At 49.4% G+C, this 226,427-nt stretch overlaps 2 protein-coding genes across 5 annotated transcripts; both read right to left on the bottom strand.

Annotated features, from left to right (window-relative positions):
• Window positions 1–28,429: 28,429 nt before the first annotated feature.
• LOC144932322 (uncharacterized) lies at window positions 28,430–59,775 on the bottom strand. The gene is made up of 6 exons (XM_078856262.1): window positions 59,656–59,775; window positions 58,908–59,034; window positions 51,450–51,482; window positions 51,090–51,128; window positions 47,073–47,199; window positions 28,430–29,633 (listed from the first exon to the last, which is right to left on the bottom strand). Exons 1-6 carry the CDS (start codon window positions 59,773–59,775, stop codon window positions 29,342–29,344), a joined length of 738 nt encoding a protein of 245 aa, XP_078712388.1. The 3' UTR covers window positions 28,430–29,341.
• An 18,124-nt stretch (window positions 59,776–77,899) lies between these two features.
• LOC144932537 (transcription factor HIVEP3-like) lies at window positions 77,900–203,267 on the bottom strand. 4 transcript variants are annotated; one of them, XM_078856717.1, is made up of 8 exons: window positions 202,695–203,267; window positions 152,353–152,412; window positions 99,076–105,061; window positions 96,946–97,193; window positions 95,869–96,044; window positions 89,620–89,724; window positions 79,536–80,107; window positions 77,900–79,205 (listed from the first exon to the last, which is right to left on the bottom strand). In XM_078856717.1, exons 3-8 carry the CDS (start codon window positions 104,695–104,697, stop codon window positions 78,366–78,368), a joined length of 7,563 nt encoding a protein of 2,520 aa, XP_078712843.1. In that variant the 5' UTR covers window positions 104,698–105,061; window positions 152,353–152,412; window positions 202,695–203,267; the 3' UTR covers window positions 77,900–78,365. The 4 variants fall into 4 exon arrangements, with proteins under 4 accessions (XP_078712843.1, XP_078712842.1, XP_078712844.1 ...); XM_078856716.1 differs by lacking the exon at window positions 202,695–203,267 and adding an exon at window positions 152,720–152,815; XM_078856718.1 differs by lacking the exon at window positions 152,353–152,412.
• Window positions 203,268–226,427: the final 23,160 nt, after the last annotated feature.

Below are 226,427 nucleotides of genomic sequence, written 5' to 3' on the forward strand. Positions count from 1 at the left end.
GCAATGTAATCACGCTGCTAGTCTTGGCTTGAGACGGCTCTGATAATGGTCCCGAACCCGAGTCTCAAGACCCTGAGCCTGCGTCTGCGTGTCCCCCGGCGTCTCCCCGTGTCTCTCTGCGTGATTGCAGCCACACTCAGGAGAAGCAAAGCCGCTCGTGCGTTTTTGAGCTGAGCTGAGCCGTGTTGGTGCCAAACTCATGCCGAGCTGCGACGAAACTTACCGGCCTAAGTCTATGATTTTAGAATCGATTCATCGATGTGTGAGGTGGGTGGGTGGGTGGGGAGTAGGGTGGGGAGGGTCCCATACCCCGCGGGAAGTGTGGGGGGACTCGGCTGATCGTGACGTAGGTTGGCCCTCCACGATCACCTGTTGGGGGAGACAAAGACAAAAAAAAGTTCCCCTTAACAGACTGTTGGGGCAAGTGCTGTTAGCGAGCACCTTAGAAGGCCGGAACGGTACACGAGGGGGTGGGTGGCCAGCACCACGCCCGACCACCTTTGTCTCCCCAGTGACGATGTTTACACACCACACCAGGTACTCATTTGAGGCTGAGTCGACCTAGGGGAGACCCGGGACCGGTTCAGATAATCGTCACTGGTGCTGGCCGTGAACGGGAATCGAACCCGGGTCTCCAGGTTCATAGTGCAGCGCGCTAACCGCTGCACCACCGCTCCCCTCAAATATATTCCACACACAGAGGAGGGATGCCGCAACATAATTTTTCACAGAACGATTCACAATCCATTTTCGCGAATTCGACTTAATTTACATTTGTATTTCAACATGCAATTGCATCATTAACTCATCCACACTCCGTATCATCAAACCACACTCGCCATCACCCAGCCATCCACATTCATCATCACCCACTGCCCCATGCCATCCTCTACCTCACTATCATCATCATCATCATCCCACCGCCCCCGACTCCTCACCCATCCGTCGAAGCTGACCCCCGCGGGCTGTGCGCGGGGGTCTGTCTGGGGTCCCAGGGAGGCGAGGTGAAGCGAGGAGAGCGCGTCCGAGCGGCAGAGGGGACCCCCTCCAGGGGCACCGCCCCCCAGGCCCCCCGAAAGGCCGGGGTCCAGGCTGCGGGTGGCGCGCAGCCGTGGGTGGCAGTGCTGCTGATGCTGCATGACTTCCGATACCTGCAAAGACAAAGGTCCCCCCGTATAGCCTAGTGCAGCCTAATCTGGCGAATTGCCCGATGATGCTGGATGCAATTACCAGCGAAACGTCGTACTCAAATTGTATATGTTGTGGTTTCACGCTTCAACACACCGGTGGGCTAAAGCAGTGAACTATTTGTCTTTTGTCAACGTGACACTTTTTTACTGATTGGCCGTGTCGGGTGGTGGAGGGTTACGACACATTTATAAATAACGCGATCTAAACCCAAAAACGTTGATTATGAATAATATTGGTCGCGAAAGCCTGCCACGTGTTGAACTTGTGCAGCCTGTTGGGGGCAGGTTCTGTTTGCGAGCACCTAATGAAGGCCAACACGACACAGGATGGGGTGGGTGGCCAGAAAGACAAAGATAAAGATCCCTCGTATAGCCCTAACAGACTGTTGGGGCAAGTGCTGTTAGCGAGTACCTAAGAAGGCCGGAACGGTACACGAGGGGTGGGGGGTGGCCAGCACCATGCCCGACCGCTTTTGTTTGCACACCACACACTCATTTGAAGCTGAGTCGACCTAGGGTAGGCCCAGGACCGGGTTCAGATAATCGTTACTGGGTTTTGGCCGAGAGGGGGAATCGATCCCGGGTCGCTGGTTCATAGCGCAGCGCGCTAACCGCTCCACCACCGCTCCCCACACTGCCTGTGTGCACTTGCGCGCCTGTACGAACATTGCACTGCACCTATGCAGCTACACTGCACGCGCACAGCTCTACACACGCGCGCCAATAGACATACCCGTACACACCGCTGCATACACTCACCTTCACACCAACCTGTACACACGCACTCACCAGTACACACACACACATTTTCAACAGTACTTATAGCCGTACACACATGTACACGGTACAACCTCAAACACACGCATTCATCTGCACGCACTCACGTGTACACACCAACCTCTGCACACACAGAAACCTGTACGCACGCGTACGGGCAGACTCACCTGTAGACACACACGAAGCGCGGGTACGACAACAACCCCCCACCCCCCGCACGGGTATCGAACTTTAGTCCTGTTGAAGTGTGGACCATGAATCCCTCTCTGTCTTCAATCACCGAGCGGTTGCAATGAGCCTCGTTTAATGAACCCGACACACTCAAACGAGTGCTCACCAATCACCTGTGGACTCTCACCCGTGTTTGTCCGTGTGTGTGTGCCCGCGCGCGTGTTCATATTTGGACTAGAGTCGGCAAATAACCTTCCGGTTTATGTATTAAAATTAAACTTTAACGAAACATGAAGTTCATAACGCACTCGGAGGACACAGCGCGGTTAATTGGCTGGATAATGGGTGGCACGCGCGCCAATTTACGACCTCTAGACCCCCCCCCTCCTCCCACCCACCCAGACACATTGAGAAAGTGTACACAAAAACACGTGGACGCTTTTAAAGAGTGTACCCAGAAACACGGCTCCAGACCAACTGCTCATTCGTCCGTGGCAATGTTTTGGACGTGGTGGTCATCCATCCAGACGCCATCCAAGATCAACCTTGTTTAGCTTCCGAGCTCTGGCGAGGCGAAGCGTATTACAGGTGATCTGGTCAAAGGGTTTGTTGTATCAACATTCAAAAAAGGACACCCAGAAACGTTCAAGAAGCGTACCTAGAAACGCGAAAACTGATTATAATTGCAGGGTGCACCTCGGCATCGTCATCGTCATCATCATCAGCCATGTTTAATCCACTGCTGGATGAAGGCCTCCCCAGGCCCTTACCATCTCTCAGGGTTCTGTGTTGTAACAATGCACCTGTACATTCGTGTACATATTTACAAGGTGTACCTAGGCCCCCCCATGGCATACGTATACCACACGTGTACACATTTAAAACGTGTCCTCCCACGAGGAATGGAACGTCCGAGTGGACATAAACCGAGGAGATGTAAACGATGAAATCAGCTGGTGTGCAGGTGCGAGGTGGATTGCCACATCGCAGAATCGCGACGAGAGATGCGGCGGTCTGGCGGAGGTCTTTATCCAGCAGTGGATGCACCACTGATGGTAAAATCACCGGAATCTATTTGCGCATCAGCAGCAGCAGTAGCGTCTGAGACCTCTCTCCCCACCCAATGGCACCGTGGAAGTGATTTCGTTTCAAGAATATATCGACATTAACTTGGTGACGCTACTGCGCTCTGCAGTGGGTGCACAGGCACAGTTAAGATATATTTTAAACGCAGCACATTCGTCAATAACACTGTGGCGTTAAACGAAAAGAAAAACATCTAATAGGTGACGTTTCGGGCAATGGCTCTACAAAGCACGAAAGTAGATCTCGTCCAAGTTGACTTTTGAACGAAACAAAAAAGTTAAAAGCCAAAGAGAGTGTCCGGCAGGTGTCGGAGCAGGATCACTCATGGACGCGTGGAGTTGTTGTGGAGGGTCGCACGCGCTGAGAGTCGGAGCTAGAACGTTTTTTGTCTTCATACTTCATCTGGTTCTGCAGTGGCGAATGGTATCTTACCCCCCCCTCTCCCCACCTCCAAAAATAAAACCACGTGGGCATATTTAATGAGTGCGCTCAAAAAGACGGGTCCACACTTACAAGATGCATTTCAAAATGTTGGCGCGCGATTCTGTTCACCGGAACATATCCTCGGAACGTGGAAACCCGAAGTCACGAAGTTCAACAAGAAAGTTCAAGACGTAGTAGGCTTTCGCGACCAATATCATCCATAATGTAGGTTTTATTTTAGGTTAGATCGCGTAAATATAAATGTGTCGTTAAACCCGCCACCACCCGACACAGCCAATTAGTAAGGTTTGTCACGTAAACAGAACGTGCCAATTCGTTACTCGCTCAGCACACCGGTGTGTTGGAGAGCAAATCGTCCTACTCATAAAAATAGGAGTAGGACGTTTCGACAGTAACTACAACTGGCTTCATCAGGTGACAGCCAGATTTGTGGAGAAATCCTCCTGTTTCGTTCCTTAAATATCCTCTGCACTAGTAACGAATTGCCGTGTTCTGTTTACGTGACCAACCGTACTAATTGCCGATCTAACCCCAAACAAACCTCGATGATGGATGCACCAAGAGGCATTGGTGGATGTACATTCTCGGCGCTTTCAACAACCAACCGCCAGACCCAGGGGGGGGGGGGGTCGGCAATCTGCGGCTGCTCCTTGACGTTATTGATTAAGGAGATCACCACCGTCTCGTATTCACCGAGGTGCATTGCAGCTCTTGAAATATCGATTTTTTATTTGACCGAATTCTAAAAAAAAATTACTATTCTTGTTATTTTGGTTACCGACGCCTGCGCGAGACAACGGCCTTGCCACGTGGTGCCGGTCACGGGGCTTGTTTGACCATACTTCGCCACGCTGGTTGGTGCAGGTTGGTGAAGGGGGAGCCCGAGACCGGTGAATAGGGAATGTGTTGCTTGTGCTGCATCAGTGCGTTTTGTCGCCTCTACGTGTTGCTGACGTTCCCCGCGCATATTTAAAGGGACATTCCCGCACATCGAACCCTATTTCACTATTGACTTCAATAATATCATTGGAGATGCGTTCCAATGGAGAAAAATTCGGCCCCGTATTTCATGTAGAAATCGAAAACGTTATCATAAAAAAATACTCAAAGTTAGTCGCGACGTAAAAGATGCTGTGCAGTACTTACATCAAAGGTAATAAATGTATGGGGTTTTTTGCACTCCTGCTATCATTTGCACGTAATTGCCTCTTTCCAGACATCTTGAGTTACATTTATTGAAGAACGTTGAAGAAGGGTGGGTGAAATCCTGCACAAATGTTGTAGTTTTTTTGAAAGCGAAATTCCGTATGTCGAGTTTTCGTATAACGAAGCGTGACTTAAGGGCAAACAAGCGCATCTTGTCATTCGGAACATACGATATAAGATTTATATAATGTTATGCCGTCGGAGTGTCCTACGGACTATTTGCTCATCTGTCTATATTGTACATTCGTCTGCTTCAGCAACTTCAAAATACGAATTTGGGCATCCATTGATATACGGAAAAGATGTCCTGGAACAATTGTCAATTAAACGAAATTCCGTACATAGAACCCTCGGTTTGTCATTGACTTCCATACTATACCTATATCGAATTTCTTCTCTAATTAATAAATTACGTTCTAGTGAAATTGCAAATATAAAGTTGCCTTACAACGAGGGATCGATCTATTGACAACTTTGGATTCACCGAAGCCAGCATAATCGGTTGTCAGAAGGTCGTAGAACAAAGCGATTCAAGTGTCGTGCAGAGCTTCCTCGCTGAGTCCCAAGACTCCTTGTCAGGAAGCTCCTGCCACATTTGAGTTGTTTGGTTAACTCCACGAATGAGCGCTTGTCTTCACGTGTGAGGAAACCGGAGAACGTTCGAGAAAATCCAACACACTTAACACGAGGGGGCAATACTACATCAGTCCATGAGCCAGAGCAGAAATTGACATATATGTGTACCAATGAGAGCGAATTATTTGATAGTCCACTCATTTTAAATAGTTATCACGGAATTCATTGTTATCGGCCACATACATGAATTGGAACCACTGTAGTTAAACCATCTCAGGTGGTACCGACAAGCGAAATATCTGGCCCGGACTCTGGCTTCACAAACCATTTGCTGTACTGCCATCTGCTGGTCAACTCTCAGCACAGCGGCGTTGGGAGTCCCTCGAATTGAAGCGATCCATCAATTGGACAGCGGCGTCAGATGGTGGAACCTTGAAAGAAAAAAAACCCCGTTTTTTTGAGAGTGCGTGGCGTTAACCAACCTCAATGAATGCAGCGAAACCATTAGAGTCCCAAACAATGTTATCTAAATCTTTATATCGGCGTGTCTTCATTAATACGTTGAGCGGCGCGCATGGTCTATGCCTAGCGTGCATCATCGGTCAATCAAACTTAAAAATCAAAGTCTCGGAGCTGGACTATGCCGAATTAACGGTACACCAGATTTAAAATAATGTTTTTTTTTAAATTGCGTGCAACCATTTGGTGACCAGGCTGACACCGTTAAAATCGCCACACTTGAGAACCCAGTCTCGAATTGAGCTTCTCAGAGGCGTGGTGGTTCACTCATTGAGTTCGATTCCCGGCCACGGCTAACGACAGTTACAATGTAGCATCTAAAATCAATCCAGCAGTGGATTGACAATGCCCTGTGGGGGTTGGCGGAGCTGAATTTCTCATAGAATATTTGGAATTATTTGCAGATCACTAACCCCCTGGACCCTAGATCCTCTGGGGTAGGTGGTAGGGACGTCTCCCCCACCAGAAATCAGCCCTGGACCGCTCCGGTTGGAATTAAACCGTGGACCGTGAGGATCTCAGCACGGCTGGCTCAGTCCTTGGTGTCTCCCTGCCTCCCTTCCTCTCTCGCTCTCTCTCTCTCTCTCACCTTGTCTCTCTGCGCACTTCGCAGCTCCCCTATCACCAATCGCTGCTCATAGCACGCCATCAATGGGGAGCCGTTTTGGCAGGTGGGGGGGGGGAGGGTTGGAGCGGCTAATGGAACCGCTGAGTGAGGCAGGCGCACTGACCGATGGATGAGTCCCAGAGGATCGAAGCCCCTACCACCACCACCCTCCATCCTCCATCCCCCGTTTGCTCAAAACAGTGTGAGCGCTCTAACTTCTAAAGCATCGAGAGCTCGCCGCGAGGCAGCCAGTGGACTCAGAGCTGTCAACTCGTGTATCTGCATGTCACCGTGCAGGCTCCCCTTTGCTAGGAGGTGCTCGAGCGGGAGCGCGGAGAATGCTGCGGAGTTCTGGCCACGCGCGCGCTGGCAGCGTCTGCTGGACAGCAGTACGATGCGATTTGGAGTTTATCAAGCGCCCAAATCCCTCCCAAATCATAATAAACAATCTCTATAGCGCCCGTGACATGGTAGTGTGATGCGATCGCACCTCAAGACGTTGAACAAATATGTGGTGCACGTGATAGTGGTTTTATTGTGGTGATAAGATGTGATCGCAAGACTAGTTGTACATAAAGGGCAACATTTACATAAAGGAGAGTTAATTTTTATTTCATGACTATTTAATTATGTTTGTAATTTTACTTAGTCGACCCAGTTGTGCTGTTGGTGTTATATCACGAGATGAATCCATTCGGAAATATCACAGTGCAGTGCTCCTCCCTCACCACCCGCCATCTCACTGTTAGAGAACCGGTCCACGAAAGCATATGTGATAGAACTACTTCAGAGATCCTTTCAAGTGACCTCTAATCCACACAGTCACGGGCAACACCTTCTCACTGCTCTTGTGATAGATTAATGCGCTTCGCATTACAGCCAATCTGTAATGTTTCTCAGAGCTGATTTTAGGTGAATCAGGTACCTTTGTAAGATGTTGTTTTTGATGTGTGCTGTCATTGGTGACCGGGGGGTGAGACCATTAGTCGGTAAGCTTCATGACCCAATTTAATCACAGGCGAATTCAGGATTGCTTCCTGTGTTCGTCAGCGAGCAATTATAATTGCAAATTATAAATACAATTATAATTGCTCGCCGACGAACCTGGAAATCAATCTCAGCGTCTCTCACCTCCAACCCACCCCGTGCCGCCTTTGGGCACCGTATCGGCTACGGGAAAATCATCTGCATATAGGCCGATGTTTGGCTGTCACGTGCCCGGTGTAATCCCTTCGATGTCGTCTGTATCCCAAACAGCAATAGCCAAGAGTTCAATTGAGACGGCGAAGCGGTGACAGGGATCAAGCCTGCCCGGCACCCATAGGCGGAACCAACTTGCGACAACTAAAACCGTGTGGGGTCTAACAGAGGCGGTAACTGCATCCGCTGAGGCAAATGCATGAAGTATTTTCCAAGCCCTTACGCGGCTCAATGTCCCGCACCTCCGACTAGCACGCTTGGCTACATACGAAGCAAAATAATTTCAACATATAGCAAGGCCATAGCCAATGAGTCAACATTGGGGGGGACCAAATTGTAGAGGGGGTCTGGGGGTCACCCCCAAAAAAATAATAATCTAAATTTGAAAACTAATTTCGTGCCATTTCCTGCCTAAAATATTAAAAAATTCACTACCACATAGGATGGACTTTTGTTTTTTACAGTAATGTCGGATAGTGTATTGTATTACATTGCTCTGTTTTTTCTTTTTTACTTTTTATTGTTTTATTGTATGTAATGGCAGAGATTAGGGATTAATAAAGTACAACCATAACCACAATCATATAAACAGAAATCTATTTTATAGCAATATATTGGAGGGGGGGGGGGCATTATGAGCATATTTGAATATATATTATATATTATATATATATTATAATTACGGCCTTGACATACAGTCCACACAGCATGGGAGGTCAGGATAAATAAGATTCCGCTCCTCGAATTGACGCCGCACAGAAGTGACGGCCCGGAGGGAGACGGTAAATACATCTCAGTCTGAGTTCAAGGAAAGCGATGCTCACTCAGCCTGACTGACTCGCCTTCCCCGGCGAGTCACGGCATTCGGATGCCCATCATTCCGCCACTGTTCCTACATGTGACACGATACGAGGCGAATGGAATTAGTTGCGAGAGCAGTTCTGTGAGGTCATCGTCGAGGTCCGCTCACTGACACCACGCGGTCGTGGGCGTTGCCCGTAGCGTGTGGATTCGGAATCGAAAGATCAGCCCAAGATAGCGGCACAGTTAGAATACAGTTTCTCTCAACAATTATTGGCTGATTATAACTCACGGTACATGCATCCAATCGTGCGCGTAATAATTTTGTGTTTTTTTTTCTATTCATAGTTGTTTGTATTTGGTTTATGTGACCACTGCGGCCAATACATTCGCCATAATATAAAACATATATATAACCAATTCATGTTTCATTATCAGCGCTGGAATGTGGACAAATTCAATGCATAGCTAAGTTTAACATGAATGTTTTCATTATTGTGCAGTCATTCGTGGCCATGTTGAGATGGGGTTACCACCTCTGAGTAACCAAAATTCAGGATACATCACGGGAAGAAGGGAGACCTACATGTAACTGACAAACACCATTACATTGAATTACGAATGTCCCATGAAGATCTACAGAATTCGGACGGCTAACTAAAAAAGAGGACCTTCCCTGATCTTGGGAAACCTAGGACCGGTTGCAACCCTCGGTTTAGACTGGAGACCATCCACCCGCTTCACTTGAGAACCCGATTCAACCACGTGCGACTGCCTGGACACAACATCGATTCTCACATTGAATCATGACCCTGATTTGGCGCATATCATGGAATCCCGAGGGGAGGGGGGGTGCAAATTTCATCGCCTTTGAGGCCCGCACGAGACCGTCACTCCGTGCCGCAGGCTCTCCCGAGCGGAACGCGTCACCGTGGATCAGCGCACCTCGTCCGTCCCGAGCGGTGATTATGAGATTTGCCAAAGCCTCGTCTGCTTTCTGTACAAGTGACTGAACGCATAAGCCACAAAGTTCATTTCAAAGCCCGGCCTTGCGTTGAACATTTACCTGCTGAAGCATCTACAGTTCCACACTGACGTCCCACTAGCGAGGGCTTTTCCTTCTCGCTCACCATCGGTCAGTCGCTCCCTTATCGCTCTTCTGTCGCTATTGCCATGTTACCATTCCAGTGAACTTCACTGATTGATTCGTCCACCCACCTATGTTTAGGACTCAGTCTACCAGAATTACCGTTTCATCTCATCCACGCTGTGTTCAACCATCAAACTGCAGGTCACAACAACATACTCACTCACTCACTCACCCACTCCACCACCACACTGCAGGTCACAACAACATACTCACTCACCCACCCACTCAACCACCACACTGCAGGCCAACAACATACTCACTCACTCACTCACCCACTCAACCACCACACTGCAGGTCACAACAACATACTCACTCACTCACTCACCCACTCAACCACCACACTGCAGGCCAACAAAATACTCACTCACTCACTCACCCACTCAACCACCACACTGCAGGTCACAACAACATACTCACTCACTCACTCACCCACTCAACCACCACACTGCAGGCCAACACCACTTCTCTTTCTGCTTCTTCCATCGCACTGCTCGACTTGGGAATTCCCTCCCATTGTCTCCTTTCCAAAGCTCTTTGAACCTTGCTCAAATGAAAAAAACACGTGGCAACTTTTATCAATTACAACGTGGATAGTTGTTTTTTGCTGGCCATTGGACGTTTTGGGCATCTGGGCTTGCGCTCAGCAACCTCCCACCTTCCCTTAGCAATAAAGACACGAGCTTCTTCAGCAAGATCCACCTGCCACACATTGTAGTATATACAGACAGGTAAAGGTGCAGCCCTGCAATTACTTGTTCACGCCACTGCTAGCAGAATGGCGGAAGGTCCTTCACCGGGGGGAAGGTACTGTAATGTTGAAGGGACTCTAATATTGAGCAACTCTACCACGCTGGACAGAGGTCTTGGAAAAGATGGGAGCTCCCCACAACACCTCGGCACACACACGACCTGTCTGCCGCTCGACTTCGACATCACACGTCACACTGGGGCAATGCAACACGGTGGGGCTTCATGGCACGGTCTAAATGTGGTCCCGTTTAACAAAAAAAGACACGTAAATCTGGGCACGATGGAGGAGGACACGCGCACTGCGGTGTATCGTGGCGAAGCGACGAGGTTTTGTCTTGTAGCCACTGGCGAAGCGTTTTAGAAAACGATGGGGGGAGCGGGGGGGACATGACTCACGTGTTGAGAAAGACGTCGAACAGATGGGAAGCATCCGTCATGTAGGATATGACAAGAACTTCTATCCAAGCTAACGCGGCACGATGGCGGCTCTCCGATGTGTTTTAGGATTTTTCGCACGTTGAACTTCTTTCTCACCGTACGTGCTTAGCAAGCCGTGAACAATCGTGTTGATCGGCACGATGTCCGACGTTTCGTTCCAGGCGCTGGGAGAAAAACGCCGCAAATGATGGTGGACAACACGCGGTACAAGCGGATAACACGTCGGAGATCTGCAGAGCGCAACCGCCAACATCTGTGCAATGTGTCCTTGGCACGACCTTCCTGTGTTTCGAGACACATTGATTTGCCGGTGGTAGAGCCCACAGTCACAAGGCAAGGCAATTTTTGGATAGTTGTTTTTGTTGCATTGATGTAACATGTCATGGGACGAAGTATCCATTCCAAATTCCTCAAATGGGAGTGCATCACTCGGTATTACAGATCGGACCGTTTAACCATATATCAGATAACTGCTTCTGATATCCCTTCAAGCAACCACTTTTTTAGCAGCACAAAATAACATATATATTTATTTTAATAGACCATGCACAGAAACATGTCAGTAACATGGTAGCCAATTTTTTTTTATTTTTCAAAGCTGGAATAATCCAAGATAAATGATTTAATCACAGGCGGCTTAAATCCCCAGATTCGAACTCAGGCTCTCAGCTATGCCCTCTTGGTGTTCCGACACAATACGAGCCCTTTGAGCTGAGCCACCTGGTCACCTTGGGGCGTAACTTTAAAAGCAAGCACCTACACCTGGTACGGTGATATAAATACATATCTTTATACAGTACAGTACATCTAAATCAGCTCAAGCAGCCCTTCAATCGCGTGACATCTGTGTGGCCACCCCCTACTCTGCATCCCTCCATTCTCCCCACTGCCTGCTGTGAAAACAGACGCTGATCCGTGCAGCCGCGTTGAGGGCCTCGTGTAAGCCTCTTCCTCCCGATCATCTTTCCTGACCCTTTGCACCTCTGTCTTCGTTACTTTCTCATCCCTATCCTCGTACTTTCCCATTCGTTGTCTTGTCTTTTCCCGTCCATTTTTCCTTTCCCACATATTTATCCCTGACTCTACTCCCCCTTTCTGCGCCACGCGTCAACAAGAAGTAATTCATACCATGAGTGTAATTCGGCTGAAACCAGGACGTGTTTTGGGTTTTTCGGAAGTATTTGTTTGCCGTAAGGTTTTGTCCAATGCTGCGTCTCCCACCGTTATGTTGTTTCATAATGCCTCACATTTTTTTCCGGTTAGCGGTGGCTATTTTAGCCCACGTTATGGGAAATCGCTAATGGATCTTTAATTTGCCATGCATGTTTTTAATGGCTAAGCCTTTGTGCGACGAAAATAACGGCTTCACATTTCATTGGCATTTATTAAAGAAACGTCCTTTTGAGTCTTAACATGTGAGGCTGCAGTACACCGAATAGGAATAATGGGGGCACACATTGTAAAATACATGAAAAAGTTTTGTTGTTGTTGTTGTTATCATCATCTTATACAGTACCGCAATAACCATTGGTGGAAATTCCACGTTTGTATGGCAAGGGCCAGGCCAGCTGCCTATGGCGGGAGGTTCGTTGTGCATTCGTTCCCACACTGCCCTATAAACCTGGAATTCTGAGTTTGATTCTGTGCCATGGCTAACATCCACCCCATAATACTATGCCCCCACCCCACCACCTTCTTCAACCCACCCTGACCGGCGTGGAGAAATGTGGTCAAAGAACCGTCATGAACAACAGCATCGGTGAGGCCTTTATCTCGCAGTGGATCAAAGGGCGAGGGCCAAACCTTTTAAATAAGCGTGGAGAGGCGCATGCTTGGATATACACGAAAAACGGGACGCAAGTTCGAGACATCATATTGACTATGTAGAACATTAAGTGGGCTTGGGTAGGATTCGTCGCAAAAAGGAATGATAGCCTGCGGTCGAGACTGCAGTGGCAGCAAAAGGAGGGGGAAATGCTGTAGAAGGCATCCACCGCAGAGATGGGGCGACGTACACAGTTGCTGGATTTGTTTAAGCGGTGCAAGGCTGCAGTAAAGGTTCAGGGACGATAACACATATATACCAACATGTGGGAAGTCAACAGTGGTTGTACTATGGATTGACTGGACTCTGCCGTGGGAATGTAGAATGTCCATCGCTGGCTTAGAGTCATCGGTGGAGATGAGCGCTGCTGTTCTGGCGCACATTGTATCAGGTGAGATGATTTTGAGGAATCGCGATTTGAGACGTTTTAGTTTAAAACCTGTCAGCTCCGAAATAAAAACTTTGGAATGATATGTCAACTGTGGTCATTGGCCTCATTTCACGTGGTAAGTCTCGACTTGGAAGGGCACTCAATGTTGATGCACTGTCTAGATACGACCGCATCTAAAGACGCAGCAGAGAAAAAGTGGGAATACTTTCTTCTTTAGAGAGAGGCGGTCAGGTATAGGCAGAGGAACAAATCAAGATCTGGACTAATAAGCAGGGGCAAGGAGTCGAACAGCGCAAATTCAATGTGAATCCTGCACGTCACAGAACTACCATCCCTGGAATTGCTTCTTAGCCACACGTTGTCACGTGTGTGTGCTTTCAGGAACTGAAGAAGCTCCCAGAAAGTTGAACGAAAATTGGGGACATCATGCTGAGCGAACAGCACGCGCGGTACACCCCGAGCACATGTCTGACGGTTTGATGTATTATTTATCCAGTTTTTTACTACCTCGTTTGTATTGCCTACGTGATGGGGTGTTTCTTTTTTTAACATGCTGTTGTTGGGAACCAGGGTGTAATCGCTCTGTGGTCGGGCTGCTACAACTCGGATCCAAACGCAAGGATTGATTCTCAGCGTGTTGCCGGCTCAGCCTCTCTGACACGGCATTAGTAGCGCTCCGGCCTTGATCCATCCGGCCACCTCCTCGCCCTGGAATTTTGAGATGGAAGGACTGTCTCGCTCCTCTCTCTCGGTGATGGGCGCTCAGCGGCCGTGATGGATCCCTGCCTGGCTCGTGAGTGGTGGAGCTAGGGGGGTGGGGGGTGGGGTGGCTTCCCACTCACTCTGCGTGCGATTGAGCGAGCGGGTCTGAGATGTGTCCCCGTGTGTAGTTTGACATCACGAGAAGCCCTCCTTCTGCCTCCTTCTGCCTCGTTAAGCCCCCCTGTAAAGCCCATAATGGCGATGGCCTGAGGCCGGACTTGTGGCATCTTGGGCAAGAAGCTGGCCATAAAGGATTTTTTTTTTAAAGCTGTAAAAAAACCCCAATGTTCGTGGTCTCTGCTCGACAGTCCGTGATCGCTGATGACGACGTGTGGAGGTGTTTTGAGAAGAGGTGGAACGATGCGTCGATTAATCGTGGCAACAGATCCACAGGCGCACGGCAGAATGTGCCGCCCCCGAACCATTAACGGCCTTCAGCCAGGAAAGTCACAAAAAATTTGCACAAGAACGACGCATTCACGCAAGCACCCGATGCTCCGTTTTGAAGTTTTAAAATTAAACATCTTTGAGTTGTATTATGTTTTGAATTAGATAATTGTATTTCTTCATTAAAAGCTTATATCATTTTATATCTGGAAGCCTTAATTGAAAACGACATTTCGTGTGAATTTTCTCTCGTCGTTAAGAAGATGGCCTTGCTGGGGGTTCGGTTCACCTGTATGGGATTGCGGGATCGAGATAAGGCGACACGGAGCTGCTGGCTGTGCGAGAACACCGCTGTCTGCAGATCAATGGCAACGTAATCGAACGTCTGTCCCTGCACCTCCGTCGTTCATGCAGGGGGCGCGTAGGTTTGCAGCGCCCCCTGCATGAAAACGACGGAAAGTGCAGCGGTCATCACAGATAGATAAAGTTGTGCGCTTATATAAGAGTATAATTAATTATTCACACATCGTTGGTGTTTGATCGAAGCAGTCGCTTCGTGTGACCGCTTCTTTGTAGCCACAATAGGCGCTACATTCACCATTAATTGTACAAGTACGGGGTATCTGAACCATTTGCACAGATTCCCGAATCGGGTCGTGACATCCGAATTGTGACACTTCGTAGAATCGTGAAGTGAGGCCAATCGTCGCTTGCCTACTGACCACTGACATAATTTGGACACTCAAAGCCAGTTGTTTTCGACCGGGGATACGCAGATCCCTATGGATAAGTGGCAATGTCCCAAGTTCTGGGGGCGGGGGCACGTGAGGTGATTTATAAATGTGCGAAACTATACCATCCATGAGGGCCATTGGTGAAAAATCATGTATGAATCTGCCAATATATACAATAACTACGATGAAATGGAAATCCATATGGTAACCTAGAATTATATAATAGAAAAACAAACTTTTCTGAAGTCATTCATCTAAATTCTAAAACAATGGCGGGTTTCCAAGAGTAAGCAGCGAGTGTGAACAAATGACGTCATGCATGCCGAGCGTCCGCTGATTTTTAAAAAAAAATTCGTTTGCAGTTACGAGCCAGTTAGGAAACCACACAAAATGGACAATTGGTTAAAATGTTCACGTCTCATTATGCATACATTTATTTATTGCTCAGAACCACGTGGGGTCAGGCAAGGTGGGGTACTCGGTTGAAACAAAATTCAACTGCTCGAAACCAGCGGTTCTTAACCTTGCTGGTGGTGCGAGACGTGGCCAGATTATTTGTATCAAATCTTGTAACTCAATTTTTACCCACTTTCCAATGTGGTATCGACTGCAAACTTGGTATAATTATGTCATACTGATGACAATACTATATTCTATCATTACAAAAAAATATATATTTTTTAAATATTATTTTATATGTTATGTTTTGGCTTGGGTCTAATTGTCCACGCTCAACTCACGTTGACTGTCAATCACCACGGTCCCTTACGCTATGGCAAGCTTCGGGGCCACTCCCTGGAGTCGTGGAGTTCTACCATTTCATTAAAGCGTGTTTTAAAAAACAGTTTTACAAATATATATTACTTATTTAGAAGATAAATGAATTGAAAAAAAATAAGCACGGGCTCGTAAGCACAACTACTTTGTGTCGTCAAACCTTTTTATTGATTAACTTTATATATGTTTTAAGGATCGAGAACCAAAGCGGCGCAAGGCTGTGGTCAAGGTTTAAGAAACCACTGCTCTGAACGACACCCTTTGCCCTGCGCCCAGTGGCGCAGCATGGCCAGCATGGGCCCTGGTGCAAGGCACGAGATGGCCCCCTTCCTGTCCAATGTCCTTCCCTCTCTTTCCAAAGCCCAACATCTGCGTCCTTCCAGCCCATGGGTCCGAGTGCAGTTACACCGCCTGCCCTCGGTAGCAACAGCAATGCCCACATTCTCACCATAACCTGAACCGTAATGTGAACTCGAGACTTAAACATTGCCTCAGAATCCTCTGAGAGAAACCATAATCGTCTTAAATTAGCCACACGGTATCAACATGCATATAAGTGCTGTTAGGGAGCACCTATAATAGCCTACATGGCACAGGAGGGGTACTATGGTAATCATCAGCGCCACACAAACACGCACAGACAACAAACAACGGCACCATTGTGCCCTTTGTTGGCGGATAGATTTTAATTATTATTTTGAAGTTATTGGCCTGAAAATCAATTTAGCCTCTTACGGATTGAGACGGATCGCTTGGGTTTGCTTCGAGATCGTCTACCGAAATGGGGTGGGGGTCGGTGGTGGAGGTGGTGGTCTTAGTGTGGGTGGGGGGGTAGGAGCCGATGGGGGAACAGAAACTCACGACCACCTTCTTTTCGTCGTCTGGTCGTTTTCCGTTCGCTGCGGAGAGAAGTAACTATGACTCGCCACTGGAATTATCTGCGGTCGGTTGTCGGGTTCACACCACAGGGCGCTAAACATCGGCAAGCCACCCACAGCACTGACCCGGCACCAAAAAACATTTGAACCACCACTAACTACTGCTGCTGTCCAACAACAATGTTGGGACTGTGATTAATTGATAAATCATGAAAAAGCCACTTTGTTTGCCAAACTGAGTTTTGTGTTCGTATCACGTTCTTGGGAGAGCTCGGGCTACTCAGACCATCTTGAGTTGGCTCTCCCGTGAACACGATGGTTGTTCGTTGCTTGAGCCATTGGTCCAACAATGGCTTATCGGTATCTTCCAGGTGAGGGCAAATGCTACCAATGACTGTATTTGAGAATGTTATGTCTCGATCACAAACTCATATGATAGCAAGGTCACGGCGGTGGTCATTCATGAGGAAAACATGTCATTTAAGAATCATATGTTTGACAAAGACTATCGTTCTATTGTGATATGAATCGTGTGCCGAATATTCGTAAAATGTCTAAAGGAAGTGTGTTTATTTAAAACGGATAGTTTACACGCGAAGGCGTGCGCGACCTTGCTCAGCGTTGGAGTCGATTGCATCCAAGTTAAGAATTCATATTGATACTTTTATAGTCAAACAATCTGTGCGGGAATGTCTTACAAAGAGCCTTGGGAACTCAGTGGTGATGCCACACCCCTGTTATTCGGCACGATTGAATCGGGGGTCGATGGTTAACTCAGTGATCATCGTGTGATGAAGACTCTTAAACCTACACAGGACAAAAGGGAGGTTGCTGACGGCTTGGTGTGATTTCTTGAAGGTCACAGTTCAGTATGTGTACGTTTTCTCCAGGCATTACGTTTTTACTCCCACACGCAGCATGTTTTTTTCTTTTAAACCAAACATTATTACAATTTTCACGAGCCTATTAATCCATTCAAAATGCTCGAAGTTGCCTAAACGCACGACCTCGAGTTGACGGCTCACTGAAGCAGATCTCGTAGAACTGCTCCTGTGGCGAGAATGTTTTGAGTGCGGAAACCATTTGCCACCTCCATAGCTATATAGGAGGGGGGGGGGGGGTAATTTTCCACATTGCAACTTCTCTGAGCTGGAATGTAACCACATTCCATGAAAGGCATTGGTGCCTGAGCAGAGACTCTCAACTCACCGCACTTGAGATCTCGGTTTAATCACGGGCGGCTGAAACTCGAATCTCACAATCATATCGGGGCCCTCAGCCAACCCGGACCCCTTCTCCTTTGCAAAAAAACACAGACATATTCAGAAATTAAGTCGCGAAATCCCCAATGCAGAGGCGCTCGTACAAAAGTCTTGAGACTCAGTGAGGTATTTTTGAATAATAGGAGACTATTATTGGTAGTGTTATTTCCTTTGCTGGGATGATTTCCTTTGATGGAATACATTAGCTGTGCTGATTGTGACAGCCCAAGTTTATGTCGGCTCAGTGGAATGCCACAGCCTCTCCTCTGCTGCTCCCAATGTCTGGATCCTGGAATCCCATCCTGCCCGTTATCGACACTGCTGGCTCCCCTGCCCATGTCCAAGTCCCGCGGCTCAATATCTCCCTCTCTGCCCACAACTGTCTTGTCTCTAGACATATCAAATTCGGTATTTGCTGCGTAGGTTTTCGCATTTGCCTTGCCACAGCTCAGCAATGCGTTTTTCGGGATGTACAGCGCGTTTTTTGGCACGATGTCCGACGTTTGGCTCCGTGTGCCGGGACCTTATTGAGGAACTGGAGAGAAACGTCACCTCACCGTTCGCAACAACACGCGGGGCAACCCAAACACACATCGGGGAGCTGTGCAGCACAACCGCAAAGACCTTCGGGGTGGTGGTGTTGCCAAAAAAATACATTCTTCGAAACGAGGGTCTGGTCAGAGGTGTTGAAAAAAAATGCGATTTTTCCAGCTGGCCACAGGGAATTGAACCTAGGCTACCAGACACGCCGGCCGACTCCTTGCCCTGTCGCACGTCAATTGCCTTCAAGCCGCCCGGCCACTTCCACCGTGTCAGGAGTCTCACAGCGCCTGGCTGGTGTTGCACCACCCCAGCGGGATTTACTTGTCAACTCTGTAGTGATGGTCGTCCTTCCCCCCGCGCCTCCGATGTGCACGGTTGGGCTACTTGCGGTGCGAAAGAAGTTCGTCGTACTTCTTCGGCACGGCACCGTCAGTGCCCAAGGATTAATTTCAGCCGGCTCTGTGCGGGTTTTGCCGACCCGAGGAAAAACATTTTTTCCGCACCCGGCCGTCCACGTCCGCTATACCACTCGCTGTGATCGCTCCATCGGCCGGTCGTCAAGACGTCTGTCCAGCGTGGGATAAAAAGTCAATCAACAACACCTCTCGGGCTCCCTCGAGTGGAAGCCCTTCCACCAGCAGTGGCGTGGGCAAGCAAATTGCAGGGCTGCACCTTTACCTGTGGCTATCAGTCACGTGGTCACCCATTCGTACCTGCGATTAGCACGGTTGTGTACGTACGGCGCGAAAGAAGTTGAACACACACACTATTTCCATTTGCCAGTCACCCGAAAGAAACCCTCGGTGAGAAAAATGAAGCCGAAATGGTTCCAAACCATCACCACCACCACCACCAACAACCACGGCCGCTGTTGGTTGCCCGAGCTCAGAGCCGAAAATCAAGAGCAACACAACGTCAGCGATTGAGCATTATGCACAGCGCTATTCTTCCCGCCGCTATTCTCGCTGGTCGCGATTTGTTCGAGCTGCGTGTGGCGTGGGAATCGGCAAGTCGCGCACGGCTCCACCGAGCGAGACCGATCGCTCGGGTTTGATGTTGGAGGGGCTGGTGGGGCTGGTGGGGGGTGGAGTATGGGACGGGACAAATGAGCCGGCGATAGGGCGAACAGCATTGTTGGAGACAACTCGAACGTCAATTACGGACTCTGCGATGATTTTTCGGGCTGCACCACGTGTTGTTTCGGCGCGATGGCCCAAGTTTCGCTCCGCGTGCTGGTCGCTTCTTCATGCAGCAGTGGAGTGATCATGCCTGCTGCTCTTGCTGATGATAATGACCATTATTATCATTCGAGCTAAGAGCTGGCCACTCTGTGCCTCATTAGGCGCACATCTGAGTGACCATCACTGCTGACCGATGCACAGCCTCGCGTCGTGACACCCAGCCCTCACCCAGCCCTCACCCAGCCCTCATCCAGTTCTCTCCCAGCCCTCACCCAGCCCTCACCCAGCTCTCACCCAGCTCTCTCCCAGCCCTCACCCAGCCCTCACCCAGCTCTCACCCAGCCCTCACCCAGCCCACACCCAGCCCTCACCCAGCTCTCACCCAGCCCTCACCCAGCCCTCACCCAGCCCTCACCCAGCTCTCACCCAGCCCTCACCCAGCCCTCACCCAGCCCTCACCCAACTCTCACCTAGCCCTCACCCAGCCCTCACCAAGCCCTCACCCAGTTCTCACCCAGCCCTCACCCAGCTCTCACCCAGCCCACACCCAGCCCTCACCCAGCCCTCACCCAGCCCACACCCAACCCTCACCCAGCTCTCACCCACTTCTCACCCAGCCCTCACCCAGCCCTCACCCAGCTTTCACCCAGCCCTCACCCAGCCCTCACTCAGACCTAACCCAGCCCTCACCCAGCCCTCACCCAGCCCTCACCCAGCCCTCACCCAGCTCTCACCCATCCCTCACCCAACTGTGACCCAGCCCTCACTCAGCCCTCACCCAGCCCTCACCCAGCCCTCTCCCAGCCCCCACCCAGCCCTCACCCAGCCCTCACCCAACTGTGACCCAGCCCTCACCCAGACCTCACCCAGCCCTCACCCAGCCCTCACCCAACTCTCACCCAGCCCTCACCCAGCTCTCACCCAACTCTCACCCATCCACACCCAGCTCTCACCCAGCCCACACCCAGCCCTCACCCAGCCCTCACCCAGCCCTCACCCAGCCCTCACCCAACTCTCACCCAGCCCTCACCCAGCCCTCACCCAACTCTCACCCAGCCCTCACCCAGCCCTCACCCAGCCCTCACCCACCTCTCACCCAGCCCTCACCCAGCCCTCACCCAGCTCTCACCCAGCCCTCACCCAGCCCTCACCCAACTCTCACCCAGCCCTCACCCAGCCCTCACCCAGCTCTCTCCCAGCCCTCACCCAACCCTCACCCAGCCCTCACCCGGCCCTCTGCCAGCCCTCTCCTACCTCTCAACCGTCTCTCACCCAACTCTCACCCAGCTCTTGCCACCACGAAATGTTGTGCAAACATAACTCTTTCCGCTTGCGCCTCGGACTCCCCCTCCCTGCCACCTCTCCACTGTCGCCGCCTTTCATCTGCCGCGAGACGGATGATCCCGTAATTGCCCCCGGATGCGCTCCAAGTTGCACCGTGTAAATCTGCCGGGGGTGGCCTTGCAAATCCGTCCGTGCGACCCTCGCCGCTCGCGGTATTTCTTCGGCACGTTTCGGGTTCGGACTGCGATAGATGCGGCGGGAAAGAGGAAAGGGAGTGGACAGGGGTGGTGGGCTGGGGGGTGGGGTGCTGTAGGGTGCTGTGTGTGGGGGGGGGGCTGCACTCAATCGTCGATGCTCGAGCAAGCAAGGGGATGTCATTAGGGAGCGCATTTCCACCGCGCGTGTTTGCAGGGATCAATGAGGAATTCTCGTCAGAGTCTCGCTCCGCTCCAAACGTCTACTTTGGCGGTCCTCGGTCAGTGGTGGAAATTCCACATTCCTTCGGTGGGAGTCAGAAACACTGGAGCACAACAGCTAGTTAGCTATCATTAAAATGGTACTCATTTAATCAACCCCTGAAAGTTTATAATGATGATGATGGTGATGATGTGTAGTTTTTATAAGTCCCTGCACCACTCTACCTGGCGATCTGACATAAATTCACGGCCATGGTGCAAAATATCTGAAGCATGGTCATACAACCCCCATAAATGACACGACACTGGGATATACTTATCTAGCAGTGGATTGTCAAAAGGCTGAAAATGTGGTTGATTTATTATTACATTGACTACAAACACACTCACACAATAGATATCCCGTTTAATCTGGACAGACTTTTGGGAAAGGATTGTGAGTGATCGCATATTGATGAACTATCTTTTCACACAGGACTTAGGAGGTACAGCCCATTTATATAGCTGGATTAGGGCCTTCCCTCTGCTGCCCCTGACGCGGCTTTACCACCTGAACGTGAAACTGTCGGTGTTGCTCTGCATCTACATCAGCCACTACGAAATAAGAAGAAGATGGGCCATCCCACGCCGTGCGGAACGTGGGTGACATTTCACCATACTTCACCAGGCTGGTCAGTGTGGGTTTGTGAAGAGTATCATATCGACCAGTGGTTCTCAACCAGTGGGGGTAAGCGGACCCCTGGGGGGACGTGAGGTGATTTATAAACGTGTGAAATTATGCCATGCACGACAATCATTGGTGAATAATCACGTATGAATATGCCAATATAAAATAACTGCGATGCAATTTTAATCCACACAGTCACCTCGAACGATATGAAAGACCTTTCTAAACTCATTGATTGTCAACAATGTGGTTTGCCAAGAGTAACCAGCGAGCACGAACAAATGACGTGGAGCATGCACAGCGTCCGTTGATTGTGTTTTATTCGATTCCAGTCACGAGCCAGTTAGGATGCCTCACGAAATTGACAATTGGTTAAAATATTGATGTTCATTAGTCATACATGTATTCATTTCTCAGAACCACGTTGGGCCAGGCAAGGGGGGTACTCGGTTGAAACTAAATTCAACAAGGGGTACAGTCGCCAAAGCAAAAAATGTTGTGAACCACTGGTAATAGAACATTGGGAGCATCACATTCCATCACGTTCACTGGAGTTTGCTTGCAAGTGCCCTCCTGGGCCCACAACGTTCAGGCCCAATGCCGGTCCCGTGGCGTTGGTCGACCATGGGAGCACGAGCCAGGCTTCACAAAACCCGCTTATCTTCTTGGTTCTTTCGGTAAAGTCACGTAGAAGGGAAGTAATAAAATAATAAAAATAAAACATAATTAAATAATTCTCACGACGTTTCGGCCACAACGCAAGCAGCCGTCCTCAGGTGAAGAATGAAACAACCAAGCTTGGAGCGTATATTTAAGCTGGGTTGGAGGGGGGGAGGTGGGAAGAAGAGCGCCTTGACAAAATAATTTGCATATCAAGAGGAAATTATTTTGTCAAGGCGCTCTTCTTCCCACCTCCCCCCCTCAACCCAGCTTAAATATACGCTCCAAGCTTGGTTATTTCATTCTTCACCTGAGGACGGCTGCTTGCGTTGTGGCCGTAACGTCGTGAGAATTATTTTATTGTGTTTTATTTTATTATTTTATTACTTCCCTTCTACGTGACTTTACCGAAAGAACCAAGAAGATGAAATCCTGCAGTCACGAAAGCTTTAAATCGAAACCCCGCTTAGCTTGCGTGATGCGACGCGACTGGGCGCATTCCGGGTGGCTTGTTTCGCGGGGCACTTAGAGAGTGCGCTACTCTGTAATTCTGTTTGCCGCTGGAAATCCCGCGCGTTTTTTTTCCCTGCAGTCACCGTTTATTTACAAACAGGCGGCCGTAATCCACCATAAACATCTCTCTAAACGGCGAGCGGAATGCCACCGAAGATATTTTTGTTGTTGTTGTTGTTGGTGGTGGACAATGGGGAGATGGTCGCGTGGTATTTGAGATGGCTCAAATTGTTCGGCCTGGGAGGTAGCCAGAATAAATACAGTCCGGCAAGTGAGTTCCCGAACCTTCTGCGTGGATTATGTGAGCGATATCTACCCCCCCTCCCCCCCCCTGTGAATGAAGCTAATTATAACTCTGACAATGGGAAGGCAATCATACTCAGGACCAGAATCTTTATGTATCCACTGCTGTGGCTTTCGGTCATTTGGGGGCAATTTGGCCGTACGTCAACAACGTTCGAATCAATGCCGTACCACACCGCGACGGTGTGACGCGCCAAATCGGCAGAGATGACATCGAGTTCATCTCCATTGACGCAACAGATAACAATGACCAAACATCTCAGCGAGGGATCCCCCTGGACGGAACAGACAATTGAGGTCCGGTGACGCCTTCTTCGACGAATAATGGGCGAGTATTTTTGATTGTCTCGGAGGAGCGGTGGCGCAGTGGTTAGCGTATTGCGCCTATACGAACCCGGCCGTCTGAGTTTTATTCCCGGCGATGGATAACACCATCGGCGGGTGATACTCGGAACGGGTTCTCGTGCTCACCTTTACCGACCCGCACAGACCAGCGCGGCGAAGTATGGTCAAACAACCCCGATAACTGACATGGCATAGGGAGGCCTTCATCCAGCAGTGGATTGACAAAGGGCTGTGAATTACTGTCATTTATTGTCCTTCCCATGTCTTCGCTTTGAGAAGCGACAGAAAGCCAAACATCGCGCCTTTGGCACTGCTTTATCGCTCACCCTCTCTATGCCCGCTCACCAAAGACACAGATTCCGTGTTGCCTGTAACAGACTGTTGTCGCAAGTGCTGTTTGCGAGCACCTATGAATGTCGGCACGGCACACGAGGTGGGTGGTCAGCACCACGCCCGGCCGCCTTTGTCTCCCTAGTGGCGACATTTACACATCGCACCGGGTACTCGAGGCTGAGTCGACCTAGGGGAGGCCCATGCCCGGTTCAGATAGATGATATAATCGTCACTGGTGTTGGCCGTGAGCATTAATTGAACTCGTTTCTTAGCGCAGAGCGCTAACCGCTGCACCACCGCTCCCCCCACACCACTCACCACCACCACTCTCGTCACTCCCCTGCCACCCCATCCTCCCCTGCCTCCCCCGCCCTCCCATGCCCTACCCCCGTCCCACAAACAATCATCGGGCTCTCCACAAGCGTCAGCGCGAGCACTGAAAGGCGGGCGAATCCACAAGGGCTTATCCGCGACCCCGGGAGTCAGAGGTCTCCTTAGCCGAGGCCCCGATGTCACCGGACTTAGAGAGCGAGCGAGGGGCCGCTCTGGGAGGGGATTAGGAGTGGCAGGGGAAGGGGGGAAGGGGGGGGTGGCGATTCTGTTCGGGCTGCGCCGCGAGCCGCCTCTCAAGAACCGTGGCAGAAGTGACCCTCGTCAGTTTAACACGGAGTTAAGCTTTCGCGACAGATATTATCCATAATAGAGGTTTTTTTTTGGGGGGGGGGGGGGGGGTAGAGCGCGTAAATTTGAATGTGTTTACGTGACAAATCTTACTAATTTGGCTGCGTCGAGTGGTGGCGAGTTTAACGGCGCATTTATATTTACGCGATGCCACCCATTGCTCTCAACTGGTTATACATCGAGCTCGTTCATAACCAGCCGATAGGTGATTTGGGACCCAGGGGGGGACCCGGAGTGCACAGTTGTATAAGGAGGGATGTATCGTTATCATCGTCATCATCATCGTCATCATGATGTGCTGCGTCGTCATCGTCATCATCATCGTCATCATGATGTGTAGCGTCGTCATCGTCGTCATCCACCGGGGCTTCGTCACAATCGGGTCGCACCAATGCTCACGGTTTTTCGCCGTTTGTGCACGGTGTCCGACGTTTCGATCACCGTGCTGGGGCAGTTGTCATCAGTTCCCAAAGCGAAACCTCACACAGTTTGCCGAATGGCACGATTCGTAATTATTATTCTGTCTCCTTAGGCACGGACAGATGGTCTAGCGTGATTGCTTATATTACGCTTTATAATTCTAAAACCCTTCGTCAATCCACTGCTGGATGAAGGTCTCCCCACGCCACTGCGGTCAACGCCGGTCGGTGACGAGGAGAGCCCAGGACCGGTTTCAGACTTGGCACAAATGTTGGCAGCCATGGCTGGGAATTGAACTCGGGTCGCCGGGTTTGTAGCACATTACGTTAACCCATGCCACCGCTCCGCCAGAACATACCTACCCAGACGAGACGGTGTGCGTATGGAGCAGCAATGTTGATGCGAGGGAACACAAGCGGTGGCGCGTTTTGTTCGTTGAGCGATTTTCTGTACCGTCTGGCTGTATTCGGAGAACAATGTACGGCTCTAATAGTGTTTTTAATTTATGTTTTCTCTCTCTTCACATGAAACCCCGCTCATTGCGCCGTCACGCCGGAATTGATGAGCGGTGGCCCCAGGTCTCCCTTGCGAGCGAGATGTGGATCTGCACGTGCCCTCACCTGGTTAAATAAGATCCCTTATCTCTTCAACACAGCCCCTGAATTGTTCACGCCCCCCACCCCTACCGCCCAACGCCCCACCTCCCCCCCAATCCAACACCGGCCTCTCGCGAAATCCACATTTCAGTGACATTTCAGTTGCGATAACGAACAGCAAAACATTGCCGACTGCATAAATAATGAGACAACACACCTCATTCCCAACACTTGTCTCATGCATTAACAAAAATTATCTTAAAGTATCGTGGAGGCAAACATGCGAAGGAAGGTGATGCAATGTCGGTTTATGTTGTTGCGCATCTATATTCCCTTTGACGACGCGAGCAGAAGATACCCCTGCGATGGCTGACAAACTCGATTAGTTCATTCTAGATTTGAAGCTTTTGTGACTGCAAGGATTCCTACTCTTTGGTCTTTTCGGTAAAGTGACGTAGGTAAAAAATAAAATAAAATAAATGAAAACAACGAAATAAAAAAAACTCTAACAGATAAGTGGAAATCCTCCCCGTAGAGGGCATTAATTCCAGATTTGAAGCTTTCGTGACTGCAAGAAAGATTCAAATCTAGAATTAATGCCCTCTACGGGGAGGATTTCCACTTATTTATTAAAGTTTTTTTATTTAGTTGTTTTCAATTATTTTATTTAATCGATTAGTTCATTTGCAGATGTTGGGTCTACCCACTGTTGGATTGAGGCATCTCCACACTGCGTTGGCCATACTTCACCACGCTAGACAATGTGAGTTGGTAAAGAAGGGGGCTGCCCCAAACGGATTCAGACATCGCTTGCCACGGATTGGCAACTGTGGCCGCCTGGAAATAAATGCATAGAGCAGTGCGCGAAGCACTGCACCACCGCTCTGATCCAGCGAGCAACGGTGCAGCACTCATTTCCTGTAACACTCATGAATTGAAAATCAATATGAATTTACCAAACATCCCAACGCGGTACCAGGTTCATAGTGCGCCAACCACTGCGACAACGCTCCCCAATCAATGACTCAATAACATCATTCACAACGGATCGCCAGTTGCGGTGGCATGAGAGCTGTTGCACGATGATTCAAGCGTCCATCATTCAGCTCACGGAGGGGTGGGAGGTGGGGGGAGATGCAGGGGAGTGCGGCGGAGAGAGAGAGAGAGAAAGAGTGGACAACCACTTCACATTCTGTACGCCCGGTTGATTTTCAAAAAAAAAAACCACAAAAAAGAGAGAAGACAGAGAGACATCGACGAGCTTGATCCAGCACCACCGCCCCCCTCCCCTCTCAAACCCTCCAAAAAAAATGTGCAGGTGGTGGGAATTAACCTCGAAGGAGCCAACCTCCCAACCCCGGAGGGTGAAGGTCGGCATCGGTCGGAGGGGAGGGGAGCACGGCATGGGGGGGGGGAGGTTTGGTGGAAGGAGAGAGGAGAGGAGCAGGAGAGAGAGAGAGAGACAGAGGCGTTCAGTCCGGGCCCCCCCGCCGGCTTTGCTGCATTAGCCGCGCTGCTGAATGGTGGACGCACGGCGCTGGCGGTCACGGGTGGTCTTAAGTGGCGCTGCTGCCCTGCTCCTTGCGTTCTTTCTGGATCATTTGCTTTTTGCTTCACTTGCTCGGTTAGATGGAGGCCGGGGCGGCTTTGTGGCGTCAGGGAAAGGAAGGCAGTCGGGTGGCGGGGGGGGGGCGATGGGGGGGGGGAGCTTGTACCCGGAGTGCTTCTCGTGTTCATGCTCCCCTTTGCTAATTGCATTTCATTAGCGGTGGCGGCTTGGCCAAAGCTGCCCGAGCCGGTCAGTCACACGGTGCGAGGAGGTCAACGGTGTCGGCGAGTAATGCGTCGCTGTAATCTGCAATCCGATTATTACCGTGGCAGATGAAAGAACAAGTACCCGCGATGCGAGACTGCGGCCACGGGACACGAACAGTTTAGCGCATCCTTGTCAATCGTTTCCCCCGGCACCCACCCACCCAGCCACCACCAGATTCTCTCCACGGAGGAATAGCCGCCCCTTGACTAAAACGCCCAAGGTCACACGCCAGGTATATTATTTATTCTCAGTGTGCTAACCACTAGGCCACCACTTTTACTCCACCCCGTGTAACTCGGCCAAATTCAGGTTAACCTGAAATTGCCACCGAGAACGTTGCGGCTTCGTTGCTTTGTTCCTACCTGCAATACAAAATGACGCTAAATATATTCATATTCTTTGGGTCTTTTGGTAAAGTCACGTAGATAGGTTCAAAGAAAATGACAAAAAAAATACAAAAAAACTAAAGCTTTAAGTCAAGAACTGAAATATGTTCAGTATGTATGAATTACTGAATCGTCTAAGTCTGCTCGATATTCGTGCAGCTGGTGAGAATGCTCATTAACTAGAGCAGGTGTTGGATTAACGATATCTTGTAAAAAAAAAGGTAAGGTTGCAATTATTAATATCGTATTGTTATTTTGCTGACATGTGCCAGAACTTAAATTTAGATGTCACTTCCCTTTAACCGAGCGATGTTCGCAGGCGACATCTTAAACTTCCCCAGAGTTGTTTAGCAATTGTAAAGCAGTGGCTTTATTTCAAAAAAAGGTACAGTTAAAACTTTTCAATAAACACTTTACAGGAGTTCGCTTTAAAATGCAGGTTATATAAAGACATATTTTGTGACTCGAGCACCACACTTATTTTAATATATATTTGTAAAAACACAATAAATAAATGACAGCGTCTGCTATTTTGGACGAATCAAAGGCGCGACATGAACTGGAACAAAACAATGAATGTAACAATTACGGAGCATATTTTAAGCATCGCCTCCTCCTTTGACAACAAACCCCTTGGGGAGATTCTCGAGACACGATCAACAAGAGCACCGCTGTTGGCATTCTCGGCTCCACGTCGGGCGTGAAATTGCGAACCAACGTTCCTTCAAACAAAAATACGGCATGCATAGCTGCGGTCGTATCCTTTGTGGACGGATCTTCCCACGTCTTGGGATGCCGATCCTACGCTTGGGACCAACAACAAAGGGCTTGGCGACGTTTTTTTGCATTTTGATGGGGTGGGGAATATAATAAAAAAATCGGAGCGTGTGATGCGGGACGGACGTCACTCCGCTGGGACTCCTGGCCCCGCGCGTCCGCGCCAGCGACACCGCGCCTACGATCCATCCGAACGACGCGCTCCCGAAAACACGACGACCCGGGCCCCGCAGCACCGTGGCGGGTCACGGTGACTCCACCGCGTGCCGCGCGTGGAACCCTTTTCATCAATATTTTCTTTTTACTTCTTCCCCGAGTTTCCAAAACACTCACGTGGCGGGGGGTGGGCTGAGCCGCGGGCGGAGGGGGGGGGAGCCCGGGCCCAGCGTTTGGTGTTCTAAGCGTTTGTGATGGAAACCCCCGTTGACCGGCTCGCCAAGGGCTTGTCGCCTCGGGAATGATGAAGGCGTTTGGTGGCGCGGCTACGTCTCATGTTTGTTTTCGTCCTTCCCCAATGAGCAGCGTCCGGGGTCTGCAGAAGGTCAAGCAGGCGGTGTCTGTGGTGTCTTGGCAGAGGCATCGTTGTCCACCTCCTCCTCCTGTTGTTGCTGCTGCTGCTGTTGTTGCTGCTGCTCCTCCTTCCTCTGTTCCTCCGCTGCCTCTCGCTCCGCCGGTGCCGCCGGTGGTGCCGACGCCGATGCCGCCAGGCCGGCCCTGGTCCCTGGGATCCGCGTGGCGGCGCGATCGGCCTCTGCTCCCGACGCCGTACGGCACCGTCTTCCTGTGACAGCGCCACACGCGACAGAGAGGGTTCAGAGCCTGCGCATGGGGTCAGGGGTTAGGGGTTTTGCGTCTTTTCAGGTTTAACACAACACACGCAAAGAACGTTCGAAAAGGCCCTCGGCGTTGTGCATTATGCAGACAAACAATCAGCAGTTCCCGAAGAACTGCATTGTGGTCCTATTGTTTTGGGTGACCGTGAAAATAAATTTGAGCGAATGTGACCGACTGACAGTAGCAGTGAGACACAGATGGACAACTGAGGACTGGTTTTCGTTTTTATTAGGGCTCCTCAGCCAAGTAGTCACTGCTGCAAAGTCTGCCTCGGGGAACCACACACAGGGGTGCACGAATCTGAATCACGTAGACTAGAGCACACAATGCAACATACAAGTCCACACTCAATGTTGTCCCACATCCGACCGCATAGCCGCATATAAGTGAATTCAAACCGCATATAGCGAATTTTGGGTAGAAACAGGTTAGCCGCATATATGCGATATCGCACAAATCGAACTCGCATGAAGCGAGGGAAACCGATATGTGGAGTTCCGACTTCGACATGATGGAGCCCGTTAGCTTGGCTACTGGCAACTCTGAATAATTTTAGAAATTTCAAGAAAACACCATCATGTCGAACATTAGTGCAGCATGGAAAACCCTGAGTTTCAAGCAATCCACAGGAGCGTGTAAAAAGCACTCGGCCTTCGTGTGTCTTTTAATCTGGCGGTCGAGTTTCATTTCTCACTGACCCAAGTAGGCCTCGAGGCAGGACTGTAGAGTAGCCAGAGCCATAGCGGTGGTATACTTGATGCGGTGTGCCGGGAATGGAAACTCACCGACCCGGACAGACCCAGCTGAATTTAAGCCCTGGGAAGTGGGAATATGCCGCAGTGATGATCTCGAATCATTAGGTGCGCACTCATCCACTACCTCCCCCACCACACCCACTCACAAACCGATAAATGCTCACGATACAGGCCCACAATTCGATTCAGGAATGTAGTTTGCTTACCGTTGTTATGATCAACGCGGCTATACTACACTAGTAATTATCACCAACGAGAGTGAAACTGTTAGAAAGACTGCCACGTGAGGTATAAGTCCTGCTGTGGTTCAAGCACCCGACTCACGATCAGAAGGTATGCGTGTTGAACTTCTTTCGCACAGTACGTTGCCAGCCGTGCTAATCAGAGGTGCGGGATTATAATCGCACTGTGATTATATTATAAATCACACTGCGCTCATATGAGAATCGAACTGCAGAAGATCGTTTCCCGAGTTAAAATCCCGGTCAATTAAATGAGCACCGCACATTTTTCGTGAGCCATCAACGCGACCCCCAATTGCTCACTCACGCGAGCACTGACACACAGTTTGTGCTTAGACTCGTCTAACAGCGTTGACGGGAAGAGTTAAACGCCGAGTGTCAAAAACTCGGAACGATGAATTTGGATTTGAAATTCACGTGCGCCAAGTTGTTATTTGACAGCCCCATGGAAATCATCTGTTGGATTTCGGGCTTCCCCGTGCCACGTTGAATGCGGGGGCTGTTTGCGAGACTTGGCCAAAGCCTGCCAGCGCGACGGGTTGGTAATAAAGAGGGAAAGAGGTTCTGATGCCACTCACCACTGGCGTTAGCCGTGGCTGGGAATCTTATTCAGGTCGTGGGGTTCACAGCGCGGTGTTATTATTTTAATTAGACCAATACAACTAGACACTTAGGTTTTAATCGGTAAAGTCACGTGGGTAAATAATAATAAAATAAAATAATAATAAATGAAAATAAATCATTAAACTTGATATCACTTATATTCTTGGTTCTTTCGGTAAAGTCACGTAGAAGGGAAATAATAAAATAAAATAAAAAAACATATTTTTTATACTTATATTACTTTATTATTTCCCTTCTACGTGACTTTACTGAAATAACCAAGAATATGAATCCCTGCAGTCACGAAAGCTTTAAATCAAAATTTGATATCACTTGAAAGGCATTTGATCTGAGCAGTGTGTGTATAATTTACATTATGTGTAAATGTATAGAATGTACAGTGACACAAATCTATAACAGCTGTGACATTAATAGAGTAAATGTATTTAAATGAAATACATAACTGAGTCTTATACACAATAATTAATTAAATCTATTCATCAGTGTATCTGACACAGCCATTGTGAACTTACTGAGAGGGACAGAGACACCCAAACCCAGGGCTTGCAATCAGCAGTGCCGGCTGCGTGACTGTGACACAGCCAATGTGAGCTCCATAATAGAGAGAGAAATAACCACACCTCGGGCTTGAACGCAGGATATATCAGCAGTGCTGGCTCGAGTGGATGCAATAACCATGAAGATCCATTTGAGTTGAGCCACCTCTGCAACTGCGATGATGCCTGGATCTGGATCTGCATCAATACCGGGGAGTTGCTCTGAATCCCCAGACGTCCCTGAAGCGTCGTTGAACCCACAGCATGAAGTCAAAAATCACTGAAGGGCTCTCAAGAGCGGTTCCAATTGCAAAACAAAAACACGTGTTCTTAGGGGACACCCACGTCTCGTGTTCCTGCCATCTTTGGCTTACTTAGCTGCCTATGACCAAAAAACCTAGAATAATGCTCCAGACTTTGTCGGATCTTGGAAACTAAGCAGGCTGGAGCGTGGTCAGGGGTTCTGCGGTGGGGAGATGTTAACTACCTCGCCTGGTATGCAGGAGGTCGTGGGTTCGATCCCGACCCTGATGCCTGTATATTCCACGTTCTCCCCGTGGCCGCGTGGATTTTTATCTGGGTCCTCCGGGTTTTCCCTCCACATTTAGAAACATGCGTTTAGAGTATTTGGCTGCTATAGATTTCCACTTGATAAGCCACCTCATTGAGAAATCATTTGTGGCCTGGTAGCTTCTGAAAAAGAGCCAGATGGCTTAGTGGGCCTTACCTGTTAAAATGAAAATCGTGTATCGTTTTAGTTTCAAAATATCTGGAATAATGCCCCCGATTCTGTTGGATCTTGGAAGCTAAGCAGGTGGAGCCTGGTCAGGGTCGTCCACTTTTGGGAGAGAGGCGGGAAGGGGCGTTGTTATGTCACAGCCCATTTGAGGTTTTTTTTTTAAATGAATGCAGCACTGTAAGTAAAAAATAACCTATTATTCTTGATGTATATTTCGTTTTAGATACATTTCACATGTTACTTGGATAGGGTGGAGTGGTGGCACCTTGATGAGAGTGCCACTGCTATTGACCCAGCGTCTACAATTCGATTCCTGGTCAGGGATAGCATGAGCCGATGGTGCCCCCTCTGCCACCTCCATCAAATCCTTGCTGACCAAGCATGGTGAAGTATGGTGAGAAAAAAAAAAGCATGATCCCACATGGCATGGCCTTGGGTGGGTGACCCCGATGCACGAGGTGTTCGTAATATCAATAAATGTACAAACCTTTGCCAATCCACTATTGGATGAAGCCTTCCCCCACGTAATGTCGGTGTAGGGCTTATTCCGTAGCTAATAATTTTAATCCAGATCATCACCGATGATAAATCCTTTGCTGGATGGAGGCCTCCCCAAGCCACTGCAACACGATCCTGTGATGCAACAATTCACCCAGCAGCTGCACGTGAGCTGATTTCATCGCTCCATCTCTATTCGGAATAACTCTCGTATTCGTTCCATTCCTTGGCTGCCGCTCCGTCCTTATTCTCGGTGATCGCCCCTTCGAGCGACGCAATCCTGCCCGAGCTCCGCTTTAACTTTCCGAACAGTTTCGAACGACTGTTCATGAACTCTTCGTCTGTTCTCGCAACAGCGACTTACTCTTTCTGCCTCCCAATCTATTTATAGCGGTCGATTGTGACGAAGTGAAGCTTGTGCGCGCGCGCGCTGCATTTACTCAAACGCACAACGCGCGGTGCGTGCGCGATTCGGCGAGGGCCGTCTCTGACGCCCGTCATCAACCCGAGTCACCTCACCATTGGAACCTCATTTGCCAGTAAAAAAATATGATAATTGGTTTATTTACCCTTCTATCTGGCAACAAAACTGACACCTTTTTTTTACAAGGAGTCATGTTTGCATAGACCACAATACCTGCAGTCATAATGCAAACAAAAAACGCAACTCTGATAATGTATGCACTGTCCTTGAAGTTGATTGGTCCACACCCGAGACAGCTTTCCTTAGAGCCTAGTCTCACATGGTGTTAGACCAGATGACGCCAAAAGGCGCACAACTCAAAGACAATGCACCATCAGAGTATGAGAGCTCGGGGTGAAGCATTTACACCATTGGAACCTCATTTGTCACCTCGTCCGTTGCGGCAGCGTTCTTGACGCGACAGACGCAAGCGCCAATGCGCCGATTGCGATCTCTCATTCAACCCGCTCGTTCGCTCGCTCACCTTCGGCTCATCATCTCACTCGTCTCGTTCTCCTCGCGCCGTTTCTCACATCGCGCATACAAATGTAAAGATCCCCCGTATAGCCTGTACCAGACTGACGGGGCAAGTGCTGTTCGCGAGCACCTATGAGGGGCCGGCACTTTACGGGAGGGGGTGGGTGGCCAACACTACGCCCGGCCGCCTTTGTCTCTCCAGTGCTGATGTTGACACACAGCACCAGGCACTCATCTAAGACTGAGTCGACCTAAGGGAGGCCCAGGACCGGTTCAAGATATTCGTCACTGTGATTGGTCGTGAGCGAGGATTGATCTCGGGTCACCAGGTTCGTCGCACAGTGCACTAACCGCTGCGCCACCAATCCCCACTCACTCCTCCACTCACTCACTCCTCCACCACTCACTCACTCCACTCACTCCACTCATTCACTCACTCCTCCACTCACTCCTCCACTCACTCACTCCTCCACCACTCACTCACTCCACTCACTCCACTCATTCACTCACTCCTCCACTCACTCTTCCACTCACTCCTCCACTCACTCCTCCACTCACTCACTCACTCACTCACTCACTCCTCCACTCACTCCTCCACTCACTCCTCCACTCACTCCTCCACTCACTCACTCACTCACTTCCTCCTCCACTCACTCACTCCTCCACTCACTCCTCCACTCACTCCTCCACTCACTCACTCACTCACTCACTTACTCCTCCACTCACTCACTCCTCCACTCACTCCTCCACTCACTCACTCACTCACTCCTCCACTCACTCCTCCACTCACTCCTCCACTCACTCACTCACTCATCCTCCACTCACTCACTCACTCACTCACTCACTCACTCACTCACTCACTACACTCACTCACTCACTCACTCACTCACTCACTCACTCACTCACTACACTACACTCACTCACTCACTCACTCACTCACTCACTCACTCACTCACTCACTCACTCCTCCACTCACTCCTCCACTCACTCCTCCACTCACTCCTCCACTCACTCACTCACTCACTCCTCCTCCACTCACTCACTCACTCACTCCTCCACTCACTCCTCCACTCACTCCTCCACTCACTCACTCACTCACTCCTCCTCCACTCACTCACTCACTCACTCCTCCACTCACTCCTCCACTCACTCCTCCACTCACTCCTCCACTCACTCCTCCACTCACTCACTCACTCACTCCTCCTCCACTCACTCACTCACTCACTCACTCACTCACTCCTCCTCCACTCACTCCTCCACTCACTCACTCCTTCACTCACTCCTCCACTCACTCACTCACTCACTCACTCACTCCTCCACTCACTCCTCCACTCACTCCTCCACTCACTCCTCCACTCACTCCTCCACTCACTCACTCGCTCACTCCTCCACTCACTCACTCACTTACTCCTCCACTCACTCACTCACTCCTCCACTCACTCCTCCACTCACTCACTCCTCCACTCACTCACTCGCTCACTCCTCCACTCACTCACTCACTCACTCACTCCTCCACTCACTCCTCCACTCACTCCTCCACTCACTCACTCACTCACTCACTCACTCACTCCTCCACTCACTCACTCGCTCACTCCTCCACTCACTCACTCACTCACTCCTCCACTCACTCCTCCACTCACTCACTCACTCACTCACTCACTCACTCACTCCTCCACTCACTCACTCGCTCACTCCTCCACTCACTCACTCACTCACTCCTCCACTCACTCCTCCACTCACTCCTCCACTCACTCCTCCACTCACTCACTCCTCCACTCACTCACTCACTCACTCACTCCTCCACTCACTCCTCCACTCACTCCTCCACTCACTCACTCGCTCACTCCTCCACTCACTCACTCCTCCACTCACTCCTCCACTCACTCACTCCTCCACTCACTCACTCACTCCTCCACTCACTCACTCCTCCACTCACTCACTCACTCCTCCACTCACTCACTCACTCCTCCACTCACTCCTCCACTCACTCCTCCACTCACTCACTCACTCACTCACTCACTCACTCACTCACTCACTCACTCCTCCTCCACTCACTCACTCGCTCACTCCTCCACTCACTCCTCCACTCACTCCTCCACTCACTCACTCACTCACTCCTCCACTCACTCCTCCACTCACTCCTCCACTCACTCACTCACTCCTCCACTCACTCCTCCACTCACTCCTCCACTCACTCCTCCACTCACTCACTCCTCCACTCACTCACTCACTCACTCACTCCACTCACTCCTCCACTCACTCGCTCACTCCTCCACTCACTCCTCCACTCACTCACTCCTCCACTCACTCCTCCACTCACTCACTCACTCCACTCACTCCTCCACTCACTCACTCACTCCTCCACTCACTCACTCCTCCACTCACTCCTCCACTCACTCACTCCTCCACTCACTCCTCCACTCACTCCTCCACTCACTCACTCACTCCTCCACTCACTCCTCCACTCACTCCTCCACTCACTCACTCACTCACTCACTCACTCACTCACTCCTCCACTCACTCACTCGCTCACTCCTCCACTCACTCACTCACTCACTCCTCCACTCACTCCTCCACTCACTCCTCCACTCACTCCTCCACTCACTCACTCACTCCTCCACTCACTCACTCCTCCACTCACTCACTCACTCACTCACTCCTCCACTCACTCACTCCTCCACTCACTCACTCACTCACTCCTCCACTCACTCACTCCTCCACTCACTCCTCCACTCACTCACTCACTCCACTCACTCCTCCACTCACTCACTCACTCCTCCACTCACTCACTCCTCCACTCACTCCTCCACTCACTCACTCCTCCACTCACTCCTCCACTCACTCCTCTCACTCACTCACTCACTCCTCCACTCACTCCTCCACTCACTCCTCCACTCACTCACTCACTCACTCACTCACTCACTCACTCCTCCACTCACTCACTCGCTCACCTCCTCCACTCACTCACTCACTCACTCCTCCACTCACTCCTCCACTCACTCCTCCACTCACTCCTCCACTCACTCACTCACTCCTCCACTCACTCACTCCTCCACTCACTCACTCACTCACTCACTCCTCCACTCACTCACTCCTCCACTCACTCACTCACTCACTCACTCCTCCACTCACTCACTCCTCCACTCACTCCTCCACTCACTCGCTCACTCCTCCACTCACTCCTCCACTCACTCCTCCACTCACTCACTCCTCCACTCACTCCTCCACTCACTCCTCCACTCACTCACTCCTCCACTCACTCCTCCACTCACTCACTCACTCCTCCACTCACTCACTCCTCCACTCACTCACTCACTCCTCCACTCACTCACTCACTCCTCCACTCACTCCTCCACTCACTCCTCCACTCACTCACTCGCTCACTCACTCACTCCTCCACTCACTCACTCCTCCACTCACTCACTCACTCCTCCACTCACTCACTCACTCCTCCACTCACTCCTCCACTCACTCCTCCACTCACTCACTCACTCACTCACTCACTCCTCCACTCACTCACTCGCTCACTCCTCCACTCACTCACTCACTCACTCCTCCACTCACTCCTCCACTCACTCACTCACTCACTCCTCCACTCACTCCTCCACTCACTCCTCCACTCACTCACTCACTCACTCACTCCTCCACTCACTCACTCCTCCACTCACTCCTCCACTCACTCCTCCACTCACTCCTCCACTCACTCACTCCTCCACTCACTCACTCACTCGCTCACTCCTCCACTCACTCACTCACTCCACTCACTCCTCCACTCACTCACTCACTCCTCCACTCACTCCTCCACTCACTCCTCCACTCACTCCTCCACTCACTCCTCCACTCACTCACTCACTCCTCCACTCACTCCTCCACTCACTCACTCACTCCACTCACTCCTCCACTCACTCACTCACTCCTCCACTCACTCACTCCTCCACTCACTCCTCCACTCACTCACTCCTCCACTCACTCCTCCACTCACTCCTCCACTCACTCACTCACTCCTCCACTCACTCACTCCTCCACTCACTCACTCACTCCTCCACTCACTCACTCACTCCTCCACTCACTCCTCCACTCACTCCTCCACTCACTCCTCCACTCACTCACTCACTCACTCACTCACTCACTCACTCACTCACTCACTCCTCCACTCACTCACTCGCTCACTCCTCCACTCACTCACTCACTCACTCCTCCACTCACTCCTCCACTCACTCCTCCACTCACTCCTCCACTCACTCACTCACTCCTCCACTCACTCACTCCTCCACTCACTCACTCACTCACTCACTCCTCCACTCACTCACTCCTCCACTCACTCACTCACTCACTCACTCCTCCACTCACTCACTCCTCCACTCACTCCTCCACTCACTCACTCACTCCTCCACTCACTCACTCCTCCACTCACTCCTCCACTCACTCACTCCTCCACTCACTCCTCCACTCACTCACTCGCTCACTCCTCCACTCACTCCTCCACTCACTCCTCCACTCACTCACTCCTCCACTCACTCCTCCACTCACTCACTCCTCCACTCACTCCTCCACTCACTCACTCACTCACTCCTCCACTCACTCCTCCACTCACTCCTCCACTCACTCACTCACTCACTCCTCCACTCACTCACTCACTCACTCACTCACTCACTCACTCACTCCTCCACTCACTCACTCACTCACTCCTCCACTCACTCACTCCTCCACTCACTCCTCCACTCACTCACTCGCTCACTCCTCCACTCACTCCTCCACTCACTCACTCCTCCACTCACTCACTCGCTCACTCCTCCACTCACTCACTCACTCACTCCTCCACTCACTCACTCCTCCACTCACTCCTCCACTCACTCACTCACTCACTCCTCCACTCACTCACTCCTCCACTCACTCCTCCACTCACTCACTCGCTCACTCCTCCACTCACTCCTCCACTCACTCACTCCTCCACTCACTCACTCGCTCACTCCTCCACTCACTCACTCACTCACTCCTCCACTCACTCCTCCACTCACTCACTCCTCCACTCACTCACTCACTCCTCCACTCACTCCTCCAATCACTCCACCACTCACTCACTCCTCCACTCACTCACTCACTCACTCACTCACTCACTCACTCACTCATCCACTCACTCCTCCAATCACTCCTCCACTCACTCACTCCTCCACTCACTCACTCACTCACTCACTCCTGTAGTCACTCATCGACTCACCTCTCCTCACCTCTCCGATGAGGCACTCTCTCGTTCCTCCCCCCTCTCTCTCTCTCTCTTTTCTCTCTCTCTCTCTCTCTCGCCCCCGTGCGGAGAGGCCACACCTAGTGGTCGCTCCTGCTCCACCAGGTGAGCGGACAGAGGCCTGGGCTCAGGTGAGAGCCTGTGCCTGGCCTGAAAGGGAGAGTCATCGTTCTTTTCGTTTCCCTTTCTCGCTAAGACCTGCGGTTACTGCTGCCTTTCCACCATGGCGCAATATCCAAGGCTCGAGTGTCTTTCGCGAAGGAACGGTTTAATCTGCTATCCACCGCCCGAGATCACAGCCGACATCGTCGCTGCTGCTGTGGCCACGTGTGTGGGCCATGCGGGCATCCTCACCGCCCAAAGGCAAGACCGAGGTGTGGTGGTGTACGTGACCCAGGAGAGTATGGTGGCGCGCCTGGTAGAGACGGGGCTCGACGTCGGGGAAGGGCTGTTTGTGCAGTGCACCCCGCTCTCGTCGCCCGCCATCAGGGTGATGCTCTCAGGTGCGCCGCCATTTCTCAAGGGCACCGAACTGCGCCGAGATCTACAGCGCTTCGGCACAGTGATCTCGAATATAATTATGCTGCCTTTGAGGTCGAAAGACCCAAAGCTAGCACACGTTTTGTCGCTGCAGCGTCAAACGTTTATGATCTTAAAGGAAGGCAACACGGAATTGGATGTGAACTTCAAGTACACCATTGATGGTCACGTCTATACCGTGTATGCCTCCACGGCCGCGCCGAAGTGCTACGGGTGTGGTGGTGTCGGACACACCCGAAAACACTGCACGGCAAACAAACAGGAAAGGGGAAAAGCAGCTCCGCCTGCGCAGACAGCAGCAGCAGAAGTGCGGGAGCAGCAAAAGCAGCAGCAGGCGTCGCCGCCGCTGCAGCAGCAGCAGCAGGCGCCGCCACCGCGGCAGCAGCAGCTGCAGCAGCAGCAGCAGACCTCCACCGACTCTGCTGATGGTCACGCGCAGCCAAGGACTGACGGCGGGGAAAAGGGTTTCACCGTCGTTGAGTCGAGAAAGCGGAAGGCGAGAGGAGGCAATGCGGGGGGGGGGCGCGGTGGCACCTTTCCAAAACGCGTGGCCGCCGCCGCCGCCGAGAAAGACAACAGCGACAGTGACGAACGGGACAACCGCCCGAACGCAACAGCAGGGCGCGGCGGTGAGGCCGAGCCACAGGGTGAGGTGATCGTCATTGACGAGGCCCACCGGCCGGTTGATGCCGAGACAGAGGGGCGACCACCAGACCTGGACTCAGCTGCCCCGGAAGGGGGGGGGGTGCTGGAAGCCACCAATGAGCCTGCCGATGACACGGCGCTCGGGGGTGACGACCAGCTCACCTCCTCACCCGACCAGGTGAGGGAGGCAGAGGCCGCAGAGGGGAGCCGGCCCGAGTTGGAAGACACCTCCGATCGGCACGGTGCGTTGGAAGAGGTAACCACCGAGCCTCACACAAGCGTGCCGGGAGACTCAGACGACGGAGGGTCGGAGTTAGAGATAGAAGACAACTTGAGTGAGGGGAGCTACTCACATGTTAAGAAGAAACGAGAGTACACACCCGGCAAGATTGTCGAATTCCTCCGAACTAGTTACAAGAAGCGGGGGGTCGACATCGGAGATTCTTTCCCCGATGCGCAGGCCTTCTTGAAGGTCGCGCAGACAATCATCAGCGACATGGAAAAGCACAAATGCACCCCGCAGGAAGGCAATCGGCTGAGGGGTTTCATGCAGAAGGCAAGAAAGGGGAGCATGTCCCAACCGGAGTGCCCCCCCGCTGATGCCGTTGCTGAAGCCGACGCCTAAAGCCATGGCTTCCTCAGGTGTAAGGATCGCGAGTTTAAACTGCAACGGAGCTCGAAGCGATCAGAGGTGGCACCGCATCTGCAGCTTCATTAGCGAGCAGAAAGCGGATGTGACGTTTCTGCAAGAAACGCACCTTGACGCAACTCTGCAGGCCCAGCGCCAGCACCTCTTGGGCAGTCAGACCTTTTTCAGTCATGGAGAAGACAACCGCGCTGGTGTTGCAATTGTGTTTAGTCCAAAGTTTCTCCCGGAAGGCGTGGCCTTCAGAGAGATCCAAAAAGGCCATCTGATATCTGTAGACTTCGTGTTAAACAACACGAGGCTACGGTGTTTCAACGTTTATGCGCCGAGTAAGACCAGTGAGAGAAAACGCTTTTTCTCCGGCACACTGCGGAATGCCTTGGAGGCAGGCAGTGCGGACGGGGTGCTCACGGTCGTGGGGGGAGATATGAACTGCACCCTCGACCCGGCTCTCGACCGCAATAGTGCTGAGCCCCACCCGGAATCCGCACGGCCATTAGCCGACATGGTGCAGCAACTGGGTTTGCTCGACACGTGGCGACTGCAACACCCAGGCCAGAGGCAATACACTTGGTGCCGCGCGGGCCTGCAGGGGAGGATGAGCCTCGCCAGGCTGGACCGGCTGTACATCAGTGCGGACAGCGCTAACCGGCTCGGGGGCAGCAACATCACCCCATCCGGTTTCTCTGACCACCACCTGGTCTCAGCACTGCTGCGAGTCCCCAGGGAGAGGCGTCGCTGCCCCTACTGGAAACTCGACGTGCAGCTGCTTGAGGACGAAAATTTCACGGAGGCATTCAGGGCCTGTTGGTCACACTGGGCAGCAACTAGGAGCAGTTTCAGCTCTGGTCAGCGATGGTGGGAACACACTAAAGCGCAAATTAGGGCCCTCTGTCTACAGCTTTCGAGCCAGCACGCCGCCGCCAAGGAGGAGACGGTGAAACACCTGGCGAGCGAGCTGCTGCTGCTCGAGGCTGAGATGGGCTCGGCCCAGGACGCGGACAACAACGAGGGCGAGGTGCTGCTGGAGAAGCGGCGACTTTTTAGGGCCGTCACGGACCAACAGGCACATAGTTCGTTTGTGCACAAAAAGGTGCAACACCTGGCACAGACGGACTCTCCCTCAAAGTATTTCTTTAGGCTAGGCAATAGACCCTCGAGCAATGAGAACAACATTTCAGGGTTGCTTACCCCAGAGGGGAAGACAGCAACTGCCGAGGGGGAAATTGCTAGGATCGCGAAGGACTTCTATTCACACCTGTTCAAGGCTGAGCACGTACAGGACGAGGCGGTTGAAGAACTACTAGCTGCGGGCCCTACTCTGGGGGACGCGGAGAGAGACAAACTGGAAAGCCCCGTCACCCTGGAGGAGCTGCACACTGCCATGAAAGGTCTGGCAGCTGGCAAATCCCCAGGGATCGATGGGCTGCCAGTTGAGTTCTACGAGACCTTCTGGGATGTACTCGGCCCTTGCCTGCTGGGGCTGCTGGAGGAGAGCCTGCGGGACGGGGAACTCCCGCAGAGCTGCAGGAGGGCGGTGGTCACCCTGTTGCCTAAGAAGGGGGACCTGCGTCGCATAGAAAACTGGCGGCCCGTCTCCCTCCTGTGCGCCGACTATAAAATATTCGCCAAGGCGCTGGCAAACCGCCTCAAAGAGGTGGTGGGTCAGCTCGTGCAACCCGAGCAGGCGTATTGCATCCCCGGCCGCTGCATCTATGACAACATCGGCACGGTCAGGGATGTGATCTCCCTCGCCGAGATGCACGACATGGATGCAGGTCTCCTATTCATGGACCAGGAGAAGGCGTTCGACAGGGTAAGCCACGAGTACCTGAGAAGACTGCTCCTCTCCTTAGGGTTCGGCCAGAACTTCACGGCACACGTGCACCTCCTATATACGGGCATATCCAGCCTCATAAAAATCAATCAAAGGCTGGGCTGCCCTGTTCCCGTGACAAGAGGAGTCAGGCAGGGGTGCCCTCTCTCGGGGCTCCTCTACACCCTGTCCCTTGAGCCGCTCTTGCGACGCCTGAGAAACACCTTGTCCGGGTTCGTGGTCCCGGGGCCAGAGAATGCAGTCATAAAGCTCTCCGCATATGCGGACGACGTATGCGCCGTGATCAACGACGCGCAGGACGTCGCTGCACTCTGCCGGGCGGTGGAGGTCTATGAAAAGGCCTCCTGCGCCAAAGTCAACTGGCGGAAGTGTGAGGCGTTATGGATGGGGTCACAAGGTGCAGTGAGTTCCGTGCTCCTCCCAGGCGGAGTCACCTGGCAGGGTGAGGGCGTGAAGTATCTCGGAGTGTACCTAGGGAAGCCCCAAGTCGTTCACAAAAACTGGACCGAGATGAGCGACGTATTTGATGCTAAACTGAGAGCGTGGGCACATCTTGCCCCACAAATGTCCTTCAGGGGGAGAGTGCTCATAGGGAATAACCTGGCAGCCTCGGTGCTGTGGCACAGAGCCAAGGCCCTCCAACCCCCGGGCTGGTTACTCACGAGGGCGAACAGGTCGCTTGCCCACTTTGTCTGGAACGGCAAGCACTGGATGAGGCCAGGGGTCCTCTGCCTGCCGGTGGGTGAGGGCGGCCAGGGCCTGGTAGACGTCACCGCTCGAGTGATGAGCTTCAGGCTCCAGGCCGTGAGAAACTTGCTATATGAGCAAGAAGAGCTGCCCCGGACGTCGCTGGCCCTCGCCCTGCTGAGAAATGCGGGCGGGCGGCTGGGATATGGGAGGGAGCTCTTCCTTATGGACCTGTCCCTAGTCGATTGCACCGGACTGCCGGGCTATTACCAGAGCCTGTTGGAGGCGTGGCGGAGCCTGGAATGGAGCAGGGCGAGCCCGCACCACGGCCTTAACGGCTTCATGACCGAACCCCTGTTCCACAATAGCCTCCTCGACGGAATCAGGGAGGAGGGAACGCTGGCCCTCCGTTTCGCCTCGGCAGGAGTGCGAACGGTTAGGGATCTTGTGAAGAGCCAGGACGGCCGCTCCAAATGGAAGAACGCAGCTGAGGTGAGCGGCGCCGCTGGGCTCCGCTCCATGATGGCCGGAGAAAAGTTGTTGCGAGAGGCGATCGCGGCGATGCGGAAGCTGCGTTTGCAGCTAGAAACGCCAGGAGACAGCGGTGCCGCACGGCCGCCGCCCTCCTCCTCCCCCCCCCCCCTCCCCTCCCCCCGCTTTCCAGGAGTTGCGCGTCTCCTGCATCCAGCCCCCCGGGCGCTGTGAGGCAGGGAGGTTGCTCAAGCTCGCGAACTGCAGAGACGTGGCCCTCAAGGGTGCCTCCAAGCGGGTGCTGTACGACTGCTGCGTCAAAACACTGCGGTGTCGAGAGCTGGAAAACCTACCGGACACGAAGTGGAGGGAGTTCTTCTCTCCCTTGATCGACACCACCCCCCAGTGGAAACAGCTCTACAAGGCCCCCGTGGCAAAGCGCAGCGGGGACCTCCAGTGGAGGCTGGCGCATTGGACGCTGCCCTCGGCGGCGTGGATCAGCAAGGTCACCCCGGGGGCATCAGACCTGTGCGTGTTCTGTGGCGCGAGGGAGGACCTCGCCCACCAGTACGTGGGGTGCTCGCGGCTGGACCCGCTGTTCAGACTCCTGGGAGCCGTGTTTAAGAAATTGGGGGTGCCCTTCTACAAGAGCGTCTTTATATGCGGGGTACCGTACCGGGCGGACAAGCGCCACATCCTGGCAAACTTTGTCTGCGCGCAAGCCAAGATGGCAGTATACAAAACGCGAAAAAAGAAACTGCGAGGTGACACGGACGATAGTTGTTCAGCGGAGGCAACGCTGAAAGGTCTGCTGAAAGCGAGGCTCCGGCTGGAGCACGCGTACTTTTCCCAGGTTGGAGATGCGCACGCCGTGTTCCAGGAGCGGTGGGGGGCCGGTCAGGCCCTCTGCACCAACACGAATGGTGAACTGACCTTCACTTTTTAATGATCGAGTCGAAACGGGCGTTAGACGCGGCGACGCGGGCAGGACGTATGCGGCGGTACAGCGCGCGTGGTGGAGCGGAGCGCGTGACAGTCCGGCCGTGCAGCGCACGCGCCTGGCAGTGCGGCACATGTGCTGAGGTGTGGCGCACGCGGCGGTCTGAATAATGTGGTGTGTGCGCGGCGGTGTGGCGCGCTTGGCGGCGCGGGACACGCGCCGCGGTGTGTCACGCGGAGTGAGGCGGCGTGACGCACGTGGCATGGTGTAGCGCGCGCGGTGGTGCAGAACTCACTCAGCGGTGTGACGCACTTGGCGGCGCGGCACATGTGCTGAGGTGTGGCGCACGCGGCGGACCAAAAATGTGCGCACGTGCGCGGCGGTGGGTCGCACCAGGCGGTGCGGCGCACGTGCCGCGGTGTGGCGCAGGGCGCTGTGGCACGCGTACCTGTGGCGTGACGTGCGCGTCGCAGTATGGTGCATGCGGTGGTGTGACACATGTGTCGCGGAAATCTCGCGGGGTGGTGGTGCGTGCGCAGCGGTGTGGCACATGTGACGTGGATGAATGTGCACGTGGCGGTGTGGCTCGCGCGGTGGCGTGGCGCACGGGCCGCGTTGTCTAGCGGTGGTGATGTTACCGATGACTGTGACCTCGAACCATCAGGGGAGGAAGTGTGGAATAAGCGGGGGGGCCCTGCCAAGCAAAGAGGTGCCAAAGCTAGAAATGACACAGCGCGTCGGATGCTGTTGCGCGGCCGGTGCGTGGGGATTGTAGTGCCGGCGTTGCGTGTCGCGGGGCGGCGGTGGGATGGTGAGCTGTGCTTTTTGGTGTGGCCATTAAGGCTTGAATATTGCAAAATTCCAGGGCATTTTGCCGCTGGTGAATAAACTTATAAAAGTCTCTCTCTCTCGTCCCTCCCCTTACGATATTTATTTTTCATCTTACTCTCTCATCGTATCTCTCCCTCTCTCTCGTCTCCCCCAATGTCTCTCACTTACGCATCCTCTTTCAAACGCATTGATCTCATCTCTCACTTATTTATTTCCTCATGAATTCATATCGTCTCTCATCCTTCATAGTATTCGCATTGTCTGTCACTCACGAGTCCTCTGCCGACACTTCTCTCTTTTCTGATTCTCGTTTTCACAAACTGTAACTCTCTCTCTCTCATCTCTAATTCAATCTCTCATACATTCATATATTTAATCTCGTTCTACCATTCAGTCAATTGTTAATTATTTCACTTACTCATCCAACACTCCACCCTCTCTCACTGCTTCTCTAAATGTATCCAACTCATCAATCCTTTCTCTCTTTCATTCATTTTAAAAAAAAAAATCATTAATTCTCATTCGTTGTATCATTCACCGATCCTCTCGTTCACTAATCCTATCTCATGCATAGAGGCTCTTTCTCACACGTGCCACCCATCGCCTCATTCTCATGTATTCACTCATTGCCCAGCTCTCGCTCACTCATCTGTACCCTCTCACATCGTCGTTCAATTAAACTCAATCTTCTCGCCTCTCTCACATTCTGCCATGTTCCTGTTGTCATTATCTCTCTCATTCAATCTCACTAATCCTCCCCCCACCCCATTCTACCCTATTACCCCCTATCATTCATACACTTATTTTCTCATCTCTCATTCATTCATTCATCCTCACTTATGCTTTCTATCATTAATGTATTAATTTGTTCAGTCTCATCCTAATGACAATACTTCATTCGACAGCCATTATCCCTCTCTCTTGCAACGATCCATCCTGTCGCTCTCACTCACTCATCCTCTCATTAAGTCCCACGAACTCATTCATCTTCTCTCTCTCTCACGCATTCCCTGTCACCCTCCATCACATCCCCCCTCCTTCACCCCCTCTTTCTCCTTGCCTCTCCCCGACCCCTCTCTGTGTCTCCTTCACTCTCCCCCCCACCCCTCTTAATCCCAGAATATGTGTCCCGTGTTTAAAACTCCAGGAGGGTCCTACGAAAAAATAACCAACAACAACAACAACAACGAAAACCACCGAGAGAAGGACTCACTCGGGCGAGTTGACCCAGATGATGTCGAGGTGGCAGTAGTAGATGCACTCCCTGTCGAGGAAGGACGCGCAGGAGCATCTCTTGGTGCGAGTCCGCGCGGCGGCACGACCCCCCGCGGCCGCCGCGTCTGTGGGCCCCCCCCGGCACCGCCACAAGCAGAGAGCGACATTGTTAGCGGGGGACAGGAGACAGATTAGACACGGGTGCGTGCACGCCTCTGTGCGCCTCTGCGCGCCTCTTGCGTTGTATGCGAGTGGGGAGCGGCGGCGTGCTGCGCTCCAAACCCTTGTCGACATCGTTGACGAATATATGCATCGGTCCTGGGCCTCCCCCCTAGGTCGACTCGGCCTTAAATTAATTCCTGGTGTGTGAAGCGTCAGTAAAGAGGTGATGAAGGCGGCTGGTTGTGGTCCTGGCCACTCACCTCCTCGTATGCGGTGCCGGCCTCAATAGGCACTCGCTAACCGCAATCGCCCTCACAACCTGTCAAGGCTACACAGGGGATCTTTGCCTTGGTGTGCACCAACGCTCTCTGTGTGTGTACGTGTGTGCGTTTAGGGCGCTGCGCGACCCGAGTTCGAATTCCGCTCACGGCCGATTATCTGAACTAACTCTGGGCCTTCCCTAGGTAGACTCAGCCTAAAATGAGTACCTGGTGCGGTGTGTAAAATACATAGCCACTGGGAAGACAAAGGCGGTCGGGCGTGGTGTTGGCCACCCACCCCCTCGTGTACCGTGCCGGCCTTCGTAGGTGCTCGCTAACACTTGCCTTAACAGTCCCTTGCAGGGCTATACGGGGGATCTTTGTCTTTCTAGCTTAAGAAGACCCGAATTATCCCTGAAATTAAACCGTCAACTGATCCAGAGCCCCCCCCCCACCCCCCCGGGGAGCAGAACGGTCACTTAAGAACATCTCATGATCCCCCGCGACCCATGACCTCTCCGTGTCTGCAGCTGGGCTTCTATTGCAGAGTTGACGCGCAACAATCCAATTCGACGCGCGCGAGAGTTACCCTCGGTGAGTCCAATTAAACAATGGGTGAACAGCGCAATTAAGCCCGTTCGATTAACACTGGATTATAAAAAAAGTATATATACAAAATCGTACAAACATTGCGACTTGCGGTGAGCGTGTCTATCGTCGGGGCCGAATTTCAAACTCGGTATTTTCCGGAAGACTGCAAGGCTGGCTCGGAGTTTGGGAATATCGGCGTAAGGGACTACCACCAGAGTGCAAGGGATCCTTAACAATAATAATAATGATGATCCTATATTATTGTACCTAATTTCTGCAAATCTCAAGGAGAGGTTTACAGGAATATAGGGCACGGTGAGGCCAACACGAGGGGGACATGGATGTGTCTGGGTGTCAAAGCAATTCCTGCAACAGCGTCCCGGCTGAAATGAATCCCTAACGGTATTGTTATGAAATGACCGCGATGTGGGGGTCATGTCTTGAATACATCTTCCACGCTGTGCTGTGCATGCACATCAGTGAATTCTGATGTTGCAGATTGTATGGAAACGAACGCCTCTGTGTTTGCGTGTTGTTTATGCGTGTTGTGTGTGGGGAGCGGTCCTGCAGTGGTTGGCCTTAATAGATGCTCGCGAACAGCACTTGCCCCGAGTCTGTCAAATGTTGTACGGAGGATCTTTGTCTTTGTTGCTACGCCCTTGGAAAGTGCTCATAACTAACACTTTTCGCAATGGGTATTTTTGGCTTTTTACTATTAGTGTTTATGTATGCGAGTGTGGGGACACGTGTGTGTGTGTGTGTATTTACGTGTTTATGTGCGCCCGTGTGCGTTGAGATGTATTTTTTTGCGTGGGGAGCGGTGGCGTAAAGATTTGCGCCACGCTCTACGAACCAAGCCCATCCGAGTTCGATTCCTGGCAATGGCCACTAACATCATTGGCAAGTGGTGTCTAAATCTATCCTCCTCTAGGTCGACTCTGCCCTAAACGAGTTCCAATCTCTGCGTGTAAACTACACGAGCAAGACAAGCGCGGTTTCACGTGGCGCTTGCCACAGAGCCGTGCAAAAAACCTAAATGGGTGCTCGCAAACACCACGTGTCTCCCGGCCTGTGCGTCGCGAGCTAAAACGTGGCACAGTCGTCGCCAACACTGTGATCCACATTTGTCGAAACAAAGTATTTGTTGCTGCTGCGTTGGCAGTGGTGCACATGCACAAACACAACCTCGCGTTCAGAAAACACTGCCCGCAAAGTAAAGCAATATATATTAGGCGACGTTTCAGGCAATGGCCCTTCTGTACAGCACGCCTCCCAGTTACGCGCTATGAAGGGCGATCGTTCCAAACGTCGCCTATTGTATAAATGCTTTTCTTTTCAGGCCAGTGTTATTGACGAATGCGTTGTGGTTTTTTTCACATTTGCTTTTGGGTTAGGCCACGTCATAGTTTTATGGTAATTTTAAAAAATAATTTAACCCTCCACCACCCGAAAATATTTTTCTCATGTGGGGGGGGGGGGGGAGGCGATTGTTGTGTCCGTGTGTGTGGTTGTCACGTGTACGTGTTTTTCAATTATGTGTACACATGCATAGTCACAAACGGAACACTGCATTCAACACAGCACACAATTGTAATCAATGACTGCAACCTAACGTCGGGTTTTCTAAGCCAATCACCAATCACAATCATGCATTACATTCACCGAGACAGTCTTGAATGAGTCTCAACATTTGTGCAATGAAAAAAGCCACCGATATAAGGGGATAACATTCACCTACAAACGGAACAGTGCTCCTGTCCGTTGGCAGCTTTAGTCCGGTGGTGGAAATTCCACATTGCTATGGCAGGGCCCCATAAAAAAAATTGCAGCCACTGTTGATTTAACACAACGCGCTCTTTTTAAAAAAAATCTACTCTGGACGCAAGATGAGCCGAGTGGAGCCTTCCGATTTCACTCCGCCGAATGCATATGCCAATTCACTGCTGGATGAGGGCCTCCCCATGCCGTGGTGGTTAACATGGGAGTAACCCCGGAGAGTTGAAAAAAAGGAGATAATCACACAGCTTACAGCGGGTATCAGCGGCTACTTTAGGTTGTGGTGTAAGAGCCAGAGTGTGAAATCTCATTACTTTAATATCAACATTGCGGTTGATTGTGGCGGCATATATGTGGCTGCAGGGATCACGTGAGCCCAACGCGCAGCGTAACGACCACGCGCGGATCTAAAAACATCGACGTGCGGCATCTGTAAGTTGAAGAGTTGACATTAATCGATTGTGGCCGTTAACAGCAGCGCTTCATGGACGAATCATGAGGATGAGTCTCCCATCCACAGGGTGCCAGGTGCCTGGGAGGGGCAGTACAACAAGCGGGTTACTGACCCGACCTTCGTATCGCATTTCCGACCGCTATCCACGTTTGGAGTGCGTGCCGTTCTCCGAGTATTTTCATTTAAACCCACTTTAAATGGCGATTACGAAGATATACGGAGTCCGTTGTCAGTCCACTGCTGGATGAAGGTCACAGGACCGGTTCAGACTCATTCATTCTTCGCTGAATGCGTTGCGCTCACGTGACCCCAAACATATCAGATATCGCTCGTCACTGATGTTAGCCGTGGCCGGAAATCGAACTCGGGTTTGTCAGATTCATGGCGCAGTGAGCTAAGCACTGCGCCACAACTCTGTCCCCGGGCAATCGCATGCAACGATTTGGAATTAACAGGCAACGCCCGAGTGTGATGTGGGGTTGGATATGACCCTGCGTATTTTCGTGAACGCTGGCTTAATTGATCAGCCTCAGGCACTACTACCACTCGAGTACATGGTATGCCTATCCTTAATCATTCTAGACAGTAGGATGATGATTGTACCCGACATTCCGATAATTATGAGGACGACGTGAGTGAGCATCGGGAGGACAAAATAAGGCGATGTGCAATTGGTGGGGTGCCAACAACATTTCTGGAACAGCATTTATCGGACTGGCGTGATTGTGAGAGCAGAGGGGTTTGCCGTGTGCCCGGAGCGGGTGAATCTTACCCCCAGCGAGGAGTTGAGCCACCAGGGTGGACACAAGCGCTGCGTACAGACACAGGCGCATGGCTCAGTCAGCAAAGTCCCACAGTTCCGAAGAGACGTCTGCACCAGCAGCAGCACCACCAACAACAGCACCGCCAGTACCGGCAGTAGCAGCAGCAACAGCAGCACCACCAGCAGTGACAGCACAACCACCAGCAGCACGACTAGGAACCAGCAGCAGCACCAACAACAGCAGCGGAGGCAACAGCACCGCTAGCACTGACAGCCGTAACAGCATCAGCTCCAACAACAATCACTACCAGCAGTAGCAGCACCACCACCACTAATAGCGGCACAAACAGCAGCTAGGAAGAGCTGCACCTGCAGCAGGAACAGCACCAAACGCGTAGCGAGCTCAGAGGCAGAGAGGGGAAGTGTGATCTGAGCCATGTGGATGCGCGGCTGGGTTTATATACCCGAGTGAGAGCACGTGTTTGTGTGTGTGTGTGCGTGTCCGTGGGGAGCGGTGGCGCAGTGGTTAGCGTGCTGCGCTACGAACACACGGCAGCCCGAGTTTGATTCATGACCAATAAGAGTGGCAAATATATTGGAGTCGGTCCTCGTCCTCCCCTTGGTCGACTCAGCCTTAAATGAGTACCTGGTGCGGTGGGTAAATATCAGCACTGGGGAGACAAAGGCGGCCGAGCGTGGTCCTGGCCACACAACCCTCTCGTGTGCCGTTCCAGCCTTCATAGGTGCTGGCTAACAGCACTTGCCCCAACAGACTGTTAAAGGCTATACAGGGAACCTTTGTCTGTACATAAGTACATTACAATTCACATGCAGACGATTGGGACTGCGTACTGAAAGCTGACATTTGGCACGAGTATTATCAGAGTAAAATGCAAATAATTAAGTAACATTCTTGAATGCAAAAATAACAAAAACCCAACAACAATCGTCAATAACACTGCCACTAACCCTTAAAAGAAGAAAATATTGACTAGGTGACGTTTGATGCATTGGTCCTTCTTCACACCACATAGAGAAGCCAGGAGGCAAAGTGCAAATAATAAACTACATATTTAAAACTATAAACTATATATATTTTTTATTTTACCAGGTAAGGCCCACTGAGCGCTACACAATATCTATATTTCAGAAGCGACTTAAGAACAAATGATAGCTCAACGAAGTGGCTTATCATGTGGAAATCCACTCGACCACGCGGAGAAAGACACCGCAAACTCTACATATACAGCAGGCGTCAGGGTCGGGATCGAACTCACGATCTCCTGCATACCAGGCGAGGGAGTTAACATCTCGCTCTCACGGCGCCCCAATAAAAATAGCAGCAAAACAATTACTCATAACCATCAGCCATGGTCAATCCACTGATGGATGAGGGACTCCCCGCCCCGTTCGGGTTGTTGGAGTTATTTGACCATACTTCCCCACTCTTGTCACCGTGAGTTGCTGAAGGCGGGGAGCACAGAAGGACAATACAGTACAGACAATTGTTTTTTATCTGCTCACCCACATGGCCTGTTTTGTGCGATGTGATCGCCCATCCAAGCACTATACAGGCTCAACCCTGCATGAAACACACACACACGTGTGTTCTGGACATCCGTGAAAAAGAGCTTCACAACTCATCGGATTCCTCCAGAATAAGTAAAAGGTCCATTCGCTCTGTCCCTCCCCCGGTCGCTTCGGGGTGGATTTCCACACATCTCTCTGTGTGTCTCTGTTTGTCAAATTTCACCCTTAACTTCTAATTTTAGCAATCTTTGGAGATCGTAATAAACCAGCCTATGCGTTAACTGTATGCTAGCCGACTCTCTGTGTTGCATTGCATTACATTTCCAAAAGATTTGCAAAATGTTGTTTTCTCAAACTATTTCTCTCTCTAAAATGTACCAGGCTCTAATAGGGCCATTCGATCTTCTTTCCCTCGGTCGCTTCGGGGTGGATTCATTGACATGCTAATTTCTCTGCTCCAGCAGCTGCCCCAGCAGACTCACCTCCCTCTCTGCCCCCCCCTCTCTCTCTATTTAAGACCTCGACACAGAGGCATTGGGTCTCTGTGTGTCTATGTTGTGTGTCTCTCTCTTTGTGTCTCTGTTGTTTCTCTCTGTGTGTTTCTGTGCTCTCTCTCTCTCTCTCTGTGTCTATGTTGTGTGTCTCTCTCTCTGTGTGTCTCTGTATTGTCTCTCTCTGCTTGTGTGTCTGTCTGTGTGTCTCCGTGTCTGTGTGTTGTCTCTCTCTCTCAAATGTAGTTCTACCTGATGACGGTTGCTTGTGTTGCAATCGAAACGTCGTACTGTATTATTTAATTTATTTTCTTTCTACGTGACTTTACCGAAAGAACCAAAGAGTAATAAGTAAAGGTTCTGATTTTGACGTGTCCGTATCGACCGGACACAAGTACAGTCGCATTTAGACCCAATCAAAAATACACGCCGTGTTGTCAACTCGTGGGGCCAAGTGTTGTTATTGATAAACTACGAAGGCTCACACCTCTACATCCTGTACATACAGGCATATTTGCTTAGTGGCGTAACGCGCGCAGGGTTTGCAAACAGCAGTTGCATTATGTACCGGGTTGCAGGCAGTGAGGTCACCTAAGAATAAGCAGGTGCAGGTGGATGGCCTGGGTGACAGCAGACGGAGAGACGCCAGCAATTAGGGAAAGAGGCGGTGATTGGCTGTTTGCAAATGCAAACGCAGAGAAGGGGGCACGGAGGCGAGAGATAGCGGCGATAAGGGGGAGAACACGCACTGAATGAGGAGGGGGATAAAATAGGACAGTGTGAGGCAGAAGAGTTGAGTTGGTTGGAGTGAATTCAAGAGAAGCCCGGGACCCCGCTCTCCACACCTCGTCCTCAGCAGCGGTGTTGGCTGATCCCCCGCTGGAGGCAAGGGCGAGGTTGGGGGAGTGAGGGTAGGCAAGCTAGCAGTAGAGAGGCTAGCAGAGTGTATAGTGAGAGGCTAGCAGTGGAGAAGCTAGCGGAGTGTATAGTGAGAGGCTAGCAGTGGAGAAGCTAGCGGAGTGTTTAGTGAGAGGCTAGCAGTGGAGAAGCTAGCGGAGTGTATAGTGAGAGGCTAGCAGTGGAGAAGCTAGCGGAGTGTATAGTGAGAGGCTAGCAGAGTGTGTAGTGAGAGGCTAGCAGAGTGTATAGTGAGAGGCTAGCAGTGGAGAGGCTAGCGGAGTGTTTAGTGAGAGGCTAGCAGTGGAGAAGCTAGCGGAGTGTATAGTGAGAGGCTAGCAGTGGAGAAGCTAGCGGAGTGTATAGTGAGAGGCTAGCAGAGTGTGTAGTGAGAGGCTAGCAGAGTGTATAGTGAGAGGCTAGCAGTGGAGAGGCTAGCGGAGTGTTTAGTGAGAGGCTAGCAGTGGAGAAGCTAGCAGAGTGTATAGTGAGAAGCTAGCAGTGGAGAAGCTAGCGGAGTGTTTAGTGAGAGGCTAGCAGAGTGTATAGTGAGAGGCTAGCAGTGGAGAGGCTAGCGGAGTGTTTAGTGAGAGGCTAGCAGTGGAGAAGCTAGCAGAGTGTATAGTGAGAAGCTAGCAGTGGAGAAGCTAGCGGAGTGTTTAGTGAGAGGCTAGCAGAGTGTATAGTGAGAGGCTAGCAGTGGAGAAGCTAGGAGAGGGGCAACGTAACGGGCTAGCGGAGCGAGAGAGAGAGCGAGTGGAGCGTGGCAGACGAGCAGTACGAGTGGAGGAGTTGCGACGGAGACGCGTGGTGCTGAACGCGATGAGTTCTGTACGAATAAAGTGACATTGGAGAAAAGAAGAAGAAGTCGTCCGTGTGAAATAACACCACGACGTTTGCACAACGACAAAGATCCCCCCTCCCCCCCCCCCAGTTTCTCATAGTGAGTGTATATATGTCATCAAGTCATCACGACTCGCATCATCGCCACGTTGTGTCATGCCCGACCGCTGTCGTTTCCCAAGTGCTGAGGTTTCCATGCCGCACCCCGGGTACCCAATTAAGGCTCAGTTGACATAGGGGACGCCCAGGACCGGTTTTGTTATCACTCGCTACCGATGTTAGCTGGGGCCGGTAGTTAGTCGCGCTGTTCCCTAACTACTGCGCCACCGCTCCCCATGAGTCCTATATGACCTCCTGCAAAGCCGTAACAGACTGTAAGGGCAAGTGCTGTTCGCGAGCACCTATGAACGGCTGGCATGGTATGCGAGGGGGTGGGTGGGCAGCATTAAACCCGGCCGCCTTTGTCTCTCCAGGACTGGTGCAGGATATTCCGTCACTGATGCTGTCCGTGAGCGGGAATCGAACTCGGGTCGTCGAGTTCGCAGCGCAGAACGCTAACCGCTGGCTCCACCGCTCCCCACGTCCATGCGGACACACACACAAGCACAACGCCGCACACACACACACAGGCACAATGTCGCACACACACACGCATCCCTGGGCTGCACATTGTGTGCCATTGTGTGCCTGCATCAGCGTTCTAATGTGTTAAAATTCGAAAATTACTCCGCAAATGACTCAAGTTTGGGATTACACGCAAAGCCATCGTCACCCCCCTACTGGCAGACGAATGGCCCGGGTCGCTCTAGCAAATAGCCACTCCTCTTTTTTCGGTTAAACTAAACTGAACACATACGCGTGCAATCACATGCGTTATTGCACACAGACAAAAGGCAAAGATCCCCATTAGAGCCTTAACAGACTGTTGGGACAAGTGCTGTTAGCGAGCACCTTATGAAGACCGGAACGGCACAAGAAAGGATGGGTGGCCAGCACCACGCCCGGCCGCCTTTGTCTCCCTAGTGGCAATGTTTACACATTGCACCAGGTATTAATATGAGACTGAGTCGACCTAGGGGAGGCCCAGGACCGGTTCAGATAGTCGTCACTGCTTTTGACCGTGAGCGGGAATCGAACTCGCTACGCCAGGTTCGCAGCGCAGCGCCCTAACCGCTACACTACCGCTCCCCAAGGTTACACACACACACTGCGATGGAGAGAGGGAGTGTGCGTGTCTGTCATTTACAAGGTCTCAGGTACATTTCATCTGAGATGTTTTCACAGCTGCCTGAATGCGTGGCTGTGGTGTGTGTGAGTTTGTGCATATATGCTGGGAAGCAGTGGCGCAATGGTTAGCGCGCACGGAACCACGAACCCGGCCTCCTGAGTTCGATTCCCGCTCACGGCCAACATTAGCGGCGAGTGATGAACTAATCCGGTCCCCCGAGGTTTGTAAGCATCAACACTGGGGAGACAAAGGCAGACAGGGCGCGGTGTTATAGCTACCCAGCGTGTGCCGTGTCAGCCTTCTTCGTAAGGTGCTCGTCCATGTTAGAGGCTATACGGGGGGATCTTTGTCTTTGTTACGGATGTATACTCTTAGTTCTTTCGGTAAAGTCACGTAGGTAAAAAATGAAATTAAAATTAATAAAAATAATAAAATAATCATGTTTTACCTACGTGACTTTACCGAAATCAAATTTCGATTTAAAGCTTTCGTGACTGCAGGGATTCATCTTCTTGGTTCTTTCGGTAAAGTCACGTAGAAGGGAAGTAATAAAATAAAAATGTTTTATTATGTTTTATTTTTATTATTTTATTACTTCCCTTCTACGTGACTTTACCGAAAGAACCAAGAAGATTTACCGAAAGCACTAAGAGTATGAATCCTTGCAGTCACGAGAGCTTCAAATCTATAATTTGTACGGATGTGTCCGTTCGCCCAGTGCGTGTACACATATGTGCCTCCGTTTATGCCTCCAGGGCACACGTGTCTCTCGCGTGTGCTGTACCTACGCGGAGGGAGCGTGGAGGAATGCGCGCGAGTGCCTGGGAGTCGGTGCGGGGCGTCCTCGTGGCGACTCAACACGTCCCATTCATGGCCCCGATGTTTGCCTCCTTATTCGCAGCAGCAGCAGCAGCAGAGATTTGCCTGTGCGAACCCCCTATTAATTACACGCGTTTCCAGGAATTAGCGACTCCTGTTTCGGAATGGCACCCGGAGAATATTGTTTATTTTTGTGCACGTAAAATATTTTTTTCGAACTCACTCAAAATTCATTTCATTTTCACGGAGTGGCGGCCGAGGATTTGTTACGCAAGTCCGAAAAGTCGACCGCCGAGGAGATGAAGCGATAGAATCAGTTCGTGCAGGGGCTGGGTGGATTGTTGATGATAGGTGGATTGCAGGTGCTGGGTGGAAATAACGTGTTTGTTTTCTACAAGAGTGTTGTAGTATTTTGGGCTTGCTATCGGGCGATGGCACGGCCCAGCAGTGGGTAGCGCGTTCGTTCGTTGCAGAGGTTTTGTGGTTTGAATCCGGAAGGCCGCTGTGGTTAATACTGTGGGCGGATTGACAAATGAAAAATACTCGTGAGACTGAGTGAGGCTTTGCTTGGTAAAAATAAAGCGTAGTAAAGAATAATATGTAGTCTCAGAAAATTAGCAATTATATTCTTGTGCAATGCAATATGTTCACGAGCTAAATGCCAATGTCGAGGTCTGCTCGCTAGGAGAGGTCTTCAGTAGAGGTTTACTTGGTGTGTCTCGCTCGGCGTGTCTTTGTGTGTGTCTCTCTCTGCATGTGTGTCTGCCAACGCTTTTCCCGTGTCTGTGTTTTATCATTCATTCTTACCTGATGATGGCTGCTTGTGTTGCGACCGAAACGTCGTATTCTATTATTATTTTATTTTCTACGTGACTTTACCGCAAGAACCAAAGAGTAATTCCTGCAGTCACGAAAGCTTCGAATCTAGTGAGTGTAGTTTGTGTTGTCCCTCCTCCGTTGAAGGATCGTAGGGACTACAGCGGGTTACTATGTGGGCCACAGTTTAAGTTGCATGGCCGGAGTCATCTTGGACCCCGAGAAACCACCACGTGCAACAGCGCTGTGATCAGACTCGGCGCGCGCTCTTCCAGGCTGCGTTGCTCAGGAACGCAAAGCGATTTCTTATTTCTCATGCCCGTTCACAAGTCCACTACGGATGCCCGCAAACTCAATTGTTTTTTTTTTATGTAAAGCAGAGTATAACAGTTGAATATGTATATATATATAACACACACACACACTTAGTGTGCTTGAATTATTATCAAAACGTCACCAAATTAGAGTCGAAACATATTGAGACGGGGTTTTCGTCAGATCGATGGTACTGAGATGGAACGTAACGCTTCATATTCCCGGTGGTAGTGATGCGCATTGCACCAAGGTTCAAGGCACACAGAACTCTCGTCTCATCCCACTCAGAACATTCGCCACATTCAACACTGAAACGTTTTCTCATCGAATACGGAAACCCTTGACTCATCCAATACCACATCCTTATCTCATTCAACATGAACCCCTTATCTTGTTAGGGGCCGTCCATAAATGACGTCACGCGATTTTGGACGATTTTTTGACCCCCCCCCTCGTCACACGGCGTCACAAAAAGTCAGACCCCTCCCTCAAATATGACGTCACAAAGCTATGCCCCCCCCCCCCCCACATGTTGTAGGAGAAAACATTTATGAAAACGTCAATTTAAATAAGTAGTACGTGTTGTCTATATTTATTAAAAGTTTCGCATTTTTACGTGACGTCATATTTCTCAAACCCCCCCCCCTCGTCAAACATCATCACAAATGTCTGACGCCCCCCACCCCCAGGTGAGTGACGTCATCTATGGACGGCCCCTTAACGCAGTTACGCGGAGACGCGGATACTCGGGATGAGCTGCGCTTAAGTTGGGGGGGGGGGGCGGTGGTGGTGGTGGGTGAGAGAGGGGGGCGTCGGCTGAAGCGGTCGTCTTGGAGGCGAGCAGGGCTCGGAGCTCCTGGGTGAGGGGTAGCTTGTACTGCGGTTCGCAGGGCGAGGGTGCGGGGTGCAGGCCGGATCCTCTGCGCTGCACGTGGGGGTGGTGGGTGGCTTCGTGAGCGGCCCTCCTCGTGGCCGTGATGAACATGACGAGGTCCTCGAAGGCCAGCGTGTCCCCCTGCAAGAGTCGACACGCGATTTGGGGATCGCGAGCAAAGGGCGGCCGGCTCGGGGTCACTGTGGCTGAGTCGTTGATACATCGGGATCGATGGGTTTGCTGGGAACGATGCGTCGACTGATTGGTGGGCACCGCAATTGTTGATCCGGACACTCACAGCGCACGCATTGCATTGTGGGTGTAAGGATCACATAATTACAAATTAAGTGATAATGATCTAAGTTATATGTGCACACAAAAATAACCACCCACAATAGTTAGAAAACCAGGATGAATAATAGAAATAAGACGGAGAATAAAAAAAAAGAATTATCGATTTTTTAAAATACTTAATTTAATTACTGGGGTTGACAGGGGACACGTTTCTTGGTTTGATGTAATGACAGCTACATCCAAATACGCAGTGCTATTGAACCCTCCACGCATAGCAGAGCAACATCCACTCTCGTACTGCCCCCACATCTACGCTGCACGAACCCGCACCCGCCAGCGTGTCGAAGTGCGGTCAAATAACCTTCCATAACCCACGCACGGGGGTGGGGTGGTAGGGGGGGGGGCAGGAGGCCCTCATCCAGCAGTGGATTGTTTCTTCGTGTTACACATAGGGCTGCGCGTGTGCACCTGCGCGAACTTGCACCGTGTTCGAATGTGCACGCAGCGCTTCTCCCGTGAGCTCACCGAGTACTTGAGACATCCCTCGCAGAGCTCCCGGATGCCCTCGCGGATATCGCGGTCACTCATCGCGCTCAGCAGCCCCAAGCGGCGTCCTCGCAGCACGCCGAGCCAGCCGCTCTGCAAGCGACCGCGACCACGACGAGAATTCGCGACAGAGCGTCGGAATTGGACCGCACGCCGCTCGACATAGAGCCCAGGCATACACAGAGACCCACAGACTTACATAGAGACCCACAGACTTACATAGAGACCCACAGACTTACATAGAGATCCATAGACTTACATAGAGATCCATAGACTTACATAGAGACCCACAGACTTACATAGAGACCCACAGACTTACATAGAGACCCACAGACTTACATAGAGATCCATAGACTTACATAGAGACCCACAGACTTACATAAAGACCCACAGACTTACACAGAGACCCACAGACTTACATAGAGACCCACAGACTTACACAGATACCCATAGACTTACATAGAGACCCACAGACTTACACAGAGATCCACAGACTTACACAGAGACCCACAGACTTACATAGAGACCCACAGACTTACACAGAGACCCACAGACTTACATAGAGACCCACAGACTTACATAGAGACCCACAGACTTACATAGAGCCCCACAGACTTACATAGAGACCCACAGACTTACATAGAGACCCACAGACTTACATAGAGACCCACAGACTTACATACAGATCCATAGACTTACATAGAGACCCACAGACTTACATAAAGACCCACAGACTTACACAGAGACCCACAGACTTACATAGAGACCCACAGACTTACACAGAGACCCATAGACTTACATAGAGACCCACAGACTTACACAGAGACCCACAGACTTACACAGAGACCACAGACTTACATAGAGACCCACAGACTTACACAGAGACCCACAGACTTACATAGAGACCCACAGACTTACATAGAGACCCACAGACTTACATAGAGACCCACAGACTTACATAGAGACCCACAGACTTACATAGAGATCCATAGACTTACATAGAGACCCACAGACTTACATAAAGACCCACAGACTTACACAGAGACCCACAGACTTACATAGAGACCCACAGACTTACACAGAGACCCATAGACTTACATAGAGACCCACAGACTTACATAAAGACCCACATACTTACACAGAGACCCACAGACTTACATAGAGACCCACAGACTTACATAGAGACCCACAGACTTACATAGAGAACCACAGACTTACATAGAGACCCACAGACTTACATAGAGATCCACAGACTTACATATAGACCCACAGACTTACACAGAGACCCACAGACTTACATAGAGATCCACAGACTTACATAGAGACCCACAGACTTACACAGAGACCCACAGACTTACACAGAGACCCACAGACTTACATAGAGACCCACAGACTTACATAGAGACCCACAGACTTACATAAAGACCCACATACTCACATAGAGACCCACAGACTTACATAGAGACGCACAGACTTACATAGAGACCCGCAGACTTACATAGAGACCCACAGACCATAGAGACCCACAGACTTACATATAGACCAACAGACTTACATAGAGACCCACAGACTTACATAGAGACAAACAGACTTACATAGAGACCCACAGACTTACATAGCGACCCACAGACTTACATAGAGACCCACAGACTTACATAGAGACCCACAGACTCACATAGAGACCCATAGACTTACATAGAGACCCACAGACTTACATAGAGACCCACAGACTTACACAGAGACCCACAGACTTACATAGAGACCCACAGACTCACATAGAGACCCACAGACTTACATAGAGACCCACAGACTTACATAGAGACCCACATCATAGAGACCCACAGACTTACATAGAGACCCACAGACTTACACAGAGACCCACAGACTGACATAGAGACCCATAGACTTACATAGAGACCCACAGACTTACATAGAGACCCACAGACTTACATAGAGACCCACAGACTCACATAGAGACCCACAGACTTACATAGAGACCCACAGACTTACATAGAGACCCACATCATAGAGACCCACAGACTTACATAGAGACCCACAGACTTACACAGAGACCCATTGCCTTAGAGACTCGCAGAATGAAGAGATCCATACACGCACATTAAGTGCAATGTGGATTTGTACAGGGTCGAAATGCGACTGCGTCTTAAAGATGCTGTACAGCAACAGTCGGCATAGTTATTCAATAGCAAGAAGCAGTCAGGGGCAGATGAAAAATAAAAGGCTTCGAGCCGGGACTTGAAGAGCCCCTGGATCAGACTCAGGGGGGTCACCTTCGAGACCGTGATGGGAATCCGAGCCACGTCCCACTCGACATCGGCCCCCACGTCTTTCAGACAGCTGATTATTTTCTGTGCGGAAAAAAGGTGAACATCAGAAACAGACGTGAAGATAAATGCCACCTTATCATCGTCGTCACAGTCAGCCTCGATAATTCCACTTCTCGTTAAAGGCCTCCCCAAGGCCTCGTAACAATCCACCAGAGTCCATGGCTTATTGGCAAGAGCTCTTCACTTATTATCTGCCGCGTGTGTGCTGGCGACTTGCTGCCTGTTGCCACTCGCACCTTTGTACCCATCTTGATCTCGGCCTTCCCCGTCTACCATTTCCCCCAATCACCGTGGTCAATGCTCGTGCTGGAGGGCCTTGGTGGTGCGTTCATCGTGTGGATCCTCACCAGCGATTCACTGACGGGTCTCTCCGGGTCGGCGCACCCTGGACACCACGCCCGGTATCACTCCTGCTGTGGCCGTGGCTACTAGTCACGGTGCCTATGCGAGTGCACTAGCTGCGCTAAAAGTATCCGCCAGGCAGCCCTGGATAATGCTGCGCGTGTGTTAACCATTGCCAAAAAGAAACACGCACCGTCTGCTTCACAGTGGACGCTAAAGATCCCGGGATGTCATTCGAAACAGAGTCGGCCCTCGTGTGCTGAAGTCACGGTCCAAATTTGACATTTTTGAAAAATGATTTAATTTGTAAACGCATCACAATCGTTGCCCCCCACCCCCTCACCTGCGAAAAAAACGTATCAGGACCCTCCTGAAGAATTGTCTTGAGACTCGGCGAGACATTTTGCCGGGTATGAAAGCTCATGAATAATCACAGACATCAACACGATAATCATAATACAAATTCCGTGAGACGCGAGGGCTCACGGTGCAGGAGGCCTCCTCCGGGGCGTGAAGGCGGCGGCGCGCGGCGCTGAACAGCGGCAGGGAGCAGACCCCGTGGGGGCGCCGCACCACCACCAGCCTCCCGCCGGCGGGCAGCGAGGACAACACGCGGACGAGAGTGGCCTCCGAGGGGCTCTGTGGGGGCGAAGCGAGCACGGCCGCTTTACCATCATCACCATTGACGCCATCATCATCATGGTCACCATCATCGTGATCAGCAGCAGCGGCATCATCGTCTTCATCGTCGTCGTCGTCGTGATTAGCAGCATCATTGTTATCATCATCATCATCGTCGTCGTCGTGATTAGCAGCATCATTGTTATCATCTTCATCATCATCATGGTCGTGATTAGCAGCATCATTGTTATCATCATCATCATGGTCACCATCATCGTGATCAGCATCAGCGGCATCATTGTTATTATCATCGTCACCATCATCATCATCATCGTCGTGATTAGCAGCATCATTGTTATCATCATCATCATCATCATTGTCACCGTCATCATCGTGATCAGCGGCATCATCATCGTTATCATCATCATCATCGTCGTGATCAGCGGTATTAGAATCATCAGCAGACCCATCGTCATGATCATCATCATCATCAGCGGTAGTAGTAGCGTCATAACCTGCAGAAAACAGCATCACCATCATCCTCATGATAATTGTGATTATCAGTAGCAGAATTTCCGCCATCGTGATCAGTGGTATTATCATCATGATCATAATCAGGAGTCAGCAAACCAATATAACAATGAGCCATTTTTTCGAATTCGGAACAAACTCAATCATTCAAGAGCCGCAATGCACGTGAGTACATTCGTACATACACCACGTGACGACGCAGTCCGTAAAGAGCCGCATCCGGAGGCGCAGGTTGCCGACCCCTGATCATGATTATCAGGAGCACCAATACCATCATCATCATCATCTGCAGCGGCAGCAGTGGCAGGACCATCGTCGGGAGACAGAGGAGAGCCTCACCATTCTGGCGAATTGCCCGATGATGCTGGATGCAATTACCAGCGAAACGTCGTACTCAAATTGTAAATGTTGTGGTTTCACGCTTCAACACACCGGTGGGCTAAAGCAGTGAACTATTTGTCTTTTGTCAACGTGACACTTTTTTACTGATTGGCCGTGTCGGATGGTGGAGGGTTACGACACATTTATAAATAACGCGATCTAACCCCAAAAACGTTGATTATGAGTAACATCGCCTCTGTACCCTAACCAGTGGCGCAGCTGGCGAGTGTGCAGGCGATCAAACTGCACCGGGGCCAATCGAGCTGGAGGGGCCGTGCGTGCCGAGATAAGGGGGGGGGGGGGAGAGGGCCGATCGACTCCCTTGCGCCAGGGCCCTTTCCCAGCCACACCACCCAGTGGCCTCAACCCTCACCTCTCGACCCTTCCCCTCACCTGCAGGCTTCCCTCCTCCTCCCCTCCCCCCGTGTCCAGCATCATGACGAGCGCGCGGTCGGGGCCTCGCGTCGCGCCGCGGGCTGCCCCCGTCTCCCCGGGGCCCCAGGGCCGCGGCGGGGAGTGCAGGCAGCCGAGTCCGACGAGGGCCCGAGCCACATGCGGCTCGTACGGCTCGCAGAGCACCCCGTGGTGCGGCTCCACCTCCAGGTGCCTCGCGATGATCTCCACCAGCCTGTCCGCGCCATCGACATCGTCGTCGTCGTCATTGTCATCGTCACTGTCAGCCGTGATCGAGCACGGTCTGGCGGAAAATCAAGCCATCGTGCTTCTGCACACGAAATGGATGATGTCGTCGTCGGTCGATATCCGCGGTGGAAGTTTCTAACCTTTAGCTGCAACTCCGTTTGTTAGTGTCGACCACTGGCCATTCAAACCATTCTAGCCGTGATTGTCACGCGCAAGCTCACTTACTTTAATTCACGGTCAAAAGTATGTCCCATATCTTGCTTGCGTTATATAATCCACGCGTTTCCACGTCTGTCTCTGTAATTCCAAGCACGCATCACCCCATATATATCCTTGCATATTTTCAGCTTTTAGATTTTCTTTCTCAATGGCCATATGTCTGATCCATATATCAGAGCATGTGCAATCAAATATTGAATAAATACAATGGAACAAAAGCTGAAGAGTGAAGACGAAGCGTGAAGACGTGGATCTTATTACAACTCAGAAACTCCACGGACAAGAGCCTAGGCTCGGCGCTCCAGGGTCACCAGAGCCACTGTGAAACATTGAAACACGCTCGCGTAGGACGCCTCGCTACAAGGGATGATGGCCGGTGGTCGAGACCAAAAATGAAGTGGTAGCCCCAAAGGATGTGAAAGCCATCCGAGAGGACCTCCACTGCGGAGGTGAGAGCTATGGTATCGTCTCGCGTGCGTGGACTCTATGGATCTCTGAACTAGTGTGCAGGATCAATCGATCTATCTAGGCTGTGGCATCGTGGAATTCTGAACAAAATAATAATAATGACGGAGAGGAACATACCTGTCGAGGTACGCGTCGCCGAATGCGTGATGACCCTTCCCCTCCGTGGGGGCGGCTGCACCGTCCATGGGGTACGGGGCACAGATGCGACCTCCTCCTCCTCGAGACACAGACACGACCTCCTCCTCCTCGACGCCGCTCAGCATAGAGCGCGTGGCAGCGGCATCCCCTGTAACCGGAGACGACTGCGTGGTCGTCATTAATTAGTTATCCCAACTCGACAGGGGCTTTGTTCTCGCTTGATTGGTTTAGCCCAAAGGTAGTTCATACTGCCTGCTCGAGAAGTGAGCTCCTCGTCAACGTAACATGATCACGACAAAGGTACTTGTGAACATGTACAAGCCCTCCTTTGTCAGTCCGTTGCTAGATGAAGGTCTCCCCCACGCCAACTCGGTCGTGGGAAACAACTTGATCATACTTCACCACGCTGACAATAACAACAGTTGATCGCGGTGACCCCGCGGTTCATAATGCCCTGAGCTGTGAACCCGGCGACCTGGGATGATTTCAGGCCACGAGTAAACGTCAGTGTCGAGTGTTTATCAGAACCGCTCCTGAACCACATCTTGACCCACTTCTAGAGCCCGCACGAACCAACGTGGTTAAGTATTGTTAAATGAACACTACGACCGACGCAGGGTGAAAGGAGGCCTTCACCCAGCGGTGGATTGACAAAGGCTGTAACACATTACTATTATTATATCGTTACACTACCAGTCCAGCGAAGCATTATTGATTCTCAAGAAGGAGGATAAACATTACGCGGAGTCTTGCATTGTAAAATGTTTGGCCAATTCCCGACTGAATATATTCATTGTTACAGTGTGCCTCTTGTCTGAAGACATCTAGTACTAATGTCTTGATGGCAGCAGAGACTACCAATGAAACATATATAGCAAAAAACGAGAAAACACCATCTTATCACAGACACACGAACAGAATACACGCAAACAGGCGTCTTGTTCTAATGTCCCAGGCCTTCGTACCTGTAATTGAATCCAGCACAGACGCACCTTTGGATTCCGGCACACAAATGTGTAAGATTGGCGTGAGTAGCCAGGCAACCCGTGTATGTGAGCGAGCGAGAGCATGTGAGTGAGCGAGTGGGCGCTCTCTGGGTTTTGCCACTTGCTTGCTAAAGAGTGTGTGTTCAGGTGGGGCCTTGACTCGCGTTGGGCTATTGACATTTTGTGTCAAAAAACCCTCAACCACTTAGTTCTGGGCGTTGTTGAGTAATTGGTGCAACGGCAGGAGGAGGCCAGTTCAGAAATCGTCGTTCGATTGGTGAAATTAGCTTTATTAAATAAAGGTCGTTTGTTTTAACCGTGCGAGAATATGCTGAGCGACTCCGATCGTTCCTCATCGGGAAGCCTGGGTTTTATTTACAACCGAGTCGATGTGAACCGTAGCGTACATTTTTTCTTAAAACGGTGCTTTTCGCAGGCCAAAATAATTTATTTTTATAATTTTTTTTTGGGTTAGGCCACATGCTGATCTGGCAGGACCAGATCCAGGAAGGCAGAATACAATCCAGCAGCGGATAGATCAAGGAAGATAATTATGATGAACACAGCACAATTTGGCTTGTTATACAGCATCTAAATGTGACCGCATAATCGCAATTTGCTGCACAGAAACAGCGGGGAGTATTTATTTTGCACAGAGAAAGAGACAGTCAGTTGTAGACAGAAGGGAAATAAAAGTGGAGGAGGTTTTGAGCCGGGTCTTGATCAGGGACAGAGAGTTGACAACACGAATGGCTGGTGGGAAGGGAGTTCCAGACTATGGGGGGGGGGGACAGCAGAGGAGAATGGGCATTGTGTTGTCACGCAGTGTGGGTGGGGGGTGCGCGCCAGTGTTTGAATTTTTTCAGACGGCATGGAGACCAGGCCAAGGCAAACATGACGCAATGGTTCGGGTGGTGGGTGGACACGGCTGGCTGCGACCTGATGAGGGCATCACTCGCTCGGTCGCTCACATCCACCCAGGCAGCAAACAAACCGACAGCGCCCGCGGGGGTGGCTGTTCAAACAGCTGCTGGGACTGCACTTGGGGCTTGACTTTAAATAAACTAGACCGCGCTGTTTGAAGAGTGATGCACGCATTCAATTCAGCACGGTGGAGCTCACACATTAATTAGTTTACAGCCGCTTTGTCAATCAATTGCTGGATGAAGGCCTCCCCTCCCCCCCCCGACTCCCCCCACATGTGCCGCGGTGGTCGTGGGGGGTCTGATTGACGGTTCCTCACCACGCTGGTGAGCGTGGCGTGCGCGTCGGTGAATGTTTCGGCGGCCCAGGACCGGTTCATGTCGCATGTCAATGCCGTCGGCCGTGGTCCAGAATCGAACTCGGCTTGCCGTGTCTATAGGGCAGTGTGTGCCAACAAAATGTGCTCCCACTGCACCCGGCAAAATCAGAGGGAAACCGGTCCAGAGTTTACGCGTCCGAACAAAATGCTGCCGATCAGTACGAGTCCGGTAGGCAAACTCCGACTGGCCGATGGGCTTAAATTAATGTCATTGACGCGTGGAGATGGAGAACGAGAGGGCCGACAAACTGCGGAGTTGGAGTAATGAAATCGGCTCGCGTGCAGGTGGCAATGTGGATTGTTGCATCGCAGAAGAGAGATGGAACCAGCTTGGAGAGGCATCTCAACCAGCAGTGCATTGATCAAGGATGGCGATCACGACGAGAGAACGAAATCGAAAGGACTGTATACGTAAAGACCATTTATCACGCGGCAGGGAGATGGGTTGGGGGTGACGTTAAATTCTACCCATCATCGCTTCAGGGTCATCTAACAGGCCGATCAAGTCAAATACTTTCATTGCCAAATAAAACCACGTCTTTAGCTTGCGTTCATGCCAAAAACCACGTGTCCTTCTCTTCCTGTCTCTCAATGTAATTCCGAGGACGCACCTCTCCATGATTCTTTGCACGCTCTTCTGCTTTTTGTTGCACTCCCTTTCACGTTGCCCACGTGTACGATCCGTGCGGTATGGCAGGCAGTACTTACACCTATCACAACCAAGTTGTTTTGTTCACCGAGCTCCGTTATCCCAATGTACACTCCAGCCTGCACTCGCCCGCGTCTACATTTCAACATAAATATGAAGGTGTCGTTAAAAACCCGCCGCCACCCGACACCAGCCGACACAACTGAAACGGGAGGATTTCTCCACAACTCTGGCTGTGACCTGATGAAGCTAATTGTCATTACCGGCGGAACGTCACGGTACTCGAATGGTAAATTTTGTTGTGGGGTTTACTCTCCAATGTACTCAACTAGTAACGAATTGGCACTTTTTGTTTACGCGACAACCCTTACTAATTGGCTGTATCAGATGGTGGCGGGTTTAACGACACATTTATACAGCGTGCTTCAAAAAAATGTTAACATGTATAGGGGACGATCGCTTTTCATGGAAAAATAACGGATAATAAATTGTAACATGATAACAAGAGTATGTTAATAGCTTCAAAAATCAAAGAGTCTCCACTTGTTCGCCATCATTGTCAACGCGTGCCTGGAATCTTCTCCGGGTGGTCTCCAGAGCCCGGAGGCAGCATTTCTTGTGGTGTTGTTGCAAATTCTCAGCGGAAGTGTTCACGCTTTTTTGAAGCACCGATCCCACCCAAAAAAAAACATCCATTATGGATAATATTGCTCGCGAAAGCCTACGTGCTAAACACACCCTGCCGTGTTTTCCAATCGTGATCCCCTCATACCCCGTCGAAAAAAACCCTCGAAAAAATATCTTAAATTTGTTTAGCGACCGTATTGTACGTGACTTTAGTCTCGCTCGTATTCATCTTGAGTCACACTCTTGATTTAAACACAAAAGTAACGTTACGTGCCGATAACAGGCGGCCGTTGTAACAACCGATGGAAACGAACCACGGGAAATGATGCGAGAACTTAATAAAGAAGAGGTTTTTTTTTTGTTAATCATGCAATCAAAGTTAAATTGGGAAAACAATGGGGCCCTCCAGCGTGGCCGTTTCGACAGATGTAACATTTGGAACAATGGAAGAAATTGGAATATGTGGCTCGAGGTGTTTTTTTTGGGAGAGAACTCCACTCCCCCCCCCCTTTCCCAATCTATTGTTGGTCTCCGAGGACAGCAGCGTCTCTGCGTCTCCCAGCCAGAGTGAAGAGGGTAAAACTAAAAAATGACACGCCCGTCACTGCCCGGTGACAACGTGACTCACCGTCTCCGGGCGAAGAGGGCGGCGACTTGGCGCCAGCACGTGTGCCACTTTGTGTTGCTGGGTGGGCGGGGGGGGACGCGGTTCGAACCCCTAGGCCGCCCTGGTCATTACCGAAAGTGTATTTTCCATGAAAACTGCTTATACAGTGTACGTTAAAGTGCCAATGGTGTTCTTTGAAAATGAGTAGGCCGTGCGTTCGCAGCGTCAGGGTTCACTACTCGACTGGGAATCAATAGCATCATCCACCCACTCGTCCGAAACTACACGCAGACGATGTCTGTGGAAAGTAGCGCCATCGTGATGGCCTTGTGCCATCGGAATGGCGCGTATTCCAATGCACCGATGATCTGACAAGGCGACCGTGGAGTCGGAGATCGTCTGTGTGTGGGGGGCGACTGGTGCGTACTGCAGGAGGATGAGGCCCCCCCCTGCCCCCCCCCCCCCACTGCTGAGGATTCAGCCCACCTCCTCCCCCCATCTAAATTCTGAAAACAAAACAAAACCGACGCTGTGTGGATGAAAGGGTGCCCCAGCACATTGCATCGTGTGTGGTCACCGCATCGCGCGCTTTAAGATGCTCTTTTATGGCTGTCTGGAACACTCTTCCATCCGATATTAGAAAGCAACTGGGAGCTATGCACTTCAATATTTAGATTGAAAACGTATTTCTTTAGCACTTATCTTTGTGTTTGGTTTCGTGTCTAGTTTGTTGTCCTTCCCCCGCACCTCCGGTTAGCACGATTGGCTACGTATGATGTGAAAGAAGTTTAACATACATACACACGTGTGGGGGGTGTAGGGGACGTCTTCTTCATCCTGCCGGGGATTGACGAATGGAAGTAAATGACTATTACCGTATTTGAGGACACTGTGGAAAATAAGACGCATCCAATCTTCTGTCTGGTGTCCATGAAGTTATAAGAGTCTAGTCACACTCAACACACACACACGCACCTACCGGATATTCATACGCGCTCCCAAACACTGCTTTAAAATACAGGAGTAGAAATGTGCACAATAATCCGTAGAATACGGCATAATATTACATGTAATGTCAAACAGTGGTCCCGCGGTAAATTCCTCCACATCGTTAGTTAGCGTGAGCTCTGATGACCCCGGAGGCAAAACTGCGGTTGGATTCATGAGTCGTAAGGAATATAAAAAAAGAACGGCGCTTTTGAAATGCGACATCGTTTTTTGGTTGCCTGCCGCAGAGTCCAGCGGTCATCTTGACCGCAATCCTTGCAAGCGCTCGGCCGCTGCGCCATTATTCGTGCGAGAAGACTCGCAGAGTTCAATTGAGAGTTCAATTCACTTGAAAATAAAAAAACCGCTTCTATGAATTCCACAACAATCATGACACGTGAGCAAAGTCAACACGGCGAGCAGGGGAGGGCGTATCACGTGACTCCCCAGGGGCATAAGCCACACACAGTTAGGCAATAATGGATGCACTGAACTGATGATGATGACACCGGTAGAGAGTAATCACTTTGGCTAATTGGCGCCTTAATTGATATGGCCACAGCGTTGAATCTTAGCGGGTCGGACGCATGACACACACGGCATGTTGATGTAATGCATGTGTGCAAGGCATCCTGGCAGGATCGAGGCTATGGTGAAAAGAGCATCTTTTGCTGGCTCGACATCACCTTCTGTGCGTGCAGAATTACTTCACCAATGTGTAGTGGGGTAAAACGGATTCCCATAGTGAATGGAGCACGAGGTAGTCGAGGGGAGTGTAAAAGGGCGAGCGAACGAGACGCCGCTTTCGTATGGGAGGACGAAAGAGCAACGCTTGCAGGAGAGAGCGAGTGAGATGGAGAGAGGGAGGTAAGAGACATGTCAGACATGTGATTGGAATTTGCCTCCCTCCTCGCTAGGATGATAAAGTCCAAGCGAGGAAGAGCCACAGGTGTTGGGCATCTCACCTGTGTGCACTGACCGGCATGCATCACAGCTGCTGACAGGAAAACATCGCCGCAGGGCGCCTCGCGGCACCTGGCAGCACCCAGCCGAGCGTGTGGCACCAGCAGATGTGCGCACGAGTGTGTCTGCTCATTCTTCATCGAAGCCAGAAGCCCCCCCCTCCACTCCCCAAGGGGGGCATTCATTTAGTGCGTACGCATGGAGGGGGGAGGGGGGTAAACCCAAATGCATACGCTTGCGTATGGGGGGTCTACTGACAATGTACGCATAGGAGGGGGGGATGAAGCCTCGATCATAATTTGTCTACATTTGGCCTTCAAATGAGTTTGATAGTCCGGCGGTGGACTGTTTTCTTAAGCACGTAAAATAGTATTAATCCTTGATCGTTTCTGCGTGGATTAAATATCGTCTGTTCTATAGGATTCGGGGGGGGGGATGCGTCAGGCGAATGTACGCAGGTGGGGGGGGGGTGTAAAAAGTCCGCGTGCGTAGAGGGAGGGGGGAGGGGTCAAGTTTTGACAGATTTTTGCGGACGCACCTTAATGGATGGCCCCCAACCCCGTGAGTGCACGGGGTCGACTTCTCGCAGTTTCCGTCTCCATCCATCCACTTATGTTCTGTCTCTTCCCCAGTGACATCGACTGCCCTTATACACAGAGACGCATCGGCATGCATACAGAGCCATAGACTCGCATACACTGCACGATCGAAATACATGCACGGAGAACCATATACTTAGAAAGAGACACATGAACTCAAAAGACATACATAGAGACACGTAGGCAGAGACTTGTGTATTATTTCGAGCTTAAAGTCCCACATTTGCACGGGGTCAGCTGCTCGGATTTGCTCTCTCCATGCGCTTCTACTCCGTGCCTCGTCTCTCGTCGCATCCGCTGTCTCTCACACCTCGATCCACCGCATCCGTCCATCTCCCCCTCACTCTCACCCCTACGTCTTCTGGCCTGTAGCCGGGGCATCTCCATAGCCCTTCTCATTGCATCTTCGATTAGCACGGTTGGCTACGTGCGGTGCCGAAAGAGGTTCAACATGCATCCATATCCGTTCTCTCTTCTCGAGAATATCAGTAACGCCTTCCAAGGTTCCCTCAAGAGATATTCCCAACAGCCATCTCGGAATTATCATCTCTGTCCTTTAAAGGCCTCTTCCATTGTCACCTCTCCTCCTCCATGCCCACGCCTCTGCCCAACGTAACCGCGCTCTGGTCGCATCACGGTTCTCTGTATTTCCCCTTTCAATGTCACGGGCATATTTCTATCCCAGTACAATTCCTGCAAACCTCGCCCTGTTTTTTTTGCCATGTACACGGAAGTGGTGTCCACACCCAAACACATACAAATCACGACCACTCCGAGGACATCAGTGTGGTGCACAGCGTGGTCAGCATGGGCGCTGGTGCAAGGAATTAAACGAGGCCCCCTCTGTACAATGCTGGGCATGCCGTTAAACTGCGTGCGGTGATAGTGTCACCTCCCCAACTGTCTTTCCCTCGTCATGACTCGAGAACCCTCGTACAAAGTGTGGGTGAAGAGGAGTGGGGGGGGTGGAAGAAGTTTGAGCCATGAATCTGCACTTGGGCAGAAAACTTGACGGATGCCCGACCAGGGTAAGTGGTGGCGCAGTGGATAGGACACTGCACTGTGAATCTCACAACGTGAGTTTGATTCCTGGCCACGGCTAACATTAGTGGTTAGTGACATCCGAATCAGCTGTGGGACTTCTCGAGGCCAGCTCAGCCTTAAATGGGTACCTGGGGCATCTCAAATCATGGTTCCATCTCTATGTGATCCAGCAACTGCACACCTTCAAAATAAAAGACCTTCAAAACGACACCTTGACCATGGCAGTCTGTCCCCTGGGAACAACTTAATATAAAAAAGTTAAATAATTTATATATGAAGATGCTTTTTCACGAAATTCGTCTATCGGTAGGTCACGTGTGGTGCGGCAAAACGTGGGTATTCCTACCTCTTTCAAGACACCTGGCCAGCAAGGAAGAAATAGGCCAAGTACCATTTGTAGGAGGTCGCTACAGGTGGGGCCATGCAATTACAGGTGCAGTTCAGCAATTGCTGCAACTGTGCCCTTACATACATTGAGAGCTGGAATCTCATGGGAGGATGGAATTGGGTGGTAAAAGGCGATTTTATAATAGCACTAACGACGTTAACGACGGCAACGGAAACGACGAGGTGTTGATTTTGCAGACGCCGATAAGAGAAGGGAGATCGGGGAAGATTCATCGGGCGCGGGGGATGGAATGAAGCGTGACATTCCACGGGAGAGCGGCTGAGAATGACGACACGAACAAATAAAAATACCCGCAGTAAATTGTAAGTGGGAATGTGTAAATTAGGCTTGCGGGGACAAAGATTAGGATTCCTGAGTTTGGGAGGAGGGGGGGGTGGGGAGAGGGGGGGGCGGTCACAGGTCACGAGAGCCATGCATCACTCGCGGACAGCTTCCTCACAAAGGGCCGCTCCCTTCATCGCTACCGCCAAGGGACACGGTCCATCCGTGCCACCTCGGGCCGTCTTCATCCAAGTCTCGTGGTAAGACGCGGCGGCTTCAGTGGTGGCGATGGCCCGCTGGGGCCTCTCCCCACCCCCCCCGCCCCACGACGGAAATTGCTTTGCGGCGCCTTTCCTTTCGATTCATAAACTCCCGAGTGAGACGAGGGGAGAAATGTACAGGATGACGAGAGAGAGAGAGATGCAGTGATATGAGAGAAAGTTCGGATTAAAAGATATAGGTGGAATAAGATGAGAATAGAGAGAGAGATACAGATGAGACAGAGCTGTCGTGAAACGAGAGAGACCGAGGCAAGAGACAGAGAAGAGAGACACAGACAAAATGGAGATGCGAAAGATGAATTCACCTTATTTTTACTTACCTTTTATATATTTAGAAGCTGAATTCGATGACATTTTGTAAATGTATCTTTTTTTGGTCACGAACCTACGACCCCTTGAGTGTGTGGGGTATTCCAAGGATCTTGCTTAGTTTGTGTTCACGCCGCCGCTATGGCAGCATCGGACCCATCGGTCATTAGCGGATCGGTCAAAAAAACTCACCAATAACTAATATAGCATGAGCACGCCTTCATCCAGCAGTGGATTGACCACTGGCCTTGCATTACCATTCTGAGGTTTGATTCATTCCAAAGCTCAGAGGCAATGCGTGTTAACTGCTCACGTAAAAACGAAGTTCGTATCGCAACAGAATACATTTGTAATGAAAATGTGAACATTCTGATGGCATGAAATCAGTCGACGCATCGTTCCCAGCAAACCCGTCGATCCGATGTATCAATGACCCGGCCACAGTGACCCTTGTGCCGGCTGCGGCCCTCTCCGAGCCAGGCCGCCCTCGCGATCCCCAATCGCGTGTCGACTCTTGCAGGGGGACACGCTGGCCTTCGAGCACCTCGTCATGTTCATCACGGCCACGAGGAGGGCCGCTCACGAAGCCACCCACCACCCCCACGTGCAGCGCAGAGGATCCGGCCTGCACCCCGCACCCTCGCCCTGCGAACCGCAGTACAAGCTACCCCTCACCCACGAGCTCCGAGCCCTGCTCGCCTCCAAGACGACCGCTTCAGCCGACGCCCCCCTCTCTCACCCACCACCACCACGCCCCCCCAACTTAAGCGCAGCTCATCCCGAGTATCCGCGTCTCCGCGTAACCGATGAGCGTTAACCAGTTCATATTGAATGAGATAAGGATGTGGTATTGGATGAGGCAAGGGTTTCCGTATTCGATGAGAAAACGTTTCTGTGTTGAATGTGGCGAATGTTCTGAGTGGGATGAGACGAGAGTTCTGTGTGCCTTGAACCTTGGTGCAATGCGCATCACTACCACCGGGAATATGAAGCGTTACGTTCCATCTCAGTACCATCGATCTGACGAAAACCCCGTCTCAATATGTTTCGACTCTTATTTGGTGACGTTTTGATAATAATTGAAGCACACTAAGTGTGTGTGTGTGTGTTTTATATATATATACACATATAAAACTATTATACTCTGCTTTACATAAAAAAAACAATTGAGTTTGCGGGCATCCGTAGTGGACTTGTGAACAGGCATGAGAATAAGAAATCGCTTTGCGTTCCTGAGCAACGTAGCCTGAAGAAAAAAAACGCCACTTTTTTTCAAATTTTCTTGTTGTGGTTTTCACATCTGATGATGATTGCTTGTGTTGCAATCGAAACGTCGTGAGAATGTTATTGTTTTATTTTTATTATTTTATTATTTCTCTTGTACGTGACTTTACCGAAAGAACCAAGAATATGAATCCCTGCAGTCTGTTGATAAGGGAAATCCATCAATAAAAAGTATAATCCTCATCAATATTATTTAGCCAAAAATACAGATTGAGAAAAACCTATATGGATGGCGGGGGGAGTGATATGACACTGACGCAATAGGGCAGAGCGACCGTCAAAAGGTTAGAGTTCAATGACATGGGTTGGTCGACCTTTGACCTTGGGGGAAATAAAAACGTTTGCATGAAAACGCGCACGCAGAGTTAACCAACTTCAGAATTCACCACAAAGCCCTTTGTGCCTCACAGCGCCACGGCGCTCAGTCAATCAGCAGATTGCCAACTCCGTCTTCAAGTACATGGTTTTCCGTTGCTTTTCGCATCCCACGCTCAAATCATCCGCCAACGACGCCCGACCTCATCCGGTCACGGAAAGCTCAGCGGGAATCGAACTTGGCGAGTGCTTTTGCATGGGAGACCACCAGAGCGTGGCAGGTGTTAATAATACTGGAATGGTTACATTCAAAATAGCGCCTTTCATCGATGATCTCAAAGCGCTGCACAAGACAAAGTAGCATCAAAATAACTCATTGGAAAAATATCACAATGAAAGAAATGCTGAGAAAAATCTCGGGTCACCCATCGACCGAAGCTTGGACCTGGGAACGCGGAGGCGACCCGCATCCTCAGATCTCAGAGACCTTGAGGCATATATGGACGCAGCATCATCCGGGTGTATGCTGGGGCAAGCAAGGTGGTTCAGAGCTGTATCAGTAGGCAAAAGCATGCATGTGGCTGAGAGGTGGCAAGGAGGTGATAGTACAGCAATGGGTTTAGTCCAAAAATATGATTCAAAGGATTGAATATATCTGTGGATTGAAGCCATCTGTGTGGAGATTTGACTGTGTGTGTCATGGTTAGCCTGTACGGGCTCTCCGGTTTCTTCCCACGTGCTAAACATTCATGGTATATTTAAGCTGGGCCGCTCCAAGCTTGGTGGTGTTTCATTCTTCACCTGAGGATGGCTGCTTACATTGTGGCCGAAACGTCGTGAGAATTATTTTATTGTTTTATTTTTATTATTTTATTACTTCCCTTCTACGTGACTTTACCAAAAGAACCAAGAAGATGAATCCCTGCAGTCACGAAAGCTTTAAATCGAAAATTAATGGAATTGGTCAAACAACCCAATGCAGAGCATTCTCCTGAAAAGTATTCTGAAGGCTCAGCGTGGCATCCTGAGCTAATCAAATGCATTATTAGTGCTGGTAGAGTGGTCGAGCAGCGGTTAGCTCAGTGCACTATGAACCCGTTCACCCGCGTTCAATTCCCGTCCATGATTAACATTAATGGTTAGGGGTATCTATGCCACTTTGGGCTCCCCCGCAACCACATTCACACGGATAAGAGCAGCGAAGAATGGTCTGGAATTAATTATTCACATTGATAAAGGGCACTTCATCCATAGATCCCAATGCGGCGTTTATGGTTTTCCGGAAATAAACGGAACCAGGGTAAACGGCCAAAACTCGGGGGTGAAGGCGAATTTAATGAGGTGAGTTTTCAAGATGGGCTTTAATAGCTCTAACGACTCGGTCTTATACCAAAGCAAAGCGTTCCACAGCCTGGGAGCTGCACTGCAAATAAGGCCGATCATCCCAGGAACAGAGCCTTGATCTCGGAGTACTTAGACTAAGGTGATACCGAGGTCTCTGGGACATCGTCGGAGAGTAAACATGGATGCAGTGCCTGCAAACCACGTGGGGGGCTAACCAACAATGATAATTTTACTATCGCTGCAGGTTTAGCGTGCTGTTGAAATAAACACACGGACACTTATCGCGCTCTTCAAAGACAAATATAATTATATTTTAGTTTTTAAAGGAAACATTTTGCTTATTGTTTATAAATAAGCATTAATCACAGCTCAAAGACATGGTTTACAAAAACAAATACTGAATACAATAAATACTTTAAGTATGTAAGTTAGCTTTATATACATTAACAGTTTTATAGCCTTTAAAAAAATACATCTCAGTGCAACATCACAGATAAGATGCAAAACATTTTCTTTTCTTTTTTTTAGCATTTTTCATATATAGACCCAAACTTGATTTCCAAAACGGTTACCAAAAAGCGGTGCACTTCCTGCTTCTCCTGCTGTATTAAACGTTGTGTGCCCTGCCTGCAGCAGAGAAGCCGCACTGACGAGAAATGCGCAGAGAGACCGTTGGGGTCTGTGCACCCTAAAAAGGTATGTACAATATTTTACAACGGACGCATGATTGTACTTGGTCATTGATACAAATATTTCCCGACGACAACAATAACGACGACAAAACGAAAAAGTGACTCTTGCAGGATAAATGCCTTTCGTTGGGGAGAACGAAAATAACAAAACGTACCACTTTAACGCGGCCACTTAGTATCGATTTCGTGCAAGCGAGCTGAAAGAAGAGCGCCAGGCGCTGAGATTTTTCATAACGATACGAGATTTTTAAAAAAGAAACGCAACGACGATAACCCCTCCTGTCAGGGCGCCCCTTCCTCTCGCACGTCACGAGTTTCATCTCGGCTGGCGTCGGCAGCACCGTCGCCGGCACGGCTCTTGCTCGCCGCGTTCACTGTCGCTGCCACCACTGCCGCAGGCTCCGGCCTCTCTTCTGCCCAAGTGCCGGTTGGCCCGGCCTGGTCGCTCGCCGCCGATTGCGTCTCCTCTTCCGTGCATGCCGCACGGCCGTAGTGCAACGTTTCTAAGTGCTGATTCGGGGACGGCTCCGTCGAGTTTTCCGCCGCGATCCCGGTATCCTGCTGCTGCTGCTGCTGATGCCGATAAAGATGCCGAAGATGATGATGATGTAGATGAGGTTCGTGATGCTGATGAGTCTGTTCGGGCGTGCACTGCGCCGGCAGAAATCCCGCCGTCGAACAAAGACCGGCGAAGACGCTCGTCGCCGCCCCCGGTGATGGTGGTGGAGGAGGACGGGGGGGACCGCTCGCCGGCTGCTCCCCCGCCGCGCGGCTCCGCGCGAACGCCTCGGCTTGCTGCGGCGGCGGCGGCGGTGACTCCTCGTCACCGGCGAGCTGCGCGCGCGGGAGGCCTGTGCTGGGTACTCCGCTCTGCGGGGCCTCGCCGCCCATTCCGCACGCGGCGCCGCGAACAGGGGGCCTCGCCACACCTGTGTGGACCATGTGGATCCCGCCCACGGACACTGTGCGGCACGGGGCCCAGGCCAGGCCCTGCGAGTGCAGGGGGAGGTGGCTGAGGAAGTTCTGCAGAGGCGCGGTTGATGCCGTTGCTGCCGTTGACGTCACCAGGAGCTGTGGCATCAACTCCTCCAATCCTTTGATGTTCCAGTCAGGAGTCATCACCTGCAAGAGTCGATGAATGAAAGCAATATTGACTTAAAGCTTTCGTGACTGCAGGAATTAATGTTCTTTGTGTCTTTCGGTAAAGTCACGTACATGGGTTCAAAAAAATATAACAAAAAACTACGACGTTTCGATCGCAACACGACCGCTTGTGTTTTGGCCACAAACGAAGTGGAGAGAGAAAGAACACGCAAAATTCCAAATACACACCTGGTGTCAGGAATCGGGACCGAATCTATGACCTCCTGCATACCAGGCGAGGGAGATAACATCTCATCACCTCCGGCGCCCCATCACAAAGCACAGGAATGGGATTGAGACAACGCTCACCATGGGTTCCTCCGTGTCGTCTCTCGCGCCCAGCTCGGGACCACGGGACGGCGCCCGCGTGGGCAGGGTGAGCGCGATGACGCTCGCCGCCCTCCCGCCAAAGTCCCCGAACGTCCTCAGCGAGAACTGCAGGCCCTCGCTCGCCCCGCCATGCGAAAACCGCCGCATCGCCTCCTCTTCCTCCTCGTCCTCCTCGTCTTCATCCTCCTCCTCGTCCTCCTCCTGCCCGTGGGCTCGCACGCTATCCTCCGATTCCACACGCGCGAGCCGTTCCCCGCGCCGAGCGGGAGCGGAGCGGAGCCTCTCGTCGCCCGGACCCATCCGCTCTCCGGAAACGGAGCGGCTCGTTCCGGCCGAGCGGAGGGCGCGGGCGGCCGCGTCCGCGCCCGCGCCCGCGTCCGCGCCCGCCGCGAGCTCGACGACGACGCCGCCGCCGCCGCTTCCTCCCTCCTCGTCTTCCTCCTCGTCGTCGTCTTCGTTGTCAACGTCGTCGTCTTCTGCCCCCTCCGATTCCTCCACGTCGGAGAACTGGTGCACCTCCTCCCAGCACTGCAGCCGCTCCTCCTCGGCTCCTGCATGGGGGGTGGGTGCGTTTGGGAGGATGGGAACACGAGTTGGCTTGCATGGGAGCACGTGTGTATATCGACGGCTCTTTAGTTTCTCCCCAGGAACCTTAGTTTGGCTCTAAGAGTCACCCGCACGGTAAATAAGACCGCTTCGCTCCAGTGCTCGGATAATAATATAACAATAACACCTTCATTATATATCGTGTCATTCATGCCAACAGCATTCCACAAATCCCATAAGAACCACATCCCATACGCGGGGGTTGGTTATGCACGGCATGAAAGAAGCCCAACACACACATACGTATGAAGCAAACGAAACCCCTACGACAAAGCAAAATGAAAAATGTATAAATAAATTAAGAAATCGTACCAAAAGATAAAGAACATAGAAAAACAAGTTATTAAAACAAAGAATGTAGTTCTTTAGGTCACATCCCAGACCACAATCTCAACTTCCCAACCGAGCCAGGAAATCTTCACAGGAGAGATCCCGACGCTGGCTTACAATCCAATCCTCCAAGTACTCACCCCTGTCTACCTCGACCACACCCTCAACGTGTTTTACTCCCTCTGGTGTGCTCACCACTCCAGCGACCAATAACTTCTCACAAAACCCTCGTGTGCACATTGCCCACGAGAAGCCCACTCCCTCCCTTCAACAGATGTACACGAAAACAACACGCAAATGCACAAAACAACAACTGCCACTCGCCGTGTTATTTTGTATACAGTACAACGCTAGTAATCCCACGTCGTGGCTTCAAGTGTCAGTGATGTCACCGTGGAGCTTATGCCAAGCTAGGTGCACTTTGAGGCCACGTGAAGTGCCAGAAGTTCGCTGGCAGGAGCTTACAGGACAGGCCGATGTGCGTACGAGCACACGCAAGGACAACTCGGTCACATGCAAACCAGCCTGCTACTGAAGGCAGATGTGGGATCGTAGTAGAACGGTACAACAATATATATTTTCTGCACCGTCCCCTGCTGCCCGCAATTTGAGACAGGGGGCACCCATGGATGGGATTTACCGATTGAGTGGCCCCAGTATCACATGACAGAAGGCAGTGTGCCAGAATCCATTGTTGTGCTGTAATTGTATGCTCCCTGTGTTCGAGACCTTCCCAAAGCCACACTCACCAGCGTGGTGAAGTATACATATATAGTCAAGTAACCCTCACAAATGACACGGCACCGGGAGGCTCTCATCCAATAGTGGATTGACAAAAGAGCTGTGCATTTAGTTTTTGCCGAACGGTTAATGTGTCGCACTGATGATCCTCAAACGTGATATCCTGAACGTGTACATTCAGGACCCACGATGCTAAGCAAGTCACTTGAACAAATGTTTACCCAACTTGGCTTTCTACGACAATGTCTGGCCAGACAGTTCAGAGGTCAGAGCACTGAGCCGGCACTGAGCTGGCACCACTGAGATCCTGGGTTTGAATCCTGGTTCCAGCCACCCGTGATTAAACTGGGTTCTCAAGCGTAGCAACTGATGGTCTCAAGACTGGTTACTAATTAGTGTACAACACGATAATAAATTCGGTTTTCTACAGAAATTGGTCCAAAATTACATCTCTGAGAATAAAAAAATGTATATCGGTTCATCCACAGTACAAAAATCTCGTAGAATAGTGTGTGGGAAAGCGCAAACTCTACTTTAAAGGATAAAATAAGCACTTGAAGGATATATTTTACACTTCTGCGGCAATTATCTGACACACATGGGTCGCACTACTCAGCGAGATATAAGACTAAATACTTCATCACACGACGTGGCATCAATAAGAGCAACTACAATCAGCTGGGAAACTGGAAAAACATAGCAAAGAAAATGGACTAATTTAACTTTGCGGTTTTGTTTTTACGAACGCTGGAAGTCATCACATTGTCGACGGGTCTTGGGGCTGTGCAACGTCGCGCATCACGAGAGCAGGAGACATTAAAACATTTTCTCAAAACACAACTCCTCGCGCGCGGTGAATGGAACGAGGCATTCGGCGCCGCCTTCCCGAGACAAAACAGCGCGGCGTCAAAACAATTTACAGAAAATCATTTCGATTACTTCAATGTGAAGCGGTGCGAGCGGGCTTGCGCGCGTGGTAAAAACACACTCACGTGTTTCGCAGGGAGGAAAGGGTGCAGAGCCAATGTGGAGATGTGCAAAAAAACATATGCTTGACTCACTACGTCGCCTCCACATTTGGCAAGGCGTGTTTTTTTTTGGTTAGCCGAGTAAAAAAATGTAATGTCACAGGGTAGAGGGCTCTTTGTTTTCTTTCAAGTGAACGAGCGGTCCCTTTTGAAGGTGTAATGACTACAAAGCGGAGCGCCGTGTTGTTTTGTACACAGCGCTCAGAATTTCCCGTAGCGGCTTCATCAACATCGTAACGTCGACAACATAGCACGCTCGCGAATCTCAAAAATGTACACATGGGTACGCCGTGTTCAAAACAGGCCTTTGATAGTTTTTACTTTATTTAAAATGTTAAGCGTATATATTTAAACTCTTACCGACGTTTTCTGGAATGCAGATGAGTAGACGTAACTCTGATGCTTTCTGGAATGCAGATGAATAAACGTAACTCTCTTGAGAGGTGGATGGGTGGCACGGGAGGTTACTAATGACCATCAGCGTTGCTGCTAAGATCGAGAGTATGCATCACTGGCGATAACCCCGACATTATTCAAACGCAGGAGATGTCTCAACTTGGTCACTTAAGTCTGCATAAAAATATTACGTGATATGATATTTGCACAGAAACTCAATTGCATCTGATGGATAATTTAAATCGAAACGCAAAATAATAATCCTCGCCAGTACAGCCTAAACCTCGTGGTTGTGAGCTAGACCATTGAAGGCTTTCACACAAAGGTGTATGTGGGGATAATTTAGCCACACATCAGTTTGTCTTGGGCACTAAGTGGGGCCGTGACAGTGATCGTCTTATCAAATGACTGATTCCCCACGAAAGGAATTGGGAATTTCCATTCCTGTCAGAGGGCAGGCAACACGGATGAGCACCACCCAATGCTATCTTGAGCAGGGAGACAGATATTTTGAGATTGGTTTTCAATCGAGGTGGTTGGCACTGATGAATATCCTTGGTCCGAGTCTGGGAGTCAGCTGCCTGTGTGATTAAACTGGGGTCTCAAGTGTCGTGAGTTGCTGATCTCAGCCTGGTCACCAATGACAGCACAAAAACCAATGAGATTAAAATTGAATTTTTCACCTAAGTCACCAAAAATTGTCAACTCTGGGAGTACGAATATTTGAGTTTGATTGCCATCTGACGAGGGTTTCTTTTTAGCAGCGCAGGTGGAGAATTTATCGACGCTATTAATGCCAATAGCATAATAAAAAATATATTAAATCTTGACTCAAAGCTTTCGTGACTGCAGGAATTCATATTCTTTGGGTCTTTCGGTATAAGTCACGGAGACAGGTTCAAAGAAAATAACAAAGAAATAATAAATAAAAACTACGACGTTTCGATCACAACACAACACAAGCGGTCGTCATCAAGGAGGCAAAACAAAATAGTTTGGAAAAAAACAACAGGAAAAAACGGTTGAAAAATTCTAACGCTCAACTCTAGATCTCAAGGATGGAGCAATGGCACAGCAGCTTGTGGACTTGAGCTCTGGACCCGGCAACCCGAGCTCGGCTACCATCAGTGGCGAGCGATCAAACCCAATTTTGAACCACCCCCCACAGTCCCCGCGCCCCCCCCTGCTACCCCCCAGCTTCGTCTACCTACTCTGAGCGGTGTGGCGAAGTACGTTTAAACAATCCCCGTGACTGACAAGGCACAGGCAAGCCTTCTAATCCAGCAGTGGATTGAGAATGGGGCTGCAATTTATTACGAGTACTCGAGATATAAACTTTATTGACGAGTTTACCAAGTTCGCAAAAAGTCATGCTTGAGATTACGTAATGGTTGCCAACAGGCGGCGTTCATCTTCGGAGGACCGAGAGGACACGTGGGATCCGACGGGCAGCCGTCAACACAAAAGTCGTTTTGCGTTATTTTCAAGCGGTGACGAGCAGACAGAGCTAATGCATGCACGCTTTCAACCTCAGCTGGCAAGCGTTAATAAATGGGTTTAGCGACAGCTCCTACTCACACGGCGGCGCCTGCCTAACCCTTGGTCGCCACGGAGATGCTTGCCCCCCACCATCTCCCCCCCACCCCCCACCCCACCTCAGAGAAATAATCTCACTTCCATCTGCGCTTCCGCTCGGCACCCCGGCTCCGTAGCTCACGGGTGCCGCCGGGTCAGGTGTGATGGGACCCCGCGAGAGCGCCCGTGCCCTCGACGCGCCCACAATCTTGACAGCGATCGGAGCAGAATGCGACGACTGGGTCATCTGCCTGTTTATCTAGCGAAGCGGTCACCGGGAGGAAGAACGAAAATACGATCGCGGGGGGTTTTGGCGGGTTTACGCTGAGGGGGGTTTGGTCAATCAACAATATTGTGCTTGGGATCCCCCTGTGCCTTCTTACATAATTTATCATTGTGTTTGTGTGCGTGTATGCGTGTCTATGTGTGCGAGAGCCCAGGCTGTTCCACTTGTCCGTGTGCGTGGCCCCATTTTTTATGGCAATCTACTGCTGGACGAACGGATCAAGTTGGTGGGACAAATGTGAGCAGGTTGGGATGGGTTCTCCATGGGAGGCGCTGTAGATTTGCGAAAGTTGGAGAGCATCTGTCATGGGCATCAGCCTTCGGTTACGAGGATGATGCCAGATAGACTGCTGGATGAGGGCCGCGCCATGCCGTGTGTGTCGTGGGGAGGATAATTGACCATACTTCACCACGCGAGATCAGGGCAGGTTGACAAGGGCGGAGAGCAGAGGTGGGAGCATAGAAGCACACGACAGCAAATGCATATTTCTGCATGGCTGTCTTGTGCCCACAGCGTAACCCCGCAATCTAGAACATTCTGCTCTCGGTGGTGGTCACCTATCCAAGGCTATACAAGTTCGACTCTCACTTGGCTTCCGAGATCTGATGAGATCGGGCTCGTTCCGCGTGATTTGCTCACACGCACTGGTCCACGATTCATCTCCAATTTGCCAGTGATAGGGATTGAAGCGAGTGGCCCTAGTGATTGATGAGCCACACTGTGGTTGGATTTCACCCCAAAAGTAGCATAACTCGTAAAACGGCGGTAATTAGTTTGTTTTGGTCTGTCTCCCACGTATGTAAGTTGAACTGCTTTCACATCGTACAGAGCCAACCGTGCTCATCGGAGGTGTGGCGGAAGAGGTGGAATAGAGAAACTTTCCCCACCTTTCACCTGCCGCACAGGGAGATGCAGAACCGGCCCTAGACCTTTGGGGGCCCTAAGCAAAATTTGGTTGGAGGCCCCTTTGATGTATGATTTTTTTCACCCACTAGCTAGCAGTGACTCTAGGGGGCCCTCTGCTGGCCACGGGGCCCTTTGCAATTGCAAGGGTCGCTTAGTGGCTGGGCCGGCTCTGGGGAGATGGGTTCGAACCGGCGACCTTTGGATTGCCAATCCGGCGTGCTCACCGCTACACTAGGCCATCTCAATAACTCGCATATAATTTGCTGAAATTGTAAATAGTCGATCCTCGCACGCACAAATTGATGGCCGTGTGGGAATCAATAACAATTTATCATTCGATGACAAAACCGAGGCGCAGACGCGTCATCTCACTCGTATATCGATCTGTCTTCCCACGCAAAAAAAGTAAACGTCGTTTCTGACACAACCCATCGGTCTAATCGTAGCTGTAGGAGCAAATATTATCAGCGGGACTGATACAGCACAAACTCCGGACCGACATCCACATACAGCGTCTCATCAGCAGAAACCAGTCCAGCCTGAATAGACGCATCATCCATGCACGGTGGTGAAAGCCCTCATTAACGCTGGCTCAGCAGCAGCACCATCTGCAGGGCACAGGGTGACAAGCGCACACTCGTTACTGAGCTGTTTCAAACCGCTTCTTCGCACTTGAAGGTCCACCGACTGCAGTTGGACGGGTGCCTCAGAAGTCGGAGATCTGAACCAGTATCGCTGGAACTTGGCTTCTAATCCAGAAATAATTAACTAAATTAACTTCAATTTTTTTTTATATTTACCAGGTAAAGCCCACTAATCTATATAGCTCTTTTTCAAGAATGACCTGGTCACAAATTATAGCTCAACGAAGTGGCTAATCACGTGGAAATGTAGAGCGACCAAATACTCCAAACGTATGATTTTAAATGTGGCGGGAAAAACCGGAATACCCGGAGAAAAATCCACACGACCACGGGGGGAACATGGAAACTCCAAAAATACACAGGTCAGGGTGGGGATCGGGATCGAACCCACGACCTCATGTATATCAGGCGAGGTAGTTAACATCTCGCCACCACGAGATTAAATAAGATTCCCAACTGCAGTGAGTTTACGGTCACAGCCTGGTCGCCGATGACTACTTCAAGGTTTGCCTTTGATATAGTTAAATTCCAACTCTGAGAAGCAAAACTATTATATTGGTGAGACCGTCATGTGACAATATTTGATGAGAATGGGTGTGAAAGTGCGCCCCCTACTGTGCAAATGCTAAAAAAGCCACTTGAAGGATTTTACTGAAATTACTGTGAAAAAAACTTTTTTGCGGACTGTTTTCGGATACATAGGGTAGGCTATATGACACAGTTCCGAAATGATCCTTCATCTCCTGACGTGACACAATAGCACAGTTGAAACGGAAAAAATACCAACAAATAGCGTAAACAGTTGACTGACTTATAGCCTGGTATGGCGGTGACGCTGCAATCCAGAAACTCGGAGGCAGGATTGGTGGAGCAAATATGTAGCTATAAGGTGTGAGACTCCTAGCTACAGGGACATGAGTAGGTAACCGTAGTCTGATTGCTTTCCCTTCGCAAGCATGGGTTACCTGCAGACACTCTGATTTCCTATCACGTGTAAAATTGCTCATAATCTGGCCTAAACACTCCTCGAATAACCCTCCTGAATATGAGTCTTGAGACTAAATCTTTTTTATTTAAATCTCCAGTTAGGCAAATACATTACTGGTGTCTTACCGGTGGCTTTCGCTTGGCTAAACATTTTCCAACAATGTGAGCACAAAGGTTTTAACGTGAATTAGGGGGTATATTTAACAAGGACCAGCAGAGGGCCTCAAACGTCCACACTGAGCAATTGTTACACATTACAGAACGTGGGGGATTGCTGCCTTTCACTCCACGGTTTGCATTTATTGCCTAAGCCCAGGCACTCTCTTGTTTTAACAGTCACTAGGGGCTTGGGTACAACACGTTATGAGAAGAGATGATAATGGCCGGTCGTCGAGACACATGACTGAGTAGCAGCCAAGGGAGAGAACGCGCCCAACGTCCACTAGATATGGAGCGATTAAATCAACTCGTGTGCAGGTGCCAGATGGATTGTCGCATTGCAAAACCGTGAGTGATGGCAAAGGCTTCGTGAGCCCTTCATCCAGCAGTGGATAGATCATGGTTGATGATGATCACCCTCATGACTGATGATAGTGGAAAGATAATATTGCTTTAAACATGTATGTTTAATGGTGAAATGTATTGCTTTTTACATGTATATTTAATGGTGAAATTTAAGTAGTAATGTGTGTGCTGGTTGGAATTCAGGTTCAAGACGAGAGAGTGGTTACAATTTTGAGTTCTTGAGGTAACCGAGTGACTCGGACAACACTTAGCCAGCAATTTTGAAAAATCCTGGATTTTAATCTGGGTTTCTGCCTGTAGCAGGGTTTTTCGTAAAGTGCAGTGCCCCATAGTGTGTGGATGAGGTTAAATATCAGGAGGAGATATCAAAGAACTACTACTGATATTCTACCTCATTTATCCACGCTCTTTAACACACGTGCTTATGTGCTGAATAGATTGTTGTATTCATAACACCAAGAGTACATCTGGAATAGAATTGGGGGGGGAAAAAAAAAGACCAAAAATACATTCTGTGAACCTGCGCGACAACAGTTCACACTCGTATTAAATAAAATTATTCAAATGAAACACGTCCTCCACCGCAGAACATAATGTGCCGAACACACTGCCTCTGTGATTTCACAGTCTACCGGCTCTTCCCCCTCCTCCCCCCAGGATCCCACCTCCCCACAGTAACTGCGCTTCACTGCGCCTCTACATCTCCCATTACACTTAAGTAACCGCGCGCTGACAATTGTTCCACCGAGCCAAGGAAAGACTGGCGGAAGGGAATGTTCCGGGCAGTGAAAATCACTCGTGTGCCTAATATTCGCTGTTGCTATTATATGTGCCCCTGCATCGATCCTCGTAAAACATTACAGCCCATGCGACGATTCTTACGATGACCCGAGCCTCAGCGCGGAAAATAGTTACCCCAGGAGTGACGGAAAATGCATTGTAATATACATGTTCATCTGCGTGTTACCACATGGACAAAAGGAGTTATTTATCACTGATAAACACGGATTATAAAATCCGCCCTTGAACCCTCCCACATAAAATCTGAGAAAAGGATTTTCACTGTGTGCCAAATGTGAACATTTGACAATGTCAATCGCTGAATTCTTATTGGCTACTGGTGCATCATATGTCAGGGCAGCCCCATGTTTCTTCAGATTGATGGAAATAACAGTCAATTCGAAATGTATCGATTTGATCAGCTCTCTCACTTAATTTTCCATGCGCTGCACTTAAAACGCGAGTGCAAGTCAAGCGTTTTAATTTCCAACTGCAGTCATCGCCTTTTACCCTGTGAGGCAAATTCTCGGTGCAGTTGCCAAGCAAGCGTTGGGTAATTCTGGCGGTTCTGGCGAGATTACGGCGTTCCGTGGCCACGAGCCGAAATCCGTTCCTGGCCTCTGCTGTGAAGGTCTCCCACCAATCGATGGGACGCAGCGATAACCAATTACCATTGATCACCGAAACCCGCATCGGGGCCGATCGACACAGCCCAGGAGTGGAGCATAACTCGGAAAGGGGAGTGATGTTGTTTTGTTCATGCAGCCCTCCAGTGAGGACAGTATCGACTGCCCCTTATACAAATACACATGCAGCCATTTTGTCAATCAACTGCTGGGCGATGGTCTCCATATTCCGTGCAGGTAGTGGGGATTATATGGCCATACTTCACCGCTCTTGTGCGTGTGGGTGGGTGAAGGCGGGGAGCGTAGACAAGACAGAATCACAGTAAAACAATGGATGTTGTTACACTGCCCTCTGCTGACAACTTAGTCGCGCGGCATCCCAGCCAAGCACGATCCAGGCTCAATGCCACTTCGCTTCCAAAATCTGATGAGATCGGGCGCAGTGCACGTGATTCGGTCGTAGGCTCCGAGTTTGGAGGTTCGATGGTAAATGCGTGCCAGCACTTTCACTCTTGACTCAAGCTCCTGCGACGATGCTCTCCACTCCCCGATCTCACCATCCCACCAGCCTCGCGTAAACACCGCGGGGATAGCGTATTGAACAGAGCGGCGGGCACAGGAAACAAACCCGACCTGGATCGTCCTCCTCGAGCTGGTCCTCCAGCAAGGTTGGGTTGACCCCGACCTCCAGACACTTCTTGCTGTGAGCTTTGGACTTCATGTGCTTCGTGAGATTCCCTGTCGCACAAGCGAGAGAAGCACACGAGGCACCGCGACTCCGTAAGGGATTGCTCACGGTGCTTTGCACACACAGGAGGCGACCGAGCAAGCACCCATCTCTTCTGACTCTCTCGTCTGCTGAGCCAAAAGCCAGTCCCGTCTGAGGTGCCACGGTGGCGAGATGTTAAATACCTTGCCTGGTATACAGGAGATCGTGGGTTCGATCCCGACCCTGATGCTTGTTGTATATTTGCATGTTCTCCCCGTGGTCGCGTAGATTTTTATCCAGGTCCTCCAGTTTTTCCCTCCCCATTTAGAAACATGCGTTTAGATTATTTGGTTACCATGAATATCCACGTGATGATAACCCACTTTCGTTCAGCTATCATTTTCAACCGGGTCGCTTCTGAAAAAGAACCATATAGCTCAGTGGGCCTTACCTGTTAAAATAAAAAGTAGTTTAGTTTTAGTTTTAATTTCACAAGCATAGCAAACGCACGTCATCGTCACTGATATTTCTGTGGCGAGCTCACATCCCACCTCCAAGTGGATGTGTAAACTGCGGGAAGCGATGCATTAATGGTGTACTGGCATGTGCATCGGGACTGTATTTCTTATGTTTAAGTATATCCCCCCCCACTCCACAACACATTCCAATTGTGCAACCGATGTCATGAAATGAAGATTTAAAAGTCAGAAACCTGCGCGCCACGCCAACACGGACCGATTATTTACAACGTCGCGTCGGCGCTTTCATTCATAAATGCCGTCTGTTATTAATGCGCTGCCGGCGTGCGCCATCGTCAATTTCAATTTGGCCTCGCGTCCGCCACGCGGCAACTCGCCCGTCACCCTTCACTTGTTGCTGCGAAATAAACCGCCGGGGGTAGAGGCGCAATCGCCGGGATTGTTTTGGCACGCGCCGCGGTCAGCAAATGCGGCGTTCAGCAAGTATGAATGATTTACTCCGATTCTAAGACCTGCGACGGAATTTCGAAACGGCGCGGCCAAGAACTCGTCGTACCTACACCGTGTTTTTCTTCACACCCTCCTCGGCGGTCGTTAAGGGGAGCGGACGGCACGTTGCCAATTGAAACGGTGCAAGGGCATGGCACGCCGTTTCCCCCTTTTTTCCCCCCCACACTGTTGTGTAGCCTCACCTGCGGGGACTGCGATAAACAGCGCAGGTTCGCGGCGTTAAACGGCTTTGGCACAAAGCGGACGTGGCCTCGTTAGCAAATTGTTCTTGCCGTCGTGCGAGTCTCTGTTAAGTGCACGCGACTTACAAGACGAAGCGTCGTTCCTCGCGCACGCCATACACGTGCATCAGAATGCTGGGGCGACAGTTGGCATCTATATGCAGCCAGAAGCATGTTACCCAGCTGCACGTTGCAGCATTTCTCATTTCCAAAGTACATCGTGTATTCTCGAAGGAGAGATTTAATCTAAGCAACTATCTTGCCTATGACCAAATGAGCCCGAATTTGCCCAACCTCACGAGATCTCAGATCCAGCCAGGATGGGTGACCACCAGGGCTTAGCAGGTGTCGTAGGTGTGGGGCTGCGAGGTGTGTCCAGCAGATGGCAGTGCTGAGCCTCACCCCCTCGTACACGCACAGCGGGGTTTTTCCGGGCACTCCCAATGCAGCCAAATTAAGCTAAACAAGTCAATAATGGTATTAGTGGTAATGGAAAACTGTCTGGGGATATGTTGTGTTGTTTACATGCAAATTTCTCACTTTAACATCACTAGCCCCGCCCACTTCGTTTATGACCCTTGGGCTACACCCATTTGAAACCTCTAAAACAGCCTGCCTCAGCAGCTTTCCCACTCTTTTTTTCTCCTGATGACGATTGCTTGTGTTGCGATCGAAACGTCGTAGTTTTTTGTAAAAAAAATTAAATGTGTTCCATGTGACTTTACCGAAAGACCCAAAGGATATGAACTCCTGCAGTCGCGAAAGCTTTAAGTCAAGATCGTGCCGTAAGTTAAGTGGCCAGGTGGTGCCAGTCATCATTATTGCAAGTGTTGCCCAGGATTGCTGAGTTGTCTTTTTGTTCCCATTGTTTGTTTTTCATGAAGAGTTTGTGCATCATTGCAATGTACTTTATTCATGATACCCCAGGTCCCCTTTGCCACGAGTGGACTTTGTGTCACTGCACTCTCACTCAGTTCCAGATAACCCGACTCCACAGTGCGGGATTATAGTCGTAGGAGTAGACATGCTCTGGATTATCACACATCTCCTTTTGCTAGCCCAGTGCATGTGTTTGCGGAATGGTGGCGCAATGGTTTGTATACACTGCGCTCTCAACTGGGTGACCCGAGTTCAATTCCAGGCCAGTGGCGAGTGATATCTGAACTGGTCCTGGGCTTCCCTGCGTCATTACCAACCCCCAGCACTGGCCAAGTCTCGACAAACAACACCCACGACCAACATGCCATGGGGAAGCCCGAAATCATCCAGCAATGGATTTACATGGGGCTGTAAAATAATAACTTACTGTACGTGAATTTAAATTCCAACTTCATTTTTCTAAGTTTTGAGACTCAACCTATAACTCTTCTCGCCAACGCTCAAGACGCAAATGGGTCTCAGTGCTCGCTTGAGTGAGGATTGGGGGACGTGGTGCTCACTTCCATCGATGGCTTACACGCTCGGCTTTACTAACTTACAATGAGCAGCATGGAGAAGTATGGTCAAGCAACTCCTATGAGTGACACCGCAAAGGGAGTCCTTCATTTAGCACTGGCGAGACAGCAATTTAACTTCTTATTATTTTGTATGGATTTATTTGCAGAGGAGGCAAGTCAGGTTTTGGTTAATCGTGAGAGAGACATGCTGAGGGAAGGGTGACGCTCTGTGCTGGTGGTTTCCCAGCCGGAGGGGAAGAGAAAAACCGACCCAACGTGAGAGGGAGGAGAGAGTCAGGCACTAGAAACGCCGCCAATGCGACAAGAAAATTCAATATACATGAAAGCCAAACTCGAATTGTCTCTCTGCTATAACGAGCGGTGGAGTAGCACTCGCCTCCATTCAATTGGCAATCCTCAGCAAGCAGTGGCAAATCCGCATTGCTATGGCAGGGGATAGTACATCTGTTGGATGAATGCCGAATCGAACGACCACCCCCCGTTCTACTTCAACATGCTTTGCGAATTGGAAACTGCCAGAAGTGCCACTCAGCCAGATAAAACAAACAACAGCATGAACTCGCATGCAAATGCATGTGCATGCTTTAGATGATCAAAATCTGTTTGTTTTCCCCCCCGGGTCTGCCTGGGGAGGCTCAGGGGTACAGCGAGCGGCATGCGTTGCAAGGTTGGAAGTTCAAATCCCGGTCGGGGTGGGACTCAGCTCATAATCCCCTTTGGGGTGAATGAAATAAGTGCCGCTTTGTTGGAAAGATGACTGTTATAGTTGTTTTATGGATTGCCCCGGATAGGCTTTGCACCCAGCCTTTGGAGTGTGTCATTTTCACCACTGGCTCAGGGCTGTGGACAGGAGATGAGCAACATTCCTGCTGAACTCAATAGAAAACCACCGGTTTCTTTACAGAGATGGATTGTCTCCATGAGCCCTTGCGTAGCGAGTTGCTGAGCGCCGTCGGTCAACTTGTATCTATATATACACACACGCAACCCAGCACAGGCTTTTGGCTAGCCATGGAACAAAGATGGTCACTGCATCGCGTGCTTTTAGACGCACGTCTGCGGCTGTCTGGAACGCTCCTCCTTCCGATATTAGAAAGCCACTGGAGCTGTGCACATTTGAATCTAGATTGAAAACTAATTTCTTTAGAACTGCTGTTTTTGTGTTCAGTAAGTTGTCCTTCCCCGCACCTACGATTATCACGGTTGGCTACGTACGGTGCGAAAGAAGTTCAACATATATACGTAGAGACAGAACTGTACTTGAAACGCGGTGTCTGCTTAACGCGATGGACTATTGTGCACTTGAACCTTTGACTCACGAGCGATGATATTTAAGGCTGCAGACGTAAAACACAATAGGCGCCTCGCAGCCGTGCGATTATTTTAGAGTAAATCCGACTCGCCGCGCTCGTCGCGACCAAAATAGAATCGGAGGCTTCAATCCGAGGGGACGAAACGTCCGCCGCCCAGTCAGTTCCGTGGGCACAGCTCCCATCCCGGGAGACTGTCATGTGTGTGTGTAGGAGCAGGCTGCTGTGTGATGGTGTCAATCCGCTGCTGGATGAGGGCCACCCCCCCCCCCCCCCGCTGTGCGGGTCGTGGGGGTTATTTTACCAAATGTCACCACGCCGGTCAACGTAGTTTCGACAAGGTGGGCAGCGTAGGTGTGGGAGCGTATACGCACAGAACAAAAATGGATATTGCCACACCGCCCTCTGCTGCGCACAGCTTAGTCTCAGAGAAGCCAGGTCATAAACGGTGGTGGCCCATTCCAGAATTGTCCAGGCTCAATACCTGCATTCGCTTCTGAGCTCTGACCAGATCGGGCACATTACGGGTCATTTGGTCATATGTTATGGAGCAAGGCTTGATTTCTCAATGCATATTTCCCAGGCTACTGGAAGATCAGCAGGTGGCATGTGATGAGTATCCACAGCCAGAGAGAGAGAGGGGGACATACTGTGCGTTGTGTGTACACCAGGCACAGAAACTCTTTCTGGGTCGGTGACCTGGACAGACCTGGCTGAAATTAAGCCACTGGCCATTGGTCATAAAATAACTAAACTCAATGCAAATCACCAGCATGCTGCCTAGCAGACTCGTTAGTAAGATTGATGAATGCGATTGAGAGGTTTGCATTGGCCCGTTGAGCTACAGGAATCCACCACGATCTGCGGTCCTGCGATGTCGACGTTAATAGCGAACGCCTGCGGAAATGTCGCAGGTGGTGGCAGGAATCGAACCGTCGAACCTGGCGCTAAAGCGGCCGTCAAAAAAATGATTTGGCGAGCGGTTGGAAGAGACGGCTTTGCTCGGGTGGCCTGGTGCCAGCCGGGTGAGGGTTGCAGGTGTGAGCGTGGAACGTGGCACGGGGAAGGGGGGGGGGGAGCTGCTCGCGCGGCAGCATGGCTGACGGAAAGCAGAGCGGCCTGCACGAGCCAACATTCGAATCGCGGCATGCACCGCATTTGGGGCTCACTGAATGCAGGCTTTTAAAAAGGAGTTTGGCTGGAAATCGGATGCTGTGGGTTAGGGTGTGTATAACATGCGTGCGTGCGTGCGTGCGTACTCACACACGTGCGGTGAGTGAGTGCGATGTGTAACCACCCCCCAGCGGGCAAAGTTCAATTCCTGATCTTGATGCACAACAGCAGTGGCAAATGGAATGTGGAATTTAGTCTGGGTCTCACCGATGTCAACTCAGACCAACATCAGCACCGTGGAGACGTAAGTGGCCGAGTGCCAACCCCATGAGTGTGGTGCCAGCCCTAATCATCATCGTCATGATAAGCCATGACCTGAATGAAGGACTCGATGCAACAATCCATCTAGATCCTGCAAATGAGCTCATTTCATCGTTCCATCTACGCAGCAGAAATCCTCTCTGGTGTGTTCCCTCCTTTGACTGCCACTCCATCATTAGTCTCGACCACCAGCCACCAACCCCTGCGATTTAACAATCCTTCGAGAGCACTCAAAGCGTAGATTTACGCAGCCTACACAATGATTCATAATGGATTTTTTTGGATTGGGCCACGAAATCCTTCTGGCCAAATTGATATATTGTAACGCTCCTCCACCCGATATTGGCAAATATCATTGTCACGTTATGTACGAGCATTTATTATAGTTTCAGTTCACAGGAACATTGAAGGACAATCCTCACAACCAAATTTAGCAATTAAAATACACCACGTTTTTCTTTCAGTAGGGTAGGGGGGTTTCAAGACACAAATCTGTCCAGATCACTACGTGGCCTCACCCAAATTCAATTACGACTCAACCCACCTGTAAACCTGCAAGTGAGCCGATTATACCATCATCCCATCGCTGCGGTGGAAATACTTTCAGGCAATTTATTTCCTTTGGCTGCCACTCCATTTACATTGTATTTTTGTTATTTTTAATTATCACTTAATTATCACGGACACATTCGTCGCAGCGGGCACTCGCCACCAGAAGGCCGCGGCCGGGCCCTGTTTGCTTGTTTGCTGCGTACTGCGTACCTTTGGTCTTGAAGGCGAAACAGCAGACGCGGCAGGAGTAGGGCCGCAGGTCCGTGTGCGTGCGGATGTGCTTGCGCAGCATGCTGGGCTTCTTGCAGCGGATGCCGCACTCCTCGCACACGTACTTGCCTCGCCCGCGGCCGCGCACGTACACATACTCCTCGTTTGACTTGTACCTACAGTGGTGGGGTGTGTGGGGTGCCGGAGAAGGCAGGTGAGGGGGGAGGAGTATGGGGGGGGGGGGGTGTGGTGTCAGGGGACCGGACAGGCGAATACACGTGAGAGAAGAAAATCAGAGGGGTCCTGGGATAAAAAAAACTTGTTCGCCAGAGCTGCGCTATTCTCTCCCGACTGTCGCTTTGATGACTCAGCCAAACTGGATGACGTAAAAATGAAATCCATAACACGCGTTGCTGCTGGAGGGGAGTTGGTGGGCAGGCCTTGGTGACATAATCATTAGCGCATCACGTGGCTGAGAGGGGTTTCGTGCTTGTCGCGGAAGATGTCCGGGCAGCCACCATTTATAAAGTGACTGAGTAATTGACCACAAAAAGTAGCCGATAATCGTTTTAAGTCGAGCAATCGACAAGTCGCCCCAGCTCTACTGATAACCCCACACACGATCTCATTGGCGGAGGGGATGACAGAAGGTAAATCGGTAAAATCATTGTGCGTCCATCTGTGAGGAGATGTCAATAAAAATTGGATTGTAAAGTGTTCGAAGGAAGCTGGCATGGGTTACCTTATAAGTACGTTATGAGGCTTATCCAGGACATCCCTCAACTGACGGGCGCGTGTACCGTACGCTGACGTTACGCGACAAAGGAAGGAACTCGCATGACCGCACGCCCACCGTGGAGCAATGGAATCGGCTCGTGTGCAGGTCTCTAAATGGACTGTTAAATCGCAGGACTGTACGAGAGGGCGGTGGCTTGGGGGAGGCCTTCAATCAGCAGTCGATTGACCATGGCCGATGATGAATGTGATGACGATGAACATGATGACGGATGAGTTGTCAAGTAAAAGAAGCACGTTCCAAAGTCAACCTAGCCGACGTGCTGAACGCGGCGTCCTTACCCTCCCTTGAAGATGCGGATGCGGTTGGGCTTAGGCCTGGGTCCCGTGGGGTCGCAGGTCTCCGCGGCGGCATCTCCAGCCTCCCGCGCACCGCCGGGCGTTGTCGCCGCCGCCACCGGTTCCACAGGGCCCTCGGGGGCAGCCGGGATCTCGACTTCGCCGACCCCGCCGACCCCGCCCACCCCGCCGACCCCGCCGACCCCGCCGACCCCGCCGACCCCGCCGACCCCGCTTTCCCGGGAGTCAACCTGGAAAACGAGGGTGGCGACTGAATGCGTCACCGCCATTGTCTCCATCGTCAACATGGTTTGAGACGTTGAGCCTCAAGGCCACGATACACCACTGGATAAATTCAGGGCAGTGTTTGCCAGCAAATGTAACTGGCAATAGTTGCCGCACTGTTGTCAATTGTAAATAAAATATATTCCCCAAAGTCTGGATAAATCTGACTGCGGCTTCCCGACAGTGGGCAACTGGGATGGTGAATTGCAATCAGATCATATACAGAGGTCAAATAACTACCCAGAGTTGTGCGCTCTGTGGCCCCATCTCTGTAATCCTCACTGACCTTTCAACAAATGTTATTTTCATTGGCTGGGCACAAATCCACCACTCTACACGACTGACGGATCAAGTTGCCAAAATCGTTCCTCAACAATGCTTTGCTGGTGACAACCGCCCTAGATTTGCCCTGGTGCATAATAGCATTTAACATGCACTATATCTTTAACATGGTAATCACTTGGACTGTAAAGAAGCATTTCGAGGGAGAGCTAGTGGTGTGCGTAGAGACCACTGTGGTCGATACACCCAAGTCTGTAGGGGACTACAAATTTGGATTAGGGCCAAGCAGGGCCAGGGGGCAGGGCCAGGGGGCAGGGCTAATTACGCTATAACTGTGGGTGATGTCAGTCGGTACCCACTGAGGCCACAGTGTTACCGCATCATCTACACACGTCTCCACCATTCATTACGTGTGGTGTCCGTGGCACGGCTCGGCTTCTGCAGCGGAAAAAAAACAACCTTGTGCCTCTTGAACTGTGCTGGGCTGTACAGTGGAAAAAAAAGTATAAGGGTTCAGTATCGATGCTCAAGATTAAGGCAAGGCTTGGGCTCCCTTAGGATTCTTATACTCCTTTTACACGAACACATCTCAGCTTAACAAGTGCTGGGCCCCTCCTGGCCACTCATGGATTTTCCACTGTCAAATTTCCACGCTGAGCCAGAAGCATGCGCTGGCCACAAAGGGCATCAGAGTCTGGCTGAGAGCAAAGTAGCTTCGCTCTCCCATCTGATGTGCCCTTCAAACTCCGATGTTTTCTCCCCGTAAGCCAAAACGGAATAATCCAAAGAAAAACTGCCCTTTATCCATCCACTGTTGGATGAGGAAACCCCACCCCCCTCCAAGCCACGTCATCACGGGGCTGTTTAGCCATACTTATGCTGGGAGGGTCAGGACCAGCTAGGATGTCGCTCGCTGCTGATATTAGCCGTGGCCGGCAATAAAACACCGGTCACCAGGTTAATAGCATGGTGTCCCCAACCGCTGTGCTACCACAATAACACTGCTCAGGTACAACGAATTGTACGCGAAGCGCACATTTTGATTGGGGCTATTTCTGAAATGTGCGTTGCGTTCAAGAAATGAAATGGCATGAAAATAGGCTGCTGTTTATTTTTATGTTGTGGAAGCAGATTAAAGAACATGAGGGTGACCTTTTGTGCCAGTACAAGGCTGACTGCATTTACATTCTCCTCTCTGCAGTGTTAGCTGCCATATTATGCAGATAAGACGTAAAAACATCCAATCTTACAATTCCAGGAATCATTGGCAGAGAGCTAATAATGCACGATGCATTTTTACAATGTTGGCAGGAATGTTACCTTAAATTAAATATACTCCACTTAATGCTAGCTTCCCCACACGTTTAATCATTCACTTAATCCCAGCTAATACATCACATAAATTTAAAATTAGTGCAACGTGGTCTGGCATTGGGTCGCTTTGTGCCAGACTCTTGAAATTGGAAATAATACGGGAATTTAACATTCTTTCAGTGCTAAAAATGAAGGATGAAAGTTTAAAAATAAATACGGAAACATGTGCTGCTGGCAGTGAAGGGCAAGTACCTTAGCCAACCTTGGCTTCCACTGGCTGGACTGCACCATCTGGTCAGCCCGTGCAGGGGTAATCATCGTGCTCGTGTAGATGGACATGGTGGTCCTCTGCCGTGAGCACAGGAGGCCCAGCGCGGCCTTGGTGGACAGGCCTAGGGGATTGCAGCTGCCTCTGTGGTCCAAGTCGCGCCCCCAGGAGGCGTAGACCGACTCCGTGTTCTTGTCCTGCGGCACGGGGCTCGGCCGGCAGTTCACCAAGAAGCACCAGGTGACGGTCGTGGTGGGCTGGAGATTTGGAACGTCCTGGGCTTCCGCTGAGACTGCCTGCTCTCGGCCAATCTCCTGCATGCACGTCGACACCTCAGTTGCGGTGCCGGCCATGTCCGAGATGACAATTTCTATCGGCGGCGTGGACTTTGGAGGGGAACACTTTCCAGGGAGGGGGTCGTCATAGGCAGGGTCTGGGGCAGGTGGCATGTTGCTCGTGAAGCGCACGGATGGCAGAACTTGCGTTGAAACGCTCGGCTTGTACTCCTTGTCCGTTTCCTCTCCTTGAGTCACCTGCTCCAGCACGACAGAGACTTCCAGCTTGGAAAAGGAGTCGGTGGATGCTAAACTGCGGGTTGAGTTCACGGGAGTGGTGGACCTGCTCTCCGAAGTCTCGGTGGTGCAGTGCTGTCTCAACAACGTGGGCGGCCTTGACCTGACGGGTGAAGATGCTTTGACCCTCTCTGGCTCGGATGCCCGCTCAATGCCCTCCTCCAAGCCGACGGAATGGTCTTCTTCCTTGGCCCGCTTCTGGTTTTGTCCGCGGATTTCCATGGCGATTTCAAAGCTGCTCGCGGGTGACAGCATGCGCTTGCCAGCCACGGGCAGAGGCATTTCGGACACGCCCTCCAGCCCGGACACCGGCAGCGATGACAGCTGCATCTTCTCACTCAAAAGCTGGTGCGACGGTGAGGCGGGTGAAGCTGGCGTGATGGGAGACACGTGAGGGCTTGCGGTCGCACGGCCGGGTCTGGGACGAGGGCCCAAGGCACCCAACACGAGCTGTCTATTGTTCCACTGGCAGATGACGACTGGCTGAGGTCTGCTTTGGGCTTGGGTGACCAGCATCTGTGAGAGGGTGGTGTACATGCTGTAGCTGTACGAAGGAAACGGAGTCTGGATCCTCACCGGAACCATGAGGGAAGTTACTGGCGTCAGAAGTCTCGGATGTTCGGTTGCGACTATCGTTTGTGACATCCGCGGTAGGTGCAGCGGGTGCAGGGGTGTGAAGCCGCGCCCCGAAGCGGCCTGGAAGAGTGGGCCTCCGCTCCCCTTGGCGTCCGAGAGCTCTCGCGGAACTAACGCGCGCTGCGCAAACGGCGGCGGTGCAGGGATGATGAACGGCACATTCGTCTGCACCGCTATTTGCGGCACGTGGAACCGGGGCACGCCGAGCTGCTGGAAGGGCAGCTGGAGGTGAGGCAACGTGCTCAGGCCCTGCACGACGGGGATTTTCAGTGGGCAGCCGTAGACTCGCTGAAGCGGCGGCGGGCTCGGCGCCTGCGGGATCTGGAAATGCAGCGGCAGTTGGTGTCGGTGCAGCGGCATGGCCGGAAGGGAGAGTGGTATGTGCAGGTGGGAAAGGGAGTAGACGGGCTGCAGCGTACCCACGGCGGGTAGGTGGCCCAGGGCGCCGCTGATCAATATAGGAGCCGGTGGAGGTGGAACAAACATCCGCTGCGCAGGCGGCGGCTGTGCGTCTCGACGAGACGCCGAGGGCTTTGGAGACGCACTCTGCTCGGGTGTCCGGGGAGACATCCCCGTCGAAGACGTTCTCTGCACGTGCTGCTGCTTTGTGTCCGAAGCGTCGCTTAGCCACGACGGCCGAGAAGACGTCTCGCCCTGAGGCGGGGCCGGTTCGGGGCTGTCCGGGCTTCCGCTTAAAGACGCCTGACGGACCAAGATTCCTCTTCGCCTTGACGTGCCAATCGCCGCTGTCGACGTGACCACCGGCGCCGTCGGAGCAGGATGCTGCGTTCCGCTGCCGTAGTCCAGCGACTTGCTACGGGTTTCGGACAGCTGCACCGGCTGCTCCGGGGCGGGCCCTTGCTCCGAGGATGAGCGGCACATCTCCTTGACTTCGCGGCGGTGGTGCGCGCTGGGCACGGTGAGGAACTCGGATGGTTTGCTGGCGGCGGCGGCGGCGACGGTGGCACCGGCAGCGACGTTGGCAGCGACGGCGCTTTGTGCTTTGGTGGCCGTGTCGTCTCGCTCGAAGGATGCGGAGAAGCTGGAGCCGCGCGAGATGCTGCTCGACTCACCGCTCATGCTGCGCGACAGCGACGATGACTCGGTGCTCGACTCGTTGGAGGAGTGCTGCAGGTCGGCCAGGCGCAGGCGCTTCTTCTTCGGGGGCAGCTTCTCGGCGGGGAGCTTCGACAGCGTCTCGCTCCTCTGCGGCCACTGGAACTCCTGGGCCGCCTTCTCCTGCTCCTTCCTCGCGGCCTCTGTCGGGTCTTTGTCCGTGTCCTCCGTCACGAGTATCTCTGGCACCAGGAGGGTGGTCTGCCGTACCGGCTGCTGCTGCTGTTGCTGCTGATAAGGCACTGAAAATGTAATACCCTGTGTTTCTGCGCCCTCCGCTCTCTCATACTGGCCCGTCGCACTTTCCTTGAGTAAAGACACGCCACTCGATTGTGTCGTCGGCTCCCCCTCTCCCTGCGTCGCTTCCACCGACTCCGCCCTCTCGAAGGAGCTGGGTCGGCTCAGAGACTTTGTATGCTGAATCACAGAAATCTCCTTGCTGCCGGTCCGCGTCACGGTCGGCACCGCCTCGAGCACCCTCTCGACGGCCGAGTGAATGTCCTCCCCTCCTCTGCTATGAGGAGCGTGAAACGAGGAAATGCGATCGCCTCTCTGAGAAGGGTGCCCTTCCGCCGCCGCTACCGTGTACGTCGTCGCCGGGCGGAAGGTCGCAGCCGGTTCGCTCTCTGCAGGGGCGCTACTGAGGCTCGCGGAAGCATAATGTTCCCGTTGGAGGTGTGCAAGCGCAGACGATGATGCAGTCACGGTTTGTTGCCACGATGTCAGAAAGTGTCCGTGCAGCGGCGCCGTGGGCTTTTCCGGTGGAAACTCCTCTTCTTCTCCAGCCGTCTTCTCCTTCCTGCGTTTCCGCACGCCCACAGCGCCCTCCGAAGCCGCCGCGGACACCTTGAAGTGCACCATCTGCGGCTGCGTGTCCCGCTGCGGCGTCTCCGACTCGAGCGGCACCTTGGGGGCCGTCTGCTTGAGCTTGGGGGCGTACAGCTCCGAACAATAAAACTTCTTGTGCACCGCAAAGTTCTCCGCCTTCCTGTAGCGGACGCCGCAGATTTCGCATTCGTACATCGACCCTTTCCGTCTCCTCACCTGCAAGAAGGCATCATTCTCCGCGCTCTCCTCCTGAGAGTAGCTCTCCTCCAAGCTTCGATAGCGCCTCGTAAGGGTCTCCCCCAAGGAGCAGCCCCTCTTCCCTTCGTCCATCGACACGGACTTGAGCTCGGAAAATTCTGGCGGCGGCGTCGCATGGCTCTCGCCGCCCAGGGGCACCTCGATGGCCTTCTGCCGCACGAGGGTGCGCTGGTGCCCCGGGTACGGCTGCGCCTTCCCGCGCGGCGGCGTCGCCTCGTCGAAGGAGCGGCTGGAGCGTGACGAGCCTGGCAGGCGCCCGGTGGCCTCGGCCCGCCCCGCATAGCCGGGGGTCACCGGCGTCGAGTTGCTCCGGTTGAGCGGCGCCGCTTCCGCGCTCCGCCGGGCCGCCTCGGGGCGGATCGAGAAGGCGTGGCCGTGCGGCGGCCTGTGATGCTCGGCGAGGTGGTGCCGCGGGGTCGCGCCCCTCGACGCGTCGGGGTCGCACTCCGGGTGCTGCTTCGAGAAGTCGAAGCTGCCCCTCCGCGACCACGACATGCGGCGCGGCTTCACGCTGTCCAGCTCCTTGTCGTCCATCACTGCCTCGTTGTGCAAAATCAGCCTGGAGATGTGCTCCTCTATGAGCTTCTTCTCCAACGGCAGCTTCCCCTGCCCGGGCCTCGCGACGGTCTCCGCGACGGCGGCGGAAACGTACGCGTCGGTCCCTCTCAGACCGGGAGGCACGTTCTTCCCCAGCACCATCTCCCTGTACGTCATGGCGGGCGCCGCGCTGGGCGGGCTGCCCTGGTGCTCGGCGCTCTCCGAACGGGAGAAGTAGCCCGAATCCGTGCTGCTCTTGCTCATCGGGCTCAGCAGCTGCAGCGAGGGGTGCGGCGGGCACCTGGGCTGCCTCTGGAGGCCCTGCGCTTGGTCACTCTCGAGCCTCTTCCGCTCGGCCAGCTTCAGAGTCCACGCCAACTTCTGCCGCACCGCCTGGTGCTCTCCGGGGTGGCACGTGGTTGGCCGCTCCCTCGTCGCCTCGTACAGCTTGGGGCTCCTGCTGCGCAGCGCGGGTGGCTGCGACGGCACCACCATTCCGCGCTCCGGGACCATTCCCGCGGGCTGCAAGCAGGTGGCTGTCGCCAAGGAGCCGACCCACTTTGCCTCTGCTTCGGCGGGATGAGTCGGAGGCACTGCCACGTTTTTGCTCGTCATCGTCGGAGGCTCGGGGCCCATTGATGAGCTCGCTTGGGCCATTTCCTCGAGGCCGCTCTCGTCCTCGCTGTCCGTGGTCTCGTCCCCCTCGGAGCGGCCCTCCTGCTCGTCCACGCTGCCCGACTCGAGGAAGGACCCCTCCCCCTCGTCCCCGCTGGGCCCTGCCCCGGCCTTCATAGCGTGCGCGTGCGACTTGCGATGCTTGTACAGGTTGCTTTTCGTCTTAAAAGAGAAGCCGCAGGGTGCGCAGGGGTACGGCCGCTCGCCGGTGTGGGAGCGGATGTGCTTCTGAAGGACGCTCGGCTTGGCGCACGCCCGCCCGCAGTATGAGCAGATGTACTTGCCTGGCTTCTTAGGCCTCCTCTCCTTACGCAGCAAGTCGGTGACCTGCTCGCACACGGGCCGGACGGTGGACCCTCCGGGGTGCAAGACGTATGCCTGTGCCGCCGCGGCCACCTCCGTCGACGGTGCGGCATCGCGGGATGCGGCGGGCCGCCGGTAGTAGCCTGCCTGCTCTGCCCCGCAGCTGGACGGGAGTGTCACGCTGTAGATGTACGGTGCCGGGTGCGGCGGTGGCTGAGGCTGAAGGGGCAGCAGCTGCTGCGAGAGCGCCGGTGGAGAGACGGCGTGAAGTTCGCGGCCGGAAGCGCGATCCAGATCGCCGTGAGATCCCGGCCACCATTCGGCCTCCAGGCTCTGCGGCTTTGAGATGTCGACGGAGGTGGTTGGGCGATGTGGGGGCCGTGGCTCGAGGCTGACGACACTCGTCGTGTGGGCGGCACTCTCGTGCGAAAAAGAAGCTCGCGCCTGCGCTTCGGAAAGGGCGCTGTCTGCGTCGGCGGCTGCAGCGGGCTTGCTGTGCACAAGATTTTGTCCCGGCTCCATGGCTCTCAGCGAGCCTGCCAGGGTGCAGTCGGACACCCAACCCCCCGCAGAATCATCCGCACACGAGACAGCGGCAACTCGAGCTTGTCCGGCGACATCTGGACCGATCCTTGAATCACTTTTGGGCTGCGGAGATTTCGGATTCTTTCCGCTCAACATCTAGGCGTGCCCAAGGAAAACATCGCCCTGTGAGAACCCGGCGTTTTGCCGCGTGCCACATTTAGCTCCGGTTCTGCTCCAGGAATACATCAAAAAATGAAAAGAGTAATTTGCACCATTGAGCCTTCTCGTGTTTCCATGCAGCTGCCCTATTCTTAAAAGCAGCCCCCAGATTCGTATTTTGTGCTTTCGACCGAGCAGAGCCACAGAAGCGCGCGTCCATTCCACAGATCCATCACTCTGGATGTGTAACTGGCGTTCGGAGAAGCTGGTTTTCTTGTTTTTAGGGACGTGTTTGAAGCTCCGTCTATTGCGTTGTAAAGCCTTGTGAAAGTGCCACGTTCATATCCACTCACTCATTCACCTGAAACAACAAATGGCAAAACACATTAATTCACAGAACATAATTACCCTATTTTTCACACTTGTTTTGATTATACTGAGAAGGTTGCGTAATTATTATTAACGTCAATAGTTATATCGATGATTGACTTACAACCGAATCACCATTGTGCCCGACCTTGTCAGATCTTAGAAGCCTAACAGAGCAAAGCCTGGTTTAACAGTTGAGATGGATGAACACAAGGGCTTGCCAGATGTTGTGGGCGTTGGGCTGCACAGCGACCAGGCGATGGCAGTGCAGAGTGTCACCTCCTCTTACACGGCGTTGCGGGTTGTTGTCCACATTTTCCAGTTTCCTCCTACATGAAGCTAACTACTCATTCGGGGAATTGGCCAAACATCCCAACGCAGGAGCCACCTGAAAGGGAGTCTTGAGACTCGCTGAGTTTTTTTCCGGGTAAATAATTGGAATTGTTAATTTCGGTTGTTGTTGTTGTTGATGTATTCCCCAAAGTATTTTAATTATCAAGTTCCCCTTGCAAAAGAGACTTGTCTCAGTGTTCTCCCAACAGGTCATGCATAAAGAAACGAGTGTTATTCTATACTATTCAACCATTCATTACATTGCATATTTCAGGTAGATTTTTTGAAGAGTGTGAAGAAAACATTACAAACGCACGTATTCACCGCATTTTAAAAGGGCCCTATTTAGCGGTGACTGGCACCTCGCTGACAAACAGAAATGTGCGGCGTGAACTGAGGCAGTGAAAATGACAGCACCGGGTTATTCGTCATTTATAAAACAGCAAGCGAGACATCGCGGAGCCTCCAGACGACACGACAAAGAAGCGTTCTAGCGCATGCAAAGCGTTCCTTTTCATAAAGTGTAAGGACAGCAAAGGTTCAGCCCCTGCAATTGCCTGCTCACGCCACTTCTGGCCAAACGTCCTCCACCAGAGGCTGCTATCGAGAGCTGCTAGCCTTTTTTACCTCCTCTTCCAGTGCACTGGCCAGGCGTATTGTAAACAAAGGTGGAAGTGACCACACTTTGCCCCACCACACATGACCTGTGATCCGACTAACCACGGTGTACCCACTTACAGTGTATTGCTGGTTGGCCAGAGATAGGTGTTCTTGGTTCTTTCGGTAAAGTCACGTAGAAGGGAAATAATACAATAATAAAAATAAAACATAATAAAATAATTCTCACGACGTTTCGGCCACAACGCAAGCAGCCGTCCTCAGGTGAAGACCAGGTCTGTCGGGGAGACAGCGTCTGACCAGGTCTGTCGGGGAGACAGCGTCTGACGCTGTCTCCCCGACAGACCTGGTCTTCACCTGAGGACGGCTGCTTGCGTTGTGGCCGAAACGTCGCGAGAATTATTTTATTATGTTTTATTTCTATTATTCCCTTCTACGTGACTTTACTGAAAGAACCAAGAAGATGAATCCCTGCAGTCACGAAAGCTTTAAATCGAAATTTAACAGAGATAGGTGGTTTAAAAGAAACTTGCATCATCATTTCAACTACCACGCTGGGATTATTTAACCCAACTGGCCACTGCAATTGCAGTGAGCCAAGCATTACACCACAGCAGTGTATTTAAACAAAAAAACCTCCAGTACAATGATACTATTACTGGAACGGATCATGTAAGCAACTGTCTTGTGCATATCACAATTTGCAAGGTGACCATTGCAAAATGATGTCTGTAACTGTGTCAATGTACATATCTGCGTCTATCCACTGCTGCACGAGCACCTCCCCACTCCTTGTGGGTCGTTGGGGCTATTTTAATCTGACTTCACTATTAGTGTTTGTATAAACCACTGTGATGTGTGTTTGTACACCCGGACGCCACCGCACCCAACTGATCCTGTAATCCAAGGAACCAGGCTCGCTCTTAGAAGATCGTGAGTTCAAATCACGGTTAGGGGTCAGCTCAGCTCACCATCCTTACCTGGTTGGTCAAACAAGTACCACTTTGCGGGACATCGGTAAGGGCTTCTCGCCCTATGGGAGACTGAACCCACCATGGTAATATGGAGTTTCTACCACTGGATTATGGCTGCCAATGGAAGGGCAGTGCTTCCCAAAGCTTGTTTGAGCCTGGAGACGAGGTGCGATACCGATATTACGCTTTTGGGATTCAGGATTGGCCTCACTGACTGCCCTTCAAATCCTCATGTCACCCAAACCAAACTCCCCCCCTCCCTAGTCTCAAACTCTTCTGCTCAGTCATCCGTGCTGACGACTACCGGCTGAAAACCTTCCTCTTTTCCTCTGCCTATGACCGACTTCCCCTCTCTACCAAGCTCAAGCCACACTCGATTTGTATGGCAACTTGAAATTCGGTTGCAGTGAAATGTTATCGAAAAGCCACGGGCGTGTTGCACAGCAGCATTCACAAACTGCACCAACTGAACGGACGTTCTATTCCTGCAGGCGAATGCCTCGGACGCATGTCGCCGCGAGTCGAAGACGAGACACGAGTCGACGTGTCGGCGCGTCGTTTAAACCCAGGTTTCAATTTCAGCTGAGTCATGTCCGGGTCAGTGACCCGACAAATATTTAAACTCCCGGCACACCACGTCCATTCTCGTTATCGCTGCGGTAACTGGACGTGCGCCTACTCTGGTCTGCAAGCGACCCGGAAAGAATTCCATGAGAAATTAAGTCCTACACTGTCCCCCCCCCACCTCCAGTGTAAAGCATGGGTACTCCCATCTCTTCCAAGATGTTTGACCTGCGTAGAAAGTAGGCCAAAATATTCTTTCCTGGAGGGGCTCTGTAAAGCTCTCTCTAAGTGGAGGCTGTTCCGCCAGTAATAGCATGATGCACTTTTCCCTTGACTTGAACATAAAAACAAGTATAACCCGTAAAAATAAAGTTTTTCACTATAAATCCTTTATATGCGTGGCGGCTAGAGTCCTCTCGTCCTCTGGTTTGAGATGGCTGCCACCTATGGGTAAGATGATTGCATTGCACCATTAAGCAATTGGTAATTAAATATAATATTTTTGTCCTAAAAAGTGTAACATTTTGGAAAAATCTTTTTACGAACATTAATTGTCACGCCCAACGAGTCTGTGTGGAAAATGTCAGCTCGATTGGATCACGGGAAGTGGGTTAAAAAACGACCGAAAGATTTGCACGGTCGTAAGCAAGCAAGCGAACTTAATATAAAGGATTTTAAAATGACATTCGAAAATCTGTTGTACATTTTTTTTTCAATGTTCAATTCTCCATGTGCTATCGTTTCCTACTGTCGGAGCGCAGCCATGTGGAATGCTAGGACAGTCCCCGCTGACTCCTTTTCACCCGTATTCCCCATCTCTGCCGAGCTCGAGGAGGCATTTCGGGGCAGAAGGGCTCAGCCAAGCACAGCAGCTGGGCTGGCGGTGCACGAGAGCGTTACGTAACATGGCGCTGGTGGCCTAATAAACAGCTGTGCAACTGCTGGAGGAGATGGGCCTGCAAGGAGAGATTCTTCCTCGTGGGGATTTGACCCTGTCCCCTATCCAAGAAGGTTAATTCTATATCACCATCATCAGCCATGATCAGTCGACTGCTGGATGAAGGCCTCCCCAAGTTGCCGCGACTCCTCACGATCACTGTGATGTAATAATTATTGACAAAGCATTCGCATAAGAGCTGGTTTCGTCACTCCATCTCCTTGGTGGACGTACTATCGGGCGCACTCCTTTTGCTTGGCTGCCCCTCGTGTCTCACTGTTTTTGACAATCGGCCACCATCCCTAGCCATGATGTGTGCTACAGTCATGATGTGTGCTACAGGGTCACCGCAGTGGCGAGATGTTAACTCCCTCGCCTGGTATACAGGAGGCCGTGGGTTCAATCCTGACCCTGACGCCTGCTGTTCATTTGGAGTTTGCGTGTCTCTCTCCCCATGGTCGTGTGGCTTTTTCTCCAGGTCCTCCGGTTTTTCCCCTCCACATTTAGAAACATGTGTTTAGATTATTTGGCTGCTATAAATTTGCACATGATAAGCCACTTCGTTGGATTTTCATTTGTGGGTAGGTAGCTTCTCACAAAGGGCTATTTAGCTCAGTGGGCTTTACCTGGTGCGCTAGAAATAGTTGAGTTTAGTTTGACCCGAACCCACTTACTTTCTTTTTTGAGCCTGAACGATGCTAAAAACCTGTGTACGTTGCCTAGTCTGTGCTCCTCTTTTTGTCTCTCAGTATAATTTGAAGCTCATGTGTCCGATGGGGATATCAAAACAACCTAATAAAACAGCAATTAACATACTTTTTTTGAAATTCATATAAAATTATACGAACAAAGTAATAATTTATGTTAATCACGAAAAAATGTTACGTATATTTTCGTAGGTGCCTTTGCAATTTTAGCCGCTGGACATACAGTATATCCTATTGGCCTCTCCCTCCCCCTAAATCGGGCCTTGGCCTCAAGGGAGAAGTCGTGGTATGGAGCAATGTTCCACGGGCGGCATGTGTTCTGTGTTCGCATGTCTGAGTTTCTCCGTGTATCCCTCTCTATAAAAGCGGCCGGGCGTGGTGTTGGTCACCCACCCTGTGCTAGCCTCCATAGGTGCTCACTAACAGCCTTTGCCCCAACAGGCTACACAGGTGATGTCTTTGCATCCCCCCTACCCTGTATACCCGTTTGTGTCCGCGTGTATCTTTGCGTCTCTGCGCATCTGCCCTCCAAGTATTTATGTGCTCGTCTATGTTGATGTACCTGTCATTGTCCGACTGTCTGTCTGCCTTTATGTGTCCGTCTCCTTGCGACCTATTTCCATGTCGGTGTCTCTGTGTGTCCGTCTCTTTGCGCCAATGTGTCGGTTCCTGTGTCAGTGTATGTCTCTTTATATCCATGTCTTTGCCTGTTTCGACATCTCTGTTTCTGCATATGTCTTCGTGCATCTGACCAGTTCAGATATTCACCGCTGGTGTTAGCCATGGGTATGCGTCAAACTCGGGTCACTGGGATTGTAGCACGACGCGCTCACCACTAATCTACCGCTCTCCACGGTCATACTCACAGATGTGCGCACACACACACACGCGCGCACAAAGACACACACATTCACACCACACTACAGAAATAAAAAAATCCCCGTAGGCTCTGTGCCCTGACAGCTGAAAAAACAAGGTGTTGGCATTTGGGATCGAACACAACATGCTACTGTACAACCCCACAAAGCAGCCCCTCGACTGTTAAGCACAACTGTTTATGAAACGATCGTATAAAGTGTAATTGGAGGACATTCTGGATTACCGGTTAGCTCACCAAGGGATATATTTAATTCAATTTCAAAACCTCGGGGGTAATAAGCTAAAAAGGCATCAACTCGCATCTGTATGCCAGAGCAGGGCCGCCCAGAGGTTCCTGGAGGCCATGGGCAGAATAGCACGTGGGGACCCTTTTATTTCAGCACCCACTCGTCCCATGTGAGGTTTGTTGTGGGGCCGTCTTTTGTGTGAGATTCAGTGCAAATTGCCCCTTTTGCCCCTCCCTACCACCCCCGGCCTCTGGGACGGCCTTGTGTCAGAGTAAAACAGTCTCTCTCACTCTCCTCCTTCACTCGTAACACGTGGCTTGTGCTTTCGTTCATTCACCGAGGGCCGAATAAGATCTCTTTGGTGGGCCCACACATTTACAAACACCTTAGCAAAATCCAATGTTAATGCAAAAGATAATTAAACACACAATTAACACACTAATGCGATGCCTGCATTCGTTTTCCACACACGCAGACGTGTATGTTAATGTCCCCCTCTAGCACCTAATTAGTGTGGATAAAATGCTTGCAATGATGAATACTGAATATACCACGGTTATTGATATCTGCTAGTACAGAAAGCAGCACCACAAGATAAAACAACATTTGTTTTTATTTTACCAGGTAAGGTCCACTACTGAGCTATACAGCTCTTTGTCTAAAGTGACCTGACCACAAATGAGAGTTCAAACGAAGTGTTTTATCGTGTGGAAATGTGTAGCGGCCAAATACTCTAAACGCATGTTGATTCTTCATGTGGAGGGGAAAACGTAAGGACCTGGACAAAATTCCACACGACCATGGGGAGAGAGACACCGCACACTCCAAATGTACAGGCGTCACAGGGTGAGGGATCAAACCAACGACCTCCTGTATATCCGGTGAGATATTTAACATCCCGCCACCACGGCGCCCGTACCATATACCCTGGTATTGCCTAGCGATTGGATAAACTTGACCGTATTGTCATGCCTCAGAGGGAGAGCAGTGGCACTGCTCTGGGGAAGGTTTGGAGTATAGACACGGGAGCATATAAGTATGGGACAACAATGGATTTTGCTGCACTGCCCTGTCAGTGCACGGTGGCTGCCCATTCAAGCAACGATCCAGGCTCAACTCTGATTGGCTTCTGCAATCTGACGAGATGAGAAGAATTCAGAGAGATGTGGCCATCGGCTTTGCCGTACGTGATTCACAACGTGGTGGAGAGATCACACGTAACCAGCCATGCAACACCGCCGGATGGAATTATGGGTCTAAGGAAACGTTTTGATTGTGGAAATCCTGGCGGGTCGAAGCCGCGTCAGTGACTTATATATTTAAAAAAAACATCGCGTGGGTTTTTCCCATCTCCCATCTCCCCCCCTCCCCACCGCCCCTCCAACCCTCCCTTGCTCACTTGGGCACAGTCACCCGAGAGCCGCTTGGCACGGCCAGAGCGGTGGATATCCCTGACAGCTGCTGCCGAAAAACTCACCACTTTACAGAGTCGTGAAATTACTACCACACCTTGACCCCCCCCCACCACCACTATTGATTACAATCACATGGAAGGAAGCATGCAAGTATAGCTGCAGATATATTACACGGCTCCGGTTAGGCAAACATCGCGTATGTGGCTGTGCACGTGTATGTGCGTGCGTGGGTGGGTGCGTGATTGAGTGCGTGTGTGTGTGTCTGTGTACATATTATTGTGAAGAGCGGTGGCGCAGTGATTAGCGCCAGAGCTAAAGTTATCATGATACATTTTCCAGAGCCCCCAAACACACCGGACCCAGACCCCCCCCACCCCATCCGATGGGGCAGGGTCGGGGGGGGGGGATATTCTCTGGAGCTCAGCCACGGACAGCTCCAGTTTAAATTCAGCACCGTCTGCTGCACAACGGTGTGGTGCATCACGTCTGCGGTTTTCTTTTTTGCACAACGCTCTATATTTCCACGACCCGGGTTCGATTCCCTGCCGCGACCGCTACATCAGTGGCAAGCGATGACTGAGCTGGTCCTCGCTCTCACCTCGATCGACACGGCCTCTAAGCGGTGCGAGGTGTCCAGCATCAGCACTTGAAAGACAAAAGCGGCGAGGAGTGATTCTGGCCACGCCATCCCCACACGTTGCACCCCAGCCTCAAATAGGTGCTCGTTACCAGCTCTTGCTCAACACTCTAAGGAGGCTCTACTAGGGATCTCGAGACCACGTGACACGTCATTAATGTCAATGCAATAACGGCCGCTGTGTGACGAAGCAGGCGAGAGCCCATCGAGATTCATTCGCGTTTTTGAAGAGACTTGAAAACTGCGCTTATGGTACACGTAGGGGCCATTGTATAATACATATGCATGCACTATAATAAATACTGCAGAGGAAATAATAATAACAATAATTTACAGCCATTGTCAAACCACTGCTGTGAAGTCCTCCCCAAGATATGTTGATTGTGGAGGATATTTGACCATACTTCACCACACTGCCAGTGTGGGTCAAGGAAGGGGTGAGAGTGGGGCAGAACCGGTTTAGATTTCACCCGACACCGACGTGAGACCATCGCCGACAATCGAACTCAGGTTGCCAGGTTTGTTGCGCAGTGCGCTAACCACTTTGCCACTGGTCTCTCGTTCTGTACGCATTCAAATTACTATTTGGATTTACATACAGCGCAGTCCAAATGCAAGCACAAAGTGCCGTGCAACACAGTGGAATACGCATCACAGGCAAAGAGGAGTTGGGTATGCGCTATTTCAATGAGACAATTGTCGGTCAGTGATAGGCACAAGTGTAGTGGTGATACGCGCTGGGTGTATATGTCGTGTGCCAGCGCGTATGTATGGGTGTGTGTGTGGTGACGCGCGCTGACGGGGAGGAGCAGGCGTCAGTGCGCGGGCGGGGGTAGTGCTGCTGATTGGCTGTGTGCCGGTGACGCGCCCAGAGGGAGTGATCGGGTAGCAGCGCGGTGTGATTGGTCGGGGAGTGGAAACACGCGCTGAGCGGAACCGGATCGTAAGGATAGCGCGTGGGGATTGGGTAACTGAGGAGCGGTGCCGACGTTGAGGTCCGCATCCGCTCCGCCTCCCGGGAAGAAGGGGTATATAAGGTGATGCACAGAGGAGCAGGGGGCAGAAGTGGAACCATCTAAGAATGAAGACGAAGGTGCAGAGATAGAGCCCGGAGAGGAGAGTAATGGAGAGTAGAAGAGAGTAAGGTATAGTGTGTAGCCAGCGAGAGAGAAAGGTCTACACGAGCTGAGTGATGTATAGTGTGTAGCCAGCGAGAGAGAGAAGGTCTACACGAGCTGAGTGATGTATAGTGTGTAGCCAGCGAGAGAGAAAGGTCTACACGAGCTGAGTGATGTATAGTGTGTAGCCAGCGAGATAGAACGGTCTACACGAGCTGAGTAATGTATAGGGTGTAGCCAGCGAGAGAGAACGGTCTGCACGAGCCGAGTATGCATACGGTGTAGCCAGCGAGAGAGGAAGGTCTGCACGAGCCGAGTATGCATACGGTGTAGCCAGCGAGAGAGGTGCAAAGTCTACACGAGGCGAGTGGAGAGTGTAGCAGAGGCGCAGAGTCTACACGAGGCGAGAGAGGAGTGTAGCCGAGGCGCGGAGTCTACACAAGGCACGGAGAGCCGGCAGCACAGAATCCTGAGTCAAGAGAAGTGCAGTGTGAAGAAGAGAGGCCACGCGTTGTATTGTTACAAGTCAAGATTTAATAAAAGAAGTGTGTTCCCGTCAAGGAGTTTCCTGCCGTCATTTTCCAATACTTCATCTGGCGTCAGAAGTGAAACGGGCTTCCAAGTATGGAGACGAGGAAGACCCGTAGGACCCACGGGATTGACCGCGAGGAAGACCTGGACGACTCGGAGCCGCTGGTGGCGGGGGGTGAGGAAGAGGACTTGCCCACGCTGCAGGGTCCGTCGACGGCGCCGGCCGAGCGACCGGGGACAGACGCCGGGCTTCGTGAGGCGCACTCCCGACTGGCGGAGCTGCTGCTCGCCGCCGCGTCCATCTTGGCGGAGATCAGCTCGTCGGGAGGAGCGGGGACGGTGGGGGACATTTTACAAGGTCGCCCCGCAGATTCCCGCCAAAACGAATGGGGGATTCCCGCCATTGCGCCTGGGCCTACTTTTGGCGGGAACGGCGAGCGCCACGTGGTGGTGGGTTCCCAAGCGCGCGCATCGACGTCATCAGCGCGCGAGGGGGTCCGCCATCTTACGTCTGCTGCTGGAGCCGCCATCTTAGACACCGACGGACAGGGGGAGAGGAACCACGAGGCGGATGACTTCATTTTTCAGCAGCGCCTGCCCACGTTGTCAGCCTTCAAGGCGGAAGGCGGAGACTGGGGCCAATTTCAGCGAAGGTTTTTGGCGCATCAAGAGATGTCAGCGTGGTCCGACGCTACGGCGCTGCGGGCATTGCCCGCCATGCTGGACGACGATGCGCTCGCGGCCTTCAGGGCTGCACGGAAGTCGGACCGCTCCACGCTGAAGGATGCGCTGGGGTTGTTGGCCAGGGTCTACGGGCCTCCCTCTACATGCCGCCATCAGTTCTACGGAAGACGGAAAGCGGCCACGGAGACCGCGCTGGCCTATCGCACGGCGTTGCTGGCTCTTGCTGATGCTGCGTTCCCTCGGATGGACGAGGAGGGCCAAGACGCGATGGTTTTGGAGCAGCTGCTCAAGTTGGCGCAGGACCTGGGGGTCCCTATCAACACAGCTGACGACATTGATATTTCTTCTTTGAGAGTCGCCACGAGTATTCAAGCGCACGAGGCCCTACAACGGAAGCAAAGCGTTGGTTGCAACGCTGCTGTCGTCGCAGCCCCGGGGTTGGTGGTCGCCGAACCCCAAGTCGTCAGCCCACGAGAGGAGGCGTTCGCCACGGGACGACCAGGGGACTGGAGGCCGGGGGCCCGGTCGCCTCTGCGATCGGGCCGAAAGTCGGAGCAACCAAGATCTACTCCGACCCTCGTCACGTGCTATAACTGCGGCCTCCGGGGCCACGTGGCGTCCGGGTGCCGCGCTCCGCGGCAGCGCGCCATGGGAGCTCGGCTGGACGACGACCGAGAGCCCAAGTCATCTCTACAATCCCCGGCAAGTCGCGGCACCTCACACGCTCGGCCTGTTTATTCGGCACACATGGGACGCCGCGTTGCGGCGGAGGAGGGCCGGTTAAGGTTCGGGGATTCGGTTCGGCGAGGGGGGTTCGGCCGGGACCAGGGAGACATTGAATGGGCGGAATTGGGGCATAGAATTGTGGCTGCTTCGGCGGGTTCGTCCGTTGTTACGGGATCTATTGATGGGGTTGAGATTAGGGTGTTAGTGGACACGGGGGCATCGGCAACTATTATATCGGACCTCATTTATAATATTCTTCCAGTCCAATGTCGTCCGCTGCTTCCAGTGGATGTGCCATTTTACGCCGCTAATGGGGGATCGTTGGGCATTATCGGTCAGGTTAGGGCGTCCATTTGCATTGGAGATATCAAATTATCGGGACCCGTTTTCGTTTCGTCTTCTTTGGCAGTTCCGTGTCTTTTGGGCACTGACTTTTTGGCTAAAATGCCCATTAAAATTCTTATCGATCAACGATGCATTGAACTGCCATCGGGTCGCCGGATTTCATTTTTGACGGGCCCTACTGACATTCGGACGGCGTGCGCTACGATACAAGCGGTGGCGACGCAGACAGTGCAAGTGCCCCCGGGTTCACAGATGTTGATTCCCCTCCGGTTGCGAAAACCATGGGTGAGGGAGGCTTCGGGACAGAGTATGCTTTTGGGTCCTTCTAACAAGGCTGTCGGGGGTCTTGATTTATCGGTGGCTCACACTTTGGTGCGGGCTGACAGGGATCCGTTTGTGATGGTTTTGAACGCGGGGTCGCGACCAGCTGTCATCCCGCAGGGCACCGTGCTGGCTCACGCGGCGCAGGTTCCTGGGGATGATGGGTTGGTTGCGCAGGTGGGCTCGAGCCCCGCGCGGAACGTTGAGCCAAGGGAAGACCTTGAGTGGGTCCATTCGTTATGTGCCGCCTCGGACGATTTGTCGGCGGCGCAGTTGGGTGCGCTGCGCGAGTTGCTCATTGAATTCTCTGATGTATTCAGTAAACATAAGTATGACATTGGGTGCACGGATTTGTTGCACCATCACATTGAAACGGGCGATGCGGCGCCGGTCAGGCTAAATCCCTTCCGACTGAGTCCCGTGGAGAAGGAACATGTTCAGTCGGCTGTTAACGATATGCTAGAAGCCGATATTATTTCGCCCTCCTCTAGCCCGTGGGGAGCGCCTATTGTGCTGGTTAAGAAGCAGGACGGGTCCCTGCGATTCTGCGTTGATTTCCGTCGCCTGAATAAGATCTCTGTGGCTGACGCGTGTCCGCTCCCCAGGATGGATGAGTCCCTCGATGCATTGTATGGTGCGCGATATTTTTCGACTCTTGATTTGTTATCGGGGTTTTGGCAGTTGCCGCTCGACGAAGAGTCGAAACCTAAGACTGCATTTCGGACTCCAGGGGGGCTGTTCCAGTTTAACCGGTTACCCATGGGACTTCACTCCTCTCCAGCGACGTTTCAGCGACTTATGGAGCTGGTTTTGTCGGGCTTGCAGTGGGATACATGCTTGATTTATATGGACGATGTCATTGTTTTCAGTAAGACGTTTGAGGAACACCTCCGGCGATTGAGAGGGGTGTTCTTGCGAATGCGATCGGCTAAGTTGAAATTTAAACCGGCCAAATGTCACCTCCTTCGTAGGTCCGTTAGATACTTGGGTCACATTGTCGATTCTTCGGGGATCTCCACCGATCCCGCGAAGACGGATTGTGTCGGTTCGTGGCCGACACCTACGTCCGTTTCCGACGTGCGTAGTTTCATCGGGTTTGCATCTTATTATCGGCGGTTCGTTGAGCACTTCGCCACTATTGCAAAACCCTTGCACGCTCTAACGGCGAAGGGAGTGAAGTTCAAATGGGGACCGGAGGAGGAGGCCGCGTTTCGCTCCCTCCGGGACGCCTTGGTGGGTGCCCCACCCTTGTGTTATCCCGATTTTGCCAGTCCCTTTTTGCTGGACACGGATGCTAGCAACACGGGCATTGGGGGGGTGCTATCCCAAGTCGTTGGGGGTGTCGAAAGAGTTGTCGCCTACGGTAGTAGGGTGTTGTCTCCGGCGGAGCAGCGCTACTGTGTCACCCGTCGCGAGCTGCTTGCCATTGTTTTTTTTGTGCAACAGTTTAGGCCATATCTTTATGGTCGTCACTTTACAGTCCGAACGGACCACGCGGCGCTACAGTATTCATTGAGGGTCGCCCAGCCCTCGGGCCAGTTGTCGCGTTGGTTGGAAGTCCTCCAGGACTATCAGTTTACGACTACGTACCGTAAGGGGTTGCGACACACGAATGCCGATTGCTTGTCGCGGTTGTTGCCTTGTGATGAATGCGCGTGTTTGTCGGGATCGGCGCGCTGTAAACCGACGCTTGCGGGGGAGATGGGGGCACTGGCTGCGACAGCGGGCGCACCGATCGGGGATGATTCCACTGCCTCTCAGGGTCGGGACTCGCTGCTCTCGCTGTCGCTCAGCGAATGGGGCCGCCTCCAGATGGCGGACAGCTCGCTGCTAGCATTGCGCCGCAAGGTTGGGGGTCCCGAGGGGGACCAGGAGCGTACCGGCTCCTATGTCCTTGAGCGGGGCGTGTTATTGAAATGGGACAGTTTGTCCCGGCGGAACGCACTCGTGGTGCCTTCCGCTGTGAGGGGGAGGGTTGTCTTGGCGGCACACGAACGCCTCTTGCACTTGGGAGTTAACAAGACGCTTGCCCTGCTTCAGCGTGACTATTACTGGCCGGGAATGGGAAGTGATGTGGTGCATATTCTGAAGGGGTGCGTTGAGTGCGCCAGGCGTAAACCACCGGCCGTGGCAGCTAATCCACCGCTGCAATCTATTCAGGTCTCGCGTACCAACGAGCTCGTTGCACTCGATATTTTGGGGCCCTTCCCAGTCACGCCGAGAGGGAATAAATATTTGTTAGTGGGGGTCGAATACTTTACCCGATGGCCTATGGCGTGGCCTCTCGCTAACCAGTCGGCAGCGGCTGTGACGGATGCCTTCGTCCAGGGCTATGTCCTGGACAAGGGGGCTCCCGAACGCCTGCTGACCGACCAAGGTAAAAAATTTTCGAGTAAATTGTTGCAAGAGGTGTGCGATCTGCTGGGTACCAAGAAGGTGCGTACCTCCCCGTACCACCCGCAGACTGACGGGATGGTGGAGAGACTCCACAAAACCTTGACTTCCATGCTGTGCCAGCAGGTGTGCGAGGCACATGTAGATTGGGACCTGCAGGTCCCGGGAGTCCTTGCTGCGTATAGAATGGCCCCCCATGCAGCTACGGGGTTTTCCCCATTCTATTTGATGTACGGTCGGGAAGCTGACCCGCCAATAGAAACGCAACTTGGCCTGTCCGCTCCACGAACTAATTCTAATTTGGCAGAACATATTAAGTTTAATATTCACAAGCTGACAGAGGCGAGGGAGGCCGCGCGGCTTAATTCGCGGGCTCGCCAAATTGCTAATGAACGATTGCGGGCACGGAAGGTGTCCATGCACGAATGGAAACCAGGTGACAGGGCCTGGCTGCATTGCCCTCAGGCACCCTTGGCTACGTCGCCTAAATTGTTGAGACCGTGGAGGGGACCCGTGGAGGTCGTGCGCGTTGCACGGCCCCAGTGCGTTCAGATAAAGTGGGGAAAGCGCCGGTGGTACGTTCACCCCTCCCGACTGAAACCGTTCTCGCCTCCATATGGCCTCCCCTTGTGTCGTGATGGCCGGGCGTGTGACGTGACCGGCGACCCAGAGGGGGAAATGTCTCTGCCTGATCCACACGTATTTTCGCCTGATCTGCTCCCAGGTGTCTCGGAACTGACAGCTGCCGATCACCGGCGGCCGGATCTCCGCGGCGGGGCCGGCCCTTTCAGGCCCGTTCCGCGCCGTCTGGAGCGGCCGGAGCCGCCGGACGGTCGTCAGTGTCCCGCCCCATACAATGGACCAGCCAGACGGACTCGCGCCAGGTCGTGCTACTTTGCATGACCTGCCTCGTGAGGAGTCGGGGCAGTTGGAGCGCCTCGTCACTGCGTGTAGTCGCAGGGACGTGGGGCGCGTTCGTCTCGAATTTGCTCGTATCGTGTTATTGTTGACTTTTCGGGTTCATTGTCGATCTGTACATAGTTATTCTTGTTGTTGTTGTTGTTGTGTTATGTTACGGGGCACACTCGGGGGGTTATGGGGTTTTTTTTTGTTGGTTGTCGTTTTATCGTCGCGGTTGGTTGTTGTTAGCAGCCGGGCCGGCTGCGAGCTATGTGGGAGGGGGTGATGTAGTGGTGATACGCGCTGGGTGTATATGTCGTGTGCCAGCGCGTATGTATGGGTGTGTGTGTGGTGACGCGCGCTGACGGGGAGGAGCAGGCGTCAGTGCGCGGGCGGGGGTAGTGCTGCTGATTGGCTGTGTGCCGGTGACGCGCCCAGAGGGAGTGATCGGGTAGCAGCGCGGTGTGATTGGTCGGGGAGTGGAAACACGCGCTGAGCGGAACCGGATCGTAAGGATAGCGCGTGGGGATTGGGTAACTGAGGAGCGGTGCCGACGTTGAGGTCCGCATCCGCTCCGCCTCCCGGGAAGAAGGGGTATATAAGGTGATGCACAGAGGAGCAGGGGGCAGAAGTGGAACCATCTAAGAATGAAGACGAAGGTGCAGAGATAGAGCCCGGAGAGGAGAGTAATGGAGAGTAGAAGAGAGTAAGGTATAGTGTGTAGCCAGCGAGAGAGAAAGGTCTACACGAGCTGAGTGATGTATAGTGTGTAGCCAGCGAGAGAGAGAAGGTCTACACGAGCTGAGTGATGTATAGTGTGTAGCCAGCGAGAGAGAAAGGTCTACACGAGCTGAGTGATGTATAGTGTGTAGCCAGCGAGATAGAACGGTCTACACGAGCTGAGTAATGTATAGGGTGTAGCCAGCGAGAGAGAACGGTCTGCACGAGCCGAGTATGCATACGGTGTAGCCAGCGAGAGAGGAAGGTCTGCACGAGCCGAGTATGCATACGGTGTAGCCAGCGAGAGAGGTGCAAAGTCTACACGAGGCGAGTGGAGAGTGTAGCAGAGGCGCAGAGTCTACACGAGGCGAGAGAGGAGTGTAGCCGAGGCGCGGAGTCTACACAAGGCACGGAGAGCCGGCAGCACAGAATCCTGAGTCAAGAGAAGTGCAGTGTGAAGAAGAGAGGCCACGCGTTGTATTGTTACAAGTCAAGATTTAATAAAAGAAGTGTGTTCCCGTCAAGGAGTTTCCTGCCGTCATTTTCCAATACTTCACAAGAGAAAGGCCCTTGAGCCTGGACTTGAACAGCAGGGAGCAGACAGCCTGGGTGGCTGGGGATTTACAGATCTCATGAGCAACAAATGAGAAGGAGCAACGGCACAAGTAGATTTTTCATGCATTTATACCACGGGAAATTTTCTAAAGTAAGATTTCGGCCATCGCAAGTACATTTTAAAGAACCTAAGAATATAATAATTTGTTATATGCACCCCCCCCCTCTCGCCCTGAATCTTTAACGCAATACAATGTGTGTATATTATACGTAGTTAATATTATATGTGCGGATATTATACAAAGACAAAACAGACTTTTGGGGCAAGAGCTGTTAGCGAGCACCTGTGAAGGCAGGAACGGTACACGAGGGGGTGGGGGGGGGGCAGCACCACACCCGACCGCCTTTGTCTCCCGAGTGGCGATGTTTACACACTGCACTCGGAACTCATTCGAGTCGACCTAGGGGAGGCCCAGGACCAGTTCAGATAATTGTCACTTGTGTTGGCTGTGAGCGAGAATCGAACTCGGGTCTCCGGATCCGCAGCGCAGCACGCTAACTTCTACAATATCATCCCGCTATATACACATGCACATATACAGACGCAGACAAACCCTTCATAAAATCCCAGGATAAAAAAAAGTAATTTTTGCTTACAATGCACATCTCTCAGTGTGGATCACAGCTCACGAAGCACATGGACCTATTTATCCAAACAAACATTTCAAGTAAAAACTAACATTGAATCCAGAACTTGAAATAAAATGCCATCCTACTTAATCAAGTACTCATGCAGCCTCAACACGTTCCACATTGGGGCACCTTAGTCATTGGCAACACTGGACTGGCTGCTGATATATCTTGCCTTGAAGCCAACCGATTGATGTAACGAAGTAAAGTCCAGGCTACGAAATTGTATAAACAGTTAACCCTCGACTATCCACGGCATATTTTCATGTGCACGTTGGTTTGATAATTCGATACTCCTCACTCGCCGAGGGGCCAGTGATTCCAGTAACCACCAGAGGTGGGACAAAGTCATTGTTATGCAAGTCCAAGTCGAGTCGCAAGTCATCAAATTCATGACTCGAGTCTGACTCGAGTCCAAGTCACATGACTCGAGTCCACATCTCATAGGTGGGACAAAGTCATTGTTATGCAAGTCCAAGTCGAGTCGCAAGTCATCAAATTCATGACTCGAGTCTGACTCGAGTCCAAGTCACATGACTCGAGTCCACATCTCAGAGGTGGGACAAAGTCATTGTTATGCAAGTCCAAGTCGAGTCGCAAGTCATCAAATTCATGACTCGAGTCTGACTCGAGTCCAAGTCACATGACTCGAGTCCACATCTCAGAGGTGGGACAAAGTCATTGTTATGCAAGTCCAAGTCGAGTCGCAAGTCATCAAATTCATGACTCGAGTCTGACTCGAGTCCAAGTCACATGACTCGAGTCCACATCTCATAGGTGGGACAAAGTCATTGTTATGCAAGTCCAAGTCGAGTCGCAAGTCATCAAATTCATGACTCGAGTCTGACTCGAGTCCAAGTCACATGACTCGAGTCCACATCTCAGAGGTGGGACAAAGTCATTGTTATGCAAGTCCAAGTCGAGTCGCAAGTCATCAAATTCATGACTCGAGTCTGACTCGAGTCCAAGTCACATGACTCGAGTCCACATCTCAGAGGTGGGACAAAGTCATTGTTATGCAAGTCCAAGTCGAGTCGCAAGTCATCAAATTCATGACTCGAGTCTGACTCGAGTCCAAGTCACATGACTCGAGTCCACATCTCATAGGTGGGACAAAGTCATTGTTATGCAAGTCCAAGTCGAGTCGCAAGTCATCAAATTCATGACTCGAGTCTGACTCGAGTCCAAGTCACATGACTCGAGTCCACACCTCTGGTAACCACGTCACCGCAAACAAAGGTCAGCAAATTCAGAAGCAACAACAACAGACGACTTCACGCCCCCCCCCTCCCCCACATCGTTTGACATAATTGAACGCCCGATTATGTAGCCTAATGTACGCGTGTTTTGCGTTTGCCGTGTTTCTGTTTAATCTGAGATACCCCCGCTCTCCCGCCCGCCCCCACATTATCACCCCTGAAAAGCACGAGTTGGCTGTGTGTATTCAAGCCTCGGTTTTCAGGGTAGAACGCCTCCTCTACAATTGTGCAAACCGCTCTTTAGAGCACGCACAAATGAGCACGCCCGCTGTAGCAATACGGCATTTAGCCGTGATCAGGTTTATTCCGTTCCGAATATTTCAGAACCGTGGATTGTTTACATAGACGAAAGCAACGCCCCGACCACTGGTGGATTATTCTTTGGTTCTTTTCGGTTAAGTCACGTCTAAAAATAAAATAATAAATTAAAATAACATATTATGACGTTTCGATTGCAACACAAGCAATCATCATCAGGTATAAAAGAAATAGCAACAAAAAATCTAACTAGAAAACTATAGACAGACATACAAGCAGACAGACATCACAACGGCACACAGAGAGAGGACACACATCGGCACAAAGAGAGGGGTTGTCTCTATGACGGTCCCTTAAATATAGAGAGGGGGGGCGAGAACGGAGAGAGGGAGGGGGCAGAGAGAATTAGCATATCAATGAGTGTACGCCAACGTACTGCTGCTGCTGCAAGTAAGATGACAATGTGGAACGCGCACGCAAAATTGAAAACTAGGAGACAGGCACACGAAAATTAAATAACCCAGCAAAATATCGAAATGTGATGTAATACAACACAGAGAGTCGGTTAACACACAATTAACGCATAGCCTGGTTGATTACGTGTTTCAAAATTTGCTAAGTTAGAATTTTAAGTGTGAAAATTCCAAAGAGAGGACTTCCCCGTAGAAGTGGTTCAATCTTAAAATTAAGATTGAACCACTTCTACGGGGAAGTTTTAAGCTTATCCTTTTTCTTTCTGGCTATTTGTTCTCTCTGCCTGTGTCCTCTCTTTGGAATTTTCACACTTAAAATTCTAACTTAGCAAATTTTGAAACACGTAATCAACCAGGCTATGCGTTAATTGTGTGTTAACCGACTCTCTGTGTTGTATTACATCACATTTCGATATTTTGCTGGGTTATTTAATTTTCGTGTGCCTGTCTCCTAGTTTTCAATTTTGCGTGCGCGTTCCACATTGTCATCTTACTTGCAGCAGCAGCAGTACGTTGGCGTACACTCATTGATATGCTAATTCTCTCTGCCCCCTCCCTCTCTCCGTTCTCGCCCCCCCCCCTCTCTATATTTAAGGGACCGTCATAGAGACAACCCCTCTCTTTGTGCCGATGTGTGTCCTCTCTCTGTGTGCCGTTGTGATGTCTGTCTGCTTGTATGTCTGTCTATAGTTTTCTAGTTAGATTTTTTGTTGCTATTTCTTTTATACCTGATGATGATTGCTTGTGTTGCAATCGAAACGTCGTAATATGTTATTTTAATTTATTATTTTATTTTTAGACGTGACTTAACCGAAAAGAACCAAAGAATAATTCCTGCAGTCACGAAAGCTCCTAAATTAACACTGGTGGATTGTTACTACAGGACCGTATAAGAACAATGATTCTATTGCTTTGGAGTCATACGTCAAACCACTGCTGGATAACGACCTGCCCATGCCGCCTTGACCATGGGGTGTGTTTCACCATACTGCACGCTGATCAGTGCAGTTGGTGAAGTGATGTGGACCAGGACTGGTTCAGATATGACTCGCCACTGACGCGAGTTCGATTCTCGGCAATGGATCAAAGCACAGAGTGGAAATCACTGTACTGTTACCCCCTCCCCCCCCGTCTCACTCCCTCATATAATATTTAATAAGAGCGCTGATGATCAGGAATGAACGCATCAATTCATCAATATGTATTATTAAACTCTTTATACGTGCGCTGAATCATGAGCCTGCGAACCGAACGATTTACAACGTTGCAATTGTTGAAGCAAAAAATGCACGGATGTTACATTGAGGCCTAACGGAGCACATTACAACCGAACAAAAGTGACACTCCTGCAAAAAGACAAACAGGTCATGACCCCAAACTGTGACAATTCATGAACTCGCTGGGGTGAAGAGGTGAGAAGTTGGCGTGTGAAATCGTGCTCAGCGACCACAAGGACTTTGATGAACTAAACAAACGACAGCAATGTTCGTAAACATGTTTCTGCAAGCACGCACAAATGCCTGCGTATTGCATCCGCGTTATCTTGTGTGTGCACGCGCGTTATGCTTGCGCATCGTGTGCGTGTGTGCGCGTGCGCAGGGTCTTAGTGGTGCTCCCGGAATAAGTGCTTCCTGGAAAGACCCTCGAATTATTCCGCCGAAGCCACAGCTCGCTAATACAATTAAAGCCCCACGCCTCCTCGTTTCCTGCAATCGCCGTGCATTAGCGCGGGGCTCTAACCCCAGCAGCGTTGGAGCGCTGCTCCGTTAGGGGCCATCCATTTAGTACGTACGCAAAAAAAATCTGTCAAAACTCCCTGTACGCACGCGTACTTTTTACACCCCCCCCCCCCACCTGCGTGCGTACGCCTGACGCCCGCCTCCCCCTGCCCCGATTCCTATAGAACGGCCAATATTTAATCCACGCAGAAACGATCAAGGATTAAAAATATTAACGTGTTTAAGCAAACAGATAGTCCACCGCCGGACTACCTAACTCATTTGAAGGCCAATGTAGACAAATTATTGTCGAGGCTTCACCCCCGCCCCCCGTTTCCTATGCGTACGCACATTGTCAGTAGACCCCCATACGCAAGAGTACGCATTTGGGTTAACCCCCCCTCCCCCCTCCATGCGTACGTACTAAATGGATGGCCCCTTACATGGGCACAGCCAGAAAGGCAGGGCCATGTGCGTTTTACAGAAGCTCCATTAATGCCAATCTGTCTGCCAATCTGACCTTGTCTGTGGTCTGCTTGGGCTCTAAACCCCATGCTGCCTGCCCCAGTCTCAGATGCATTAAAAAAAGATTGTCTTTTTCTCCAATTGTAACCAAATTCTGTTATATGTGTCATGTATGAGACAAAGTATCCATTTGTGATAGAAAAAGGCCTGTGGGAGCAGATATCATTGAGCTATCCCTGAGATCCGTTCAAGTAACCTCTGGTCCACACAGCAGGGAGATGCACTTTCCCACCCACCCACCCAGCTACGGAGAGTAATGTTCATTGCATGACAATCAAACTGATATTTTACATTGAGCTTTCCCTGAGATCCGTTCAAGTAACCTCTGGTCCACACAGCAGGGAGCAGCACTTTCCCACCCACCCAGCTACGGAGAGTAATAATGTTCATTGCATGACAATCAAACTGATATTTTACATTCTCAGACGTGGAATTCATCCAAATGATGTGCAGCACCGATTTTTTCGTGATTGTTTATTCTGCGTGAAATAATTGGTGAATGGATTCAGGACATCTACTCGCTACACTTGAGAACCCGGTTAAATCACAGACCCTCTGCCTGGATTTGAACTCAGGATCTCAGCACTCTGGCCTCTGAACCATCGGGCTGCATACTCTTAGGTTTTTTCCGTAAAGTCAAGTAGGTAAAAAAATAAGAAAATTCAAATTAATAAAAGTAATAATAAAAATAAATAAAGTAATAAATATGTTTATTTTACTATATTACTATACTATATTATTTTTATTTTATTTTTATTATTACGTTTATTAATTTTAATTTTATTATTATTTTACCCACGTGACTTTACCGAAAAAACCTAAGAGTATGAATCCTTGCAGTCACGAAAGCTTCAAATCTAGAATAAATCTGGCTGCATCATCACCTCTGATGCGGGTTGACTGTGACCATGCCGCTGTTGAGCGTGGGCTTGAAATGGAAAAAGTTATAATAGGCTCATGTCAATAGCACTTGTTCAGAGGAGCGCAACGTAATGATGGACATTAGGTGTGTATACTGCCGCTGTCCAATTTGATGACTCACAACTGCTGCGAGTAAAATCACAATCAAAAGTTGCTGCCCTTTGATAATTGGTTTTTTACCCTTTTATCTGGCAACAAAACTGACACATTTTTTTACAAGGAGTCATGTTTGCATTGACCACAATACCTGCGGTCGGAATGCAAACAAAAAAACACAACTCTGATAATGTATGCACTGTCCTTGAAATTGATTGGTCCACACCCGAGACAGCTTTTCTTAGAGCCTCGTCTCACATGGTGTTGGACCAGATGACGCCAAAAGGCGCACAACTCAAAGACAATGCACCATCAGAGTATGAGAGCTCGGGGTAAGCATTTACAAAAAAAAAGGTGTCAGTTTTGTTGGTGAAGGGGGTGCGGGATGACCCATGACTCGAGTGCCACTCACCGCTGACGTTAGACGTGGCCCGGTATCAAACCCACGGTGCTAGGTTGTACTCAGTACGAGTACGATAGAACCCCTGTTAACGACTAATCGCTTAACGACGGGCCTCCATAGAGGCCCAATGTGTAGTTTATAGTCGTGTGGTGTATAGTAGTGTAGTGTGTATAGTAGTGTAGTGTGTATAGTAGTGTAGTGTGTATAGTAGTGTAGTGTATAGTGTAGTATATAGTAGTGTAGTGCCTCCATAGAGACCCAATGTGTAGTGTATAGTGTAGTGTATAGTGTAGTGTATAGTGTAGTGTATAGTGTAGTGTATAGTGTGTGTATAGTAGTGTAGTGCCTCCATAGAAACCAAATGTGTTCGTTTAGCGACCACTCTCCTGTTAACGAGGGGCTGTTCTAGGCACAGTAAATAATAATTAATGCATCGATTAACCATGTTTATTTTATTATTATGTGTTTATAATGTGGTTAGTAACTTTATGTATTAATATCCATTGTTTCAATCTTATAAAGTACGTTTTCTGGGTGAAAAAGGATAACTTTCGATGATGTCGGAACGAATTAAGCCTTCAACATGTCTTTCCTATGTTCGCTTACCGACCAAATCAATTAACGACCGGTTTTGTGAAACCAATTACCGCCGTTAAGAGGGGTTCTACTGTATTGTTTTTTACTAAGCATTCATGAAGCAAACACGAAACTGCGAACTAGTTTTTGTCTGTTAAAACATAATACAGCAACCGCATGAATGCTGATGCGTAAACACACCCGAGCACTTTATCTACTCAGATGAAATGGGAACGAATAAATACGAAAGGTATTGTTTCTCAAGGGCTAGGATGGGAAAGCATTTGCACATCTTCACACTTGCCGGCACATCTGCCAGAAAGGTTATTGATGGGCTTTCTCGGCGTTACAGGCACACTCCCGCCAAATAAAACACGTCGACATTAAAACCATCTTTTTGACCATTCTACAATATTTTCCACTGTTGCTATGAGAATAATTCATTAGATTAAATCGGTCAAAGGCTCCAGCATAGCACATTAATGCATACATACATACATACAAATGAGTTATCCTTTATCCTCTCTGTTCACCAACCCAGACGGACCAGCATGTTGTGGATTTACTCTCCAACACACCGCTGGGCTGAAGTAGTAACTAACTGGCGTGTTGTTTACATGACAAACCTTACTGGCTGTGTTGGGTGGTGGAGGGTTACGCCACATTTATACTTCCGCGATCTAACCCAAAAAAACCTTTATTATGAATAATATTAGTCGCGAAAGCCTACGCGTTAAGCAGCATGGTGAAGTATGGTCAAATAACCCCCACGACCTGCACGTGGACTGATAAAAATGGGCTGTCAATCTTTTAAAGGGATTGACATCACCGCCGCAGCCACTGGAGGAACTCCCTCCACCACGCAATGTTTAAACAAAAAATCATAACAAACTTGCGAACAAAAATTGATCTAATTGGTGAAGATGATGTGGGGGAGGGGGGTGGGCATGACGCCAACAATGGCACATTCGCAATTGTGAGAAATATAAAGTCCTTCCCCTACACAGCATGTGGCATGGTCGTACCATGTTAGTACACGTCATGTGCCAATACAACTTCTGTTTGGTCTTTACCACAACCTCCCCACCCCCCTTTGCTGTGTATTGATATATGCAAGCGTGCAGCGTCTACGAGCACAGTACCTCTATCCTGATGCGTGACGTAAACCAACACTGCACGTGTCGACCGTGTTATTATCCAGGAACTGTATTGTTTTCGCCATTATGAATCATCATCAGTCATTATCAATTCACTGCCAGATGAATGCCTCCCCAAGTAACCGCCACCTCCCACGGTCCTGCAATGTGACAATCCATCCAGCACGTCAATGATCTCATTGCTCAATCTCCTTGGAGGACGTCTTATCGAACCCACTCTGTTACTTGGCTTCCACTGCCGTTGTTATTCTTGACCATCGGCCACCATCCCTTCTAGCCATGGCATATCCCACCCGAGCCCACTTACTCTCTCTCGATGGTTTGGATCATGACATGCGCCTGCGTGTGTTCTCGAACACGTGTGCGCCTCTCTCTGTGTCTCTCAATGTAATGCCAAGCGTGCGTCTCTCAATGCTTCTTTGGGCAGTGTTCACTTTATGTTCTCTAATTTTGTATGAACATGAAAATTAGGGCATTATCCAAAAGTACACTATTTATTGGAGCCAGGCTCAGCATGACGCGATGATAGTTTTATAATTTACGAGGAGATTTTGCAGACTTTAAAACAATGCTTAAATTTGACGATGAGTTTGTAGAAAAATTTGAAATGTCTACGACCAAATCTCACTGCAGGAGCACTGGGCGTCCTGTTAACTTGGCAGCTTGTTATGAAAGTACTGCACGTTGGAATTTCTTTTAACAGGTTTCCAGTTTACTTTGTTGAACCAGGTGAGAACTCAAGTGGCCAGGGATGGCCTCATTGGCAAAAGTGTCCTGGGTCACCGAGTGTCACAGGCTGCTGTGAGACTACGTTGCCAGCAGAGGACGGTGCTCGCAGAATTAATTGTTGTCCTTTAACTCTGCTCCAATGTCTCTGCCTCCCGCTTTCAGCGACCCGGAGTGACCAGCGTGTTGACGTGTTGTTAAATAACGCCCCACCCCTCCCCTGTAAATATTCGCATGCTGTAGGAAGGCCCTCATCCAGCAATGGATAGATAAGAAAGACCAAACCATGCACACGACACTACAGCCAGTAACAACAAACTAAGTCGATATGTCGAGGTTGTAGTTTGGGCTGTAAATGGAATGTGCAATTATCATCACATGCTGGATGCACACCTTGGGAAGTGTTTATGCACTTAGTTCCGAGCTTCTCCTTTGGGGGAAGGACTTTCGCCACTCTCAATTCACACATTCTGTTCCCAGTTAATTGCGCAGCGTGTTGCCATACACACTTAAAAGAATGCACGTCCTTCTGCTTCTCAATTAAGCGGCGTCTCGTCGCTTCGTGGCTCGTTAACGCGCGGGGTCGTGTATTGGCACCGTGCGTCTTTTCTTAGGTACAAGGTGCAGCCCTGAAAGTGCCTGCCCACACCCCTTCTGGCAGAAGGGCCTCCATTATGACAGATAACGCTAGGATGGAGCTCTCGAGAGCTACCCAGAAGGTATTTTTTGCCTACTCTTCCATGCTGGCCAGACATCATTGTAGAGGTGGGAGTACGTACACTTTACCACACCACACGCAACCGGTCGATCGCCTGTGGTCGTACCCAGCTGTATTCGCTGGGTCGACAGAGGCGGGGAGGATTCAAGAAAGTGGCCCCATTGTTTTAACTGCTACGCCACGAGATCAAACGGGCAACCTCTTTATTGCCCAGTGTGCGACAAAATGTGCATTCCAGTGTTAATGGAATATGTCTACCAATGGTTTGGCACGCACACGAAACTAAATTCACGATCACCATCCCAGCGTGGATGAAAAGGTCAATTCGTCCGTGGGCATCCGACACAGCGGTATTCTATGAGCATCAAGAGACGAACAAATGATGTCTCTCTGAATGACAGTCCTCGTTGGTGGACATGCTACCCCCAAGCAAAACGACACATCATGATATAGTAAGAGAAATGCTTACCTGCATCTTTAAGAGTGCCTGAAAAGTACATCCAAAATCATGCGACGACCCTGCAGTAGTGCAACACCTCTCGGGAAATCGAACTGTTTTCACAGACAGCTTCCAGCAAAGTGGCCGGTTATATACACCTTACAATTGTTTGCAGAGAAGTGTGAAACGAACAGTCAGTTGAGAACAACACAAAGACAGTAAAAGTGAAAACACTGAGATAGTATGAGGCTAAAAGTAAGAGGAAGTAAAATAAATTGTGTTTTTTAGAGCTGTGGGTAACCACACGCTGCATACTACCCGAAACTACGGCGTACAGTGCAAGCATTTAGTATGCTTAGGATTCTAATCAATCACAAGTCCAAGCACCAAAGTATGGAGGCATGCTTGGGATTTTTAGGATTCAACAAAAATGCTCAAAGACCCAATTACGTAGCCGAGATCCCCTCCACGGAGGAAAGCAGTCGCCCGCTGGCCAATGTCAGAGCCAGGATTTTCAGGTGGGGGGGGGGGCAACCCCTCCATCAATGAAGAATGATGGGAGTAGTTAGTAAGTAAGGACTTGTCCCTTGCTTTTTATTCGATGCGTGTGCGGTGATGGCGCAGCCATCGATCGAGGGGCGAATTCGAACCGTGTGTGATCGGCATCGCGCTCGCTGAAGGTGAATGCCTTCAGGGAAGTCGTGTACTGTATACGCAACTGTGCACAATTCTGAGGCACTGAAAACTGCTTTGCCGTGACTTATTGCCAATTATGGACTCAGACTATTGTCCTATCATCTCACAGAGTCCCTGGCACGTAATAATACACAGTGGCACTGGGGGTTGCAAAATGCCGATTTATTGCTAATAACCCCCAATGATCCGATCGAAATTAAGGATTTCCATCGGATCATTAGGGGGCACGTGCCACCACCCCCCCCACTGGCTCTGCCAGTGCCACTGGCATGACCTCGTGGAACTGACCCATGAGTCATGGCGAGCGAGTGCGGAGCTGATTGGTTGGTTGTCATCACACTGGACAATGTTGAAGCCTGAAGAGCCGTTCTTGGAGCACTCTCCACACGACTCACCTTGAACAAGGATGTGTGTGTTTGTGTTCTTTCTGAATAGCATCATCTCGGTATTGGAGTGGCTTAATTATGGCAAAAATTGTTATATCGCCGAACTACGACGCCCTTCAATCAGCGAGGGTCACTCGTGCCTCCGCACGCTCGCGAGTCGATCTCTCCCTCCTGCCCATTTCCCGTAGCTCGACGCAACGTAAATGCCCCCCCCCACCCTCCCACGTCTTCACTTGACATTGCTGTGGAGACGCGAGATTGCTCCGAGTCAAGGGTGTTTTTGCTGCGAGAGCGTGTGCGCGGAACATTTTAACCTCATGGCGGGACCTCGGGGTCCCGAATAAACGGAAGTCAAAATCGTAATTAATTCATTTATTTTTGGCGACTCCATCCCACCGCGCACATTAACGCTGTGACCCACCTGGCACGGATCATTCTGTTGCTATGTCATGTCCAACCGCAGCAGCGAAGACGAATGCACTCCATGCTCGGGTATGGGCATGATCATAAGTCTTATCCAAAGCTGCTCAAACTGCCTACACGACTTAAGTCCTTTATTTGTCATAGCGGGATGCATAATACAATGCAACTGCTCTCTTATCTTCATTATTATTTGACCTACCAATGTCTGCAGCCAGGATCAATCCATGGTAATCCTATTACCTGCAGATATTTAACAGATCAAATGCGTTGCACCGTTCATTCCTCCTGTATGCATCTGTACAGATAGGTTTTTTTTGTGGTTAAGCCATAGTCCCCACATACCGCTCGTATCAATGCGGATAAGAGGAGCGGCGACCCACTACTCTGTAGAGTAACATTGGTAACATTGGTATAAACGCTTGTTACAATATGATCAGCGCATTGAAAACGCGTACTATTTTATGTACTGTTTACAAAGTGTGTTCACAAATCCACACTGAGAAACACGATGACTGACAGAGGGGTGTAAATTATTTTTCCGATAGTGTATTTAAATAGTGGTACTGCAGGTAAGTAACAAGACGACACTTGCCACCATCCTTCAAACCCATTGGTGAAAAAGAGCAAAGTTTTTGTTTACATTCTAATGTAATGTTTATGCGAGAGCCGGGGGGCTTATGGGACCATGGGATCCTGCCATGAGGTTAATTTATTCCCCATAAACAACAACGCAGCAGCAGTCGTTGTGATCACACGTGCGATCGAGCAGACTCTTAGACATAAATGAAGAGACCAATGCAGAAGAAACATTGCCACAAATGGCGAACAAGACCAAGCGATTACAGAGGGAGCAGAAGGACACATCGTACTGTCCTGTGCTGTTAGTGTAGCTCTGACCAAATCAAAGAGATTTAATCTTGATTTGAAGCTTTTGCGACTGCAGGAATTTATACTCTTCGATTCTTTCGGTAAAGTCACGTGGGTAGAACATTTATAGATCGCGACGTTTCGATCGCAACTCAAACAACCGTCATCAGGTGCTCAACAAACACAGCAGGAGGACTGCTCTTTCTCCCACGTCAGCAGTTCGAAACGTCGTGATCTATTCATGTTATATCTACGTGACTTTACCGAAAGAACCAGAGAGCAAAGAGATGTATTTGCCCTATCAGATCTCGAAAGCTCAGCAGGGGTTGAGCTTGGATAGTGCTTGGATGGGTGACCACCGGGTTTTATAAGCTGCTGCATTGTTGGCAGCAGACAGCTGCAGTAAAACGTGTTGTTGCATTGTACTTGCATGTCTTCACACCTACACCTCTCAGCCTTCATCAACCCCATGCAGTGTGCTGTAAAATAACCCCCAGGACATTGTCAAACAGTGGATTGACACTCGAAAAACGAATATAACAGAGTGACATGCTGAAAGGCACGCAAAGAGATTTGGAGATCTGCATGCTTGGAATTAGAGTGCACACCCGAGGTAAGAGGAGGACACAAACTAGACAAGTTAGAGACATTATGTTGACTGCTACGAGATGTACGTGGCTTGGGCAGGACAAGTCACGAGGAGGGGGATGATGGCCAGTGGTGGAGACTAATGACAGTGGCGGCCAACTTGGGGAACACGATTCCTCTTTGGTTATTTCGGTAAAGTGACGTATAAAGAGAAAATAATAAATTAAATACTAGCATACGACGTTTCGATTGCAACACAAGCAATCGTCATCAAGTATAAATGAAATAGAAACACAAAATCTAGTATACTTAGAAGTGTAATGTAATACAACAGAGAGTCGGATAACATAACAGTCAACACCCTACCTGGTTGATTACGTTCTTCCTGAGAATGCTAAATTTGAGAGAGAGATAAAGCACTGAACCAGAGACATATAGACAGACATATAAGTAGAGACAGATATCACAGAGATACATAGAGAGAGAGAGACGTACATAGGCACACAGAGAAACCACGTCTCTGTGTCGAGGCCTTAAATAGAGAGAGGGGGCGGGGGCGGAGAGAGAGGGAGGGATTAGAGAAGCTAGCATGTCCATCGCAAAGGTGGACTGACGAAATCAGCTCGTGTGCAGGAGCCAAATGGATTGTATACGCCAATGCCCTTCTTCAGAGTAAAGCAAACCTACTGCACATAACGAAGGCATGACTGGAGCTTCCTCCGGAGAGCTGGGTGAGAATGTTTTTTTCAAGGCTTGCTCTGTGTGGCGCGGCCGTACCAAGAATGTTAGCAGTCAAATAATTTCTTTCGTGTCCTCAAAAAATGTACCCGAGGTCCAAGGAAGGTAGGTGTACAGCACGTGGTCCAAAAACGTTTCATCCATTATTAAAGAATTCTAATTACACTCGACAGCAGCTTGAACTGTGTAGTTGAGATGTTGGCAACATGTTCCTCGTATATGCGTGGGTTTTTTCATAGTACATCGTGAGTAAATTTCCACAGCACGCGACAGACGCATTCTAAAAGACGTTAGCGAACGTGTCATAGGGTCAGAGATGGATGAGACTCGCACAATGTAACATTCCCACTACCAGGAGTGTGCATGTAGTTTAATAGATTTAGCCCAGACTACTGCCCGAGGATTATTCCTTAATAATGCATGACACCTGATAGAAATGCCATATTAAGATGATTAATTAAGAAGCTGAGGTTATAAGTTGACTTTGTTTAAACAGGTGAGAACTCAAGAAACCATTTGCAAAAGTGACCCCAGGGTCATCAAGATGACAAAGGCAATAACGCAACAACAAAGTACAACAATGAAGCAAATAGAAATCAGAGCAAATATAAGTTAATAGACATACAGCAAAGGCAGAAGAAATCTGAAACATAAAGACGTATTCATATTATTGGTTATTTCGGTAAAGTCACGTAGAAGGGAAATCATAAAATAATATAATATATATTATTAAAATAATATAATAGAAGGGAAATAATAAAATAATATATATTATAAAAATAATATAATATATATTATTTTATTATTTCCCTTCTACGTGACTTTACCGAAAGAACCAATAATATGAATCCCTGCAGTCAGGAAAGCTTGAAATAAAAAAATAAAGACGTATTCTTTTCAATAAACTCTTAGTACGATTTAGACCAATCATTGTAATAATGATGATGGTGACAATGAGAAGAATGCTGTTTAGCTGTGGCTACTCACCTACTAACGTCTACAAGAGACCCAGGGAAATAATTAGTGAGGAATTAGAGCCCTCGTAGCTGCCACACACACACACATGCACGGTGACATTCTGCATACGCAGAGTAAATGAGATCAGACACATTCTGGGTGATATGTGTGAAAAATTGTCCAAATATTTCTCATGCAGGGTTCATCGAAGTGCGGCCGTATCGGCGACACTTATCAGCTGGGGTCATGCAGGGCATCCCACGCATGCGTATCCTACCGAGTACTCGGTGCCACACTCTGGGCGGCAGGGTGGCGCAGTTGGTGATACTCGTGCCTCACAGCAAGACGCGCCTGGGTGTGTGTCAGAGGTCGCAAACGGGTTTTGATTCCTTACCCGTACCCGGCCGCACCAGGGTCGCAAACGGGTACCCGTACCCGTACCCCACCCGATATCCGGCCGGGTATCGGGTAGGGTACGGGTACGGGTACCCGATTGCGACCTCTGAGATGAAGCCATCCCATCTTGCAGGCGCGGGTGGGTTGATTCTAGGAACTTGAATTGTGAGAAGAGACAAGACGTTGGGAAATGAGTGACAAACGGTTACTCACCAGTGACTCACGGTACACGTACCCGGCCGGGTACGGGTAGCCGGGTATCGGGTAGGGTACGGGTATCCGGTACCCGGTTGCGACCTCTGGTGTGTGTTCCCGACTGGGGCGTCTCTCTGTGTGGTGTGTGCATGTCCCCCCCCCCCCATCGTCGTTGTGCACGAGTTGACTGCAGGTTCTCCAGTTTTCTCCCATAGGTAAAACAAACAAACCCCTCCCCCGCAGAATCTAAATCTGGAAAATGTACCTGCAAATTAATCAATTGGGATTACCCACAGCAACATCGCCGCCTTCTACGAAAATCTGGCAGGACCATCCTGAAAAAAATAATCTTGAGAATCAGTTGAAGCTCTCCTGGGTGAACAAGCGTAATAGTTGAACATCTATATATATAACACGCGTGATTGTTATTACCACTCAGCCGCGCAAACGCAAGAGATGACGTGGCACGCCCTTCACTACATTTGCCCCAACAACAAAAAAGCTGTTAAGTTCTTTACCCTCAAATGCCTTCACAACCACCCTCCACCCGCAATCAGCTGTGGGAAATAAAAAATGACACATGCTAGGACGTAAATGCCACATACGGTACCAATACTGTTCCACATTAGAACAAGGAGACCAAATCATCCATCCCGAATGTGCCTCATCTCGTCAGAAGCCAAGCAGCTTTGAGCCTGGATATAGTTGCTTGGTTCGGTTACGCCGGCACATGCGCCTGGTCGACATAGGTGGCTGCGAGTCTGTGTGGTGGGCAGCAGAGGGCAGTACAGCCAAATCCACCAACCCGTTCTGACCAGCGTGGGGAGGCCCTCATCCAGCAGTGGATTTGGGGAAAAAAGGAGAACGCAGTGCAAGGTTGCACAGCATCATGGAGAATACCCACAGTGCTCAGCTAGGATTCGCTGGCGCACAAATAACCATAAATTTGCTTGCTCATGCCACTGCCAGCTGTAGGGCCCTCCACTCGATGGAGATCTGGGGAGCACTTTTAGAGAGTATTATTGGCTTGTTGGGGAAGTGGGGAGGCAGGAATGGTTGAGATGTCATTCGCCTTTGATGCTAGCCATTGCATGGAATCACACTCAGGCGACCAGGCTCATCGTGCCTGGTACCACCTACGGTTAGCGCAGTTGGCTGCTGTACGGTGCTAAAGAAGTTCAACATACATGCATGCTGCCTAGCACATAGTAATAATGAATGTATTATTGCTTTCGTTGTACGTAATGAGAGGGCAAGGGAGCCCTTGTGGAACCATCTCAACGGGCAGTGCACCACGCCCCGTTGGGAGGGAGGGAGGGGGGCCCTTCATCACCAATTGGCGCACTGTTATGGGCTGGCGGAGGGTGTTTGGGGCTCCGGAGAGTAAAAAGAAAGCACAGCGAAGAAAAAGTTAAAAGCGAACGTGTGATGCGATAGGTGTGACGTGCTATACATTCCACTGGGGGGGAGGGGGGGAAACAATACTTCCTCTTCCCTTCTCATGCCTACAAGTGACCGTGTCACTCCCTATGCGTTGAATGTATTTGCACTTCGACCGTAGCAGTATTCTTACCCATCCTCTTTCCCTGTTTTGTACAAATCCTTAAATCCCCACCCAGAGTGGGGACATCGTGTCCCCACTCTGGGTACACAGCATCTTGCCATGCGGTCATGTCCCGACGCTTTCAACATCGTTATCTATTCACTGCTGAATGAAGGACACTCTCCCACCACCCACCACACCTTAGCAGCTGCCAGCTAACGTCTGCACTCAAGCCGATTTCATCGCTCCATCTCTGCGAAGGATAGGCCCTCTCAGCCTGACTACCGCTCCCTTGACCACCGGCCGTCGTCCCGTCTAGCTCCCCCAGGTTCTTTAACAGTCAATGCGATATCTCTTGCACGCGTTCTCTAGTCCACGTGTTCCTTGTGCCCTAATCCCCCCCCCGGCTCCCAGTGCACACACAAGACCGCAAACTCTCTATGCTTGTTTGCCTTCTGTTAAGCTTCGTTCTATATTCTTGGTCAATGTCCATAGTCGGTAATATACAGTATTCGGATCCAACACCATCCTCTTTAGGCAGAATCGAATGTTTATTATCTTTGTCAAATCCAGTTTCCCAAAATGATTCCAACCTGTACATAGTAATCTCCTTACATTTTAGTAACACCCTTTCAAACAATAAATGCATTTCACGTTCATGCAAATTATTTACCTATGTCTCACTGAGTTTCAAGAGTCTCTTTCAGGTGGGTCTAGCAATGGGGTGATTGATCAACACAAGATTGTTTGACACTTGGGTGGGAACTGGAGAACCTGGAGAAACCCCACGATACACACGTGGGGGTCATGCTCACCAGTGCTGTATCCTGGCCATGTCTCGCAGTGGATGCTACACCGAGGTCGGAGCGATTCCCTGCTCAATTTAGCATCAAGGCAGTGCTCATCTCCTGTTTACAGCCCTGAGCCAGTGGTGGAAATTACAAATGTCTGTGGTGTGGGAGGTGAATCTCTCCACAGGACACAATCACTGTTGACTTCACCACAAACGCATTTGCACTCATTTGATCGACCCTGGAGAGATGATGGGCTGCGTCAACCCCAAACCAGGATTTGATCTTGGGACCTTTCCGATTCCGAGCCGCTCACTCCGTGAACAAATGATTATGCCGATTAGATGTACGAATGTCTGATATGGCTATTTTTCATAATTTCACCCAATAAAAAAAGAACACCTGGCCATATCGCTACACCGGTGTCTCACCTCCCCTGCTGCACTGGTGTACAAATCAAAGGAGGAGGCAGCCTATACTCAACCCATGATCTCAGCAGGGCGTCTGCTGAGTGTCGCTAACACGGGTGTTAGAACTCCATCCCCCCCCACCATTCCTCGCGCCCTCCGCGCCGAGCAACCCGGCCACCTCCGTGCGAGCGTTCTATTTTTATCGCGCGTTGACATGTCGTACGTGCAGGTCCGGCACTGCCGCTCAGCCGGGGAGTGCCCAGAGCTTGACGGCCACGCGAATCCAAACTGGAGGCAACTCGAGAGGCAGCATCACGCGCGTCAGGATGTCCCTCGCCTCGCGACGTCACCCGTAAAGAAGCCGGCGAGCATGGATACGTTCTTCCCCGGCTATTCCCGTGCAGTGCCAAATACCGCTGTAAAGGTCTGTGTAATTATAAACATGGGTTTTCAGAGGGGCATTAGTTATTATTCCGATAACACCTACAGACATCCGCAGCCACGTTTTCATATCGAGTGGTCGTATGGAAGTGACACGAAAGGTTTGAAAAGGATTCTTGGTGCGGTCACCAATAACTGGAGTGATGTCATCATCATCACACACACATACACTATTCATTAGCGCATTTATTCTCAAGTGGGAGCCCGGAATTCAAACCCAGGATCATAGTAGTGCTGACTCACTGCTCTGATATGGGCACAGCATCAGCCTCAGACTCCGATGGGATGGTGCATTCATGGAGAGGAACTGAGCAATCACGTTTTCTCAACGTTTTAGGGAATATGTTGAAACTCGTCTCATTTGCAAAAAGGTTATAATGAAAAGCAGGAATGCATCTCTTGAGTCTCAGGACTGATTATTCAGGAGGATCGTGACAAGTTTTCGCAGTAGGAGGCGATGTTGAGATGTATAATCCCAATTGAGTAACTTGCAGGCAATTATTCAGCATTGGGATGTTTAACAAATACCAGTTAGATGGGATTGGGTTGGTTTTTTTCGCAATGAGAGTAAACAGGAGAACCTGGAGGAAACCCATACAGAATCGGGGGATAACATAAAGCAACGCACAGAATGGCACCCAAGCCAGAAATTCGACCAAAGTTGTTCTTGTTGTGAGGCACGAGTGTTACCACTGTACCACCCTGCCATCATGCTGCCCTTAGGGGAGCAAATTGGCAGATCCCATTTGTCCTCGGCAAAGTGATGCCGGTGGTAATCAGTCTCCTCTCTGGGATGTCCGGATTAATCTTTTTACCAATGAGTGCAACCTGCCTGGCAATTACAACTAATCACGACTTAATTACGACTTGGACATCTTTTCCACTAAACAACAAAGCCACGCAGGGTTCGTGCCGTGCCAGCCGTGTGTGACTCAGGAGGCGCCAAGTTATTTTAATACACTGCAGAAACCAAGGCGTGATACCGACGTCACACACAACGTACGAGTCGAGATATAATGTGTATCTGATGCAGAATTTGAGTTGTGTATTGACTGATGCCACACACAATAGAGGCGCGATTCAAATCAAGGCACACTTGACGGGCTTAAACCACAGCCAGGGCAAGTACAGTGAAAGGTGGAGGGAGTTCACGAACATAGCAACCTTAGTGATGCTCCAATGACCTCTTTGTTTGAGCGGTCATGAGAGATGGATGGATGATCCATGGAATTGTTTTACTATCGGTATGGTTTTCTGGAGCCATGAACAGATAATTCGATGAATTGGCTGACACTTCTGAGCGAATTCTATTATCCAGAGGAAACCCTTAATAGAATCATTGCTTACTTACTAACTCCTCTTCGCTCTCTGTGGAGCATAAGGTCACAACAAGCCCACGCCATGCCGGACGGTCTTTAGCAGCTTTCTCTAGTAATAGAATAATTCAATGCAATAAAATTTGGATTCATGTAGGATTTAATGCAACCATGTTAACAAAATATATTACGACTCTTGACTTGGACAGGGAATTAATTCTTAAGGGAAGGGCCATCCAGAATTGGGGCGGCAGAAGAGAATAAGTCACCTCCCCCTGAATGACGGCGAAACTGGGGACTTCTATAGAAAGCCCTGCTTCTCCATCCACGGATGATAGGATTTCCCATAGATCAATTTGAGCCATGGGTAATAAGAATATCAGATGTTAGTTACGGTCTCGCATAGCAGGAATTTCCCCGTATTAAGGCTCAAACTTTCCGCTGAGGAGACATGGCCGCCAGGTTCAACTCAGCCCAGTACGCGTACAGTCGCTCATTCGAGACGTGTGGAGAATTTGTTCGGAATGCGCACACAATTTGGGGACGACATACAATATATTACAGCAGTATACGGGAAACCGTCCAGACCCAAGGCTTGTGCGGACACTCTTTGCCTTCATATAAGGGCTGGCACAGTACACAGTGAATTCACTTGGAGGCCTTGCACAGAGGCTTGGAAGATCTGTACTCCGTTGTACTGGTTTGATTTAATATACAGTACAGTTATTATCAGTAAAGTACAGTACATTCATTTCCATTCACACTTAAACAAGAATAACAGGTTTGTGTCTCTTGGCAACACAGACATAAATCTTTGTTTTATCAAAGTTACGTCTCAGGAGGCATTTTGAGGGATCCTTCAAGTACAGAGTTGAATAATAACGACAATTGTGAGAATTTACAGCCGTTTGACCATCCACTGCTGGATGAATGCCTCCCCACACCGTGCTAGTCATGGGGATGTTTTCTACCATACTTCACAACACTTACTCTTAGGTTTTTTCGGTAAAGTCACGTAGGTAAAAAATAAAATTAATAATTACTAAAAGTAATAATAGAAGTAAAAGCAATAATAGAAATAATTTATTTTATTTCTATTATTACTTTTAATAATAGAAATAAAAGTAATAATAGAAATACATTTTTTTATTTTATTTCTATTATTACTTTTAGTAAAACATTTTTTGTATTTTTTACCTACGTGACTTTACCAAAAAAACCTAAGAGTATGAATCCTTGCAGTCACGAAAGCTTCAAATCTAGACTTCACAACACTCGTCAGGGTGAGTTGGTAAAGGGTTGGGGTGCAGGGGGCCAGGACCGGTTCAGATATGATTCGCCACTGACCTTCGCCGTGGCGGGGAATCGAACCCGGGTCGCCAGGTCCAGAGCACAGTGCGCGAATTGCAGTCACCGCTCACTTGATACCGAACGGCGCAGCGAGGCATTCCGGCTCAAATACCGCACTGTGCAATGCAACCGCCGCAGCGGACATTGTTCCCCAAATGTTATTATGACTTGTCTCGTTAGGGCCCCAGACATGCATTAAGGCACACCTCCAAAGGGGAAGACTACATATGCTAAACATAATAAGGCCGTCGCTTAAATGGAGTTTTCTGAAAGTACACGTGAAAAAACAGGAAGTCATTTCCACAGAAAGCGATCGATATTGCCGGATGTTGAGGTGGAAAACTCGTGCAACCCGTTACTTGGAATGTGAGGTAGATGGGTCGCACTCAGATCATGCACGTGACACACCCAGTGAGGTCGCACAGAGATGCCAGTAAAGCAAGTTGTATGCATTTTGGAGTATCATCATCCCCTGATGGGTGTGAGTTTTTTTTCCCAGGCACTCCAGTTTCCTCCGACAGGCAAAACTACTCATTAAAGAAATGACAAAACATAGTACTGTACAGTGTCCAAGTTTCAAACAGAAGATCGCACTTGATTAAAGGGACTCAACTGAGTTTAGACTGTCCTGGATAAATACAAAACAGTTATTACACTGCAGCATTTTAGCTGGGACGATTAGTCGGGCGAGTCGATTAAGTCAATTAATTGACTAACATTATAATCGATGACTCTACTTATTTTGAGGCCATTTATTTAGACTCCTTTATAAATGGCGGCCACCCCCACAATCTGCCTCCCGAAGGTGCGAACACCCCCACAAGCTACGCCCAGCGTGATGTGGCGGCAGACGCTGGAGATGACATTTGGTACAGAATTATTATTCATTTGGCGGATGGAGTTGAATTTACTTAAGACTCCATATGAATCCAAATAGCCCATGATCAATCCACCCAGAAAGCCCCAATTTTGTCATATCCCGGAATATGAGCAGGATTGAGGATGTAAAGTGTTTGGATGGGTGGCTACAACATCCATAGAAGGTTGTCATTTGCTACGTGGTATCAGCAGAGGCCAGTGCAGCAACATCTATAGTCCTGCATGGTGAAGCATGGTTAAATAACTGCCACATCCTATACAGCATGAAGTCCTCATCCAGCAGTGGATTGACATAGCCCTCTCTCCTCCCCGGTGCGTTTACCTGCTCTCACGCCAAATGAGCGGCACTCCTCAACAAAAAAAATCAAAGGTGACAGCTACTGCCAGCACGCTTCTTTGATCATCGCACTTCTCCGCCGAGCATTCCTGTCCACTGAGACGAACTGTGACATCTAGCTCCAAACCCACGCTTGTTAGCGCGCTGAAGGAGAGGCCAGGTAACTTTCCGATAACACAACTCGATGGCTGAGGACCAGGCGACTAAGGCTCGCACAATTTTGCACGGTCCATGGCCACATGCAGCCTAAAACTTCAATAGGGCCTTCAAATGATATGTATCCTTTACAGTAAGCCTCCAAGACGCACTAATTGGGTACTTAAGGGTCATATTTGTCTACCTAGCAATATTGCATTTCTTTTTTAAACGTGAGCCATGAGTTATTCGTCCCATTATTACAGTGCTACATTGGGTAGTGCTGAAGTATATGTTATTGAATGGCAAAGTAATGCTAAAGGATATGTTGAAGGTATTTCAAAGTCACATTTGGCCCTCTGTAAAGGAAAATGTTCCCCAATCCTGCTTTACATCCCTAAGACAATGTCCTTTACTCTACAGTATTTGACCAGAAGAGGGACTATTGAGGTCCATTATGTATGTTGTAAAAATGTTTTGGCCAACTTGCAATGGGCTGTTGGAGGTAATGTTAATTTATTTAAATGTGAGAAAATGTGAAGCTTCTGACGTTGAGCTACAACACTGTCACACAGTGGCTAACATGATGCGAGATGTGTCGTTTCATAGATTCCAGGCAATTCTTACGGTCACAACACACCCATTGCACTGTCCGTATGGGAACTAATCACGTAGGATTTATGGAAATATTACGGAAATCGTACATGAAAATGTAACATTTCGACTAACAGAAGGAACAAGACTGAGCAAATTTGATAAACAGTAAAAAGCAAATACTGTAAAAATGTATTCTTGAATTGAATCGAGACCCCAATTCATGACAACTGATCGAATTGCTGAAAGAGGTCAATGATGGCATGCATACCTCTCATCTTTCTTCGTAACGTCCCAAAGCCGCCGTACTGCTATATAGAGTCTGTCTTTGTGAACAGTCTGGAACAGTAGTCTGCATTTAGTATTCATGGTGGAATATTTTGTATCGCACATGGCAAAACTGCAACAAAGTGGTACATTTGCAAGTTTAAATTCCTCTCTCGTGAAAGACAGAAAGATCAGAATATGTATTTATACTGAAGGAATCCGATGAGCTATGAAGATCTTTTCACAGATGACCATTCGTTTTCACAGGTGTCCTGTAGCCGACGCGGTGGGTGGTGGGGGGGGGCACGTCCACCGTGGAGACAGCGCGATGAAATCAGCTCGTGTCTAGGTGCTATATTGATCGTTGGATCGTAAGACAATGAGAAGTGGCGATGGGGGAAGCATTCATCCAGCAGTGGATAGTCCATCAGCGATGCTCAAATTTGCCAGTGATAAGTAATTGTGCCATGTTTTGTAGTGAATATAATGGTCCTATTTTTTTTCTTTCACATCCTGGCCACTGCGGCGTGATATTCGTAGCACCGCACATATTGTCCCCATGTAAATGTATCGCTGATTACGATGCTTTATCCCCGTCCAATTTTAGTACCGAATGTTCTTTCGCTAAATCCAGCGTACATTCGGTACCAAGCAGCAAAACGACAGCAGGTCAGCCGCAGCAATTATTGTGTATTATGGTCTTAATAAGCCACAGCTGGATAATGCCTACCTCTCATCAGCATATGTGGCTCTGAGAGTTCAGGCTACCCCATCGTAGGATCGAGAGTTCACACCCCAGTCAATGTTCATACAATTTGCGAGCCGGTCTAATGAGCTTCCGCTTGGTTGACTGTCCTCCTATGAGACTACTTCGTGGCATATGCATGTGGAATGCCCACCATGTGTTCAAGGAGCCGCGAGTCATACCAACGTTCAGAAGAGCAACCCTGTGGAATGCAGGTGACGTCATCACGCAGATGTGCAAAATTACGTCCCTACGGCGCACATGCACTTGGGTACCAGACAGCCAGCCAGGAATCTAGCCAGGAATCCAGCCAGGAATCCAGCCAGGAATCTAGCCAGGAATCCAGCCAGGAATCCAGACAGGAATCTAGCCAGGAATCCAGCCAAGAAGCCAGTAAAACTTGTTTCTAATATTGTATGATACAATATTGGTGCCCTAGCGCATTCAAGATTGCAAGTAAATTAGGAGATGGAGTGATAAAATCAGCTTGTGTGCAGGCTTTGTGCATTTTTACATCGCAGAACATTGATGTTGGAGGATTAGGGAGGTCTTCATCCAGTAGTGGATTGACCATGGCTGATGACAGGTGCCTTGCAGAAGTCAATCCCCACAGTGCTCATGGTAATTTTTTGTGTAAAAACATAAATTATGCTTGATGAAAATAACAAGGAAACGTTATCTTGAATGAGTTTAATTGAAAGAATAAGCCTGCGGAGACAATACCAGAATGAAACAAGACAAGATAGAGAACAGATTTTTTTTTACTTGAATTGTTGCTCCGAATTGGGAAAACTCATGGTCCACCATAAACTGCATTCGCACAAACCAAGGCAGATGCGGATACCTGATGCACAAATGGAGATTTTTAAACGAACCAGCGTACGGGTGTAGTCCTCCAGAATAGACCGTACAACATATAACGAACGATGCAATACCCGATCCACAAATATGGAGGAGACATCACAGCGATAAACTCCGCACTATCAGGTGGTTTGACCACCTGAATGTGAAATAGTAGTTGTTGCTCTGCATCTAAATCGGCCGTACGAAATAAAGAATATTGGGGAAACCGCATTGAATCACACGGAAGGTGGGGGGTGAGTGGGGAGGGGGGGGGGTGCGCAAAAGGGGGCGAGTCATTAAGCGGGCGACTGTCACACCCTCGCTGTCTTTGTGAACAAGCGCTCGGCTGTGACATTGGCCTTGCCCACGGAATGTGACATTTCATAGCGGGCGGGGTCGGCGAGAGAAATCGACCCAGATATTACCCCCCTGCACGTGTGCGCGTGCAAACACGGATGAGCCTGTGCAGCGTCCCGCTGTGAGGGAACCCCATGCACAGGCATCGCTAATTCGCGACAGGGGAACGGCATCAACCTCATCTCTGTCAGGATTTTTCGATTGGCCTATTCTTCAGCCATATCCACCACTGGGTTCCGCGGCGCTATTATTGCAGCACTGAGCAATATCTGGAATCACGCGAAATCCCCTTGTAAGCTGTTGTATATGGTGACTCTTAAAACACATGATGGGAGGTCTATGACCGACCAGGTCCGCCAGGACCTTCCTTCACCAAGTAAATCCACTGGCTTTCTCCCTGCACATGTGTTTTTCTTTTCTTTTATTATCATATGTTGCCACCTCTAACGTGCAATACATTAGTACACATCATAGGGAAAGGAATATATCACACAATACCTACGGCAAGAGATAAGTACGTGGAAATGCATTTTCTTGAGTAGGTGTATTATTCTGCAACCGACGAAAATCAGGGCTTTTAATGACCCAGAAAGACTTACAGATATCCCATTCCAGCTACCTCCTCAAGAAGAGAAGATGGTCCTGGGTGATCCAGGACATGTGGAAATCTTAATTTTGGAGCTTTCGTGACTGCAGGAATTATTCTTTGGTTCTTTCGGTAAAGTCACGTATAAAGATAAAATAATAAATTAAATAATAGCATACGACGTTTCGATTGCAACACAAGCAATCATCATCAGGTATAAATGAAATAGCAACAAAAAATCTAAGCAGAAAACTATAGACAGACATATAAGCAGACATATATCACCAAGATACATAGAGAGAGTAACACAGGTACAGAGAGGGAGATCGTCTCTGTGGGGTGGCCTTAAATAGGCAGAGGGGGGCGGAGGCAGAAAGAGGGAGGGGTTAGAGAATTGTTTTTATTTTATCTTTATACGTGACTTTACCAAAAGAATCAAAGAATAATTCCTGCAGTCACGAAAGCTCCAAAATTAAGATAGGTGTATTATTCTGCAACCGACGAAAATCAGGGCTTTTAATGACCCAGAAAGACTTACAGATATCCCATTCCAGCTACCTCCTCAAGAAGAGAAGATGGTCCTGGGTGATTCAGGACATGTGGCAACCCTAGTCCTGAGAGCTCAGCCAATGGAGGTGGAAGAACGACGTGGACCGCGACGAGGAGCGCGTGCACACCTACAGCAAACGAGGATGCGCGACGCACATGGGGCAGCGCTAAGCTCGAGATAAGAGGATTGATTCGCGACTGTAGCCTAAGCTCACGTGAAATAGACACTCAAGGATAGTCTCTGCCGATCGTGGACCATTTATGAGTCGTCGTCTATAACAGCTGTCAAGGGATTTTGGGAGACCCCAGATATTGTAAAGTGCCGTGATAAGGGCGCCGTCAGAATGCGCCTCGTTTGGATTAACTAAGTACAAAGTTACTGCTCCTTGTCAATCTATTGCTAGAATAAGGGCTGCCCACACTGTGTTGGTCGTTGGGGGGTTGTTTGGCTGTACTTCACCAAGCTGGGCAGTGGATCTTAATAAAGGGAGGGAGTCCAGGACCGATTCAGAAACCACTCGCCACTGAACGTATTCGCAGCCGGGAAGGGAACTCAAGTCGCTGGATTCATAGCGCAGTGTGCCAACCGCTGAACCGCCACTCAACCCCCACTGTAAAAGTATTTACTTTAGATAATAATGGCCTCTAAGAAATTCGGGATGTTGAGAGGCAGTACAAACATATAGAAAGATGTCTCCAGTTTTTAGCCAATCTGAATGGCTACTGTCTGAATTTGACATTTTCAGACATTCGATGTGAATTTTTTTCAAAATGTAAATAATAGTTGAGACAGATCCTGGTGTTTGCACAATTGTTTGAGAGCATTTTAAACTAGCATACAAAGTGTTGTTTTTGTGTTTAAAAGTCCCCGACTCCCCTATACAGTACTCATTATCACCGACATTTCTGTTGTGACTCAAACTTAACGTCTCAATGCTCTCGCCGGACAACTGAAGGGCACGTTTTACGTGATTATGCGGTGGCAACAACGAACACACACGCACATCGCTCTACCCAACAGGTCGGATTTCACAGTTTAGTTGTGGCCGATTTTCACTCAGTGCAGTAATTTAAATTTGGGCCGTAACACCAATACACAATGTTCCACTGGCGCAAACGATAACACCGGATCTTTAAAAGCCCACTTAATAGCACAAAGCACATTTCGGCTGGCGTCTGCCGTGAATTGCTGGGCATATGTCGGAAGAAAACCATGTCAGAGAAGAGCCAGTCTATTGCTCGCTCCCACCGGCTCCCATGTAGTTGGGGAAAATGAATTAAACTGGCAATTCCAAAACGACCAAGCGTTACTTAAAACGTGCGACACATTTGCCCGGAGCTATTCACAGCTCTTAAATTGGTACACGAACACCTTACAACAACAACAAGAAACCCCCACTGTGATAACAGCGATGTTCAGCAGGCGACACGCTCCTATGTCCAACAGCGAAGTACCGAACCGATCTCAGTAAAACCGCCGTCTTGTGACCCCGTGTACACGCACCACGTGGAGTATGATATGGTGCTGAAACACGCAGCATACGCTCTGCGCATGATATGTTTTACCTTACATACGAGAGCGTGTAGGAAGTGCTGTTCATGAGCACCGATCGTGGCAAGCAGGGCACATGTATGCAGAGGAGCATGCACGTCGGCAAGGCATGTCTACCCGTGGCGACAAATACCAACGCGGAAGCATTGGACGTCCTGAAACTTTTGGCAGCAGTTTATGAAATGACTACATACAGTGCCCATGTGAGCCACAGACGCAGTCGCGTTTCCTGGAGACTATATATAAAGCTATATTGCCCACAATTAAATCATGCAGAATGCCCCTGATTGCATCAGAACTTGAAAGGTAAGCAGGAGTTGAGCCTGAACATCGCTTTAATGAGCCACCACCATGCGTAGAATCTCTGTTGTAGGCACATGCGGGTCTATGTTACAAGCAAACGGCAGTGCAGCAAAATCCACTGTTGTACTGTGCTTCTATGCTCCCATATCTATGCTGCCCGCCTTCACCAACCCGTACTGACCGGTATGGTGATGGCTCATCAAAGAGCCCATAGTACGACCCGCACAGGCATGCCGAGGCCCTCATCCAGCAGTGGATTGACAAAAAGGCCGTCTACATGTCCGTACTGTATATACAAATCGTATCACATCGTAGTCTTCACACTGACACCGTGCTGCAGGCAAGCATGACAGCCTAATCACAGTCCAGCAACAACGTTTTAGAATGGAACGCGGTCCTGGAAGAAAAAAAGTATATACCTGGAATGTCAACCTTTATGTTAATCTTTTACCCCATCTCCGCTGTGTCGGCACGGCAAACGCCGCACAGGAGCAGGGTAATAGCATGCACGTAGATGTCACGGGTTGAGAGACCACAAAGGACAACGGCGATGGGGAATGAATTTGAAAGTGCGGGGCCAGCTTGTGAATTCTAACACCCCGCTCTCTCAAGAGCTCTTGACCGACCGGGGCACACAACTGGGCCACTCAGGGTCGCTGGGCCGTGATGTCAAGCCCTGCCAGCCTCTGCGAGCTTGCAGACACGGCCTGCGTTCGACAACAACAACAGCAACAACGGGCAACGATGCCTCCGCTCAGAAACAGGTCTGCTCACGAACCAATTATGTTTTCCGTGGAATGCTCAAAAGACGGTCCTGTTCAAATCCCTGGAAAGAATGTCGCACCCAAGTACAATCGTAGGATTGCGAGGATGTCTGTCAAAGCCCCAATATTGGGCTGCTCATCCTGTTTGGAACTCCCTCCCCCCCCCCAGCAATCGTGCTCTCGGCTCCCTGCTCCTGTTCAATAAGTTTAAGCTCTATGGGAACCTCATTTGCCAGTAAAAATATGATAATTGGTTCTTTACCCTTCTATCTGGCAACAAAACTGACACCTTTTTTACAAGGAGTCATGTTTGCATAGACCGCAATACCTGCAGTCATAATACAAACAAAAGAACATAACTCTGATAATGTGCACTGTCCTTAAAGTTGATTGATCCACACCCGAGACAGCTTTCCTTAGAGCCTAGTCTCATATGGGTTGGACCAGATGACGCCAAAAGGCGCACAACTCAAAGACAATGCACCATCAGAGTATGAGAGCTCGGGGCAAGCATCTACACTATGGGAACCCTGTAGATGCTTGCCCCGAGCTCTCATACTCTGATGGTGCATTGTCTTTGAGTTGTGCGCCTTTTGGCGTCATCTGGTCCAACCCATGTGAGTTAAGGCTCTAAGGAAAGCTGTCTCGGGTGTGGATCAATCAACTTTAAGGACAGTGCACATTATCAGAGTTATGTTCTTTTGTTTGTATTATGACTGCAGGTATTGCGGTCTATGCAAACATGACTCCTTGTAAAAAAGGTGTCAGTTTTGTTGCCAGATAGAAGGGTAAAGAACCAATTATCAAGTTTAAGCTCGTAACCTTGCTTGCATCCCCCCTTTGACCGTCGCTCTCTGTAAAATAAATACACCCACTGTTCCTGTACACAGCGCATCGACACACGAATACATTTAGACGCCGCAAAAACGCACATTGTACTGCATTGCATAGACGCTATGAACCATTAAATGCCACTCAAATGGATTCGGGAGTAAACAGCATCGAGGGCGGCATCACCGCGCAAGACAATCAACTTGCTTTTGTGTTGTAGTCTCTGGTGCAACGGATGATTTTACAGGCGCTGCGAAGTGCGTGATTACACGCGACGTCGAGTCTGTCTGAAATACAATGTCCTTGAAATCATGAATTTCTTTGAATGTCAGGTGAGAGCCCGCCGAGATTCAGAACCATTCCGAGGAGGATACCCCCCCCCCCCAGACTTCTAGACACTCACATGCAGTAACTAAAGAGCAGCAGAACTTTTCGTTCATGGATAACTTTTCTACTTCTGATTCGTGCCGTGACACCGGCACGCAATGGGCTTGCTGTTTGTTTTTTTGTTTGTTAACGAATGCTCACGCTGCGCGGGCAATTTTAACGCGCGCTCCTGCGGCAGATTATGCGGTGAATAGAAATAACTTCGGGCATCAATTACGGGCATCGGCCAGCGTTTGCGGCGGGGATCCAACGGAGACGACGTCTGGCTCAAGTGGGCGAGCGCATCGATGCACGCGGCATTTAGGGTACAGCACGGCGCGTTGATCGTGAAACATTGGACGTGTGATGAAGACCCCCCAACCACCCCCATCATCACCACCACCATCAGCATCAGCATCGCCGTGAACACAGGGCGACAACGAGACGAGCACTCTCAAAGCGCCATGTGCTGTGCCACACGGAATGCATTTTGTTTTTAAATCAGCAGCACGGACTGCACGCGATTCGAGTGCAGCAGACAGAGGGAGGGGGGGAGGTTGAGGGATGATGAAGGGAGCGGAGGGATGGAGGGATGTTAAGAGGGGCACGGGTGAGAGAGGGGAGGAGAGATAAAGGGGGGTGGGGAAGGATGAGAGGTGACGTGATGGGAGAGGTGGATTGAATCTGGGAGTGTGGACGGAGGGATGGATGTGGGATTGAAAGAGGGGGGAATGAGGGAAGAGATGGGAGTGATGGCGATGAACGCGTAGCGAGGAAGGGATGGAGTGATGGACGGTGCGTGTGGGAGTGACGGAGGAAGTGTGGCAAGGAGTGAGACGGGGATGACACGTGAGGGAGGGATGGAGCATATGTTGGAAGCAGGGAGGGATGGAGTGATGGAGGGTGTGGAGGTACAGGGATGATGAAGAGAGCGGAGGGATGGAGTGATGGAGGGGGCGGGGTATGGGTGAGGGAGGAGAGAAGGAGGGTGATGAGAGGGAGAGAGGTGACGTGATGGGAGAGGTGGATTGAATCAGGGAGTGTGGACGGAGGGATGGAGGGTGGGATTGGAAGAGGGGGGAGTGAGGGAAGAGATGTGAGTGACGGATACACGCGTAGCGAGGAAGGGATTGAGTGATGGATGGTGCCAAGGGAATGACGGGCGGAGTGAGGAGAGACAGGGATGACACGTGAGGGAGGGATGGAGCGTATGTTGGAAGCAGGGAGGGATGGAGTGACGGAGGGTGTGAAGAAGACAGCGATTAAGTGCGGGAGGTAGGATGGAGAAAGGGAGGGATTGAGGGAAGGAGTGACGGACCAAACGATGAAGCGGGTGATGGAGTAAGGGTTGTAAGGAGGTGATTGGGGCTAGGGAGAGGCGGCGGAGAAAAGGATTGACAGATGAGAGTGAGGAGGAAGGGATGGGAGGGATCGGGGGATTGAGGAAGGGAGTCTGGCGAAGCTGTCAGCCGCAACGTGCTCACTGTAACCCCCCCCCACCCACAGCGTGTACAGTGATGCCACTCATACTCACAGTAGGGGGAAGCTCAGGGCACTCTTTCATCCCAGACTCACCAACTCGCCCAGCGCGCCACTGGCACACACCGACAGAACGGAGTTGACATTATTAATATTGTCCTCGTAGCCTGACGGCATTTTAGACGGAAGAAAGAAAAAATCCCCGAACCGCGACTAACAACGACGATGATGATGATGATAGCAACAACGATGGCAAAACGGCAACGGTCAAGCAAAAGAGTCGGCGAGGTTTTTGTGTCTCTGTCTCTCAGCCTCTGTCTCTCTCTCTGTCTCTCTGTGTGTCTCTCTCTGTGTCTCTGTCTCTGTGTCTCTGTCTCGCGTCAGGCAAAAAGGAGCCGGGCGAAGGCTGAAGGATAACTCACGGGGGGTGTCGGATTAAAACCAGACGCATTTTTTTCCGCTTTCGTTTTGCTGACCAAGAAGAGACGCAGCGAGCTCCACAAAAATAGCTCATCGTGGCGCAAACCCACCGGGGGGAGAGAGAGAGAGGGGGTGGGTGGTGATGATGGTGGTGGTGGCCCAGCGTCACCCGCAAGGGGAGTCTCCTCCCTAGCTCCCCTCCTACTCGCCCAGCAGCAGCAGCATCATCAGCATCAAGAAGTAGAAGAAGTGGGGGAGGAAGGGCTGTCCCCAACTTCTGCCCCATCGCCAGCTCACCAGCGGGGAACCACCGGCGGCTGTCGCCGGCCCCACGTTAAGATTGATGGTGGCGGGCCAGGGAGGGTGGTTAGTTTGTGGTGGTGGTGGTAGTGGTGGTGGAGCTGTTATGGCTTTGAGAGGGGGGGGGGCTCTTCCTTGTGCTGTATTATCGATTCCTTACCCCCCCTCCCACGGTTCCACCACCCCCCTCCACGTTACCCTACTTCAGTTACCACCACCTCCACCCGAAGCGCCTCGAGGTGTCACGGCTGCGCTGGCAAATCCGCTGCTGAATGAGCCCCCCCCCCACCGCCCACCACGTGTCTTTGCGCTCGCGAGCGCAGCGGTCCCGTGGAGTGGGGTGATTTTCGATTTAAAGCTTTCGTGACTGCAGGGATTCATCTTCTTGGTTCTTTCGGTAAAGTCACGTAGAAGGGAAATCATAAAATAATAAAAATTAAACATAATACAATTATTTTAAAGCTTTCGTGACTGCAGGGATTCATCTTCTTGGTTCTTTCGGTAAAGTCACGTAGAAGGGAAATCATAAAATAATAAAAATAAAACAATACAATTATTTTAAAGCTTTCGTGACTGCAGGGATTCATCTTCTTGGTTCTTTCGGTAAAGTCACGTAGAAGGGAAATCATAAAATAATAAAAATAAAACAATACAATTATTTTAAAGCTTTCGTGACTGCAGGGATTCATCTTCTTGGTTCTTTCGGTAAAGTCACGTAGAAGGGAAATCATAAAATAATAAAAATAAAACATAATACAATTATTTTAAAGCTTTCGTGACTGCAGGGATTCATCTTCTTGGTTCTTTCGGTAAAGTCACGTAGAAGGGAAATCATAAAATAATAAAAAATAAAACATAATACAATTATTTTAAAGCTTTCGTGACTGCAGGGATTCATCTTCTTGGTTCTTTCGGTAAAGTCACGTAGAAGGGAAATCATAAAATAATAAAAATAAAACATAATACAATTATTTTAAAGCTTTCGTGACTGCAGGGATTCATCTTCTTGGTTCTTTCGGTAAAGTCACGTAGAAGGGAAATCATAAAATAATAAAAATAAAACATAATACAATTATTTTAAAGCTTTCGTGACTGCAGGGATTCATCTTCTTGGTTCTTTCGGTAAAGTCACGTAGAAGGGAAATCATAAAATAATAAAAATAAAACATAATACAATTATTTTAAAGCTTTCGTGACTGCAGGGATTCATCTTCTTGGTTCTTTCGGTAAAGTCACGTAGAAGGGAAATCATAAAATAATAAAAATAAAACATAATACAATTATTTTAAAGCTTTCGTGACTGCAGGGATTCATCTTCTTGGTTCTTTCGGTAAAGTCACGTAGAAGGGAAATCATAAAATAATAAAAATAAAACAATACAATTATTTTAAAGCTTTCGTGACTGCAGGATTCATCTTCTTGGTTCTTTCGGTAAAGTCACGTAGAAGGGAAATCATAAAATAATAAAAATAAAACATAATACAATTATTTTAAAGCTTTCGTGACTGCAGGGATTCATCTTCTTGGTTCTTTCGGTAAAGTCACGTAGAAGGGAAATAATAAAATAAAATAAAAAACATAATAAAATTCAATTCTCACGACGTTTCGGCCACAACGCAAGCAGCCGTCCTCAGAGGACGTGACTTTACCGAAAGAACAAAGAAGACGAGTGGGGTGATGTTTGGTGATTCTTTTACCACGCTGCTGACAGGCAATTGGTGAAGGCGGGTAGGAGAGGTGGGGGGGGGCGCCTTGACATTGAGTCGTAGTGCAGTACAACAATGGATTTGTATGCACTGCTCTCTGCTGACAACGAACGCATGAAGCAGCCTACAAAACACGCGGTGTATTACGAAAGTTTCATCACCACCACTACCAACCCACCCTTGCCCGACACGAAATGCTACAATGTTATTTACCATGTTTATTTCAGTTCTGCTTTTTTTTACTCGGATTACAAATTGTAGAGCGAAATGAGCGTGCAACGAACAAGACGAATTTACATTTCGTAATTACATTCGGTATCACTCGGTAATGGAATCCAAATCACGCTGTTGCGATTTGGATTTTAATGACCAAATTACACTGTCAGATTTACCAGGATTGGGTTTCAACCGTCATGAAGCTGTACATCTTATAAAGCTTGCGACATGTTTAAATGTGGCTATGAGACGCGCAGGGAATGTTCGGACAACCAGTTCACGTCTTGTGTTTTATTTTCCCCCTTAGGGCCGTCCATAAATGACGTCACGCACCTAAAGAGGGGGGGGTTAGACATTTGTAACGATGTGTGACGAGGGGGGGGGGTGTGAGAAATGTGACGTCACATCAAAATGCGCAACTTTAAATAAATATAGAATTGTTATAACAACACTCATTTTGATCAATTTGCATTATTAACTATTTGATTATTTACATTTACTCAGGTCACATTTTTTTGCTTTATTCTATGAAGGAGCATTTTGCTTCTCCATGGGAAAATAGAGCAGCATAAATTTTGTACATTTTTGAATGATTGTTATTAAACATTTTGATTCTAATGATTCTACAAGGGCTTTTCATTCTGTGGAATGAATATGTGATTGTTAGAATTGTACTCTCCATTTTGCTTCGTTCTACTACAAAGTTTCAAGTATTTTTTTATAGTTATTATTACTTTTAATATTTTATAATTATAAGATAATTTCAATATAATATTCTGAACATCTGCAGTTTTAGTTAGACGTTGAATATTTTCAAGTGAATTTTATGATAAATTTAAGCTTTCCAACGCCTTTTTAATACGCGTTTTCTCCTACAACATCACAGTGCAGCGCCACATTAAATACGCACTACAATAGTTTAAAGCGATTTGAAGCATGTTTTATTTTCAAAATGGAAATATGATATTTTTTTTGGGGGGGGGGGCAGAACTGTGTGACGTCATATTTGAGGGGGGGGGGGGTCTGACTTTTTGTGACGCCGTGTGACGAGGGGGGGGGGAGGTAAAAAATCGTACAAAATCGCGTGACGTCATTTATGGACGGCCCCTTAAACAATTTGACATGAATGTCGATTATGCTGACGAGGGAACCTTTAAGCTCACGAGCTGAGCGGTGCCAGAGCTGAGTCGGTAGCTAGGATCTGCGTGGAATTTAACATCGTTACAGTGCGGGAGAGAATTCCTCTCATCCATGCCGAAGGGTGGTCTATCTGAAATCTAACCCCTCCAAACTCTGGTTGAGAGTTGAGCGATTCGGTTAGTTATGTCCACATGGAAACATTGAAATGTAAATACAAGTTAGCACACATTAAGGCACCTGCGCTCATACATTCACACTAGCGGACGTACCAACATACGTGTTAAGCTCAACGGTACTCAGCATGAGATATAATACATAAAAAATAGATATACTGTATTATATAATTGTGTATATTGGCCAAAAATTGTACATATCTGGGCTGTGCAGGATTCTAGGTAGGGGTTTTGTAGTTTTTGTGAAAACAAGAGTGTTTTTGGAGAAACATTAACAGGCTCACAGTGATGTCATCACCATTGCTCCACTTAAGACCGAAACAGGAGGACTTCTTCACATTTCGGGCTAATCGCCTGATGAAGCTGGTTTTAATCACCAGCAAAACGTCGTACTCGAATTGTTAATGTTGTAGGTTTACTCTCCAACACATTCGGTGTGCTGAAGTCGTAACTAATTGACACCTTCTGTTTACGTGACAAACCTTACGAATTGGCTATATAGGGTGGTGGCGGGTTTAACGACACATTTATATTTACGCGATCTAACCCAAAAAAACGTTATTATGGTTGCAGGAAGTTGCACAACCGGGTTGCTTCCAGTGAAGAGACAGGTTCTACTTTCATGCAGCAATCTGCTCAGCGATTTGAAGCCATGTATTTCATGAAAGGACACATTCCCAAACCTCTGATTGGTCGTTACATTCCTGAATACGCCGATTAATTTCATTGTTTCGCAACCACTCGCCCAGATGTGGACAAAGCAACCAACTGCAGGAGATAACGTTGCGTGATTTTGCGAGCGATTTGGATGAGCAACCCATTGCTCAGGTGTGGACTCGTTTTAGAAGGCTGTCGGCTCCCGAATCAATTCATTGGTGGCAACACAGTGTCTGTTCGGAATTTGCCTGAGGTGCCAAACAAACCCCACCGGATACAGTAAAAATAGTTTTCTGCACTGAATACTGCATTACACATTGTTATATCTATTGTATTTTCTCAGGGCATCCTTGGAAAATACACTTGTGTCTCAATAAGCTCTCACCGGGTTATAAAGACTTAAGGGGGCTTTCCTGGATACACTTTTAGAGCTGCAATCGTTACGAGTGTTCACACTGCCCTCTCGTGGTCCTTCACCCTTTTTACTTTTTGTGTTTTCTTATTATTATTTTTAACACCCAATTACAGTGCACACCAATGGCACAGTGGTTAGTTAGCACATCGGGCTATGAACCCCCTTACATGGAGCTCAATTCCCAGCCACGACTCACATCAGTGACGATATCTAAACTACTCCTGGCCCAACTCTCTTCACCAATCCACACTCGCCAGCCGTATGTCAAGCAACTACCATGGCCACCATAGCGTGGGGAGACCTTCATCTAGTATTAGTTTGACAAGAGGGGTTAAAAATTAATCATCGTGATTAAATCCCGATTGTACGATGCGGAGTCACTGTGAGAAAAGCACTGTCCCTTTAGAAATTCCGAGTCAACAAAGCTTCATGTGCATGCTAGGGAACTGCCCCATAACACAAGAGAGCTTTCTTCTGAAACTCTACAATGACAAGCACTTCAATAGACCTATTTCGTGCTACTCTGCGATCAATAAAGCCTGATTTTATTTTTAAAGAAAAGCTTGCAGAGATAGACTTTGCTGATTTAATCATCATCAACCATAATCTCTCCAATGTTGGATGAAGGCTTCCCCAAGCCGTTGCTATCAGCCATGGATGGTCCTGCAATGTCACAAACTATCTAGCTCCCACAGACACGAGCTGTCCTCATCGCTTCATCTCTGCGATGGGCGTCTCCCTGCACTCCTCCCCCCCCCAGGCATTTTCCATTTTAATAAACCAATTATACTCAGTTATTGATAACTGTGTCCAAACCATCAACTATTTATGAATGAAAAGCATGTTGAAATCACGAGTGGCTTAAATCAGTGTATATTACAGCGTGCATCGCCGATCAGAAATATGGACATTGACAATAACAATAAACGTAAGCTGAAATGTTCCCAAAGGACCATGCAAAAATGCATGCTTGGAATAACGCTGAGATACAAGGAAGAGAAACACATGGATTAGAGAACAAACGCAAGTTCGCAATATCTAATTGACTTGAGAAAGTAGACTTTTGGAGGAAGGATGCGCCTGGCAAGGAGTGACGCTCGGCGGTCAAGACAAACGACGGAGCAACAGTCCAAATGAGGAATACGCCCAAGAGGACGTACACCGTGTAGAAGATGGAGTGATGAAATTATATCGTGTGCGGGTGCTAGATCGTTGCTTCGCAAATCCGAGAGATATGGTGACGGCTTGGAAAGGCCTTAATCCAGCAGTAGATAATGGCTGCTGCTGCTGCTGATGATGATGATGGATGTAGCCCGATTCAAATATAGGTTCCAAGCTCAGTGGACCTGGCTTGCGTTGTCACAAGTTACCAACAAACCACCGCGGCCAGTGCTCACATTCTAAATTACTCCGAGGCGATAGCCCAATAAACATCTCATCATCAGGGCATCTCTCCTGGGGTCCGATAGGCTGGCACCAGGGGGAAGGTAGTCTTCCTCACTCACACAAGACGTCACATCGCCCTGTCACCAACAAAGGAAGCGCCCATCCCCAGGCTCCCAGCCACATGCGGACTTTTCCTGCGTCTGTTCGCCTCCGCCTTCAATTGTCACTGGGTGGCCCAGATTGCCCCCCATCGGGCGAATACGTTTGGTGGGGTACACCCTCCCCTCCCCCCAACCCCACCCCACGTAAAATCCGTTTCCTTAACGACCCCCCCCCCCCCCATTTGGCTAATGCGTCTGTTTTTGTGGTGGTGCTGTATTGCTGTCCAGTAGGATTTCAAGTCGTACTGCGTGTTGTCCGATGTTCAGCTCCGCAGGCTGGAGGCTTCTTCTCCCGACACGTGGAGCGAAACGCCAAAACAAATCTGAGAGCAAAATCCCATTGTTTCCACGAAGACCAAATGTTGCCAATTGATAGGCTGTGATGTGGTTGTTATTGCTTTTTTATGCTCTAAAAATATTGGTAAAAAGCCAGTATAAATGGAAAATAAACACAACTGAATTCACAGGAGATCGTAAGCCAGTTCTGAAACATACAATCCAATGCAAGAGTAATTGCTGGACAGTCCAGTACGGTACGAAATTTGGACCGGCGAGCATGTGGCATTTTTCCAAAGTGTAGGGTCGAACCACCTTACAAAAATTCAGCATCGCTTTGCTGTTCGGTTTTTGAGCTTAGGGTATACGAATTTCTTATGTTTTATGGGTTTCCAGAAATCCCGGTTATATCCAGACAACGTTATTTCGAGGGCACACTATATACACAGACCTCCTGTACCGACTCCCCAGAAGGGTGCACTCACCTTGGAGGAAAAAAATTATCTCTATCGTGCGAAATGCTTCGTTGACATGTCCTGAGCAAAGGTGATAAAGCCGCGATTGCTCTGGGAAATGAGTACTAAAGCTGTGGGAAAATATAACACGCTGACAAGACCAGTCAATCAAGGGAGCCAGACATATTTTATTAGAATTTGCCTACGGACTGCGTGCACAATGACAGCCAGAAGTCCACACGGAACATTCTAGATTTGAAGCTTTCGTGACTGCAAGGATTCATACTCTTAGTTATTTCGGTAATGTCACGTAGGTAAAAAATGAAATTAAAATTAATAAAAAATAAAAACAATAAAATCACGACGTTTCGGAGGCAACACAAGCTTCCGTCTTCAGGTGAAACTGTCACAGAGATTTTGCTGTGACAGTTTCACCTGAAGACGGAATCTTGTGTTGCCTCCGAAACGTCGTGATTTTATTGTTTTTATTTTTTATTAATTTTAATTTCATTTTTTACCTACGTGACTTTACCGAAAGAACTAAGAGTACACACAGAACATAACACATGTGCAGTGCATTTTATTTTCTCAGTAAACGAATGGACAAATTTACTCAGCACAGCCAGTCACGATACTGTATTTGAAAAACATTAAATTATAAACTCATAAATGTAAAATCGTATGTCTGCTCAAATGGGCAAGGGGTGGTCTTAATCTCTGTTAGCAATCTTGAGCTCGTGGTGGAAATTCCACATTCCCATGGGGCACCACCAATTTGCGATGACTAATACACTGCACGTAATTACAATGCTATAAACACATCGTGTACATGTACAGGCATCTTGTCAATCTCCTGCTGGATGGGGGCTGCCCTGTGGCACGCGGGTCATTGGGGGGATTATTTGACCTTACTTGTATCATGCAATTCGCCTTCCTGTAGGGGTCACCTGAAATCCGTCGTTTACAAAACTCGACCAACAACCCTGAACGAACTGAGACAAAACATAATTGACCAATGTTCAAAGATTACACCTGTAATCTTAAAAATACGTAAGTAATTAAAGTATATTATTCATGCATGCATTAATGGTAACGGACGTCAGTTTGAACATTTGTTGAAATGAATGAAATCACCCTACGTGATTTGTTAAAATAAATAGAACCCTGTGGCCTGAATTTTGGCCCACCCTGTATTTTGCAACACTGCCTTCTGCTGCCCATAACATAGCTCTGCAACAGCCTATAAGATGTATGTGTAGGGGTGTCAGGGGAAGGATTCCCACCAATAGGAGGGTTAGTGGGACGATGACAGGAGAAGGGGGAGGGGTAATCGAGGAGATATAAGGGGAGAACGGGCAGGAAGAAGGGGCTTTTGGCAGGAACCAGATTGGGACGGCTGGGGACAGGTGTGGATGGGAGAAAAGGATTAAAAGACGACCCCCCTGCAACCTTGTGTCGGCTCTCCTTTACATATGTATAGTAGTCACCCTAACACTCGGCTCAACGCTGCTACATGCTGCTTAACTTCTGAGATCTGATGAGCTCAGGTGGATTCTGGGTAATTTGCTCTTAAGCTAAGCATAATATACTTAGTGTAAAATATAGCTTGCTTAAAAAATGTATCGCGTATTATTTACCACACTATTTTATACCAATATACTGTACGGCACAGAATATTACAATCAGAATGCACCAACACTCAAATGCATTAATTGTACAATGAAAGTAAAAAATGGCTATTATTTCTGGTAATAAATGCATGGATATACATTCAGCAAAAAAAAACTCGACCGCTCATATTGTATTGCAGCATACGGTAAAAAAATAAATTTGCACCAAAACATTTTGTTTGGAAACAAATTGCCCACGATAAAGTATAGATATGGATGCGGTGGGCACTTTGTGGATTCCCGCACAGATGCCGATGATGAAAATGTCATAGGTGTAGAATCTGAATATGTATTTATAATGGAAGAATCCGATGAAGTATAAAGATCTTTTTCACAGATATCCAATAGTTCACAGATGTCCAGTAGTTTACAAGTCACGCAAAGGATAACAAACGAAAGCCCATTAACTAATGGTGACGATCTAACCCCGGATATCTACGTTTTCAGACAACACGAGGCTGAAAGCTGGGGCAGGTGGGTGGGTGGTCAAGCAGTCATTGCACTCGCTAAACATTTTGGATGGATCAACAGAAAATGTGTGTTTTGTGTTCGTTGACTCGGGCACCAATAAAAACTGGCTGCCCCCAGATCTTACCTCCTGAATGCAGGCAACCCCCTACATTGCCAAGCCTATCAGTGGGAAACACGGGCGAGACTTTTACCCCCCAACAGTGTATGTATGTTGAACTTCTTCTCCCACTGTACATAGCCAACACGCTAATCGGAGGTGTTATCCGCTTAGTTGAGGAATCGAACCGATAACTGTTAGAGTAATTGATTACTTTAAGAACAGGATATCCCAGCACTACTCCTGCGCCATTGTGTACTTAGTTGACAGATCGACGCCTGTGACAATGGTATTGATTATACTTGAGACAATTCACATGACCAAATAACCCAGAATGCACCTGGTCTCGTCTGATCTCGAAAGCTCAGCGGGCGTGAGCCTGGAGAGTGAGTGGATGGACGACCACATTTCAGAGGTACTAGATGCAGACACGATGGGTGAGATACATGGAACAAATTTCGAGCAACGTGGAGAGAAAGAAACAAACACATGTAAGATAGATACATACATATTCCAGAGAAGGGAGAAGAGTATAATTATTTTTGTGATGACGAATGATGACTTAAGATTGATAACTGATGTTTATGATTCATTAATGATAATGACCGACAATGATAACTGAGTAACTCACGGGTAGCCCCAAGGACAACAGGATATTGGTCCCCATATCAAAACGGATAGGAGCAGTCCTCTATTATTTGGTAATTACCAGAGGTGGGACAAAGTCATTGTTATGCAAGTCCAAGTCGAGTCGCAAGTCATCAAATTCATGACTCGAGTCTGACTCGAGTCCAAGTCACATGACTCGAGTCCACATCTCAGAGGTGGGACAAAGTCATTGTTATGCAAGTCCAAGTCGAGTCGCAAGTCATCAAATTCATGACTCGAGTCTGACTCGAGTCCAAGTCACATGACTCGAGTCCACACCTCTGGTAATTACTGTATTGGTATAAAGTGCAAACAATTTGTTTCAGTATTTGCTTTCAAGTTGTTATGGTAAAAACCGCAAACAGCAAAAAACACACTTACATAACACGTCCCACGGAGGTCAGCCTCTGCATAGATTCAACTACAGCGCTGCTCCAGTTCAGTTTCACCAAAAAGCACTGGCACGCGTCCATTTGTGTTCCATTTGTTTCTGTTTGTCTCCGTGTGTTCCGCGTTATTCTGTTTCACCAGGTGATAAATCAAGGGACCGAGACGGGTCTGATTTGTGTACGTATGCACCCCGTTTACTAAGTAAAAAAAACAACCGATCGAGTTAAGTACTATACACAATATTTTTTGTGTATAGTACTTAACAACGGTTCGCGTTCAGATTGTGTTACAATCAAAGCAGTTCCACCATGATGCGCATCCCCAGTTGGAAATTGGTATCCACATTTTATTCCGGGCCTCCACTAGGTTGACTTAGCCTGCAAAACAGCAGGCGGAGCTGTGTGTGAACATCAACACACGGGGGACAAAGGCGAGCGAGCCCAAATATTGCTGGCCACGTCCATCTGTTTGCACCCGTGCCGGCGCTAATAGGTGCTCGCTAACATTGCCTGCATTGGGCAATCTGCAAGTCTTAATTTCAGCCATGTTAATCCAGGTTTGGTGACCCGGACAATATTTCCATGCCCAGAACACCGCATCCAGTACACTTTTTGCTACGTCTGTGTGTGCTTATCATTTATTCAATTAGTATTTGACTCATTTTCGTGACCCAGAAAATATTCGGTGAGTAATTTCGCCCTGCTGGCCGGTATGTACGAGCGAACTGTATGTGTCCATACATTACATTTGATAGCAACCTACTTGCTGTGCTGTTCCCTATTCGGTATCTTGTTTGCCCCCCCCTCTCCCCGGACATCACCAAAAAACCTCAAACGCACTCACGTAAAATCTGTACGATCCACAGAACACCGCTGTCTCTAAACGACCACACTCGGTTTCTGACACACAACAGCAAATACAAAAACAAGTAAAATACTTAGCAACAATCATGCAAACATACGGATTATGTAATGCTTTCCAACACGCGTTTGTCATCGGAAGTATTTAATTAGCTGTATGGTAGCCGATGCGTGGTCATTCAGGCAAAACACATTTGTGTACTTTTGGCAAGAGTCATTTTAATGCAAGTTTGTGTCTCCCAAGTTCTGGGTAGATTTTCAACATGTAGCAACTCTAGGAGCAAACACGAGCCCACACTACATTTACGTTCACATTTGATCAACTTTACAAGCGCTATCTGTTTTTTTATCTGTTTTTTTTTCAAAAAAAGATAGCGCTTGTAAAGTTGATCAAATGTGCACGTACTTGTAGTGTGGACTCGTGTTTGCTCGAAGAGTTGCTCCCTGTTGAAAAGCTACCCAGAACTTGGGAGACGCAAACTTGCCCTGTTATGGACCGACAGACCGAGCTAATGCATGAACAACATGCAACCTGCGTTGCAAAGCGTTCAACCACAATGCCTCCAACCGCCTTCGCTTCTGTCCTCTCGACCCCAAGTTATTTTTGTTATTTTTAGGGAAGAGGGTGAGGCTGTGGTTGCACGGTAAAGAGGAGGCCCACAGATGTTTTTTTCTCCGGGAGTGGCAACGCAAAACGCGTTGTGATTGCTGGTGCGGCGTCAAAAAGATAAGTGCAAAAATACATACTGGTAGGAACCTCCTGGTTACAGCAGCCCACAGGGGATTATTGTGTCCGTCCATCCGTCGTGGAGGGAGGGGCTGGGTGGGGAGGGATGGGCTGGGTGGGGAGGGGCTGGGTGGGAAGGGTGGGGCTGGGTGGGGGGTGGGTGGGAGGAGTGGGGCTGGGTGGGGAGGGGCTGGTCACCTCGTGGCGCCCTTATAAAACTCAACGTTTAACCTACTCACGCCGGCTTGTGCCCGCCCTCACAGTCGGGCATATTTGCGGAATACACCACGCCGCCGTTGACCCTGGCCATTGACCGAGCAACCCAACGTTCCTACCAGCTCCCTCCGCAGGAATGTGTTTTGAAACATAACAAACAAAGTTCAACCACCCGCTCGTTATCACTGCCACGTTACAAAGAGAGGCACGTTAACGAGCGGATTTCGGTGAAACGCTCCGTGCAAAACATGGGCTGATGCGACAGCTGCACAAATTGAGAAAATCATTCAAGTATTTTGTTTCGTAACAGGCAAGGGTCCGTTAAATTTCGATTTAAAGCTTTCGTGACTGTAGGGATTCATATTCTTGGTTCTTTCGGTAAAGTCACGTAGAAGGGAAATATTAAAATAATATAAATAAAACATAATAAAAATTCTCACGACGTTTCGGCCACAATGCAAGCAGCCGTCCTCAGGTGAAGAACATAGCTGTCGGAAAGACAGCGTCCGAAACGTCGTGAGAATTTTTATGTTTTATTTATTTTATTTTATTATTTCCCTTCTCCGTGACTTTACCGAAAGAACCAATATTATAACATGCAATGTTCCATTAGACTTGTAATTCAGTGCTTTAATGTCTATTTCCCGGCTTTGCCGTCGTGACAAAGTAATGGATGAATAACCCCCGAGGGGAACAGTGAGGCCCTCATCCAGCAGTGGATTGACAAAATGACTGTACATGTAAATTAGAGCCTATCAAGACATCATGGCCCCTTAGCATGGTGGCCGATGCTAGGTTTATTCCCCCTCTCTCTCGATATTTAATGTTATATTTAAGTTTCGGCGGAAGAATGTCCATAACTGCAAAAACGAGTTGGCATTTTCCTCGTTTATTTTATGCCAAATAGTGGTTAGTGCACTACTCGATGAGCCCAGAGACCAGACTTTTATTGCTGGCCAAGGATAACATAATTGGCGAATGATATCTGAACCAGTCCTGGGTCCCCCCACCCTCATCACCAACCCGCACGAACAACATGGTGCCGGGAGGCCTTTAGCAAGCGGCTTATTGACAGAAGCCTTACTATTACAATTATTACCAAGGTTCTCTTCAGCACCACAGTTTGGCAGATTCACAAATGTTGGGGGATGGAAACCGGAAAAAATATCCAGCAACATGTTTAATGAAAGTGATATGATTTAAATGCTTGCATTCTCTTTGCACTACGTAAGATACACCATGGCGTCCAAAAGCGATACATTATGTAAAATGAGATGTATGTACTTGGCTCGCAGTAAAACAATAAAACAAACTGTTGGCTCAGACACAAACATTCAACCATTCTTCTAAGTTATCTGAATTACTCAGGACAAATTTATTACGAAGATTTGATTACTTAATCAATCTGGCATGCAATAATTGTTACCAGACAAGAATATTGCCTATTTGCTGTAAATGCCACCTTGTCAGATTTGAGACGAGAAGAAGCCCATATTTCGATTAGAAGTTTGCACTTTATAGGTCAAAAATAAATCGCCAATTGAAAATATGTCGTTTATTTTATTACAGTACTTGCATTAAAGTGCTGGTGCTATTGATTAAACATATCATGGCAATCCATGATCACAAATACATTCAAGAACGTATTCTTATTTTAACACTGCGGTGAATATATAATGAACTCTAATGGCTGGAGGGGTCACGTGAACCCATTACACACAAGGTACACGTTTTGACAAACAGATTCTCACGTGCACGATTCGATGCAAGCATGAGTCAATTTCTCAGTGAATGCTGTCTGTGTCCCTAGTAGAATGGAAACGGTGTGCAGCTAATAGCCACAGCGAGGCATATACTGGATGTGGTGTGCTATGTGCTGATATATTTTCTGGGTCGGTGACCCGCACAGACCCGGCTGAAACCCACTGTTGTACTCAAATTCTATACTCCCACATCGATACTTCCTGCCTTCGCACAACTCACAACGCATCCAGCGGTGGTAAAAGCCGCGTCCAAAAACCTCCACGTCCCGCTCAGGTGTTGGACCTCATCCAGCAAAACGACTGACAAGAGGAGGCTTTACATGTACTGTACTCAGGTACAAATGCGCCTTGTATAGCAAGCGTGTTGTTGAGCCAAGGCTCATGTGATGAGCAGCAGGAGGGAGGGAGGCAAAGAGCAAACGTTAGTGGCAAGCACCACTGTAGGCAAGCCCCAAGGAAATATGAAATGTTGAACGCTATAAATAGCACGGCATCAGTGTGCTCGCGTGAGATGTGAAATGTTTCACGTCTCATCTTCTTGGTTCTTTCGGTAAAGTCACGTAGAAGGGAAGTAATAAAATAATAAAAATAAAACATAATAAAATAATTCTCACGACGTTTCGGCCACAGCGAAAGCAGCCGTCCTCAGGTGAAGACCAGGTCTGTCGGGGAGACAGCGTCTGGTCTTCACCTGAGGATGGCCGCTTGCGTTGTGGCCTGTATAAAAGACACCTTAATTTTCTGGTTTTAAGAAAAGTATCCTCCCCATAGAGGATACTTTATGAATAAAAGACACCTGTTCACAGAAGCAATCAATCAATCAGATTCCAAAATCCCCACCATGGCCAAGACCAAAGAGCTCTCCAAGGATGTCAGGGACAAGATTGTAGACCTACACAAGGCTGGAATGGGCTACAAGACCATCGCCAAGCAGCTTGGTGAGAAGGTGACAACAGTTGGTGCGATTATTCGCAAATGGAAGAAACACAAAGAACTGTCAATCTCCCTCAGCCTGGGGCTCCATGCAAGATCTCACCTCGTGGAGTTGCAATGACCATGAGAGCGGTGAGGAATCAGCCCAGAACTACACGGGAGGATCTTGTCAATGATCTCAAGGCAGCTGTGACCATAGTCACCAAGAAAACAGTTGGTAACACACTACGCCGTGGAGGACTGAAATCCTGCAGCGCCCGCAAGGTCCCCCTGCTCAAGAAAGCACATATACATGCCCGTCTGAAGTTTGCCAATGAACATCTGAATGATTCAGAGGACAACTGGGTGAAAGTGTTGTGGTCAGATGAGACCAAAATGGAGCTCTTTGGCATCAACTCAACTCGCCGTGTTTGGAGGAGGAATGCTGCCTATGACCCCAAGAACACCATCCCCACCGTCAAACATGGAGGTGGAAACATTATGCTTTGGGGGTGTTTTTCTGCTAAGGGGACAGGACAACTTCACCGCATCAAAATGACGATGGACGGGGCCATGTACCGTCAAATCTTGGGTGAGAACCTCCTTCCCTCAGCCAGGGCATTGAAAATGGGTCGTGGATGGGTATTCCAGCATGACAATTACCCAAAACACACGGCCAAGGCAACGAAGGAGTGGCTCAAGAAGAAGCACATTAAGGTCCTGGAGTGGCCTAGCCAGTCTCCAGACCTTAATCCCATAGAAAATCTGTGGAGGGAGCTGAAGGTTTGAGTTGCCAAACGTCAGCCTCGAAACCTTAATGACTTGTAGAAGATCTGCAAACAGGAGTGGGACAAAATCCTTCCTGAGATGTGTGCAAACCTGGTGGCCAACTACAAGAAACGTCTGACCTCTGTGATTGCCAACAAGGGTTTTGCCACCAAGTACTAAGTCATGTTTTGCAGAGGGGTCAAATACTTATTTCCCTCATTCAAATGCAAATCAATTTATAACATTTTTGACATGCGTTTTTCTGGATTTTTTTGTTGTTATTCTGTCTCTCAATGTTCAAATAAACCTACCATTAAAATTATAGGCTGATCATTTCTTTGTCAGTGGGCAAACGTACAAAATCAGCAGGGGATCAAATACTTTTTTCCCTCACTGTATGCTGTCCTACAGACACAGGTCCATTGCATAACAGCAAATTCTGACGAGCTGGAATGTATACAAATTCAGTTTAAAAATACCCATATTATATAACAAGGTATTTTTTTTCTGGTGCGCAATCATCGGTAGCCGAGCTGGGACCAGCAACTCGCTACACGCGAAACCACGCATGAAACCACGGGTTTGATGAAAGCCGGATTTGAATGCAGGAACATCTGAAGTCGCAGCTCGGTGCCCTGAACACGATACAGTTTTGTCATTTTTCAGTCATCTGATAAAAACAAATATTTAAGGAATTTAATACGGTGATATGTTTTACAACATGTTCCAATGGAACATTGTTTACGTGATACTGCATTGGCAGTTGGGCATTAAAGTGCAGATTACTACATCGTTCAGCGCATTCGTCAGTAACACTGTGGCCCTAAAAGTGAATACTGTATATTAAGGCCGTAGCCATGGAGACAACATTGGGGGGGACTAAATCTTATCTTCCAGGGGGTCTGGGGGTCCCTCCCCCCCCCAGAAAAAAAAAAATCTAAATTTGAAACTAATTTCCTGCCTAAAATCTAAAAAAAATCACTAACACATAGATGGAGTTTTTTTTTTTTTACAATAATGTCTAATAGTGTATTGTATTATATTGCTCTGTTTTTATTTTTTTACCTTTTCTTGTTTCGTTGTATGTAATGGCAGAGATTAGGGATTAATAAAGTACAACCATAACCACAATCATATAAACAGAAATCTATTTTATAGCAATATATTGGGGGGGGGGGGGGGCATTTTGAGCATATTTAAAAATTATCCCCCCCAATATATATTATAATTATGGCCTTGCTGTATATATTAAACAGATGATGTTTTGGGCAATGGCTCTTCTTCATGCTATAAACATTATTGGAACATCGCCCTAAACGTAAAATAAATAAATTTTAATACATGATGTTTTGGATGTTCTTCGTACTAGGAAAGATTTCTGGCTCAAAGTTATCAACCCTTTCGTGACCGCGATTCGAGCGGTCTTATCATCCGCCTGTGCCACCTCGCTCGGTACGTGACCCTGCGTGATGAGAACAGATTTTTTTGGGCACCTTACTGCAAGCGCAATGGCAAAGTCCTCTGACCAACGCTTAATTTGAACCCGAATCATTTTGGCACGCCACATCCATCTAGCCTCATTTTGTCCCAAACTCGAGCGATGTATTATTCCACAACTGAAGCCACTGAGGCGGTGGTCATTTCTTCTTTGCCCTAAGCCAGTGGTGGAAATTCCTCATCCCCATGTCTCGGGGTGAGTTTATCCACAGAAAATCCACTCTCAACTTTCCTACAAAGTTGTATGTATTTTACCTACCATAGAAGGATGATGAGACGAGTCAACCCCCCCCGAGTTTGACCTGTTCATAGAATTACGGTTATATAAGGTGCAATATTATCGGATTATTATGGATAGGCACAACCTTATAACTGTAGTGGTAGTGCCTTACGTCGATCAACCCTACTTCAAGCCAGGAGAGCATCGATATTGTGGAGAATGTCGAGCGAGGAATGAAACCCTGGTGATGGCTGCCTGAACACGACAGCGAAGATACAACCACAAACCAGGCAACGTTGCGCAAAGCACACACAGTTGCCTCACTGCACAATCCCTTCACCTCGTTGGCCACAGCCATTAGCTGCTCGGAAAGTGCAGAGCTGAAGATGTTTGCAGGAAAAAAAAAACATTGCATGCACGCGCGCACAGTCGCACACGCACGCACACGCGGGCAACCACAAGACGAACGCACGAAATGTTTCACAGGCACACAAAGACCCCCGTGTACCCTTGACAGATTGTTGGGGCGAGTGCTGTTGGCGAGTAGCACCCATGAAGGCCGGCACGGCACGGCGAGCGGGTGGGTGGTGAGCATCACGCCCGACCGCCTTTGTCTCTCCCGCGTGGCAATGTTTACAAATGGCACCGGATACTCGTTTGAGGCCGAGTCGACCTACGGGGAAGACCAGGACCGGTTCGGATAATCGTCACCGGCGTTGGCCGTGAGCGGGAATTGAACTCGGGTCGTTGAGTTGGTGGCGCAGCGCGCTGTTGCCCACTGCGTCACCGTTGCCCACACCGCCCCCACCCACACACGCCATCTGCCAAACTTAAAGCGTCGTGTGATTTGTTTGCGTAACTGCCATAGATGCATAGCGTCAAATTGGGCAGGTAACAAAATGGTCAAATGTAAATGAGCAGCCCCACCCTGCAACCGCTTACTCGCGCAACTGCTGGCGAAAGGGTTTTCATTCAGGGGGTGCTCTAGAGAGAGCACCCCTCTCTGGTGTATTTGGCCTAATCGTTCACGCCGACCAATCATCGCGGAAGAAAGATTACCTCCACTTTACCCCACCACCGCAGTCAGACTGTACCGATCGACGGTGGTGTATCCATTCATACTGCTGGGTAAGACAGAGACGGAGGGCTAGAAGAAACAACCACTGTTCAGACATTGTTTAGGCAGCTTTGTATAAATGGCTGGAGAGAATCTTCAATACATTTAATTGCCATTTATTTGTCTTATAAACAAATTGGAATTATGTATAACCAGTTCAGATTCCCATTGCGACAACAAATATATTTTTTTGGCAAGGGACACCTGGGTTACAAAACCATATTCAAAAGCTGATAAGCATGCAAAATTAAGTTACACGATACATCATACAAATATCGATTTAAAGCTTTCGTGACTGCAGGGATTCATCTTCTTGGTTCTTTCGGTAAAGTGACATAGAAGGGAAGTAATAAAATAATACAAATAAAACATAATATTATGTTTTATTTTTATTACCAAGATCATACAAATAATATCAACATCGAAATTACACCCCTTTCAGTACTGCATCCGAAACGAGTTAATCAATTTAAAGGGAAAGAAACTCGCCTAATCGACGATTCATCAGGCAGTTCGCCAACATTGATTTATGTCAAGCAAGCCCAACTGCTGAAGAGACACTGAGGGTCAAAACCAGTCCGGAGTTTACCTGTCTTGAAATAATGCTGCCGAAATTCTGCGTCCCAAATTCTGCATTGTGGCTGATGGGATGGGTGAGAAATGCATTTGTTTTTTCCTGTGCAGAGACGGATATGTGGAGGCATTACCTTCCTGAAATATTTTATTTTAGAGTGGAATTATTTCCCATGAGGCTCTCATAGAAAGCAAGATACAGAGGTAGGAGGCGGTAATTGATCGAACATATTTAGTCTAATTAGGCAATTCTATGATGCGGTGGCACAGATGTTAGTGTACTGCGGCTCGGAATATGGAAACCCAAGTTCGACTCCCTACCCCCCCACTTCATCAATCCGCACTGACGAGCGAGGTGAAATATGGGCAAACAACCCCCATTTTATTATAGACACGGCGTGGTCTTCACCCAGCAGTAGATTAAAAAAAAACATTGGCTACACACGAATGGTAGAAACAAAATAAAAACGAAAGCGGTTCATTGTAGCGTAGCCCTCGATGCAATATACCCAGCATAAAATACTGCACCTGAATTCATAACGTTCATCATTCCTCGCAGAATGGCTTCGCACAAACTAGGTCGCCGACTGGCTAAATATAGTGCGCACGTATGAAGGACTAATTCTCCGAGCACGGCTCTCACAGCGTGAGACCACGTGGAGCTGCGTGGCTGCTTCAGCGCCACTTGTTCGCTGCTTGATGCTGCTGCTGCTGCTGATCGCCGCGTGATAGGCGCGAGAAGGCAGAGCGAGTGAGTGGCGTAGCTGTTGAGTGCGCAGGCGATGAAATTGCAGCGGAGACCACACGGCCAGTGGAGCCCCAGGTGCGCCGGGACACGGGGGGGGGGGGGGGTGGTCCTATATGACGTCATCCCTTGCACCAAAACCCTTGCCAACCTTCGCTCCGCCACTGCATAGAAGTACAGTACAACAACGGAGATTGCCGCACTGTCACCGCCACACCGCGCCCCCCACTCCCCCTGGCCGTGTCAATAAGCAGTCTCAAATTGGTACCTAATTTTATCTACCCTCTCCCAACAGCGAGTCCAGTGCTCTGCCACCCGCAGTGCCACCCTATCGCTGGGTACGTGCCCATATAAACATAAATAAGGCAAAGTTATTTTCTAGCTCAAATGAGCATTCTGGGCTGTGTTCATCTCCTGTGTGTACAGCCCCGAGCCACTGGCGGAAACTCTTCATTCCTATGGCGGCGGCGAGTCTATCCATAGAACAACCACTGTTGACTTTCCCATAAAACGGGACTCATTCTTACTACTCTTTGGTTCTTTCGGTAAAGTCACGTAGAAAGAAAATAAATTAAATAATACAATACGACTTTTAGATTGCAACACAAGCAACCGTCGTCAGGTATGAATGAATGAGAAAACAAACCTAGTAAACTTAGAAATGTAATGCAATACAACACAGCGAGTCGGCTAACACAACAGTCAACACCCCACCTAGTTGATTACGTTCTTCCAAAGATTGCAAAATTTGAGAGAGAGAGAGAGACAAACACAGACACGGAGACACACAGAGAGACACACAAGCGGAGAGACAATGACTCTGTATCGAGGCCTTATATGGACAGAGGGGGGGGGGGGCAGAGAGAGGGAGGGGGTTGAGGCAGAGAAATTTGCATGCCAATGAGAGCGGCCTGAGGAGAGAAAATGGACCTATAGACAACGAAAATTGGAACTTGACAAACCTCATACTGGTTACACCAGCCCACAGGGGATTATTGTGTCCGTCTTGCAGGGAGGGGCTGCGTGGGGAGGGAGGGGCTGGGTGGGGAGGGTAGGGTGGGGAGGGGCTGGGTGGGGAGGGTAGGGTGGGGAGGGTGGGGAGGGGCTGGGTGGGGAGGGTGGGGAAGGACTGGGTGGGGAGGGTCGGGATGGGTGGGGGGTGGTAGGGGTGGGGCTGGGTAGGGAGGGGCTGGTCACCCCGTGGTGCCCTAATAAAAACTCAACGTTTAACCTACTCACGCCGGCTTGTGCCCGCCCTCACAGTCGGGCATATTTGCGGAATACACCACGCCGCCGTTGACCCTGGCCATTGACCGAGCAACCCAACGTTCCTACCAGCTCCCTCCGCAGGAATGTGTTTTTAAATCCTTTATATTTAGTTCGCTTGCTTGCTTAGGACCGTGCAAATCTTTAGGTCGTTTTTTAACCCACTTCCCGTGATCCAATCGAGCTGATATTTTTCACACAGACTCGTTGTGCATTTTCGTGAAAAATTTGTTTCCAAAATTTTACACTGTTTAGGGAATTTTTTTAAAATATTTAATTACCAATTGTTTAATGCTGCCAGAGGACGAGAGGACTCTAGCCGCCCCGATGCCACGCATATAAAGGATTTATAGTGAAAAACTTTGTTTTTACGGGTTTACTTGTTACTCGTCACAAAACGATGATGGGACGAGTCAACCCTCAGCTACCGCTGAGCCACCTGGACCAGAATGTAGACGCAGCATAATCGCGACTGATTTTCTCACTCAATATTTTCAAGGAACGCTGCTTGACTCAAGTTGGCACGTTACGCCGATGAGTAGCCACCATCCTAAGCGAGAGGATATACTGGATGTGGAGTGCCGAGTGATGAAATACGTTCCACGTCTTTGATTCAGATGAAATTAAGCCCTGGATATAATCTTACGGTTGGGGGTGGGGGGCAAAGGTCATTAGACCGTGATGGTGTCTGGTGTAATTAAATTTCAGCCGCGTTGAACTGGTTCTGCAGACTGAGCGCGTGTTGTGCGGTTCTAATTAATCACGTTCCCTTACACGTTTTAATTAGCGCAGCCGACAGCACTTGTTTAATTATATATGTGTCGATGTATGCACCATATTTTCATGATTTTAAGATGCGCCGTGTTTTTTAAAATCTATTTTTAAGCAAAGGTTTGGAGTGAGTCTTGTAACGCGATAGGTGCGTCTGTGTATGTGTGTGTACGTGTGACTAGATTTGTACAGCTTTATTAGTGACATCAGGCACAAGCTAGGAGTCGCGTCTTACTTTGTGGAGCATCTTATAATCTGGAGAATACGGTGTATAAATAATACATCTTGTGTGTAGGCACAAACTGCGGCGCTGCTCACTGTGCGTGTAATAAAACACACATTACCTACGTTTATAGTGCGTGACATCAGTCTGTGCATTGTAAAACAATTATTACACTCTTGAGAAAAATCAAAAATGAAATTCGCATTATTGGAATGCGTCACTTTACAATTTTTTTTCTAATAAACGTTCGCTGGACAAAAATTTAGATTTTTCTATTCCGTGTTTGCGATGTTACACGGCAAGCTACGCCGGCCTCAGTCGATCGCCAGGCCGCCTGTAGTGGGGTAAGGTGTGGGCACTCCAACGTCTTCCAAGACGCCTTGACCAGTGTGGAAGGGTATGCCAACATAACCTCCCTCAAGTGATGCATGTGTAGAGGCATAGCGCTGGCTGCTGGCAGAAAAGGGGATCTTCGGCGTACGGCAGTCCTGACGGGAGCAGGCGAGGATTTACACGAGAGGGGGGATCTCGGGGAAAGGTCACAGAAGGGTCACACCAGGAACCTGCTGGTAGGTTCCAGAAAGGGGGCGTGGCGGAGCGAGGCCACGCTGACAGTATAAGGGGCCGTCCATAAATGACGTCACGCGATTTTGGACGATTTTTGACCCCCCCCCCCCCCTAGTCACACGGCGTCACAAAAAGTCAGACCCCCCTCACATATTACGTCACAAAGCTCTGCCCCCCCCCCCAAAATAAAACATGCTTCAAATCGCTTTAAACTATTGTCATTGTAGTGCGTATTTAATGTGCCGCTGCACTCTGATGTTGTAGTAGAAAACATTTATCAAAAAGTCTATTTAATTCAGTAGAACGTGATGTCTATATTTATTTAAAGTTGCGCATTTTGATGTGACGTCACACTTCTCAACCCCCCCCCACCTCATCGTCACAAATGTCTGACCCCCCCCCCCCAGGTGCGTGACGTCATTTATGGACGGCCCCTAAGAGGGGCCCCTGTGAGGGTCCTCTGGGCTGTTGTTGGAGTGGGTTCCCCCGTGGTGCTGCTCAAGTCCATCGTCGCCATTCTTCTCGTCGTCTTCGCCATTCGTTTCGTCGTCATTTGCGTCTCTACCATCCGGGGGCGTCACCAGTCAGGCAGCCTACCAACTCTCCTGGCTGAATAGCGTCCCCGACAATAGCCGGACTAATTATATTATTAAAAGTGTTAGCCCCGATGGTGCTTGTTAATAAAGAAGTGCCTCCAAGTCTGATCGTCTCCGAGTTAGTCACACCATATGTGTGCATGTTGAACTTTTTTTGCACCGTACGTAGCCAACCGTGTTCATTTCTCTCATGGTGATCCTTCCGCCGGCAGGGGCACGAGGAAGCGATTGCAGGGCTGCACATTAACACACCAACCGAGTTCGGTTCTGGGCCGAGGCTGACGGCAGTGGCGTGTCATACCTGAACTCAATCCTGGGTTTCTCTTTCAGCAACCCACACTGATCAGTGTGGTGAAGTATGGTTAAATAACCCTGCATGACCGACATGGGGAGAAAGGGTCGTACATTACTAGTAAATGAAAGTGGTTGGAAGTAATATAATTAGAATTGTGAATTGTAATGTCAGCGTTAACAATGCATGGAGAGGCCTTCATTCAGCAGTAGATTGAGACAAATTATGAAAAAAAATCATTATTACACACTAACACAGTATCTTGGAATAACACTGCTCAGCTGTATGCCCATACTGTAAGCCGACATTATTCAGGGAGTGTGCTAAATTATTTAGTAGCTAAGCCTTTTTTTTTTCAAAGGTGTTCTCAGAAAAACAAGAATTGTCGGCTATTCCATATACAGGGATTATTCAAGTAAAATACTTGGATGAAAAACGTGTGAAGGGAGGCAAATATTACAAATAATAGAATTTCTTCCATATTTTGTAGCTCTTGTTGTTCACTGCTATTGCATGTGATACATTTTCCAGTATCCTCTGACTTGCCGGAATACATTGACATAATGTATACCATCAATTCCTCATTTCTACAATGCAATTTTATAAATTCGCTGCCCTTTTTGCAATTGTATGAGTTTCCAATTCAGATAAATTATTACGGTCAATTGTAATAACAATTGCTTTCATGAAAATCAAAATACGACTCCCATTGTTGGGTTTCCACAAATTATTGATTTGATCAGCCCCAGAGGAATCCGGGATGATGGCCAAAGCTGACCCTTGTCAGTGCATCCACTCTGTAGAGACGCCCTTTCAGATGCGCCTCTCCGGCCGTCTGGAACACAATTCCTTCCGATATTAGGAAGCTACCGGAGCTATGCCCTTTTAAATCATCTACATTTATTCAGAACTCCTTTTTGCGTTTAGTTTGTTGTCCTTCCCCCGCACCTCCGATTAGCACAGTTGGCTTAGTACGGTGCAAAATAAGTTCAACATACACTACATGCATACATCTCTGTGGGGGACTGAGTTATTTTGATCGTGTGTCCACCGACCAGGACGTCAGTATCATCGCCGGCATAGACCGTCTGGCGCTAATTCAGCTGTGCCTGCAAGTGGGCTATGCCAACCAGTTAAGAAACTATTAAGTACGCAGGCGGTGCAACTGCAACAGGGGCCCATAGGCTGCCGGAGGGGCCAGGCACCGTGCTATGAAGAGAGGGGTGTGGATAATGTGACAGGGGGTAGCCCCTATTTCATTCATTGCACCAGGGCCCTTGCTGAACACGCGACGCCACTGATGGAAGCCTAACCTCGTTTGACTGCAGGAACAATTTGCCTGTGCTCTGGCAATAACCTCGAACTGATTGAATTAGGTGTGTGAAACGTAGGCGATCGTGGCACTTAAAAAAAACCCACAATAAAAACGAAAGCTCGTGTTCCCATGAGCCAGGCGGACGGAGACTTCAACGAGTGGTCTTTACGTCTGCACGTCCGCGCCGCCACAGTCATCACCAGCCATGGTCAATCCACCGCTGGATAAAGGTATCCCCAATCCAACGCCTTCTCTCGCAATCCTGAAAATATAAGTCGACCAAGCAACTGTTATGTGAGCCAAATTCGTCGCTCCATCTCCAGGGCGGGCAGCCCTCTCAGACACGTACAATTCCTTTGCGGCATTTGTTATTTATCCCCTTGAGACTGGGTGGGGATCATGGGGTTTCCACGGCCCTGCATATAATAACTCAAGCTGAAAATCTATACGGGGCTGCGATTGTTTGTCTGTTGTAATGGGGGTGGGGGTGGATGCAAGTGATTGAAATGTAGCATTCTGGGCGTTGGGTTTCGACAAACAATAAGTGCATCAATGTGTTCTTTGAGAAGTGGCACGATGGAGAGGTTGAAGAGCGATGTCCTGCATTCATGATGAGGGCAGCTAAACAAATCGTCGTACGAGAGACAGCTGATTGCAGGCTGAATACCACATGGGCCATGATATATTAGTACGGCATTGCATTGCTGCATTGGGGATGGGTTTTCTGCCAGCTACTACATTTTTATTTTATCGTCAATTGTAGCCCAGTCGTACCATTGGCATCAGGTCACGAGATGAAGAATTTATCTTCACCGGAATTCTCAGAGCGAGCAGCGTGTGTAGAGGAACGGCCCTGGGAAGATGCAGCGTTAGAGCTGTGATTTGGGGCCATCCATTTGGTACGCATGCATGGAGGGGGGAGGGGGGTTAACCCAAACGCGTATGCTTGCGTCTGCTGACAATGTACGTACGCATAGGAAACGGGGGGGGAGGGTGGTGAAACCTCGATAATAATTTGTCTACATTGGCCTTCAAATGAGTTAGATAGTCCGGCAGTGGACTATCTGTTTGCTTAAAAAAGTTAATATTATTCATCCTTGATCGTTTCTGCGTGGATTAAATATCGGTCGTTCTATAGGATTCGGGGAGGGGGCTTCAGGCGTACGTACGCAGGTGGGGGGGGGTGTAAAAAGTTTGCGTGCGTACAGGGAGGGGTCAAGTTTTGACAGATTTTTTTTGCGTACCTAATAAATGGATGGCCCCTTTGAGTCGCTTCAATAACACTTTTACCCAACACCAGATGGCGCTCCATGACACATCGCAATGGATGTTACTGCCATTTTCAACAACAGCCAACCGCCTACTATGGGAACCTCATTTGCCAGTAAAAATATGATAATTGTTTTTTTACCCTTCTACCCTTCTATCTGGCAACAAAACTGACACCTTTTTACAAGGAGTCATGTTTGCATAGACCGCAATACCTGCAGTCATAATACAAACAAAAGAACATAACTCTGATAATGTGCACTGTCCTTGAAGTTGATTGGTCCACACCCGAGACAGCTTTCCTTAGAGCCTAGTCTCACATGGGTTGGTCCAACCCATGTGAGACTAGGTTCTAAGGAAAGGCTCTAAGGAAAGCTGTCTCGGGTGTGGACCAATCAACTTCAAGGACAGTGCACATTATCAGAGTTATGTTCTTTTGTTTGTATTATGACTGCAGGTATTGCGGTCTATGCAAACATGACTCCTTGTAAAAAGGTGTCAGTTTTGTTGCCAGATAGAAGGGTAAAAAAACAATTATCAGCCAACCGCCTCTTGCCCCTATTATACAACATGCTTAATAAACTGTGGCACCGACTCGAATAGTGAAATATCCTATTATCTGTAGATCGATTATTCCTGTTAACCACAGTTATTTGCAGATAAGAGGCGTCACATGAAAGTGACATAATTTCTTCCAAATAATGATAAGGGTTTGAATGTGTAGAGTGCTCGCTCTAATGCCTCAGCATCTCAATGCATCTTCCTACCCATCTCATCTCAACCATTCCAGTGCCTTGCGCAGTCTCGCCTAGGGGACTCCCAGTGGCAACCATCCCTACGTGACACAAGGGATACACAGTCCCGGCCTAGATATGGGCATACTCTGCCAGTAGGGGGGAAATGTTGCTATGCGAAGTTTTTTTTAAAAATAAGTTTGCGAGATTTTCAAATCGCAAGACCAGCGAGAGATAGCGACGACTTCTGGATTGTGGCTCCTGATAACGACCATATCCAAGGCCGTCCATAAGGGGGTGTGGGGCCCGGGGAAAATCACACTGCTGTGTGCCCCGCCCACCCCACGCCTTCAAACTAAACCGGAGGTGTTCCATCTAATGCCGTGACGTCGAAGCGCAGGGCCCCCCAAAGTGGGGCCCCCCGGGGCGGTCGCCCTGATTCGCCGTACCATGGGGACGGCTCTGACAATACAAATGATCAACACCGTCCCGCTGGACGAAAAATTCAATTTCCTTTGGATTAGAAGACACTCTGAAAAGTAAGAAGCTTGTGCACGGTGTTAATAAAGTTAGTTCATTCTGGTCACACACACACACACAGCTACCGTGTTCTAAAATGCACCCACAACTGTTGCTTTAAAATACTGTGGAGGGGAGGAGGGGGTGGGGTATTTGTCTATCTTACGTTCCAGCGAGTATGCTCATAAGGAATTGGCCAAACATTCCAACGTGGGGGACATTCGACCAATTCCTGTCCAAACATCACCGACAGATCTGCCACCGTGTCATCGGTGACCGCCCTTGACACGAGGTCACAACTTTGGCGACAGCTCAGTGCAGCAATCTTATGGCACAAATGCTCCGGGCGATGACAGCTCACGTCAAAGTCCTGAGCAGCGCAATCAAACCTGCCGGCACATGCCCTCACGCGTGCAGTAGGAGCCTTGGAGGAGTTCACGGCAATATCGCCACAATTGCTTCGCTGTTCGCAGTACCGAAGCCGTGAAATCTATATCAATTCGGGGGCTGTTTTCGTTTAACGCCTGGGATATTCTTCTCGGCTATCATGTCACAGCAGTTAAAGTGACGGTGCTGTATATGATTTTATTTCATCATCTGCGGGCTTTAAAAAAACGTTCTTCCTACGAAATTATTTTGCACTTTATTCGCCGAGGGAGGAAAAATGAGTGATAGTTTTGTACGAGACAGACAGTCACATCATCATTTTAACCAATGGTCAAACCACTGCCATATGAAGGCTTCCATACGCCATTACCATCCATAACAAGAACATGAAAGTCACACTCCATTTTGATCCTGAACATGAAGTTGATCTCGTCACTCCATCTCCGCGGATGCTTTCCCTTCTTTGGCTGCTATTCTGTTACCAGCCTTGTCCATCAGCCACCATCCCTTCTTGAGATGTATCCTGCCCAAGTTCAACATACTTACATACAAGCCCACTCACTATTATTCACCGTCAATATGACATCTCTAATTTGTATTTGTTCCCTGATCCATGGGGTTATTCTTCGGTCTCTCAGCATAATTCCAAGTATGCATACGTCATTTGTTCTTCTTTCAGCTTTTGCTCCATTTTAAATCGACAGTGTCCTTGTTTCTGAATCTTTACGTCATTGCTGTAAATTTGTCACGATAAAAAATGTCCTTTTCAAACACATTGGTGTGAACATTTAAAACAAGGTCATAAATAAATGTGCCACTGAGTGGTTCTGTTTGCAAAGCGAGAAACTGGTCCTGAAGACGATCGCTTGTGTTGTGATCGAAACGTCGTAGATTTATTTTATTTACTTTTATTATTATTTTTTCTATCTACGTGATTTTACCGAAAGAACCAAAAAATATGGATTCCTGCAGTCACGAAAGTTTAAAGTCAAAATTCATAATAGGAATGTCAAGAATTAAAATCCTGGCCGGAGGGTGCCTCAGCCCATCATCCCTTGAGGTTTTCTAACAATGAGCAGCACTTTGTAAGTAGCTAAATAAACTGGCCTCAACATTACAACGTGGAATCATTTCACTGCTGCCTCCAGGCTACTGCCCCGATGCACTTTGGATATGGAGACACTTTCTGACTTTAACGTAGAGGAGGAGCATCATATTGAACCACGATGTTTTGTCGACGAGAACTGGCCAAGAGTTGAACCCAGGTTGCCGAGATCACAATGCAGTGGCGAACCACCATGACATTTCTACGATTCATACAGACACAGACACGCGCATAGTTACCATTTAACATACGCACACCAAGAAGGCCGGCACATACGCTGACAAGCACGGACACACACAGTGACACACCGACACACACACACCCAGAAACACACGGATGCACACCGACACACACGTTGATGCACACACCACGCTTACACACACACACTGACACACACATTGATAAATACAAAGACACACACACACAGGGTGACTCGCGCGACCGGCCACCGCCAGGCTGCCACGCTGGGTGGGGCGCCACGGGAGGATAAACACGGGGCACAATGAGGCTCCTGTCACGAGCCTGCGTGGGGTGGTGGTGGTGGTGATGATGCAACCGCGCTCCGCCTGGGCTCCCCGCACCGAAGGAGCAGCCGAAACACATTTTTTTCTATTTGAGAGAAGAAGAAGAAAACCCAAGTCGTATACAGTTATTTATATTTGTAATGCTTGATTTGAAGCTTTCGTGGCTGCAGGAATTCATATTCTTTGGTTCTTTTTGTAAAGTCACGTAGGTACAAAAAAATATATATATAAAACATAATTATAAAAAAATATAAGAATTATTTTTTGTTTTATGTTATTTTTTACCTACGTGACTTTACCGAAAGAACCAAAGAGTATTTGTAATGCTGTATATGCATATTGATCCAAGGAAAGATGGGGACAAGAGGTAGAAAAGATCGAATAAGAGAATCAGAATTTATATTTATACTGGAGGAAGCTTTTCTTCACAGATGTCCAGTAGGGGCGGGTCAGAACGATACAACAAACAATACAAACACACGATAGGCCTGCAAAGTATAGGAAAGTTAAGCAAATCAAAGGAGAAAATACAAAAACGAAAGATTTTTTTAATTTTACCAGGTAAAGCCCACTGAGCTATTAGACTCGTTTTCAGAAGCGACCTGGCCACAAATGAGAGCTCGACGAAGTGGCTTAACATGTCTGAAATGTATTGCAGGCAAAGAGAGACGACGCTGTGTAAGAGAGTGGAACTTTACAGAACAATACACGTGGCATCAGGGTCGTCCATTGACGAGTGCGGGGGGGGGGGAGATCACACCGTGTGGGGCCCCCCGACGCCTTCAAGACAAACCGAAGGCATTACATTTGGCACCGTGACGTCGAAGCGCGCCCTCCCCCCCACCAAAGGGGCCAGGGGCGTCACTTTGATTAACACGAACACGTTAAAGTGCTACATTGCGTAAATGATCCAAAAAAGAGCCAAAACTATCATTACAAATCCGAAAGTCATCTTAAGATAGACTATGAAAAAGCCATCCTGTACTTGTACTATAATTGTATGCACTGTTTAAGTTGTATATGTCAAAGCCCCGAGTCTGAGCTCTCTACCCCAGCCACTATCCGTGCTGTTGACTCCCTGCCCCTGTTCAAGACCAGACTCAAGACCTGCCACTCTTGAACAGAATATCGGCGTAAACATGCCCCCCCCGCCACCGCCCCATGATCCGTCTTCAGATGCGGTTGTCTTTACAGAATTTAGATGCCGGTATCACGGCATTAACTGTCCAAATGTACGCTCGCCCCGATGTAATTGCTGCGGTTTTATCTCCTCCCTACAGCGACACAGAGCAGGTTTTGTCAATAGCTGCTGACCTTTGGCAATGCGTATAACACTCAAGCGAGCACACCGCCTAATCTTAACGTAATTTATATAGCGCATTGACCAAGGCGCTTTACAGAGATTGCAACGTGTCATTTTAAGCACGGACATTAAATCAGCTAATAAAACACAAACGTGTAGACGCACACACGTGATCACACACATATACAAATATTTCACCCTATAGCGCCGCAAACCGTTTGGGGGTAAGTTTTGCTAGCGACCTACGTAAGGCCGGTAAGGTGCATGACGGGGTGATGTGGCCAGTACCACGTCCGGCCGCCTTTGTCTCCCCAATGCTGATGTTCACACGCCACACCAGTCACTCACTTGAGGCTAAGTAACTCTAGGGGAGGTGCAGGACCGGTTCAAATGCCCCCCCCCCCCCACTTCAGCAGGAATCGAAATTATTATGCCGCCGGGTTCGTAGAGCAGCAGGGCACTAACCACCTTTACGCACGACCTTAGACACACCACGCACTCACTCCTCCACTTACATACATGCGCCACACCCCAACGCACACAGACACTTGGGCTCACCGCATTATCACCGCAATGATATCCATTTTGCAATTTAATCAGACTTATTTTAAACCTTATCCACACAAGTCGCATGCGCTAAGCGTTGAGCGGTGGCGCAGTGGTTAGCGCAATATGCTACGCGCTTAAACTCGACGAACTTGAGCTTGATTTGGCGACTAACAGCAGTGGCGAGCGATGTTTGGGACCGATCCTGCACACCACACTTCATTCACCACGCCGGACCCACCAGAGTGGTGAAGTATGGTCAAACACCCCCCCCCGCCCCGCTGTGAAGTGGCCGTCCATAAATGACGTCACGCAATTTTGGACTATTTTTGACCCCCCCCCCCCCCTCGTCACACGGCGTTACAAAAAGTCAGACCCCCCCTCAAATATGACGTCACAAAGCTCTGCCCCCCCCAAAACCATAAAACATGCTTCAAATCGCTTTAAACTATTGTGATTGTAGTGCGTATTTAATGTGGCGCTGCACTCTGATGTTGTAGGAGTGTTGTTATAACAATTAGTGTGATAACAATTCTATATTTATTAAAAGTTGCGCATTTTGATGTGACGTCACATTTCTCACCCCCCCCCCTCGTCACAGATCGTCACAAATGTCTGACCCCCCCCCCAGGTGCGTGACGTCATTTATGGACGGCCCCAAAGGGCTGTCGAGGTCGAGTAAGGAAAGAGAGCAAGGAGGCGTTCACCCATGCCCCACTGAAACTGTACAATTCTGCATACCTTGTACAGAGAGTCCTTGACCAACGCTTTCAATCGAGTAAGTTAAGCGGGTTTCAGCCTGGATAGTGCTTGGATGGGCCACCACCATGCGGCAGGCCCACGTTGGCATGCGATACGTGGTGGGTGAGCAGAGGGTAGCGTGGGGGGAGGGGGACATCAATCGTTGTACTGTGCTTCTATGCTCCCACATGGCCATGGCAGTCGTTCTCAACTGGGGGTACGCAGACCCCTGGAGGTGGGGGGGAACGTGGCGATGTCCCAGGGGGCACGTGAGGTGATGTGTGTGTGAAATAATACCGTGGTGCATGAGAAGTCACCGGTGAATATTCATGGATGAATTTGCCAATATTAAATAACTACGATAACGTTTAAATCCATACGGTAACCTCTCAATATATGAAAGGCCTTTCCAAACTCATTGATCATAATAAACAATGCCGGTAAGTAGCCAGCGAGCGCGAACCAATTTACTTCACACACGCAGCGCGTCCGATGATTTTCATTTTGTATTTAATTCGCTTGCAGTTACTCGCGAGTTAGGACACCCTCACAAATTGGACAAACTGGTGAAAATATTGACGCGCATTATGCATACGATCGTTTCTCAGAAGATTGTTTGGTCACGCAAGGGGGGTTAACTCGGTTGAAACAAAATTCAACTTGGGGTACAGTCGCCGCAAAAACAAATTAAGGTTTGCTAGCCACTGCTCCATGCTTCCCTCGCCTTCACCACCCCAGCGTGGTGAAAGCACGCTCAAGTAACCCCCAACGACCACCAATCACAGTCCTCATCCAGCAGTGGAGTGATATCTGTTACTGCACACGCTACACGGCCACTCTCTCTCTCTCTGTGGAGCTCGCTGCACGCTCTCAATATCGCATTATGAGACCGGAGGCCGGACCCCTCGGGTCCACACCTCCCACTCCCTCGGGCGAGCACCGGGCGTATTGGATTACACGTGCAAACCCCTCGCTTAAATCCCCCAGCACCATTATGGCGAGGGGGAGGCATCGACCACAGCGAGTTCACTCAGGGATAGCTTTTACAGAGGAGCGCTGACCTCAGGTACAACACGACACCCTCGTTCATCATTGATGAATTCATTCTGCCACTCCCCCTTCCCTCGCTGGCTCCCATCCCCTCTCCTCTCATCTCCTCACTGGCTTCCATGCCCTCATCCCCTCTCCTTTCATCCCCTCTCTTGCTCCTATATTCTTCTCATCCCCTCTCGGGCACGTGGTCCCCTCTCCTCTCATTCCCTCTCATCCCCTCCCTGACCCGTGTCCCCTCACCTCTCATTCCCTCTTATCCACCCCATCCTTCCCTCTCTTCTCCCCCCCCCCCCCCACAATTGCCCCTCCTTCACTCTCCTCGTCTTCCCTCTCATCCTGTCTCCACTCCTTCGCGTGACCACGGCACCTCCAGCACCGAGACCAAGGGGGCCCATGAGCCCACGAATTCATTTCACACGAGCCACGCTCACACGAGCCCTTGCAGCACGAAATGGCGCATAACCACAATTTGTCCGTCTCTGTAAGCATCTCAGCCGCACAAATTGGGGGGTAGTGGAGGGGACGGATTCTTGACATGGTAAACCTGTGGTTCGAATCCTAGCATAGTCACTCACTTGTACGCGTAAGCGCTCATCATTATTGACTTTATAATTTGGTGACGCTAAAGTTGTTGTTCGGTCTTATTCGGCCCTCCTTCATGTAAAGGTTCCTCGCCCCTGGTGAGTCGGACACATACGGAACGATAAAGAGAGGGTGTATTATAATAACAGCAACAAAATTAGTGGAACGATGGCGCAGTGGTGTGCTATGAACCCAGGGACCCGAGCCAGATTGCCAGCCATGGTTAACATCAGTTGCAAGCGATACTGTGCCCGAGCAGACATCCACCGCGGCGAGGAGGGAAGTGGAGTGATTAAAACCAAATATTTGGATCGTTGTATCGCAAGTCATGAGAGATGGCGGTGTCTTGCAGAGAGATCTTTATCCAGGGGTGGATTGCTCACGCGTAGGTGATGATCATGGGGATGACACCGAATGAATAAATAAGTAATACTGGCCCGCAGCAAATACGACGCTCAAGTAAGGGTATTGGGCAAACATCCCGCAGCAGAACATTCCAACAACATTCGTCTTGAGGTTCAGTGACGCTGTCCTAAAAATGATACGTTATTGTTTTATGAACGAGCACACCACAATATCTGCACTTAAACAAAATTGTGCCATGACGATATTTACAAACATGTCAATCACATGTGTTATGTCCACAATGGGAGTGGAGCGGTGGCGCTTCGGTTGAGGCACTGCTCAACGAACCCGGCCACCTGAGATTGATTCCTGGCCCCCCATCTAATATCAGTGTCCAGTGATATTTGAGCCGGTCCTACGCCTCCCCCTCTTCACCAACTTGCACTGACCAGCATGGTGAAGTATGGATGAACAACCCCTATAAACAGTGCCGGATTAAGCTAGTGGGGGGCCTGTAGAATGATGTTATAAAGGGGCCTTAAATAAAAAAAAATAACACGTAAATATTAAAACACAACATTTTAACTTGCGTAGTAAAGTAATTGTATTTTTTCATTTCCTATACAGCTAGATAATACGACAAATCGCTAACCTGAAACACCCAGTCGTTCATAAAAGTTGAAGGCGTTATAGCACTATAGTAATAGAGCAAGTGCATAATCACTGAACCGGAATTGAAAGCATTTAGCGCGGGTCCCTTGAAAGTGCGAGTCCGTGGCATATGTACTGTAGCTACTTTCGCTACTCGGATAATCCGGCACTGCCTATAAACAACACGGCATGGGGAGGCCTTCATCCAGCAGTGAATTGACAAAGAGATGAACATTGTTATTTAATTAAACATTTATGCTGCATGACAAAAATGGCATTACACGTAGATAAAAATAAAATACAAATTAATAAAAGTAATAATAGAAATAAAATAAAATAATAAATCACGACGTTTCTTGTATCTTGGACTTTTTTGCCTCACTTGATACAGTAAATCTAGCTGTGACGGTCCCACCTGATGACGGAGACTTGTGTTGCCTCCGAAACGTCGTGATTTATTATTTTATTTTATTTCTATTATTACTTTTATTAATTTTTATTTTATTTTTTACCTACGTGACTTTACCGAAAAAACTCAAGAGTATGAATCCTTGCAGTCACGAAAGCTTCAAATCTAGAATTGCACGTAGACACTAATAAATAAATAACCATTCGGTATTATTGTCACCAGAAGCTGCATCGAGGCTGCATAACTTACATTCTGATTTATAATCGTCCCTTATGCAACAGCCACACGCAACAGGAATACTATTTTGGAATCAGATTTTAATAGGGCCGTGTCACCGGATTAATCGGTACCATTGTCTAATGGTGATGAAATTGAAAACCCGCTAATGTTTAAAGACATCGTGTCACGAACACCACAAGCATAGTCTAGAAAAAACCGTCATACATTATGTATAATACACGTACAATGTAACTAATTCGCATATTTAACTAGGATATAGGTTAAGCAGATGCATTGCATATTTCTCTTTCCCAAAGATACAATGACAACACAGCCCTTTGCTTAAAAAAACCCGCTGTATGTTAGCTTGCCCATGCTGCGTCAGTCGTATCCAACTACAAATTATTTGGCGATGCTTCTGCTGCAGCTGCTGCATTGGCAGTGGCGCACGAGCACAATTCGCCACGACAAAAAGTCACCACTCTGGCAATAATGAATAATAATTCAAATGTATTCATGCGCATTCCATCCTAGGATCTCAATTCGCAATGCATGAAAAGCAGGAAACAAAACCAGAGACAGGGCAACCGACCAAACAAAAGAGGGAAGGCTCGGTTTAAAGAGATGGGCATTCAAAGCAGACGTGAATATGTATCTAACGGCTCCGATTGCCTGCTTTCTGGAAATCAGAATTTCTCTTTTCATAAATTCGGTGGCATTTCAGGCAATGTTCCCTTCTTATTTGCAATAAAGGGCCATTGCCCGAAACGTCTCCCGTTGTACATCTCCCTTTTGATACAGTGTTGGTGACATACACGGCTAAGGGCCATTACAGAGAAAACCCCAGCACCAGATATCGTGGCTGCCGCGAAACATTCTCAACTCGCGCGTCCGCTTGCGCTCACTTTCACTGCCGGCAAGACAGTGAGCGAGAAGGTCGATAGCCTGACGTTACCCCGGTTTCCACGGCGGGAGGGGGAGGGGATGCAGTCACGACACGAGAGGGGCCCCTCTGGGAAGGGCGGCACTCTACCCGCTCCGTCCACTAAACCTTGCTTCTCGTGCTCACGTTACGTCCACAATCTCGAGTGCCCCCCCCCCCCCCGTTAGCGACAGAGGAGGGTGGGTGGGTGAGTGGAGGGAATGCGTTGCCTGTCGCGTTCACTCGCTTCTCTACGCGCGCGACAACACATACTCGCAGCTACCCGATTGTTTCGGAGTGGATTTTTGTAAAAAAAACAAGGAAGAAAAACCACGCGCATGCATGGAGTCCGTAACGCTTGGCCAAAACGTGCGTTTTGATGAATGCGCACGAACCGCTACTAACGAGGGTACGGTTCAGACACTTGGGACGTTGACGAGAGAAAACATGAAACAAAAAACTGATACGCACCGTAAAACATGTGAATTAGAGAAAAAACGCAACACAGGTTTAAGAGATCATTCGAACTGCTACGAAAAGTAAGTGGGATCGGGCAGCACACGTTTTGCTGGAAAGCCGGCCAAGGGAATTCGCCCGAGGCCGTCCAACACGGTGGGAGATGGAGTGATGAAATCAGCTCGCGCGCAGACGCTCGGTGGATTATTGCGTCGTAAGGAGCATGAGATAGAGCGACGGCTTGGGCAGGCCATCATCCAGGAGTGGATTGATAACGCCTTTAATATGAAACAATACGCAATTTTACACCTCTATCGCAAGTGCCCTCCATCGCAAATAAACGATAATAATCCGCAATGCGTTAAGGGAGAATCCCCCCCCCTACCCCCCATGTGAAACGTGCACAGCCGCCTCGCCCGGTCACGAGCAAGGGCAAGCAGCCGTGGTCTCGCGGTGACGCCCTCTGGTGGGCTCACCACTCGGTGTTGTGGAGAGCAGCTGAGAAGGAGGCTCGAGTGAGGAGGGGAGCAGCTGACGGCTGTGATAGAGAGAGCTGAGAGAGAGAGAGAGCGCGTCAAGAGATGTCTTCTTGAGGGAGGGCAGGGAAGACCGGGAGAATGAATGTAGCGGCCCGGAAAAAATAAATGAAATGGCGATACATTCCGTGAGTGTTCGATGATAAAAAAAAACGTGTCCTGGCTTATCTGGTTGCATTCTTTTGGTTTTAGATGGTCAATAATGTTTGTTCATCTGGTAAAATGTGTTTGAACGTAGCTAGTAGAATTATTGCTGGCTTCAGCTGGTGAAACGCGTTTGGGTTTCGGCGGTAAATGTACTTCATTTACTATTTGCTTTTTTTAAACAGCAACATTTATACGGATGAGGATTACAGTGCCCGGTACGAACCACAGTGTGTCTTACAAACACCGGAGTGCACGCACCGCTCGTCTCAAAGCTGTTTGCGTTTTGAGACTGGCGCTGGTCTTAGCTGCTGGTCTTTGCTCTCTCACAGCGCGTGCAGTCGAGCAGTCGTTTTGTTTCGGCCCAGTGTTACATTTAATTGGCCTTTTGATTGACAGGACATATCGGAGGCCAGTAACTACACCAACAGAGCACAGACACAGACTAGCCTCATCTTTCTCAAATACGTAACACGGTATCGACAGTGGCGAGACATATATATGAAAAAAAACTAATTTATTCCAATAAAATGCGGGCCCGACGTACCACGCCGAAACAGTTTCAGTAACAGGATGCGAAAAAACATCTTATTTGGGCGCAAAGGAACCACGCGGAAGGCAAAGTAGGCACCCCGCTGCCCCCCCAACCGCGCGGGGAACTTCGTGTAAGGGGGGGGGGAGATGAATATTGAAATGGGGAGGGGAAACGGGGAGGGGGAGGAGGAAAAGGATAACCATCATGTTAAGGAAAAACTGGTGATGGGTGGGGTGGCGGGAAGGGAACAAGTATAACCCGTAAAAACAAAGTTTTTCACTATAAATCCTTTATATGCGTGGCGGCTAGAGTCCTCTCGTCCTCTGGCTTGAGATGGCTGCCACCTATGGGTCAGATGATTGCATGGCACCATTAAGCAATTGGTAATTAAATATAATATTGTTGTCCTAAAAAGTGTAAAATTTTGGGAAAAACGTTTTCACGAACATTCATTTTCACGCACAACGAGTCTGCGTGCAAAATGTCAGCTCGATTGGATCACGGGAAGTGGGTTAAAAAACGACCGAAAGATTTGCACGGTCGTAAGCAAGCAAGCAAGCGCGCAAGTGAACTTAATTTAAAGGATTTAAAAAGGGGGGGGGGGAGAAGGGGGAACACAGAAAAACCCTCAAAAATCTAATTAACCTACGTGGGGCTAAAGGACTTACGAGCCGGCCCTCCATCGCTCTGAATTCTGCTCTCGCTCGAACACCGATGGGCTCTTAGCCCCCTCGTTTTCTCATCCCTATCTCCCGACCTGCTCTGTAGGACTACCTGGCCTCGAACTCCCATTCCGTCCCTGTAAGCTTATGGCTTAAGTGCTCCAAGCCTGCCTCAGCTAGGAGGGTATTATGCCACTGTTTCCAGTTAACCAGAATAATCTTCCTGGCTATTATGTTAAAGTTTTGGAGTAGAGCATGCTGGAAAGAGAGTCTCTTCGACCGACGGAGAGAGGTAAGTTTGTACCGTGCTCAGGGGACACCTTGGAAAGTCTGGGGAAACCTCCAGACAATGGTGAGATGTTAACTACCTCGCGGGGTATACAGGAGGAGCGTGGGTTCGTTTTCGACTTTAACGCCTGTACATTTGGAGTTTGCGGTGTCTCTCTCCCTGTGGTCGTGTGGATGTTGTCTCTGGGTGCTCCCGTTTTTCTATCCACGTACGAAAAAAACATGCGTTTAGAGTATTTGGCTGCTAGAAATGTCCACGTAATGAGCCACTTCGTTGGGCTATGGTTTTGTGGGCAGGTCACTTCTGAAAAAAAGCTATGTAGCTCAGTGGGCCTTACCTGGTGAAATATTTTTTTTAGTTTAGTATTCACATCAGACAGCTGGCCAGGTGGCTCACAGGTCAGAGCATTGAGCTTTGACCACTGAAATCCTGGGTTCGATGGTCTCAACCCAGTCACCAACGACTGCCCACACACAAAAAAAACCGCATTCAATTTGGTTGCGCACTACATTTTGGCAAAATTCCAGCTCTGCGTATTAAACATCTGAGTTTAACTGTCATGCGACAAACATTACTCTTGTTTGAATGGCGGGTGGGAAAGTGCTGCCCCCCCCTCCCACTTTGTCTAATGACGTGACGCCAATAGTGCAATCGGGATACGATTGGGGTAAAAAAAAATAGATGAGGTGCTAGGTGGAATATTACATCGAAAGATCGTTTTGTCGAGTGCAGCAATGGTGATTCAGATCAGCATGGACGTTCGTTGAAAATAGGATCACGGTCACTTACGACGACCACGCTATCACACACGCCACACAACATCTGAGCCATCGGCTGCTGGCAAGCGGATCAGTTTGGGCGATCATTCCTTTGAAACCCGACCTAATCGCATCGATACGAATGGAGCTGGAGGCACAGCCGACGGAAGAGTTGTTTATAAAATCACGCCATTGCACCTGTACGGAACACAATAGGCAAGCTAACGTGACCCCCCCCCCACACGCTGCTTATCATCCACCTTATCTGCATCAAAAGGGAAGCTCCCTCGAACAGTGGTAGACAGAAAACAGGACATAACCTGCAGCAGCAACATTGTGAGAAACGTGTGCAGTGTGTCTCCTTATTCAGCACCTCACTAAGACGATCACACTGAGGATGACGATCTCGTAACAGTGAAACACTTTAATTATGAAAAACATTGGAACGACCATACAACAATAAAACACAGCCTTCAGCAGCGCAATATGTCTCCGCCCACACTGTCGAAAATAAGCGACGGGAAAAACGTGGCTCCGCTCCTATTAACATGACCACAAATGTCAGTTTTCTACACTTGTAGCCTGATACATCACAGGGGGGCGATGGGAGGGAGGTCTCAAACAGGGGTTCATAGATCCCCTATTTTCAGTGACCTGCAGTCATCAATACTGGGTCCTTGAAAGGATACATAAATTAATAATGTATGTACAGCGCTTTTGCCAATCCACTACTTGATGGAGGCCTCTCCGTGCCGTGTGGGTCATGGGGGTCATTTAACCATCCTTGCCCATGCTGGTCAGTGTGGGTTTTTGAAGGTGGGGAGTCGAGGTGTGGGAGCATATTATCTGGGTACAACATTACATTTTTTCTGAACTGCCTTCTGTCCATCACGTAGCTCCGCAGCAGCCGACGACAACATGGCATGCATTTTGGTCGCTTCATCCAAACACTCTCCAGGCTCAGCTCTGCTTGGTTTCAGAGATCTAATGAGATTGTGCACATTCTGGGGTGATTTGGTCACGTGCTCATTTGTATTGATTTTGGACGATGTTGAAGCAAAGGTGCTGTGCACAGTTAGTATTAAAAGCAACCGAGCACAGAAGCAGGCCGCATCCTAGACTTCATTTCAGCAGTATTGTTTCAAGCGAGCCTTACTCTGCGAATGAGATACCACATTTTTTAACCAGTTTGGAGTGTGCTTCAGAAATGATGCACTCCCAGAAGGCTGTGCGGCCGATGGGTTGTTAAAAAAAAGTATTTATTTTCATGTGGAAAGGCAGGTATGGACAGGAGGCGTATTGTCTATTCATGTATTATATTGCTGGAAATAATTTCATTACCGAGGGAGATCAACGAGTGTGATAGTAGCAGAATAACAGCGAAAGAGAGACAACAGATCACCGTTGAGAGTGCTTGTAGCAAATCGGTGAATGTGGAATCATCAAATGGCTGCACAGCTGTATCACCATAGTGGCCCTTTCTCTGACGAGGTAGTGGTGCAGTATTTCCCTGGGTGGAACACGTACTACCAACGTTGTTCTGCGAGTATCACGCCCTTCTCTCCCCGAAGGCAGGGATGTAAAGTCTACATTTGTTTAGGATAGACAGATTTACTTGAATTGTTTAAGTCCAAAGCTTTACTTTCCCGAGTATCTAAGTGCCACATGTTGTTTATTTTGTTGTTATTTTCTTTGAATCTACGTCGAAATGTTTGACTTAAAGCTTTCGTGACTTTACCGAAAGACCAAAGAATATGTCACATGTTATAATTATTATGCTGTTGTTGTTGCTGCGGTTACAAAACGTGGCACAAATTAGCTTAGAATTACTATTTAATTATACCAGGTAAAACCCACTGAGCTTTTTCAGAAGCGACCTGGCCACATATGATAGCTCAACGAAGTGGCTTATCGTGTGGAAATTTAAAGAAGCCAAATACTCTAAACGCATGTTGAATCTAAACATGGAGGGAAAAAACCGGATGACCCGGAAAGAATTAAGATGAGTCAAGCATACATATTCTATGGTCAAATAGACGGATAATTATAATCGGGTGGTATTTGCTTGTGGAATGCAACAACAGGCTCACAGATGGCAAACAACTGCACTTGTTGGGTAAATTAAATGCGGTTGGCGCGCAAGCGGTATACGTGGCCAGGGATTGGCAACCCACGGCTCTCTAAGGACTGCTTCGTGACGTTAATTTATTAAGCACAATCGTCCCGTATTCACGTGCATTGCGGCTCTCGATTTAGAGTTGTTTTTTTGTTGTTGTTACTGAATTCGAAAAAAATGGCTCTTGTTATTCTGGTTGCCCGACCCCTGGCAATTGTGAGCGGAGAAAAACACACAAAACCGTTTAAACCATTTTGGCCGTTCGGCCGAATTAAAACCTTTTCTTCGACGGGGCAGCCACAGAAGCAGTTCCCTTTAAAAGCAAAAACGCTTCATCGGTGGCCTCTAAGTTTCCAATAAAATGGCCCGAGTGTTGACCAACACGACGTTAAGTCACGGAAAGAAAATGTGGAAAATCTGACTCAGTACAAAGGACGACTGTGTGGAATTGCGTGGTGCCGATACCATGTTTTCTTACTCAGAGTTCCGTTGGGTTTCATCACGGAAGCATTTTGGTCGGTGTGATCATCGCAATGGTATTTTATACTGCCTCTTTTAGAACTAGGGGCCTTGTTTACCACACATTGCAACATTTAAATCAGCACGCTCGTGTTTGTGTTCTTCGGTCACATTCGTTACTTTTCGTTCCTATGTTCAGTTTTCCAAAAAGACCCTGACCTACTCTCGGCCGCATCTATTTATTTCATCCATCATTTGGATTCCGGTCCACCTTCAACAACCACGCCAGGTATAATGTTTACAATCAGCGTATGTTACCTGCTGTGTAATATGAATCAAAATTAGAAAATTGATTAAATAAAATAAAATGTAACAAAGGATGAAAATCGAGCAACGAAGCTTGGAGAGGTGTAGGCGATTTGCTGTACACAGAGAAACGGAACATGGCTGATGCACAAAGAGCGACGGAACGTGGAACACGTGGATCAAAGAATACAAGCAAGGTCGAGACACCACGAGGAATGGGGGCTTGATTTTCAAAACAAACAATGGAGTGGCAGCTATACATTTACACATGATAAGCCACTTCTTTGAGCTATCATTTGTGGCCAGGTCGCTTCTGAAAAATATGTTTCTGGCTCAGTGGACCACACCTGGTGTAATTGTTTTGAATAAGGAGAATACGGCCAAGAGGATGTCGACTGAGGACATGCAGCAATAACATGAGCTCGTGTGCAGGCGCCAGGTAATTGCATCTTTATGACCGTGAGGGGTGCTGATGACTCTGAGAGGCCTTCACCCAACAGGTGATAGTTCATGGCTGATGAAGGAGATGATGAGAGCTGCACTATATGTATGGTAATTAGCAGTGGGGGTTGGGGAGGTCAGATTTTGTCAGTTTTTAGAGTGAAATGCTACGAGAGGGGTAAAACAAATTCTGAGCTTAACATAGAAGGAGATACCGGAGGCCATGAATGGCGTAGCTACTGATGGTCCACACTGCGTGTTCTCAATCAAAGAGCCTGGACAAGATGTTCCAGATTGCTCTGTTTCTCAGTTAAGCGTCATCTGCTGCACGTACCAGTCTCGCACTGTCAAGGGGAAGTGTGCGCTACAGAACAGTGAATCGCAAGAAACGGATGGAAGATGCTCGCTGAAAGCATAAAGTGGCGATGCACCACTGCGTGCGATAGTCCGGTGGGCTACGACCTTTTGTCGTGGCAGAAAGACTCTTGAAGATGACCCCAGGTCAGGGAGGCTTTCAACTCCGATGATTGAGACTGACATCCAGGTTTTGCGACACGTGGTTTTGGAAGACAGCGGTGTTACCGGGAGGCATTCGTGTTGGGGTCGGTATAGATATTCTGCGCGATTATTTGGGTCTCCAGATTGCCAACATGCAACATTAAGAGGGGGCCGTCAGATGACTTCTCATGATGATGTTAACGTAATAAAGGAGAGTGGAGACAACGTTTATTAGGTGATTAATTCCCAGTGATGATACCTGGATTTTACCATTCTGACCCTCGAGTTCAAACAGCAGTATATGCGGTAGAAGTACCCGAATTCTCCAATCACCCAAGACACTCAAGCCAGAGTGCTCTGCAGGCAAGATCATGTGCACAATTGTTTGGTGGTGATTGACATTGCATGCCTAACAAGGAGACAACCACAGGTCAATATTATGCCGATTTGCTCCACTGACTGCTCGAGTGAATCAAAGAAAGCCCCTTGGAAAGATGTTACTTAATTGTCCAGGAAAAACCACACCGGGTCGTGGGATATTTTCAGGAGGGTCCTGCATTGGGTTTTTATTTTAAGTTATTTTCAGCCAATTAATGACGAGTGTTTATAAGTGTGCGAGGAAACCAGAGCCCCCGGAGAAGAAAGCCCACGTGCGGGGGCAACACTAAACCTATGTACAGATGAAAACGGATGGCAATTAGTCCACTTGCTGCACTGCCTGCTCCTGACAAACCAGGGCAAGGTACCTTGACGCCCACGGGAGGGGAATTTTACAACAAACCTCGCCTCCACAGTGCTGGATTACAGGCGTGCATAGTCACCACCGTCATCATGAGAGGCCCATACAGGCGAGGAATTCCACTTTGATAATTGGTTTTTTACCCTTCTATCTGGCAACAAAACTGACACCTTTTTACAAGGAGTCATGTTTGCATAGACCACAATACCTGCAGTCATAATGCAAACAAAAAACATAACTTTCGGCGTCATCTGGTCCAACCCATGTGAGACTAGGCTCTGAAGGAAAGCTGTCTCAGGTGTGGACCAATCAACTTCAAGGACAGTGCACATTATCAGAGTTATGTTTTTTTGTTTGCATTATGACTGCAGGTATTGTGGTCTATGCAAACATGACTCCTTGTAAAAAAGGTGTCAGTTTTGTTGCCAGATAGAAGGGTAAAAAAACAATTATTATATTTTTACTGGCAAATGAGGTTCCAATGGTGAAGGCCACTTTGAGAAGCTCTGGCATATCTTGCCTCTCCTCCGGACCGGTCACCCAGCAGCTCTGCCGTGTTTTCCTAAAAGACTGAGGATCTGTGTGGAGAATGTTTTGAGAATACCGAGGAGCTGAAGGAAGGGAACCTGATTGGGGTAGAGAGAAGTCGTCTCTGGAGGAAATCTGAAAGCTTTGCGAGCGATTTGACAAATCGATTGCGACCATGTTGAGGGTGGCTATGTTGAAAAATAACCTGGTTAGCACTTGTGTATGTACTTTGTGTAAGTATAGTAATGGGTCAGAACTTGTTGTAGCACCTTCGTATTTAGGAAGACACTGTGACGTAACGTGTGGCTTATTTGAGCTTGAAAAAGAAATAATTTAGATTTTGCGAATAGCAATTAGATGATTGTGGGGGAGCAGTGTCGCATTGGTTAGCACATTAAGCTACGATCCTGCTTTGATTTAGAGCTGGCACGTTGGGAGGCTTTCATCTAGCAGTGGATTAATAAATATTACAAATTGGCAATTCTGGCCTTGGAAAGTGGCAGCGCCGAATGAGAGGTACTTTTAAACACTGTGGGGAGAAAACGTAAGCATTGCCGTTGGTTACAAAAGGTAGCAAAAGCAGCAAGATTGTGTAAAACAGGCAGCCTCCATGGTAGCGCCGATTAGATTGACTGGAAACCCAGTTTCATTTCCTTTTCTTAATTATGAGTGAGAGATAATGGCTCGAAAGGCTATCAAACAGGGACTGTCGCAACCATCGTGATGGCTTCGTGCTCATTATTGTTTGTATTATTGTCCCGTGTCATTTTTGTCTCCATTTATTCTCGCCTGTGTCGTGAGCGCAGTTCTTTATTTATTTATTCCCGGATGCACATCTTCTCGTAAAAAACACACACACGCACACCTCGTCGCATCATTAGCCAATGATTGACTACTTTCGTCCCACACGACAAAACGACTGAATGGGAGCACTGCAGCATCAATGGGAACGCGATCTGCATTTCAGCGCCACCCCAACCTAATTACTATTCCTCCGAGGATGGACTCAGGTGCTATTATCATTTACAAACAAGATATCTCCGCACGTACACACAGACAAAACCCGCTCAGCGCTTTTTTTCACTCGTTTCAAGTGTTGCTATTTTTGTAGCTCATTCATTTCCAGCCGCAGAGCCGATCACACCGGTGTCGACGCGCGCGCGCGCGCGCGCACACACACACAACAAAGAGAAAGATCCCCCGTATAGCCTTAACAGGCTGTCGGGGCAAGTGCTGTTAGCGAGCACCTATTTAAGCGGGCATGGCACACGAGGGGGTGGGTGGCCAGCACCACGCCCGGCTGCCTTTGTCTCCCCCATGGTGATGATTACACATCGTACCAGGTACTCATTTCTAGGATGAGTCGACCTAGGAGAGGCCCAAGACTGCACACAAAAAAAGCAAAGACACAGATCCTCCACATAGCCTTAACAGAATGTTGGGGCAAGGGCTAAACTAAGCTAAACGATGTTTTATTTTACCAGGTAAGGTCCACTGAGCTACGTAGCTCTTTTTCAGAAGCGACCTGGGCACAATCAATAGCTCGGCTAATTGGCGTGTGTGGAAAGTTGTAGCAGCCAAAAAAATAAACGTAAGTTTTTAAATGTGGAGGAAAAACCCGGAGGATTCGGAGAAAGATCCACGCGACCATGGGGAGAACAGGCACACTTCAAATATACATGCGGTAGAGTCGGGATCGAACCCGACTCTACCGCATCAGGCGAGGTAGTTAACAGCGAGGTGACGTTAGCGAGCACACACACACCACCACAGGCACCCAGACCCACGCACGCACACGCGGCCTCACAAAAGGATTAAAATACCCGGTGGCCTCGGGAGACTGATGACATTTCCGTCAGTCTGTTTAGTTTCTTTAGCTATAATAATTATTATGGAAGCGGTTCTCAACCCTTTGACCTGCAGTGGGGGACAGACAATGGTGACTCATCCCTGCACAGATGTTTCTCTATTGGCCCTCGCCGCCGGTGAATTTTCACTGTGGGCTGTCACCCTTGAATTGGTCATAATACGGGCAAAGGTCACCCACGTACTTCAGAGATATTTATCCCCCTGCAACATAACGAGTGCTTCGGATTATGAGACGCACTTTCCCTTCTTTTTAAAGCGAACGTTGGGGGTGGGGGTGAAGGTTGGCGGGGGGGGCGGGGTCTTATAATACGATAGGTGTGTATGTATCTGTGCGTGTGTGGTGTGACCGGATTTCAATAGATTTCATTGACATCGGACACAATGTTTGGGGTGCGTCTTTACTCCCTGGAGCGTCTTATCATCCGGAGAATGCGTTTGGGACAATGGCTTCTGTTCGTAAATCCACTGCTTGGATCAAGGTCTCATCCCATGCCTTGTGGCCATGGTGGTTGTTTGACCATATTTGACTTTGGTGGTCAATGTGGCATGGTGAATGAATGAGTGGGTGGAGAGCTCGGACGTCACTCGCCACTGATGTTAGTCGTAGCCGAGATTCGAACCCTGGTTCCAGCTTTGGTTCATAGTCCAGGGCGCTGGCTAACCGCTGCACGCAAAGAGTCAAACAGGTACTGCCCGTACTTTAGACGTATGATTGTAACAGTCGCGTCGCTTGCATGGGTTCGGCCCTGGTGCAAGGGAATTACATTTCCCCCCCCCCCCGCCGCTAATTATTTGCCCTTGAGCCGCGGTGCCGTTGGACCGCCTGCACACTCGATAGCTACCTTGGCAAGTTAGCAACCCTATGTGGTGCTCTTCATACGATCGTCAGGGTTCTTCGAAACGGACAATGTCGCAGCCCTTTTATTGCTACACTGCTGGATGAGGGCCTCCTCCTCGGCCAGTCGGGGTGGGGGGGACATTATGGCCTCTCGTTTTTTTTTAAAATTCTAATAATTTAAATTGACCATAGTTTTAAATATTGTATAAAATAACGTGCATTTTAATAATGCATTGAACTAAACACAATTTTTATTAAAGTATTGTTTTCTGTGCGAATAAACAGGGTTTTTTTCTGGAAATATTTTATGGATTTTCATTCTGATTTCCTGGATCATGTCCTGATGATGCTCGACATAGCCTCATGCAAAATCTCACGAATCTAATTGAGATAAACTAAGCTGTGAAAATAGTTTTTTTTACTTTCCGATGATTGAGCCGAGACAATCATTGGCCCGTTGGACGCTTGCACACGACGTGACACTCTAATTTATTCGGCTGTCGGGTGCTGGAGGGTCTTAACGGCACGAACTTGACAAGATCATCCAGTGGACCAACCAAAAAAATCAACTACTGTATGAAACTTTAAACATTAAAAAAAGCATAAACCTATTCGCATATTATCTAAATTACAAAAACGACAGAAACGCAACCCTGCAATGCTCTGTATATGAATACCAACAATCTTTAACTCAAATAAACATATAGCGTTTGCACCAATTTGTCAAAACCTAAAAATATAATTTTACAGTGCGTTTACAGCATATACTACGGAACATAACAGTAGCAAACACCAAAATTATTTTTTATGAAAGAATGCAACCCGCGTTGTATTAAAAACGCATTGCAATAATCCATGTAATAATAAACCTATACAGTACAATATATGTATTCACGATTATAATGAACACATAAAAAATTACATGAACTCATATATACATTATATACTACACGGTGAAATTGTGTGTTTTTTATCCCATCAATTGGGCTTTAACCAATGCTGAGACCTCCACATTAGCGGTGGTCGCTCATTGACCCCCCCCCCCCCACACGCACCTATTCATGCTCCTCATCTCTCATTATGTAACAATGAAGGTGCAAGCAGCCCCAGCGTCTCAGTCTATGTCACCACGAGCATGAGGTGGCAGAGACGACACAACCCCCCGAGCGAGCCACCCACCCCCCACCTCTTTCCGGAATTTCCACCACCACCATCATTATCACCATCCCCCCCAAGTGGTTTCCAACAGAGAACCGCGAAGGTTGTTTGAGGACATCCGCATCATTTTCACGCGGTGCGCGCGTGTTAACGAGCGTGTTAACGCGCGTGTTGACGCGTGTATAACAATGGTGGGATGGGTAGGTGTCAGGGTAATTCCACGACTCAATCCTTGCCGCATAGCGCGAGTCCAGGTGATGATGGGATTAGGGCTGCTTAGGTGGGGGGCAGCGGGGGGCTGCAGGTAAAGCTGGACTAAGCCCCCCCCCCACCCCCCGTATAGCCTTAACAGACTTTTGGGGCAAGTGCTGTTAGCGAGCACCTATGAAGGCCGGCATGGTACACGAGGGGGTGGGTGGCCAGGATTACGCCCGACCGCCTTTGTCTCCCCAATGGCGATGTTTACAGATCGCACCAGGTACTCATCTGAGGCTGAGTCGACCTAGGGCCAGGAGCGGTTCTGATAATTAATCGTCATTGGTGTTGGTGGCCGTGAGCGGGAATCGAACTCGGGTCGCCGGGTCCGTAGCGCAGCGTGCTAACTACTCCGCCACCGCTCTCTCTCTCTCTCACACACGTGGACGGGCGTCACGTGTCGCCAAAATGCGTAAAACTCTGAGCTCAATCAATGAGGAGACAAGCTTCACGTCCCCCCCACCTCTCTCTTAACGCACTCGTTCTCCGTTCGAGTGCTTCCTGGTGACCCCGAGCCTGCCATGCATTGGTGCAGTCGTTTGTCAAATTTGCTTGAAAGTGCGCAATTGGAAATGCCCCCACAGCACTGTTAAACGCATCATTATCACCGTCGACATCACCATTAACATCATCGGTTAGTGGACCCACAGTACATGTACAATATGCACAGCCCTAGATGTCGATCTCCTGCCTGACGAGGGCCTCCCTCCACACGCCCGTGCGAGTCGTGGGTGGTGGAGATTCGACGACCAAACGTGCTCCACGCTGGTCGCTCAGGTTCGGTGAAGGCAGTGAGATAGAAACCGCACGGGAAACCCAACAACCCATAGGCATGGGCAATCGTGAAGACTCGCGCATGGCCCCGAACCGCGTCAAGCTGTGGACGTTAAGCGACGAATGCTCTTCGCGCGGACTCTCGAATGGGTCCTGCGTTGCCTTTAGTTTTGTTTTTTGCGCAGACGCTGGATTGAGGCAAACACCTTCGGGGACTGAGCACCTAGCACCGGGGATTGGGCAGGGAACTAGCGATGCGTGCTCTCCGAACAAATGTGCACTTACCTGTCTCGATGCGTCGCCTAAATCACGCGCGCGACGCACTCAACCACTTTCGCATTTGCAGCAAAACGAGGCTGCTTTGCAACAAAAATACAAATTCCCCCACTGCATTTCCGAGAATAAGAATAATTTGCGCGTGTGTGCGTGTGCACGTGTCAAAGGCATACATCCACAAAGTGATTATTTCACATATATATATGTACCGTATTATTGTTGCAATGAGGTCACTGCAGTGAAATACTGGCGCACACGCAAAGCCAGTGGATCGACCAAGCAGCCGACGCCTCTGTAATTACGCGAGTTACAAAAATGTGCATTCGTCGGGCAGAGCGTCATCACTTCCGCGGTGCAATGCACGCGAGCGACGACGGCCCCCGTAGAGAGAGCGAGTCTGCGCGGAGTGAGCGAATGAATGAAAGAAAAACGCTCCACTCACCGAAGCGTGCAACGCGGCTGATGGCTTCACTCACACGCAGGGCTTCAGTGGGTTGAGGTTGCGGTTTTGGGGGGGGGGGGGGGTACCGTGGAGAAGGAGGAGAAGGAGGAGGAGGTGGAGGAGAGGGGGGTGGGTGCATTAAAAGAGGTGTTGTTCACGGGTTTGGTGCCGAGATGAGGATCCGCGCGTGAAGCAGCATCACCTCCTCTTCCTCGTGCCGTCTCTTCAGGCAACAATACACCCACGAGCCCCAGCACCCGCCCCTGCGTGCAAAACGGAGAAGTAGACCCGCTCGTTCAATATGCGATCCGGGACGAATGACGGACGTACGGACGAAGGGGGGAATGAAGGCTGGCAGGGTGGATAGGCGACTTCCTTCCCAGCAGCAGCAGCAGCACCAGCAGCAGCACCGCAATAAGGAGGTAGCCGGAGCATTGGCTGTCAATATATGGCTTCCTCCTCCTTGTGGCGCTGCAAACCTCCAGCATAGATCCGGGCCACACGAGCGAGATGTGCACTGCACTCACTCTCCCCGTGGCTGCTCGCTGCGTTATGTGATCGCGCACGGGAGGGCGGGGGCGTGATGCAGGCATGGGGGGTAGGGTGTAGGAGGGGTGATATGTGTGTGTGCGTGCGTGTGTGATGGAGGAGTGGGAGGGGGTGTGTGTGCGTGCGTGTGTGATAGAGGAGTGGGAGGCGGTGAGTGTGTGTGTGATGTAGGAGTGTGGTGTGGCGAGTGTGTGTGTGATGTATGTGTGTGTGTGCGTGCGCGTTTGATGGAGGAGTGGGAGGGGGTGAGTGTGTGTGTGATGTAGGAGTGTGTGTGGTGAGTGTGTGTGATGTATGTGTGTGTGTGCGCGTGTGACGAAGGAGTGGGAGGGGGTGTGTGTGTGTGCGTGCGTGATGTAGGAGTGTGTGTGGTGTGTGTGTGTGTGTGTGAGATGGAGGAGTGAGTGTGGTGAGTGTGTGTGTGATGTAGGAGTGGGTGTGGTGAGTCTGTGTGTGATGTATGTGTGTGTGTGCGCGTGTGATGGAGGAGTGGGAGGCGGTGAGTGTGTGTGTGATGTAGGAGTGTGTGTGGTGAGTGTGTGTGTGAGATGGACGAGTGAGTGTGGTGAGTGTGTGTGTGATGTAGGAGTGGGTGTGGTGAGTGTGTGTGTGATGTAGGAGTGTGTGTGGTGAGTGTGTGTGTGATGTAGGAGTGTGGTGTGGCGAGTGTGTGTGTGATGTATGTGTGTGTGTGCGTGCGCGTGTGATGGAGGAGTGGGAGGGGGTGAGTGTGTGTGTGATGCAGGAGTGTGTGTGGTGAGTGTGTGTGTGTGTGAGATGGAGGAGTGAGTGTGGTGAGTGTGTGTGTGATGTAGGAGTGGGTGTGGTGAGTGTGTGTGTGATGTAGGAGTGTGTGTGGTGAGTGTGTGTGTGATGTAGGAGTGTGGTGTGGCGAGTATGTGTGTGATGTAGGAGTGGGAGGCGGTGAGTGTGTGTGTGTGTGTGATGTAGGAGTGTGTGTGGTGAGTGTGTGATGTATGTGTGTGTGTGAGTGGGCGTGTGATGGAGGAGTGGGAGGGGGTGAGTGTGTGTGTTATGTAGGAGTGTGTGTGGTGTGTGTGTGAGATGGAGAAGTGAGTGTGGTGAGTGTGTGTGTGATGTAGGAGTGGGTGTGGTGAGTGTGTGTGTCATGTATGTGTGTGTGTGTTTGCGCGTGTGATGGAGGAGTGGGAGGCGGTGAGTGTGTGTGTGATGTAGGAGTGGGGTGTGTGTGTGTGCGTGCGTGATGGAGGAGTGGGAGGCGGTGAGTGTGTGTGTGTGTGATGTAGGAGTGTGTGTGGTGTGTGTGTGTATGAGATGGAGGAGTGAGTGTGGTGAGTGTGTGTGTGATGTAGGAGTGTGTGTGGTGAGTGTGTGTGTGATGTAGGAGTGTGTGTGGTGAGTGTAATATTAGAGTTAAAGGTGGTGCGTGGTGTATTCAGGAAGGGGTTTGCTACATGTGCACTGTGTGTATGTGTGCGTGTCTGTGTGATGTATTCAGGAGGGGTTAGATATATGTGGGGAGTGTATGTATGTATGTATGGGTAATGTATTCAGGAGGGGTTAGGTACGTACATGTGGAGCGCACAAATGTGTGTGTCTTTGTACGTGATGTCACAGGCGAGAGCACTTGGGGTCCGTTCACGGTTGGAGCAAACACAAAATTGCGCAGCTGTGCTCAGTTCATTGACCTCTCTGCAAATGACAACATGGCAGTTTCATGTCATTTGTTACATACAGGACACACATTGCCATTGATATCCGTCTCACAGCCTGGGAAGCGAGCAGTGGAAACAGAGGCGATGGCATGGAATGGCATGGGACGACATTAAACGGCATTGTACGAAACGGGACGGAGTTGGATAGGATGGCATGGTACGGGATGAGATGATGCGAGATTGGATGGGATGGCATGAGAGGGATGGCAGAAGGAAAATCTGTGAGCTAGGACATGATGATGGTCGGTGGTTCAACGATAATGACAGTGGTAGCCAAGGGATGGAACGCGTCTGAGAGGACCACCACTGAGGAGACGGATCGATAAGATTAGTTTCGTCTGCAGGTACTCTCTGTATTTTTGCATCACGTAATTGTGTTAGGTGTGTTGAACTTCTTTCGCACTGCACGTAGCCAAGCGTGCTCATCGGCGGCAGTTTAGCGAGGCCTTTATCCAGCAGTGGAATGACCAATGATGGCACCAATGATGACACGATATGGGATGAAATTAGATTTTTTTTTAAAACGTGATGAGAGGAAGGCATCGCATGGCATGGCACTGGGTGGACAATGATGGGAAAGAATGGGAAGGGATGTCAAGGGATGCGATGGGATGTGATTGCCTCTCTCTCGAGAGAGAGAGCGAACGTTTAGAGCGATTGAGACTCGTCCCTGCGTCCGCGCGCGCGCACGCGGCGTTCGGCATTCGCCGCACGTGTCGGCAACCAATCGGAACTGCATCCCAAAAATATAAAATCAATCCGAAAATAAAATAATAAACCGCGGCACCGCTGCGTGCAACCTGGTCACGTCCGCGGCGTTTCATTGACTGAGCCGCTGCGAGAGAGACGTGCCCGAGCGGGCGGGCGGGCGGGCGAGAGTGACGTCAGCGACACGCAGCAACGAACATCGCGCTCCCTCCGACGTCACGAGGAGCAGCTGCTGCGTCTTAAAGGCACACGTCGTGCTCGCCACAGGCATGCTGCTGCTGCTGTTGCTGCAACTGCTGCTGCTGCACCCAGAGCCGTGGGGTGACGGTGGAGGAGGAGGGGGCGGGGTGGTGCACAGGAGGCCGTTGTGCCAAGAGCCGAATTTAAAGGCGTAGCCTGCAGGCACGGACGTGCGTTCGTCGTTCAAATCTGAGATCATACAAAAGCCCCCCAAAGCGCAGCGCCTTCTCATTTGAATGTCCCCCTCGTGTGTACGGGGCCAGCTGGGTTCGGCAGCAGAATGAACGGTTCGCAAATGGAGGGTTTGCGAGTTAAAATCTTGATGAAGGAGTTGACTCTCAGCCCATCATCCATCTGGGCTCGACGATACAATCAGTACCACTTTGTGGAGGAATTAATATGGGTTTTTCCTACGGATGTATATATATATGTTGAACTTCTTTCGCACCGTACGCAGCCAACCGTGCTAATTCGAGACTCGTATCCTTCATAAAAAAACGTGGTTTCCCGTTGGTGATTGCTGTAATTACGAGATGAAAACAGCATCTAATGCTCATTGGTGCAAGCCATTACTTTGACGGTACACATATATCGGTGATTTACACAGACGTACTTGCACAGCAGTTGTCAAAACTGTATTTCTGATGATTCTGAGCCCATGCCAGGTGGATGTTTAATTTGTTAGGCTCCCGTTGGTGGCTTGCATACTGCGCTGTGAACCTGATGAACCCAGCACCATTCCTGGCCACCGCAAACACCAGTAGCAGGTGGCATCTGAACCCATCCTGGGGCATTCACGGAAGGCCCCAGGATGACAGGGGCGTGCTGGAGGCCTTCATCCAGCAGTGGATTGACAAACGACCGGATGTTATTGTGCAATTGGTCTGTGTTCAAGTTCAAGTTCATGTATTAGGTATAGCCCTGTGAGCCATTCGGCTCTTGAATCGGGTGCAACCGCAACAAACAAAAAACAAAAACATGAACAAAAAACATCTTAAAGTGAATATGTGACTAAGTGCAAACAGAAAATCCAAGAAAAGACAGAAAAATATTGCAGAAAAAAATCACCGTACACCAACGCTGTGTGCAAAAATCCCAGTGGGATGCAAGTCAAACAACCAACAACAACCACAAGACAACTTAGATTAAGGCCATCAGTCTAACTCTGCACTACAACAAACAAACATGGCTAAACCAATACACTTTTCGAAATCACCAAAATAAAGCCATGAAAGCAATGAAACAGTGATCATAGGAACTGTGACGGAATTTTCACAATAAATAGCATAAACAACATGTACCACCAAAACCCTGCAGCCATAGCTGTGAGTCCGCACTGGAATGATGAGACGTAGCATTAGAAATACATGGGGCCACTTTGAGATAGCCGTCAGCAATGATGCCCTGGATTGACTCGGTGAGGGATGGAACGGTGCGACACGCTGCTGCTGCTGCTGCTGCTGCGAGAGAGACAGAGAGAAAGAGGTGGAGACACCTCATCCAGAACCATCGTCTCCTAAAGGCAGACGAGGATTAATAGGAATACTAGTTCCTACTTATCTACCCGGAAAAGCCACTTTCGGTTCTAAGACTCTTTGTATGCATGTGAAGTATTGGAAAATGACGGCAGGAAACTCCTTGACGGGAACACACTTCTTTTATTAAATCTTGACTTGTAACAATACAACGCGTGGCCTCTCTTCTTCACAATGCGCTTCTCTTGACTCTGGATTCTGTGCTGCCGGCTCTCTGTGCCTCGTGTAGACTCCGCGCCTCGGCTACACTCCTCTCTCGCCTCGTGTAGACTCTGCGCCTCTGCTACACTCTCCACTCGCCTCGTGTAGACTTTGCATCTCTCTCTCTGACTACACCGTATGCATACTCGGCTCGTGTAGACCTTCCTCTCTCGCTGGCTACACCGTATGCATACTCGGCTCGTGTAGACCGTTCTCTCTCGCTGGCTACACACTATACATTACTCAGCTCGTGTAGACCGTTCTCTCTCGCTGGCTACACACTATACATTACTCAGCTCGTGTAGACCGTTCTCTCTCGCTGGCTACACACTATACATTACTCAGCTCGTGTAGACCGTTCTCTCTCGCTGGCTACACACTATACATTACTCAGCTCGTGTAGACCGTTCTCTCTCGCTGGCTACACACTATACATTACTCAGCTCGTGTAGACCGTTCTCTCTCGCTGGCTACACACTTATACCTTACTCTCCTCTACTCTCCATTACTCTCCTCTCCGGGCTCTATCTCTGCACCTTCGTCTTCATTCTTAGATGGTTCCACTTCTCCCCTGCTCCTCTGTGCATCACCTTATATACCCCTTCTTCCCGGGAGACGGAGCGGATGCGGACCTCAACGTCGGCACCGCTCCTCAGTTACCCAATCCCCACGCGCTATCCCCACGATCCGGTTCCGCTCAGCGCGTGTTTCCACTCCCCGACCAATCACACCGCGCTGCTACCCGATCACTCCCTCTGGGCGCGTCACCGGCACACAGCCAATCAGCAGCACTACCCCCACCCGCGCACTGACGCCTGCTCCTCCCCGTCAGCGCGCGTCACCACACACACACCCGTACATACGCGCTGGCACACGACATATACACCCAGCGCGTATCACCACTACATCACCCCCTCCCACATAGCTCGCAGCCGGCCCGGCTGCTAACAACAACCAACCGCGACGATAAAACGACAACCAACAAAAAAAAAAACCCCGTAACCCCCCGAGTGTGCCCCGTAACATAACACAACAACAACAACAACAAGAATAACTATGTACAGATTGACAATGAACCCGAAAAGTCAACAATAACACGATACGAGCAAATTCGAAACGAACGCGCCCCACGTCCCTGCGACTACACGCAGTGACGAGGCGCTCCAACTGCCCCGACTCCTCACGAGGCAGGTCATGCAAAGTAGCACGACCTGGCGCGAGTCCGTCTGGCTGGTCCATCGTATGGGGCGGGACACTGACGACCGTCCGGCGGTTCCGGCTGCTCCAGACGGCGCGGAACGGGCCTGAAAGGGCCGGCCCCGCCGCGGAGATCCGGCCGCCGGTGATCGGCAGCTGTCAGTTCCGAGACACCTGGGAGCAGATCAGGCGAAAATACGTGTGGATCAGGCAGAGACATTTCCCCCTCTGGGTCGCCGGTCACGTCACACGCCCGGCCATCACGACACAAGGGGAGGCCATATGGAGGCGAGAACGGTTTCAGTCGGGAGGGGTGAACGTACCACCGGCGCTTTCCCCACTTTATCTGAACGCACTGGGGCCGTGCAACGCGCACGACCTCCACGGGTCCCCTCCACGGTCTCAACAATTTAGGCGACGTAGCCAAGGGTGCCTGAGGGCAATGCAGCCAGGCCCTGTCACCTGGTTTCCATTCGTGCATGGACACCTTCCGTGCCCGCAACCGTTCATTAGCAATTTGGCGAGCCCGCGAATTAAGCCGCGCGGCCTCCCTCGCCTCTGTCAGCTTGTGAATATTAAACTTAATATGTTCTGCCAAATTAGAATTAGTTCGTGGAGCGGACAGGCCAAGTTGCGTTTCTATTGGCGGGTCAGCTTCCCGACCGTACATCAAATAGAATGGGGAAAACCCCGTAGCTGCATGGGGGGCCATTCTATACGCGGCAAGGACTCCCGGGACCTGCAGGTCCCAATCTACATGTGCCTCGCACACCTGCTGGCACAGCATGGAAGTCAAGGTTTTGTGGAGTCTCTCCACCATCCCGTCAGTCTGCGGGTGGTACGGGAAGGTACGCACCTTCTTGGTACCCAACAGATCGCACACCTCTTGCAACAATTTACTCGAAAATTTTTTACCTTGGTCGGTCAGCAGGCGTTCGGGAGCCCCCTTGTCCAGGACATAGCCCTGGACGAAGGCATCCGTCACAGCCGCTGCCGACTGGTTAGCGAGAGGCCACGCCATAGGCCATCGGGTAAAGTATTCGACCCCCACTAACAAATATTTATTCCCTCTCGGCGTGACTGGGAAGGGCCCCAAAATATCGAGTGCAACGAGCTCGTTGGTACGCGAGACCTGAATAGATTGCAGCGGTGGATTAGCTGCCACGGCCGGTGGTTTACGCCTGGCGCACTCAACGCACCCCTTCAGAATATGCACCACATCACTTCCCATTCCCGGCCAGTAATAGTCACGCTGAAGCAGGGCAAGCGTCTTGTTAACTCCCAAGTGCAAGAGGCGTTCGTGTGCCGCCAAGACAACCCTCCCCCTCACAGCGGAAGGCACCACGAGTGCGTTCCGCCGGGACAAACTGTCCCATTTCAATAACACGCCCCGCTCAAGTACATAGGAGCCGGTACGCTCCTGGTCCCCCTCGGGACCCCCAACCTTGCGGCGCAATGCTAGCAGCGAGCTGTCCGCCATCTGGAGGCGGCCCCATTCGCTGAGCGACAGCGAGAGCAGCGAGTCCCGACCCTGAGAGGCAGTGGAATCATCCCCGATCGGTGCGCCCGCTGTCGCAGCCAGTGCCCCCATCTCCCCCGCAAGCGTCGGTTTACAGCGCGCCGATCCCGACAAACACGCGCATTCATCACAAGGCAACAACCGCGACAAGCAATCGGCATTCGTGTGTCGCAACCCCTTACGGTACGTAGTCGTAAACTGATAGTCCTGGAGGACTTCCAACCAACGCGACAACTGGCCCGAGGGCTGGGCGACCCTCAATGAATACTGTAGCGCCGCGTGGTCCGTTCTGACTGTAAAGTGACGACCATAAAGATATGGCCTAAACTGCTGCACAAAAAAAACAATGGCAAGCAGCTCGCGACGGGTGACACAGTAGCGCTGCTCCGCCGGAGACAACACCCTACTACCGTAGGCGACAACTCTTTCGACACCCCCAACGACTTGGGATAGCACCCCCCAATGCCCGTGTTGCTAGCATCCGTGTCCAGCAAAAAGGGACTGGCAAAATCGGGATAACACAAGGGTGGGGCACCCACCAAGGCGTCCCGGAGGGAGCGAAACGCGGCCTCCTCCTCCGGTCCCCATTTGAACTTCACTCCCTTCGCCGTTAGAGCGTGCAAGGGTTTTGCAATAGTGGCGAAGTGCTCAACGAACCGCCGATAATAAGAAGCAAACCCGATGAAACTACGCACGTCGGAAACGGACGTAGGTGTCGGCCACGAACCGACACAATCCGTCTTCGCGGGATCGGTGGAGATCCCCGAAGAATCGACAATGTGACCCAAGTATCTAACGGACCTACGAAGGAGGTGACATTTGGCCGGTTTAAATTTCAACTTAGCCGATCGCATTCGCAAGAACACCCCTCTCAATCGCCGGAGGTGTTCCTCAAACGTTTTACTGAAAACAATGACATCGTCCATATAAATCAAGCATGTATCCCACTGCAAGCCCGACAAAACCAGCTCCATAAGTCGCTGAAACGTCGCTGGAGAGGAGTGAAGTCCCATGGGTAACCGGTTAAACTGGAACAGCCCCCCTGGAGTCCGAAATGCTGTCTTAGGTTTCGACTCTTCGTCGAGCGGCAACTGCCAAAACCCCGATAACAAATCAAGAGTCGAAAAATATCGCGCACCAGACAATGCATCGAGGGACTCATCCATCCTGGGGAGCGGATACGCGTCAGCCACAGAGATCTTATTCAGGCGACGGAAATCAACGCAGAATCGCAGGGACCCGTCCTGCTTCTTAACCAGCACAATAGGCGCTCCCCACGGGCTAGAGGAGGGCGAAATAATATCGGCTTCTAGCATATCGTTAACAGCCGACTGAACATGTTCCTTCTCCACGGGACTCAGTCGGAAGGGATTTAGCCTGACCGGCGCCGCATCGCCCGTTTCAATGTGATGGTGCAACAAATCCGTGCACCCAATGTCATACTTATGTTTACTGAATACATCAGAGAATTCAATGAGCAACTCGCGCAGCACACCCAACTGCGCCGCCGACAAATCGTCCGAGGCGGCACATAACGAATGGACCCACTCAAGGTCTTCCCTTGGCTCAACGTTCCGCGCGGGGCTCGAGCCCACCTGCGCAACCAACCCATCATCCCCAGGGACCTGCGCCGCGTGAGCCAGCACGGTGCCCTGCGGAATGACAGCTGGTCGCGACCCCGCGTTCAAAACCATCACAAACGGATCCCTGTCAGCCCGCACCAAAGTGTGAGCCACCGATAAATCAAGACCCCCGACAGCCTTGTTAGAAGGACCCAAAAGCATACTCTGTCCCGAAGCCTCCCTCACCCATGGTTTCCGCAACCGGAGGGGAATCAACATCTGTGAACCCGGGGGCACTTGCACTGTCTGCGTCGCCACCGCTTGTATCGTAGCGCACGCCGTCCGAATGTCAGTAGGGCCCGTCAAAAATGAAATCCGGCGACCCGATGGCAGTTCAATGCATCGTTGATCGATAAGAATTTTAATGGGCATTTTAGCCAAAAAGTCAGTGCCCAAAAGACACGGAACTGCCAAAGAAGACGAAACGAAAACGGGTCCCGACAATTTGATATCTCCAATGCAAATGGACGTCCTAACCTGACCGATAATGCCCAACGATCCCCCATTAGCGGCGTAAAATGGCACATCCACTGGAAGCAGCGGACGACATTGGACCGGAAGAATATTATAAATGAGGTCCGATATAATAGTTGCCGATGCCCCCGTGTCCACTAACACCCTAATCTCAACCCCATCAATAGATCCCGTAACAACGGACGAACCCGCCGAAGCAGCCACAATTCTATGCCCCAATTCCGCCCATTCAATGTCTCCCTGGTCCCGGCCGAACCCCCCTCGCCGAACCGAATCCCCGAACCTTAACCGGCCCTCCTCCGCCGCAACGCGGCGTCCCATGTGTGCCGAATAAACAGGCCGAGCGTGTGAGGTGCCGCGACTTGCCGGGGATTGTAGAGATGACTTGGGCTCTCGGTCGTCGTCCAGCCGAGCTCCCATGGCGCGCTGCCGCGGAGCGCGGCACCCGGACGCCACGTGGCCCCGGAGGCCGCAGTTATAGCACGTGACGAGGGTCGGAGTAGATCTTGGTTGCTCCGACTTTCGGCCCGATCGCAGAGGCGACCGGGCCCCCGGCCTCCAGTCCCCTGGTCGTCCCGTGGCGAACGCCTCCTCTCGTGGGCTGACGACTTGGGGTTCGGCGACCACCAAACCCGGGGCTGCGACGACAGCAGCGTTGCAACCAACGCCTTGCTTCCGTTGCAGGGCCTCGTGCGCTTGAATACTCGTGGCGACTCTCAAAGAAGAAATATCAATCTCGTCAGCTGTGTTGATAGGGACCCCCAGGTCCTGCGCCAACTTGAGCAGCTGCTCCAAAACCATCGCGTCTTGGCCCTCCTCGTCCATCCGAGGGAACGCAGCATCAGCAAGAGCCAGCAACGCCGTGCGATAGGCCAGCGCGGTCTCCGTGGCCGCTTTCCGTCTTGCGTAGAACTGATGGCGGCACGTAGAGGGAGGCCCGTAGACCCTGGCCAACAAACCCAGCGCATCCTTCAGCGTGGAGCGGTCCGACTTCCGTGCAGCCCTGAAGGCCGCGAGCGCATCGTCGTCCAGCATGGCGGGCAATGCCCGCAGCGCCGTAGCATCGGACCACGCTGACATCTCTTGATGCGCCAAAAACCTTCGCTGAAATTGGCCCCAGTCTCCGCCTTCCGCCTTGAAGGCTGACAACGTGGGCAGGCGCTGCTGAAAAATGAAGTCATCCGCCTCGTGGTTCCTCTCCGCCTGTCCGTCGGTGTCTAAGATGGCGGCTCCAGCAGCAGACGTAAGATGGCGGACCCCCTCGTGCGCTGATGACGTCGATGCGCGCGCTTGGGAACCCACCACCACGTGGCGCTCGCCGTTCCCGCCAAAAGTAGGCCCAGGCGCAATGGCGGGAATCCCCCATTCGTTTTGGCGGGAAACTGCGGGGCGACCTTGTAAAATGTCCCCCACCGTCCCCGCTCCTCCCGACGAGCTGATCTCCGCCAAGATGGACGCGGCGGCGAGCAGCAGCTCCGCCAGTCGGGAGTGCGCCTCACGAAGCCCGGCGTCTGTCCCCGGTCGCTCGGCCGGCGCCGTCGACGGACCCTGCAGCGTGGGCAAGTCCTCTTCCTCACCCCCCGCCACCAGCGGCCCCGAGTCGTCCAGGTCTTCCTCGCGGTCAATCCCGTGGGTCCTACGGGTCTTCCTCGTCTCCATACTTGGAAGCCCGTTTCACTTCTGACGCCAGATGAAGTATTGGAAAATGACGGCAGGAAACTCCTTGACGGGAACACACTTCTTTTATTAAATCTTGACTTGTAACAATACAACGCGTGGCCTCTCTTCTTCACAATGCGCTTCTCTTGACTCTGGATTCTGTGCTGCCGGCTCTCTGTGCCTCGTGTAGACTCCGCGCCTCGGCTACACTCCACTCTCGCCTCGTGTAGACTCTGCGCCTCTGCTACACTCTCCACTCGCCTCGTGTAGACTTTGCATCTCTCTCTCTGGCTACACCGTATGCATAGTCGGCTCGTGTAGACCTTCCTCTCTCGCTGGCTACACCGTATGCATACTCGGCTCGTGTAGACCGTTCTCTCTCGCTGGCTACACACTATACATTACTCAGCTCGTGTAGACCGTTCTCTCTCGCTGGCTACACACTATACATTACTCAGCTCGTGTAGACCGTTCTCTCTCGCTGGCTACACACTATACATTACTCAGCTCGTGTAGACCGTTCTCTCTCGCTGGCTACACACTATAAATTACTCAGCTCGTGTAGACCGTTCTCTCTCGCTGGCTACACACTATACATTACTCAGCTCGTGTAGACCGTTCTCTCTCGCTGGCTACACACTATACATTACTCAGCTCGTGTAGACCGTTCTCTCTCGCTGGCTACACACTTATACCTTACTCTCCTCTACTCTCCATTACTCTCCTCTCCGGGCTCTATCTCTGCACCTTCGTCTTCATTCTTAGATGGTTCCACTTCTCCCCTGCTCCTCTGTGCATCACCTTATATACCCCTTCTTCCCGGGAGACGGAGCGGATGCGGACCTCAACGTCGGCACCGCTCCTCAGTTACCCAATCCCCACGCGCTATCCCCACGATCCGGTTCCGCTCAGCGCGTGTTTCCACTCCCCGACCAATCACACCGCGCTGCTACCCGATCACTCCCTCTGGGCGCGTCACCGGCACACAGCCAATCAGCAGCACTACCCCCACCCGCGCACTGACGCCTGCTCCTCCCCGTCAGCGCGCGTCACCACACACACACCCGTACATACGCGCTGGCACACGACATATACACCCAGCGCGTATCACCACTACACATGTACGACACGTTTATACTTACGCGATCTAACCCAACAACCTTTATTGTGAATATTATGTTGAACGTCTTTCGCACCGTACGTAGCGAACCGTGCTAATCGTAGGTGCGGTGGAAACAAAACAAACTCAACACAAAAAGTAGTTCTAAAGAAATTAGTTTGTCGGGAGGGGGGGGGGTCCTGATACATTGGGATGTTAGGCCTACACCATATTCTTATGTTTTTTCCGGTAAAGTCACGTAGGTAAAAAATTAAAATTAATAAAAGTAAAATAAAATAAAAATCACGACGTTTCGGAGGCAACACAAGCTTCCGTCTTCAGGTGGAACCGTCACAGCCACGACAGCTGTATCAAGTAAATGAGAGATTACAAGAGCTACCACTCCGTATATATGTTAATATTAATAAAAAGTGTGCCGTACTTTGCCCTTCCCCTCTTCAACCATTATATATACGGAGTGGTAGCTCTTGTAATCTCTCATTTACTTGATACAGCTGTCGTGGCTGTGACGGTTCTACCTGAAGACGGAAGCTTGTATTGCCTCCGAAACGTCGTGATTTTTATTTTACTTTTATTAATTTTAAGGTTTTACCTACGTGACTTTACCGAAAAAAACCTAAGAATATGAATCCTTGCAGTCACGAAAGCTTCAAATCTAGAATTAAGGCCTACACCAGTTACGTTGCATGACGGTTTTTTTCTAGACTGGAAAACAATCGGGAGGAAATCCACGTGTGGGACAAAGAGGCGGACACACAAGCGCCACACAGAAAGGGGCCCGAGATCGGAATCGAACCCAGGTGTAGGTAAATACTGGGCGACTCTGCCCTGAAGATGATTACAATTCTTATTGCTACCGCCAGCGGTGCTCTGTAATGTAAATATGTTTTGTTAGACGGAGCCGTTCGCCCGTCCGCGAGCGCGGTGTGCAATAGGACCCGCATGCGAGTATAATGGCCTTTGTTGCTGCACGCACTGATAACATTGTCCCATGGATTTGTTGTTTTGCGCTGACAGTTATGTGAGTACACTGAGAAAATCCCTTTCACGCTCGCAGCAATATATCGTGTGATCAAGTTCGATTGATTTGCTGAGGATTTTTTTTTTTAATAATAATAATTTGAGTTAAAATATAATTTTACGATAACCGTGTTGCTGCTGAAGATTTCTTAGCCGTCCATGAAGCCCAACATAATTTAATGACATCGTGTTTATACAAGTGCGGATGCAAATTTCGATTAAAAGCTTTCGTGACTGCAGGGATTCATCTTCTTGGTTCTTTCGGTAAAGTCACGTAGAAGGGAAATAATAAAAGAATAAAAATAAAACATAATAAAATAATTTTGACGACGTTTCAGCCACAACACAAGCAGCCGTCCTCAGGTGAAGATGTTTTATTATTTTATTTTATTACTTCCCTTCTACGTGACTTTACCGAAAGAACCAAGAAGTGCGGATGCGTTGATTGTGTAACGATTAAGGCAAATGGCTATGGTGATATCGGTCGTGCAGTCTGGAATAGAGTTGTTTTGTTGTTAAACACAATGTTTGGTAATGCTTCTGCGTTAGAAGTGGTGGACACGCACAATTAATAAAAAAAACCCTCAACACATTCGTCAGTAACATCATGGCCTTAAAAGGGAAAAATATATAGTGGACGACGTTTCGGATAGTAGGCCTTCTTCATAGCACAAAAAACCCGATAATGAACGTGTAATCAACCATCCTGAGTAAGTATCGTAAGATAAACATTGCTGCGTAGTGAAGACAACAGCAGCTGTAGCAAAAACAAACCCTCAATTTGCTAGCTGAGTGAAACATCGATTGCCAAGGTCAGGGGTCGGGCAAGCAAAATAACAAGAAGAGCCATTTTTTTCGAAGTCGGTAAAACCTCAATATTTCAAGCGGCCGCAATGCACTGCGGTGAACACGAGACGGTGGTGGTCTCCTTGATAAATAAAGGCACGAAACAGTCCTTAAAGGGACACATGCGGCTGCGGAGCCGAAGGTTGCCGACCCTTGTACCAAGGTCAATCTAACTTCAAGTCCAATGTTTGTTTTACCCCTGAGAATATATCATTTTACACAAGTACAGTCGTATAGTATGCTGCAAATATGTCAATGTAAGCTTAAACTTGACCAGCGTGGTGAAGTATGGTCAAACAATACCCGAGGGGGGCATGGCACGGATATACATTCACGCCGTATTAGATTAACAAAGGGCTGTGAAATCTAAATGAATACAAATTATTGATGTTGAATGTGAGTGAACAGATAACTCAATAACTCTATATTACACTTGTCATACATGCTACAAATCTGTTAAAAAATAGAGGCTCCCTAATTGAATACAAACTTGGCATTGGCTGACACATCATATGACCACATATCTGGGTCACTGCCAACTGTTATGGATTCTGTGCCAAATAAGTGATGGAATGAAAATGCACTGCAAAGTGTACATGCGTGTTTCAATCATATCAGAGGGAGCAGTGGGTGGCACGGTGGTTAACGCATCACTGCTCTTAGAATCCGACCGGTTTGGATTTCGATTAGAGGCGAACACCGATCAGCGCCCTAACGGCCCACGAGGGGGTGGGTTGCCAGTCCCACGCCCGACCGCTTTTTTCTCCCGAATGGCGATGTATACACACCGCACCAGTTGCTCATTTGAAACTGGGTCGACCAGTGGTGATCGTCACTCGTGTTGGCCGAATCGAATCCGGCTGGCCTGGTACACAAGCGAAGCGCGCTAACGACTGCACCACCGATCACCCACACACAGAGCACGCAGACGCACACGTTGGTATGCGTGTGTGTGTGTGAAGAGCAATTCAAACAACACTGCAAGGAACAATGAACAAGTACAACACAGGCAAGGGCGGCGAGCTACAGATCTCTGGTCACGCATTCAGTATGAGCGGCTGTTCTACCCCCCCGCCCGCACCACTCGAGGTCGGCAATTCATCAATGAGCAGAAGCAGAGCATCCCGTCGTACCTCTTGTATTAATCGCACCTTCCCCTGTCACTTGCGGTCGCTTAGCTATAGCAATGCACGTGTGCATCCGTCTCACGGCAGTCGTAACGGCGACGCGGTTTTGTCGGCGCGGTTGTGAGTACGGACATTGTCTCTTTGTCAAGAGTCGTCTGCGGAGTCCAGGATTATCTCGAACTGCGTGATCCACGGACCGAATTGTGGCCCGAGAAGGCTTCTGCAGCGGCCTGTTGAGATGTCACCCGCTAACAGATACAGATCGATGCAGAAGAAAGCGGTATAAACAGGAGATCAGAGAGCTCTCGACAAGATGTGCAGATTAGTGAGGTGAAAGAGAGAAAAACTAGAGACAGGTGAGAGATCTGGAGATGGATGAGTGGTACAGATTAGTGGTCACACGAACGACGTTGCAATGACTTGGTGACGCATTCATTTTATTGTGCGGATCGCTCATAACAATAGCTGCGGGTCTATGTTGTGGGCTTTGTATTTGAATCAAACTACAGTAGTTAATTGGTGCTACCACGATATGTATATTTTTATGAAGGGTTTCCATTGCATGGTCAGTGAGCCATTGACCCCCAAAACATGGCTTATCCGTTACCACCCAGGGTGGCAAAGACCCATCGTAATATAACACTATGTAACACAATTTTTGCTCCTGGATACTAAGTGTTATTTTTATTGTTTATGGCTATTATTCCCCACAAACCTTGTATTTATGACCAGGACTTTATGCGAAGGAATAACACAGATGCACACGTTTTCTCATTGAAAATAGGTACATTTCAAGATATCACTGTCCTGGTCACAAAAGCAAAGTTTGTGGGGAATAATAGGCATTTTCTGTACTTTTGAGGCATAAGCAATTAGGAAATAACACTTACTACCCAGGACGAAATGTTTTAGTTACACTGTAATCAAAACAATTTCTGTCCTCGATCACACATAAATGCTTCCCACATACCGCTCGTCCACGATGCTATTCTCCGTGGCCGCGAATCGAACACGGCTTGTCGGGTTTCGTAGCGAAGTGCGTTACCCACAATAAACCTCCGCATTTGCCAATGACGCCGTGGCCTTAAGGGAAGAATACAGTCTATAATAGGCGACCTTTTGTGGAATGGAGCCCTCCCTATTCGTAGCACGTAAATGGAGAGTCCAGGGAGACTGCACTTAACACCAGCGGGGCTAACCATGCTAGTTAACAACAGGAGTGTTTACTCAGGAAACAATGAGCGTCGTGCCAAGGCTGAAGTGAGAACTCCATAATTAGTCGTCTAAACAGGGAGTGGTGTTGGCGCGCGCCTGTGATCCAGCACTGTGGCAGTCGGCTTTGCGCTGGTGGGTCACACAAATGCTGTGTTGACTCGCTGCCCGCGAGCGATGAGGAGCCTGGCTCGCCGGGAGAAGGCAGTGCAGCGAGTTGACGAATCGCCATCTGTTTCCATCTGTACGGGGATGAACTGTTGCCCCCGTCGCGCAAGGCGTGTGGTTTTTCTTCGGGTGCTTCATTGTCTGAAAACATCTCAAAATAAAATAAAATGAAGGACCCTCCTGAAAAAGAGTCCTACGACTCAGTGTGGCTTCCTGGGTAAATCGACAAATCATTATCATGATTATCTCAGCCACAGTACCCTTGAAGACATGGCAATGCCACTATTAGCCTTATCCGCAATGGATTCAGTTGGAATGCAAATTTGTGACCGTGTGCCCCTAACACGGGAGTCGGCAACCAAAGTACCAAGAGGAGCACCCCCCCCCCCCCCCCGAATTCGGTACACAACTCAATATCCCCACATCCGCAATGCGTGCGGATGCAATGATGATGTTCATTACATCACGAAGCAGGAGCCGCAGATTGCCGCCCCCTGCTCTCACAACATCGTGTTGTTTAACAAAAAAAACGCAAAACGTGTGCAGGACTTGTTCTTCGTTATCTTCATCTTCAAAGTTGAAAGGTGGGGGAGGGGAGTAGGAGGTTTTGTTGATGTCTCCCAGTGAGCGTTCAGGAACTGGATAATTAACACTTGCACAAGTTGGCTCACGTCTGCGGACAGCACGGGTCCCTGTTATGCTGGCGTAGATTATTAGGATGTGGATGGCGTGCGAAGTTAATGTGTGCGCGTTCCATGTGTCTCAGCATGGGGTGAGCGTGAGTTCAGACGGGTTTGTCCCGTGCTCCGAGGACGAGCGAGGCAGGACGCGCGCGAATTCACGCTTTTCGCGTGCTGAAAGGATTAATTGATAACGGTGATCGATTAATGCGCGTTATTTATTTAGCCGCAGCTTTATTTTTGTGTTTGTTAGTAATAGATTCATAGGCAGAGGGGTAAGTAGGGCAGCGCCGGGTGTCCGGGCCTCCACACTGCCGGCCCAGCGTCACGCGGTGACTCCGGGCGATAACGACGATGATGATGGTGACGACGATGATGATGATGATGATGGTGGTGGTGGTGTCATCGATTCCAAACCAACTTGCCCCCAGCTTAGGCACCACGACATTATGTGTGCATCTATTTATACAAATAATATGTAACTTGTACAGGGTGTTCCAGATGTCTCCCGAGCCCCCAATTAATCGACCCCCAACATTTGTTTCCTTTGCATATTCATTTCTCTTTTAAGTTAACCTTACATTAAAAAAATGAAAGTTTTTAGAGAATTAAATTGTGGTCACAAGACATCTGGACTACCCTGTAAAAGATCAATCGTTTCTAGAAAATTAATAATCGATAGATGCGTCTATTATTTCAAGGTGTGGGTGGTAGCCGTTCGATTCCGGTTGGGGCCTGTGGCGCGCACACACCGCTGGATCACGCAGACAACAACGTTGGCTTTGAGATGGTTCCAGCACGCTGCGCTTGCGTTGGTAACTGGGGGAAGGCAGTCCAGTAAGCGGGACTGTGACAGGTCTCTCTGCGTTATCTCCTTTGATGGATGTATTATTATTATTTTACAAAAAAACAAACGAATCATCGTTGCCGTTGTGTGACAACAAGCAAAAACATACATGAGCAGATAAGATTCCTCCTTCCCATATTTGTCCTTCCACTTAAATGTTTATTTTTTACATTTTTTTACACATCCCATCAGTTATCCAGTAGGTTCCTCCCACAAGCCGGGGGGGAGGGGGGGTGGGATAAAATAGCACGGCTTTCACCGACTCGCACTGACCAGCGTGGTGAAGTATGGTCAAACAACCCGATGACCGACAGAGCATGAAGAGTCTAATATTGGATTGACAAATAACTAAAAATAAGAATAGCTGAACACGTAACAGGAAAAATTGCCTTCATGAATATAAAGCAGTCTGAAATAATGTGAATAATAATGAAAATATTTTACGAAGCCTCAGTGAGTCTCAATACTCTTTTTCAGGAGGCTTCTACTGTAATATGTTTGGCCAACTCCAATCGTGAGTGTGTGGCTTCATGTGAGAGACTCAATAATTAATTTCTGTAGCTCCATCTGTTGACCACCTTGCAGCCAGCGACAACTCCACAACACCTTGGTGACAAGCAGTCTCCCATTTAAGTGCTGTACTAATCGGGCCTTACCCTGGCATTGAAAATTCAACATCTTTTCAGAATCAGAATCTTTATTCAGACTGGAGGAATCCCATAAACTGTGAAAGTCTTTTTTTACAGATATCCAATAAGGGCGGATCAGCAAGTTACAACAGTAATTAATACAACAAAACGATGGCAGTGCAAAAAAAAGAGATAAGCAAGTCACTAAATTCTAAATAAATTAGCAATACGTTAACTATGTAAGTCCGATTTGAAATGCCAACAAAAAGTGCAGTCCTCGGGCAAAGTAAAAAAGCAAAGCCAGGGACATCCCCTTATCCCCCCCCCCCCTCCATTTCCACCCCCACGCTCCCCCCCTTCCTCATCAAATCGCACTTTGCTCACACACGCGATTCGATGTGAGTATTGCGAGCTTCAGAATCGACGTGAATTGATTGACGGATCGATGCCAAATGTCCCTGATTACACCCTCTTAAGAAGGGGCACTTGATATATCCCACGACCACTCCGACTCAAGCTGGGCCAAGAATGAAACCTTCAAGAAAGATGTTAATAAAAACCATGCATGTGCATATATTGTGTAAGGACGCTGTCCAGCATGAGTTTTGTCTTAAGAGATTATATGTGTCCAAGTTTTGGGCAAATGCCTTTAATAAAATTGGTTTTATATACAAATTTTGGTTGAAAGTGGGTAAAAACAAATAAAGGCAGAATTCCCATTGTGACTCTCCAGACATAATACTATATGCTTTAGTCCATTATCCTATTATTGGCTTTTCCAGACCACTATTATCAAGCAGCATTTGTTTGAGCAAGCAATCCCTTGAGCGGTTTCGACCTTCCGGATCTCGTTACCAGAGTCGGGCTTGTTCAACACATACTGCTGGATTAAAACGATGTTGCTGGCAAGAGCACTTCATATAAAATATGGGACGCCGTCGTTCAATATTGGATCCTTAACAGAGTTATAGTGCCCCCACCCCCACCCCGCTTGGCCACCCCCGCCCCCGTTACAGCCAGACAGACGGACCAGACAGCGCACTTTTAACCTTAGGTAGATTGACATAGCCTAACCATAGTTTCAATGTGTTAGACAGCATCAGCGTTGTCGTTGTTGTGGTTGCCGCCTGCAGTCGAGCCCACTAATGCAGACCGGAAAAATAAGCATTTCCCACCCCCGCCGCCCCTGGCTCATGCACTCACACTCACAGTGCAACGGCAGAAGCCAATTCCAACGTTTTCATTCGTTATGTCACCACTTTGGATTATAACCTTCCTTACGTAACACACATTTCTGCGTCTCTTCTGTAAGCTGCCAGCAGCAGCAGCAGCAGCAGCCACATGCATGCCTCTACCCTGTTCTGTGTAATATCCCCAGATTTATCGCCGGTACATCCAGCCAGCTGGATGTACTGCAGCACGTGACACGGTAAATGAAGACGTGATCACGTGGCACGGCTCGCCAGCGTTGTGAATGCTGCAAGCTTCAGAGAGCGACAGAGTGTGATGCTGAATTAGGACGAGTGCTTACAAAACTACAATAAACACATTAACACATGAACACACCCTACTTTGCAGAGGATGTTTGATCTTGAAATATACATGTAATCGTCGTGGCTGGATGTCAATTTGCCTCTGACCGATAATCTAGCTTGAATAAAACACAGATTTGAACACTCCATTCTTGTATTTGCTCATATGCAAACCCAAACGTTGTAGATGAAGTATCGCACATGCATACGCTATGCTTTTAATTCCTCCTGTGTGTATCTATGAATCAGTTACTAGCATTGGTAAGCACATAGCAGTTAATATGTATTTTGGTTCATGCTACGAATGTATTACAATTCAATTCAGCCACGTGGTGCTTTGTTTAGGATGCTCGCTCCACTATTGGGAAGAAATGTGAGTTAAAATATTGGCCAGGGGGTCAATTGAACCCATTACCTCTTTAGGAGCGATGAATGAGTTTACTTGTTTGTCACAATTCTACCGTGGTTCCCCAGTGGAGATACACTGATTTCCATCACATGGACGTGGGAGTTCCAACACTGGTTCAGGGTCCACGAACGGAGAATAGCAAACCCCCAATTTGCACCCAAACAGAATCAGAATCCGAATCTTTATTTATCCTGGAGAAATACGATGAGCTGTGAAGCTTTCTTTTCACAGATGTCCAGTAGGAGCGGTTGAGAAAGTTCGAACAGCAAATACAAAAACGATAGGAGTGCAAAGTATACGAAAGGTAAGCAAATCACTAAAACTAATAAAGAAACTTAAACTAAACAATTATTTTTTTATTTTACCAGATAAAGCCCACTGAGCTATTAGTTATTTTTCAGAAATAACTAATAGCTCAATGAAGTGGCTTATTACGTGGCCATTTATAGCAGCCAAATAATCTAAACGCATGTTTCTAAATGTGGAGGGAAAAACGGGACGACTCGGAGAAAAAAACTCGTGTGACCACGGGGAGAACACGCAAATTCCACAGATACCGGTGACAGAGTCCGGATTAAGCCCACGACCTCTAACATACCAGGCGCCCCTTAAATAAATAAAACACAATAAAGTATAGAAGTATAAATTGCATAAGTACATCAATCTCCAAGCTTGGGAAAGGCAGCAAAACAATATCAAAAACAGTTGCAGACCACACCACGACAACACACAATCCCTTAATAAAAGTGCACATTAAAATTCAACTATCGATACATGGGTAAGTTAAAACAATCGCGTTGGTAAATGTGATTGTATCCGGTAGTATTCTTCTGCTTCAAACCCGAAACCGGACAAATTTACACACAATACATATTTTTTAAAATTTTGATTTAAAGCTTTCGTGACTGCAGGGATTCATATTCTTGGTTCTTTCGGTAAAGTCACGTAGAAGGGAAACAATAAGACTGAGGTTCTCTGTAAGCCATCTGGCTACCATGAGAGATTCGTTCATGAGGCTATCCACATATACAAACACAGAGACAATTTTAACCGAGAAGATGGATTCTGGCTTAGCAATCATTGGAAGGATTTGATAAACCAATTCGGGTCTTAATTGATTGTATTCACGCTTACAGTGACTTTCAGACCGCATTCCATTCGCTTCCTCTCCCCCTTCCTCTTTTCCGAACATAGATGGACTCGTCCATCTGAACAACTGCCAAAATCGCTGTCCGTGGTGCTAACATAAATAAAAAACGCCACTTTATTCAAAATTTCTTGCCGTGTTTTTCACACCTGATGATGATTGCTTGTGATACAGTCGAAACGTCGTGATAATTGTATTGTTTTATATTTTCATTATTTTATTGTTTCCCTTCTACGTGACTTTACCGAAAGAACCAAGAATAACAATACATGATCTCAGTTTATTTCTTGATAAAATAAAACAAATTGTCCTTTAGGCGTACGTCAGCAATGCAATTGTCATATTGCCTTCTAGCCAAGACATGACAACATTGTGATGGATGTTAAATCTCCCGTTGACCTTGGGCTGCTATTTTTGGATGAATGACTACGGACAAAAATAACATGCAAATTTTAAAATAGGGTCATTCGAGCCTCAACGAGCAGCCGCCGTATCACACATACATGGCTCAAGTGACCGAGGCTGTGTTGTCACACTTTTTTTCCTCCAACCTTTCAATCGTGACAGACGCATCTGCTCTTGCTCTCTTGCTTGGTTTAATGCCAATCCCATCCAGGAATGTTGACCATCGGCTACCATAAATAAAACACGTTCAAATAGATGCCAAATCGTACTTGGTGCGTGAAATTTCCACTTGAGGACATCCAGTTTATTTTGAATTTCACCCTGGACATTTCATTATTAAATGAGACAAATGCTGGTTATAAATGGAATACAATGACATTATCCATCCAGAGGGCGGTGTGGTAAGAGCTCTCTAGACGCACAATCGGAAGGGTTTTGAGTTAGAATTTCGCTGAGCAATTGACTTAGCCAACAATCTCTTCAGGGTCAGTATCACTTGTACCAATTTATGGGAGGTCAGCAATGGCCATCCTTTATGAAAGACTGTCTTATTCAATGGGATGTGGAATTTCCATCGCTGGCTCATGTGTGGACATCTGTGAAAACGAGCTTCATAGCTCATCGGATTTCTCCAGGACAAATGAAGATTGTGAGATGAGCATCATCCGATGCTCAAACACATGAATATTTTGACGTATTAATATTCAGTTGCAATCACGTCATACAATGCTACATAGTAGCATTAATACTCCTGGTAATACAGCAAATAGCTCGCAGATCTCTCTGGGCCAAATTTCTCCATCGTTTTCCAGTCGTATCAATTATTTGGACACTGTGCACTTCTTGCACGGGTGCAAAAGTAATAAAAAAAAGAATGGAGAGATCATCTGAATCATGACCCTTCTGAAACAGTATTGAGACTCAGTGATGGTCTCCTCGAAAAATTAATGAATATAAACAAATCTACACGCCACTGTACAATGACTCGGAAAATCCCCTTTGTATGACACTCTCCAAAGGTCTCTCTTACACAGCAACTACTCGATTACACTTCCATCAACCAGACAGACATGGGTGCGATTGCTCTATGGTTTTCAAATTCCGCGCGAACTTTTACAAGTAGTCTACAAACACAGGTCATATGTAGACATCCCTCCATGCTATTCTCCACCTCTCGCGTGTAAGAGAGA

This window comes from Lampetra fluviatilis, chromosome 5 (genome assembly GCF_964198595.1).
Source record: "Lampetra fluviatilis chromosome 5, kcLamFluv1.1, whole genome shotgun sequence".
In the NCBI taxonomy this organism is placed as follows: Eukaryota; Metazoa; Chordata; class Hyperoartia; order Petromyzontiformes; family Petromyzontidae; genus Lampetra; species Lampetra fluviatilis.

What these genes read in the sequence shown, in the direction of transcription:
- LOC144932537 (XM_078856718.1), bottom strand. Translation starts at nt 104,697, where the DNA reads ATGTTGAGCGGAAAGAATCCGAAATCTCCGCAGCCCAAAAGTGATTCA. An exon ending in ATCCGCATCTTCAAGGGAGG is followed by an intron (nt 96,045 to 96,945) that starts GTAAGGACGCCG and finishes CCACCACTGTAG; the next exon opens with GTACAAGTCAAACGAGGAGT. An exon ending in GCTCGAGGAGGACGATCCAG is followed by an intron (nt 80,108 to 89,619) that starts GTCGGGTTTGTT and finishes CCCCCCATGCAG; the next exon opens with GAGCCGAGGAGGAGCGGCTG.
- LOC144932322 (XM_078856262.1), bottom strand. Translation starts at nt 59,775, where the DNA reads ATGAGTGACCGCGATATCCGCGAGGGCATCCGGGAGCTCTGCGAGGGA. An exon ending in GGCTCAACTCCTCGCTGGGG is followed by an intron (nt 47,200 to 51,089) that starts GTAAGATTCACC and finishes GGGGGCCCACAG; the next exon opens with ACGCGGCGGCCGCGGGGGGT. An exon ending in ATCTGGGTCAACTCGCCCGA is followed by an intron (nt 29,634 to 47,072) that starts GTGAGTCCTTCT and finishes GCGCTGTCACAG; the next exon opens with GAAGACGGTGCCGTACGGCG.